This window comes from Schistocerca piceifrons, chromosome 2 (assembly GCF_021461385.2).
Source record: "Schistocerca piceifrons isolate TAMUIC-IGC-003096 chromosome 2, iqSchPice1.1, whole genome shotgun sequence".
NCBI lineage: Eukaryota > Metazoa > Arthropoda > Insecta > Orthoptera > Acrididae > Schistocerca > Schistocerca piceifrons.
The window spans coordinates 261,286,425-261,544,410 of NC_060139.1; the positions used below are offsets into that span (position 1 = coordinate 261,286,425).

The window sequence follows — 257,986 nt, forward strand, 5'->3', positions numbered from 1 at the left end:
CCTACCCCATACTTTACACGAACAGAGTTTGTGCTCCGTTTCTAATGACCTCGATGTCGACGAGACGTCGAACCTAACCTCCCTCCCTTCAGCTTTCACTTGCAGACATTAGTAATCTCTGACAATGTACCGACAAGGAGTTCGGAGGTTGCAAGAGAATAAAGTGAGCCGACGGAGATTTTATACAACGACGGGTGTACAGCCGTGTAGGGCGTTATTACTCTTAAAACGAGAAACGGAACACGCGAAAGGGAAACAGCGACACAGGCGGCAGAATTTTAAACAGATGGAAGTGGAACATCGTGCAGCTGCTGTTTGCAAGAAAGAACCAGTCGCCGGCCGGGCCGGGAGATTATCTGCAATGCCGGGGGACAGGTTTCGGGGCTCTTTTGATCACGCTGGGCCAGTACGGGAGGGAAAAAAAGTTGAATCTTAAGTCGTACTGTCGGTGATACACTCCAGAATACATCGCGCATGCGGGTGGGAATAAAGAAGTAATCTGCGGCCGACAGGGGCAGTTACGGAGTGGATCGCAGCAGCGACCGGACCGACGCAACGCAAGCAGTCAGTGGCGGGGCAGGAAGGCGTGTTTTTGCGGCCGGCGACTCAAAAGCGGATCCTGTCTCTCTCTCCCTCTCTCTGTCTAACTCTCTGTTTCTCGCGCACACACAGATACATACAAAACGAACAGCTTCCCTTAAACAGATCTGTCTCTGCTCTGTGACGATCATGCACATTTTGCAATTTTGAGTTTCAGCGCGCTGTTATCTGACCTGCAGGCTAACCATAGTTCTGCAGTATTGCGTAACGAATCAGACACCTGCCGTGTCTGACAGAGAGCAAAGGCTGGAACAGTTCAGCCTGTCACACGGCCTTGACGTTATCACACCTCACAGTGGCCGTCAGCGTGACAGTCGAACTTAGGTCGGGCACACCCCCGCGGTGTATCAGCGCTTTAGTCCCCATCTACACTACTGGTTATTAAAATTGCTACACCACGAAGGTGACGTGCAACAGACACAAAATTTAACCGACAGGAAGAAGATGCTGTGATATGCAAATGATTAGCTTTTCAGAGCATTCACACAAGGTTGACGCCGGTGGCGACACCTACAACGTGCTGACATGAGGAAAGTTTCCATCCGATTTCTCATACACGAACAGCAGTTGACCGACGTTGCCTGGTGAAACGTTGTTGTGATGCCTCGTGTAAGGAGGAGAAATGCGTACCATCACGTTTCCGACTTTGATAAAGGTCGGATTGTAGCCTATCGCGATTGCGGTTTAACGTATCGCGACATTGCTGCTCGCGTTGGTCGAGATCCAATGACTGTTAGCAGAATATGGAATCGGTGGGTTCAGGAGGGTAATACGGAAGAACGCCGTACTGGATCCCAACGGCCTCGTATCACTAGCAGTCGAGATGATAGGCATCTTATCCGCATGGCTGTAACGGATCGTGTAGCCACGTCTCGATCCCTTAGTCAACAGATGGGGACGTTTGCAAGACAACAACCACCTGCACGAACAGTCAGACGACGTTTGCAGCAGCATGGACTATCAGCTCGGAGACCATGGCTGTGGTTACCCTTGACGCTGCATCACAGACAGGAGCGGTTGCGATGGTGTACTCAACGACGAACCTGGGTGCACGAATGGCAAAACGTCATTTTTTCGGATGAATCCAGGTTCTGTTTACAGTATCATGACGGTCGCATCCGTGTCTGGAGACATAGCGGTGAACGCACACTCGAAGCGTGTATTCTGGCGTATCACCTGGCGTGATGTTATGGGGTGCCATTGGTTACACGTCTCGGTCACCTCTTGTTCGCATTGACGGCACTTTGAACAGTGGACGTTACATTTCAGATGTGTTACGAACCGTGGCTCTACTCTTCATTCGATCCCTGCGAAACCCTACACTTCAGCAGGATAACGCACGACCGCATGTTGCAGGTCCTGTACGGGCCTTTCTGGATACAGAAAATGTTCGACTGCTGCCCTGACCAGCACATTCTCCAGATCTCTCACCAACTGAAAACGTCTGGTCAATGGTGGCCGAGCAACTGGCTCGTCACAATATGCCAGTCACTACTCTTGATGAACTGTGGTATCGTGTTGAAGCTGCATGGGCAGCTGTACCTATACACGCCATCCAAGCTCTGTTTGACTCAGTGCCCAGGCGTATCGAGGCTGTTATTATGGCCAGAGGTGGTTGTTCTGGGTGCTGATTTCTCAGGATCTATGCACCCAAATTGCGTGAAAATGTAATCACATGTCAGTTCTAGTATAGTATACTTGTCCAATGAATACTCGTTTATCATCTGCACTTCTTCTTGGTGTAGCAATTTTAATGGCCAGTAGTGTATATAACGGCGGGTGGCCAGTGCGTAGGACACTTCATCTCCGAGGACACGCAACCACTGCGTTCATACGTTGCACCGAATAATGAGTGCAGAAGGCTTTCTTCGATTGCAGGAAACTGCCGCACACGGCTGCTAGGGGGAGTGACTTGTTGACGACAGCGGTTGCAGTCGGCTATCGCACACTGTAACAGAGAACAGAAAGGCCACAGTCTAGCACACCAGCCGCCAACTCAATGTTGGACGACAACAATAGAACAGCAGGCACTCAGAAGTCAGAACTATCACAGTAGCGCACCTCTGCGCACAGCACAAAACAAAACTAGCCCTTGAACGGCTGACGGTTGCGTAGCCTGTTGCCTCAAGTTGACTTGCGCTATACGCTGGTATGCGCCGATAACACTACGGCGCGCCGGCCGAAGTGGCCGTGCGGTTAAAGGCGCTGCAGTCTGGAACCGCAAGACCGCTACGGTCGCAGGTTCGAATCCTGCCTCGGGCATGGATGTTTGTGATGTCCTTAGGTTAGTTAGGTTTAACTAGTTCTAAGTTCTAGGGGACTAATGACCTCAGAAGTTGAGTCCCATAGTGCTCAGAGCCATTTTTGAACACTACGGCGCCGTTCCTACTGAGGCGATATAGTATGCGATACAACACGTTACAACAAATTTCATGTGACTATAATAAATCAAGATCTTACGTAACTTTTCCAGATTCCGGAACTTAACGATACCATCTTATTTTCAGAGATAGTACATATAGATCTGGATGCAGATGTAGATTCTGCCTATTTACCAATATATAGTGTCTGATTCGTGTTTTTGGGTATTTACATAACGTTGTAGCAATCTAGCAATGTTCCACCGTGCATAAAGTTAGTCAAATGGTTCAAATGGCTCTGAGCACTATGGGACTCAACATCTTAGGTCATAAGTCCCCTAGAACTTAGAACTATTTAAACCTAACTAACCTAAGGACATCACACACACCCATGCCCGAGGCAGGATTCGAACCTGCGACCGTAGCAGTCCCGCGGTTCCGGACTGCAGCGTAAAGTTAGTCGAGTATATGTCCATATTTTTTACACGTTACCAGGCTATACTACGAGAAGTAGACTTCCTAAAATTTCACAACAAAATATGAAAAACAACTTTATACTCAATTTTGTTTTATAGAATCAATATTACGTCACTTATGAAATATGCCATATTTGTCTAATTTACCAATCTAGAAGTATATTACATTGAAGTCATGATCAAGAGCGCCCATACGATAGTTTGTAAGGGGAGGTGGGGAGGGGGGGGGGGAGGGGGAACAAGGCAAGACCTGGGAGAACAGAGTACTCTTAATATTTTGGAAGACAAATGCCGACTTGTAAGTAGCCATAAAAACTTCCAGTTTCGGTCATGTTGAAAACCTGCGTAATGCCTACTTTTAAATCATTTTGCACAGAGCATAATTTAATCATCGCTGACACTTTATTTGAGAATTATCAAAGAAGGTTGTATACTTGGAAGAGACCTGGAGACACCGAAAGGTTTCAGATTGATTATATAATGGTAATACAGAGATTTCGGAACCAGACTTTAAATTGTAAGACATTTCCAGCAGTAGATGTGGACTCTGACAACAATTTCTTCGATATCGACTGTAGATTAAAACTGACGAAATTGTAAAAAGGTCAGAAACTAAAGAGACGGGACCTGGCTAAGTAGAAAGAACCAGAGGTTACTGAGAGTTTCAGAGGGAGCATTACACAACGGTTGACAAGATCAGGGGAAAGGAATACAGTAGAAGACGAATGGATAGCTTTGAGAGATGAAATAGTGAAGGCAGCAGAGGATCAACCAGATAAAAAGACAACGCCTAGTATAAAGCCTTGGATGTCACAGAGATACTGAATTTAACTGACGAAAGCAGAAAATTTAAAAATGAAGCAGACGAAAGGGAACACAAGCTTCTACAAAATTAGGATTTAGTAATGTAAGGATTTAGAAGCGTGTTTCATTTGGGGAAAGGTAGATACCCCCTAGGGGAAGATTAAACAAGAAAAGAGAAACAGTTGTATGAATATCGAGAGAACAGACGGAAAACCACTCTTAAGCAGAGAAGTGGAAAGAGTATTTAGAGGATCTAATCAAGGGAGATGAACTTGAAGGCAATATCATACAAAGGGAAGTGGACGTAGATGAAGATGAGATGGGAGATATTATACTTGACTTGTGCAGAGGAACACATATTCCAAGCAGCCAGGACATATAATGACTTATAAAATTATGCTCTGTACGCCTATAAATCTAAGTATTTAATGTGGGAATATGGATTCCAGTAGTTGCCCTGCACGTACAAAGTGGACTTCTACGTTGCTCAACTGGATGTTTATCTGTTCATCATAAACAAATTATAGGTCTAAATCAGAATGAGATGTGTATACATTACAGCAGTTTTAACAGAGCAATTGCTAAAGGTTGAATGGAGTGGATCACCGGCTATTCGTTCAATCCATTCGTCATCCACGTTACTGGAATCAGATACTTCCTATAGAACCACGACTGAGAGGCATGTTTTTGTTATTTGCAGTTGCTATGTCTGGCAAAAGCGCTGCCTTCATAGAGGTTCATGCTAGCGTTAAGATTATGAAAAAAAGTCTATTTAGAGCCATTGTCTCTATGATCCTACAAACAAAGCAATAACGTTAATAGAGTTGAATATACGTATAATGGTTCAAATTGTTCAAATGGCTCTGAGCACTATGGGACTTAACTTCTGAGGTCATCAGTCCCCTAGAACTTAGAACTACTTAAACCTAACTAACCTAAGGACATCACACAGCCGTACCCGAGGCAGGATTCGAACCTGCGACCGTAGCGGTGGCGCGGTTCCAGACTGTAGCGCCTAGAACCGCTCTGCCACTCCGGCCGGCTCCGTATAATCTAGGATACGATTGTTAACATATATGAGATGTGTATAATACATAAGTGTCATTTTTCAGCTGGTTGTGTATACTCTGTGGAAGACTGTAGTTTTAAAGGAATATTCGGCAATGTCAGTATGCAGTACCATATATCGAACCTCTGCCTTAAAAATTGACAGTCATGGCAGATAATGGGTTATAAAGATACGCACTGTATATCTTTAGTTGTAATTAAAGTTAATACACTCGGTATTCTGATGCACTGCTGTTCATCTAGGCTGGGTCCTTATTCTTCACGATGGTCTGTGTCTTTTGCCGAGCAGCTACTTCCCGCTGACCGCATTATCTACTTTATGTGGACGAGCAGGTTCAGCACAGATATGCGACGTCTAACTCGCACTCTCGTCGGAGCTCCTGGCAGCTGGTTCTCAGCAGCTAAGCTAGTCATAGGAGAGGTGTGCAGAGACAGTGGTACAAGTAACACGTATAGCATTACTGGTATGAAGACAGTTAAACACTGGACGGCGCATCACTTCCAGTGTTATAACGCAGTAGGTTATTAGGGGCAGATGACGATCTTACCTCAAGATCATTTAAAAGGACTTCAGGTGTTAGACTACAGACTGGGGAAACTTATATCCATGGTCATAGCAACGCTCAGCGTCTGGTAGCTATCACGCTATGCATTGCTTTCGCACTATCAATAATATTAATAATATTAATAGAATGTGGTGGAGAATGATTTCTTTACTCTGCCAGCGAGGGCTCACAAGAGCCTGGCACAATGTCCAGAGGCATCAGGCAGCCGCTATCCCACAAGGCCCACCTACAACGCTGTGGCCGGTATTTGGAGATAGAGGCACGTGGCTGTATCAAGACGCTACTAGCATCCGACGTATGTTTTAAAAATATGATAAAAAAACAAATGTTTTTATCAATAGCACTCTGTGCGGGGTGTTTATAAATTGTACTGTAGTATTTTACAGGACCACGAGATTGCATAATCGATTTCCACGTTAAATAATTACAATTGTAGAATGATGGATAATATTTTATAATAACACCACTGGTCAAACACAGGTTAGTCGATATTTCTTATCAGTAGCGACAAAAATCTTGGTAAAGACTCAAGAAGACAGCACTTTTGGCCATACCCTCTAAGTCTGGATGTAATTACGCAGTATTTTATGTGTGTGCTGTGATGTGGATACCCCATTACATTTTTTTTTTTTTTTTGCTGGGTGCATGGTGCTACGTAAAGCACATGCTAATGATGGAAATTCCTTTTAAAGTCACCAAGGCCACTTTATAGTAAGAGTGTAAATGTTTGTTTAAATAACAATAATTTTTGACAGTACAATGTTAAACAGAGCGCGGCGACAGATGTTGCAGGCCAGCAGGCAGAGCTGCCGAGTCACCCCGGCGATTCAGCTGTGAGAGAGACATAGCCCACCGCCCCATGACTACGTGATTGGACAGTATCTGTGATGGCCACATCTTCGACTGTCTCTATCTCTCTCCAACATATATTCATTCTGCTCCAACTCTAAAACACATCCACACACACGGATTTATGTGGGGGTGGAGTGCTAATGTCAGTCTGTTGTAGCCGGCGGGTGTGGCCGAGCGGTTCTAGGCGCTTCAGTCTGGAACCGCGCGACCGCTACGGTCGAAGATTCGAATCCTGCCTCGGGCATGGATGAGTGTGATGTCCTTAGGTTAGTTAGGTTTAAGTAGTTCTAAGTTCTAGGGGACTGATGACCTGAGATGTTAAGTCACATAGTGCTCAGAGCCATTTGAACAATTTTTTCAGTCTATTGTAAACACACACAAAGCTCAGTCACACTATGTTCCGCTGGATAGGTCGGGCGTGCTCTACACGCAGCAGACGTCTACACGGGTAGCGGGGCTGTGTGGTGTGGACTGGGCGGTATTTTAAGTTAGAGGGTCTCGGGAAAACACAAGAAGGGGGCTTCAGTCACAAGGAGTGCAGTCCGAACACAGGAAGAACGTAGATACAGGAACCATCGGTATAACAGTTGTGTAAGTTGTCGTAGCTGTATTGGGAAGGTACCAGACCTCCAGGCGCTAATGGAAAGCAGAGCTGCTCAAATCATTATAGGAGATAAGTTCAGCCGAAACGTTTGCGAAGGACCTAACGGTGTTCAGAAAGGATAGGCTACACACAGTGGCCGTAGCGTGTTCGTTGCTGTTAGAAGTAGTTTATCTTGTAGCGAAACTGAAGCAGATAGTTCCTGTGAGTTAGTATGGGTAGAGGTCATTCTTGGCAACAGGAATAAAATACTAATTGGAACCTTTTACCGACCTCCCAATTCAGATGGTACAATTGCTGAAAGGTCCAAAGAAAACTTGAGTCTAATTTCAAAAAAGTTTCCGACTATTACAGTTATCGCTGGTGGTGACTTCAATTTACCGATGATATGTTGGCGAAAATACATGTTTCAATACCGAGGTACGCATAAAACATCATCCGAAATTGTGCTAGACGCATTCTCTGAAAATTATTTCGAGCAATTAGTTCATGAGCCCACTCGAGTAGTAACCGGTTGTGAAAACGCCCTTGACCTCGTAGCAACAAATAATCCTGAGCCAATAACGAGCACCAAAACGGATACAGTGTTGCCATAGCGAGATCGAATACCGTAAGTCCCATATCCTCCAAAAATATAGGAAAAATCTACATATTCGAAAACGCAGATAAAATTTCACTTGACGCGATTCCTGAGAGACAATCTCCTAATTAACAATGAAACTGTAGATCAGATGTGGCTCGAATTCAGAGAAATAATATCGGCAGCAATGAGAGAGTTATACCAAATAAGTTAACAAACGACGGAACTGATCCCCCATAATACGCAAAACGGGTCAGAACAATGTTACAGCAACAACGAGAAAAGCGTGCCAAATTTAAACGAACTCAAAATGTCCAAGACTGACGATCTTTGGCGGAACCACGACATTTAGCGCGGACTTCAATGAGAGATGCTTAAAGTAGTTTCCACAATGAAACCTTGCAGAAAATCCTAAGAGATTCTGGTCGTACGTGAATTATGCTAGCGGAAAGACACGCTCAATCCCTTATCCATGCTATAGCAAAAGCAGAGTTACTAAACACAGCCTTCTGAAATTCCTTTACCAAAGAAGACGGAGTAAATATCCCTGAATTCGAATCAAGAACAGCTGTCAACATGCGCAGCTTAGAAGTAGATAACCTCGAAGTGGTGCACCAACTTAAATCACTTAATAAAAGCAAGTCTTCAGGTCCAGACTGTACACCATTTACGTTCCTTTCAGAGTGTCCTGATCCAGCAGCCCCATACTTAACAGTCCTATACAACCGCTCGTTCCGTACCCAAAGACTGCGAAGTTGCACAGATCACACCAACATTCAAGAAAGGCTATAGCAGCGAACCATTAAACTACAGGCCCATATCACTAACGTCGATATACAGCAGGATTATGGAACATATATTGTATTCGAATGGTCTGTTGATACAAAGTCAATAAGGATTTAGAAAACATTGTTCTTGTGAAACACAACTAGTTCTTTACTCACACGAAGTGTTGAGTGCTATTGACAAGGTATTTCAAATTGATTCCGAATTTTAGATTTTCAGAAGGCTGCTGACACTGTGCTTCACAGGCGGCTTGTAATGGCGTGTTTTTGGAATATCCTCTCAGTTAAGCGACTAGATTCGTGATATCCCGTCAGAGAGGTCACAGTTCGCAGTAACTGACGGAAAGTCATCGAGTAAAACAGAAGTGATTTCTGGCGTTCCCTAACGTAGTGTTTAGGCCCTTTGCTGATACTTATGTATATAAACGATTTGGGAGACAATCTGAGCAGCTGTCTTAGGTTGTTTGCACATGATGCTGTCGTTTATCGTTTACTGAAGTCATGGAAGATCAAAACAAATTGTAAAGCGATTTAGAAAAGATATCTGTATGGTGCGAAAACTGGCAATTGACCCTAAATAATGAAAATGTGAGGTCATCTACCAGAGAGCTAAAAGGGGTCCGTTATAGTTTGGTTACACGATAAATCAATCATATCTAAAGGCCGTACATTCAGCTAAACACCTAGGAATTTCAATTACGAACACTTAAACTGGAAAGAACATATTTAAAATGTTGCGGAGTAGGCGAAACAATGACTGCAATTTATTGGCAGAACGCTTAGAAGATGCAACACATCTACTAAAGAAACTGCCTACACAACGTTTGTCTGTCCTCTTTTGGAGTACTGTTGCGCGGTGCGGATTCCTTAGCAGATAGGATTAACGGAGTACATCGAGAGAGTTCAAAGGAGTGTAGCACGTTTTGTATAATCGAGAAATAGGGAGAGAATGTGTCACGGGCATGATATAGAATTGGTATCTTCACGAAACCAACACAGCATGCATAGAAACTAAATGAAGTGTAAAACAGATATGAATTCAAAACGATGATGTAGCGTACATTTGGCATGCAGAAGTGAACCTGAGATTCACCACGTTCAACGGCTAGAATAACAGGTCAAATCCATGTCTCTATCGATGATTGTGTGTATTCCACGACATAGTTCACATTTTACTTCATAGAATTCAGCGCAGCATTCCCTCGTGTAGTTAGTACACTTTCGCATATAACCATAGACTCACATAATTGCATTTCACAACAGACTATTTTCAACCAAGTTTGTGTAGTTTTAAGTGTAAAAAGAACTTTCACTACTTGATTGACCTGGCTGAGAATGGCACGTATTCCTCACTGGAACTAAACTCAAAGTTAACATCGCTGTCATTTGACTCATGTGAACCTTCATCTACGAGATGGTCCATCATGTTGTCATTGGGCTTAGTTCACCTTCGCAACATAGAAAGACGTAAATCGGAGATATGTCAGAAGTGACAATATGAAAAATATCCCTCACTGTCAACTCATAGACTTGATTCGTTATGGCACGTGAATATTTGCCACAGCAAACTCAAAATGTCCAAATGTGTAGTTGGTTCACTCTGGCATAGAAACTTCCAACTATGAAGCAGTTTTTCAATCCTTGGCAGGTCGGACCTGGTGGGCTGTTGGTAAAGCGCGTGTCTTGAACTCGAAAAGTTGCGAGATAGAATTCCCGTCTTGCTGTCCGTCTTTAACCTAGTCTTCACCTCTCAATGATATGATGATTCGTCAGAAACGACATGCGGTTCGCATTCCTCATTAAACTGTAGATATCCAGTGCCGGTCGGAGTCCCTGGTATAAGTCACCTATGTGGCATCTAATAGAAAGACTTGCACTAGGGCCTAGGCCTTTGAGCCACAAGGGATTGATCCATTTCCTTAGCATAGCGCACGGAACACGCAATGAACTTTTTATTAGCTTTTGCATTATGAGAGAGGTCTGAAAGTAGCTTAGGGAGTAAGGATGGGGAAACCAGCGAATATGGCTGTTGTAGAAATGGTATATATGTGTACATGTATTTGGGACTGTGATTTCCGAGGAAAAGATGGAGCATGGATGGTGTGAGGTAATTACGCATTCGGACACTGTGTAAGGGCTAGACTTCTCTGTTGGTTGGGAGACTGTGATTACAGAAAGACGTATCGTTAATTGCCACAGCAAGAAAATTAGGACGAGCTCAACACGCCAGAACTTGTCGCTGTTCGGACCTTACTGTACAACGTCACAGTAGTCGAAGATGCCTTAGTTCAGGTCTTAAACCATTTTCCTTTTCATGAATCTAGAGGAACCTCCTACGTTTATGCAAGATGCGAAGTGAATTTTACCTTCCGACATGAGAAAACTGTGTGTTCGGTCATACTAACGGTTTTTCCAGCTAAACCAACATTTATAACAAACAAATTGAAAGATATTTCTGTATTAGTTAGAATAGTATGTATAAAAGCAAAGCTAGCTTTGGTAAGCCGTGAGAATTATTTGAAAGTTGACATTACTTAGAAAGTTAACACTATAATTTGCATAGTACATGAGCTGCATATAATAATAGTACTCTTAAGTATGGCTATTACAGTAAGGTCAGTCTTATTTCATTGCGTTCAGTATTTCTTTTTTTCATAATGTTCCAGTGGAGATGGAATGCCATACTAACAGACATGCTTGGCACCTGCAGAGAAGAGATCAGATATTGAGAAGAAGTTGCATCAATGCTGAACTCATTTTTTTCAGAATTTCCAAGACTGCCTGGCACCAAAACAACAAAAAATACAATAATAAAACATATTCATCCTTGTTCATCCTCCTGTATAAGTTACATTCTCCTAGTCATGTAACTACTCAGGCATCATATAACTCATCCACTCTTTAATTACACAGTAAATATTTCACTCCCTTAGTCATGTAACAACTATGCAAAGCTGTGACTCATTCACTCTTTAATTACGTAGTAAATTTTGGTTTTTTTTTTTGGGGGGGGGGGGGGGGGAAGCAGACCAGACAGTGCCGTCAATGCGAACAAGAGGTGACTGAGACGTGTAACCAATGACACCCCATACCACCACGCCGTGTGATAAGCCAGTATGGCGATGACGAATACACGCTTCCAATGTGCGTTCACCGCGATGTCGCCAAACACGGATGCGACCGTCATGAAGCTGTAAGCAGAACGTGGATTCATCCGAAAAAATGACGTTTTGCCATTCGTGCACCCATGTTCGTCGTTGAGTACACCATCGCAGGCGCTCCTGTCTGTGATGCAGCGTCGAGGGTAACCTTAGCCATGGTCTCCGAGATGATAGTCCATGCTGCTGCAGACGTCGTCGAACTGTTCGTGCAGATGGTTGTTGTCTTGCAGACGTCCCCATCTGCTGACTCAGGGATCGAGACGTGTCTGCACGATCCGTTACAGCCGTGCGGATATGATGCCTGTCATCTCGACTGCTAGTGATACGAGGCCGTTTGGATCCAGCACGGCGTTCCGTATTACCCTCCTGAACCCACCGATTCCAGATTCTGCTATCAGTCATTGGATCTCGACCAATGCGAGCAGCAATGTCGCGATACGATAAAGCGCAATCGCGATAGGCTACAATCCGACTTTTACCAAAGTCGGAAACGTGATGGTACGCATTTCTCCTCCTTACACGAGGCATCGCAACAACGTTTCACCAGGCAACGCCGGTCAGCTGCTGTTTGTGTATGAGAAATCGGTTGGAAAGTTTCCTCATGTCAGCACGTTGTAGGTGTCGCCACCGTCGCCAACCTTGTGTGAATGCTCTGAAAAGCTAATGATTTGCATATCACAGCATCTTCTTCCTGGCGCTTAAATTTCGCGTCTCTTAAATTTCGCGTCTGTAGCACGTCATCTTCGTGGTGTAGCAATTTTAATGGCCAGTAGTGTATTCTTCGTAGTCCAGGTAATGCGTAGAATCCCACACTTAAAACACAGAACTAAAAGATCGCACCTTACTCTCTTACTTTACTCCTACTACTGCCTAGGAGTAAATTTAGGCCTTATTTTGTCCTGAAGTTTGTAACGTAGTATTGTACTCTTCAATGATGCCCTCCACCAGTAATGGAGTAAATAAATTTATTTCGGAAGTATATGAAAAATTTATTCCTTCTCTCTTAGTAACTTACTACTTTAGTTTGTTTTCCTTCGCTCTTAGTAACTTACTACTTTAGTTTCACTTAGGCCGGCATTACACTATCAAATTTCTTTGTCAAAGATTTGATCAAAGATGTGATCAAATATTCCGTCAAATATATTTGACAAAGATCTTTGACGTAGCGCTAGAAGGGGTATTACACTGTCATCAAATTTCTCGTCAAACTTCAAGATGGCTGACAACAACTTGTTATTAACCGCAGCAGTTGCACGTACCGCAATTGCATTGTGCGCACATGCGGAAAAGAAATGGGGGGAAAAAAGGAACCATACATACCAGGTTGACAGTCTTAAATTCCTGGGATTACAACTTGATAATAAATTGAGTTGGGAGGAGCACACCACAGAACTGCAGAAACGCCTTAACAAATCTGTATTTGTAATTCGAGTGTTAGCTGACATAGGCAACATAAAAATGAAAAAGCTTTGCATACTTTGCCTACTGTCATTCCATAATGTCATATGGTATAATATTTTGGGGTAATTCTTCAAGTCAAACAAAAGTTTTCAGAGTCCAAAAGCATGTAATACGTATTATTTGTGGAGTAAATACACGGACGTCCTGCAGAAACCTCTTCAAAGAACTGGGTATACTAACTACTTCCTCTCAGTATAATTACTCCTTAATGAAATTTGTCCTAAATAATATTCTGTTTTTCCAACAAACAACTCAGTTCATACATACAATACCAGAAACAAAAATGATCTGCACAAGGACTTAAAAGCATTTACTTCAGTTCAAAAAGGGATCCACTACTCAGGAACACTCATCTTCAATAGTTTGCCAGCAAACATAAAAAATTTAGTCACAAATAAAGATCAGTTTAAAAGGAGCCTGAAAGACTTACTAGTGGCCAACTCCTACTCCATTGACGAAACTTTTAATAGAAACAAATTATGTATTGTATTTATTCATACTATTAGTATTGTTGTTACAGCTTTAAAAAAATTGACATGTTCCACATCCACGAGGATCTCCTCAGGACGGATCTATGGAACGAAAAACTAATCTAATCTGGGGGGAAGCCGTGGGTTTTACGACGACACGATAAAAGCATTCAACAAAACTTGTTACGTGAGCTTACAGTGGAAGACGTCAAGTCGTACATCAATTACTTAAGAATGGATGAGCATACATTTCTGTATGTGGTCAGTGAAGTGTATCCTCATATCACAAAGCACAATATTCACTTAAGAACTGCTACATCTTCAGAAGACAGGCTCCCTGTAACACCCCGATTCCTTGCTACAGGAGGGAGGTTAGGTTAGGTTAGGTTAGGTCAGGTCAGGTCAGGTCAGGTCAGGTCAGGTCTCCAATCTTCTTAATCTATTTTTGTATTCAGGGTGCCTAACTTTGTAAAGCGCCTCATCAGCTTCATACATCTCTATTAATTTTGTAGTTGTCGGCACACACCAATTGTATTTACCGGCAATGTTTATAAAAACACTACAGACGACAGAACGCTGCAGCGATGCTAGCGCTCCATGTGGTAGCATGTCACATTGCAGTGAATAGAAGACAAGCGATTTCTTTGATCAAATCTACAACGAGGCCCTAGATTTGATCAAATATTGGACGACATTTGTCAAAGTTCCTATTACACCATCAAATACCTTTGACAAAGATATTTGACAAAGAAATTTGATAGTGTAATACCGGCCTTATTCCTGATTGGTGCTCGCACCCTAAATCTCACTCATCTTTGATAATGTTAGAAATAAAGGTGTTCCAAGGAAAGTCAATTCTGCAGTTTAGTTAGGTGCAAAAGTTGATGATAATGTGGGAGAGAGAGGAGAGCAACAACCGGCAAGGGGGTGAGGGGGAGCGGGTGGGTGGACACTAGCTAACGCCTGATTCCACTCAAGTGTAATGGTCTAAGAAAGTTTGGGAACCTGTACGAGCAGGAGTCTAGTCGGGATGTGGGCGACGGAGTCTCGGCACGGCTGGGCTGAAAGGCTGGCCCCGCAGGTGGCTCTGGCGGCGGCGTCCTGTGAGGAGCCGCGGCGCGCTTTGTCCTCCCCCTTCCTCACCCCACAGTCCCCCCCCCCCCCCCGCCCCCTCCTGCTGCCCCACCGCTGCCGGCGGCGCGCACTCGACGCTGGGGCCGGAGCCAGAGCCGGCCGGGCATTCCGTCATGCGAGACGGTGTGGTGCGGGCGCCAAGCGGCGGCGGAGCGCGCGGCGGAGGGTGCTTGTGTCTGGCGCTGCTGCTGCTGACGGCGGGCGGCGCGCGCGCGCTGCGCTGCGAGCGCATCAACATCCCCGCGTGCCAGGGGCTCGGCTACAACCTCACCACCATGCCCAACGTGCTGGGCCACGAGGACCAGATACAGGCCGAGAGAGCGGTGAGTACCAACACTGGTAGCGGCGGCGGAGCGTCGTGTGTCGCCCGTGAGCGGCAAGCACACGGGCAACGCAGTTCAGTGACTAAGATTGCGCTCATCACGTGCTAAGTGTAGTGTCAACATCACGATTCGGATTATAACATTAATGCGCGCAAGAACTAAAAAAGTACCGTCACTATCGTCCCCGAGTGGAGACGGATAGAAGTACATCGTTTCTTCTGTCAAATTCCATTCGGTACATATTTGTTATGAAAAAAATGGCGCAGACTACTGGCTGTGCTCTTAATTCTCTTCCAGCCTTGTGACTAGGTAACTGGTTGAAGTATTCCGCTTAGGATCTTGAATGACTTAATTTACTATTAAAAGCGTCGGCTGGTAAATTTAAGGATCAACGGAAACTTATCCACGTCACATACGTCTGATGCTAATTTATACAGAAATATATGTAGCTGTATAATAGTTTTATTTCAAAACCGCAGGTAGTTCACGTCTGTGTTGAAAAACACGAACAGTCCCCAGTGTCCTTACGCACCCTTAGTGGACTATGTTAGAGGCGCAAGGGCCTGTGTTGAGAAGTGGTAGAACCTTGATCCTCGCGTCTTTATTGATTGTACATTAGCACTGCCAGTTAGTTGGAACAGGCGCAATCGAAAAGCTGCCTGGGGTCTGATGACTACAGTGAGTCTGTCGAGCGACGTGAGTACAGTAGGAAAAGATGAAGCGTAGTTTTTTTACTGATATTTCGGCAAGAAAAAAACACTTCTCCGGCTATGACAACAGCTACGAACGTGTCAGCCATTTCATTCGTAGAAAAGGCGTACCTCAACTGTGAGACCTTACCATTTAGTGCCAATGGATGATGGTCAATCGCAATGCATACAGCCCTATTGCCATAGAGCAGTTCAGTTAGTAACTCGCAGATACCGCACGTTGGCAATAACATCTGTCAGGGTATAATTTTCTGTTGAACAACAGTCTTGTTTCTGCCACCAGTATGGGAACCACAATGATCAGAGCATTTAGTATAAAATTAAAAGGTACAACATGCTCCTGTAGTAAGACACAGTAATGTGTAAGGTGAGCGACTGACGTTCGTCGGGATTGACTCCGGGAGCCCGTCTGCCTCACAAGAGCTCACTAAACGCTTCCCGCTCTGTGATCGTGAAGCCGAAACTTGGTTGAGCGCGGAGACCTGCAGACCACTTCTGCACCTGTGCCTTGTCCGTTAACAGAATGACAGGAGACCAATACTGCAATGGTACCGGACGTCCTGGACCGTTCCCGTTACACAGGCAGCAGCTCACGGGACATTACAACGCCTGTAAAAAGGACTGGTTGTATGCAGTGCGGTCAGTAGCCAAGTGTGTGAAACCAGAATGGCGAACGCTACAGCGATCTGCAGTATCAAGTGTTTTTTATTCCAGTCTTTGATCACAATATCAATCCTTTTGACGATGACGGGTTTCAGGCCGTGATGACCATCCTCAGATCTATAATACACAAATAAATACACCTAGTGAGCAGTGTGTCTTTCAACGCAATACAGCAACGCGTATCACAATATACTATCATACAACCAGGGAAATGTACAGATAAAATACAGTAAAACGTACCTTTTCTACACCATGTCCTAAAGTGGTAAGGCCATAATGGCATCGTCCAACGATATAAATATAGTCAGTACAGAATAAGGTGTAGAACAGGCCACATCGCCCACACAGTCATTATTGCTACTGGCAACTGAAGTATAGTAGCTACCAGAAATCTTTTTGCCTACATCCTACCTAGATGTCGCTACTGTGGGCTTAGACGTAGCCATCATTTACGCAAAAAGCATAATCTGATAAAAACACATTAGGTAAAATACACGTAGCAGACTTTTAAATATTGGTAACTATGATAGGTGTATATATTTGTATATTGTAGATCTGAGGATGGTCATCACGGACTGAAACCGGTCATCGTCAAAAGAATTGATATTGTGATCAAAGACTGGAATAAAAAGCATTTGACAGCATTGTATCACTGTTCGTATACGCGACTATGTCGCAGCTCGTGAGATCTGCAGTGTGTTGGGCGACTCCCATTGACAGGACACCTGTTGCGTGAGAACCATGTCGTGTGTTCAGTACAGGCGATATGTCTCCCAAAGAGAATCACGGCAGCAAATTCATTCCGTCCTGACATCCGTCTTCCCCGAGGTGTCACGACTGCCTCCGTAAAGCTGAGGTTGTGGGTTCGAATTCCGCATCTGCAGTGACTACACCGAGCGAAGTGACGCGAAGGTTAATGCACTGTACTCGCTTTGGGGAAGAACGGGATCCAAACGCTCGCCTGGCAGTTCGGAGCTAGAGTTTGCTCCACTTTCCTAAATCAATTAATCCCATTGACGGGTTGGTTCCTTTAGGGAGGGCATAGCCGGTTTCATCATCGTCATTGTAATATCCTACCTTATATTTCGCCTCTAATCTCGTCGTATAACAGAAAAATTATCACTTTTATCTGCAAGTTAGATCATTGTCTCCGTTCTCTTCAGCTATGTAAATATCAGTATGTTAAATGGAAATAAAATTGTGGTATAGCGCCCTGTAAACAAGTAGCGTAGGGGACGGACTGAGAAAGAATGAAGGAGATTATTTATAAAGGAATCATCCAGGTATTCACCTGAAGTGATTTAGAGAAACTACAGAAAATCATATTTTGGAAGGCTGGACAAAAATTCCGAATGTGAGCTCATCGACTAATACACCAAGTTGGTTCGAGGGCGCTAGTTGTGCCCCTCCCCCGCGCCAAATCTTGGTTGTTGTGTCAAGACTGATCTGTTAGCGTTGTCTGAGGTCTTGGTTAGGTTGGAACGTGACAATCTGCTTGTGATTTGGCGAAGTCTGTGACGTTGCATACGAACAGATTGCTGTATAGCGTAACGCACTTTTCATACAAAGAACTTATGCTTCATGGTAAATGACAAAAGATGTATAACGTAACAAAAAAATCTCCGACGAATATTTTGATTTTGGTGCAGATATCACATTGAATAGGAAAACTGAAAGGCGCAATAGGGAAAATGGGTATGTGCGTCGAAGCGCATAACTTTCCTTTCTTGGTAGGAATGTTGTACACTATCTGATCTACAATAGCGAACAGCGAAGCGAGATCGCAATGTGAACGGGTATTCTGTAGTGTTTTCCTAAATGTTTTTGCTGCGACAGCGGAACGAAATGATTCTGAAAACCGAAACGATAATCTCATAATTATTAAATGTGAGAGCAGTCGGTTGAATAGGTTACAGAATAACAATTTAAGCTAATAAACAGAAAAGAATTAAAGGGTTATATCACGTGGAAATTCGTGGACAGTGCCAATGAATTTCGTTGTTTGCGTGGAACCAGATGCCTAAAAAATATAACGAATATTGCAATTGCAGAACAAATCCCAGTGGCCCATAAATTAAAAAGTGGTGATTAGTCTATAATTTTTATACGTCTAAAAGTGCGTCTTGAAACAATTTCATTGTACGGCAACTTTAATAAAATACAATTAAACATCGTGGTCACTAAGATTCGCCCACGTGTATTTTGCACTTTCAGTAACAATCACAGAAACGTTAAGTTTTCAGACACAAAATTAGGGCTCCAATTTGGATGTGAATAATTGGCTTGCGGATGGTGCGGCAATATTGCCAACCATAATCTGTACAGAAATTGCGTTAAGCATGACCATATCCTGCCTACAGATACGTATAAACTGTTTTCGAAGCTTTTCGTATTCCACGACTGATTTGTTATAAATACTTACGTCTAGCAAATTATCAGTGTTCATTTCATCTTCTACAAATTGGTTTGAAATTAACACCACTTCCGAAAGCTTGTGTTACCCATTATTTGTATACTGTGATGACAGACGGAATGTCAGAGAAAGAGAAATGCACGCGAAAGGTATACAATCAGTGTTCGAATGACAGTCTGGTACAGTTTTAATGTACCAGGGAGCCTCGGTATATCAAAATCATCCAGCGACATTTGATATGGACAAAGATTTGTGAAATCGGGGAAAAGGGTCTTCTAGATAAATGTCTAGAGAATATTCCGGTAAAATTTGAACAATTTTCTGCGGTTATTTATTATTTAGATTTCTCAATGTCCCGGGAGAAGTGTAGAAGTTGGGTAATTTTGAACCACTGTGTCTTGGAAACGGACGAAGATATCAAGAAAATTTTCAGGGTTGTTCGAGATCGTGATCTTAGGAATACATCGTAAGAATTTCAGCCATTTGCTGTGGATAGCCATCTTGGAATCCTCGGTTGGGTTTTGGGCTGCTGGTGACGGTGAAAATATGAACAAAAACTCTTTTGTGGTATTTTCCGAGGAACCGCCCAAGAACTAATGATGCTTCCGTAAGTCCCATGATGCACACCACAGACCATACGAAATTCAGAAAGAATCAATCGATTTGCTCCATTTGCCCAAGCAGGAGGAAGTGTATGATACCCCTACTTTGTATTGTAGGATGGTGGCACTAAGACGATCCTTTTGTTCGCATACAAATGATACCTAACTATCGAAAACGCTTGTCCCAATAGAACCTGAGGTGTGATCGCCAGAAAATCCTGTTTTTATGCGTGGCGATTTCGAACATATTAGATACGCATGCTGTCGCATGCATACCGATAGCTGGCCGAAGGAAACAAAACATAAGAATTAACACATACGTGAGCAGTTATTGTTTGTTTCCGGAATATCATGGTTCAAGCGAGCAATCAAGCAATTTTGAAACTAGTTGATGTCGAGTATGCCTAGAATATTTTCATTAAATATTGTACGGTATTCTTTCCGCGGAGTGGAAGTGTGACGTGGCGTAGATTCGAAACCTTTATCACCATTCCATTTGTCCTTAGTATATAAAGAATTCCAAACCTGCATCTGCACTGCAACATGAGGCAGTGCACATACGAAATATATTTTGACAGAAGCAAAACTTGGTGACTGCTAACGTTATATTTTCGTTAAAAAATACGACATACGTACTTGTGTGCGAGAAATAGTTTTCTAATACTTCTTTCACATTTACGGGACGTCTTCAGATGCGCAAAGGAGCCTGCAACTATACATACATGAATCAAAATGAGGACGCGGTAACGAAAATGGGATCATTGCGTAAAAATTGCGTAAAAATACGTTCATCGCGTACGTTGATACGTTTATGAATCATGCGCTCACGCCTACGTTAGCGCACGAGAGAGCTCCCTAGGAACGCAGCTACCGCCCGCCGCTACTGTGTGGTGGGTGGCGTACACACACACACACACACACACACACACAGCGCGGCCTCCAACAGAAGCTCCGCGCCCCGAGTGCGCTACACGTCCACGTCCACCTACACTAACAGGCTCGCGACATCCGCTTTGGCCAGAGGCGACGCCAGATGTGAGGCTGATGTCACGGCGATGCCCCCCGCAGGCGGTGTCCGACCGTGAGCAGCGCCCAACCTGCTGAGTGCTGGTCTGACAGTAGTCAGCGACCGACAGCCTGCCGCGCCTTGTCTTGTCGCCGCTCTGCGGCCACCCAAGCTACAACCTCACTCAGGCTGCGTAGCCGGTGTCTCTGTTGGAAGTCTGCATCTGGTTGGTGTCTATGCTCGCTGCCTCTTCTTCGTCAACAACTGTGACGAATGTGTTGCTGTATGTTTCATCTACATTTACATTTATACTCCGCAAGCCACCCAGCCGTGTGTGGCGGAGGGCACTTTACGTGTCACTGTCATTACCTCCCTTTCCTGTTCCACTCGCGTATGGTTCGCGGGAAGAACGACTGCCGGAAAGCCTCCGTGCGCCCTCGAATCTCTCTAATTTTACATTCGTGATCTCCTCTGGAGGTATAAGTAGGGGGAAGCAATATATTCGATACCTCATCCAGAAACGCATCCTCTCGAAACCCGGACAGCAAGCTACACCGCGATGCAGAGCGCCTCTCTTGAAGAGTCTGCCACTTGAGTTTGCTGAACATCTCCGTAACGCTATCACGCTTACCAAATAACCCTGTGACGAAACGCGCCGCTCTTCTTTGGATCTTCTCTATCTCCTCTGTCAACCTGACCTGGTACGGATCCCACACTGATGAGCAATACTCAAGTATAGGCCGAACGAGTGTTTTGTGAGCCACCTCCTTTGTTGATGGACTACATTTTCTAAGGACTCTCCCTATGAATCCCCACCTGGCACCCGCCTTACCAACAATTAATTTTATATGACCATTCCATTTCAAATCGTTCCGTACGCATACTCCCAGATATTTTACAGAAGTAACTGCTACCAGTGTTTGTTCCGCTATCATATAATCATACAATGAGGATCCTTCTTTCTATGTATTCACAATACATTACATTTTATGACCGCAAACTGTCACAAAAGAAAGTGAAGCACCCGGAAGAGGATGAGGAAACGAAATGGAACTTCTCGAATTGAGCGGGTATAGGAGGTCTGTTCAAAAACTTCCGGAACTTTGTCGATAAGTCATTTTTTTGCGTTTACCTTTTAATTACCGTGCATGGTCTTCGAAATACTCACCTCCACAATTGACACACCGCTACCAACGCCTTTTCCACTCCCGGTAGCAATCTTGACACGCCTCTTGCTGGATCGTGCGCAGCGCCGTCTGCGGATTTTCTTTTATCTCGTCTACGTTGCAGAACTTCGTCGTTTCATCGGAGTGCAAGAGCCATGAATTGTTGCCGGCCGGTGTGGCCGAGCGGTTCTCGGCGCTACAGTTTCGAACAGCGCGACCGCTACGGTCGCAGGTTCGAATCCTGCCTCGGGCATGGATGTTTGTGCTGTCCTTAGGTTAGTTAGGTTTAAGTAGTTCTAAGTTCTAGGGGACTAATGACCTCAGCAGTTGAGTCCCATAGTGCTCAGAGCCATTTGAACCATGAATAGTGTCGCTACATTTCAGGCTCATTCCGTCTCCCATTTTCTCGCAGGCGTCGCAGCAAGTCCCGGTAGTACAGTCGATTAAAAAAGTTTCTCCCTGTGGCACGAATTAATGGTGAGCTAATCCTTCAAAGTGAGAGAAAACTATGAGCATGGCTTTTGATCTCAGCATCATAGCCGTAGACCGACGTCTCATCACCAGTTATGAGTCTCTTTAGGAACATCTCGTTCTCATTTGCGCGATCCAAAAACTTTTCACAAACTGCGAGACGAAAGACTTCCTGATCTTGACTTATGAGCCGTGGGACGAATTTGGCGGCAACACGACGCTTTGGAAGATGCTGTGTCAGGATTTCATGACATGATCCAACTGAAATGTTACGATCTTCTGCAACCTCTCGGACAGTCACTCTTCGATTGGCACGCACAATTTCGTTGACGTTCCTGACATGAGCGTCGTCGGTAGATGTCGAAGGGCGTCCTGAACGAGGGTCATTTTTAGCTCCCGTCCGGCCACTTTTAAACCGTGTGAACCATTCGTAACACCGAGAACAACTTGAGCATTCATCACCGTAGGCTCTCTGCCTCAATTGGTGTGTCTTTGCAAAGGTTTTCTTGAGTTTCACGCAAAATTTAATACAGGCACGCTGCCCCTCTAACTCTGCCATCCCGAAATTCGCAAACTGTGCGACACAACGTTCTTCTCAATGCAGCGCTGAACAATAACTAATAGACACGTAACAATGAAACTTCCGGCAGTTACACATTAAACACAGGCCTGTGCAGGGATGCCAACCGCATTCCACTCCAACACACCATTGGCGCGAAATTACGAATGTTCCGGAATTTTTTGAACAGACCTCGTATGATGTTTTATCAGTGCTTACAAAATCGATCGAATTTACGAATAACTTCTCAATATGAGCCCACTACTCGGTATGAAGTTGCACCCATTTGGCTCAGACGCGTGTACTGTTTCGGTTGGGAAGGGCGTCACACAGCCGTTGTACGCTGTCCTGAGGCAATCTGGCCCGCAGCTGTTGTAACCGGTCCTTGATATTCTGGATACTGGCATGGGACAGGGTTGACGTCCGCGCTGCTCCCACACGTGTTCCAATGGCGTCAGATCTGGGCATCTTGCTGACAACGGGAGATCTCAACATCATGCAGGCAGTTCATAGAAACACGTGCCACGGGTGGACGAACATTGTCCTCTCCAAAAATGAAGGACGCACGACGCCCGCGACTTACTGTTGTGTCGTCAGACTTCCGTCAGTCACAATCAGCCGTGACCTGAAGTCATACCTGACGGCTCCCCACACCATGACGCCTAAAATAACACCGCTGTGCCTCTCAAAAACATTGGAAGAATGGGACATATCGCCAGGCAGCAGCCATACTCGCTGACGATGTTCAGTTCATCAGTGAACACGATGTTGACGCTATTCATCAGCAGTCCATGCTAATTAGTCACGGCACCACTCCAAACACAGTCCCTACGCATGGGACTCTATTCCCAAGTTCGGTTGCTGCTAGTCTGACCAATGCTGCGGAATGACACAGAATGTGGTATGGGGTCCATCACTTTTTATCGAGTGACAGGTACAGATGTGAAAGAATTACGACGTGCTTGGTGCACCACAAGGTGGTCCTCCCTCGTGGTGGTCAGACGTGATCTAACGGAACCTTCAAGAGTATGCCTGTGTTCACGTTGCCATATAGTCCAACATTAGGTCACTGCCACATCCGAGTGGCCCACAAATCTAGATATTGTACGATTTAACTATCTGGCCAAATGGAGACCCACAATGAGTCCCCTAAAGAAGTCTGTGGGTGCTGATATCGATGTTTCACACGATTAGGCAGCATCTCCCTGTCCTTCACAGTGTTCATTCAACTTCTGACGCTGTTCACACCCCTTATATACTCTATCCCCGGGTTCCCGGGTTCGATTCCCGGCGGGGTCAGGGATTTTCTCTGCCTCGTGATGACTGGGTGTTGTGTGATGTACTTAGGTTAGTTAGGTTTAAGTAGTTCTAAGTTCTAGGGGACTGATGACCATAGATGTTAAGTCCCATAGTGCTCAGAGCCATATTTTATACTCTATCAGGCCTGGTAACAACAGTAAACCCGAACAAAACTAATGCACACTGGTGCCTATCCTGTCACAGGGAATTGCTACGCTAATCATTTACGTGTCTGCCGATGGTGTGTGCTTGTATGATGTTACATTGACATCCAAATATGTCTTCTAGGTGCTTCTCTTTGTTTATCTGGCAGCGTACTTGAAAAGGTAAAACTGTCGTTAACCGAAGGTAGGTTTGAGCAACAGCCTGCTCTACTAGACTTTGTCGTATTGGAAGTGGTATGGTTTTTTTTTTTTTTTTTAGTTGGAAATTTGTGGTACGTTCGTATGGGACCAAACTGCTGAGGTCATCGGTCCCTAGGCTTACATACCACTTAATCTAACCTAAACTAACTTACGCTAAAGACAACACACACACATGCACGAGGGAGGACCCGATGGGGGGGGGGGGGGGGAGAAGTGGTATGACGTTGCCTTCCTTCGACCTTTGAATTGACTTATCCAGCCAGTTATCGGGAGAACCTACAGTTTAACATGGATCCGAGTCAGGATGCAACTCGTCATTTTTCGCGTTAACGAAGATTGCTAGAGATGGAAGCATTGAAGTGCTTAATTCGTATGTTTTTTCCCTGTATGAACATAGCGCTACACGTTTAGGACTTTCGCTCAACATCAGTGCTTCAATTTTGGGGGGACTTCATGCATATCGTGCTCCATACCTGCTGCGTAATACCTAAATAATCTCATATAAGTCCACGACAGCTGTTAATTAAAGTGTTTTTCAACTGCTGGTTACTATTACTTTATCAAAATGTGATGGGAAGCATAGATCGTTATAATATGCAACGCCACTTGTACCATTATTCTTAGGAGGGGCATGTTCTTCTAAAATCTACAGTCATAGTACATCCCTGTTGAAATGTTCAATGTGGTCTATTAGAAACAAAGAAATTATAAGATTAGAAGCTTTGAAGTGCGGTGTTAGAGGAAGCTGTTGAAGATGAAATGAATCAACCGAGTAAGGACTCAGGATGTCGCGCAACGACTAAACGACGAAAAAAATCCCTAATAAAGAACTAACGAATCGTCCAGATGGAATGGTGCGCCACGCATTACGTCATTAACCGCTGCAGAAAATTACGATTGAAGGGGTGGCCGAAGAAAAGAATCAGATCAGACCTGGAAACAAGTATATAAGGCACTTCGTCAATGATGCGAGACGCAGCAGTTATGGATAGCTGCCAAATGTCGCAACTGGAGAACTGCATTACGGTTGATGAATGAAACACACAGATTGTTCGCCTTTCGAAAAGTGCGGACTCGGCCGTCTTTCAAGTAAAGCTCTCCAGACTTTTTTTTTCTTTTTTTTTCAACGGACTAAACAAAAGCTCTCGTAGACGCCTGTGCCACGTACGTGCGTCTCGTTGCTAATCGAGCCTGTTTGGAAGCGAAGTTGCGCCTTTCCCGGTAGGAGGGAGGTAATACGTCCCGCCGCGTGTCAGGTCTAGGAGAGAGAGGTCGGCGGTTCGAGCCCCGCCGGGGCAGTGGTCGGCGCCGGCCGGCTGTGATCTCGCCGCCGACTTGCCTCACGGCTGCTTCTGCGCAGCTAACGAGGCCGCGACGCCGAGCTCTGCCTACAAATAGCGGCCGGCCGATACACCAGATGGAGGCTCTATCGAGCTCTGTACCAAATTTGCATACTGAGTTACCTGCAGCCTCAGTCGTAACTTACAGCAGACCCCTCGAGCAGAAAAGAGTAAGCAAAGAAGCAGAACTCATCAACGTATATACTCCATAAGCCACACTACGCTGAAGGGCGAAGGGTATTTTATACAATTCCTAGTCATTCTCTTTCCATTTCAAATGGAGCGAAGGAAATATGATTGCTTGTATACTGTTCAGGTTGTTGTTGCCTTGAGTCCGATGATTGGTTAGAGGCAGCTATCCAAGCTAGCCACATCTTATGCATCTCTGCATCTATTTGAAAATGATTACTGTATACAGTCTTTCCACATTTTCCTCCACTGTTCGTATGTTAATAATAGCCATAATGTGTACTGACACAATGAGCGGCCTACAGAAGTAGAAAATAGTGAGTGAGGAGCGCTGGATATTGGCGCAGACGGAAATCGTTTCTTATTAGAGGCTTGTGCCGCCATGCTTTGCCGCCAGCTGTCTCTGCGAATGCGTGAACATCTGCACGGCAGGTGTTGTGACAAAAAAGCTGTAGCAACACGTTGGGAACTGTCGCGTTTACCGTGGCTGTTCAGTTACTTTAGTACAAGGACTTCGTTCTTCTTTACAGACACGAGGGTAAGAGTTTTAAGCACTTGAACACGCATTTTAGTAGGTATTTTCATTGTTGAAACTTTTTCCTGTCAGTGTATGGCCACGTGCTTACGGAGATGATGGGTTAGATATTTTCAGTGAACACCAAGGTAAAGCGTGCAGTTTCTGTGTTCTTATTGTTGGAGCTTGGAGTAGTTATTCGATTATGAAATTAGCAACACATACTTGGAATTGGTCAAGTCGATTACATATTAAGTGTAGCATTAGAAAGGTGAGTAGTGAACATGTAAGGAGAGCTGTGGGCCATTGGGAGGCTTATTGTTAGATGTGAGAATTCGCGCGAAGTCTAGCACATATACAAAGGTCACATACACGTCATTCGTAAGATCTATTACTCACAAGTAAATCTACCGAGGGGTACACTTCGAGGTTGATCGAATTTGAGTATGTTGTGTAGAGCACCAGTAGATACACATTTATACGTGCCCAAAAGACAGTTAAGGGGGTGAAACACCCACTCGAAAAAACTGAGATTAATATATTTGAGTTAATACCCTTGAAAGAGTAATAGATTAAAAAAAACTTCAAATAAAACTTCTATGGTTTTAATGTACGTTACAGGGTACACGTAGATTTGTGAAAAAGCCATTTTTTTTCAATATCCCCTCCCCCGTGCTATTTTGTTATTCATTTAGACATTTGACTAATAGCAAGACGTATAGCATCGTTAATGCCAAATTCAATCATATATGATGAAATGGCATTCCAGAAACACATTTGTCAGAAATGAGCTAGAAATATTTCTGCAACATTGTACACGCACCCAATATGTGTCTACTTCAATGCCAGTTGTCGTGTTCGGTTGTTTAGTAAGGCTTTCCCAGATAAATATATTCTGAATGTATGTTCTACATATATTGTTCTACGTTTAAAAGTCCAAATAATGAATAAAGCAAGAACACCCAGTCATTTTTCAAACATAAAATGAAAATATAAAGCGGACATCACTCACATAAATAGATATATTTAGCGCATAAAACTTACCGACTGCGGCTATTCTGACTGTTATTGTGTAAACAAGCAAATACTCCAGTTGCAATATTTATAAAAATTTGCCAGTCGAGATGATCATTAGCCAAGTTTACCGCAATGTTTTAAAAATTGTAATAGAAGAATACAAAAATTGTAATACAAGTGGTGGAGAGGTTTACAAAAGCATTCCGAGAAGCAACGGAATATTAGAATAATAATTTAAGTAACATGAGGAGGAACGTGTTTTATATAGAATAGATTGTGTTTCGAATATGACATGTAGCAGCGACGTCCAGTTATGATACAAGAATTGCGAAGGTGTGTTCAGCTTTTTTAATATGAATGTATACAGAACATAAACATTTAATTTCAATCGCTTTGTGAATTAGGCAGAAGTTTGTGCTTAAAGACACTACAAAAGCATTATGGGTACCAAATTCTACTACTTTATATCCCGGTGTGTGGTTGTTTTATTTTCTGTGTTAGAAACTAATGCTTCGTTGTCTAGAAATTTGAAGGACAGCGAACTATTCTACGCATATGCAAGTGAGTATCGAAACACGCAGCACACAAATTTCTTCCTCCCGTATGACCATTTCTTTTGGCAGCTTAGTAAAAGTCTGCCTTACGTCATTCCAAATTACTTCGTGTGCAACGACCTCATAAACTGAAGCGTCTGCAAATTAAAATAACGCTATTACGTTGGGGAAACGACAACAGCCCTGCGTGGTAGTTCATTCCCGAATGTGACGATACGTCGTGTTTGTTTTGTGGGAAAATTTGAAGGTACCATCGACACCGTAAAAATATCTTTATGTAGCGTTTTTCTACAGCTGCCCCTCTCTATGCACACGCTTCAGGTCTTCTTTCAGTCAGCTTTGTTGGTAGTTCAGCAGCCACTGTGAAAACGTAGCGTGTACACTTCCACACACACATGCAGAGAGTGAGAGAGAGAGAAGGAAAGAGAGGAAAGGGGGCAGAGTGGAACTAAAGGTGCAAATGAAGCTGGCAGCAATGGCACGTGTGATGCGGCTGGCCTCTGATTGGCGGCAGCCCGGGCTCACCTTCCGCCATTAAGGATGCAAATGTCTTCATAACAGCAAAGAAAGCAACGCACTTGAAACTCGCGTGCTCAGCGGGTGTCCCCTCTCCACGTTGTTTTTAATTGTCTCTTGGCTGTCAACACAACTTGTTTATTCCAAGGCTACAGTGCCGTGTTAACAGCACGTCCTAAATTTCACACAGCAATAACACTCGTAAGTGCGTCGCTAGGGACAAAGTGAACCGTAACTCTTGTCCCCGTCCACGATCACATACACATTTCATGTGGCTGCATTTCATGTGCCTGCAGAGGCTTGATGAATAACAGTTAAGAGGCCGTAAATCGAATATAAAGTTATATGTGAGGATTTAATTTTTTCGTCTTTTAGATTTAAAATGTTAGACATTTGTCTGTTGCGGCACCCCTCTTTTCCCTTTGGAGCCGCGCGGGATTAGCCGAGCGGTCTAAGGCGCTGCAGTCAGGAACTGTGCGGCTGATCCCGGCGGGGGTTCGAGTCCTCCCCCGGGCATGGGTGTGTGTGTGTTTGTCCTTAGGATAATTTAGGTTAAGTAGTGTGTAAGCTTAGGGACGGATGACCTTAGCAGTTAAGTCCCGTAAGATTTGGTTCAAATGGCTCTGAGCACTATGGGACTTAACATCTGAGGTCAACAAAAAAAAAAAAAAAAAAAAAAAAAAGGTTCAAATGGCTCTGAGCACTGTGGGTCTTAACTGCTGTGGTCATCAGTCCCCTAGAACTTAGAACTACTTACCTAACTAACCTAAGGACATCACACACGCATCCATGCCCGAGGCAGCATTCGAACCTGCGACCATAAGATTTCAAACACATTTTTTTCCCTTTGGACTTACAGCTGAGGATTTTGAGAACCAAACTGTGAGTATTCATTCATTCAGTTTCATTCTGTTTGGTGGATTTTTATTTCCAAGTGCAAAGATGTTCAGTTCGTTCCTAATCCAGTGCATCCTTTCAGCGGTCTAAGAAATCTCAACTCTGATGCCCTAATTCTACGTTCGTGTTCATCACCTAAGCTGTATAACGGACATCTGTGAGCTGTGGTCTTGTTGCTGCTGTCGTGGTCCGCAACCTCAGTTACGCGAGTGCTGGGACGCAGAAGCGCGCGATGTGTGGGTGCCGGCGGACTGGCAGCTCATCTGGGACGTGTGCGCCGTACCCTGCGGTTAGCGTTGGGAGGGTCAGTCAGCTGAAGGCGAAAGCAGCGCCGGGCCCTGGACCAGCCGCCGTGTGACGCAACGCAGTCTGCTGGCCGCCGCCGTGCCGTGTGGCGGGCAAGACCCGCCAAGCCGGCTGTAACTGAAGACGAACGCCGTTTCGAAACTCTGCGGAACAACAGTATCTGTGAGATATTAGGGGAAACCTTAGGAATACCTCTCAGAAATTACTATATATTGTCAAGCAAACATTGCTTTCGTTCCATAACATTCGTCTGGGTTGTGGACTACTGGCAGTAGCGGCCGAAACATTGGACTGTCATTTGACAATACAACGCAGTCTGTAACCGATAACAATTTTGTGGAAGGGGACTCCGACAGCGAAAACCTACGAACATATACACTACTGCCCATTAAAATTGCTACACCAAGAAGAAATGCAGATGATAAACGGATATTCATTGGACGAATATATTATACTAAAACTGACATGTGATTACATTTTCACGCAATTTGGGTGCATAGATCCTGAGAAATCAGTACCCAGAACAACCACCTATGCCCGTAATAATGGCCTTGATACGCCTGGGCGTTGAGTCAAACAGAGCTTGGATGGCGTGTACAGGCACAGCTGCCCATGCAGCTTCAACACGATACCACAGTCCATCAAGAGTAGTGACTGGCGTATTGTGACGAGCCGGTTGCTCGGCCACCATTGACCAGACGTTTTCAATTGGTGAGAGATCTGGAGAATGTGCTGGCCAGGGCAGCAGTCGAACATTTTCTGTATCCAGAAAGGCCCGTACAGGACCTGCAACATGCGGTCGTGCATTATCCTGCTGAAATGTAGGGTTTCGCAGGAATCAAATGAAGGGTAGAACCAAGGGTCCTAACACATCTGAAATGTAACGTCCACTGTTCAAACTGCCGTCAGTGCGAACAAGAGGTGACCGAAACGTGTAACCAATGGCGCACCATACCATCACGCCGGGTGATATGCCAGTATGGCGATGACGAATACACGCTTCCAATGTGCGTCCACCGCGATGTCGCCAAACACGGTTGCGGCCATCATGATGCTGTAAACAGAAGCTGGATTTATCCGAAAAAATGACGTTTTGCCATTCGTGCACCCAGGTTCGTCGTTGAGTACACCATCGCAGGCGCTCCTGTCTGTGATGCAGCATGCAGCGTCAAGTGTAACCGCAGCCGTGGTCTCCGAGCTGATAGTCCATGCTGCTACAAACGTCGTCGAACTGTTCGTGCAGATGGTTGTTGTCTTGCTAACGTCTCCATCTGTTGACTCAGGGATCGAGACGTGTCCGCACGATCCGTTACAGCCATGCGGATAAGATGCCTGTCATCACGACTGCTAGTGATACGACGCCGCTGGGATCCAGCACGGCGTTCCGTATTACCCTCCTGAACCCACCGATTCCATATTCTGCTAACAGTCATTGGATCTCGACCAACGCGAGCAGCAATGTCGCGATACGATAAACCGCAACCGCAACAGGTTACAATGCGACCTTTATCAAAGTCGGAAACGTGATGGTACGCATTTCTCCTCCTTACACGAAGCATCACAACAATGTTTCACCAGGCTACGCCGGTCAACTGCTGTTTGTGCGCAAGAAATCGGTTGGAAAGTTTCCTCATGTCAGCACGTTGTAGGTGTCGCCACCGGCGCCAGCCTTGTGTGAATGCTCTGAAAAGCTAATCATTTGCATATCACATAATCTTCTTCCTTTCGGTTAAATTTCGCGTCTGTAGCACGTCATCTTCGTAGCGTAGCAGTTTTAATGGCCAGTATTGTACATAAAGTATGCTAAAGAACTTGTCCTTCTTCTATCAGCCGTGTACGTATTCCTGATAGTCGGAAAAAGGAGCAAATTATTCCTGTTTTCAAGAAGGGTAGTCGAGCAGACGCACAAAACTATAGGCCTTTGTCCCTGACGTCTCTCAGCTGTAGAGTTTTGGGATGTGTTTTATGCACGCGTACTATGACATTTTTTGGAGGCCGAAAATCGGCTCTGTACGAAACAACACGGCCTCCGAAAAACAACTTTAGTGTGAAACCCAGGTCGTCCTGTCCGTCCACGACAACAGGAAATCAATAGATGCGTCCAGGTAGCTGCCGTGTTCGTTGATTTCCGGAAGGCACTCGAAGCGGTCCCGCACAGCCGCCTAATGAAAATAATACGAGCGTATAAAACAGCAGCCCAACTTTCTGATTGGAATGAAGGGTTTCTAGCAAATAGAACGCAGCATGTCCATCAACAAAGGGAGTAGTTTACAAAACATTCGTTCGACAAACACTTGAATATTGCGCGTCAGTACGGGATCCCGCTAGATAGGAGGAAACAGAGAAGATCCAAAGAAGAGCTGCACGTTTCATTAGACGTTCATTTAGTGAGCACGAAAGCTTCACATATGATCGACCAACTGCTGGCTGACGCTACGAGAGAGCTTTTCGGCATCGCGGTGCGTATTATTGTTAATCTTCCGACAGCATACGTTCCTTGATGAGGCAACAAATAATTGCCTCCTCCCACGTGTATCTCGTGAAAAGACCATGAAGGTAAAACTAGAGAGATTCGAGTCCACACGAAGGCTTACCAGAAATCGTTTTTCCCGCACACTATTTGCGACTGCTACAGCGAAGGGGGGAAGTGACAGTCGTTCACAAGGTACCCAGCGCCACATACCGTATGGTGGCTTGCGGAGTATAGTTGTGAAGCGGAATCACGGATTCATTGATCTGTGGTAGTTGAGCCGGCCGTGGTGGTCTAGCGGTTCAGGCGCTCAGTCCGGAACCGCGGTACCGCTACGGTCGCAGGTTCGAATCCTGCCTCGGGCATGGATGTGTGTGTTGTCCTTAGGTTAGTTAGGTTTAAGTAGTTCTAAGTTCTAGGGGACTGATGACCTCAGAAATTAAGTCCCATAGTGCTCAGAGCCATTTGAACTATTTGTGGTAGTTGAGAATAAGTTCACACACATCTCAAGCCTCGTAAAACAGTCAGTACCTCACTTACATTACGTATGCAACTACTGAGCGAGGTGCCTCAGTGTTGTAGTTCTGTACTCCTAATGGGACGATACAGAGTTCAGATCCTCCGACCAGGCAAACGGATTTCTGTTTTTGCCGCACATCGCCCTAAGTATCACCTCAACTGAATGTCAGGACTGACTCTAAGTAGGCTATATGGCTGTTTCATTTCTTCATCTTTGTGTAACTGAGCAAGTACTGCATCACTAATTCACGTCATCGGCTGGGGCCTAAAACTCTAACCACCCTCCAACTGCCTACGACAGTACAAATAACAAATCTTCTACATGACTCACCCACAGTAACTTACGTTTGCGTTTATCTGCTTGCAGTGCCTACAGTTAATATGAAAATAATTATTCACGTCACAGAGCAGAGACAATTCAAAAACATCCTGTTTCACAGAATCATTGAGTCAGCTCCTCTTATCAGCGTCTCATATAACTGCCCGTCGTGCTCGGTATTAATATGGAAGTATTCTGTAGTTCTACATACTGAATGACTTCAGCGACTTTTCAGTTAGTGGACGACCCGTTAGTGCCTGCGCACCCTTACGTCTTGATGCGGCAGACAGTCAGATAGGGTGTGTAAGCCGTCTTAAGTGGCGGCGTTTCCAAAAGACCAGCCGCCCATTAGCGGACACTTGTCAAAAGGGCCGCACTGTAGGACAAGTCTGAGGGCGACAAGGTACGTCAGCGGGACGCGTGCTCCAAGTGAAGCGTAAATTGTGCTACAATGGCCGTACTGTTTACTTCCACATCTCCGTATGTGTGTACGTACGTGGGTATCTGTAAATAAGGGACGTTAAGTAAGTGAGAAATTCTGTGCTTGTGTTTGTGTTGACTCAGTTTCAAAGCAGCGTTTGTGTTTGCAGTATAATTACATACTTTCAAATGTAAGAATGCTACTCGGTAGACTTATCATATGTCCGGAATTATCTCGGGCACTCCTGATTTTTTAGTGCTGTCCGGGGTTTGTGAATTTTGTAACTGGCGAGGACCTATATTTTATTAAACATTTTCTAAGACCGTTATTACACTAGTATATTTCTTTTACAAAGAAATATGATCAAATATTCTTCAAATTTATTTGACAAAGCTGTTTGACGTGCACTAAAAAGGGATATTGTACTGTCACTATATTTTTCATCAAAGTTCAAGTTGAAGTACAACAACTTATTATACGCTGCAGTTGCTTTTATTTAATGTTAAACTGCAACAGGAATGCAAATTTTTGAAAATGAAAATATGTAATGACAGTAACAATGAACGTGTTATTGCACACTGTGCCACTGGAGAATTTTTTGTTGCGCGTAAATGTAAGAGTGATAATTAAAGACTGTGTGAAAACAACGTAGGAGTTCTAATAATGCTACTGCTTCGCCAAAAGTAAGAATTTTTTTAAAACCAACGATGGATATAACAGTGATCTGGAGAGTGCTGCTAAAGAGGCTAAATTTTCATACGGCACTGCAAGACACGAACACCATTTCTGAAAAGAAAGATTACGTCTGATGAACAATACAATTGAATAAATAAAGTTAATGTGTCAGCAAAATGTTTTAATGAATTTCGAAAAAAAAGTGCTAAGCCTGTTAGTCGCATGTTTTAACCAGAGGATGTCGCTAAAACAGTGCGATCCTACAATTTTATTATTTTTTCAGTTACATTTTTGTCTTATGTAGTTTTTGTGGTATTCCTGTAACGTGCTTTATAGGATTGTAAAAAGTGAGCGGAAGACCGAAATCATACGGAATGCAGCCGAAGTCGTTGAAGATGGTTGGTCATTATGGAATGCTTAATCATTTTCACATAAACAGTATACCCCGTTCTTAATTCTTCGTTTGCAAACAACATGCTCTTATTCTCAGGTTCGATCATGAACTCATTTCGTTATTGTATAATATGTTGTCATGGCTAACATGTTGCTTCAGGCGCGAAATGTTTGGTTCCTTGTTGCGGTAACCTATCACCAGCGAAAAATGCTCTTATCGGAGCACAGAAAATGCGAATATGTTCCTGTTTATTTAAAAGACTCTGACTTGTCAAAGTGGGGTACCTGCCTCATTCTACCCTCCTCAACACCTTTACAAGTTTTCCTACTACTTCAGTCTCCTCTTCGTGTCACTGTCTCCCTCTTCCCTCTCTTCCTGCTAGTATCCATACCTCCCTTCCGTCTGCTGCTGTCTCTTCTCACTGTCGCTCTCTCTCTTCCTCGTTGTCATTGTCATAGGCACTGTCTCTCATAATCACTGGCTCTCACCCACTTCCACTTTCTCTTTATCCTTTCTCCTCCCCTGCTTCTTTCACTCTTTCCCTTGCAATATTCTTTTACTGTCCAATGTTCCACTGCCACTGTCTCCTTCGCCCTTCCTATTATACAACCTCTATCTAAAATCTTCCAGTATTTATTTCTTTTTCGTCTCCTCGCCACTGCCACTGTCTTCTTCCCTCTCAGCATAAAAAAGCGCGAATATGTTTGCATTTTTGGGAAATTTTTAGGGGTATTGAGGAAGGTAGAATAAGACAGGTAGCCCACTTCTCAGTCCGAGTCTTAAATAAACGCGAACGTATTCCCATTTTTTTGTGCTCCGATAGGAGTATTTTTCCGCTGATTCCCCTCTTTTCCCTCCTTCAGCAGGGCATGTAACTCATATCGGAAGAAATATATTGGTTAGTATAATTTTGATACTTGCGTGAAATTAAAAAAACGCAAAATTAATCTTACACCTCAGACCAGAATTTACGTGCAAAAGCATTTTGCATGTGCTTCAAGACTACAGCATAAAGCTCACAGATGATAACGAAGACACTTTCAGCATATTTCTGCGTGCTGCGTCACTTTATCAACAACTTTTCCGCCTACGTGCTTATTTTACATGTACGAGTTGAGTAATTTTGAACCTTTGTATTTCGGAAACGAATAAAGATAGGAGTAATTTTTTAAATGTTGTTCGAGATCGGGATCTTAGGAACACATCGCAAAAATTACAGCAATTTGCTGTACATAGTCGTCTCGGAATCCGCGACTGGGTTTTGATACCCAAAAAAACGAGTTTTTGGGATGTTCGTCGATAATGGACAAAGGTCGGTGAAAACGGGGAAATGGGTCCTCTAGATAAATGCCTAGAGAATATTCCGTTAAAATTTGAATAATTAGCTGCGGTTATTTATTTTTTAGATTTCTCAATGTCCCGGGAGAAGTGTAGAAGTAGGGTAATTTTGAACCACTGTGTCTTGGAAACGGATAGATATCAAGAAAGTTTTCAAAGTGGTTCGAGATCGTGATCTTATGAATACATCGTAAATATTTCAGTTATTTGCTGTGGATAGCCACCTTGGAATCCTCGGCTGGGTTTTCGGCCGCTGGTGAAAATATGGTAAAAAAACCGTTTTTGTGGTATTTTTCCGAGGAGCCGCCCAAGAACTAACGATGCTTCCGTAAGTTCCATCATACATACTACAGACCACACGAAATTCAGAAAGAATCAGCCGATTTGCTCCATTTGCCCAAGCAGAAGGAAGTGTATGATATTCCCTCTTTGTATTGTAGGATGGTGACAGTAAGACGATCCTTTTGTTCGTATACAAATGGTCCCTAGCTATCGAAAACGCTTGACCCAATAGAACCCGAGGTGTGATCGCCAGAAAATCCTGTTTTTATGCGCGGTGATTTCGAACATATTAGGGACGCATGCTGTCGCATGCATACCAATAACTGGCCGAAGGAAACAAAACATAAGAATTAACAAATACGAGAGCAGTTATTGTTTGTTCCCGGAATATCATGGCTCGAGCAAGCAAGCAAGCGAGCAGTCAAGCAATTTTGAAGCTGGATTCGAAACCTTTATCACCATTCCATTTGCCCTGAGTACATGAATTCCACGCCTGCATATGCAGTGCAACACGAAGCAGTGCACATACGAAACATATTTTGACAGAAACCAAACTTGGCGACTGCTACTTGTGTACGAGAAATAGTTTTCTAATATTTCTTTCACATTTACGGGACTTCTTCAGATGCACAGAGGAACCTGCAACCAAAGAGTTCCACTACATACATTTGTCTATGAAAAGTCAGGAAGCAATAAACGAGATGCGTATGAAAGGAAGGACTGATTTCTGCAAGCTTTACCCTAGTCATGTTAAGTAATGCTCAATATAACAACAGCAGAATAAGTCAGCGCTAGTAATGTATGTGACTTGCTACGTACGTTTTTACTATTTTTAAAATTTGCATAGTTTTCATTTTTTTTGCTGAAGTCAGGGCGGACTGTTTTGAGATCCGACCCGTTCAGCGAAATATCGGGCGAGGTGGTCAGCCCCAGTTGGGAATGTTTGGGAGGGGACTATTGGTTGCCGCATATGGCTTGCAACCAAAGGAAATGTTAGTTGGGTATTGGAGTTATTTGTGGTTTGTTTGTGTGCCCCCCTCACCCCCCAAAAAAAGACAGTCTAATGTGTGTATTTATGCATGCTATAGGTTGACAATTATTGAACTATTTGAAATAAAATCGTCGTAACTTCTGAACGGTTTGCGTTAGAACGTTCAAACTGCGTGGTTGACCGCGGGTCATGTTGAGAATTAGTACGCGCTGTATGGTTCGGTGTAGCGACGAAGGTCACTTTCATTTGGATGAATTCGTCAATAAGAAAAATTGGCGTGTTTGGGGGACTGAGAAACCACATTTCGCGATCGAGAAGTCTCTTCACCCTCAACGGGTACCTGTGTTTTGTGCAGTGCCCAATCACGGAATAATCGGTGCGATATTCCTTGATGGCACGGTGACTACCGAACGGTACGTGAAGGTTTTGGAAGATGATTTCATTCCCTATTATCCAAAGTGACCCCGATTTCGACAACATGTGGTTCATGCAAGACGGAGATCGACCCCATCGAAGTAGGAGAGTGTCTGACGTCCTGGAGGAGCACTTTGGGGACCGCATTCTGGCTCTGTGGTACCCAGAGGCCACTGGCATGGGCCTCGATTGGCCGCCATACTCTTCGGATCTGAACACATGCGACTCCCTTTAGTTGGGTTATATTAAAGACAAGGTGTACAGCAGTAACCCCAAAACCACTGCTGAGCTGAAAACAGGTATTCAGGAGGTCGTCGACAGCATCGATGTCGCGACACTTCAGCGGGTCATGCAGAATTTCGTTATTCATCTGCGCCACATCATCGCCAATGATGGAAGGGATATCGAACATCTCATAACCTAAATCCGAACATCTGTAGTCTACATCTACATACATACTCCGCAATCCACCATACGGTGCGTGGCGGAGGGTACCTCGTATCACAGCTAGCATCTTCTCCCCCTGTTCCACTCCCAAACAGAACGAGGGAAAAATGACTGCCTATATGCCTCTGTACGAGCCCTAATCTCTCTTATCTTATCTTTGTGGTCTTTCCGCGAAATGTAAGTTGGCGGCAGTAAAATTGTACTGCAGTCAGCCTCAAATGCTGGTTCTCTAAGTTTCCTCAGTAGCGATTCACGAAAAGAACGCATCCTTTCCTCTAGAGACTCCCACCCGAGTTCCTGAAGCATTTCCGTAACACTGGCGTGATGATCAAACCTACCAGTAACAAATCTAGCAGCCCGCCTCTGAATTGCTTCTATGTCCTCCCTCAATCCGACCTGATAGGGATCCCAAACGCTCGAGCAGTACTCAAGAATAGGTCGTATTAGTGTTTTATAAGCGGTCTCCTTCACAGATGAACCACATCTTTCCACAATTCTACCAACGAACCGAAGACGACTCTCCGCCTTCCCCACAACTGCCATTACGGGCTTGTCCCACTTCATATCGCTTTGCAATGTTACGCCCAAATATTTAATCGACGTGACTGTGTCAAGCGCTACACTACTAATGGAGTATTCAAATGTTACAGGATTCTTTTTCCTATTCATCTGCATTAATTTACATTTATCTATATTTAGAGTTAGCTGCCATTCTTTTCACCAATCACAAATCCTGTCCAAGTCATCTTGTATCTTCCTACAGTCACTCAACGACGACGCCTTAACGTACACCACAACGTCATCAGCAAACAGCCGCACATTGCTATCCACCCTATCCAAAAGATCATTTATGTAGATAGAAAACAACAGCGGACCTACCACACTTCCCTGGGGCATTCCAGATGATACCCTCGCCTCCGATGAACTCACCATCGAGGACAACGTACTGGGTTCTATTACTTCAGAAGTCTTTGATCCACTCACATACTTGGGAACCAATCCCCCAATCCCATATGCTCCTACCTTAGTTACGAGTCTGCAGCGGAAGTCAAGGAATATGGCATCCGCCTGATACCTTTCATCCATGGTTCGCAAGGTATCATGTGATAAGAGGGCGAGTTGCGTTTCGCAGGAGCGATGCTTTCTAAAGCCGTGCTGATGCATGGACAGCAACTTCTCTGTCTCAAGGAAATTCATTATATTCGAACTGAGAATATGTTCGAGAATCCTGCAACAAACCGATGTTAAGGATATTGGTCTGTAATTTTGAGGATCCGTCCTTCTACCCTTCTTATATACAGGCGTCACCTGCGCTTTTTTCCAGTCGCTCGGGACTTTACGTTGGGCAACAGATTCGCGATAAATGCAAGATAAGTAAGGAGCCAATGCAGAAGAGTACTCTCTGTAAAACCGAATTGGAATCCCATCAGAACCTCGCGATTTATTTATTTTCAACCCATTCAGCTGTAGTGACGTTTACATGTCGGAAAAAGTGTGTGCACGCCATAGTTTGTAACTAATTTACTTTTTTTTCATATAGTTCGATAATTGCCACCTTGCAAGTCGGTGAGTTGCTCGACATGTGCAGAGTGGCTGCGTGTGGTTTTCTTGTGCCCTTGTCGCAGACTGCCGCGCTGCAGACGCGAGCTGGGGCCGGCCGCCCGAGCAGGCTCGGCTCGGCTGCGCTGTGGCGGATCCGTCACGCTCTCACAGCGGCCGCCGCCCGATAAATGCGAGACGAATCGCCGCGCCGCGCCGCGCTTCCACTGTGCTCGCAGCCGTACGGCCCGTCTCACAAACGTCGCCCGCCGGCGGCCGCTTTGCTGTACGCGCCGTTCAGGGAACATGGGCCTCTCGTGTCGGCGGGCGCAGCGGCTGCGAAGTCGTACGAGTAAAGGCTGCGGTTACTGTGGCTCCGATATCGGTGAATTCCGCTGACGACCGACACCAGCCGGAGACGGCCGATCTTTTCAAATCAGTACGTCACTACGTGCGCGGTCATCTCCCGAAGGTACAGACTTCGAATGACAATCGGTGAAATTCAGATCAGTTTGTCTTCTACGGTCAAATCGATTGACGTTCTCTCACATGAGACGTGGAGCGTGTGAAACCGATACATTTAGTCCGAGAAAGAGTGAGTTTGTGGCATCCTGCGGATGAAAATATCGTAACCGGGATACAGTTCGGAATCTATTGACTGAAATCGCAGCTTTATTCGAAATCTCAAATATCCAAAATCTTTATTGAAAAATTTAGGCACAGATTATAGCCTCCAAAATTACTTTGTTCAAGTGAAGACGGTGGCGTATCTTATATGCTTAGAGCTCTACTGGATCTTTTTGTGGTGGGTTCTCATTAGTTGTCAACAAGTTATTAATACTGCTTACTGGCGTTTTATGCCAGAAGGATAGTGATACTGTTAATATTAAGTTCTTTTCAAATGTGGTGTACGGTATATGGTTCAAATGGCTCTGAGCACTATGGGACTCAACATCTATGGTCATCAGTCCCCTAGAACTTAGAACTACTTAAATCTAACTAACCTAAGGACATCACACAACACCCAGTCATCACAAGGCAGAGAAAATCCCTGACCCCGCCAGGAATCGAACCCGGGAACCCGGGCGCGGGAAGCGAGAGCGCTACCGCACGACCACGAGCTGCGGACAGGTGTACGGTATGTATTTCCACCTTCAAGTGCTTTAGGTTTTCGGAGTACCTTATGCTACATTTTATGCTTCTCTTTCGCCTGTGTGCTAAATTACAGTCACTGAAGGTCAATTGATGAACGACAGAATTTTATATAAATACAGCGAAACAGTGTTTATTACTTCCTTTTCAAGGTCACCACGAATTGTCTTGAGTATGTAACAGAACGTGTCTCCCGTCATCGCATGTATTCGTAAAACTTGTCTGGTTATTCCGATAACTGAAGACAGAGTGTACAGTACTCGCCACGAACTATAGGAGACAGGAAAGCTCATTCTCATGCATTCGGCGTCTCTTTAATAGCAGAAGCCGCTATGCAGCACTCGTATCCAAACACACAGGCGTCGAAATATCCACCCCACCCTAAGAGGTTAAAATCTAACCTTGATCCTGCCAAAAACTGACGCAGGAGACCAGACACGTTATGACTACGCTATCGGCCGATGTTATCGGGCTATGTCGACGGTGTCTGAGGACCATTGTCGGTGAGCCGGCCGCGGTGGCCGAGCGGTTCAAGGCGCTTTAGTCCCGCACCGTGCGACTACTACGGTCGCAGGTTCGAATCCTGCCTCGGGTATGGATGTGTGTGATGTCCTTAGGTTAGTTAGGTTTAAGTAGTTCTAAGTTCTTGGGGACTGATGACCTATGATGTTAAGTCCCATAGTGCTCAGAGCTATTTGAACCATTGTCGGTGCCACTGTGAACGCTGCCTAAAACGTTGCACATGTGCACCAACTTAAGTTCAGACATATTCGCGTATTGGTCACGTTTTCGCATGCTTAGCAAAGAAATTGCATGTTTACGAAACACTTCCTTTTCTTAGGCGAAGGAGAAAGGAATGGGAGTATGTGTGGAACGATCGAAATAGTAACTGCCGTAGGGATTACATTTACTGTAGACGGACTCCGAGGACAGTTGACTGCATACATGCAGACAGATGGAATACTGCTGTACTGGTGGTGCTGATAAGTCCTTGGCTTTATAAAGAAAAAATGCGTATTGCTCCTAGAACTCAACACAGTTCTGACATCTTTGTTCCAGCTTCTGTAGCTCGTCTAAAAAAATTTTAAAAATCGATTTTGCTCGAGACTATTCCTTCGCAGCCTTTCTGATTCCAGCAGCGCTCAGAAATATTCTCCCTTTGAAATGTTTCTTGAGGTTTGGGAATAAATAACAGTTTGAGGTGGCCAAGTTAAGTGAATAAGGTCGATGTTTGATAATTTGAAAGTGGAGACTGCCAATTTTTGCTGCGTGATGGCCGCCTTGTGCGGAGGCATACTACCTTGCAGTCACAAGATTCTTTTTCTGAGCTTCCCTCGACGTTTGGAAACCAGGTGTTCCTTTTCTTTGTCGAGAAGTTCAGCAAAGTACATTGCGTGATTGTTTTACCATGTTGTAAGTACTTAATAATTAGGATTCCACCTTTACCCCAAAAAGACGGATGCGAGCAACTTGTCTGCTGATCTTTGTGTTTTGAACTTCTGTGGACGTGGAGAACCACCGTGTCTCCATTCTGTGGACGGTTGTTTTGTTTCTGGACCATAAATGTATGTCCACTCATCCATGGGGACGAGACGATCCAAAAATCCCACAGGATCCCAACGAAATTAGACCACAATGGTCTGTGAAGCGGCCACTCATTCACGCTTTTGGTCTGCGTGGAAACATTTGGGAACCCATTTGGCTAAGAGCTTCCTCACGTCTAAAATCTAATAAATTGTATGATGGACACGTTCTCGGGATATGCCCACGGTCTCAGCAATCTTTTTAGTGTGGTTGTTTGATCTGCGTGAACATATATGACATCTATATTAGGTACAAAATTTTAAAAAAATGTTTGAAATTAGAGAGCGACTTGGCACCGTGATGAATGGAAAAATATATTTTTTTTTTTGTAATATAATATAGAGAACTTTGGCAAATATATCAGTGTCATTTGCTCTTTCCTGTCCATGTTGGATGAGAAAACGCGTGCTCTTGTCGAACTTTGTTCTCGGCAGGTTGGACATTAAGAAGTAAGTGATTCTTTGTCTTCCCACTTACGTAAGAAGTACTGCAATCTCTTTCATTAAAACGTGCCTCTTGTGTCAGGACTCTGCTCTATAGGTTGCTTAATGCGGCTTCGTCCGGGCACTGTATCCCCCAGTGCCGTATTTAGCGATTTACGTGGCGCAACAGTGAGACTGCAGACCGTTCACCTCGGCCCAGTAGACACGGTCCGTGAGTCAGCCGCAGGCCACATCCGAGCCGGGCGGCGGACTTTCCCCACCAGGCTGGAAAGGCCACGGTTGTCCACGCCCCTCACCATCTCGTTGCTTTCCTGTGCACCAAACATCTGGAGTGTAGCCGAACCAGAACTGGTCAAGACATCGGTGAACCCAAGCGTTTCCTGTTGGAATTAGAGACAGATATCTAGAATTCATATCAGATTCTGTACTGAATTTCCTACTGAGTTTAGTCCCTCTTCTGCCGTAGAGCTCCCGAAGAAAAAACCGTGCCCAGTAGCTGGAAGAAAGCACAGGCCATACCCGTTTACGGAAGGGAACTACCGTCCAATGTGCGCAAATCGATTAGTTGTAGAAACTTAGAAAATAGTTCGAGCTCAAACATAATGAAATATCTCGAACAGAAGGACGCTCTCCATGCCAGCCATCATTAATTCCGAAAGCATCGAGGCCATCGCGGACTCTGAAAACATCGAGCACGCAAAACCCAACTCACACTTCTCTCACGTGACATACTGAAAGCTTGGGATCAAAGCAGTCAGGTAGATGCAGTATTTCTCGATTTCCGACAAGTATTTGAGTCAGCACAATACCTACGCTTATTGTCAAAAGTACGGTGGGGTATCAAGTGCAGTTTGTGAGTGGATTGAGGACTTTTTGGTAGAGAGGACGCAGGATGTTATCATGGATGGAGAGTCATCTTCAGATGTAGAAGTAATCTTGGATGTCCCTCAGGGCAGTGTGTTGGAACCGTTGCTGTTCATGTTGTATATTAATCATCTTACGATCACTATTACTAGTAATCTCAGACGTTATACTACTGTCTGTAAAAAATCTGCAAAAATACTCAGTGATGTACAGGTTGCGAATCTGCTTTAAAATTCATAAATGTAAAATTGTGCACTTCACAAAACGAAAAAAAAGTAAAATCCTATGACCGTAATATGAATGAGTCATAGATGGAATCGGTTAACTCATACAAATACCTGGGTGTGACACGTCGTACGGATATGAATTGGAATGATTCCATAGGCTTAGTCCTGGGTAACGCAGTTGGTAGACTTCGGTTTATTGCTAGAATACTCTAGATATGCAATCAGTTTGCAAAGGGGATTGCTTACAAATCACTCGGGGGACCCATCCTAAAATATTGCTCAAGTGTGTGAGACCCTTACTAGATTAGACTAACGTGGACATTGAACGTGAATACAAAGAAGTGCAGTTTGTTTGACCCGTGGAAGAGTGTCACAGAGATCGTGAAGAAACTGAAATGGAAGACTCTTGAATAAGACGTAAACGCCGGCCGGCGTTGCCGTGCGGTTAAAGGCGCTTTTGTCTGGAACCGCGTGGCCGCTGCGGTTGCAGGTTCGAATCCTGCCTCGGGCATGGATGTGTGTGATGTCCTTAGGTTAGTTAGGTTTAATTAGTTCTAAGTTCTAGGCGACTGATGACCTCAGAAGTTAAGTCGCATAGTGCTCAGAGCCATTTGAACCATTTTTTAAGACGTAAACTATCCCTAGAAAGCTTACTTACAAAGCTTCAAGAACCGGCTTTAAATGATGACTAGGAATATACCAGAACCCCTTTCCCATAGGGATCATGAGGACAAGATTAGATTAATTACAGCATGCACAGATGCACTGAGTCATTGTTGACGCGTTCCATTTGTGAATGAAACGGGAAGAAACCTTAATAACCAGTACAATGAGACATGCCCTCTGCTATGCGCTTCACAGTGGTTTATTGAGTGCAGATGCAGATGTAGTATCGTGTAGTCCCACTTCGGCCCTGATGACGGCAAAGACGCGTCCTGATATGTACTCTACGAGGCACAATGAGCGTTGGACAACTCTTCTGACCCACAAACAATCGGCCACCATCCGCAATTCCAAAGATTCGTCATATTTAGGCTCCACGCTCGATAATAACATTGCTTTCGGTGACATAAGAGCCCACACAAGCATTTTCATCTCTGTGCAGTGTGTTCTTCAGACAACGCCGACACAGTTCGAGAACGATGAGTTGATTTCACAGCCTCTTGTTTAAATTTGACAATGAGATTGCAGCATTCGTATCACTTCAATTAAGTTTTCCAGAACTCGTTTAAAAGCATTGAGTGGGTAGACCTCCGCAGTACGTCTTGTTGTCTGGACGTCCGCACCGCAGTGGCACGCACCACTTTCTGGCAAGGGAAACTACCCATCACAGCGCCCTCGGATTTACGGGTAAGATGGCCCGAAAACTGAACACAGATCAAGCATGATAACAGGAAGAAGATGTACTGAACTGTGAAAAAAGAAGCAAAATAGAAACAGTGAACGGTCCAAGCACAAGAAGAGCAGGCCGAAATAGCAATGGCGTCGTGGTTAAGTGATCGTCGTACTGGACTGCCTAACGGGCGATCCGTGTTAAAACTTCCCTCTTGCCATTTTTTTTCCCACAACATTATGAGCTGACCGTCCGGTCCTTGACATGTTTGTTCTGTTTCTGTAGTCTTGGCAGTTGTTATACTGTACATTGGTTATATAATATGGGTCATGTGGTAAGAATACGTTACCGTCGCAAGTAAATGTGATGAATAGTGAGAGTAGGCGAGATATCACACAGACGTCTCGCAGAAATGAAAACAACGAATAAACGGTGTGAACTATGTTGCAACGAAGAAATTCGATAGTGAAGACTACCAAAACGAAACGCAACTTCAAAAACGTTGAAAACATACGTTTTGACAGAGCACAGAGGAACTGTGTGCTTGTAAAACTGTTGCGTTCATTTGTTGCAGCTTATGTGACAAACTATTATTATGTTTTCATCATTTCCTTGGGACTGGTCACATTCACATTCATACAAACATCTATAGCGGGCAAGGAGGGATATCTCACTGACTTACACTATGTCATCAAAAGTATAGGACATCTGGCTGAAAACGACGTACAAGTTCGTGGCGCCCTCCATCGGTAGTGCTGGGAATATGGCGCTGACCGACCCTTAGCCTTGATGACAGCTTCCACTCTCGCAGGCATACCTTCAATCAGGTGCTGGAAGGTTTCTTGGAGAATGGCAGCCCATTCTTCACTGAGTCCTGCACTGAGGAGAGGTATCGATGTCTGTCGATGAGGCCTGGCACGAAGTCGGCGTTCCAAAACATCCCAAAGGGGTTCTGTAGGATTCAGGACAGGACTCTGTGGGGGCCAGTCCATTACAGAGATGTTATTGTCGTGCAACCACTTCGCCACAGGCCGTGCATTATGAACAGGTGCTCGATCGTGTTGAAAGATGCAATCAACCATCCCCAAATTGCTCTTCAACAGTGGGAAGCAAGAAGGTGCTTACAATATCAATGTAGGCCTGTGCTGTGATAGTGCCACGCAAAACAACAAAGGCTGCAAGCCCCCTCCACGAAAAGCACGACCCCACCATAACATCACCGCCTCCGAATTTTACTATTGGCGCTACACACTCTGGCAGACGAAGTTCACTGCGCCTTCGCCATACCCACACCCTGCCATCGGGTCGCCACATTGCGTACCGTGATTCGTCACTCCACACAACGTTTTTCCATTGTTCAGTAGTCCAATGTTTAAGCTCCTTACACCAAGCGAGGCGTTGTTTGGCATTTACCGGCTGAAGTGTGGCTTATGAGCAGCTGCTCGACCATGAAATCCAAGTTTTCTCACCTTACGCCTAATTGTCTTAGTACTTGCAGTGGATCCTGATGCAATTTGGAATTCCTGTGTGGTGGTCCGGATAGATTTCTTCCTGTCACACATTACGACCCACTTCAACTGTCGGCGGCCTCTGTCAGTCAACAGACGAGGTCGGCTAGCACGCTTTTGTGTTGTACGTGTCCCTTCGCGTTTCCGCTTCACAAGCACATCGGTAACAGTGCACCTAGGAATTTTCAGGTGTGTGGAAATCTCGCGTACAGACGTATGACACAAGTGACACGCAATCACCCGACCACGTTCGAAGTCCGTGAGTTCCGCGGAGCGCCCCATCCTGCTCGCTCACGATGTCTAATGACTATGGAGGTCGCTGATATGGAGTACCTGGCAGTAGGTGGCAGCACAATGCACCTAATATGAAAAACGTATGTTATTGGGGGTGTCCGGATACTTTTGATAACATAGTGTAGGTACGTCGATAGGAGGTACTTATCATGACACACGTACTGTCACTAATGCCGTGTACGACACACCAGACGTGTTTTCCGGTGGAGGATTCGGCTGACTTGTCGCCTTGTCATCAAACGTCTGCGATCCCCATTCAAAAGCCACTTCCTGCCCGTTGCTAATAGAGTAGTTGTGCAGAATCAGCTGTTATTATAGCTCCCTCAAATTTGAATAAAGCGAACAGCGGAAGAAAAAAAATGACATGAGGGATGTATGAACACGGTTCGCCCGCTTGACAGTCCAGAACCACTTTATCATGAGGCCATTGCTGTTCCCGATTGCTCTGTATTGCATTTCTTGGTCTTTGACCGTTCACTGCTTCGCTTTTTTTCCACAGTCCAGTGCACCTTCTTCCTGTTTTTATACTTGATCTGTGTTCAGTTTTTGACGGGCTGTGCACTGGGCTCTCTTAGCACTAAATCTGAGGGGGTCAGTAACCTCAATGGGGCCGATGACTCAGCAGTTTGGTCTCTTAGGAATTCACACACACACATTTTGTAGTAACCTCACGATTTCAAGATGGACACATTTTCCAACTCGTTCGAATCCGGTTGAATCTTGACCGTTCACGACGGGGTCAATCAAAACTTTCAAGATTTGTCATTGTGTTTTAAAGTAGGTGGTCACTGTGGGGTGGAAGTTTTTTCCAGCGTTTTTGCAATTCTAACACCGCAGACTTCCGTGATCAGAAGATCGTATCATGGGTGCTTGCTATGCTTCAGGCGGGTAGCTTGCAGATTCTAAAAAGCGCTATTTGAAGAACGGAGTTCTCATGGAACTCCGTCTTCTTAACTCTACCTTACTAAACCCTCGTGGATTTAGGATTGCAATAGGGTATAAAACAGGACATTTGTATGACCTACCACTGTAGATCTAATAATGGTATTTAACCGATGGATAGCCTATACATTATGACTTCCTTTGAATAATAGGTGGTGTTGTAAACTTAACGATAGTTTAGTAGCAACGTAATATTTTCCTGCGTTTAGTGTTCTAGGGTTGAGAATTTGCAACGTTAGAGAGCTTCTCTATTGAGCTAAAAGCTCACGTCTCACGGGAGGGTTCGTAAGCCAACAAACGGATGCATATGATCAGACAGTAGTTTTTTAACATCGTTCGCGGAGAGAAGACGGCCGGCGTATCGGGGGCATTTCCTCCCAAATCAACACCCTTCACCTTAGAATACCCCTACCATCTGCCAGAATAACGCCCTGTTGACAAGCAGAACGCACCGCTTTACTTTGAACGGAGAAGAATAAAACGTGTCTCTTAAGAACATTCTATCGATAATCGCGACAAATAGTGAATTATATTTAATATGTCGGAGACTCCAGAGTGGCTTGAAAAGATGAACATCCTTAAAATGTAGTCGAATCAAGTAAGGTGATGCTGGGAGAACTACATCAGGAAATCAGGCGCTGAAAGTAGTAGACGAGTTTAAGCTACAAAACGACTAAGGACGGCAAGCATCTCTTTTGCGTGTAGCCATAAATGAAATTGAGACGTGGACGAAAAATTGTGCGGACAAGAAGAAAATAGAAGCTTGTGGAATGGGGTGCTACAGAAGAATGCTGGAGGTAGGCTTGATAGAAATATGTGACTAAAAGAAGGGTACAGGCATCAAGGAATATTCTGTTTTGTAAATGGGAGGGGGGGGGATAAAAATTTTAGAGACACCAAAGGTTCGTATGAGCAGAGCTGAATTCGTGTATCAGCAGTGCCTTCCTCCCGCTTCTGGCTACTTGGAGCGTGGCTGTTTGGTGTATGAGCATTAGCAGCAAGCAGCCAGAAGCTACCCGGAGAAATTTTCCTGGCGCGCCCAAGCTGCCAGATCCGCGCATGCGCAGAGCAAGCTGAGTTACAGTGAGGGGGGGGGGGGGGGGTCCTTCCCCACGTGACCCGTGGCCGTGTCTTCGTATACAGCTCCCACGTCAAATGAAAACAAAACAGATTTCTGTGGCTGGGAGCCATCAAATGAATTAATATACATTCTCATAACCATGAAAGACCAAAATAAGTTGGTAGTTTCAATTTTCTGATTTTATATTATTTCCATGTTATTAGCAATCAACCATTAATGTCTTAATGAAGCTATTTCTGTCCGATTTATAGAGAAATTTGGTTCAGTTAATTTTTTTTCCGCTGAGGCAGTTAGTTTAGTTGAAACGAAGTGTTTCATTCCGCGCTGTTGGCTACTTTCAGCCTCGTTCAGTTTAAAGTGCAAATTTTCATCTTCTGGGACGAATGACGTTATACCATAATAAAGAACCAAACATGAGAATACAGTACTGGACCTCCAAGAAAATTAGTATCACGAGAACCACATGAAACGCTGAATATCAGGTACTTCAGAGTCCATCTGGACATAGAAATGTGCAATTAGAGCGGAATGAAGCATTTTAGTATGGTTTATGAAATTCCGATGCTGCTGGAGTAGTCTCTGATGCCCTGTTCCTTTTATGACACTGTAAGATCTCTTAATTCTATATACGCACGAACATACGTAAACATTGACTTGAAGCTAAGTAGGCAAATTTGCTCAATAGTTTTGAACTAAATATTTTGTTTCAAATATAATGACAGCTGTAGCAGAATTTTATAGATCTGCCTTCTGTGAAAGTGTTTTTCGATCACAAGGCACTTGTCTAGTACTACTTCTGGGCCTGAAGTTATTTCTTAATTTGTGTTTACGTCTTAAATTTATAGAATGCCATTCCATGCTAAATTTTAGACTGGCAGCATACCATGTTTTATCGTTTTAACTCCCCACATGGCTTCATATTTATTGCTAGAATAGAATATAAACTGTCAGTTGTACAGTTTCTTTGCCTCACCATGTTAATATTTTCACATTTTGAAATAGTCATGAAATTTATTGTCCTTTATTCCGGTGTAAGCTACACAAGAAACTGTCTCTTTTTTTGTTGCAAGTAATTTGTATTCCATCCTAGTAACTTTTTGCGGTGCTGTGTAGATGTAAACCAGTTGGAAACGCTACATAACAATATTGCAGAGTACGAATTTTAAAAAAAATCTGTCAAAGTCACCCCTTAGCAAAATTTTATGGTACTTCGAGCTGTGGAGTCTAATTTTGAAATGATATTTTGCCAAGAACTGCTTCCTTATTTGCATCCTTTATCTGTGTGGGATATGATAAAACAATTGCTCTAAGTACAATTCAGTATGTCCTCTCAACAACATGCCGCACGGCTACACATGGTCACGTGATGCCCCACCAGAAATACGACGAAAAGCGTATGAGCAGAGCAAGCACCAAGCACGGGCTGCCTACGACATCGTAGCTGCGCATGCGCACTACAGCCTGTTGTCTGGCGCTTCCTGGTAACTGCTCAAACGAGCCTCAAGCCTTGTCTGTGTATGGTAAGCAGGTTCATATTCATGTAGCCTACAGCTCTACGCAGAGATGAATCGATTTGTACGGAATACATGTGGTATGAGCTGCGTCGAAACTGACTGAAGACTAGACGAGGGTGAAACGTACTATAGAAGTGAGTATTGCGTATATGCGTATGGACAAAAAAGATTTCATTACGGTATTTCTTTCGTCATAGTGGGGTTAGATTATGACGGCTGTAATTGCGATATCTTGCAGCCGTGAGTCATTACTTAACGGTGAATGGCCCCGGCTGTCGCTGTCGCCTTGGCCTGGATTCGGTCCACGGTCTCCTGGGGCCGCGTCTGGCGCTACTGCCCAGCTGATGTAACGATTACACCCACTTGCCCCGTCGGTTTCTATTTCCAGCTTTTAACTCCCCAGCAGTGTTCAGCAGAATCAGAGCAGGATTTCTGTATGGTAGGAGAGAGGACATGGATTTGTAACGTGACAGCTGCCTTTCGAAAACCCAATTACTCCTCACCATGGCAGAAATCGATTAGCTTGTCATTTACCGAGTCGATAATGTTTCGAATATTGCTGTAAAAGTGCAAGGTCGTTCAACGTGATGCATCTTGCTGTTGTTGAACGAACAGGCTTTTTCTGTACCATTGATAGTGCAGCGTCTGTTGAAAGGCAGGTATATTAATATCTGATATTCAGCCAGTACACTTGGATTATATCTACACTCCTGGAAATGGAAAAAAGAACACATTGACACCGGTGTGTCAGACCCACCATACTTGCTCCGGACACTGCGAGAGGGCTGTACAAGCAATGATCACACGCACGGCACAGCGGACACACCAGGAACCGCGGTGTTGGCCGTCGAATGGCTCTAGCTGCGCAGCATTTGTGCACCGCCGCCGTCAGTGTCAGCCAGTTTGCCGTGGCATACGGAGCTCCATCGCAGTCTTTAACACTGGTAGCATGCCGCGACAGCGTGGACGTGAACCGCATGTGCAGTTGACGGACTTTGAGCGAGGGCGTATAGTGGGCATGCGGGAGGCCGGGTGGACGCACCGCCGAATTGCTCAACACGTGGGGTGTGAGGTCTCCACAGTACATCGATGTTGTCGCCAGTGGTCGGCGGAATGTACACGTGCCCGTCGACCTGGGACCGGACCGCAGCGACGCACGGATGCACGCCAAGACCGTAGGATCCTACGCAGTGCCGTAGGGGACCGCACCGCCACTTCCCAGCAAATTAGGGACACTGTTGCTCCTGGGGTATCGGCGAGGACCATTCGCAACCGTCTCCATGAAGCTGGGCTACGGTCCCGCAAACCGTTAGGCCGTCTTCCGCTCACGCCCCAACATCGTGCAGCCCGCCTCCAGTGGTGTCGCGACAGGCGTGAATGGAGGGACGAATGGAGACGTGTCGTCTTCAGCGATGAGAGTCGCTTCTGCCTTGGTGCCAATGATGGTCGTATGCGTGTTTGGCGCCGTGCAGGTGAGCGCCACAATCAGGACTGCATACGACCGAGGCACACAGGGCCAAACCCGGCATCATGGTGTGGGGAGCGATCTCCTACACTAGCCATACACCACTGGTGATCGTCGAGGGGACACTGAATAGTGCACGGTACATCCAAACCGTCATCGAACCCATCGTTCTACCATTCCTAGACCGGCAAGGGAACTTGCTGTTCCAACAGGACAATGCACGTCCGCATGTATTCCGTGCCACCCAACGTGCTCTAGAAGGTGTAAGTCAACTACCCTGGCCAGCAAGATCTCCGGATCTGTCCCCCATTGAGCATGTTTGGGACTGGATGAAGCGTCGTTTCACGCGGTCTGCACGTCCAGCACGAACGCTGGTCCAACTCAGGCGCCAGGTGGAAATGGCATGGCAAGCCGTTCCACAGGACTACATCCAGCATCTCTACGATCGTCTCCATGGGAGAATAGCAGCCTGCATTGCTGCGAAAGGTGGATATACACTGTACTAGTGCCGACATTGTGCATGCTCTGTTGCCTGTGTCTATGTACCTGTGGTTCTGTCAGTGTGATCATGTGATGTATCTGACCCCAGGAATGTGTCAATAAAGTTTCCCCTTCCTGGGACAATGAATTCACGGTGTTCTTATTTCAATTTCCAGGAGTGTATGTTAGTTTTCACTGTGAAATCGACTATTTACTTAAACGGTCTAATTGACAGATGTTACCAGTTTTCGAAGGGTTGAGGTCATTATTATTATTATTATAAATCCACACTTACCTTTCGGGAAGACTCCAATCGAATTTGTTAGATTTTCCTGCTGCGATCATTTCCCGAAATATGTGCGGGAAAGTGAGATAATGTATTCTATGTGTCTCTTCTTGGAACGTCTGGTCTGAGGCTTTTTTAAATATCATTCACCATAAATGACGTTCTTTGAAAGCCTATAAGAATAAATGTCAGTAATAATTTTTATTATAATGTTATTGTACCAGTTACTTTTTATCCACATACAGCTCGACGCGTTTATGGAATTTATTCACATTTTCGACTGTTGTGGGAGTTCATGTCAGCTCTGAATGTGATGTCTGCGTGTGTCTTGTTCAGCCTCTCTGCACCTACAGTCGTCCTAATTTTCTCTTGAGAATAAATACCAGAAATACGTCATTAAACAAGAAAAAACGTAGCTGATGCAGTGCTTTTTAAATCACTGAGATTTTTCGCATAAACTTCTCCATGATTCACAGAGCCTCTTATGTTGCGCCTGTCACTGGGGGTAGATAAGCATACTTCAGATGCCCTCGCGAATCTTTGGCGAAGTGTTGCCGCTCGACTTTGGATGTTGTCTGTCGCCTCTTTCCCACACGAAAGATCCAATGTGCTGATACGATCCAGCCTTAACTCAACTGTCTGCCTCACTAGATAGCACGCTGCGAGTTAAGTGGCAGAGGTTGTCAAGCAACAAGGCTTCCGTGGTCCGCAAATATTGTGGGTTTTAAACCAGTCGAATGGGTAAGTCATGGTTCTTCAGCCTATGAGCTCTGGATCAGCTCCTGGAAGCTGTGCAGACAGCATTCTTTCATACAAAGTGTTCCAAACTCCGCCAACAAAATTGAGGATCTCCTTCAGCGACATTTCCTGTTTTGGTATAAGGGATCTGGGGTCTCCGGTGGCTTGTCGTGGAGTAATTGCATTTCCTTTCCTCTCTTACGCTGCAAACATCTACATAGCTGTTGAAGTGTGGATCATATGCGCTGTGTATCTTGTCGTAAACAAACGTCTTCCACTCACATGCAGCACTTGCTATTTAAAACAGCAATACTGCATTTCATCTTGCTCGTCAAACTTGCATAAAGTACTGATCAGTTCTGTCTCGGGTTTGTCTTTCCGGCAGTGTTAAATGTACGTGAACTGCGATACAGGGCAGTACGGATAGTTGGTGTTCCGAGGAAGTAGCTCGTGTATGGGTTTGGTAAATGCAATGGAAGAGCGGCACAGCTCCGTTTTTCTCCGGCCTTCCCGCACCGGCAGCAACCACGTCACAATATTTTCCATTTGTCTGAGAGTTATTGTATTAGTGCCGATTTATATGTTCCTTAAAGCGCACAATACAGCGTGCGCTCAAGAGAACGGGAGAGTGGCGGTTGGGTTGTGTGGGGGAAGAGACCAAACAGGAGGTCATCGGTTTAGGGAAGGAAGTCGGCCGTGCCCTTTCAAAGGAACCATCCCGGCAGTTGCCTGGAGCGATTTAGGGAAACCAGGGAAAACTTAAAACAGGATGGCCGGAAGCGGGATTGAACCGTCGTCCTCCCGAATGCAAATCCATTGTGCTAACCACTGCGCCACCTCGCTCAGTGAATGGGACAGTGGTCACGTGTGGTTAGACGCGACACAATGCGCACGTAGCAGACCCTGCTGCTTGTACAGAGAGCAACGCTGCCATGGCATTCAGTGCTACAAGAAAATCAGCAAGTCTTAACTTTCTTTGCAGCCATTGCATTAAATACAGTGAAAAGAAAGAAACGGCTTTTATGGGTGAAAAACTGACTGAGCAGATGGGGGAGTGGGGAAGCTTGACATTTCTCCTAAGATAACTGATTTTAGAGGTCGAATATTCGTTTCGAAGTTAACTGAGGATAATTACCGATTCTTAATGTAAATTGTGCAATAGAAATGAACGGAACAGTACGCTGTGATGAGAAAAGCAATCACTTCTTCGAGGAAGCTATCGGCTACTCTAAGATTCTGTACCACTGATGAAACGAAGTCTGTCAAACAACTAAACTTCTGATACGTAAACTTCCTCACTGCCAGGACCCCTACTTTTTTTGGCAGTACTGTGAACAGAGTACTTATTTTCTCCACTGACGTCTCCGCCCTTCAGTCAATGAACAGCGTAGTTCTTCAGTACTGTATCATGTTTATTGCTGTTGTCGTGATCTTTACTTCACATCTCAAAAAGATACGGATACAGTTCATGTTGTCAATTAAAAACACTCAGGTGTTCTTTGCACCAAGTTCCCATATTTTTTCGTCTCGAAATCTGTTAGCGAGCCGCGGTAGCTGCAAAGTGGACACTGGCAGGCGTCTTTCCCATTTGGCAGCTCACCTTTGAGTATGCGCTTCGGCTTCTATCGGCAGTATTCGTGTATCATCTGTTGTCTTTTTACACGCGGAAATAGACTTGCCTTCGTTTACGTACGACGTGCAGCAGCAACAACGGCAGTACCGTGGGGGAGTACTGAGTATAAACATTAAATCTTCTGTTGAGAAATGCGCAGGAGCGACCTGCTTTACTTGGTAAAAAAACTTTCTAGGCAAGATCGCATGAATATTTCTTTATTTTTCGCAACCAGTTTGACAGACTTTGCTGTCATCTTCAGGTCTTCAAAATCTTTGTTAGAAGACGTGTTCCTTGTGAGATGGAACCTCACGTCAAGTTCTCGTGTTAGTGGATAAAATGTAGCATCTTACACAAAGGTTTGTCAATAATAAAACATTTACAACCGAAAAGCATCTTATGTACATGGCCGTGAGCGTATACCCAGCGCTCATAGACGATTGTTACTTCATAAATATCAGAATATACAATAAAACACACAGTAACACAACTCTTTACGTTAGCTTGTCGTGATCATTAATTGCCGATGCACCTTAGACGGCGTGAATGGCAGGAAACGTAAACAAAATGATTCAAATGGCTCTGAGCACAATGGGACTTAACTGCTGAGGTCATCAGTCCCCTAGAACTTAGAACTTCTTAAACCTAACTAACCTAAGGACGTCACACACATCCATGCCCAAGGCAGGATTGGAACCTGCGACCGTAGTGGTCGCGCGGCTCCAGACTGAAGCGCCTAGAACCGCTCGGCCACTCCGGCCAGCAAACGTAAACATTTGTGCTGCTGTGCATTTTATAGTATATTGTGATATTTATGACGAAACAATCTGTGAGCGCTACATTTACGCACATGGCAATGTACGCAAGGAGCTTTTTGATTGTAAATGTTTTATTACTGACAAAACTTCGTGTAAGATGCTACACTTTATCCTCTAACGTGAAAACTTGGTGCGAGGTTCTAACTCACAATAAAAACGTTTTTAACAAAAATTTTGAAGACCTGAAGATGACAGCAAAGTCCGTCCGAACCGGTTCTGGAAAATAAGGAGGTATTTCTACGATCTTGGCTTTAGAAAGTACTTTTTACTGAGTGTAGTAAACAGATGTGCAACTTCGCTAACTCGTCTTGTGCGCGAGAAGAAGCGTGTAAATGTGCCTTTTGTTGTACGTTTTGCCGGCCGGAGTGGCCGAGCGGTTCTAGGCGCTTCAGTCTGGCACTGCGCGACTGCTTCGGTCGCAGGTTCCGCTTCGGTCGCAGGTTCGAATCCTGCCTCGGGCATGGATGTGTGTGATGTCCTTAGGCTAGTTACGTTTAAGTAGTTCTAAGTTCTAGGGGACTGATGACCTCAGAAGTTAAGTCCCATAGTGCTCAGAGCCATTTGAACCATTTGTTGTACGTTTTGGTGATTGCATGTTACAGGCTCCTTCACTTTGGTACAGGTGCTTTCACAGAAAACAAACCTTAACTGGGGTAACGAACCGGATGAAATCATGAATATTCTGTAACGAGCCACCAAGAAGCCCTGGTTTATGTAGCAAAGTACTCAGAAAATTTCCCTTAAGAGCCTCCGTTGGAGTTTGCGTTCACCCTGTATATCGGTGGATGCCATCAGCGGTTGCGACAATGGCAGTCACCTAGTCTAGTGGTCATCTGTGCGTCAAACGGCAGCTAGCAGTGAGGACAGGTTTAACTCGCGAGAGCCAGGGAAACAGTGACGTGCGTAGAGTGTCCAACTGTCAGAGTGCGCGGCAGTGTCTCAGTCTTTGTGTGGGACTCCCCAGCGCCGCGTGCAGAGCGCGGCCGGCTCGGCTGCGCGGGCAGGCAGGCGAGCAGCGGCCAGGGCAGGTAGAGAAGCGAGGTGCGCTAATAACGGCTATTAATATGAGCGCCGGCTCCGTTCCGCCGTGAGCGGCCTTTAAAGTGTAAATTATCGGGACCAGAGCGGCCGGCCGCGCCGGGCCTCAAAAAACCGGACCCTGCCTGCCGCTGCCGCTCCTACACAGCATCACCTCCCCCCCCCCACCCCTCCCCCACCCCACACGCTCCTTTCTTGTACGGCGCGGCGGCGGCCGCGGCAGGCACTAAAAAACGACCAACAACATTGTTTCCCATTCGCTCCGGAGCGCGGGCCCCGCATACCTGGCTGGACCTCGCTCAGCTCTGCCCTGCCGGAGCGCCATGCCGCGCGTTGCGGACACATTAAAGCCTTTTCGCCGGCCGCTCCCAATTTTGTCCCCTTCTTTTTCTTTTTTTTTACTTCTCGCGTTAACGTTCCACCGTCCGGCCGCTGCGTCGCTCCAGGAATTCTTTCCGTTTCTTTTCGGATACTTTCGTCTCTCATTTGGAATGTCCTTCACGTCTCGTTCCTCCAGCCATCCGCGCAAGTTTCTCGAAATTGCCAGTATTTCTTCTCGACCGTCCACCTTTTAGCCGGTACACAAAGAATTACGTTCCATTTGGTGCCTGCAGAGTCCGCGTACTACCCCTATAAGAAGGTAAACACCACAGTGTTCTACTACCGGGACTGGACAAAAATACTGAAACACCGCAAGCAGTGGGTGCTTCATCGTAAATGCAGGTGTCAGCCAACCTTGCAGCTGTCCTCTTTTTCACTGGTGTCCAAAATCAAAGTAACAAACCACTATTTCCCCGTCCTGAATATAATTCGGAATACTGTCATACAACGGTTCTAGGATCTGGAATTTAACGAAAGAGGACGCACCATGTTATCCTGGATGGGAAGTCATGCCCCAAGAATTGTGTTGGGAATCTTGCTGTTCATGTTGTACAAGGGTGGTTTCGTAAGTCTGCTGTATTTCCAATAAAGAATGGAACATTTTTGTTACGCCTTCTTGGTTGCTAAGCTTGATTATTCCAAGAATCTTACAAATAATTTCAAAAATATACAGTGAACAGTTTTGTTTAACAGTCGTCTGAATTGGTCAGTGTGTCGACTGTCTGAATTGGTCAGTGTGTCGACTGTCTGAATTGGTCAGTGTGTCGACTGCGATTGAAAATGGAGAAGATGGAGTTTCGTGCAGTTGTTAAACATTTCCATATGAAAGATCGGACTGCCGCGCAAATCAAAACAGAACTGACAAGCACCGAAGACGATGCGCGCTCCGGCTGTCCAACGGAGGTCACCACAAAGGAAACCACTGACGAAATCCACGATATGGTAATGCAAGACCGCCGAATAAAAATTCGTGAGATTGCTGAGTTTGTAGGCATCTCAAACTGAGCGAGTGCGTAATATCCTGCACGGGGAATTGGGCATGAAGAAGCTGTGTGCTCACAGTCGACCAAAGCGCATCCGGCACAACATTTCAGCACAATGTCTGGCGATATTTAATCGCAACCCTCAAACGTTTTTGGGCGATTTGTGACTGTTGATGAAACCTGGCTCCATAATTACACACCAGAGTCAAAATGGCAGTAAAAACAATAGACGAAGGCTGATGAAAATGCACTGAAAAAGGTAAAGACCATTTTGTCAGCTGGTAAGGCAATGATCGCTGTTTTTTTCTAATTCCCAAGAAATACTGCTCATAGATTTCTTCGAAAAAGGTACAATCATAACTGGACCCAGTTATGTTTCACTGTTGGATCGTTTGAAACTACCGTTGGCTCAAAAAGGACCGAAATTGGCACTTAAAAAGGGGCTCTTTCAGCAAGATAATGCACCACTCCACATATCAGCGATAACAATGGCAAAATTGCATGAACTAGGCTTTGAATTGGTTCCTGATCCACCCTATTCACCGAACCTAGCCCCAATTGACTTCTTCGCGTTCCTTAATTCCCAACGTTGGCTGGGAAGAAATTTTCATCAAACGAGGAAGTGATACGTAGTTGCAGTCAACGAGTATTTCACAGAGTTTGATAAAACCTACTTTTCCAATGGGATGCAAAAACTGAAGGATCGCTGGACCTAGTGCATATCCTTCATAGGAAACTATGTCGAGAGCCAGCCGGAGTGGCCGTGCGGTTCTAGGCGCTACAGTCTGGAGCCGAGCGACCGCTACGGTCGCAGGTTCGAATCCTGCCTCGGGTATGGATGTGTGTGATGTCCTTAGGTTAGTTAGGTTTAATTAGTTCTAAGTTCTAGGCGACTGATGACCTCAGAAGTTAAGTCGCATAGTGCTCAGAGCCATTTTTGAACCAAACTATGTCGAGAGGTAAGGTGAGTTGTTTACGAAACAAACCTTTTCTTCTTTTTTTGCAGACTTTTCAAACCACCCACGTATATTAACGACCTGGCAGATAAAATTAACATTACACCTCAGAGCTGTTGTAGACGATGGAGTTGCCTGTGCTGAAGTAACTGGTACCCGGAGAAAGCTACAACATGGTATTTCAAAGTGGTATGAAGTTTGTAAACTTGCTTTAAATGTTGAGAAATGTAAAATTCGGTACTTCACAAAGGTTAAGAACATAGTATCTTACAGGCACAACATCAGTGAGTCAAAAGTCGATTCCCCGGCCGTTGTGACCGAGCGGTTCTGGGCGCTTCATTCTGGAACCGCGCGACCGCTACGCTCGCAGGTTCGAATCCTGCCTCGGGCAGTAGTTGGGTTTAAGCAGTTCTAAGTTCTAGGGGACTGATGACCTCAGAAGTTAAGTCCCATAGTGCTCAGAGCCATTTGAACTGTCATACAAACTGTCAACAGATGGTCGTACGATCGCGTCCTCCAGGGAGATGGCAATCTGGTCAACGGACAACCACGCGAAAGATGACGTCAGGGCACCTATCAAACGACAGTGTTTGCCGGGTAGTCCCACGTCCGGAGGCGATGTGTACGAAGTCACAGACGGTGCAGTATGCCACAGAGAAGGTGCCTACCAGGCTCTCTGCGATGGAGGGCTTTGGGAACAATGGAAGCAGGACAGTCGCACACTGATGCCTTAAAGTGAATCGCTTTGTTGTTTTTCGGATGTGGCAACAGTTTATAGAGACCGAAACTGTATAACAAAGACCAGGACAGAACCGACCACGTGTGAAATCAGAAAGAGTGGACCGTTATTTGGCTGTAAGGGCACAACGGTACTGCATTAGTACTGCATTGCAATTGGAATCTGATCCCACAGCATCCACTGGACGTGTTCTATCGAGGCAAACGGCGTACAGAAGGCTTCGGCAGAGTGGCCTTTATTGTGAGACACGTGCTGTATGTGTACCTCCGACGCGTCTTCACAGACGAGAACGTCTAGAGTGGAGTCGTCAACATGCCACCTGGCCGAAAAGTGGGCCAGTGTTCATTCCGCAGATGAGTCCTGATTTGCTCCGGGCCGTCACTCTCGACGGATTCGCATCTGGAGGGAACGTGGAACACGATTTCCGCACCCAACCATTTTCGAACGGGTAAGGCGAACTCTAGATTGCCGTTTATTGGTAGAATCCTGAATCGATGCAGTCCTTCAACAAAGGAAATAGCTTACAATACGTTAGTTCGTCCAGTCCTAGAGTATTGTTCGTCTGTATGGGACCCTTACCAGTTGGGTCTGATTCAAGAGATTGAGAAGGTCCAAAGAAGAGCGGCAAGATTCGTGAGTGGTACATTTAGCCATCGCGGGAGCGTTACAAATCTCATAGAAAGTTTGAAGTGGGACACACTTGCAGACAGACGACGCGCTAAACAGAAGGAGCTGCTCACTAAATTCCGAAATCCAATCTTAGCCGAGGATGTAGAGCATATATTATTACCACCAACTTTCAAATCGCGTAATGATCATCATTCAAAGATAAGCGAAATAAGAGCTCGTACTGAGTCGTTCAGACAGTCGTTTTTCCCTCGCGCGATCCGCGAGTGGAACAGAGGGGGGGGGGGGGGGGGGGGGGAATAAGACTTTGGCGCGAATTGTGCCCTCCGCCACACACCGCTTGGTGGCTAGGGGAGTATATATGTAGATGTAGATGAAAGATACTGATGTCGAGGATGATCCCTAATGGCGTGGGCAGGTATTATGTTGACCACTCGAATACCACTTCATGAAACTGTTAAGGTTAAATCGTCAAGGGTTACCTGCTGTCAGGTATCGTGAGGAGATCTTGGGGCCTCATGTGCGGTTGCGCGAGGTGCTGTGGGCCCACACTTCGTATTGCTGGACGATAATGCTCGACTTCATACAACGCGGACTGATGACCTTCGCTGTTTAGTCCCCCTTCAGCATCCCCATACAACGCGGTTGGTTGATGTTTTCTTGGAAACGGAAGGTGTAGCATGCATGGCGTGGCCTGCTCGCTCTCCCGATTTGAATCTCATAGAGCATGTCTCGGTGCACTAGGAGATGTATTGCATCACGTCAGCAACCAGCAAACACTCTCCAAGACTTGCGAGCAGCGCTGCAGGAGAGTGGGCGTTATTGCCTGAACACGAGATTGATGACATCATTCACATCCCGCCCCGTCGCTTATCAGGCCTGCATTGTTGCCAAATGTGCACGTTGCACTTGTTTACGTTGTGTATTCTTTATATCGTTTCTACTTTGCTATCACCTGATTATACTGTTTTGTGACAAAACAAACGCAACCTGGCAAATTTTCGGTTTGTTGCTTTAATTTTGGACACGAGAGTATTTGAGGGGAAAGTGGAATAACATCATTCGCTTAGTCACAACGCGGACGAAGGTGTGTGGCGAATGATGATGGCGGAGGATTGTGACGAAAAACAGGGGACGACAACTGGGAAAGTCACTGCAGAATTGAATATCGCACTCGCGAACCCTGTCAACACCAAAACAACGCGAAGGGAGCACAATATGCTGCGAATTGCAGGGCGAGTTGGAATTCCAAAACCACTCACCAGTGAGGCAAATGCCCATAGTAGTCATACGTGCAGCTGAAACCATAAGACGTGGCCTATGGGGCAGTGGAAGAAAGTTTCACACTGTTCCAACTTTTGGCGGAGTTTATGCCCCAAGAGTGAAACATGGCGGAGGTTGAGTGATGATTTGCGCAGCCGTATCTTGGTGTTCCTTGGGCTTCGTGGTACTCTGGAAGGTGGCGTTACTGCCAACAATTATGTGACTATTTTCGTTGATCAGGTCGGTCCCCAGTGGTGATGCTGTATTCGAAGACGAAAGGGCCCCTGTTCACAGAGCTCAGACTCGTTTTCTGAGCACAAGGATGGATTGCTGCATCTCCCCTGGCCAGCGTAGTCTTCAGGACTCAGCAATGTTGAGCCTTTGGAGAGAAGGGCGCCTGATTGCTATGCACCTTCATAGTAATTACCTGCAGGTGCCACTATTATGCGGGAACAACGGTGTATGATTTCCATGAAAACCATACAGGACCTGTAGTTACTCATTCCGAGCCGACTAGAAGCCGTTTTGAATGCCAACGGGTTTGCTACGCCATATTAGGCATATTAATGTGGTGTGTTTTTACTGTTCGCATGTTTTTGTCCAGCCCCTGTATGCATGGCCTACTGGAAGTGGTGTGTATGCCCTTTCCCTGTCCTGTGGACTGACATAACCAACCAATTGTTGGGGGACGTACACTTTGAGGCGGTCACACAATCAGAACTTCAGTCGAACTCAACACATTTCACTTTAACGAAAGCGATAGGTTGCAAATATATAATAGGGATTGTCGGAGACTTACTCCCTTTTGATTTGCACTTTAACGAAAGCGATAAGTTATATATATTTTTGATTTGCAGTGTCACACATACTCAGCCACCGAGCCATACTAGTCTGCTCTCATGTCACACTAAATCGTCCTGGTAATAAATCAGTTGGACGAGAAACGTATAAAATAAAGGCGCTGGTTAAGTAATGGGTCTGTGGTTTGGGAGAACTATGGTTCACGGCCCAGATGGGACATCCTAAGATTCGCAATACGAGGACAGTCTGCATGTATAGTGGAGAACGTGGACCCTAGACTAATACCCAACCCAGAAGGTAGGGAACTTGTACGTCCCATCAACGTCGCGATCACTAGAAACTGACCACTACGTCGCAGCGCACACGTGGTGGAAAAAATAGAGTTAGAAAGACTATCCATTATTTCTGTTTTATCCCTTACGAACGTACAACGTGCGACCATGGTTAAAATGATGCATGCTTACTCTTAGTACTGCAACCAGTCGCTACATGCCGCTTGTTTTTTTTTAATCATTCTTGCATTAACTAGCATTTGAGTCACTAAAGGCCTATGTTAATATGGCTGGTAGTGACTGGACTTTGTGGTTGTTGCGCTGCACTAGCGAAAATAATTAGAATTATATGTATCCTGCAGTTTTGTGGACATGAATAAATACTGCTGTGTTGCATCTTTGCTTATACGATGTGTATTTCCTCAAGAAATAAGCCTAGCGCTGTAAACCGATCCATTATATACCACTGTGGAAAACGCTGTACTTTGGTGCACTTGGTTAAACCATTTTTCGTCACTCACGTTAAACGTCGAAAGAGTTACAGGTTATGAGATTCGAAGTGTTTCTAAATACGAACCTCTCGATAATGAGTCTTCGGTGCATTGAAAGATAGTTAATGGAAAATGTTTTTAAAAATAGTAATCTAAAGCAACTGGGTGCAGTATTAAATCAAACCATTATTTGTGTAATGTGGACCCACAGTGCACGCCTGCAATCAGCTACTGTGTAGCTTCTGTATTTGGCCCATTGGAGACGTGTAGCTTCATGTGCCACTGTGAGCAATAGCCTTTTCCAGGTTAACCGATTCCAAGTGTCCACTGCTTACAGTTTTCTTCCTGATATTCGCTGGGAAACTGAGGTGGTCCTGCGTTCACTGACATTAACAATTCCTAATTGCTGCGAGTGACACAGCTACTTTGGACAGCCTGCGCAAATACATCAACGTATCGGGCAGCTTCTTTCACGGTACAGTCATGGGCACTTCCAAATCCAGTAGCTCTGTCCCGCCGTTCTGCCCGGCTCCACGTCGACCAGTCGTAACTGCGCTGCCTGCACACCACCGGTTGGCGTGTACACACCACTTCACTTTCATCGTGAACGTCATGAGCGAAGGATGAGATGACTACCTGCAACCAATTTAGAGCGCTAGAAAGCCACCACTCTACTGTTTTAAGATGATGGCTGATTTTTTTGTCAGGTGATCTTATTTGGAGAATATGTTGGAAAGTGTTTCAGAATTAAATGCGTATTGCTGCAATCAGTATGACGTAAAGTGTGCCACTTTTCCAGATCGTGGTAATGCGGGCGATTGTTATAAACGGCGACGAGGCCTAGAGCTCGGCGGCTTAGGGAAGTGTTGTGGAGCGCCGGCTCTGGTCGCGGTGCGTTTGTTTTGATGGCGCCCACTTCCGTCGCCGGTCGTATTCGCCGCTGCTTGTTTGGGAAGGCAGAGCCGCGCCGGACGGCGTTCCCGGAACGGGTCCGCCAGCGTACATCGCCGAAACTGTCGGCTAGCCGAGGGTCTCCTGCTCTCCGTGGTGTTTCTTCTTTCCATCCTTTCCGGTGCGCTGTACCCAGCCAATCCTGGTACGGTACTTCTCCAAAGCATTGTGAAGCTACTCCCAGCTCGTGCAGTGTGGGATCCGCATCAGTTGAGACTGACGGATGACATTGAAAAAGTACAAAGAAGGGCAGCTCGTTTTGTATTATCGCGAAATAGAGGAGATAGTGTCACAGACATCATACGTGAATTGGAGTGGCAATCATTAAAACAAAAACGTTTTTCGTTGCGACGGGATCTTCTCATGAAATTTGAATCACCAGTTTTCTCCTCCGATTGCGAAAACATTCTGTTGGCACCCACCTACATAGGGAGAAATTATGATCACGATAAAATAAGAGAAATCAGGGCTCGCACAGAAAAATTTAAGTGCTCGTTTTTCCCGCACGCCGTTCGAAAGTAGAATGGTAGAGAGACAGCATGAAGGTGGTTCATTGAAGCCTCTGCCAGGCACTTTATTGTGAATAGCAGAGTAATCACGTAGATGTAGATGTCAAGTGGCAAATGATGACGTTTGCTATAATGGTCGTATTCCTTTGCTACATGTGCGATTTTTGAATGTCAATTTAAAATCGAGTTTTACACTGCAACTCGTCCATTCCCGTGGACCCGGCTGCTGTACGAGAGTTATAAGCTGAGGAGTTGACGCGCCGCCGGCTAGTAAGCCGCTGTGCGCATGCGCGGACGCAGACGCGGCGTCCTGGGAACGGCGCGCGGCCAGAGCGGCGGGCCGTGACGCGCCTGTTTCTGTATTCGTCGGGCCCTCGCCGCGCCGCGCCTCGCCACATGAATGACACACGCCGCGCCGCCTGTCGGCGCCTTTGTCGGCGGCCGCCGCCTGCGCCAAGGGCACGCCCACGCGCTCACGCACCTCCGCGAGCCGCGCGCTGCGCCAAAAGGCCGCCCGCCGGCCGGCGAGCCCAAGCTCCGGGTCAGCTTCCATCGGGGCGTACACCAGCCGGATGCGCTCACTCTCTGTAGGCTCGGGAAAAGGTTTTCAATCAATACCACAGCAACGCACTATAAATAGAAATGAAAGGAAAACGTTCCTATAGGGTAGCTAATAAAGACACTGGAGCGCAGTCAAGAATGGTTCCCTTCAGATCACCAAAGTTAAGCTCTATTGGGCTTGGCTTGCACGTGGATGTTGGCAAGTGGGGTCCACTGAGCCCTTGTGAGGCCAACCCAGGAGCTATTTCACTGACAAGCAGCGGCTCCGGTTACGTAAACTGATAACAACCGGGAGAGCGGTGTGGTGACAACATGCCCCTCCATATCAATACCCAGCGGCAAGCGACACCTATTGGCAGAGGATGACACAGCGATGATACGCAGACGTGAAGAATAAAGATGCAAAATGTAAATAATGTTTGTTTTATTTAAAAGGTTTTAAGAGGTTTCATACAAAAAATTCAGAGGCACTACTTTTCAGCACGCCCCCCCTGCTCCGCCTTTGCACGTAACGGGAATAAAGCTTCATGTGTATGGCACAATTAAAATCCGTCCCATCCACTGTCATGCCAGTCCCGCCTGGATATCTGCTGCCCCTCCCCCCCCCCCCCCCAAATTCTATAAGTCCCTCCAGATCCTTGAGCATCATGCACTCTGCCTCGCCTTCCGTATGCGCCTCCCGTCCCCCACGCAGATCCTCTATGACCTGATTCCTTTCCCACATCTGCTCCTATTCCTCGAACATATACACATCCTCTACACCTCCCGCCGCCTTGATCCCCCTCACCCCCTGGTTGCTCCTTTCCTCTCCCATCCCTGCCCCCTGCCATGTCTTCACTGCTGTGTCCCCCCTACCTCCATCTCTACACCCTTCATCTCCTTTCCCAAGGTGGCTTCCATCAACTCCCCCTCCCGGATGATGCCCTCTCTCCCTCCATTTATCCCTCCTATCAACTCCGATCCTCACCCCCCTCCTTTCCTCCATCCTTTTCTTGGGCTTCCTCTCCCTCCCTTCCATCCTCTTTTTTCCCCACCTACCCTCTCTCTGCCCCCCTTCTCTCCCCCGAGTCCTTTTGCATTTCCCTCCTCTGCCTTTTCCCATTCCCTCTCGCGTCTGCCCTGCCCCTCTCCCCCTTATGGGTCCTCTCCCTCCTTTGGTCTCCCCCTTTCGGTTTTCCTCTCCTCTCTCCTTGCTTTCCCCCCCCATCTGTCCAGGTCCCCCCCCCCCCCCCACCCATCTGCCTTAGGCTATGGTGTGTTCTCTTTGTGCCGACATTTTAGCGCAGTGTTTACAGTGAGTGTTCAGTGTTGTGTGTCTTTTCCGATGTGTTGCGAACGGACATCATACTGTCGCAGGGTGTGATTTTAGATCCCTTGCAAACAGAAACCAGACTGTCGCCATGTTTTTTAATGGTCTGTCTACTATGTTACCTGTCTGCATCCTGTGTATTTTTATTCGCTTTGCCAACCCTTTGTTTTATGTTTTAACTTTCCCCAATTTTCCGCCGTTTTACAATTTAAGTCCCCGTTTTATCGCTTGCTTTTATTGTTTCTTAACTTCTCCTTACATTTTAAAAAGTCTGTAGGCTGCAGAGCAGCGTAATAAGCTGCTGCCAGCCCGCCTCCTTCGGGGGGAATCGAAATACAATAAAGAAAAAAAAGGGCACAATTAAAAGTGGCGTCTGCCACATAATTTATGGCGATCTGCGCCCTGGAGGTGAAGGATAGGTTGGTTTCTTGAGCAAAGAACGGCTCATTCCTTCATCGTCACGCCAGGGCTGACGTCATTTCTTCTGTGAATCCCATTCTCGTCACTGACCGTGTGGGACAACCCAGGAATACGGTATCGCTGTCCTGGGGAAAATCCGAAAGGAGTTACTTTGAAGCTGCCCTCTTCCGACCCGAGATTTATGTGTGCCAGGCGTGACACTATTCGTCTTTCTCTGTGCTGCACATCGTTGATGAGTTTTGTCCTCCTAGAAGGACAGTAGGACTTCCTTGCTTGTATAATATTTTTCATTTCTCTGTATTTACATTCCCCCAGTAAGAGCCCGGCTGGCAAGCGCAATGTTGCTGCTTTTTAGCCTTTGAATAAGCCAATAAAAATACGCAGTTTTGGGAGGAATTAAGATGCGGGATGTTGTGCTAGGAGCCGAGTACGATTTTCCAGTATATTTTCATTTAATACATGTATGTAGCCGATCGTTCATTTTGCTGTTGATGTATGTGTAAAAATAGTGTGTGCGTTTGCCCTAGCAACGCATTCAGATGTAAAAAAGGACGTTTCACGGTAAACAGCAGGCAAAGAGAAGAAGGAAGCAGCCATTAGCCACATGACCTGTCTCAATATTATCTTCTTAATTCTGTTCTGTCTTCGCACTCATAGTGTCGCTTGCCACATAACTGTTCGCTTTAATTTTTCTAATGATAGCATATTTGTTACGTTTCAGTAATTCACCTTTCTTCATCATTTTAACCCAAAAGTAAGCATTATGCGCTTTGAAACCGAACTTGAAATATTTAGAGTTTCTTATTGCGAATTACTGCTGAGGACCACCTGTATTGGACACTGTAGCTTTATACCAAGACCTTACGACGTGACAGCCTGCTCACCCACGAGTTATCGTGGGAGATACAGTATAGCCTGGAATACCAAGTACAGGGTAACTCAGCAGGTTTCGTATGCAGAAAAAACTGTTAGAGGCGGTGGACGCCTTTGGTGTCGAGTAAAAGTAAATTCTAGTACTTACTAAGCTGCGGTTACTAGTGTGGTCACATTGCCATGATTCGTCAGCAATGGTAGGGAGATGTTGATAGGAAGCAAGCAGGAGCAGCTCTGAGAGTGTTGGACCACCTGCGCCCGGGACAGCTCGGCTTGGTTAAGCAGAGGCGCGAAGCGTTAGCGTATTCTTAACGGATTCAACCGGCCGCTGCGAATGGACGGCTTCTGCACCGGAAACTGAGCCTCTGCCGCTAATGCAGCCTTCAGACGTTTCGCAATGTCTCCGAACGGCCTCGTCCACGAGGACATGTCGCGATTAACAGCGAGGAATAAACAACGCAACACCAGGCCATTAGCTAACGTGATGTACGTCTTATTCACAGATGGCTGCGGTTCGAATAATTTTTTTTTTTTTACATATGTAAAGTGGATTTGTGAGTAACGCTGGCACATTCATGTTAGTATTGATTGGAAAGTGACGACGTTTGAGCAAATGTTAGGTCAGTGGCAGCATTCGAAAGTTTTTAGTAAACTGCATATAGTATTTTTTGAAGCAAAGGGCGGTTATATTTGTTAGGAACTCAGCTTCCATCAGTCGCGTTATTGCGGTGGCGTCTGAATAGGGGAGGAAGAAAACTTCTTATTGTAAGAAAAGGGGTAGCTTACTCCTGCTGCAGTAGTGACGCATCTGGCAGCAAATGAAGACAAAAAATATAAGAAGTAACAAGCAAATGGACAACACCAATATGAGAGCTCACCATCTCCATCACGAGTTCCGAAGCAGGAACAGCAGGCTCTGCTTAACCTGCAAGCACCATGTATTAATGCACGTGAACCACGTCTGTCTGTCTGTCGGGATAACTTTAGCGATAACGCCAAAGTGACCACGCGATGTTAGCGCTCATAACGTCGTCTTAAGGGGCTAACCAAAACTTCCCTGCATTTAATGTAATTTTCAGTCCTAACGACTCTCTTCATTATTAAGTTTTTATTTAACCTTAACACATTACGCGTTTTGACTTAAGCCGTCATGTGAACCTGTCACGCCGGCCGCTGTGGCCGAGCGGTTCTAGGCGCTTCAGTTCGGAACCGCGCTGCTGCTACGGCCGCAGGTTCGAATCCTGCCTCGGGTATGGACGCGTTTGATGTCCTTAGGTTAGTTAGGTTTAAGTAGTTCTAAGTCTGGGGGACTGATGACCTCAGATGGTAAGTCCCATAGCGCTTAGAGCCATTTGAACCGCTTAATCTGCCACTGCGGAGGTGAGTCAGGATGAAAGGTACTTCCTTTGATGGGTGATAGCATTGTTGATAAAGAACAGACAAATTCAAATGAACATATGCCCTTTCCTTAACCGTATCCGACATACAGCAATTTCAAAATCATGGGAGTCAGGCGCATGTCCTTCTTCACCAACACTCTAATGCGAATACAGTCAAAGTGACATCAGACTACGAAGTGTTGTCTTTAATGATTATTTATAGATGACCATCTCGTCGGTCCAGTTGTTTCAGATAACCGTCTTAATGGAATATTGTATTTTGATTTCCTTCAAAATGTGTTACCAGAATGCTGGACAATACCTTTGGCAACACGACGTCGCATGTACCTTCAGCACGACGCAGCTCCTGCACACTCCTCACGGCCAGTGACGCAGTCCCTCACTGAAACGCTTCCTGGGCGCTGGATCGATCGCCGTAGAGTCATTTTTTGCACACCGAGGTCACCCGATCTTACTCCATTAGATTACTGTTTGTGGGGTTGGCTTAAGAACTAAGTTGCAAGCGCGGAGTGGACACAGCGTAGGAAATACTCGCTGGTATTTTACATGTGTGTGCTCCAGTAAGGAACCGTACGAAGGCTAAGATCAGCAGCACAGCAGTTGTCTACAAGAGCAGCAAAACGCATTACAGTTGACGGTCGACTACTTGAACGCCGCCGGCCGCGTTGGTCTAGCGGTTCTAGGCGCTCAGTCCGGAACCGCGCGACTGCTACGGTCGCAGGTTCGAATCCTGCCTCGGGCATGGATGTGTGTGATGTCCTTAGGTTAGTTAGGTTTAAGTAGTTCTAAGTTCTAGGGGACTGATGACCACAGATGTTAAGTCCCATAGTGCTCAGAGCCATTTGAACGTCTTATGTGAGGAACTGCATACAATTAAAAAAAAGTATTGGATCATAATGTTTCATTTACTATCACCTGCATTTGTCCTGTTCCCCATTGTTTCCATTAGTTTCCTCTGAAACTGTTAAGGACAAGATGTATGTTCATATGACGGTTTTTGTTCAGAATCAGTAATACTACACTGAATCGCCAAAGAAGCTGGTATAGGCATGCGTATTCAAATATAGAGATATGCAAACATGCAGAATACGGCGCTGCAGTCGATAATGCCTATATAAGTGTCTGGCACAGTTGTTAGATCGATTACTGCTTGCAGGTTATCAAGATTTAAGTGAGTTTGAACGTGGTGTTATAGTCGGCGCACGAGCGATGGGATACAGCATCTCCGAGATAGCGATGAAGTGGGGATTTTCCCGTACGACCATTTCAAGAGTGTACCGTGAATAACAGGAATCCGGTAAAACATCAAATCTCCGACATCGCTTCGGCCGGAAAAAGATCCTGCAAGAAATGGACCAACGACGACTGAAGAAATTCGTTCAACGTGACAGAAGTGCAACCCTTCCGCAAATTGCTACAGATTTCAGTGCTGGGCCATCGACAAGTGTGCGAACCATTCAAGGAAACATCATCGATATGGGCCTTCGGAGCCGAAGACCCCCTCGTGTACCCTTGATGAATGCACGACACAAAGCTTTACGCCTCGCTTGGGCCCGTCAACACCGACATTGGACTGTTGATGACTGGAAATTTTTTGCCTAGTCGGACGACTCTCGTTTCCAACTGCATCGAGGGGATGTTGACAGCCTCATGAATCCGTGTACCCTGCATCTCAGCAGGGGGCTGTTCAAGCTGGAGGAGGCACTATAATGGTGTGGGCCGTGTGCAGTTGGAGTGATATGGGACTCTGATACATCTAGATACTACTCTGACAGGTGACACGTACGTAAGCCAACTGTATGATCATCCCCATCGTGCATTCCAAAGGGCTTGAACAATTCCAGCAGGACAATGTGACACCCCACACGTTCAGAATTGCTATAGGGTGGCTCCAGGAACACTCTTATGAGTTTAAACACTTCCGCTGGCCACCAAACTCCACAGACATGAACGTTATTGAGCATATCTGGGATGTGTTGCAACGTGCTGTTCAGAAGAGATCTGCACCCTCTCGTACTCTTACGAATTTATGGATAGCCCAGCAGGATTCATGGTGTCAATACCCTCCAGCACTACTTCAGACATTAGTCGAGTTCATGCCATGTCGTGGTGCGGCACTTCTGCGTGTTCGCGAGGGCCCTACACGGTATTAGGAAGGTCAACTAGTTTCTTTGGCTCTTCAGTGTATAACCTCTCAAAGCCTGTACCCTTCCTCGTGACTCACCCTGTACACTCAACTCAGGGTGGGAATGACGTAATTTCAATTTCGTAAGATGAAAATGAAGCTGAAAATGTATCGCGTAAGTTAAAAAAAAATGTTGAAAATCCACCTTACATGCAAAAGAACGACATACTGCGCAACTGAAACTGCGGAGTTCCATGAGGCTGTTGTTAGAGGATGCTGTTGTCTGTAGGGAGGTCGTAATGTCAAGAGAACCTGAAGGAAATGCCGGAAGACCTACAGAAGATCGACGGTTGACTTAATGGCTGGCAGATGCCAATCATTCTCTAAAACAGATCTCCATTATAGTACGGTGCTTTCAAGTGAGCAACTGTTTCTTTCTCGCTGAAAAGATCGTCTTGTGAAACACCTTTCCGGAACTGATTTCCATCGGAAAGACACGTAACAAACAACAGCTACGGTCGCGCGCGCTTTTGCACACAGTCAGTTGCGCAGCGTTGTTTCTTCAGCGACGATGTAAGATGGAACGGAACAGAGCACGGTAAAGTAACTTCGCTGCGCCGTATCTCGTCAGATTCCTGTGTTGCCCGTCTGGAAGAGACGCGCCACGTTCGGCTGCGTTCCCGCGCCGCGGCAGGCCGTGCCTTGGTGCGGGGCCCATCTGGTGGCCGCGATTTGGCAGCGGCCGCGGGGTCACTGAACCCCGGACTCCTACCTGGAGGGACGGACAATTAGCCGCCACGACCAGACCGGTTCCGCCGGCCAGATGAGTAAGTGCGCCGTTGTGCGCGCGCCTCCGCTAATTGCACGACTTTTCATTACGGCACGTAAATCCCACGTTTAGCCGCTTCCGCTGGGACAGCACTAGTTTTCCGAATCAAGTCCGTGAGGAATTAACCTGTACGGTAGAAACCACCAGAAAGTCAACCTTTACGAGTTATTATTCCGTAGGAAACTTGTCTGAACCACAGCACCACTTAGCGCAGGCGGGCGTCTGGAGCAATTTCCGGTAGGTGGTACAACCTGCGTCACACAGGTAAACGTCTCTAGACTAGTATAGAGGGTCGAGTAACATACCGGAGGATGGGAAAGAAAGCTGAAGATCTACGCCAGAGGCAATTCTGACGTTAAACTTGATAATGGAAGCAATTAAGGGTACTTTCCTATTGTTTTTCAGTCTACAAAAAGCTTTCGTCAACGCAAACTGATGCAAGGTGTTTGAAATTCTCAGAAAAATAGATACGAGCTGTAAGGAAAGGCCGCGCGGGATAGCCGAGCGGTCTAGGCGTTGCAGTCATGGACTGTGTGGCTGGTCCCGGCGGAGGTTCGAGTCCTCCCTCGGGCTTGGGTGTGTGCGTTTGTCCTTAGGATAATTTAGCTTACGTAGTGTGTAAGCTTAGGGACTGATGACCTTAGCAGTTAAGTCTCATAAGATTTCACACACATTTGATTTTTTTGTAACGAAAGATGGGCTACATAAGGTGTCTCAGGAGCAATTGTCAATATTCACGGGAGTGACAGGAACGGCCATTCGAAGCGAAGAAGTCTAGCGAGCATGGGCTCTAAAGTGCATACAAATGGTTCAGATGGCTCTAACCACTATGGGACTTAACATCTGAGGTCATCAATTTCCTAGAACTTAGAACTACTTAAACCCAACTAACCTAAGGACATCACATACACCCATGCCCGAGGCAGGATTCGAACCTGCGACCGTAGCGGTCGCGCGGTTCCAGACTGTAGCGCCTAGAACCGCTCGGCCACTCCAGCCGGCACAGAGATATCGTGTCTGTCATTTTGCAATTGTTTTTGATCTTCTGATGACTTCACTCGACAGTAAGTGACAACATCACCTGAAAACAGTCTAAGAGTACCGCTCAGATTTTCTCCTAAAACGTTTATTTAGATCAGGAACGCCGGAACCCACTTCTGTTTTACTCGATGATTTTCCGTCGATTACTGTGTAACATGACCTTCCTGACAGGAAATCACGAATCCAGTCGCACAATTGAAGGGATACGCCGTAGACATGCAATTTGTTTAGGAGTTTCTTGCGAGGCTAATGAAGCATGGTGGTCGAAGCAAACGAGGTATAAGTGGCAGAGTAGCGCAGGCAAAGACGGCATTACTCGCTAACAGAAGTCTACTAGTTTCAAATGTACGCTTTTATCTGACAAAGATATTTGTTAGTGTAGCACTGTACGGCAGTGAATCATGGATTGTGGGAAAACCGAAAAAGAAGAGAATCGAAACGTTTGGGACGGCGGTGTCTTCGGGGGCTGAAAATTAACTGGACTGACAAGGAGGTTCTCCGAAAAATCAACGAGGAAACGAATACGTAGGAGAAACTAACCAGAAAAGGCACAGGCTGACAGGACACGTGTTAAGACATAAGACTTACACAAGTCTAGAGGGAGTTGTAGAGAGTAAAAACTGTAGAGGAAGACAGAGACTGAAATACATCCAGCAAATAATTGAGGACGAAGGTTTGCAAGTGCTATTCCGAGGTGAATATGTTGGTACAGGAGAAGAGCCGCATGAAACTACACAGAATACGTATGATGCCGAAAGAAACCGGTTTTCAGCAAACCGCAATATTCCAAGCCATTGTTTCAGAGTTACGCGCACCTATTTGAAGCGTATTGTGGTTCACGAGCTTAGCGATAAAACTCGTCCAAAATAGTTGGATCACGCGAAGTGTGTGACTGGAACGGATGTTTATTTAGGAACCGCTGAAGGAGCTGTATGCATAGGCGATGTTTGTTATCTGTTGTCATATACCTTTTTGAGTTTTCTGTAGACCGCCAAAGCTGAAAAGTACTACCCGTATTTCATGGTTACAATATCTTACTGACGCAATTTCCGACTTTTATGAGAGAAGTGTCTGCAGTGATTGTTGTTAAAATTTAATTTCCTTGAACCATTTGTTATATTAACAGATAAGTCACTAGTTACTCTTTTAATAAGGGCACCACAATTCTGATTCCATTCTCAGTTGTGGAACCATGTGGACTGATGCGTGAACTATCTGTTATTTCGAAGGAAAGCAAGGGCAAAATTTCTCCAATAAGACCGTGACTGTTATGGCAGATCTTCTTCTTTCCTTTCACATGTCCCCGATGGAAGCAAGATTAATTGCTTACTTGCTTTCCTCTACAACCGTCTATCGATCGGGAAGTGCAAATGAAAGTGTAATAAAAGTGTTCAGAGAACTTGAATTTGAACGTTTGGAAAAGAGGCGACTTTGTTGTCGCGTAGCCCTGCTGTGTTATTTTAGAGAACAGGTATTCAATAAAGAGAATGCGACCACTCTGCTGCCACCACTGGATATCTCGCTTAGGAACCATGCACCGCACCGTGGCACGCTGGGTGTGTATGCAGATGTGGATTCTTGGGTCTGAGGTCTGTCACGCGCACAAAGAATTTGCCTCTGCTCTTGGATGGTACCAGACTGGGTCACTTGCGCAGCCGACTCAAAGGTATCGATGTCAGAAGTGTAACCGCATGACTACTAAATCAGCACGATGTTCAAATCAACCGTTGGACCGAGCGAGGTGGCGCAGTGGTTAGCACACTGCACTCGCATTCGGGAGGACGACGGTTCAAACCCAAGTCCGGCCATCTTGATTTAGGTTCTCTGTGATTTCCCTAAATCTCTTCAAGAAAATGCCGTGATGGTTCCTTTGAAAGGGCGTGGCCGACTTCCCTAATCCGATGGGACCGATGACATCGCTGTTTGGTCCCCTACCCCAAATCAACCAACCAACCAACAGTTGGGTTGTAAACTGCTAAACTTAAAATACTGTGTCACCGAGGCCATGTTTTTTACAACTCCGAAGTGGTTGCAGGCCGAATATAAAACGAGAAGAAAGTAAGATGCCCGAAGATGAATTAAGCAATGCGCTGGCCGATCGGACATTGGAGTTGCAGCGGACAGCCACGCATGCCAGTCGCTGGGTTGCCTCAGCGTGTGATCGGAACGAACGTGGCGTCCGCGACTCTGATGGAGCATTTATAATTTATCCGGCCGGCCAAATAAGAAGAGAGGAGCGCGCGCGCGGCGAGGGGCTCCCTTTCATGAGACCTAAATTGCCCCGCGCATTTAACGCCGACGTTAATGGCCGGCCTTCCAGCGAAAGCGGCTAGCCTCGCCTTCATTAGCCCCCACTACTCGTCTTCTCCCTCTGTGGCCATCTGCCCGCGCGGCTCGTACTTTACACGGGAGTCGCAGGCCGTAGTAAAAGTACTGTCCTCCGCGGTCTGGCAACGGCACGCTGAAGAACCCCGATACTCGGACAGTCTTCGTCGGTTTTCGTAAAAGCACAGAAAATGTACCTACAGATATCAGGACGGAACACCTCTCCATTTCGCCGGCCGCTGTGGCCGTGCGGTTCTAGGCGCTGCAGTCCGGAACCGCGGGACTGCTACGGTCGCAGGTTCGAATCCTGCCTCGAGCATGGATGTGTGTGACGTCCTTAGGTTAGTTAGGTTTAAGTAGTTCTAAGTTCTAGGGAACTGATGACCTAAGATGTTAAGTCCCATAGTGCTCAGAGCCATTTTTGAACCTCTCCATTTCAGTGGGGACCACAGACAAGCGTGGTTGTATCGCGTACCTACACAAATTACGTCGGGGGAGGAGGGGGGGATTCACATTCGAGTCTGGTGTCAGAAAACATCTTCGGCTAGAGGGAGGTCTGTGACGGAAATTATTGTCAGTCTGAGACTCGTATTGTAAAATGAATAGAGGAAGCAGAGGAGAAGAGCAGCGGTGTGTTGAGCCACTGGTTCGTGTAGCACGGTGCGAGAGTGTCACGGTGATGCCCAGTAGTGGCAGGCGCCATGAGGGAGGCATCGTGCATCACGGAGAGGTTTACCAGTGAAGTTATGAAAGCATGCGTCGCAGCAACAGTTAGGTAACACACTAATACTTCCTCTCGGAAAACGACCACGACGGGAAAATCAGACCTGATACGAAGGCTTGTCAAATCGTAGCCGTATGTGAAATCCCCTCCGCTACACATCGTAGGTGGCCTGTAAAGTATAGATGTCTGTGTATTAACCATATGGCCTGCCACGTCTTAGCACAAAAGAATGCACTGGAAACGAAAGTTTTATCATCGTAACAGTGTAGCTTCTCTCGCTATTTCCGTGTTCGTTTCGCAAATTGTAGTTTCCTTGAATGCTGCCTTCTGCAAATCACAGTACTTTCCTATACAGGATGGTCCATTGATAGTGACCGGGCCAAATATCTCACGAAATAAGCATCAAACGAAAAAACTACAAAGAACGAAACTCGTCTAACTTGAAGGGGGAAATCAGATGGCGATATGGTTGGTCCGTTAGATGGCGCTGCCATAGGTCAAACGGATATCAACTGCGTTTTTTTTTTTTTAAAAAAAATAGGAACCCCCATTTTTATTGCATCTTCGTGTAGTACGTAAAGAAATATGAATATTTTAGTTGGACCACTTTTTTCGCTTTGTGATAGGTTCCTACCTTACATCTCGCTGTTGCAAACGGACATTACACCACGACACAGACATAAATTTGAATACAGCGAACAGACACTTCAACGGCCAGACGGACAGTTCACAATTTCGTGGAAAAAAAATGGGATAGGAGACATTCTTGAACCCAGACCGCATCCTTCGCAACCGAACGCTGTCTCCACATAACGGCGTTGTTATTCAAATGCACTCGTTATTGCAAAAAAGTGGTTCAAATGGTTCTGAGCACTATGGGACTCAACATTTGAGGTCATAAGTCCCCTAGACCTTATAACTACTTAAACCTAACTAACCTAAGGACATCACACACATCCATGCCCGAGGCAGCATTCGAACCTGCGACCGTAGCGGTCTCGCGGTTCCAGGCTGAAGCGCCTAGAACCGCTCGGCCACACCGGCCGGCTCTCGTTATTGCACATCTTGAGCTTGGACCATTCACTATTTGTATTGCACATCTTTTTTCCACAGTTCAATACAGCTTCTCCCTGTTTTCATGCTTGATCTGTGTTCAGTTTTCGACGGTCTATCCACTGGGGCATCTTACCACTGAATCTGAGAGGGCTGCGATGGTTAGTTTCCCGTGTAAGCAACGACTGCAGAAATGTGTAACTTACGAGGCGCTGCTCCCTGCACACCGTCATTATGCTACTAGGTCTGCTGGTAGCAATTTGGAACTCACGAGCGATTCCTTCCGCTGATTTCATGCGATTTTTTGCAGTCATCCTACGCAATCGTCGGCGGTCGCGATCTGTCAGTACGTAAGGGCTTGGTTTAGCTATGGTTGTTCTCTCCATTTCAGTCATGTCAACGACAGTGTATTTGGGCAGCTTTACAAGGGTTGAAATGTCCCTGAGGGATTTGTTGCCCAGGTTACATCCCGACATTCGAACTGGCAGGGCTGTCCCCACCGACCCATTGTGCTGTTGCTGCTTCTGACAACACACTACTCCCCACCCCTTTTTAAACTGCGGGTGCACTTCTCGTGGCACCTTGCTCTCAGTTCCACAATGTTTGGGGGTCACTTAGTTTCCAAGTGACTCCAGTCGCGATTACGAGTGAGCCACAGTTTCCAAGTGACTCCAGTCGCGACTACGAATGAGTCACACCTGCTGTGCGGCCCATCACACTGCTGCTTTTACTCACCTTGTGCCCAAGGAAGCGAAGAAAGTGGTTGTATAATGTTAACAGAAAACTATCGTAAATTTCATCGTCTGTACGAGGAACTGTCGTCTTGGTTTCGTATATCTTGTGAATAATTCAAAGCGTTACGTACACTCATTGAACCGAAAATGTTGAGCGACGCGCACTTGCACATTATTACTCGCCTAAACAAGACATGGAAACTGTAAACAGACGTTCGACACGTTTATTTAATGACCCTCCAGAACGATATTGTATTACTACTGTATAGGCGTAATACTGCATACTAATAATTACAATGTAGAACTGTAAGTTCGTGCAAGCATATCATAACATCAGTAGAACTATATTTCACATAGCTGTTTTCGTGAGGTAGTATATACTATACAGTTCTGCATTTATTTATACTGTATGGAGTAACTTAATACTTGTTGGATTCAGTGTTGCGCCTGTTTCCTTCCATGTTGCCGCCTATTCGGTGTGGCGTGTATGGTGTAAAAACACGTTTGCGAGCACCATATCAATTAATCGTTCAAATTATTCATCGTTTCCCACTCTTGCCCGTCTGGTGCTCGCCGCACTCTGGAGGTGTTCACAGCGGGCGCCTACCTTCTGGTTGACCGAGGGTTTGCTTGCCACAAGCTGCTTGCAACACAGGGACTGTGGCAGGCTGCCCGTTCTGGACAACGTTTGGCTGACCGTTAACCCTTGAGTGGTCGCGTCACTTTTTGTAACATCACTGGTTGCGTGGTTGACTGTCAACCAGCCGTCGCGTTCTTTAAAGGCACGAAAAATACTTCCGTAACATACTTGGTACTTGAGAAAAAAACTTTATTTTGCTTTTTACATACATAAAAGTAGTAAATGAGTTTTGCTATTTGGGGAGCAAAATACCTGATGATGGTCGAAGTAGAGAGGATATAAAATGTAGACTGGCAATGGCAAGGAAAGCGTTTCTGAAGAAGAGAAATTTCTTAACATCGAGTATAGATTTAAGTGTCAGGAAGTCGTTTCTGAAACTATTTGTATGGAGTGTAGCCATGTATGGAAGTGAAACGTGGACGATAAATAGTTTAGACAAAAAGATAATAGAAGCTTTCGAAATGTGGTGCTACAGACGAATGCTGAAAATTAGATGGGTAGATCACATAACTAATGAGGAGGTATTGAATAGAATTGGAGAGAAGAGGAATTTGTGGCACAACCTGACTAGAAGAAGGGATCGGTTGGTGGACCATATTCTGAGGCATCAAGGGATCACCAATTTAGTACTGGAGGGTAAAAATCGTAGAGGGAGACCAAGAGATGAATACACTAAACGGATTCAGAAGGATGTAGGTTGCAGTAGGTAATGGGAGATGAAGAAGCTTGCACAGAATAGAGTAGCATGATTCAGAAGGATGTAGGTTGCAGTAGGTAATGGGAGATGAAGAAGCTTGCACGGGATAGAGTAGCATGGAGAGCTGCATTAAACCAGTCTCAGGACTGAAGACGACAACAAAAACATACATAAACGTATATTTTAATGCTTGAACGAAAATTTCTTCTCAGTAGGTAGTTACAAAACCTAATAAAAGTATCCTGCTCCTTTATTTAAACAAATTTCTAACACATATACTAATCTCCACATCACACTTGGCCTACATTTATTTCGCAATGTGTATTACTTCTACAACACTTATTGTGTCATATTCGGGTTATGTATTAGATGTATTGTATTTGTCATTCTGTATACGCGAATTTTACTCATCCTATTCCTCCAGCTCATTCACAGTGTTACACGCACATTTTTCACAGGCAGTGGGAGAACGCTTTTTACACACAATTCTTACACTGACAACAACGAATCATGGTAACAGCATTATTTTTACTGCCACGCATAATGCAGCGACTCTTCTTTTTGTTTTGTGGCATTTGTAAGGTGCCAAAAATATTTGGAGGTCATTTGGAAGAGTAGGAATGTGGAATCTTGTACTATTGTATGTTATCTACCCATCTAATCTTCAGCATTCACATTTCAAAAGCTTGTGTTCTCTTCTTGTCCAAACTATTTATCGTCCATGTTTCACCTCCATACATGGCTACACTCCATACAAATAGTTTCAGAAACGACTCCCTGACACTTAAATCTATACTCGATGTTAACAAATTTCTCTTCTTCAGAAACGCTTTCCTTGCCATTGCCAGTCTACATTTTATATCCTCTCTACTTCGACCGTCATCAGTTATTTTGCTCCCCAAAAAGCAAAACTGCTTTACTACTTTAAGTGTCTCATTTCCTAATCTAATTCCCTCAGCATTACCCGACTTAATTTGACAACATTCCATTATCCTCGTTTTGCTTTTGTTGATGTTCATCTTATATCCTCCTTTCAAGACACTATCCATTCCGTTCAGCTGCTCTTCCAAGTCCTTTGCTGTCTCCTCAAAGTTTTTATTTCTTCTCCATGGATTTTAATACCTACTCCAAATTTTTCTTTTGTTTCCTTTACTGCTTGCTCAATATACAGATTGAATAAAATTTAATAGCAATTCAGTTTCTTCCTCTGGTAACCCTTTGGGTGAAAGGAGCCCTATAATTACAAACAAAAATGAAATTTATTTGATAATTAAAGATTTGAACCCATAAAACGATAGTATAAATACAGTAATTAGTATAAAGAAATTTACTGACATTACCAGTCTCGTGTTTGATTCTGTACACCAGAAGAGCGTGCACAAAAATATGCTATAATTATTGCCAACGTCTTCGTGCTACAACTCCACCAACAATGCAGACGACTGAGAGATGTCCAGTTTGAAGATGGGTGGAAACGCCAGCAATCCAACAATAAGGAATTAGAATTCAGAGCAAAACAATGAACTCTGGTTGACCGGGGTCAACCAACGCGACTGCTCTAGGGTTAATCTTTACTCTTCTCCTATCGCCATGCTGTGGCTCTACACTTAGTTGTATTATTAAGCTGTTTATGAAAGTGAGAGACTTATAACAGCGAGAACATCGAATCCATTCGGAGTGGTCTCTGGTCTCAGCATCGCGAAGGCAGCGCAGCTTGCAGTGGCAGGAGCTGCGGACGTGGGAACGCCAGCTGTCGCATTCCAGCAGCCATTGTGCCGGCAGCCCTTTGTAGGGCCGGTGCCCTGTGGCCTCCCCAACGGCCCTGCTAATTCAGCCGCCCCTAAAAAGAAGAGCCCTGTTGTGTTTGCGGTTAGGCAGGCCAGCCAGCCGGCCAGATGTTCCGTGCGCCCTGCCCTCTGCGTGTTGCGGCGCACCGGACCGTTCTCGACGACGCCAATAATCCCGCCACTGCGCGGGGTTTTGTCGCAGGGGCCTGCATTAGCACAACACAAAGAGTCCCGCCTCCGATACAGATCGCTGACTGCTTATCTCTGATACACTTTTGTGTGCGGGGCACTCTCATATTGTTGTCACACTACCGATCCGTGAAAGGGCCTAGCGAATGGACGCGACACAGAAGCTAGCCAGGAAATAACTAAGGTCTGCACGAGGTTGTAGCAAGTGGTATATGTAGTACATGGTATCCTCCTTTATTTACCTAGACTTTTGGAAGTTGGGGGGTGGTAGCAACGAGCACACATAGCGTGGTAATTATTTCTCATCGTGTCGTCTTACACGATGCTTCAACAGAAATGGTTTAAGCACACCAATTTAATGTCTTTAAATGGTTCTTCTATGCACTGTCGCTCAAATTTAATACTACTGCTCTTTTTATGCCTTTATAATGGCGGAATCGTCGCCAAGTTTGGATTAATCTGCTTCCTGTTTAACCCTTCGGTGGGCGCGCCTCTCATACTCCCATGAGTGGGCTCGTTGCGGCTTTTGCACCACAATTAAAAATGGTTCAAATGGCTCTGAGCACTATGGGACTTAACTTCTGAGGTCATCAGTCCCTTAGAACTTAAAACTAGTTAAACCTAACTAACCTAAGGACATCACACACATCCACGCCCGAGGCACGATTCGAACCTGCGACTGTAGCGATCGCGCGGTTCCAGGCTGTAGCGCCTAGAACCGCTTGGCCACCCCGGCCGGCGCACCACATTTATTTTTACATTCTTAACCTAAGGAAAAATATTCATCCCATCAGTAATAAATAGGTAAAATGCATCAATTTCTTTTTCCGTAATTTCAGCACTTGCTTTTGAACTTGGCAAAACTTTTAGGATGTTCTTGGCCTTGGTTTTAGGAGAAGAAGGAAGCGGTTCACTTATCCAAATAGTTTCTTTATCTTTTCCTACGTAAAATCGGTAATCCTCTGTTTGTTGTCTCCCCTCTTCAACCAGGTAGTCATATGTTTCCTCTGTTGATTGTTCGGAGTCACTGCTGTGGTTTTCTTCTTCAATAACTTCCTCTTCCGACTCAGATTCACACGAATCTGACAATTCTTGTAATTCTTCTTCTGACTGTTCTCGCAGTACTTTCTCTTAGTCTTCAGGACGTACAGTTAGACGGTGCCTATCAAATGCCTTCTTTTTCTCCATTTCCACGCTTTTATGAGACCTAATGAAACACGTGTTTTTGTAAAAGTAATATATTGTAGCAAATCAATATCCAAGAGTGTAAAAAGTAATGAAAATTGCATATGAGAACTTTGATTCGATTCGAATATTCATTATATAGATAGCCTTGAGACGAAAGAAAAACACAAGCCATTGGTTGGGGAGATCTGCGACCAGAAAAGACGTTGCCGCGACTGCTGTGGGCGCGGTAGCCAGCAGAGCGGAGTCGGCGGCGGCTTTGAAGCTGCAGAGGAGCGCTAAACACCCGTGTGGACTGGCAGCCATTGTTACTTTGGCGCAGGTAGTCGGCGACTCGCCGATACCTGCGTGCGGGGGATCTGGTGCAGGTTCTGTCTTGCTGTGGCACGAACCACAGCCAGCCCCGGATCTACGATATTTCCGAACTGGGACAAAAACTTGATAGTGCTCCCCCCCCCCCCCCCCCCCCCCCTACCACGAGCGTGTAAGACAGCACGTGAAAAATTTTAAAAATCGATTTTTTAAAAATATGTTCATTCTGTAGCACAATACGAGGGGGGACCCAAAAGTAACCGGAATCGTAATGCTGCACATCGTGTACTTGTAGTATCAGGTTGCGCCGCCAGAGGGTTGTAGTGAGAAGTGAGAAGTGTGGTTGATGTGTCGACAGAAGTGCCGACACAGTGCGGTTTGAGGAGACCGAAATACACGCTATAAGCTCACGCAGGATGGCGTGAGGTCTGAAACAGGATACGTAATGAATGCTATAAAGAAAAGTACGTAGCTTCTGGAATACTTCACTTTAATTCATCCTTGGTACATCGCTATTGACGATACAAGTGAGACACTATAGTTTCAGACAATATACTGCTAATGGCGCCTTGCTAGGTCGTAGCCACTGACTTATCTGAAGGCTATTCTAACTATCTGCTCTGCAAATGAGCGAGGCTTCGTCAGTGTGCATCGCTAGCTACGTCGTCCGTACAACTGGGGCGAGTGCTAGTACGTCTCTCTAGACCTGCCGTGTGGTGGCGCTCGGTCTGCTATCACTGAAAGTGGCGACACGCGGGTCCGACATGTACTAATGGACCGCGGCCGATTTAAAGCTACCACCTAGCAAGTGTGGTGTCTGGCGGTGACACCACAGTGGTTTCTTTGGCAGTTCTTTGAGTGTGCGTACAGTGCAGACGTGACACGAGGAAATGGCTAGTTCTTACGAACAACGTGCGGCAGTGAAGTTTTGTTTCTTGCTCGGCAAGAACGCAGCAGAAACTGTTGCGATGATTCAGACAGCCTACAAAGACCATGCTCTTAGTAAAACGCAAGTGTACGAATGGTTTTCTCGGTTTAAAAAGGGAGAAATGGTGGTTGAAGATCAACCCCTTTCCGGTCGACCATCAACTACTCGAAGCGAAGACAACATCGACAAAATCCGTGATCTCATCAGTGAAGATCGACGCAGGACAATCGACCAACTCGAGAACTTGTCCGGGTTGTCCTGGAGCTCAATTCAGCGCATCTTGACCATCGATTTGGGGATGCGAAGAGTGGCAGCAAAATTCGTGCCGAAGCTTCTTACCGGAGATCAAAGGGATCGTCGCGTTCAAGCCTGTCTCGAAATGAAGGACGCATTCAAAGATGATCCACATTTTTTCAACAAAATCATTACAGGTGATGAGTCATGGTGCTATGGGTACGATCCAGAAAGTAAACAACAGTCATCACAATGGAAGTCACCTGGCTCACCTCGACCAAAAAAAGCTCGATGACGGAAATCGAATGTGAAAACGATGTTGATCTGTTTTTTTTTTCACATCAAAGGGATCATACACTCTGAATTTGTAACTGAAAACCAAACAATAAACCAACAATTCTATTTGGAGGTTATGAAACGGCTTCGCGGAAGTTTGTCGCGAGGTTATCATGACAACGCTCCCGCGCACACGGTTCTCAACGTTCGCCAGTTTTTGGCTTCAACGAAGGCGACTGCCTTGACCCACGCGCCCTATTCGCCGGGTTTAACACCTTCGGACTTCTTCCTGTTCCCGAGGATGACAAGAGACTTGAGAGGGAAGCGTTTTGCGGATGTGGAAGACGTAAAACGCAATGTCATGAAAGTGCTAGCAGGTATCAAAGAGGACGAATTTAAAAGGTGCTTCGAACACTGGAATGAACGTTTGGACAAGTGTATTAATGCTAAGGGAGAGTACTTCGGAGATTGAGGTTGTATTTGAAAACAATAAAGAATATGCTTTCTAGCAAGAAATTCCGGTTATTTTTGGGTCCCCCCTCGTATATGTTCTAGGAAATGTGAGACATGTTATTTGGTTTGAAGTGTGCCAAAATGCAGTGCCACGCCTCATCACACAGAATTATTCTCTGCACGTCACTATACAAGGCGTGTTTTTTAAGTAAGTACCGTTTTGAAATTAAAAAGAGACCTGCTAAGATATCTCAATAAAAACTGGTACAACGTTATGACAAGTGCCTCAATATTGACGGAAATTATGTAGAAAAGTAGATTAAGGTATAGGCTTTCATGTAAAAATTCAGAACGGTTCTTACTTAAAAAACACGCCCCGTATTTCGCTCCGTGGAATTCAAACATATACTATATTTTGTAATGGAAGTCATCAGGCCTGTATTCAGGGCAGTGGAAATTAAAATGTCCTGTGGTGCCTCTCCTGCTCCTAATCGGCCAGTTTGACATCCTACCCCCCTTAAAAAAACTCACAGTTAATACTGGGTGCGATTATTTGTGGCCCGGAGAATAATAGCCCTTCAAAAAAATTTCACTATTTATTGCCTATCAGCTAATAACTTTCTCTTCTGTGTGACAAAAAATCACGTATAGCAAACATGAAACCAGTAAAGAGAAGAGACAAGTAAGACATTACATATTTCCTCAATCGTTAGTCCCAGAATTTTTTTTCCCCTCTAACCTTGCTACGGCTTTACACGGTCGTGCTTTCCTTTCTGCGAAAGAACCTTTTACTTCATCAAAGCTTGTCAAACGTTTTGTTACGTGAAAAATCAAAATGTCGTTGTCTAATACTGTAAAGCTGTTGATACGAAATAGTGCCCAAGACTGGTGCAGTGCGGTTTCTCGATTTGATTACGTCTATTTTGTCACTAATAGATAAAACGAAATAGACCTGTCTAATATTGCAGCAATTGTAACACACGCCAAATAAGCGAGACTATTTGGTGCAAATGGTCATTTTTATGTACCTCATTTACATAAGTAACACGACAGAACAACAGAACATAATTAACCAAGTATCAATACCAAATGCCTGTTAGACCTTACTACAACCGAAAAGGTTTCATGCGCTCCAGTTTCTCAAACATGAGATCGGAAAGTAGTAGTATGAAATATTTATATAAATTTGGAATCGTTAATTTCTTCCATATAACTTGTGCGATGTCCCCGATTATGTCCAAACAATTGTTTACACTCAAATTTTTCATTTTTCGACTCACGACTCGTACACCACATCTCGACATAATTGTCCAATACGTTCTCCTGCCGACACATTTTGAACTGCCTGACATTAGAGCTCCGCTGTTCATTCGGCGAGTGCTCGCGAGATAGCTGTTTGAGCCTGGACTTTAGCACGATACGTTGGCCTAGTTCTGCCTCTGCCTTCCACAGCAGGTCGGTGTAGTCGAAAGTGTCACCGGAAACAATGCCTGGGAGAATGTGCCAGCGCTGAGAACTGCTGGGTTTCGCCTGTAGCGGGAGCGAAAGTATGGGAACAGTTTACGGGTCACTGTGTTGTGGCCAAGTGGATGATGGTCTTTCAGCGGGTTTAACTGTGGCGTTCACACCGACTGCAAACATAGTGGCCGGGTGATGGGATGGGGGAAAGCAGCTACGTCCGTCGCTATACCTCCTTATATGCTCCAATGTGTAGGTAATAGTACACAGAGCAGGATTATGAGTGTCTTAAAACCGAGCGTGGTGGCGCAGTAGTTACCACACTGGACTTGCATTGGGGAGGTCGACGGTTCAAACTCGCGTCCGGCTATCCTGATTTAGGTTATCCGTGATGTCCCTAAATCACTTCTAGCAAATGCTAGGTCCCTTTGAGAAGGACGTGGCTGATTTTCTACCCCATCCTTCCCTAACGCGAGCTTGTGCTCCGTCTCTAATGACCTCGTTGTCGACGGGACCTTAAACACTAATCTCCTCCTCCTCTTCCAGTATCCTTAAACCCTCTTCCTCCACCACATCCGAATGGTGTGCTCTGAGAACTTAGTTTATACACATCCGTATGATACTCAATTACTCTCATATTTAGCTGTCAGAGGTAACGGCTGGTTGAGGCATACAGATTTAGGATATGTAGCATATCCTGTGAATTACCATCGACAGAGCGTTCAGTAGCACTAATCTTTTGTTCACAACAAAATCATTGTTCTCTTGCTCGGCGCGCGTGTGGAATATCAAATAGGATCCAAGTCTCCTGCAGTGACGTGTTTGTTTCGCGGCGAATGACGAAATAGTTTTTATATTTCACGACAAGTGGCTGCGGGTACACCTGCTACCAGACAGCAACACTTCCTCCACCACATCCGAATGGTGTGCTCTGAGAACTTAGTTTATACACATCCGTATGATACTCAATTACTCTCATATTTAGCTGTCAGAGGTAACGGCTGGTTGAGGCATACAGATTTAGGATATGTAGCATATCCTGTGAATTACCATCGACAGAGCGTTCAGTAGCACTAATCTTTTGTTCACAACAAAATCATTGTTCTCTTGCTCGGCGCGCGTGTGGAATATCAAATAGGATCCAAGTCTCCTGCAGTGACGTGTTTGTTTCGCGGCGAATGACGAAATAGTTTTTATATTTCACGACAAGTGGCTGCGGGTACACCTGCTACCAGACAGCAACAGTATTACATGCTCTGACTGTCTTCGAATTGATATCGAGCTGATAAGTCTGTCTATCTGCTGGGGAGGGGTACGAGTTCGATTGGCGAAGATTCTTCTTTTTTGTGAGGGAAGGGGGTACAGCTGTCCACCCTGGCTTTTTTTGGATTTGCCCGCATCCACCAGCCTTTCTTCCATGTAGTACAGGGACCTAAGCTGCTCAGTAAAGACGAAAAACAAGTATCTATTCTTTTACTTCATCTGTGGCCGTTGGTGTTGGTCTTACATATCAATTTAGAAGCCAGATAACTCCATTCCAGGCAGCGTTGTAGGGTGCACGAATCTTTCGAGATCAGTGAGCCTGTACTGCCTCATAACGTAGCCCGGGCTCTGTGCTTCCCATGTGTATGGAACATTCTACCTGAAAAACGATATAGCTACAAAAATGATGTACAGCCGTCACTAGACGAACGGTTGGATGATGTCGCCTGTGTTTTATTAAGGTAAATCTATATATATATTCAAAGCTGATAGCGTGTAAAACTAACACCAAAAAACTCTGCTGTAGGAAAAGAAAATATTTATTATTCATCGATTTGATCTTTCAGTTCTACAAGGTGATCTTGTTTTGCTTTAATTCCTTGGAAGCTAACACATGTGACTATTTCCGAATTTATTTTTGTTGTTATAAGGCGTCGAGCAAGTTTGAATTTGGATCACTGCAGCCGGCCGCTGTGGCCGAGCGGTTCTAGGCGCTTCGGTCCGGAACTGCGCTGCTGCTGCTACGGTCGCAGGTTCGAATCCTTCCTCGGACTTGGATGTGTGTGATGTCCTTAGGTTAGTTAGGTTTAAGTAGTTCTAAGTTATAGGGGACTGATAACCTAAGATGTTAAGTCCCATAGTGCTCAGAGTCATTTGAACCATTTGATAATTTCAAAGTCTCCGCCTCGGAACCATTCATCGAGATCCGTTTCCCTTTACTGTGGATGCAAGTGCTGAACGATATAGACTTCTAAGAAATGTATTGCTTCGGTGACGGTGCTCTTTGATAACTAGTAAACTGTTCAAAAATGGTTCAAATGGCTCTGAGCACTATGGGACTTAAATCTGAGGTCATCAGTCTCCTAGAACTTAGAACTACTTAAACCTAATTAACCTAAGGACATCACACACATCCATGCCCGAGGCAGGATTCGAACCTGCGACCGTAGCGGTCGCACGGTACCAGACTGAAGCGCCTAGAACCGCTCGGCCACACGGGCCTGCCTAGTAACCTGTAATATCATGTATATGATTGCGGAATGCCCTTTCAATCAGAGATGTTGTACTTTAATTTGTTTCTTGATGTGCTGGTAAACTGGGTGCTGTACGTAAAAGACAAAATAGTTTTCTAGTCAATTCATTCTTCCGTCGCTCCGTGATAGAGCCACACATTTACAAATGAAAAGCACAAAAATTTGGATGTCCTGTAATATCGATGTATTCAGTTAACCGGTTTTTGGCTTACAAGGCCATCATCGGTCCATGATGTACAGTACTGATAAACAACTGTGAAATAGACATCACACGTGGCGAGTGAGATGCAGAAACAGAACAAACGTCACCTTAAACAGTAACTAAATGAGACAGGAAATCCAGAAAATATTAAGACTGACGGTTTTGTGGCAGAATACATTTTTGTGTTTTTCATTTATAGATTTTTTTTCACGTTGCAGGACTGATGCCTCAGTTTTCCGAGAGCGCTCCCCTAGTTTGTTACAGAGTATCGTCGATGTACTGCAGCGCATAGCGGAGTGCCTCTCTTATTGCTCGTAGCTCTCGACAGCAAATCTGCTCCTTCTTGCTTGTAAATAGTTCCGGTATCTTTATCGAGGCGCAACTACGACATTTGTATCCGCCCGTATGCATCGTGCCCGCTGTTGGTCGAGCTGACGTTTAGTGCGCCAGATGACGTTAACTTTTTCTGTGGCAGAGGATGGCAAGAGCGTCGTGTTTCTGGAGTATGGGCGAAGACTGGGACAGTTCCCCGCGGTATTCACCGCGCCTGAGGTCGCTGGGTAGGCGATGCGCGGCTGTTTACGGAAACGGCCCATGTCCAGCGAGGCGAGCGCTCTGGCCCAGTCGTTTATGTAAATCCCACCGTCATGTTTATTCATGTCCTAACATACGGCGGCCAGCACCAGCTACGTCCTCTTTTTTTAATGATTTAATAGTTTCGCCGTGGATGAGCTAAAGTGTCGGCATATTACATTCCACGACGCGATTATCGACTCCACGGCACACGTGGCAGCGACTGCCACGCAGCGTGCTGCGTGTTCACTTTTTTACAATACTGCCTTCGAGTCTTAGCCGACGCCTGACAGTACTTGTCGACCATCATACCCTAACTGGAAGTACAAAAAGAGTCACATGACGCTGGTAACCGGGAGACCTCGAGATATAGGCTCAGCCGACTAATTGAAGAGCCAGCCGGTGTGGCCGTGCGGTTATAGGCGCTTCAGTGTGGAACCGCGTGACCGCTACGGTCGCAGGTTCGAATCCTGCCTCGGGCATGGATGTGTGTGATGTCCTTAGGTTAGTTAGGTTTAAGTAGTTCTAAGTTCTAGGGGACTGATGACCATAGATGTTAAGTCCCATAGTGCTCAGAGCCATTTGAACCATTTTTGACTAATTGAAGAGATTTTTATTCCTTGGTGCACGATGACACCTGTCTTTCCTAATTGTGGTAGTTGTGACTTAAACATGTACAAGCTGAATATGAACACTGAGTTCGTGTATCGCGTAGTATTGCGTTGGACGATAAGAGAAGGGAGAGTTTTGCCGGCTCCCACCTTACACCTCACGAATAGCAACACGGCGACGGCGTGTCCATCCGACGGCGAATCACTGTCAAGTGTCGCATGCCATCACACTACTGAGAAGTTTGGAATTCAGTCCAAGATATTGGCACAAAGTGTGACCATAACCTGTAATCCCCTTACTGATGGCGAAAGTCTACCATCAAGATACGAACCGGTTGCCTCAGAAACGAGCGCCACCGCATAAGCGTGTGTCAGCGACTTCTCCAAGCGAGATAAGAGCCAAATGTAAGTTACCGTCTGAAACTGAGGTGATGTTGGGGCGGAGGAACATATCTATACCACTAAATCGTAATCATCATTTATTGCATTAACGGGCCTTTAAGGCCTACCGCAGAAAGAATAACCACACATATTTGTGCGGAAGATAAACTGGGACAGACCCGTTGACTGAAGCAAGATTGCAGCGACGAGTTCGGCCACGGCCCTACTAAAGGAGAAAAAACAGCACTCAATAAAAATATAAATGAACACATTACAAAATGCACAATAAAACGGCTCAGTCAGTCACAGCAGAGGAGATGTGCTGCGGATGGTAGCCCATCGCTACCGGTTTCCAGCTTAATCCTCCACTGCTGTCTGTTTCACTTCTTTAAGGATTGTTAACACTGGAGCCTTCCATCGCGCCCTTGGACGTCCCCTTGGGAGTTTTCCCAGCAGATTAAATCATCATCATCATCATCATCATTTAAGACTGATTATGCCTTTCAGCGTTCAGTCTGGAGCATAGCCCCCCTTATACAGTTCCTCCATGATCCCCTATTCAGTGCTAACATTGGTGCCTCTTCTGATGTTAAACCTATTACTTCAAAATCATTCTTAACCGAATCCAGGTACCTTCTCCTCGGTCTGCCCCGACTCCTCTTACCCTCTACTGCTGAATCCATGAGTCTCTTGGGTAACCTTGCTTCTCCCATGCGTGTAACATGACCCCACCATCTAAGCCTGTTCGCCCTGACTGCTACATCTATAGAGTTCATTCCCAGTTGTTCTTTGATTTCCTTATTGTGGACACCCTCCTGCCATTGTTCCCATCTACTAGTACCTGCAATCATCCTAGCTACTTTCATATCCGTAACCTCAACCTTGTTGATAAGGTAACCTGAATCCACCCAGCTTTCGCTCCCGTACAACAAAGTTGGTCGAAAGATTGAACGGTGCACAGATAACTTAGTCTTGGTACTGACTTCCTTCTTGCAGAAGAGAGTAGATCGTAGCTGAGCGCTCACTGCATTAGCTTTGCTACACCTCGCTTCCAGTTCTTTCACTATGATGCCATCCTGTGAGAATATGCATCCTAAGTACTTGAAACTGTCCACTTGTTCTAACTTTGTTCCTCCTATTTGGCACTCAATCCGTTTATATCTCTTTCCCACTGACATTACTTTCGTTTTGGAGATGCTAATCTTCATACCACAGTCCTTACATTTCTGATCTAGCTCTGAAATATTACTTTGCAAACTTTCAATCGAATCTGCCATCACAACTAAGTTATCCGCATATGCAAGACTGCTTATTTTGTGTTCACATATCTTAATCTCACCCAGCCAGTCTATTGTTTTCAACATATGATCCATAAATAATATGAACAACAGTGGAGACAGGTTGCAGCCTTGTCTTACCCCTGAAACTACTCTGAACCATGAACTCAATTTACCGTCAACTCTAACTGCTGCCCGACTATCCATGTAAAGACCTTTAATTGCTTGCAAACGTTTGCCTCCTATTCCATAATCTTGTAGAACAGACAATAACTTCCTCCTAGGAACCCGGTCATATGCCTTTTCTAGATCTATAAAGCATAGGTACAATTCCCTGTTCCACTCATAACACTTCTCCATTATTTGCCGTAAGCTAAAGATCTGGTCCTGACAGCCTCTAAGAGGCTTAAAGAATCCCCTGAATAATTCATTAATTTTCTTCTTTATTGCCACTACTGGTTTAGTACAGTGATTTCCTCGTCAGATGATTACAGTACATTTACAAGTCTTATTATTGATCCTCACGTACTTGCTTTTCAGTTTCATGCTATAGTGTTAAAAAATAGAGCACAAGTCATGGACCGCTGTCGTCTTCCACAGGGAAGATGTCAATTTAGCAGTACCTTATGTGTTGTAGACTGGATTAGTTTAGATTAGACGTAATTGTCGTTCCAACTGATCCATAGTGAGGAGATCCTCTAGGATGTGGAACATATCATAAAACAAGAATACACAATAAACATTTACAAAATAAGAACATATACGCTAATGTACCTTCCAAGGATCCCAAATGAAATTGCCCTTGTGGACGCAGACTCGGTCATAGGCTGTTGTAGGTGCGCATCATCAGATAAAAAATAAAGAAGTAAATAAAAAACATTTTACAGCAAAAAAAATTATAATAAAGTCAGATTGTACGCAATATTCATATTATGTGATATTATTAATAACATACACGCATCAATCGGTTCTGCTAAGAAATTCACCAACGGAGTAGAAGGAGTTGGCCACCTTTAAATTCTTTACGCTCTTCTCAAACTGAACTTCAATAATAAACTTTTTATTGCTGGCATGTTACTGAAAATGTGTATTGTTGAATAATGGACGCCTTTCGGAACCAAAGTAGGTGACTCTAAATTTTTGTGGAAGTAATCTTATTTCTGAGCTTTTAGGTTGAAACGCGTATTGAACAAAATTAAACGTATTGGGAACACCTGCCAAATGAAACATGAACGGATGACATTTACGATGGACACACACCCGAAACGAAGAAATGGCTCCACATCACTTCGCTTTTATTTATTAACTGACTAGCTGAGTTTGTATTTATTACAACCTTCTATTAGTCCATCTCCTGTCCTCCCCCCCTCCCCTGTCTGTCCATCTCGTGCTCCCCCTCTCTCTGTCCTCTTCCTCCACCCCCTCTCCGTGTCCATCTTCTCTTCATTCTTACCACCGTTCATCTCCTCCTCTGCCTATCTCTTCCTCTTTCCTTTACCAGTCCATCTCCGCTTCCTTTTCTCTGTCCTTCTCGTCTCCTCTCTTTTCTTCTCCTCCTCTCTCACCTGTCTCTGTCCATGTCCCCCTTCTCTGCCTATCATTCTCCTCCCCCCTTTCCCTTTCCGCGTTATCACCCCCACCCCAGTAGGAACCTGCTGGTGCTTACACCCCACAGTATTTCTTTCGAGACAGTAGGTAATATCTGTACCAAGTTTGAACTACGCCGATACAAGGTTTTAGGAACAGCATTTTACCCGTTTATTTATTTACCCGTGTAAGCACATGTCATATATTTCCCAAATATTTAACATATTTCTCACACATTAAAACACGTATTTCACCCGTATCTGCATCGAATTTCGTCCTGCAGTTTCGTTTTCAAAAAGCTCAATGTTTATGGCGTCATATATCCTGAACTATGTCTCGCACAATGACATAATTTTGCAGGTAAATTCAGTGGTATATGTGAAAGCTGTGTGCAAAATGTGTCGCGTGCACAGTTACTAGTAAAGAAGTAATAAATTAAAACGGCATGCCTCACGCGCCAGTGTTACTGCATGAAAAGCGAAAATGTAGTAGCTGATAAACTTTTTCCCTTTCATTATTTTGTGGGTTTTCTCAGCAAGAAAAAGTCTCGAAAAGGTTTGAAATTACGTGTAAAGTTTTTCACAAGTCAGGAAGTGCTCTCATTCTCAAATACTCCATGAATGTAGTATGGTTATTTGCGCATTGTGAGCTACGCTACTTTTTCCTCCCCACCCCTTTGATAGATAGTTGGTTCTTACACGACAGCGGCTGTTTCCAGACAGCAAATAATATTTGTAACAAGTCTGGTTGACATCAGTTTAGTGGTTTAGGAGGAGACTTGGAACATACATACATACATATAGACGTACACCCATTCTTATAATACAGGTTATTCAAAAACAATACCATAACTTTGAAAATTGAGTACTCTGCTAAGAAGAAAAGGAGAGCTACGCTCTTTCTGTCGTCGCTGAAGGAAGCTCCGAAGTTTCATTTGGCTGCTCACTTGGTCGCAAGGAGCGCTTTTGGCCACGTCACCTTCATTTGTTTTATCAGAGCAAAGATGACGACAGCTCAACGAAAAGCGAGTACGGCATAAGTCAATCGACGAGAGCTGTTCAGCGTGCATTTCGAACCCAGTATTGTTTTCAACCTCCCTATACGTGATGTATCGTAAGTTGGTATAAACAGTAATATTCACAAAGAAGGGGTCTTTGTGCAAAGCGAAAAGTTCCCGACGGCCACGCACTAGTGAAGAAAAAGTTGGCCACATTCTGGAAGCGTTTTCTCGCAGTCTAGGAAAACCGACCCGCCGAGCTGAAAATTCCGCAACCGACCGTCTGGAGAGTCCTAAGAAAAAGGTTAGTAAAGAAATATTATCGTCTACAATTGTTTGAAGCCCTTTCCGAAGCTGATAAGGCGCAAAGAATGCAAAGAATCGAGTTCTGCGAGATTGTCCTTGAGCAAGTGGAAAGAGATGACCGGTTCATATCGAAGCTAGTGTTTAGTGATGAAGCAACATTTCACACAACAGGGAAAGTCAATCGCCACAATGTCCGTATACGAGGTAGTGAGAATCCGCGGGAAACAATTCAGCATGAACGTGGTTCACCGAAGGTGAACGTTTTGTGTGCCATTTCAGCCAATTAAGGTTTTGGCTCCTTTTTCTTCGAAGGTGAAACTGTAACTGGGCAAACTTGCCTGGAAATGTCGCAGAATTGGCTGTTCCCTCAACTCGAAGAAGAAGCACGTCAGTTCATATTCCAGCAGGATGGGGCACCACCCCATTGACAACTTTTCGTGCCTATTTGAACAAAAAGTACCCACAGCAAAGGATAGCCCGCCAAGCAGCTCGTGACAGAGCACTTCATCACTGGCCTCCAAGAAGCCCTGACCCCAGCTCCTGTCATTTTTTTCTATGGGGGCATGTTAAAGATACGGTGTACCTCTACCAGCTAACACCGAGGAATTAAAAGAAGGAATAACTGCAGTTATCCAAAGTGCTACAGAGAGTGTGGGACGATAGACAGAGTGTGGAACGAGTTCAAGTATCTACTGGATGTCGCTCGAGTGTCTGGAAGAGGTCTTAAGGAACATTTATGAATTTGTTTTCTACTCAGTCAAAATTTTCTTAAGTACTCTTCACATTGAATAGTTACCCAATGTTCCATCATGTTTCTTTGATTAAATATAGGTTTTCAAAGTTGAGGTATTCTTTTTGAATCACCCTGTTTGTATGGATTTCAATATATTGTATATGAAAATTGAATTATTGGCAGGGTGTGAGTTAATATTATGCCGTGTGTTTGGAGCCTAGCTGCCAGTCGTATTATGGGACGCCAGTGTATACTCATTTTATTGTAATTCGTATTTTACGAATCTGGTGGTATATGATGACTTACGAATCCATTACAGGTGTTCGAGAGAGTTTTTAAAGCACATTTAAGGAAGTGGCTTCTGAAACATGCCACTTTCAAAAAAGGTGAAACCACCAGCGACAAATCTAGTTAGAAATGTATGTCAATTTGCGAAATTTTAAAAGTGGACATGCTCACATTGAATAGTTGTTATATTTGGTACTTAGCTGGTTTTATCATATGTTGGCTTCGTCTTCAGAGTATAATTGTTGTTTCCGGATTTTCCTGTACGAAGAACTGGGGAACTATACACGACTGTAAATGTTCGAGGAATCTGTAACTGTGAAATAATAAATGCTCGCACTTTTAACTTCTCTATTCTTAAACGCTTCAAACAACTGGAGCAAAAAATAGCTTCCCCCTCCTCCCAAGACACACACTCTCCAACTAATATATGCAATAAATAAATGCAAAAAACTACATTACATATAAACCCGTTACAAAAGACTGCACAGAACTATCTCTTAAAATTAATCTTCCCGCCACGTGAAAAGAACAACGATTACATTTATTGGCAAAGAATCAAATTATTTATATCATTGGCAAAGATAGATTTTTAATTAACTTATACGAGTATATTCTTTACGCAAAGATTAACAATTTATTGGAAAAGTTGTGCACAACTTTATAAAATTTACAGTTATGTTTTCATTGACAGCGAATGTAATCTGTAATGTATAAAATGTGTCATTTAGGCAAGAATAGTTTTGTGTTATTGTTTCGCAAATGGAATCGCTAATACCCGCCAGTATCCGAGAGTTCATAATGTGCATTAGGCTTGACTGCGTCACACTGCGGAAGCCTGAACTAGGAGAGGACTCGTCCTCCACGATTGCTTTCCAGGAGGGCGCTGCTATGGCCCCCCCTACCCTCTGCGGCAGGTATTCAGCCCAGCCGCACCATCTCATTCCCAAATTACACGTGACGCGCCGCGGGCGGCCACGTAATTGCCATCGCAGCGCCGACACTTTGGCCGGCGCGCCGGAACCTGCCCTCGCTACAGCTTCGTCTCCCTCATACACCGTACTGCGCGGCTCAGCTAAGCTGCAACATCGCTGCGTGTACAGCTCCGTTCAGAAAGCCGTAATCTCCGAGCAGTGGTCCGAAGAGGGCGACAATTCCAAGTCTTACTCCTTACTAACGCGAATTCCTTACAGACGAATGGAAAAACTAGTAGAAGCCGACCTCGGGGAAGATAAGTTTGGATTCCGTAGAAATATTGGAACACGCGAGGCAATACTGACCCTACGACTTATCTTAGAAGCTAGATTAAGGAAAGGCAAACCTACGTTTCTAGCATTTGTAGACTTAGAGAAAGCTTTTGACTATGTTGACTGGAATACTCTCTTTCAAATTCTGAAGGTGGCAGGGGTGCAATACTGGGAGCGAAAGGCTATTTACAATTTGTATAGAAACCAAATGGCAGTTATAAGAGGTGAGGGGCATGAAAGGGAAGCAGTGGTTGGGAAGGGAGTCAGACAGGGTTGTAGCCTCTCCCCGATGAAACAAAAGAAAAATTCGGAGAAGGTATCAAAATCCATAGAGAAGAAATAAAAACTTCGAGGTTCGCCGATGACATTGTAATTCTGTCAGAGACAGCAAAGGACTTGGAAGAGCAGTTGAACGGAAGATAGTGTCTTGAAAGGAGGATATAAGATGAACGTCAACAAAAGCAAAACGAGGATAATGGAATGTAGTCGAATTAAGTCGGGTGATGCTGAGGGTATTAGATTAGGAAATGAGACATTTAAAGTAGTAAAGGAATTTTGCTATTTGGGGAGCAAAACAACTGTTGACGGTCGAAGTAGAGAGGATATAAAATGTAGACTGGCAATGGCAAGGAAAGCGTTTCTGAAGAAGAGAAATTTGTTAACATCGAGTATAGATTTAAGTGTCAGGAAGTCGTTTGTGAAAGTATTTGTATGGAGTGTAGCCATGTATGGAAGTGAAACATGAACGATAAATAGTTTGGACAAGAAGAGAATAGAAGCTTTCGAAATGTGGTGCTACAGAAGAGTGCTGAAGATTAGATGGGTAGATCACATAACTAATGTGGAGGTATTGAATAGCATTGGGGAGAAGAGAAGTTTGTGGCACAACTTGACTAGAAGAAGGGATCGGTTGGTAGGACATGTTCTGAGGCATCAAGGGATCACCAATTTAGTATTGGAGGGCAGCGTGGAGGGTAAAAACCGTAGAGGGAGACCAAGAGATGAATGCACTAAGCAGATTCAGAAGGATGTAGGTTGCAGTAGGTACTGGGAGATGAAGAAGCTTGCACAGGATAGAGTAGCATGGAGAGCTGCATCAAACCAGTCTCAGGACTGAAGACCACAACAACAACTTCTTCCAGACTATCGACTACTTGTGCCTTCCTGCTTTCACTGTTCGGCACACCGCTAGGCGCTCGGCACAAGACTCTACACATAAGATCACAGCAAAGCACCACTGTTCTCTTCAGTTTCGCGATACAGGAATCCTTAGAAGCCTAGCGGGGCTGTACAGTACTAAGAATCTGAACTCGCACTCGGGATGACGGCTGTTCAAACCCTATCTGAGTCATCCAGAGTTTAGATTTTTCGTGGTTTCCCGAAATCACTTAAGGCATAGGGAATGCTGCCAACTGTGCCATCACTGGCAAAAGGTATTTGTCTCCAATAACCATGAAGATATGGACAAAAATAGCGTCATGTCATTGACCGGTTTACGCGTTTTGACTCATTTGAATTAATTTCGCTGACATAAAATGGAACGAATGCAGATTAATTCGAAGATTTGCGAATATCACTTACGATGGAGTTCAGTGGTTATGGGAGTTACCTCAGTGCATCATTTTAGGTCATGTGTGTTCAATGTTTTCTTCTCATTATCTTGAGTCATTTGAAATCAGTCATATTGACTCAATTAATACATATCTCTTGTGGTGCGGTAAGGCACAGCCCATAATCACCCGTTGGTCCCTAGTTACCAGAGGTAGTACGTGTTGTCACGTGACGACGCCGAAATTGGGTCCCTGGGGAGAGAGAGAGAGAAACAGACCGACAGACAGACAGAAATTAAGACCTCCCTGCTGTGCAGTTTGGCAGCCATATTTCTCATGAAGTACGTTTCACAGTGGACTACAGCAACGGCGCCTACAACGTCAGATGGTGTTGTGGTGTGTTTCAAGTAGGCGGAACGTCACAGAACATTGCCGAGCATTGGACGGTGAAAGGGGGGCTATGAGGGACCGCCAGTCAGTATACAGTAACAGCATTAAGGAACTAGCATTGGTAGTCGGGTTTGATCGTAACCAAAGCAAGAGTAATAACGGATATTTTTGACAAAAGTTGTAGGAATAACAAAAGTGTCGCATAGTCGTTTCCTCGAGAACACGTGTGTTTACGTATACGTTAACACGTCAAACAATATTTACAAGACAGTGCACTGCACATTTTTACATTATACTTTATATCATGTTTACTTTCTAAGTGCCAAGTAACATCCAGAAACATTTTTATGCTTCAACAGAAGCGATATTTTCACTGTGTATGAACGTTTTGCTTATTTATACATGCTCTCATTTGTGGTCGCGCGGAGTGGCCGCGTGGTTAGAGGCGCCATGTCATAGGCTGCGCTGTCCCTCCCGCCGGAGGTTCGAGTCCTCCATCGGGCATTGGTGTACGTATTTTTCTTAGCATAAGTTAGTTTAAGTAGTATGTGAGTATAGGGACCAATGGCTTCTGCAGTTTCGCCCCTTAGCAATTCGCACATATTTCGAACATTCTTACGAGTATTTGTGGGCAGTGTGGGCTTGTTGTGTGCCCGCGTACTGTAACGTAAATCAGCTTCTCCTTTCAAGCATTTGGTCTGCTTTCAAGATTTGGTCTGTGTTGCGGGAAAATACTCCTAGGAAACCACATACTCCTTGTGGAACCTTGGCAGTATGTTCACCAAATCAAAGCAAACAATGAGATAAAGGTTAATAGGGACAAAAGCATAAAATCCATTACTATGAGCGGTCTAAGGCGCTGCAGTCATGGATTGTGCGGCTCGTCCCGGCGGTGGTTCGAGCCCTGCCTCGGGCATGGGTGTGTGTGTTTGTCCTTAGGATAATTTAGGCGAAGTAGTGTGTAGGCTTAGGGACTGATGACCTTAACAGTTAAGTCCCATAAGATTTCACACACATTTTTTTTAACGTTACTGTGAGGTGAGTGTCCGTGGCGACTTCCGATGCCGGCATACTGCGCCATCGCCTTCCGCCAGTGAGAACGTCAGTACTGGACCGTCCCTGCTCAGGAGCAATCTTCTTCTCATTCGGAATTTTCGAATTTAATGAGAGTGGAATCCATGTGATCCCACTGCGCGCAGTGTGGAATGTAGACAGTGAAGAAAAGAACGGCAGTCGATCGCGGAATCCGTCGTTTTATTACAGCAGATCTAGATTGCAACTATTACATAGTCGTCTTTAGTACTGCAAGAACAGATGACGTTAGTCCAAAGCGTCACGGTAAACAATATTGCTTGATCTGGAACTTCCAGGAGTATACCATGAACTCTGTTCTTATATCTGTTGTTTATACTCGACACTATAAATTTATCCGCGACCCACTGACGATCTAGCTGGCAGGTGATTCACACGCTGGCTTGCGTAGCGGTTCAGACAAGGAAGTCGCTCGTCTGGAACTTTTTTTTATTCCACAAAAAAAGTAACAAAAATGGCTACAATGAAATGACATAAATAAGGTGACAGATAATTGCACTCATAAATTGCAACATTCAAAGACTGAGGAATCATGTTCAGTCTTTAGCAGTAGCACAATTTAGCACCTTCAGTGTCACCTTCAACTGGTGGCAGTTCAGCACGCACATTTTCTTCTTCTGCAGGCTGAGGTTCCGCATCATCATTTCCCGGACCCAAATGAATCATTCAGTAAATCCTTGATGTGTGTTCCTTCCAGGGTAAATGACGTGGACAGGAGAGCTGTCCCGAGCAGCGACATCGCAAAGTCCTTCACTGCCTTGTTATTTTTGTCAGTTCCAGCCTTCTAAACGCATCCTTAGGGAGTTCAAGATCTTCCTTTATATCAGACACCAGATGTTTGCCGTCATATTCTTGTATCTGCTGTACTACTGATTTATTTTTCATGCGTCACTTGCAGGTGAGGTTAGGGTCGGGAACGTGTACCAACCCACCCCCTCTCTACTATGAATCCAGTTCTTAACCTATACCCATTCTGTTGAAGACAATTCCTAGCATGTTACCATATTTCTTATTGTGATTCTGATATTTATTTTCTCAAATTCATTTTCCATATACATCTTGTATTCAATATGTTCATCGCTCCCAATATTGTTAAAAACGTAACTTGTATATTTGCCCATTAACCAAGTTACTGCGTTATTTTTTGCCTGAGGGTAGTAACTTTCTTCTGGTCTGAAGAAAATGCTAGTCGGTACATTGTTAGCTGAAGTTCTTGTTATTTGAGCAATTTTCTCCGTGGTCCACCTCCAGTTGATAATCCGATCGCCACATGTGAAACGATGAGGCACACTATCAACGAGGTGACATTTGCTGCAGAGGTTAGTGTCACTTAAATCGATGGCAAAGAGACGCTCATTAGTTCTGATGATGTTATTGCTATTGACCACGCTGTTCTCATGTCAGACGAAAGAACATCACTACTGATGTTTTTCCAGACCACATTCCATGCTATTCCAGCATATTTAGTTTCTATGTTATTTTACCTTTCATGTTTCCGGGAATGAGGCGCGGCCGGGACCGGCGGTTGCGCTCTGCCGCGGCAGCGACTGTACTGTGCAGGCAGGCGCGAGGTGATTGCCGCCGTCTACCTGGCCGGCCGGTATCAACACCTTCTCGCTTACAACGCTGCCCGGCTCGGCTCCCGAGGCAGGAATCCCTGCACGCCCCCCTCCCGTCCTGCGCGGGGTTTAGCCGCGGTGTTCGTTTCCAGGAATGCGGAAAATGCGCGCTTTGGTCCCGGCGGTGAACTTAAAGGGCGGCGCTGGCGCGCTCGCAGGGCGGCGCGTCCTTTCAGAGCTCCCCGCCGGAGCGGTGTCGGGGCTCATCTCCGTGAGGGCGGCGCTGGCGCCCACAAAAAGTGTCCCGCGGCCGTCAGCGCCGCGGCGTCTGCACCCACATCCACGTCACCTTACTCCTTTACGCCATTAGCGTTTACTGTCACGGCTGCGAGCAAGCCGTCATCGACCCGATGTCACAGTGCTGCCGTACGCTCCGTCGTACAGTAGCTAGTATCAGTATACTGCCAGCTTACTAGGACTGGGCGATACTGCTACTCACTCGCTTCAATAATACGTTCCACGTTGTCCCCTATTACATTTTTAACAGGGTGCGATTCACCAACAGGAAAACCCGTTCTCGCCATGTAATTTTTGGATACCGATGAGAAAACTGTTTAGTTTTTATAACAATACTTGCTGCACTACTGGCCATTAAAATTGCTACACCAAGAAGAAATGCAGATGGTAAACGGGTATTCATTGGACAAATATATTATACTACAATTGACATGTGATTACATTTTCACGCAGTTTGGGTGCATAGATCCTGAGAAATCAGTACCCAGAACAACCAACTCTGGCCCTAATAACGGCCTTGATACGCATGGGCATTGAGTCAAACAGAGCTTGGATGGCGTGTACATGTACAACTGCCCATGCAGCTTCAACACGATGCCACAGTTCATCAAGAGTAGTGACTGGCGTATTGTGAAGAGCCAGTTGCTCGGCCAACACTGACCAGACGTTTTCAATTGGTGAGAGATCTGGAGAATGTGCTGGCCAGGGCAGCAGTCGAACATTTTCTGTATCCAGAAAGGCCCGTACACGACCTGCAACATGCGGTCGTGCATTATCCTGCTGAACTGTAGGATTACGCAGGGATCGAATGAAGGGTAGAGCCACGGGTCGTAACACATCTGAAATGTAACGCCCACTGTTCGAAGTGCCGTCAATGCGAACAAGAGGTGACCGAGACGTGTAACCGATGGCACCCCGTACCATCACGCCGGGTGATACGCCAGTATGGTGATGACGAATGCACGCTTGCAATGTGCGTTCACCGCGATGTCGCCGAACACGGATGCGACCATCATGATGCTGTAAACAGAACCTGGATTCATCCGAAAAAATGACGTTTCCCCATTCGTACACCCAGGTTCGTCGTTCAGTACACCATCGCAGGCGCTCCTGTCTGTGATGCAGCGTCGAGGGTAACCGCAGCTGTGGTCTCCGAACTGATAGCCCATGCTGCTGCAAACGTCGTCGAACTGTTCGTGCAGATGGTCGTTGCCTTGCAAACGTCCCCATCTGTTGACTCAGGGATCGAGACGTGGTTGCACGATCCGTTACAGCCATTGCGGATAAGATGCCTCTCATTTCGACTGCTAGTGATACGAGGCCGTTGGGATCCAGCACGGCGTTCCGAATTACCCTCCTGAACCCACCGATTCCATATTCTGCTAACTGTCATCGGATCTCGACCAACGCGAGCAGCAATGTCCCGATACGATAAACCACAATCGCGATAGGCTACTTACTATCCGACCTTTATCAAAGTCGGAAACGTGATGGTACGCATTTCTCCTCCTTACACGAGGCATCACAACGTTTCACCAGGCAACACCGGCCAACTGCTGTTTGTGTATGAGAAATCGGCTGGAAACTTTCCTCATGTCAGCATGTTTTAGGTGTCGCCACCGGCGCCAGTCTTGTGTGAATGCTCTGAAAAGCTAATCATTTGCATATCACAGCGTCTTCTTCCTGTCGGTTAAATTTCGCGTCTGTAGCCCGCTCGTCTTCGTGGTGTAGCAATTTTAATGACCAGTATTGTATTAACCATTTAATACTTTGAAACGAATCATGACCGCTTCTGCCTTGTCGCTGGTCGCCTCTCAGTTCCATTTACCAACCAGTTACGTACAGATTTTGCGTTGAGCGCGTTACTAGCCCGCAGGCGACGCTCGCTAATGCAACGTATTCGTACGTTCCAACAGGATCGGACTATCGAGTGCAGAGCTTCCGTTGCATCCCAGATCACGTAAGATGCGGGGTTCCACAGCGCCGGCAGAACAAGTGCAACCGTGCTGACGCGGAAGCCGTTGACGCGTTCACAGCACACAGTGTGATGGGCGTTCGTAACTGCAGCTCTGTACTCGAGTATGATGTAAACATGCGATACTGTCCGGTGGAATAAAAAGCACTCATTTGGCACTCGTTCTTCTCGGGGCACTAAGCCAGAGTTTATTTCCTTTTGACAGCAAATATTTCCATCTTCTTAAGTACACCCATTAATTCATCGTTGCCATACGTAGATTTTTTCAGCCTTAGGACTCTATGTTATGCTCTTTCTTTTGTATTCTAAAGCTTCCCCTTTCGGCCACCAAATATCTTTTTCACAATTCGACTATGCACCCCTGCCTGCTGAAGAGGATCGTCATTCCTTCCATTCTCAACATTCTGTAACTTGGTGCATAACTCGTCTGTTATGGAAAATGCACCCTCCAGTATAACGTATCTATACTCTCCGGTGTATACAAGGGTTTCTATGGCACGTGTTTCTGATGTTATATAATCAATGGAAACAAGGCATCGAAACCGAAGACCAATGTTTACCGATACATTGTAGACAGTGACAACCTGAATGCTGTTGCACGAGTGTTTACTGTGTACTGCTACGATCGAAATGTAAAGAATGGTAGTTAATTAAAGATTCACTGTAGCCAGCCGTAATTTTGTTTGCTAAAAATTGTTTCAGTAAATTTAAATTGCAGAATACAAATGTCGCCAGCTCCAAAACGAGCAAAAGTTAAATTTGGTAAATGACTGTAATGGCTTTGATATCACCCACATTTTGGGCGAGAATGATGATGCAGCAACTGAGCAAAGTGCACTCGCGCGTGTTTAGATGTAGAAAACACGTGTAAGACGATCACTAAAGACGTTATTTGGAGTGCAATAATGTCAATTCTAATTACCGTCACCAATCACGTGCAATGACTAGGAACACTTCGTGGAAACTGTACTGTGTTACATAACTCACGATAATGCTCTGTGTTTGAGAATATGTCAGTCGTTACAAAAACTGATTATTATTACTTACTAATTACTTTGCAAATGGTTGCTTTTCAAATCAAAGCCGTAAAAACTTTCATTGATGGCAACTATACGTCAGTACTAATGTTAGTAGATAAAGGCACAAAATATTACTTACGAAACACAGCATAAAATCAAATAACTATTTTGACTGTAAGAGGGCCAGCGTATCTTTATCATCGAAATATGAATTGCATTTAAACCACTTTTAATTTGAACTGATTGTCTGCAGTAGTAGTGCAACACAACATGAACAGCTATAGCTACTATTGGTTTTTATTGTAATTAACTACTTAGTTGAAAATCAACTGTAAATTTAACTGATCTGTTTTCTTCCAACTATTCCTTTCACTCATGACTTTCTCGGAAGTTATGGTGAGCAGAATACGACACTGCTGATGCTTAACGAATAGGATCAATCAAGTTTCACTCCCGAAGTTTTAGCTTTGACTAAACACACTGTTATGTTCCAGAAATGTTACTCTTACGCTGGCATGCTTATTACAGAGCTATAAAAATACTAGATGGATCTTACTTTGCGGTGGGTTCCTTGTGGTGCGATGTAATGCTTATTATCGAGTTCATCATTGGTTTATTGGTACTAGGCTCTTCTTCATTAGCGAGCAGCTTGAGTAACTTAGACCACACAGTATTATTCACTAATTCCAAAATCTTGTTGTGACGATCTACTGTGCCCATACATGTACTCGTTCACTTGTGTTTTGCATTGTCATATATTGTATACCATTTCCAGCAGAATCTCCATTTGCATTTGCGCGCCTGTACCACACAGTACGGATGCTTCGATACTTCTCTCTGCCCTTACCTAGAGAGCCTAAGCTTCACCTATAGGACTGCGCGCTCTCGCGCCAACGTTGTTATTGTTAAATGAAAGATATATTTTGTGTTTCGAACAGTATAAATTACCCAGACATTATCAGCATGGTAAACACAATGATTTGGCATAATTATTTCGTACTCATTCTTTCAACATATATTACATTTTTATGAACACCAACCGCACGGGATTAGCCTAGCGGTCTGTGGCGCTGCAGTCATGGACTGTGCGGCTGGTCCTGGCGGAGGTTCGAGTCCTCCCTCGGGCATGGGTGGGTGTGTTAGGATAATTTAGGTTAAGTAGTGTGTAAGCTTAGGGACTGATGACCTTAGCAGTTAAGTCCCCTAAGATTTCACACACATTGGAACATTTTTGAATTACTCACAAAATTCATACGTATACTTAAAAAATGGTTTTAAACTTATGAAATCAAGTAGTGGAAAAAAACAGGTACTGGGATGTAGTATTACACCACCTCTGTGTTGCTAAAGAGTTTGGCTATCTCGTCTGATACAAAGATGCAGCACACGAACGGTGCATTGAGGGATGCATACAAGTCCAAACCGAGGTGATGGCTCTTGACGTGGGAGTCATTAACGTAACAAAAATAAAATAAAATGGAGGAAAATGTTATTAAAGATAATTCAGTCAATTGTATTGCGTTCGTGAATGAAATCTGAAAGGAAAAGACTTCTATAATACAGTGATGGAGAAGCTACAGACGCCCAACGGACAGGATTGGCCGAGTACTAACGCCCTGCGAAGAAAAAGGCAACAGCTGCACTGAGCGAGGGCGGCCCGGCCCAGTTAACGGCAGGTGGGCAGCGATAGCAGAGAGCTTTGTGTGGCTCCTGATGATGGATGCGGCCGAAACGCAAGCGGCGCCCCGCGGTTCGCCAGAGCCCGATGAGGCGGCACTCTCTGCCCGCGGCCGTCCAAATAAACCCGCGCCGCACCTCAAAGCATTCCTCTCTCTGTCTGCGCCCGCTATCTGTCTGGAGGACGACTCGCGGACCGGGACCGGCTGCCGCGCCGTACAAAAAACACCTCCGGCCGCTTCCGTGTTCTCTCCTAACGAACTCACTTCCTGCTACCTCCCTTCGTTTCATTTGTAACATCGTGGAATTTAACGAGCCGACACGGGACACTGCCAGGAACTAAAAATTAATTATATTTATCAGTGGCGGTTTTCCCGTCGGATGGAATATTCCGTCATTTTTCAGGCACGTATATCGGATAACAATACCGCGTCTTCTGATTGGCTGTTATCGAGGCGAGTCAGTAAATGCTGAGGTGAAAACCTGCCTATTTGTTGAGACGCCCAAGGAAGAAAGAAAGAAAATACATGATCGACCCGATTTCACGTAGTATATGAATTGCTTAGTCTCATTTCGTAATCTCAAGAACCAAGAAATGCTGTGAGCAAAGGACAATTAACTTCTTTTCAAATGCAGCCAAAATTAATTTAAGAGTCTTTAATAAAAGACTGGAAAAAGGTAATGCAGAAAAATCTAGCTGAGGAGCGTTTGGTATTATACGGAATAAAGGCACAAGAGATGTATAGGACTCTTGCGAATTTTGTGAGCGAGGTTCTTTGAGAAAGGATGAATTCATATCTGTGTACCTGCAGACCTGGAAATTGCATTTGATAGTGGGGCTTCCCCACGAACCATGGACCTTGCCGTTGGTGGGGAGGCTCCTCCCCCACGAACCATGGACGTTGCCGTTGGTGGGGAGGCTTGCGTGCCTCAGCGATACAGACGGCCGTACCGTAGGTGCAACCACAACGGAGGGGTATCTGTTGAGAGGCCAGACAAACGTGTGGTATCTGAAGAGGGGCAGCAGCCTTTTCAGTAGTTGCAGGGGCAACAGTCTGGATGATTGACTGATCTGGCCTTGTAACACTAACCAAAACGGCCTTGCTGTACTGGTACTGCGGACGGCTAAAAGCAAGGGGAAACTACGGCCGTAATTTTTCCCGAGGGCATGCAGCTTTACTGTATGGATAAATGATGATGGCGTCCTCTTGGGTAAAATATTCCGGAGGTAAAATAGTCCCCCATTCGGATCTCCGGGCGGGGACTACTCAAGAGGACGTCGTTACCAGGAAAAAGAAAACTGGCGTTCTACGGATCGGAGCGTGGACTGTCAGATCCCTTAACCGGGCAGGTAGATTAGAAAATTTGAAAAGGGAAATGGATAGGTTAAAGAAAGATATAGTGGGAATTAGTGAAGTTCGGTGCCAGGAGGAACAAGACTTTTGGTCAGGTGAATACAGGGTCATAAACACAAATCAAATAGGGTAATGCAGGAGTAGGTTTAATAATGAATTAAAAAATAGGAGTGCGGGTAAGCTACTACAAACAGCATAGTGAACGCATTATTGTGGCCAAGACAGACACGAAGCCCACACCTACTACAGTAGAACAAGTTTATATGCCAACTACCTCTGCAGGTGATGAAGAAATTGAAGAAATGTATGATGAGATAAAATAAATTATTCAGGTAGTGAAGGGAGACGAAAATTTAATAGTCATGGGTGACTGGAATTCGAGTGTAGGAAAAGGGAGAGAAGGAAACATAGTAGGTGAATATGGATTGGGGCTAAGAAATGAAACAGGAAGCCGCCTGGTAGAATTTTGCACAGAGCACAACTTAATCATAGCTAACACTTGGTTTAAGAATCATGAAAGAAGGTTGTATACATGGAAGAATCCTGGAGATACAAAAAGGTTTCAGATAGATTATATAATGGTAAGACAGAGATTTAGGAACCAGGTTTTAAACTGTAAGACATTCCCAGGGGCATGGACTCTGACCACAATCTATTGGTTATGAACTGTAGATTAAAACTGAAGAAATTGCAAAAAGGTGGGAATTTAAGGACATGGGACCTGGATAAACTGAAAGAACCAGAGGTTGTACAGAGTTTCAGGGAGAGCATAAGGGAACAATTGACAGGAATGGGGGAAAGAAGTACGGTACAAGAAGAATGGGTAGCTCTGAGGGATGAAGTAGTGAAGGCAGCAGAGGATCAAGTAGGTAAAAAGACGAGGGCTAATAGAACTGCTTGGGTAACAGAAGAAATATTGAACTTAATTGATGAAAGGAGAAAATATAAAAATGCAGTAAATGAAGCAGGCAAAAAGGAATACAGACGTCTCAAAAATGAGATCGACAGGAAGTGCAAAATGGCTAAGCAGGGATGGCTAGAGGACAAATGTAAGGATGTAGAGGCTTATCTCACTAGGGGTAAGATAGATACTGCCTATAGGAAAATTAAAGAGACATTTGGAGAAAAGAAAACCACTTGCATGAATATCAAGAGCTCAGATGGAAACCCAGTTCTAAGCAAAGAGGGGAAAGCAGAGAGGTGGAAGGAGTATATAGAGGGTCTATACAAGGGCGATGTACATGAGGACAATATTATGGAAGTGGAAGAGGATGTAGATGAAGATGAAATGGGAGATACGATATTGCGTGAATAGTTTGACAGAGCACTGAAAGACCTGGGTCGCAACAAAGCTCCGGGAGTAGACAACATTCCATTAGAACTACTGACAGCCTTGGGAGAGCCAGTCCTGACAAAACTCTACCATCTGGTGAGCAAGATGTATGAGACAAGCGAAATACCCTCAGACTTCAAGAAGAATATAATAATTCCAATCCCAAAGAAAGCAGGTGTTGACAGATGTGAAAATTACCGAACTATCAGTTTAATAAGTCACAGCTGCAAAATACTAACACGAATTCTTTACAGACGAATGGAAAAACTGGTAGAAGCCGACCTCGGGGAAGATCAGTTTGGATTCCGTAGAAATATTGGAACACGTGAGGCAATACTGACCTTACGACTTATCTTAGAAGAAAGATTAAGGAAAGGCAAACCTACGTTTCTAGCATTTGTATACTTAGAGAAAGCTTTTGACAATGTTGACTGGAATACTCTCTTTCAAATTCTAAAGGTGGCAGGGGTAAAATACAGGGAGCGAAAGGCTATTTACAATTTGTACAGAAACCAGATCGCAGTTATAAGAGTCGAGGGGCATGAAAGGGAAGCAGTGGTTGGGGAGAGAGTGAGACAGGGTTGTAGCCTCTCCCCGATGTTATTCAATCTGTATATTGAGCAAGCAGTAAAGGAAACAAAAGAAAAACTCGGAGTAGGTATTAAAATCCATGGAGAAGAAGTAAAAACTTTGAGGTTCGCTGATGACATTGTAATTCTATCAGAGACAGCAAAGGACTTGGAAGAGCAGTTGAACGGAATGGACAGTGTCTTGAAAGGAGGATATAAGATGAACATCAACAAAAGCAAAACGAGGATAATGGAATGTAGTCGAATTAGTTCGGGTGATGCTGAGGGAATTAGATTAGGAAATGAGACACTTAAAGTAGTAAAGGAGTTTTGCTATTTGGGGAGCAAAATAACTGATGATGGTCGAAGTTGAGAGGATATAAAATGTAGGCTGGCAATGGCAAGGAAAGCGTTTCTGAAGAAGAGAAATTTGTTAACATCGAGTATAGATTTAAGTGTCAGGAAGTCGTTTCTGTAGCCATGTATGGAAGTGAAACATGGACGATAAATAGTTTGGACAAGAAGAGAATAGAAGCTTTCGAAATGTGGTGCTACAGAAGAATGCTGAAGATTAGATGGGTAGATCACATAACTAATGAGGAGGTATTGAATAGAATTGGGGAGAAGAGGAGTTTGTGGCCCAACTTGAGAAAAAGAAGGGACCGGTTGTTAGGACATGTTTTGAGACATCAATGGATCACAAATTTAGCATTGGAGGGCTGCGTGGAGGGTAAAAATCGTAGAGGGAGACCAAGAGATAAATACACTAAGCAGATTCAGAAGGATGTGCGCTGCAGTAAGTACTGGGAGATGAAGAAGCTTGCACAGAATGGGGTAGCATGGAGGGCTGCATCAAACCAGTCTCAGGACTGAAGACCACAACAACAACAGTGGGGCTTGGAATAAGTTTGCAACTATTGAAGGCGATGAGATCAGCTTGGAAAGCCATACGATTTATAAACTGCTGATATTTAAATCAAAAAGCGTCGGCGAAAGTGAGAGGAGAAAGGAGAAACTGGGCAGAACCAGGAAAAGGAGTAAGACAAGAGTGCTGTCTGTCTCCTGTTCTTTTCTATCTGCACTTACAAAATATGATTAACCATTGCCCACTAGATGAGAAGGGGTAACATTTTTTGAGGAGAAGAATTTGGCGTTCCAGGTTTGCAGAGTACACGATCCTAGCAACAGATGGAAAAGAATTACAGGATGTAGTGGATGCCACTGAATCTACAGGGCACAGTTACGGAATGAAAGTCAGTGCAGAGAAAGGAAAAGTAATGGCGCTAGGAGGAAATAAAAGGGTAAACAAAATTGTAGATGGAAAAAGTCTGCCCGCGGTAGCTGAGTGCTCAGCGCGACAGAATGTCAATCTTAAGGGCCTGGGTTCGATTCCCGGCTGGGTCGGAGATTTTCTTCGCTCAGGGACTGCTGTTGTGTTGTCCTAATCATCATCATTTTGCCTCCCCGTCGAAGTGGCGCCAAATCGAAAGACTTGCACCCGGCGAACGATCTACCCGACGGGAGGCCCTAGTCACAAGACATTTGTTTTTAGATGGAAAAACATTAGAACATATGTATAGCTTTAAATATCTAGGAAGCAGGATAGAAAATGTTTCGAAGAGCAGCAGAAAAATTAATAAGCGGTGGCGAAAGAGGCGTTTTGTAAGAAAATGAGAGTTTTCGTCAGCAGTACGGACAAAGATATGAAGAAAAGAATAGTAAAATGTTCTGTATGGAGTGTCCTCTGGTATGGTGCTAACACAATGAGGAAGACGGACACAGCAAGGATGGAGGATTTCCAGATGTGGAACGACATAGGATGGAAAGAATAAGTTGGATAGATGGAGTGAAAAGAAGTACTGAGAAGCGAGGGAGAGCAGAGCCAGTTGCTGAATGTAATAAAAACAAGGGAGAGAGACTGAATTGGACATAGATTAGAAAAGAAGAAGAGACTTAACACAGATAGACTTAGAGTAGTTTATGAAAGGGAAGAGGAGGCGAGGGAGGCACAGGTTTCAGATCCAGGATGACGTGCTGTATGGCAGTACGTATAGCAACGTTAAGAAGAAAGCGAATGGCGACTCACCAAAGTACCTCCTAGCATGGCAGGAAACTGATGATGACACATCTCAAATGGTATCCTATTTTGGGGTAACTCATCTGGCCGAGCATTGTTTTTTGTTTCTGTAGGTGAGTTACAAGAATTATTTGTGGTGTCAGTTCAAGAATAATGAAATACAAGCAGCTGCATATACCAGTTAATGTTCCTGAGCACACATTTCTTTTACGAAACTCGTTGCGTAGATACACCACCATTTTTTGCAACCAACAGCTCCGTTGCGAATTTAGTACTTGGAACAAGAAAATCTGTATATAGAAGTAAAGGCACCTACTTTGGCCAGGAAAGTTTTCATTGTTCGGGAATACATACTTTACTGGTAGCAACCATAAAATGTTTAGCAGCTGACAACGTACAGTTTTATTGGTGGCCAGATGCTTCCACTCTACTGACGTGTTTCTTCTCATATTGGTCTAGCTCGAATGAAACAGCTTTAGGGCGGACAGATTTTAATGGCGGGCTTAGCAAGACTCTGCAATACAACAGCCAGCACAGCACAGCGGGAACGCTGCGCTCGACACTGAACAACGATTGCCTGCTGGCGGCTGGTCCCAACCACTCGACTCGCTGAAACGTCAGTCGTAAAATTCGGAAGTGCAGTAATGTTTCCAGGATAAGTAAATATTGTAATTTTTTTCTGTTGTCATTGTTTTGCTGTGAAAGCACGGGCATTATTTTGTATAATATATATCTGCATCTACATCTATACTTTGTAAACTACCGTGAGGTACATGGCAGAGGGTACGTCCCACTGTACCATTTATTTGGGTTTCTTCCTGTTCCATTCACGTATTTCACAGGAAGAATGATTGTTTGAATGCCTGTGAGCGTGCAGTAATCATTCTAATCCTTATCCTCACGATCCATGTGTGAGCGATATGTTGGGTGGTTGTAGTATATCCCTAGAGATAATTTAAAACCGGTTCTTGAAACTTTGTTAACAGATTTTATCGGGGTAGTTTACATCTGTGTTGAAGAGTCTGCCAGTTCAGTTCGTACAGTATCTTCGTGACACTCTCCCACGGATTAAACAAACCTGTGGCCATTCGTGCTGCCCTCTTCTGTATACCTTCAGTATCCCCTGTTAGTCCTGTCTGATACGGGTTCTGCACTCTTGAGCAGTATTCTAGGATGGGTAGCACGAGTGATCTGTAAGCAATCTCTCTTGTAGACTGACTGCGGCCGGCCGGAGTGGTCGTGCGGTTCTAGACGCTACTGTATGGAACCGAGCGACCGTAGCGGTCGCAGGTTCAAATCCTGCCTCGGGCATGGATGTGTGTGATGTCCGTAGGTTAGTTAGGTTTAATTAGTTCTAAGTTCTAGGCGACTGATGACCTCAGAGCCATTTGTAGACTGATTGCACTTCCCCAGTATTCTCCCAATAAACTGAAGTCTACCATCGGCTTTACACACGACTGATTCTATGTGATCATTCCATTTCATATCCCCACAAAGTGTTACACTCTGGTATTTGTACGAGTTAGCCAATTCGAACAGTGACTCACTGATATTACTGTCGTAGGATACTATATTTTTCGTTATGTGAAGTGCACAGTTGTACATTTTTGAATATTTAAAGCAAGTTGCAAATATTTGCGCCATTTTAAAATATTATCAAGATCTGACTGAATATCTATGCACCTCCTTTCAGACAGCACTTCATTATAGATAACTGCATCATCTGCAAAAAGCCTGAGGTCACCATTAATGTTGTCTGCAAGGTCATTAATATACAATATGAACAGCAAGGGTCCCAACACACTTCCCCGGAGCACACCGAAGCTACTTCTACATCCGACGATGACTCTCCATCCAAGTTAACATGCTGCATCCTCCCTATCAAAAAATTCTCAGTCCAGTCACAAATTTCGCCTCATACCCCATATGATCGAATTTTTCACAATAAGCGTAGGTGCGGTACTGTGTCAAATGTTTTTCTGAGGCCAGGAAATACTCCATCTACCTGGATGCTTTGATCCAAAGCTTTCAATATGTCATGTGAGAAAAGTGCGAGTCGGGTTTCACATGTCTTCGAAATTCATGTTGGCTGGCATTGAGGAGGTCGTTCTATTCGAGATGCCTCATTATGTTTGAACTCAGAATGTGTTCTAAGATTCTACAACAACTCTATGTCAAGGGTATTGGACGGTGATTTTGTGGATCGCTTCTACTACCCTTCTTGTAGATGGGTATGACCTGTTCCTTTTTCCAAGAGCTTGGCATGTTCGAGGGATCTACGATAGATTATAGTTGGAAGAGGGGTTGACTCAGCCGCAAATTTAGTACAGAATCTGACAGGAATTCGATCGGAGCCCGGAGCTTTGTTTTAACGATTTCAGCTGTTTCTCAACACCACTGACACTATTTGCCCATGATAAATGTACGAAAGTAAATATGGGTTTTAATTCTGATTGACGTCTTCCACATCGTTCGAGACTAATTTTTACAGAAGCACATTCATTCTCCGTTTGAAAGTCCTGAGGAGTCCCTAATTCGGAGAAATCGACATACTTCATTTTCGGCGAACACTAACTAGTCAAGCAAGTCGTACTTATTTTCTGTACTTGGCAAACAACCTCCATATCGAGACAGCTCCTTTCTCCTCATTGACTTTTCAATGTACAAATGAAACATCAGCGTGACAATGAGCATACCTGCATTATAACCTTTCCTAATTTCGGCCTTTTGCACTATTTCCTCAGTGCTGTCCACTCTCCTCTACTTCGTATAAAAAGAAAGGATTATCCTTCTATCCTTGTGCTTGATACTACACTGCATAAGAATGGAAATCCCATTCCGTACCACATTATCAAAAAAGTCTTCTAGAAACACGCGATTGCAATATCTACCTCCTTGTTTTTCCTAATTCTGTCCTGTGTATCAACCGCAGTGCTAAAATTGCTTCTCGAGTGCACAAGCTGAACCCCTCTTCCTTTCAGTTTCACCCTTTCTTTCTTCTAAAGTATTTAACGCGTGAAAACACGGTCCATGGCGGCAGTGAGGCAGTTCCTCGCGCCAGCACTCGGTCTCCGACGTTTGCCGAGCTGGGCCGATACGACTGTGGGGAGCCGAGGAGGAAAAAAAAGACTCTCGTGTTATAATTACGGTAATCTGCCGCCGCCGGCGCCCGCGCCTGTAATAACAACCATTACTGCCGCGAAATTATGGAAAGCGGCCTGTAGCCAGCAGAATTCCTGCTCCGTGAGCTAATGTTATGCTGCGGAACACACGCGCACGCCGCCGTGTTCCGTGCATCCTAACCAGCGTTAAGGTCAAGCGCCAGGGATATGGACCGAGACAAAGGACTACACTAAAAGAATCAAGCCAGTAGCATAAACTGTTTCTGCCGGCCGGAGTGGCTGAGGGGTTCTAGGCGCTACCGTCTGGAACCGCGCGACCGCTACGGTCGCAGGTTCGAATCCTGCCTCGGGCATGGATGTGTGTGATGTCCTTAGCTTAGTTAGGTTTCAGTAGTTCTAAGTTCTAGGGGACTGATGACCTCGGCAGTTGAGTCGCATAGTGCCTAGAGCCATTTGAACCATAAACTGTTTCTTGTAAATTACGCACCGAACAAGTCCACTGTGATGAGACTGATTACCAAATTTGAGAAAGTCGGTTCGGTTATGGACGTAAAACCCTGAAACGTCATCGTATTAGTCGTTTCGCGTAAAAAGTTCTTAAGGGACAATGGTGTAAATGATGCGACTATATGCCGTTCACAACAACCGGACATTCTCAGAATCAGCGTGCCACCAATTATGAAAGATGATCTTCGCCTTTGAGCTTATAAAATTCAACTGACACAAATCTGAAGCCAAACGACCACGACAAGAGCCTAGCGTTTGCCCATTGGGTGCTTGCCAAACAAAGACCTGACGACAGTTTCATAAATAATGTTCATTGATCTGTCGAACAATTTCGTGAACGAGCAAAATTACGGGATTTGGGGCATAGAAAACCTTCGGGTAGATACTGAAAAGCCATTACATCCAAGACGAATGACATTTGGGCTGTGAGCGTAATTGCGCCGTACTTTTTCGACGATGGCTCCGGGAACGCATTAACAAGGGACGGCGAACGTTATCACAATGTGTTTAGATTTTTCGTCGTCTGAAATGGATAGTGTGAATGCTGTAGAGGTTTTTATCATCAAGATGGTACAACCTGTCACACAACGATTGCAACAATGGACTTGTTACGTGAGAGGTTCCCTGGTTGAGTCACTCTCGCAACAGTGGCATGAATTGGCCACCCAGGTCTTCTGATTGTGATATCTTCCTCTGGGGGTATTTGAAAACTTGTGTGTACGCCAACAAACCACGATCACATCAAAAGCTCAAGAGCGAGATTCAGCGTGTAATTTCAGAACTGGAGGCGCAAGAATGTCGAATAGTTATGCAAACATTCATCGAAAGAACGGGAGTGTGCCTACAAAGCTGTGAAGGGCATTTGAGTAATATCGTATTTCATACGTCATCACAGGTGGCATACTCTACAGTAATGTGTGAATTGCTTACTTTCATCAGTAAATTTGTATGTTATTGTGCATTAAAAAGCTGCATTCTTTGTGGGACACGCTTTATTACTTCAAATTATTTTCGTTGTATTACTAACTAAAACGTATCGCTGCGCAGTCAGGAGCATCGGGGTTAGAATACCCAGCCATGCACTCGAGTTTAGTCTTCTGTGGTTTCCTTAAATCAGTTAAGCAAATGTCGGGATGTACCCATTGAAAACGGCGCAACAGTCCAGGGTCTCGATGCTGCTCCCAACGGTGAGTTTGTGCTCAGTCTCAAATATCATTGTCCTTTTTCTCTTGCTAGATAATTCGACCAGGCAGCGTTTTCTTGGCAAGACAACCGCTCCTATTAGATGAATACTTTTGGCATTATGCACTCCTTTCGGATGAAAAACTAAAATATCTCCATATCCGCGTAATAATTTACAAGTATTCCACAACGTTTAGAGCAAAATTGTCTATATTTCAACGTCGTGTACCTTGGCTACTGTCTGTGCCAGTGAAGGAAGATTAGGGCTTAACTGCCGTTGCCGACGAGGTAGTTAGAGGCTAAGCGCAAGTTCAGATTGGGGGAGGGGTGGGGAAGGAAATCGGTCACTCTTTTTGAAAGGAACCAGCCCAGCATTCACCCTAATAGATGTAGAGAAATCCCGAAACGTGGATGGCCGAACAGGACTGCGACCCACCGTCCTTCGGAATATGACAGATGTTTCATGACCACTGCCTAAGTCACCTAACTCGGTAGCAGGAAAGGAAATAAAGGTATCAGAAGATCCGAATACATTACTGAGAATTCTCAATAATCGGGATTAAGTAAGTGCGAACTCAGTGCCTGACCCTGGGGAAGCGGGTGAGGGGTACTAATATTAGTTTTGTGGAAGGAAGTGCAATTTCGTACAAAATAAAACCGAAAATTGTTGGAAATCTGTATTTATTAAACACCCAACATATAATGTTACCACCTTGCAGCTGGTACTTGCTACCTATACTGTACTCATCTGAGATAATATTATTTGTGAGAAAGGGTATCATTTTACTATCTGGCATGTAACGTTCAAATACATGTGAATGCTTTCTGTGTTCACATATTTAGTAGTTTTAGACAGTGGCTTGTAACACGAGGAAAAATATCACAGATTGAAAGTAGAATGGTACTGGAAACTTGTAGAATCCAAACTGTTTGGCATTTCAGTTAAGAGAAAAATAGTGACGAATGGCGAAATAGTTACCAGGGTTCACAACAGATAGCTCTTCTGCTAGTCAGTGTCCATTACGTGTTCTCGATACTGGATTGTTACTTCCGGTAACGACCTTTTTTTTTTTTGTATTGGAAGGGATGGAGCAACGCTGCACTGAAGAGCCCCACAGTAGGGTTCAGTTTACCCGCGTTGCATCATTTCGACACTGATGACGAAAGGTAGATGCACAGCTTGCTGTCTGTACCATCTGTCAAATCAGATTTGTAAAATCAATTAAAAATAATTAATTATTTATGAATCGTGATGTCCTTTCTTTCATCTGTACCACCAGCCATATCAGATTTAGAAAATGAATTAAAGTAATTAATTATATATGAATGCGTGGTGTCTGTTCTGTGGAGAGACACCCTGCATTCATATGTAATTGATCCGCCTCGATGGGCAATGAATTCAGAACCTTGAGTGCAGATGTACACCTACATTCGACCTCCAGCGCGAATCTACAATTAGCAAACACAGAGGACGTGGACGGGAACTGCGGATACGTGGTGCTGGGTAGAAGTTAGAGTCGGTAGCATGCCGACTAGTCCGCGCATTTTCGATTAACACTCTGTGAGGGTTGGGCGGTGGTTAACGCAACTGCCTTCTAAGCAGAAGATCCCGGGTTCGAGCCCCAGTCTGGCGTACATTTTCACCCATTGCCGCTGTTTCCGCATTAAGTCTCGATGCAGCTGATATCGCTAGTTACTTTATTTTCCTTTCCTTTACTTTCTCCCACTTCCATCTCCAGTTTACATAAAAATAATTACATAACTCGCAAACAGCTATGTCGGCAAGACTTCATACGTACTTGCCACCAAACTAAAATCCAGTAAAAAGTACAAAAGCTTTTAAAGGATAACCTGTACTGTTGCCTACATTCTTTTGAGTGCTGAAGAAAATATCCCACGCGTGGAACAGAGTGGACGTTATATTGACTTAATGCCAAATGTGAGGCAAATTATATGTAGCTCAGTCAGGTACGGCTATATCTACTAGACTGAACATGAAAGGAGTTTCGACGGAACAAGAGAGATTTCACCTTTGCTGAACGTGCTCTCAGTGAAAGTTATTCTTATGATATTACACACATCAAATAAAGTTTTGCATCACCTCGGTTCCGAGAGTTCCGGGAACCTGTACAGAAAATTGGAATACAGATCAACATAAACATCATTTCCGCCCTTTTTATTGTTCATGAAAACCACACATTGCATGTTGTACTACCATACAGCGAGATCTTCAGAGCTGGTGGTCCAGATTGGTGTACACACTGGTACCTCTAATACACAGTAACACATCCTCTTGCAGTGATGCATGCCTGTATTCGTCGTGTCATACTATCCACAAGATCATCAAGGCACTGTTGGTCCAGATTGTCCCACTCCTCAACGGCGATTCGTCGTAGATCCCTTAGAGCGGTTGGTGGGTCACGTCGTCCATAAACAGCCCTTTTCAATTTATCCCTGACATGTTCGATAGGGTTAAAGTGTGGAGGACATGCTGGCCACTCTAGTCGAGCGATGTCGTTATCCTGAAGGAAATGATTCACAAGATGTGCACGATGGGGGCGCGAACTGTCGTTCATGAAGACGAATGCCTCGCCAATATGCTGCCGATATGGTTGCACTATCGGTCGGAGGATGGCATTCACGTATCGTACAGCCGTTACGGCACCTTCCATGACCACCAGCGGTGTACGTCGGCCCCACATAATGCCACCCCAAAACAACTGGGAACCTCCACCTTGCTGCACTCGCTGGACAGTGTATCTAAGGCGTTCAGCAGGACCATGTTGCCTCCAAACACGTCTCCGATGATTGTTTGGTTGAAGGCATTTGCTACACTCATCGGTGAAGAGAATGTGATGCCAATCCTGAGCGGTCCATTCGGCATGTTGTTGGGCCCATCTGTACCGCGCTGCATGGTGTCGTGGTTGCAAAGATGGACCTCGCCATGGGAGTCGGGAATGAAGTTGCGCAGCATGCAGCCTACTGCGCACAGTTTGAGTCGTAACACGACGTCCTGTGGCTGCACGAAAAGCATTATTCAACATGGTGGCGTTGCTGTCAGGGTTCCTCCGAGACATAATCCGTAGGTAGCGGTCATCCACCGCAGTAGTAGCCCTTGGGCGGCCTGAGCGAGGCATGTCATCTACTGTTCCTGTCTCTCTGTACCTCCTCCATGTCCGAATAACATCGCTTGGGTTCACTCCGAGACGCCTGGAGACCGCCCTTATTGAGAGCCCTTCCTGGCAGAAAGTAACAATGCGGACGCGATCAAACCGCGGTACTTACCGTCTAGGCATGGTTGAACTACAGACGAACACGAGCCGTGTACCTCCTTCGTGGTGGAATGAATGGAACTGATCGGTTGTCGGACCCCTCCGTCTAATAGGCGCTGCTCATGCATTGTTGTTTACATCTGTGGGCGGGTTTAGTGACATCTCTGCACAGTCAAAGGGACTGTGTCTGTGATACAACATCCACAGCCAACTTCTATCTTCAGGAGTTCTGGGAATTGGGGTGATGCAAAACTTTTTTTGAGGTGTGTAAATGTGACTCTCCATAGAAGAACTAAAGGCAGAAAACTAAATTTACTAGACATTCTAACTATCCGTAGACACAAATCAAAGAATCCTGTCTTAATCCTTAGTGATAGACACAGTTCCATTATGGCACAACTGGGACACGACAGCCGCACCACCGAAGAGCAACATCTCGTCTGTGGAGAAGGCAGCCTTCCGTAACTTACAAGCAGACGTGGATACGATAGTACTCAAGTCGTATGAAGCTACTGTCCACATGCCACTGGACGACTATATTAATAAGATCAATGTTTATTTGGTGACTTAGCGTATCGCAAAATCGATAAGGATCCACTAACCGAGTGATGCGAGAAACAACAGAAATTCTATCTAACAGTTCTCTTCCAAAGGACGTCATTAAGAGACCCAGACGGAATACATCAGTTCCACTTAGGCTGAATGGACTGTCCAAGATCCATAAAGAAGGTGTGCCTTCACGTCCTGTCGTGAACAATACTGGAGCGGCCTCCTAAGATGTGGCCAGGTACTTGGCGTCTTTACTCAAACCCATTGTAGGCAAATGTCCACATCATATAAGAAATTCGAGTGATTTTATCCAGTCAGGTATGCTGAAAAGTAGCGATTTGCTAGTCAGTTTTGACGTCGTTTCGTTTTTTACAAAACTGCCTTTGGTGGACTCATTACATCTCATTGAACATCTGTTTAGTGTAACCATCTGTTTAGTGTCAAGTTGTCCGAGGATGGCCCAGAAAGGCGGTTATTATCTAAATATAAAATAATTATTATTTTGGAACACTAATACTGCGTATTTAAATTTTTAATTTGTCTATGTCGCTGCAAGTACTGACGGAATATTTCTTTATGGTGTATTTGACGACAAGCTGGGGAATAGGGGAAGGATAAGGAAAGAAGGATATCACCGCGTCATTTTCACAAGAACCATCCCGGCAGAGCATTTTAAGGGAAGCCACTGAAATCATAAATCAGGAAGGCAGGAGTTGAAGCACCGCCTTCTCGTATGCGAGTCCAGTGCACCGAGGGAGATGCCACAGTGGTTAGCATACTGGGCTCGCATTCGCGAGGATGACGTTTAAAGCCCGCGTCCGGCCATCCTGATTTAGGTATACCGTGATTTCCCTATGTCGCTTCAGGTAGATGCAGGGATTTGAAAGGACACGGCCTTCTTCCTTCCCCAACCTTCCCGATGACCCCGCTGTCTGGACCCATACCCCAAATCAACCATCGAACCAACTGACTATTTCGATATCTCGCTTGGTATATCTGCTGGCTGGTCACTGCAACATCTGCCAGAGGAACTGTAGAGCTGTTAGACTTTGAAGGAAGTGTATCAGATACCATCAGGCTGCAGACAGACGTAGCCACCCATCGGGGAAAGCATGTAGCGTAAAGCACAGCGCGGGCCGAGCCACCGCCTGCCGAGTGGGCCCCCCACCTCGGCGTCTGGCTACAAATTGCCTCCCCTCCCCTGCCCCCACCCCCTCCCCTTTGGGCTGCGGCCGCTGTGGTCGTTTTGCGCCGGCGCTGAGTGTGGCGTGCAGTGCACGTGTCATGCCGCCTCTTCGCCTTCGTCTTTTTGTGGTAGTGTTTTAATGCGCCGCGGTCTCGCTTTGATGTAACCTTCTGCTGCTGACGCTGCACTCCGAGACCTTTTTGTGCTCGCTGCACTCCGAGGGTTCCTCTAACTAACCGTTCTCTAATGTCGAGGACCCGTGCTACACTCTTCTTTGCTTCGTGGGAAGATAGCCAACCGGTGGTTCCGTGTTCGCTTCCCGATTGCTTGCCGGTAGTATGTTCGTGTGCAATTCATGCGCAGCTCGGGGCGCTAGTGTACGCTGCTCGTGATTAGCCGCTACTGGCAGTAGCGTAGGTTGTGAGGTCGTTTCATATAGGCATGAAGGGGCAGAGTTCGAAGGCGAATCCAGCCAGGGTACAGGAGGGCCCCCTTCTCTCCACCATTGCCTCGCACAGACAGACGTATCATTTCAGTACCAGCTCCAAGAAAGCCAGAACATGTGACGGATGTCGCACCGCGAAACTAACATGCGTTCCAATCCGCTACCCGTGTTTTTGCTTGCTAGGCCAGATCGTGGGCACGCTTTCGGCAGTTAAGAAGATCTGCAGGGTAACAATTATTCAACCATACGAAAAACAAAAACGTAAAGTAGTTACAAACTACGGCGTGCACACACTTTATTCAGTATGTAAACGTCACTACAGATCATAATGAGATTTTCACTCTGCGGAGTGTGCGCTGATATTACTGGCAGATTAAAACTGTGTGCCGGACCGAGACTCTAACTCGGGATTTTCGAATTTAGGTCATGATAGATATGATTGCCATAATTGGCGATGATGTGGCGCAGACGAATAGCGAAATTCTATATGTCCCGCTTTAAGTGTCGGAACATCGATGCCGTCGATGACCTCCAAAATGGCTGTTTTCAGCTGAGTAATGTTTTTCTGGTTACTGCTGTAACCTTGTATTTAATATACTCTCACAAAAAGGAGTCGGATGTGTTCAGATCCGAAGAATATGGCGGCCAATCGAGGCCCATAGCAGTGGCCTCTGGGTACCCCAGAGCCAGAATGCGGTCCCCAAAGTGCTCCTACAGGACGTCAAAGACTCTCCTTCTTCGATGGGGTCGAACTCCGTCTTGCATGAACCACATCTTGTCAAAATCAGGGTCACTTTGGACAATGGGGATGAAATAATCTTCCAAAACGTTCACGTACTATTCAGTAGTGACTGTGCCACCAAGGAATATCGAACCGATTACTCTGTGAGTGGACACTGCACACCACAGTCAGCCGTTGAGGGTGAATAGACCTCTCAGTCGCGAAATGCGCCATTTCCATTCTCTCGTGGTGTCTGCTAACCACACATTCGTGGCTATCTTCGAAACAGCTCGTTTGTGAAGCCGTGTTTACTACAGCATTTTTGCTTCAGTTAACGTGTATTTTCGCTATTAGTTACGATACACACTGTGTTGCAGAGCGATATAATTATCTTTACATATCAATGAGTGTGAGTTGTTTGGTTTTGTATGAGTGCTAAAATCTAAAATTTCTTTTTCTCTTTTGCAGGTAAGTCATCACTGTGATCGCTGCAGCAACCAGCTCCCTTTTCCCGTAAGTAAGGCTGCAGCATGAAAATACTCGTAAAAGCGACGGCATAGTTGGAATAAGCGCATAACTCAGGTTAGGCTATTATTTGGCTAACTGTGCCAATGCGTTCTTTGGGACCCACTGTACGTACTGTCAAAACGGCATTGCCGCAGCAGTCGCAGATGGCGACCTATGTCGGATCAAAGTTTCGTCATACAGAATATGATGGCTTTCGTTTGCTTTTAAGGCGCGACCTTCTTAGCGCGAGAATCAACGCCAGATGCTTTTAACAGCTTCCATAACGGAACTCTGTCTCGAAATCTGGCAGAATACCGAAAGATATTTTGGTCGTATGTAACGTACAACGGTGGCAAGATACAATCAACACTTTCACTGTGCGATAGCAATGGTAACGTTACATATGAGAGTGCCACTAAAGCAGAGTTTCTAAACACGGTGTTCCGAAACTCCTACACAAAAGAAGAAGCAGTAAATATTCGAGTATTCGAATCAAGAACAACTGCCAACTTGCGTAACTTCGAAGTACATGTAGATATCTTCTGTGCAGCGAAGCACCTTAAAAACTTAAGTAAAGCAAGGCCTGCGGTCTATATTGTATACCAGTCAACTTCCCTTCAAAGTACGCTGTACCTTAGTTTCATAATTAGCAATCATACGCAAGTGCCCGCTCATAGAAAGATCCGTACCTAAAGACTGGAAAGTTGCACAAGTCACACCACTACTCAAGAAAGGGAATAGGCGTAATCCACTGAATTACAGACCCATATCGCTAACGACGATTTGCAATAGAATTTTGGAGCATTTGTTGTTTTCGAACGTTATGGAATACCTCAAAGAGAAAGATTTATTGACAAATAACCAACACAGATTCAGAAAGTACCGTTCTTGTGAAACACAACTAGCTCTTTATTCTTACGAAGTAATGAGTGCTATCGACAGGGGACGTTGAATTGATTCCCTATTTTTAGATTTCCAGAAGGCTTTTGACACCGTTTCCCACAAGCGACATCTAATTAAATTGCGTGCCTATGGAGTACCGCCTCAGCTGAGTCACTAGATTCGTGATTTCCAGACAGGAAGGTCACAGTTCGTAACTGACGGAAACACATTGAATAAAACATAAGTAATATCTGGCGTTCTCCAATCGCTGTTGTTCCTGATCTACATAAACGATTTAGGAGAGCTCTCTTAGGTTGTTTGCACATGATGCTGGTATTTAACGTCTTGTAAAGTAATCTGATGATCAAAATGCACTGCAAAATTTAGACAAAAATGATGTAAACAAAATATCTGTATGGCGCGAAAACTGGCAGTTGATGTAGACAAAATATCTGTATGGTGCGGAAACTGGCAGTTGACACTAAATAATGAAAAGTGTAAAGTCATTCACTTAAGTACTAAAAGGCATCCGCTAAATTTCAGTTACGCGATAAATGACACAAGTATGAAGGCTGTAAACTCAATTGAATACTTAGTGATTACAATTACAATAACTTAAACTGGAACGCTCACATAGATAACGTTGTGGGGAAAGCAAACCAAAGACTGCGATTTCTTGGCAGAACACTTAGAAAATACAGCAGGTGTTTTAAGAGAGGCCTAAACTAGCTTGCTCGGCCTCTTCTGGAGTATTCGTACACGGTCTGGGACTGACGGAGGGCATCGAATAAGTTGAAAGGACAGCTGGTTGTTTATTACTGCGAATTAGAGGAGAGGTGCCACGAATATGATACACGTATTGGGGTGGCAGTCATTAAAGCACCGGCGTTTTACTATGCAGCAGGACCGTCACATGAAATTTCAATCACCAACTTTCCCCTCAGAGTCTGAAAATATTTTGTTGGCACCCACCTACATAGGGAGAAATAATGACCATAATAAAATAATGGAAATCAGAGCTCGTACGAAAAGATTTTAGTGTTCATTTTTCCCGCGTGCAGTTCGAGAGAGGAACGGTAGAGAAATAGCTTAAAGGAGGTTCGAGAAACCCTCTGCCAGGCACTTAATTATGAATTGCATTGTAATCATGTACATGCGGATGTAGATGTAAGGCGCGATTGTTGACCCGTAGTGGGGAAGCGTTTGCAGGATGTAATTAATCGGATTTCAGTAATCTATTGTAATATGATATAGTTTTAAAAATGATTGCTGGTAATGTATGCTCTAATGTACAAATAACTATCGGGATAGACTAGGCAAAGTTTCATTTTTACTAAAATCATTTATGAACACACATTAGACGATCGTGTGAAACCCAACTCGCGCTATTCGTCCAGGAGACTCAGAGGGCCATAGACACGGGTTCCCAGGTGGATGCCGTGTTTCTTGACTTCCACAAGGCGTTCGATACAGTTCCCCACAGTCGTTTAATGAACAAAGTAAGAGCATATGGACTATCAGACCAATTGTGTGATTGCATTGAAGAGTTCCTAGCTAACAGAACGCAGCATGTCATTCTCAATGGAGAGAAGTCTTCCGAAGTAAGAGTGATTTCAGGTGTGCCGCAAGAGAGTGTCGTAGGACCGTTGCTATTCACAATATACATAAATGACCTTGTGGATGACATCGGCAGTTCACTGAGGCTTTTTGCGTATGATGCTGTGGTATATCGAAAGGTTGTAACAATGGAAAATTGTACTGAAATGCAGGAGGATCTGCAGCGAATTGATGCATGGTGCAGGGAATGGCAATTGAATCTCAATGTAGACAAGTGTAATGTGCTGCGAATACGTAGAAAGAAAGATCCCTTATCATTTAGCTACAATAAAGCAGGTCAGCAACTGGAAGCAGTTAATTCCATAAATTATCTGGGAGTAGGCATTAGGAGTGATTTAAAATGGAATGATCATATAAAGTTGATCGTCGGTAAAGCAGATGCCAGACTGAGATTCATTGGAAGAATCCTAAGGAAATGCAATCCGAAAACAAAGGAAGTAGGTTACAGTACGCTTGTTCGCCCACTGCTTGAATACTGCTCAGCAGTGTGGGATCCGTACCAGATAGGGTTGATGGAAGAGATAGAGAAGATCCAACGGAGAGCAGCGCGCATCGTTACAGGATCATTTAGTAATCGCGACAGCGTTACGGAGATGATAGATAAACTCCAGTGGAAGACTCTGCAGGAGAGACGCTCAGTAGCTCGGTACGGGCTTTTGTCGAAGTTTCGAGAACATACCTTCACCGAGGGGTCGAGCAGTATATTGCTGCCTCCTACGTATATCTCGCGAAGAGACCATGAGGATAAAATCAGAGAGATTAGAGCCCACACAGAGGCATACCGACAATCCTTCTTTCCACGAACAATACGAGACTGGAATAGAAGGGAGAACCCATAGAGGTACTCAAGGTACCCTCCGCCACACACCGTCAGGTGGCTTGCGGAGTATGGATGTAGATGTAGATGAAGATTAGTCACTATACTGTACAGTACACGTTGCTCTCATGGCCACCAAACACAGAATAGCGCTGCCCCTTGTACTGAACCTTTCCCGCACTCATTGCGTGACGTCGTATTTGCCTACCCGGAGCTCACAAGAAATACAGGCCTACGAATTTGGTACCTACGACATGCATCGTGAACGCACCGCTACTTCCGGGGCCAGTATGTGAATGAAAAGTTACTCTCTAAAGTCCTTAGGTTTGTCATGTGTTATCGAAAACAGTACTGTATTTAAATGCGCAGCGACGAAGTGTTGAATTAGTGTGAAATAAAAACCCGCTGCCCGTCGCAGACGGTCGCTGCAACTTATAAGACCTTTAGAGTCACGGGCCTGCATGTGTCGCTAGCCCCGTGCGTACTAAAAAAGGTTTGTTCACAGGGCTTCTACTACTTAAAATATATCTGTAAACAAGCTGGTGGCAAGTTACTAGTGATTATATTTAAATGGAGGCTGTGAAAAAAAGGAAGAAAGATTGGGTTTAATGTTCCGTCGACATCGAGGTCATTAGAGGCGGAGCACAAGCTCGGATTATGTCAAGTATGGGGAAGGAAATCGGCCGTGCCGTTTCAAAGGAACCATCCGGGGGTTTACCTGCAGCGATTCAAGGAAATCTGGGAAAACGTAACTTTGGATGGCCGGATTGGGATTCGAACCGTCGTCCTCCGGCATGAGAGTCAAGTGTGCTGACCACTTGGCCACCTCGCTCGTTTGGAGGCTGTGACCCATATTGTCAGTTGCTGATGTCGCGACTCATGAATAACATACGGATTACGCCAAATTAAGCCGTCTGGAGTGGCCGAGCGGTTCTAGGCGCTACAGTCTGGAACCGCACGACCGATACGGTCGCAGGTTCGAATCCTGCCTCGGGTATGGATGTGTGTGATGCCCTTAGGTTTAAGTAGTTCTAAGTTCTAGGGGACTGATGACCTCAGAAGTTAAGTCCCATAGTGCTCAGAGCCATTTGAACCATTACGTCAAATTAACACACTCACATTAGAACACACTCAGGAAGTTTACACTTAAAATACATTTCTAATAACTAGGACAATATTTGACATTACAGTCAGTGACGGCTCGCAACTGACGCGTTCGCAGTCGTCTCGCAAACGGCTGGTCGGGGGACCCATGTGTTCTCGAACGTCTTTAACTGCAGCATCGTGTACTTCCACCAGTGTCAGTAAAGCTTTTATTATGATAAATTCTGCACAGGTTGATTTAATTAATTTGCATCCGGCGTTTAAGTTCCTTACTTGCGACTTTGTCGGGACAAGTTCTGTCTCCTGCTCTCGGCAGGGACAGGAGATGGTTTTTTAAGTGTGTAAACTATCTTATATTAATTGTAGTGTAGATTCCTATTATGTCTGTCAGCATCCCAAAAATCAGTCCTTGATTTTGATTAGGGCCGCAAGCATATTAATTTACTGAAACGTTTTTATGACACTCAACACTTCTTTCACTTCTGGAAATAACTGTTAATGGGAAAAGTGCTGAGCTGCAGCGTAGGTCAGAGTCCACGGCAAACTGTGAGTCCCTCTACGAGTGACATAGTAATAAGTTTAAAGATAAAAGGAACGCAAGGGCATACCACCTCCCATAGTACCTTGCCTCCAGTACCGGGGGCGGGGGGGAGGGCGGTTGCTGACAGATTCAATTTTTTATGGCACGGAGTTTCGTAGCAGCACATTACATTTGCTATGAACAAACTTTGGAAAGGAATGCGTTGTGTTCTTTTTCAGTATTTGTCTAGTAACAAATATGAACGTCTAAGTCTTAATCTTCTAGTTATAACTAAGTAAAGATTCTGAAATTTACGTTTGATATAGACCTATATATCGACTCTAAGAATGTCTAAATTGTGCTCTTAATTCTAAGTATGGATGGAGTTTACACTTTTTGTGTAATATCTGTACTCCGCAAGCCGCCGTGTGGTGTGGCGGAGGGTGAATAGTGGGGGGGGGGGGGGGGGAGGATGTACCGGAATACTAGTAATGCGGATGGGATCCACGGGCAACACTTTCTATGTCATCAGTCTTCTGACGAGTTTGATGCGGCGCGGCACGACTTTATCTCTTGTGCCAGACTTTTGATCTCAGAGTAGCGTTCTCGAGTATTTGCTGGATGCACTCCAATCTGTGTCTGCCCCTACAGTATTTACCTTCACAGCTTCGTCTAGTACCATGGAACCCGTGCCCTGTTGCCTTAACAGATGACCCGTCATCTAGTCCCTTCCAGTCAGTGTTTTCCGCATATTCCCTTCCTCGTTCATTCTGTGGAGGACCTCTTCTGTCTTATCTAATCAGCCCAATTAATTTCCGACATCCTTCTGCAACACCGCGCTGCTACTACGGTCGCAGGCTCGAATCCTGCCTTGGGCATGGATATGTGTGATGTCCTTAGGTTGGTTAGATTTAAGTAGTTCTAAGTCTAGGGGACTGATGACCTCAGATGTTAAGTCCCATAGTGCGTAGTGCCGTTTGAACCATTTGAATCCGTAACATCTCAAAGATTCAATTCACTTCCTTTTCGGTTTTCCCACAGTTCATGATTCACTTACATACTGTGCTGTGCTCTTGATATACGGTCTCAGAAGTTTCTTACTCACATTGAGGCCGATGTTTGACACTAGTTCTTTCTTTAGCGAGAAATGTCCCCTTGGGCTGTGCTAGTTACATCCTCCTTGCTTCGTTCGTCATGCGATATTTTGCTTTAAAGATGACAGAATGGCTTCACTTCTACTACTAATTGGCTGTAATTTTGACGCAAAGTTCATTGGTAATTTCATTTCTTGTCAGTACTTTCTACTTTCTTTGTTAGTTTCCCGAAATTTCGACCCAATAGAAATAACAAAGCTAAAAACAAGAGACAGAGGTTGTAAGTAGGCTGTTTAGGTTCCTATATTGGTAACGCCACCGCCATGTAGCGCTCTGTATGAAAATCACTGGCTGTGCTGTGTGCAGTCTGTGGCTGGTTTGCATTGTTGTCTGCCATTGTAGTGTTGGGCAGTTGGCTGTCAACAGCGCGTAGAGTTGCGCAGTTGGAGGTGAGCCGCCAGCAGTTGTGGATGTGGGGAGAGAGATGGCGGAATTTTGAGAGCGGTCGATCTGGACGTGTGCCCATCAGAAAGAGTAAATTTGTAATATTGGATATCATGGAGTGATATATATATATATATATATATATATATATATATATATATATATATATATATATATATATAATGACTTTTGAACACTATTAAGGTAAATGCATTGTTTGTTCTCTATCAAAAACTTACTTTTGCTAACTATGCCTATCAGTAGTTAGTGCCTTCGGTAGTTTGAATCTTTTATTTAGCTGGCAGTAGTGGCGCTCGCTGTATTGAGTAGTTCGAGTAACGAAGATTTTTGTGAGGTAAGTGATTTGTGAAACGTATAGGTTAATTTAGTCAGGGCCATTCTCTTGTAGGGATTACTGAAAGTCAGATTGCATTGCGCTAAAAAATATTGTGTGTCAGTTTAAGCACAGTCATGTATAATTTTTCTAAGGGGACGTTTCAAGATCTATGATGAGGCACTTTTCCCACACTCGACCTTCGAACAGCGCACACGAGGTACTGTTAATGGTTGGTAGGATACAAAGTAGTCGTTCCTTCTGCCGCGCTGTCTACAGTGTCTGGCTGTGCAGAAGAGGCGTTCTGCAGGTGAGGTGTTCCGCTAGCTGCTGGCAGGTGGAGAGCGTGGAGCGCGTCCGGCCGTTAATTGCCGGCGTGTCTGCCTTTCTGTCCCCGACGGCCTGCCCAGGTAATTCCGGTTAATTAAGAGACGCGCAGCGGGAGGAAGGAAACGCACGCGCGCGCCGCCGCCGATAACATCGCAGCCGCCCGTAAAACCGGCGTTTTGCCTCCCAGCGAGAGAGCGAGCGACCCCGGAGAGCCGATATGCGTTCTCTGCACCGGCCGCCGCTCGTCGGTTAACGGCTGCGGAACCTCCCCCTCCCCGCGCAGTGTTCCGCTCGCTGATTCCCCGAGCGAAGTTTGCTTCAGATCACAGTCAACTCTCTAACAACGTTTGTAACTAAACCTCGGTTTTAAAACCTCTCCGTGTTGTAACATCATTCGTTGATTCTATGTTGTTGCGCATCATAAAGAAAAGAAAACGTTTTGCGAAGCAGACAGCACCGAAAATTAATCAGCCACAGAAGGGCCGACGCTGGTACTGGGTGAAACCGCCTCTCGACTTGTTTATGGCGTCAGTTTTGGAGGAAGAGACTGCACAAGCGTCTTCAAGTGTGCCGTATTCAACTCAAGTAACACGATGATGGTTAGACCCCGTAGAGCTGCCGAACTTCACATCTGCCGGTAAAAGTAGCCTCACTCGTAAACAAATTGATACTACACTGTCAGAAAAAATCAGTACACCCATTTAGACGTTTGCTATTCACTCAAGATTTGCTGTTGCAACAGTACATATGGAGTACATGAAATGATTACACTACTGGCCATTAAAATTGCTACACCAAGAAGAAATGCAGATGATAAACGGGTATTCATTGGACAAATATATTATACCAGAACTACCATGTGATAACATTTTCACGCAATTTGGGTGCATAGATCCAGAGGAATCAGTACCCAGAACAACCACTCTGGCCGTAATAACGGCCTTGATACGCCTGGGCATTGAGTCCAACAGAGCTTGGATGGCGTGTACAGGTACAGCTGCCCATGCAGCTTCAGCACGATACCACAGTTCATCAAGAGTAGTGACTGGCGTATTGTGACGAGCCAGTTGCTCGGCCACCATTGACCAGACGTTTTCAATTGGTGAGAGATCTGGAGAATGTGCTGACCAGGGCAGCAGTCGAACATTTTCTGTATTTAGAAAGGCCCGTACAGGACCTGCAACATGCGGTCGTGCATTATTCTGCTGAAATGTAGGGTTTCGCAGGGATCGAATGAAGGATAGAACCACGGGTCGTAACACATCTGAAATGTTGAATCCACTGTTCAAAGTGCCGTCAAAGCGAACAGGAGGTGACCGAGACGTGTAATCAATGTCACCCCATACCATCACGCCAGGTGATACGCCAGTATGGCGATCACGAATACACGCTTCCAGTGTGCGTTCAGCACGATGTCGCCAAACACGGATGTGACCTTCATGATGCTGTAAACAGAACCTGGATTCATCCGAAAAAATGACGTTTTGCCATTTGTGAACCAAGGTTCGTCGTTGAGTACAACAATCGCAGGCGCTCCTGTCTGTGATGCAGCGTCAAGGGTACCGTCTCCGAGTAGATAGTCCATGCTGCTGCAAACGTCGTCGAACTGTTGGTGCAGGTGGGTGTTGTCCTGCAAACGTCCCCATGTGTTGACTCAGGGATCGAGACGTGGCTGCACGATCCGTTACTACCATGCGGATAAGATGCCTGTCATCTCCACTGCTGGTCCGCCCCCGGTAGCTGAGTGGTCAGCGCGACAGACTGTCAATCCAAAGGGCCCGGCTTCGATTCCCGGCTCGGTCGGAGATATTCTCCGCTCAGGGACTGGGTGTTGTGTTGTCCTAATCATTATCATTTCATCCCCATCGACACGCAAGTCGCCGAAGTGGCGTCAGATCGAAAGACTTGCACCAGGCGAGCGGTCTACCCGACGGGAGGCCCTCGTCACACGACATTTCATTTCATTTCGACTGCTAGTGATACGAGGCCGTTGGAATCCAGCACGGCGTTCCGTATTACCCTCCTGAACCCACCGATTCCATATTCTGCTAACAGTCATTGGATCTGGACCAACGCGAGCAGCAATGTCGCGATACGATAAACCGCAATCGCGATAGGCTACAATCCGACCTTTATCAAAGTCGGAAACGTGATGATACGCATTTCTCCTCCTTACACGAGGCATCACAACAACGTTTCACCAGGCAACGCCGGTCAGATGCTGTTTGTGTATGAAAAATCGGTTGGAAACTTTCGTCATGTCAGCACGTTGTAGGTGTCGCCACCGGCGGCAGCCTTGTGTGAATGCTCCGAAAAGCTAATCATTTGCATATCACAGCGTCTTCTTCCTATCGGTTAAATTTCGCGTCTGTAGTACGTCATCGTGGTGTAGCAATTTTAATGGCCAGTAGTGTAATCAACCACAGAAGGGACGACGCTGGTACTGGATGAAACCGCCTCTCGACTTGTTAATGGCGTCTTTTTGGGAGGAAGAGACAGCACAAGCGCTTTCAAGTAAGTGATATTCGGCTCAAATAACACGATGATGGTTAGACCCCGTAGAGCTGCCGGACTGCGGGGACGGAACTTCACATCTGCCGGTAAAAGTAGTCTCACTCGTGAACAAATTAATACTACACTGTCAGAAAAAATTAGTACACCCATTTAGACGTTTGCAATTCACTTAAGATTTGTTGTTGCAAGAGTACATATGGAGTACAAGAAATGATTACACTTACAGATCAATAGCAGAAGCGGCTCTGTGGTACAAGGTATCAACCCATGCAGAAACACCCGTACTAGTATGTGGTGTAGCCTCCACGGGAGGCAATGGAGGTCCTCACTGGCATTCAGTCGCACGTACAGATGGCGAATACTGTCCTGGGATACGTTATGCCACTTCTGCTCGACCTGTTCACGTAATTCTGTAAGAGTTACTGGTTGACGAGCCTCACGATTCCCTTCTCCAACACGTGCTCGATTGGAGACAAGTCCGGAGATCGTGCTGGCCAGGGAAGTTGCTGCACGTCTTGCAGAGCACGTTGAGTTTCACGGGCTGTGTGTGTGGACGAGCATTATGCAGTTGGAACAACACGTTACTTTCCTCTTACAAGAACGATAAAAGTACGGGTCTGACAACATTCTGCCCGTACCGAGCGTTAAAAAACGCCCCCTCCAGAAACGCCAAAGTTAAACGAGAGTTGTAGCTTATCACAGCCCAGGTCATAAGGCCTGGGATGGCGAGGGTGTATCATGGAAGAATGCATTCTACGATTTTCGCTCCCATGTAAACGCAACCATGTTTTGAAACGTGCTTGGATTGTCAAGTTACGTTTCGTTTTTTAGAATATTTTGTTATTATGGACTTATTGTGCAGTTAAGGAGAAGCAGAAACATTAGACTGAGCATGAAGCTGTCCGCCTGTAATATTTAAGTGCAGAGAAATAACGATTATATTGACTGAATCAGAAGTGGATCTCGTGATGACTGGGTGTTGTGTGATGTCCTTAGGTTAGTTTGGTTTAAGTAGTTCTAAGTTCTAGGGGACTGATGACCATAGATGTTAAGTCCCATAGTGCTCAGAGCCATTTGAACCATTTTTTAGAAAGTGGATCAGCTGTTTTCCAGATGCCATATTTAACAGGAGTAGCAAATCCGCTTCAGACCTTAACTTGCAAACACGTCAGCGAAAAACGATTTCCGAAATTCGGTGTTTGTCTTCGGAAGATGTGTCGCATGTTAACGTAGTGTTTGGTGTTTGAAGCTTGGCTAAGGCCGAGGTTGACGTCGCTGGGCGCCACGCTTCTGCGACATTAATGAGGGAGGTTGTAGGCACCTTTGAGCCAAATTTCAAACTTATGCGTCGCAATGGGAGGCAATTACGGGGTTTCAAGAAGTAATCCTTTAATTCTGTTGCGCTGTGTCTTTAGTTGTCAGATCTGTCAAAGATCTGTCCCGCTGCACAGAGCGAGCAAGTCTCGAACATCACGTTCTGGTTACAAGAGGTGGACGTCCAACACCTTGTTTCCTATTAAAAAAATCCTTCCACCACTCTCCGTAGATGCTCACGAAAGTAACACCCTAACTGCCGAGCAGCTTCGCTGTTTCTGTGACGGTCATTTCTAGACAATGTGCCCTTTGTCAAAGTCGCGTACGTCGGCGAATTTTTCCATTTGCGACTCGTATTGTAGTGAGAATGGTTCTCAATTCGTCTCTGCTCGGGTTATACTGTATACTTTTTCTTACTGTGTTCCGCGGCCGCAGCACCACCCAGCAACATTCTACCTCCCGGCAGCCAATGACCATAATCTAAAGTTTTCTGTCAAACAGAGAAATACTGAGCCCGTCAGACTGGTTGTACTGCTTATTTCTAATCTGCTTCTCTACTTTCATTGTTTCATGCTCGCGAAGTGCACGAACTTGTTTGCGACGTGACAGTCTTCGGTCTTACAGTCCAGGCGTTTAATTGTCGGCTTGGTAATAGAATTAATTACTGCCGGCTGTTACGACTGGATAGGAAACAAAAAGATAAAGAGAAGAATGACAGCGGTGAGGAGTGTCCCTTCCCGCAGAGAGGTATTTGTGTCCTGTGTGGTTCCCCGTCGCGCCGTACTATAAACGCGTGGAGGGCCGCTATAAAAGTGTGAGAGCAGGCGGAAGCCAGCAGCCAGCCCTCGCTGCTTCCTGCCCACACGGCTATCCCGTGGACACAGCTGCAGCCGCACCGTCTCGCCATCACCTGCTCATTGCCTTTTGAATAAATCGTAGGAGTGATATCGATTTGTATCGCTTGAGCCTTGTCCCGCAGTTATGCAGGGTCAGCCATCGTTAATGAGATTTGGTATGTTAATGTTTAAGGGGTGGCCAGATGCCCTTCCTGCCGCCACCCCGTACCGCCCGGGACGGAATTAGTGCACCCCAACTGTCTGCGTCGAGTGTAATCCATGGAATAGTGCGAATGTGTTCAGATGTCTGCGAGCCGTGTAACTGAAGCGGAACATCGGGACCAGTCCGGTATTCACCTAGCGGGATGTGGAAAACCGCCTAAAAACCACATCCAGGCTAGCCGGCACATCGGCCCTCGTCGTTAATAGCCGGGCGGATTCGATCCGGGGCCGGCACGCTTACCCGAGTCCAGGAAGCATCGCGCGTTAGTGCTCTCGGCTACCCTGGCGGGTCAGTAATATCGATGTGTATATTGTGTATTAAACATATATTTTTTCAACGTGTTGGAAATTCAACATATCGGTTATAAATGCTATTTGCAACTATTTTTTTCAGATTTGAAAAGCTGACAACTTCACCTCGATTCGTGAAAAAAAAAAAAAAAAAACAACTCTGGCAGCAGTTAGAAAAACAGAATATAGCAGGAATTTTAAGATTTTAAGATTTTAATGGTCTAAAATTACAAAAATTGCTGTTTAATTGCACTTAAGCTACCTATATTAACGCAGATACCAGAGAGAAAATAGTTCTCCTAAATTGAAAATATCCTTTGGAAAACGGCAACATTAGTATTTTTAAACATGAAATCATTAGGCCTACTTTAGTTAACTATATCACATTCATGACCTATGGATGCTGAGTATGGTTCATATGGCTCTGAGCACTATGCGACTTAACTTCTGAGGTCATCAGACGCCTAGAACTTAGAACTAATTAAACCTAACTAACCTAAGGACATCACACACACCCATGCCCGAGGCAGGATTCGAACCTGCGACCGTAGCAGTCACACGGTTTCAGACTGTAGCGCCTAGAACCGCACGGCCACTCCGGCCGGCGGACACTGAGCATATTACATGTCACTCACGCGTTGTTCTGCAAGTACAATAGATCTGAAAATGTTCAAAAATGGAACGAAACTGGGAATCATTGCAAACACAAGAGCGACTATAGTGAAATAATAGTTGTTGCTCATATACGTAGTATATCCACTTGGCATTGTATCAAGCTTTCACGGATATAGTTGTAGGAAAATTCTTGTAGAACATAAATACCTTAGGTTTAGAGACCACTGACCCATAAGCAGAAGCGTTTAGCTGTCGATAGGTAAACATAGAAAAGAAAGAAAGCTTGCTAGCTTTCCGCATTATCCTTTGACGAGCCTGGGTAAAATACACAAACGCGCCACACACACACACACACACACACACACACACACACACACACACACACGCACGCCCCTATGAGTCTAGTCGACACCATGTACGGTCTGCGTATGCGTGTATGTACGGTCTGCGTGTGTGTGTGTGTGTGTGTGCGTGTGTGTGTGTGTGTGTGTGTGTGTGTGTGTGTGTGTGCGTGTGTGTGTATTTTGCCCTAGCTTGTCAAAGGCTACTGCGGAAAGCTGGCAAATTTTCTTTCTTTTGTGTGCCTACCTATCGACAACTCAACACTTCTGCTTTCCGATGAGTGGTCTCTTTTAAACCTAAATAACTTCTTAAATATCGATATTGTTAGTACAATTTATGGATATCTCCTATGTGTCGTTGCCATCACTAGTCGCGTGTGCCCATGTGGGTCGCGATAAACTAGTTGTCTAGCGCTCACCTGGCGAAAAGTGTGCAGTGCTGTGGGCTTTCTATCTGCAGTTCCATCCAAAAGCAGGCAGCCTCGAGTCGCAGACTGCCCCTGCTCTACTCTGGTGGCGACGTTCGGATATACGTTCAACTAACCACGGTGTGTCACGCATACAGTGACCCGTGAAAAGCTTACTTGTGACACGACTTCAGAGATGGCTTGCGCCGTGTGCACAGCCAGATCCGGCCACGATGACGTAAACTGAGGTCCCTTGTATTCCCCACTCACTCATTCCTAATTTTCTACTCATGTCATCAAGGAACATCACCTGAAGGGACGTGAAACTAACCAAAGCAAACAACTCAGCTGTCACAAACTAATGTGTCAAGTTCTGTTACCAATCAGCTATTATTGAAGTGCTGTATTTCACGGAATTGTTGTTATACCCGCTAGTAAAGAACATTTAAAAATACGACGAAAGCCGATATTTACTACTGTATTTCCGTATCTACATTAAGTGAAATAAATAACAATCGTTATTGGCAACAGAAAGTGATTTTGTATTCGAAACGAACCATTTGATTTACATTTGCATATCATGAAAGACAATGCTATTTTTGACATGATGGAGACCGGGGCTGTTATTTGAAGACAAATGTTGATGGTGTTGGGACAGTGTTCAGTGAGAAAAATTTACGTGTGCAACAATAAGAATGCAGTGGGAATGTATTCACATCTGTTGGACGAATGTTATGAAAACAAACACTCCAAACCGACATTTCACGTAAGTTACATGCAACGAAAATCTGTAACGTAACCATCTGTGTGTGGCGTGCTTATAATTTTGTATTAATTATATTTTAGGACAATTAATCTGTAAAAAACACCACATGTCACAAGGAAAGCGTGTAAACCGTCTGAAGATGGAATTACAACGATTCGAAACCGGTAACGGTACCCTTTGAATAAAGGAACTGAAACTAAATTTGTGGCTGGTTGCTGTCCCAACACCATCAACATTTGTCATGAAGGACTATTTTATAAACTGGTAAAGGGGTTTTCAACTTGAAATTTGGACTGTCTAGAAATGGGAGTGAACGCTGAGTATTCCGCAGGCTTAGCTCCTGTCTATGTCACTGAGGCTATTATTCGACGTGGGATCCAAAACTCGTGTACAGAGGACTGCTATAGATGAAACTGGATGTAAGCAACAGAATAACTCGTACGATTTTGTGGTGTCACCGCCAGACACCACACTTGCTAGGCGGTAGCCTTTAAATCGGCCGCGGTCCGGTAGTATACGTCGGACCCGCGTGTCGCCACTGTCAGTGATTGCAGACCGAGCGCCGCCACACGGCAGGTCTAGAGAGACGTCCTAGCACTCGCCCCAGTTGTACAGCCGACTTTGCTAGCGATGGTTCACTGACAAATTACGCTCTCATTTGCCGAGACGATAGTTAGCATAGCCTTCAGCTACGTCATTTGCTACGACCAAGCAAGGCGCCATTATCATTTGCTATTTATCTTGTGATGCATATACCGTCCGACCGATGTTCACCAATTATGGATTAAAGTTAAGTATTCCAGCAGCTATGTACCTTTTTTACTAGACACAACTCCTTTAACTGTTCCAGACCTCACGCCAGCCTGCGTGAGCTTAAACGCGTGCCTTTCGGCTACCCGTCATTGTGGATTGGCTGTTTTGCCAGTCCACAACAGATTTGACAGAGACTGGAATGCGGATCTTTCCATCCGGAGTCTTGGGACCTGTAGAGCCGCTATATATAACACCTCTTCCGACGCAAAAAATAAACTTTTTGCCCTTCTTGATAACTCGTACTAAATTCCAGTAACTTAATACGAGACTTATTGTTTATTAACATTTTACGACAGTTTAGTATAACTTTGATGACTCGTGTGAACATTAAACGTGTAACTAGAGATCAATAAATTGTATCTTAAAAATAGGCACACTGTTAGTTTCTGAACCTTCATTTCGTGCTTGAACGTATGTTCTCTCTCTCATTCACGCACACACACACACACACACACACACACACACACACACACACACACACATGCGCGCCCGCATACCCACAGACATAAGGAAGATGTAATTGCGGGTCTCTGTGGTATAGAGGTCTCGTACAGAGTGGAGCATACAATTCATTAGGGACGCCGGTAAATAAGAAGACGGAAACAGCTTCGAGTATTAAAGCTGTACCACTAGCTTCCGTTTCATTTCAGAGTCCTCCGAGGACATCATCATGTGCCCGGCTTCACAAGCTCCCCCATTCAGTGACAACTATTTCCGCCCTGTTTTCTTTTTTACAAAGAGAGGAAGCTGTGGGTGAATGTACCGAGCCGTTGTCTGAAAGAGACACCTCCTTCTGTATAGCCACCATTAAGAAACCTAATCCGAGTGAACACGGAGATGCAGTCTCCCCTCACTACTCAGTGTCTGACACAGACGCACGACAGGAAGCTGAATGTCTGACGAACGCCACAGCAGGATGCGTTTAGTGTGCGCAAGCAGAAGCCGAATGAGCCAGCCGCCTCCTTTTGCTTATTGTTTACTTTTTGGTTTCGCGTTGCGCGCGCTGAACAGAGGCGTCTTGTAAAGGCCGGTTCCCACTAGGGCTGCCGCGCGTCAAAACGGCGCGTCAGCGGCGTGGTTGCCATGGAAACGGCGTCAGCGGCAAGGCGCGGCGGGCTCTGCGTCGCGGTCTGCCCATGTCGAACCGCTTCCGCTGCCGCGTGCCGCGCTCCAGGTGCGCGCCGCCAATCACAGAACGCGCTGAGCGTGACGTCAGGTACGGAGTCCCGGGCCACACGAAGTTTCGCCGAACCGCTGGCGCGGACGCGGCGGCAGCTATGAAATACTTATCATCCGATTCCAAGGAAACTATTCGGTAGAAAAATTTGATTCTTGGGCATGTTACAGCCTGATATCTTGTCTCGATAAAGGGCCGAATTTCTTTTCGTTATTCGTCGTGGTTACTTGCTGTATCGCATTTACATAAACCTTTACACGAAATTTTAATGAGTGTGCAGAGGTAAAAACGCATTGCGTGGACTTTGCGTACAGTTCATTTTAGGTAATACATTATTGCGTATGAAATTTAGTCAACATATCGAAATTGTTTTTAAAGCTGAGAGCAGATCGATAGCTATCACCGTTCTCGAGATATTGTCTGATATGTCGGCGGGCGGGCTATGCCGTGACCGCGCGCGGGTTGCTCGGCGACGCGACCGGTACTTCGTCCTGCTCGTCGTAAACCATGTGGTTGTATCAACCGCAAATTTCGTAAACGGTTCAAGAAATCGAAATGTGTTTTTTTTTGCAAACGATAACTTGTGAAAAGTCATGTATTTCGTCGCATGATAAATATCCTAAATCTGTTTATCTACCAAGATATGAAAGTAACTACAGTTTTTCAGAAGGGATAGATGAATTTTTTTAAATGGCATTAATAGCATGTCGAATGAGAAGTTAAACCGAAACTAATTTGCTGGTATGTCATAAGATGTAATTTACTAAATATGTAGAGCTATTGATTATTTCCTTTCTTTTTTCTTTATCCAGTGTACTTTACTGATTCAAGACGCGTTTCGCCTTTTACTTTAAGGCATCTTCGGTGGAATCTAGAATGACTCAGTTTTGTTTTGATCTGTGATACTTGGAGATTATAAAACAGTTCACATCTTTTTTTACGTGAATGACTGATTACTTACAGTGAATTGAGTTTTTGGCGGACATATACGTTTCCCCTCACCTGCTCACATGCTGGAGGTTGAACTAAAACTTAGATTATGGAACATAAGCACATTTTCATGTTCGCTCTTTTTTCTTCTGTCACTAGCAGTAGACGTTTTACCGAAAACTCTGATTTAAAGTCGTAACTACAGTGTGTTCAGCTCATGTCCCTTCCTGTCTGGTTTGTTTATGTACATGTTGCCAACCTGCAGAATTATTTGCTGAAAACTAATGTTTGTTTATTTTTGTTCTCCTTATATCTGTATGTGTGTGTGGCTAGCCAGTGATAGTTATAGAAAGTTGAAAGTGAATCCAGTAGTTGTCAGACAGTGGTTGAAAGATTTGGTGTTCAGCTGATTTCAGTTTTGGTTTAAATGTTTTAAGGAGTGCATGGAAGAGTAAATTCACTGCTTACATTAATAGATAAAGTAGTAGAATAGTATTTCAACAGATGATTATTATCAGAATACTATCACCCAACCCCTTTGTCCTCACTCTTTGACGCCCCACAATACGCCCTGTCAACTAACTCCTATTGTCGTCAAAGTTGTACCGTAATTTCCTCTTCCTCCTCTATTTAATTCCGTACCTCTTCTTTAGTCACACGATCCTCGTATCTAAAGTTCAGCATTCTTATAAATCACCACGTTTTGAAAGCGCCCATTGTCTTCTTGACAGAAGTGTTCATCGTCCACGTTTCACTTGCATACGAGGCTGCACTCCACACAAATACCTTTGTAAAATAGTATCCAACCATTAGCATTTATATTCGGTGTGAACAAATTTTCTTTTTCAGAACGCTTTTCTTGCTATTGACAGTCTTCAGTCAGGTTTGCGTCTGCACCAGGAAATGCCTTACAATTTAAAATCTGGTTTCGAAAACTGTTCCAAATGTATATTATTCTTTCGTGATTCTTAAGCAAGGTGCTGGCGATGATTACATTATGCTCTGTGGGAAATTCTATCAGGTGGCTTCCACTTTCATCCCTTCCACCTAGTCTTTGTGTTCTTACTGTTTTCGTGTACCTGCTACCGTATCACATTTTTAATTTTTGTCTCGCTTAACTATCTGAATAATCTCTTTTGTCGTACATTGTTTCAATGTGTTAGGAGATAGTGAACAATCGTGAACGGTAGTCATGAAATCTGTTTATGGTGAAATGAGAAAACATGAATAATGAAATATGTGAAAGAGTACATTGTACAGAAAATGAAAAATTGGTATGTCTTCACCCAACTTCGTCTTTCCTTCATGTAGGTGTAAGATATAGCTAATCAAACGCACCGCGCGTTTCAGTGGGTCCTGCCCCGTACCTCAGTGGCTGTCCGTCATTGGCTACCGCTAGCGTCTGCCGCTTCCAGATGGGAACGCCAATTCCGCGAGCCGCCGCGTCAAAGCGGAAAACGCTTGCCGCTGCCGCTGCCGCACGACGCGCTGCCGCGCTCTAGTGGGAACCGGCCTTAAGGCGTATATCAAGTCGCGGCTCCCCTCCCCCCATTCATAGCGCGCGGCCGCTATGCCGTGTGGCAGAGGGTTTTCTGCGACACATGTCGCCGCTTCTAATTGGGCGACCCCCGCTGCGCCGCCTTTGAGCCTCTGCGCCGCGGTTTCCGGTTTGTGTGTGGCTGGGTAGGGGTGGGAGGGAGGGGCTGAGCGCTCCTCCCCCACCCTCCCCTCCCACCCCGCTAGGTCAGGTATAGAGGGGCAGGCGCTGATAAGCCGAGCAGTGCGGACCAGAATTACCACCATAAAGATAGCCGGCGGTGGGTGGGGGTCTAGTTTACAAGTCGGCGCGTCCCAAAGCGATGACGGCCACCCACAAAAAACTACCGGCCCAACGAAACACGGCTCAGCTCACCTGACTGCGAGAGGGAGTCTCCAGGGAACTCCGAGTGACACACGTCACCAAGAGCTTCATTCACCCGTAATGAGACATCTCATTACACCCCGTGAATATTCACGACTCACTGTCCGTACGTAACCGGAGACGAGCTTTGTACTTCCTACACACACACAGTGATTGACGTGACTTCGACACAGTCTAGAGACCGTTTTACACGAGCGACTTTCTAGCCTCAATGGACTACTCAAAGTGCGTGCGCTTTTCGTTCCTGCGTGTAAATCAGCGACCGACAACCACGCGAATGTGACTATGACGTCGATGATCTATAGACTGTGCTGAATGTGTGTTTCTAAATTTGCGAGAATGGTGCACACTGTACATGAACAGAGAAGGGACTATGACAGCGTCTGCTAACGTCGCAAGTTATAACCTATTCTGGTCGTTCTCACTCCTATTATAGAAATACATTTTGTGCTTTCTTGTCCTCTTTGTTAGCCGGCTTCGGTAGTCTAGCGGTTCTAGGGGCTCAGTCCGGAATCGCGTGACTGCTACGGTCGCAGGTTCGAATCCTGCTTCGGGCATGGATGTGTGTGATGTCCTTAGGTTAGTTAGGTTTAAGTAGTTCTAAGTTCTAGGGGACTGGTGACCACAGATGTTAAGTCCCATAGTGCTCAGAGCCATTTGAACCATTTTTTTTTGTCCTCTTTGTTACGTTGTTTTGTTGTTGTTTTTGGGGAAGGAGACCAGACAGTGAGGTCATCGGTCTCATCGGATTAGGGAAGAATGGGGAAGCAAGCCGTGCCCTTTGAGAGGAACCATCCCGGATTTTGCCTGGAGCGATTTAGGGAAATCACGGAAAACCTAAATCAGGATGGCCGGACACGGGATTGAACCGTCGTCCTCCCGAATGCGAGTCCAGTGTACGTTGTTTTCGTGGCACACTGAAAAGTTACACAAGGTCCTCGTATTTTTCCCTGCTAGCGTTCTCCTGCAAGAGAGGCGAAATATCTGAAAATAAAAAGTATTTTCGTTTTACAGAGAAAAATATTTACACCATGCACAAATGAGAATGTGTTTTATTGAAAATTATTTCAGTAGTGAAAAAGTCAGAATTATTGGACGAGAAAAATAATTTTCGTTGCTGCTATGACACTGAGCAAGAAAAGATACAAAGCATAAATCCGCTATCTACAGCGTGCTACTTATTGTCTGACTTATTTGCAAGGATATATGTTATGAACAAATATATGTTATGAAATGTTTTAATGACATTTTTCCTATTCTTTTAGTTATTGTGAACAATTTACCACGACCTTTGACAAGATCTTCCACTATGAATTCTGCTGTGGTCATTAATAAACTGTATTAATATTGCTTGTTCTATCATTTTGTCACTATATTCCGATTTTTCCGTAGAAAAGACAGTCCCTCATAACATCACTTTCACCTTTCAGAAGCCAAACTGTACAGCAGACAGTTCTTACAACACCAGCAGTTTTGGCGCTGACATGTAAACGAAAATGACCGCTCAAAACAGACGAAAACTAGTTACGTGAATAAACCACCAGAGGCGCTGCAGTAGACGCACTTGTTTCGAGTAAGTTGAGACAAGAAAATCGATCGTTTAAAAGCGGCTTAAGGCTATTTCTAATGAACTACCCTGATATACGCGACTGGGCTTCTGTGTTGTATTTCTTATATTCACTTAAACTATTCAGTGTTGGAGCACGTTCTATGCTCGCGTATTATGACCTTTCTGGAGACCGAGAATCACATGGATCCTGCCAAACAACCGAAAGGTGTTCGATACAAAAATGTGCATACGGTGCATCAGACCAACTTTGTAGTTGGATTGAAGAGTTCCAAATAGAACACAGCGTGTCATCCATAAAGAAGAAAAATCTTCAGACGTAAAAATAACTTTCGACGTCCCCCGGAGAACTCTTAACCTCATTTTCTCCAGCTAATATTTGTTACCTTAAAGAACGCAGTTACTGTCTAAATTTTCTGTGGTGTATGGCGGGTTTGTCTATTATATCTACTGCAGTAAAAGTACCGCAATTCTGTTGAGATAGTAGGCTGCGCTGTAGAATCAGCATTGCAGTGAGATAGTTGACGTAATAGTACTGGAAAGTGCAGTGTTACGAATAATTTAGTCTAAAGGTCACATGTTTTAGTATTTGCTAATGTACAATGAAAATAGAGTAGATCAGTAAGTGCGAAGTAACAGAATCGTAAAAAAGAAAACAAATTTTAAACGTTTTTTCCCTCAATTCAGTGTGTAGCTCGGTACAGCACACAGGAAGAAGTGATGTCGATCGCAGTAACCGCAGCACAACACAGCAGCAGCTTAGTCGGACAACCATACACGTTCGATTAGCGGACGAATTTCCCCCACTGTCGATGTTTACCCGTCATTTTATCCCGTATTTCCACCAGAGTGCTTTTCGGATCTGTTGTCATCCGGAAAATTTTACTCGATTGGACATGCGTGCCCTCGACTGGCCCTACTATTAGGTTGTTATTCTCCTCCCTGCATACTAATAGTAGACTACTAGCCATTAAAATTGCTACACCGCGAAGATGACGTGCTACAGAAACGAAATTTAACCGACAGGAAGAAGATGCTGTGATATGCAAATGATTAGCTTTCCAGAGCATTTACACAAGGTCGGCGCCGGTGGCGACCCCTACAACGTGCTGATATGACGAAAGTTATCAACCGATTTCTCATACACAAACAGCAGTTGACCGGCGTTGCCTCGTGAAACGTTGTTGTGATGCCTCGGGGGGTAAGGAGGAGAAATGCGTACCATCACATTCCCGACTTTGATAAAGGTCGGATTGTAGCATATCGCGATTGCGGTTTATCGTATCGCGATATTGCTGCTCGCGTTGGTCGAGTTCCAATGACTATTAGCCCTGGAATTGGTGGGTTCAGGAGGGTAATACGGAACGCCGTGCTGGATCCCAACGGCCTCGTATCACTAGCAGTCGAGTTGACAGGCATCTTATCCGCATATCTGTAACGGATCGTTTAGCCACGTCTCGATCCCTGAGTCAACAGATGGGGACGTTTGCAAGACAAATACCATCTGCGCGAACAGTTGGACGACGTTTGCAGAAGCATGGACTATCAGCTCGGAGACCATGTCTGCGGTTATCCTTGACGCTGCATCACAGACAGGAGCGCCTGCGATGATGTACTGAACGACGAACCTGGGTGCACGAATGGCAAAACTTCATTTTTTCGAATGAATCCAGGTTCTGTTTACAGCATCATAATGCTCGCATCCGTGTTTGGCGACATCGCGGTGAACGCACATTGGAAGCGTGTATTCGTCATCGCCATACTGGCGTATCACCCGGCATGATGATATGGGATGCCATTGGTTACACGTCTCGGTCACCTCTTGTTCGCATTGACGGCACTTTGAACAGTGGACGTTACATTTCAGATGGCTGACGACGCGTGGCTCTACCCTTCATTCGATCCCTGCGAAACCCTAGATTTCAGCATGATAATGCACGACCGCATGTTGCAGGTCCTGTACGGGCGTTTCTGGATACAGAAAACGTTCGACTGCTGCCCTGGCCAGTATATTCTCCAGATCTATTAGCAACTGAAAACGTCTGGTCAATGGTGGCCGTGCAACTGGCTCTTCATAATACGCCAGTCACTACTCTTGATGAACTGTGATATCGTGTTGAAGCTGCATGGGCAGCTGTACCTGTACGCGCCATCCAAGCTGTGTTTGACTCAATGCCCAGGCGTATCAAGGCCGTTATTACGGCCAGAGGTGGTTGTTCTGGGTGCTGATTTCTCAGTGTCTATGCGCCCAAATTGCGTGGAAATGTAATTACATGTCAGTTCTAGTATAATATATTTATCCAATGGTTACCCGTTTACCATCTGCGTTTCTTCTTGGTGTAGCAATTTTAATGGCCAGTAGTGTAATAAAAAAGGTACCATATAATGGATCGCTTGAAAGGCGAAAATTTTAGCTTCTGAGTGGAACAAGCACTGGAGGTCTCTTTGAGGCAGTGCAGTGTTGAAATCCTGCAGTGGTAATGAAGAGCAAGCAAATGCAACGTTTCTCAAAGTGGATTAAGGAAAATGTTTGGATGATTTCTGTGATAAAGAATGGGCCAATTTCTTCCCGGTTCGAATGCAACCGGAGCTTGTGCGTGGTCGTCAACAGGGCGCTGAACGTAAGTCCTCCTTCGTTGCTAACAGTCACCGACCAGATATAACGAAACTATAAGAACACGGTGCTTTAGTAGCAGATGTAACGAAACTCTAAGAGCACGGTGCTTTAGTAGACGCTGTCCTATGGGAAAAGGCATGTCATGATCTTCTGATCTGAGAGACTGTTCACCCTGACAATAATTTGGGGGAGGGGTGTTATTGGAGTTTGCAGTGGAATGTTGCTGGTAGCGTAGCGATATTTTGCACGTACGCGAAAGGAGCGTCATGTTAGAAGTAATACTCAGTCTCTGTTTGAAGAGCAATGACGACAGAAAGAATCTGAAGATGTACCCATCGGAGCACAATGTAAGTGTTGCCAGAATAGAGATAAAAAAATTTTTTTTTTTTTAAGGCGATGGAGTTGAATATATTGAGAACACTAATAAATTGGATTGCTCGTTCGGGAAAAAAAGGTGTTGCCAAAATGTATGTGGCAGTGGGCGCAGCGTGGGTATGGTTGAACACAGCGTGTATGTTGGCAGGGTGCCTGCACTCGGCAGAGCGGCGACAAAGGAAGAGGGAGGCTCGGGCAGGGGCGGCCCGCGGTACATTGTATACTGTGCGGCCTTTCTTTTCCTCCGCGGCGTCGTCTCCGCTGGAGCGAAACTCGAGACCGGTTTGACGCTGCTGCCTGCTGGCTGCCGCGGAGGAGAGAGAGAGAGAGAGAGAGACGGGTTGGCGCTCCCAGGAGATCAAAGGCTGGGCGCACGTGACGTGCGTCTGCTCTGCTCCCCCGAGATGGGCCGCGTCGCGTCGCGTTTGTCTCCGGGCAACGGCGCGCCGTCCGCCGCAAAAAGGGCGCGCGCTGCCGGCATACCGGCGCAATCTCCACTGTCTCACGGCGGCCGCTCTCAGAGCAGAGGCCGGCGCGGTTTCATCTCGCCTCCTAGTCTTCTTCTCACTTCGCCACTCGGCAGCATACTGGTGTTTGTAAAATGGTATTCTACATCTAGACCGTCACATGTACCGTGCTACACGAGCCAGAGTGCAGTTCGTATTCGAAGGTACCTCGTACAAGTATCAGACATATCAGACATTTTCTGTCCTATTCGCATACAGTTTGAGCGAGACAAAAACAGCGATGTAGTTAAAATGCAAATATACTTGGAAGTGGCCACAAAGGGAAGACTGTACGGGAGTCCACTAGACCCGGAAGGCGGTAGATGCCGGCGACCCAGGTAGATGCCGTGTCCTTCGATTTATAGATGGCGTCCAATACAGTTCCACACTCCAGAATGAGATTTTCACCCTGCAGCGGGGTGTGCGCTGATATGAAACTTCCTGGCAGATTAAAACTGTGTGCCGGACCGAGACTCGAACTCAGGACCTTTGCCTTTCTTGGGCAAGTGTTCTACCAACTCAGCTACCCAAGCACGACTCACGCCCCGTCCTCACAGCTTTACGTCTGCCAGTACCTCGTCTCCTACCTTCCAAACTTTACAGAAGCTCTCCTGTGAACCTTGCAGAGCTAGCACTCCTGAAAGTATATTATGGAGACATGGCTTAGCCACAGCCTGAGGAATGTTTCCAGCATGAGATTTTCAATCTGCAGCGGAGTGTGCGCTGATATGAAAGTTCCTGGCAGATTAAAACTGTGTGCCGGACAGAGACTCGAACTCGGGACCTCTGCCTTTCGCCGGCAAGTGCTCACCAACTGAGCTACCCAAGCGAAAGGGAAAGGTCCCGAGTTCGAGTCTCGGTCCGGCACACAGTTTTCATCTGCCAGGAAGTTTCACAGTTCGACACTGTTGACTAATGAACAGAACTCGAGCGTACAGAATATCAGATCACCTGTGACTGGATTGACGAGATTCTTAGCAAACAGAACAGAAGGTGTCACCCTAAACAGGGAGAAATCTCCAGATGTAAAACTATCTTCGGGCGCACCGCAAGGAGGTAAGAAAGACCCATTACTTTTCACAATGTATATGCGCTGAAGCACCAACCCAACGTGGTGTTATAGTCGGCGCACAAGCGATGGGACACAGCTTCTCGGAGGTAGCGATGAGTGTGGACAAGCTGTTCTAGGCGCTAGAGTCTGAAACCGCGCGACCGCTATGGTCGCGGGTTCTAATCCTGCCTCGGGCATGGATGTGTGTGATGTCCTTAGGTTAGTTAGGTTTAAGTAGTTCTAAGTTCTAGGGGACTGGTGACCTTAGCAGTTAAGTCCCATAGTGCTCAGAGCCATTTGAACCATTTGGTAGCAATGAAATGGGGATTTTCCCGTACGAACATTTAACGAGTGTACCGTGAATGTCAGCAAACCTATAAAACATCAAATCTCCTATATCGCTGCGGCCGGAAAAAGATCCTGCAAGAGCGGGATCAACAACGACTGAAGAATCGTTCAACGTGACAGAAGTGCAACCCTTCCGCAAATTGCTGCAGATTTCAGTGCTGGGCCAGAAGCAAGTGTCAGCGTGCGAACCATTCAACGAAACATCATCAATGCGGGCATTCGTAGCCGAAGGCCCACTCGTGTACCCTTGATGACTGCACGATACAAAGCTTTACGCCTCGCCTGGGCCCGTCAACACCGACATCAGACTGTTGACGACCAGAAACATGTTGCCTCGTCGGACGAGTCTCGTTCCAAATTGCATCGACCGGATGGACGTCTACGGGTATGGAGACAACCTCATGAATCCATGGACCCTGCTATCAGCAGGGGACTGTTCAAGCTGGTGGAGGCTCTAATGGTGTGGGGCGTGTGCAGTTGGAGTGATGTGGGACCCCTGATACGTCTAGATACGACTCTGACACGTGACACGTACGTAAGCATCCTGTCTGATCGCCTGCATCCATTCATGTCCATTGTGCATTCCGACGAACTTGGGCAATTCCAGCAGGACAATGCGACACCCCAGACGAACAAGGCGGTTACAGAGTGGGTGCAGCAGCACTCTGGTGAGTTTGAACACTTCGCTCTCTACCAAATTCGCCAGACATGGACATTATTGAGCATATCTGGAATGCCTTGCAACGTGCTGTCCAGAAGACATCTCCACCGCCTCGTACTCTTAAGGATTTATAGACAGCCCTGCAGAATTCTTTGTGTCAGTTCCCTCCAACGTCGTGTTGCGGCACTTATGCGTGCTCGCGGTGGCCCTACACGATACTAGGCAGGTGTACCAGTTTTTTTGGCTATTCAGTGTAAATGACGTAGCGGATAACTTCGGAAGTTCCATGATGCTTTTCGCGGATAATGTTGTTGTATTCAGAGAAATTGCAATGCTAGAAAATTGTAGCGAAATGCAGAATGACCTGCAGCGGATCGACGCTTGGTGCAGGGAGAGCCAGTCACCCTTAACGTAAACAGATGTTACGCATTGCGAATACATGGAAAGAGAATTTATTGTATGACTAAACTATTGCAGAACAATTACTGAAAGCCGTCACATCCATAAAACATCTAAAAATATGCATACGGAGCGATTTAAAGTGGAACGACCGCTAAACTGATAGCAGGAAACGCACATGCCAAACTGACGTTCGTTGCAAGAATCCTCAGGAAATGTGGTAGCTTGCAGAATCCTCGTGTACTGAATATCGATAAATGAAATACAGAAGCTCCAAAGAAGAGTAGCGCGTTTCCTTATAATTTGATTCAGTAAGCGCGAAAGCCAACTCCATTGGCAGACGCTGCAAGAGAGGCATTCTGCGTCACGGTGCAATTAACTGTTAAAAGTTCCGACAGCGTACGTCCCCAGAAGAGTCAACCAATATAATGTTTCCTCCTACGTATACCTGCCGAAAAGACCGCGAAGGTCATATTAGAGAGATTGCAGCTTACACGAGGGTTTACCGGCAATCGCTCTTCCCGCGAGATACTCGCGACTGGACCGTTGCTTGTGGAGTACACGTGTACATGTAGATGAAGACGTAGTTGAGGAAACAGAATAAAATGATGTTTTAATCCCGCTGACTTAAGCCACTGCAGCAGATTTATTGTAATTCGGAAAATCATGTAATTGTGCTGATCCTACCCAGTAAATCGTATATGTGTATCGAACCCATTGGTCCTACTAGTCTTCCTTAGGCTAAACTCGACGTAATAACTTGTATCAACTTTGAGAAAACTATTAGAGCTATCTGTAGTTGATGGTTGTAGTATATTTTCACCATCGTTTTAAAGCTGTTCAATAATTTGCTGTTGAACGTATGTTATAAAACGTTTTTGCTGTCTACAGTTGTACAAATTGAAGGCTGACAGTCTTTGAGTAGTCACTTGTACTTTCAGTTGACTTTCGTTTCTGATGATATTCTTGTCGGGTCTGCAGCCGGACCGTACAGTCACGCAAAAATATTATTTCAGCGCTTCCTTCTGGACGCCACCATCATCTGACAATCACACAGGCGAGTTTCGCAAACAGCTTCACTCACCTGAACATGGGGGCCCGACAGATAGCTGAAATATTGTGTATGGATGGTTGACAGTTGCTAAAGAACAACTGACTCTTTGCTAAGCAACATCTGCCAATTGCTACGGAACAACGGACAATTGCTACGGTACACCAGGCCAATGATAGTAAAAGTAAATGTAGACAACGGGATGCGTTAACTGCAGCGGTGCATGTGCACAAACGCTCTGTATGCATTTGATAGTTCATGCAGTACGGTGTTTGACGAAGGTGGTTGTGGAACCGATTAGTGCCACATTCCACGTGGTACGGCTACATGTTTGCAAGACATCATTTGAGTGCTTACGATCGTGGCCGAGCAGTTGGACGGCTCGAAGTCGGTCAAAGCGTCAGTACTGTGGCCACGTATGAGCGAGTCCAAAATGTCATCTTGCTATTAAAAAAAAATGGCCGCTGAAGGTGGAAATGTTACGCGAAAGCATGCTGGTTGTCGTAGACGCACTTTTTCCACTGTTTACAAGCAAAAGTACCGAATTAGATGTTACATTCCGAGAAGATTGTCGCCCAAGTGAAGACGCCAGTTCCTCAGTAAGACGACTACCACTTCGAGCGCTAGCAGCGAAAGCAAGTTTTAACGTCAGTATTTCGTCAGGAAAGGAGAGGTGGTTATATTGTTCCTTTTATTGTATTTTATGGACAAGATTAGCATGTACTCTTGGTTTTCAAATGGTGTATTGAAATATTCATTGAAACTAAACACGGTTTGTGTGTGTTTTGTCGTGTGTTAATATGTTGGTAAAGAGCTATGGCAGATTTCTTGTTGCGTGCTTTTGCGTCCGTTGAAAGTCGCCGTGTTTATTTGCAGGTTCTTTCGCCCAGCGTCCCTCCAACTCCACGTCGGCGTAGTGTAGCTAAAACTTTCCATAGTAGCTACAATCACTAGAAAGAGTAATATTTGCGTTCAGGTCCCTCCTAATTATTTATCAGAGATACGCACTCGTTTATTTCTTCCTGTAACACAACTTTTACTCTTACTATCGAAATGTAATACGCAATATTCACTGTTGTAAGTTCCCTTCGTCTTTATCAGAGCAAGAACAAAATCGGAGTCATTAACGTTTCATGCAACAACAGAGATAATAAAAATCAGAGATAATGAAATAATAATGTTCGCTAGAATGAGATTTTCACTCTGCAGCGGAGTGTGCGCTGATATGAAACTTTCCTGGCAGATTAAAATTGTGTGCCGGACCGAGACTCGGGACCTTTGCCTTACGCGGGCAGGGGCTGTACCATCTGAGCTACCCAAGCACAACTCACGCCCCGTCCCCACAGCTTTATTTCCGCCAGTACCTTGTCTTCTACTTTCCAAACTCCACAGAAGCTCTCCTGCAAACCATGCACAAGTAGCACTCCTGGAAGAAAGGATATAGCGGAGACATGGCTTAGCCACAGCCTGGGGGATGTTATCAGAATGAGATTTTCACTCTGCAGCGGAGTGTGCATTGATATGAAACTTTCCTGGCAGATTAAAACTGTGTGCCGGACCGAGACTCGAACTCGAGACCTTTGCCTTTCGCGGGTAGAGCACTTGCCCGCGAAAGGCAAATGTCCCGAGTTCGAGTCTCGGTCCGGCACACAGCTTTAATCTGCCAGGAAAGTTTCAATAATGTTCGCTTTTCTTGTACAAGGAGTAAATGTGTTTGGTTCCTACATACAGCACGGTATATGACACATTTATTTCCGTAATAAAATGTGATATTACGTGGTGACGTAGAGTGACAGGTCGTGAAACTGCTCACTAATTACATCCGAAATCTACTACACATTGTCTGATGAATGTGAGGCATGTGAGATCGTTGACGATGATGAGTCCGATGGATGTGTAGGTTCAGCTTGGCACGTCTCTCGGTAGGTGGTATTCTGAGGATGTAACCTTTACTTTCTCTTCGTCTGCCGTCTCTAAATGCGGTCTGATGATAAGCGTGATTATCTCCGCGAGGCTTTTCGCGTGTGATACTGTTGTATATTGGGAAGTTGTTAAGCAAGAAAACTGGCGAAATGCAGGAAGACCTGCAGAAGATCGATGCACGATGGAGGGAATGATATGTGACTATAATTGTAAATGAATGCAACATAATGCGCGTAAGTATATGGGAAGATCCGATACTTGTCGATTAGGCGATAGGCGATAAAACAGTGGAAGCAGTGACAAGCATACGGTACCTGTCGGTTCCTTGAGTGGAGCGACAATGTAAGACTAATTACAGGTAAATAAGATGTGAATCTGAGACTCATCGTAAGAATCCAAGGGAATATAACTCGTAACATGAAAGAAATAGTTTATGAAATCTTCGTCCGACTGATTCTCGCCGGCCGGTGTGGCCGTGCGGTTCTAGATGCTTCAGTCTGGAACCGCGTGACCGCTACGGTCGCAGGTTCGAATTCTGCCTCGGGCATGGATGTGTGTGATGTCCTTTGGTTAGTTAGGTTTAAGTAGTTCTAAGTTCTAGGGGACTGATGACCTCAGATGTTAAGTCCCATAGTGCTCAGAGCCATTTGAACCATTTGATTGATTCTCGAGTATTCCCCCTTTGATTTGCTTATCAGGGTGGATTAATAGACGAGATGGAGGAGATGCAAAGACCAGCGACGAGCTTCGTCACCGTATGTTTAGTAAGCGCGAGAACGTTGCGTAGATGCTTATCCAACTACAGTGGTAGGCGTTGTTACCATTTCAAAAGCGTTGTCGCAAGAAAAGTCGGGCTACATACGATTATTACCTTCTCTCACCTCTCACATACGTCTCGTGAAATTATCATGACCGGAAAAATCAGAGAAATTAGAACTGAAACGGAGGTTTACTGAGAGTTTTTGTTTCCGCGCAACATTCTCGAGTGGAACAGGAAAGAAATAGGTGTGTGAAGAGAGTGCTGTCTCCTTGGTACGAGTACACAGTGTTGAATAAAATCGGTGTTTTGTGGATATGGCCTATACTCCGGCAGGTTGTAGTTGCGCCATGACGTTCGCCATTTCCCGTGCAGCGACCTCGTTCCGTGAGCCGAGCGCCGGCCGGAGGTGGTGCTGCAGATGGCAACATGTGTAGCGGCGGCGCTTTGAGCCGGCCGCGCTGCCCGATGCAAATGTCGCGGGATTCCCGCTCCTCGCCTTATACGGTGACCGCTGGTCTAGACGCCGCTCTTAGATCTGGGCAGCTGAGGCCTGCCTGCCCGCTAGACTCCGCACGGAGGGAAGAAGTCTAACAGAATGCATCGCCAGCCGCGAGCGCAACGGCCGTGTGCGACCAAAGTACACTACTGGCCATTAAACTTGCTACACCAAGAAGAAATGCAGATGATAAACGGGTATTCATTGAACAAATATATTATACTAGAACTGACATGTGATTACATTTTCACGCAATTTGGGCGCATAGATCCTAAGAAATCAGTACCCAGAACAACCACCTCTGGCGGTAATAACGGCCTTGATACACCAGGGGATTGGGTCAAACAGAGCTTGGATGGCGTGCACGGGTACAGCTGCCCATGCAGCTTCAACACGATACCACAGTTCATCAAGAGTAGTGACTGGCGTATTGTGACGAGCCAGTTGCTCGGCCACCATTGACCAGACGTTTTCAATTGATGAGAGATCTGCAGAATGTGCTGGCCAGGGCAGCAGTCGAACATTTTCTGTATCCAGAAAGGTCCGTATAGGATCTGCAACATGTGATCGTGCATTATCCTGCTGAAGTGTAGGGTTACGCAGGGATCGAATGAAGGGTAGAGCCACGGGTCGTAACACATCTGAAATGTAACGTCCACTGTTCAAACTGCCGTCAATGCGAACAAGAGGTGACCGAGACGTGTAACTAATGGCACCCCATACCATCACGCCGTGTGGTGACGATGATGGCGATGACTAATAGACGCTTCCAATGTGCGTTCACTGCGATGTCGCCAAATACGGATGCGACCATCATGATGCTGTAAACAGAATCTGGATTCATCAGAAAAAATGACGTTTTGCCATTCGTGCACTCAGGTTCGTCGTTGGGTACACCATCGCAGGCGCTCCTGTTTGTGATGCAGCGTCAAGGGTAACCGCAGCCATGGTCTCCGAGCTGATAGTCCATGCTGCTGCAAACGTCGTCGAATTGTTCCTGCAGATGGTTGTTGTCTTGCAAACGTCCCCATCTGTTGACTCAAGGATCGAGACGTGGCTGCGCGATCCGTTACAGCCATGCGGATAAGATGCCTGTCATCTCGACTGCTAGTGATACGAGGCCGTTGTTATCCAGCACGGCGTTCCGTATTACCCTCCTGAACCCACCGATTCCATATTCTGCTAACAGTCATTGGAACTCGACCAACAAGAGCAACAATGTCGCGATACGATAAGCCGCAATCGCGATAGGCTACAATCCGACATTTATCAAAGTCGGAAACGTGATGGTACGCATTTCTCCTCCTTACACGAGGCATCACAACAACGTTTCACGAGGCAACGCCGGTCAACTGCTGTTTGTGTATGAGAAATCGGTTGGGAACTTTCCTCATGTCAGCACGTTGTAGGTGTCGCCACCGGCGCCAACCTTGTGTGAATGCTCTGAAAAGCTAATCATTTGCATATCACAGCATGTTCTTCCTGTTGGTTAAATTTCACGTCTGTAGCACGTCATCTTCTTGATGTAGCAATTTTAATGGCCAGTAGTGTACGTTTTAGTAGCTCTAAGTTCTAGGGGACTGATGACCTCAGAAGTTAAGTCCGATAGTGCTCAGAGCCATTTGAACCATTTTTTCAAAACCGCCGCTGTATAAAAATCATTTCAAAATCGTATGAAGACCGTATGCGTCTCCCTGGCTCTGTGATACAATGCCAGACTATGATCCAAACATTACGGAATCGATGCACCGGTCCCTGGTATGCGCTGGCACTATATTATTTACATGTTTTAGTGTGACTCGCTATGGCAAAAAAGGCATTTCTGGCCAAGAGAAGTCTACTAGTATCAAATACCGGCCTTAATTTGAGGAAGAAATTTCTGAGGATGAATGTCTGGAGTACAGCATTGTATGCTAATGAAACATGGACTGTGGGAAAACCGGAACAGAAGAGAATCGAAGCATTTGAGATATGGTGCTATAGACGAATGTTGAAAATTAGGTGGACTGATAAGGTAAGGAATGAGGAGGTTCTACGCAGAATCGGAGAGGAAAGGAATATGTGGAAAACACTGATAAGGAGAAGGGACAGGATGAAAAGACATCTGCTAAGACATGAGGGAATGACTTCCATGGTACTAGAGGGAGCTGTAGAGGGCAAAAACTGTAGAGGAAGACAGAGATTGGAATACGTCAAGCAAATAATTGAGGACGTAGGTTGCAAGTGCTACTCTGAGATGAAGAGGTTAGCACAGGAAAGGAATTCGTGGCGGGCCGCATCAAACCAGTCAGTAGACTGATGACCAAAAAAAAAGTGTGTACAACTTTCACACGACACAACATGGAATAGTAGTCCATAGTGCATTTGGCGGGGCACAGTGGACAGGTTAACATATGATGCGGGCCGCTTTGTAGTACTCCGCATTCACAAAGGTTGGAGTCTGCAGGGTAGCCCCATTCAGTGAGAGTATCTCCCCATGTCTGTTTAGAGCCTCCCAGATCCCCCCAGTTTTCTTCGCATCCTGTGGCTAGTACCTCTTTCGGCTTCATCCTGTGTTGATGTGAGGTCTTCGTCCAAAGGTCCGCATGGTTTTACGTTCTTCGTAATCTTCCGTCGATCTGTGAAACTTCGCCTTGATTTCAATCGCTGGCGAGCCGTTTGGAGACCGTAGAGGAAGTGGCGTTCCGATTCTCTTGATTTAAATAGTTCTTTAAATGTTGCTGCATCTCTACACTTCGCTGGAGCGACGATGCCAGTTAGGTGCTGGATCTTGTCCAGAGGCTTCAGACATCCATTGATCATTCTGCTTGTCTCCTAGGACTTTTTAATAACGTAGTTTCGCGTCTCCAGCGGATCTGTTATGTTAGTATTCTCAGTCTTATGCCATACTAGTGACTACATCGAAGCCGAAAGATGTTTTTATTATTAAGATTGAAGACAATTTTAAATGCCAGGCGGCAGCAGCAGCAGCAGTAGTCAGGCAGCAGCAGCCGGCCGAGACGCAAGCAACAAAAGGGAGGTAATCGATTTTGTGACATTTTATGAGTTCCTAACCAGAAGCGAATTATATAGTTTCATCTCAGTGCTTTGGTAGTTCTGCGTGTTAATTTAATATTTAATAGACACAGTCATCAAAATGAAGGTTGCTGAGAAGAGAGGGGATGGAAGAAAAATCATTGCAATGCTGAAGCGACTTGCAAATGGGGGAAATCACCTGTTGCTTAAGGACTGTGTTTGGGGCCGGAGATCTAAGATAGATGTTCGAAAGAAGAAGTAATAATCTGCGGAACATAGTTTTAGAAAGTATTGCCTTGCGTTACTTTTAGTTCACTTAGTTTATATTTGTTGAGGGAATGAATATCTCTTTTACTGAAGTTGTACTGTTCGTTAAATTTTTATGTGAAATTAAAGCACAAAGCACTAAAAATGGCCTCGGTACCAAAAAACGTTGCATCATAGAAACTAGGGAGTTGTTCCTCTGATCACTTGTTGTGTTGCAGGTGAGTGATTGACGCTGCAAAATGTAAGCAGCAGAATGCTCCGGTATTCACGCCCAGTACAAGCCGAGATGGTGTTTGTGTGCTGCCAAACAGACAGAATCGGCCGAGAAGCAGCACCGCTATACCAAAACAAGTACCTTCACAGGCACACCACACCGAATTAAAAAAAAAGGCTCTAAGCACTATGGGACTTAACATCTGAGGTCATCAGTCCCCTAGACTCAGAACTGCTTAAACCTAACTAACCTAAGGACATCACACACATCCATGCCCGAGGCAGGATTCGAACCTGGGACTGTAACCGCAGCGCGGCTCCATACTGAAGCGCCTAGGACTGCTCGGCCATAGCGGCCGGCGCACACAACGTTTCAATCCCGTTTTGGGTGTTTGTGTCATGATGGTTCCTTTCAGACAGACGAACGTGCAAAGAGTGTGTACACCAGATTTGGAGGACCGGATTCTAAGGGAAATTCAGACAAGCTCCAGGCAGGTGGTCCGCCAACACAGTTTAAGCCAGAGTACTATTATGCGTATCCTGCTTGACAAACACTACTATCCGCATCACCTGCAATCCCACGGAGGCCACTTTGAACGCCTGTTGTGACTTGGACGCGATGCAGCTATGTACTGTGTTCTGGAAAACCGTCCCTGTGCGATGAGTCGGTTTTATTAATGTTCACTACATATGCAGATTGATTGGCAGCAGTGGACGTGGAGACCGCCGTATAAAGGCTGTTGATAAGCCGGTATACAGCGGAAGGTCACACGACCCCCGGTGCTCTTTCCGTGGGTCGGCATTGAAAATCTGGAAACCGGATCCCCTGGCGTATCGCCTGTGCATAGCTTCCTGTGTGCCAGCGTGCTCCCCTTACACACACAGGCACACGGCTGAATGCTGACGTCGGCAGACGGAGGTCCGTTCTGGAAGGGAACCCGCGGACCCGACGTGGAACAATGGAGCTGCCCGCAGAACACGGCACGGCTGGGGAGAAGGGAGCGGAACACGTGGCCGGACCATAATGATTAATCAGCCGCGGGGGTAATTAGAGACGCCGGGGGGCTGCGGCGTGCCCCATTACTCATTACGGGCGGCGTAATTAGCGTCCAGCGCCCTGCTCTCGACCGTAATGCAATTACGGAGCGACCGCGGGTATTAATTCATCTCGGCTCGGTTACACGGCTTTTTATTCTTGCGACTGCCTGATATTTCTTCCGCTTCACAATGGAACGGGCCGTGCCGCGGTTATTACGGAGTGGAGGATTGTATACCGCCGTGGCTGCGGTTCCGCCACAACATATGGACGTGGTCCGCACTGAGGTTTTATACACCCGGCCAGCTACGTCTCTGACCTGTCTAGCGCAGCGCTGCCAACTTCCAGGATGCAATATCCAAAGGTGAGCTGACGAGGGCTTACTGGTCAACTGAACATAGTAGCGCCGTCGTTAATACGGAGACAGGCTACATTCACGACGGTATAAGGCGACACCGAAAGGCTTATCTTCAGCCCTACTGTCTAGGTACTTACTCGCTCTGTGCGTGCGAAGAACATGAAATTGAAGTCATCCACTTTTTTCTTCATTGCTTAGATCATTTCGTTTTTATCATTACTTTTTTTACAATAGAGGGCCACCCTGCTCAGTATCTTGCCAGCTTTCAACCAAATAATGTTAATGGATACGTGACGAAACAAATTTCTAACTTTCGCTGCACTGGTGCATTGAAATAATTCAGTAACGACAGATGAAAATTTGTGCGGGACCCATATTCGAACCCGGATTTCCCACTTTACGCGGGCGATCGTTCTAATTGCTTTTTTATATGTATATGTTTTTTAATTTTGTTCGGTATTGTTCGTTTCGTTTGGTCTGGGCGGACGTCATATGGCATCCGTTCAAGTTGATCGTTGATTCCTTTACACAGTTCTTTTTTATTACAAATGACAATCGGCTCTGATCGAACACGCTGAGCTACCGTGCCGGCATCGCTTCGGCTATCGGAGCGTCTGTCACGCCCGACCCATACTTCCACATGCCGCGCACTACACTGTAATGTCGTATTCGTCTTCGCTCGCAGCCGTATTGTGTTTCGCAAGAGGTCGGACATTATCGTGCATCTCCACTGAAAGAGCGATATGCCTTCAGGCACATATATTATACAGGTATGACGCATGTCCGAAAGAACAGACACCATACCTATATAATTGTTATTGGCGCTAAACTATGGTGCGCGGTTCAACTGTTCATAATCGGCAGACCGCAGAGTTTTTATGTCGTGCCTCTGTACTTTGATACTCTGTCCAAATTTCCCCTTGGTGTCTTTTACTGCTTGCTGAATTTACAGACTGAAAAAAAACCGGAAGAGGCTACAGCCCTGCGTCACTCCCTTCTCTTGTAATGCTTTCCTTTCCTGTCCTTCGACTTTTGTAAATGCCACCTGGTTTCTGTACAAGCTGTACTTTATCGCTGCTAGACTGAGAATGTCTTGCAGTCAACATGTCGAAAGCCTTCCCCAAATCTACGAATGCTACAATCGTAGGTCCGCCTTTTTTCACTCTTATCTTCTAAGATACATCGTACGGTCAGTATTGCCTCGCGTGTTGCTTTATTGCTCCGGAACGGAAACCGATCTTCCCCTACGTCCGCTTCTACCACTTTTCGCATTCTTCTGTAATGATCCGTCTGTGAATAATATCACCTACAAAACTTGGCTAGTGTAAGTCAGATCTGCAGGGCAGGAAAGAGGCCCTCCATGAAATACAAAAAAATACTTGTGATCTAGATGTAGTGTCTTTCATCACTAAATTAAACGTGCTTGGTCCTAGATGCGATAACAGCCATTGTGCAGATTTTGAATAACAAATAAATGAAGGTGGTTAAGTGCCAAACCAAAGTCTAGACTTCGATCCCCAGTCGGTCCTAGCATTTTAATCTGTCCCTTATCTCTTCTTTCACCTCTGACGATGTTTGTTAATGTGAAAAATGACGAGTACACTGTCGTCCGAGTCCACGTCAAACTCCTCCTGTAGCTGGAAGGCAAGTGCGTAGCACCTCCAGTAGGACCATGCCTAGTAAGGCACTGGTGATATCCTTTGGGTTGATGACAGCTTTACTTTATTCGTTGAGGATATGCATAGTAGTTAATTGTATCTTTTATGCTATGAATGTTTCATAGCAGATATCTGCTAAATCGAGGCTTTCAGTGGCATGTTTGACGAAACACATGATTATTAATGTTAAAAAATGTAAGGAATAGAATTGTAAGAAGTATCTTTGATGATGGGGAATTATAGCTGAAACTTGTTCGAAAACAAAGAAAACATCAAGGCGGATACACGAAGCACAAATTATGCCAGACATTTGTCCGCCACTCCATTTGTGAATCATACGGGAGAAACAGCGGTTATTAATGCTAAACAGTACCTTTCCACTGTAAGGTGTATTGTGGAGGATATATGCAAATGTATTAGATTATTATGACGGAGCTCTAGCACAACGTCTGAGGCCTTAGTATAGGAATCCTTTTCAGTAGTCACCTGAAGTGGTTTAGGGAAACTTCTCCATTGGTCTTCAAGCATCAGGCTGGTTAGCAGCAGCTCACCATGCATTTCGTCTTCGTCCGGCCTTCCTCGTGAACGCAATATAGGAGATGCAGCTGGTATTCTTCATGATCTGGTTGATATATTCTAGTCTCGATCTGCCCCTTGCATTGTTTCCTTCTACTGTTCCTTCAGTTATACACTGAAGAGCCAAAGAAATTGGTACACCTGTCTAACATCGTAGGGCTCCCGCGAGCACGCAGAAGTCCCGCAACACGACGTTACATGCGTTCGACTAATGTCTGAAGTAATGGTAGAGGAAACTGACACCATGAATCCTGCAGGGCTGTCCATAAATCCGTAAGAGTACGAGGGGTTGGAGATCTCTTCTGAACAGTACATTGCAAGGCATCCCAGATATGCTCAATAATGTTCATGCGGAAGTGTTTAAACTCAGAAGAGTGTTCCTGGAGCCACTCTGTAGCAATTCTGGACGTGTGGTGTGTGGCATTGTCCTGCTGGAATTGCCCAAGTTGGTCAGAATGCACATTGGACATGAATGGATGCAGTTGATCAGACAGGATGCTTATGTACGTGTCACCTGTCCGAGTCGTACCTAGACGTATCAGGGGTCCCATATCACTTCAACTGCACACGCCGCACACTTGCGACGTGCACCAGGGAAGAACAGCGTTCTGTTATTCGGTTTTTGCATAGTGAAGGTGTGAAACCTATTGAAATTCATCGACGAATGAAGGTTCAGTACGGTGATGCTTGTTTGTCACAGCAGCAAGTCTACAAATGGAGTAGGAACTTCTCAAATGGTGTGACTTCATTGGAAGATGCTCCTCGTACACGTCAGGCACAACGAGTTGTGACTCCACAGAACATTGCAGCAGTTGTAGCAATAGTGAAGGAAAACCGCCGAGTGACACTGAATGACGTTGCAGCTTGTTTACAGATTAGTCATGGGTCAGCACAGCACATTGTGATGATGTGCTCCAGTTTCACAAAGTGTCTCAAGATGGTGCCAGGGCAGCTGACTCCTACGACGTGTTGATGCTTGTGAAGAACTTCTTCGGTGCTTTGAATGAGAAGGTGATGGCTTCCTTGCAAGATTCGTTACTGGGGACGAAGCCTGTGTTCACTTCTACCAACCACTTCCTCATCCACCATACTCACCAGACCTTGCCCCAAGTGATTTCCTTATGTTTGCGGCACTCAAAGACGCAATGGGAGGAAAGAAGTTCCGTTCTGATGAAGAGGTACGCCACGCGGTGCATGAGTGGTTGCGCGGACTACCAAAAGAATTTTTTCTAAAGGAATTTATGCACATTTTAAGCGCTGGAGGACTTGCATTGAGCGTGGGCGAGATTATGTTGAAAAGTGATACAGCTTTGTACGTCTTCTGCACAATAAATATTATTAAAAAAATATTTAAGGTTTTCATTTGACTGACCCTCCTAATCCAGAATGAGATTTTCACTCTGCAGCGGAGTGTGCGCTGATATGAAACTTCCTGGCAGATTAAAACTGTTTGCCGGACCGAGACTCGAACTCGGGACCTTTGCCTTCCGCGGGCAAGTGCTCTACCAACTGAGCTACCCAAGCACGATTCACGCCCCGTCCTCACAGCTTTACTTCTGCCAGTACCTCGTCTCCTACCTTCCAAACTTAACAGAAGCTCTCCTGCGAACCTTGCAGAACTAGCACTCCCGAAAGAAAGGAAATTGCGGAGACATGGCTTAGCCACAGCCTGGGGGATGTTTCCAGAATGAGATTTTCACTCTGCAGCGGAGTGTGCGCTGATATGAAACTTCCTGTCAGATTAAAACTGTGTGCCGGACCGAGACTCGAACTCGGGACCTTTGCCTTTCGCGGGCAAGTGCTCTACCAACTGAGCTACCCAAGCACGACTCACGCCTCGTCCTCACAGCTTTACTTCTGCCAGTACCTCGTCTCCTACTTTCCAAAATCTCATTCTGGAAACATCCCCCAGGCTGTGGCTGACCCTCCTAATGTGTGCTAGGTTAGTAGGACACGAGCAGTAACTGGCAGTTGGAATTTCGTTACACTGCACTGCACCCCGTAGCGCCGTCCCTGACGAAATCCGACCGGCGAGACCTCGATGCGAGTAGAGTTTGTGCAAAGAGCAGGCGGGCTCGCGGAATTACGAGCATTTTTCCGTCTCGCCGGCAGTAATTTATTGGCCATTAATGGCGGCCGCCCCGCGGAGGGCATTAATTCGCCGGCGTGGAGCGCGTGACGGTACGGCGCCTAATAGAGCGCATCCATCAGCCGTAACGGCGCCGGCACCGCCCCTGATGCGGTTCTCCCGATACCCACCGCTCGCCTCCCACACCGGTCACGACTGCCCGCTGACGACGCCGCGATGCGGCCGGCTCGAAACGCAGCTGACCTGCTGCTCGTCTCGCAGCTGGGTACCGCTACGTCCCAGGCTAATGGCCGTTTACAGTCCTACCAATGTACTCCGCGCGTGTCGGCCGAATTACACGGTAGCTCGTAACGTACCACTCCCGGCCGCATCTGCAGGCCGTTGTGGACGCCGGGGTGTGGTTTGCTGAAGTGAAGATATACATTTATAATCCATACTTTCACACTTCCATACTTTCACGACTAAACCGCTAAACCAATTTTGATAAAATTTGGTACAGAGATAACTTGAACAATGAGGAAGTAAGCCGGCCATGGTGGCCGAACGGTTCTAGGCGCTTCAGTCCGGAACCACGAGGCTGCTACGGTCGAAGGTTCGAATCCTGCCTCGGGCATGGATGTGTGTGATGTCCTTAGGTTAGTTAGGTTTAAGTAGTTCTAAGTTCTGGGGGACTGATGACCTCAGCTGTTAAGTCCCATAGTGCTTAGAGCCATTTGAATCATTTTGAGGAAGAAAATAGGTTAGTTTATAAAGTGTGTATTACGCGATAGTTATTGATTTGAAGAATATAAGGCGAAGTATGGAACAATAATTACTCTTTGAAAAAGCCATTTATTCTTTGCTTTTGAACTTTGTCACATTTGTGGAAATACTTTTACTGTTTGATATGTTCTACATAACAAGATTGAACGTAATGGACACAATGTTTATACGATCCTCTGCGTGCTTAATCCATATTTCCGTGCTGACAGCAGTCACAGACTCATCATATTTTAAACGCTGGGTATCATGCGTCTCCTATAATTTATTTGATGTTTGGAAACTTGCACGAAGAACAGCTCGTGGTCATGCGGTTAGCACTGCTGTTCCACGATTTTTTTTTTTTCGTGTTGGCGTCTGGAAGTGTGCGTTGCCATCATCGTCATTTTGCCGTCATTGACGTGCAAATCATAGAAGTGGCGTCAGATAAAAAGACTCGCACCATGCTCCCAATATCCCAGTCGGGGTTCCTGGCCAGGAAAGCCATACGCACATTTCATTATAGTTTACTAATACGCGAGCGCAGCCGTGGGTAACAGCTAGAAACAATGCTCATACAATCCTCAACGTGTTTAATCCATACGAATCCGTACTTTCTTACTAATATTATTAAATGCGAAAGTAACAATGTCTGTTACGTTTTCAGGACTAAACCGCTGAACCGATAGCCACGAAATTTAACGCGAGACAGCCTGAACCCTGCTGAAGAAAAATGGTTCAAATGGCTCTGAGCACTATGGGACTTAACATCTGAGGTCATCAGTCCCCTAGAACTTAGAACTACTTAAACCTAACGAACCTAAGGACATCAATCACACACATCCATGCCGGAGGCAGGATTCCAACCTGCGACCGTAGCGGTCGCGCGGTTCCAGACTGAAGCGCCTAGAACCGCTCGGTCACTGCGGCTGGCTGCTGAAGAAGAGAGGGTACTTTACAAAGTGTGTAGGACAAGATATTTATTTATTTCACGAACGTTACGCAAATTAAGGGAAAATATTTACTCTTTGAAAAAACTATTTACACTTTCGCTTTTGAACTTCATCGTATCTTTGAAAACGCTTTTAGGTTGGTATGTTCCACGTAATATGGTTCAACGTAATCAATACAACGCATATTCATTTCTCAACGTAGTTAATCCATACTTCCATACTAATACCAGTATTATTAACTGCGAAAGTAACTCACTCTGTTACGTTTACTGACTCTACCGCTTCCGATTCCGATTGTATTTGATACGGAGATAGCTTGAACCATGACGAAGATCATAGGGTAATTTAGAAAGTTGTATTTTTTGAGTATTATTAACATTTTTAAATATGGTTCACGTGAGTGGCATGCAGACGATGCGGCGACTGTTAGTGTCTATAGATTATGCGGTGAGGCTGCAATTCAATGTCATCGTGCACGTGCTTTATGAAACTTAGATCGTACATCACCTGGCATAGCTGGAGAGCTTTGGCGGAGTTACAACAATAAAATCGGACGGTAAACCCAAGAACCATATTTAAAACTATTACTATAAGCCTCACAAACGTAAGTCTGATTTAGCGCGTAGTTCTAAGAGAGTTCAAGCTCCGAAAGTTACTAGAATGTAACAAACTTCAGAGCAATCTCGTGTCCGCCAGAACTTGTGTTCAGAACGCTAGGCGGCCTTAAGAGCTACAGAGACATTACAGCAGTCACAAGCCCGTCGCATTTTAGACGCTGAGCACCACACGTCTCTTACAGCTTCCAAGACGCATCAAGACTCATAGCGACGGCGTCACTTAAATAAAGGCTGTACGACAGACAAGAGAGTCGCACCTTTAGGTGCGTTACGTAGGAAGCGTTGGGTGAGGCTGCGTTTTATTATGATCTACACTCCTGGAAATGGAAAAAAGAACACATTGACACCGGTGTGTCAGACCCACCATACTTGCTCCGGACACTGCGAGAGGGCTGTACAAGCAATGATCACACGCACGGCACAGCGGACACACCAGGAACCGCGGTGTTGGCCGTCGAATGGCGCTAGCTGCGCAGCATTTGTGCACCGCCGCCGTCAGTGTCAGCCAGTTTGCCGTGGCATACGGAGCTCCATCGCAGTCTTTAACACTGGTAGCATGCCGCGACAGCGTGGACGTGAACCGTATGTGCAGTTGACGGACTTTGAGCGAGGGCGTATAGTGGGCATGCGGGAGGCCGGGTGGACGTACCGCCGAATTGCTCAACACGTGGGGCGTGAGGTCTCCACAGTACATCGATGTTGTCGCCAGTGGTCGGCGGAAGGTGCACGTGCCCGTCGACCTGGGACCGGACCGCAGCGACGCACGGATGCACGCCAAGACCGTAGGATCCTACGCAGTGCCGTAGGGGACCGCACCGCCACTTCCCAGCAAATTAGGGACACTGTTGCTCCTGGGGTATCGGCGAGGACCATTCGCAACCGTCTCCATGAAGCGGTCCCGCACACCGTTAGGCCGTCTTCCGCTCACGCCCCAACATCGTGCAGCCCGCCTCCAGTGGTGTCGCGACACGCGTGAATGGAGGGACGAATGGAGACGTGTCGTCTTCAGCGATGAGAGTCGCTTCTGCCTTGGTGCCAATGATGGTCGTATGCGTGTTTGGCGCCGTGCAGGTGAGCGCCACAATCAGGACTGCATACGACCGAGGCACACAGGGCCAACACCCGGCATCATGGTGTGGGGAGCGATCTCCTACACTGGCCGTACACCACTGGTGATCGTCGAGGGGACACTGAATAGTGCACGGTACATCCAAACCGTCATCGAACCCATCTTTCTACCATTCCTAGACCGGCAAGGGAACTTGCTGTTCCAACAGGACAATGCACGTCCGCATGTATCCCGTGCCACCCAACGTGCTCTAGAAGGTGTAAGTCAACTACCCTGGCCAGCAAGATCTCCGGATCTGTCCCCCATTGAGCATGTTTGGGACTGGATGAAGCGTCGTCTCACGCGGTCTGCACGTCCAGCACGAACGCTGGTCCAACTGAGGCGCCAGGTGGAAATGGCATGGCAAGCCGTTCCACAGGACTACATCCAGCATCTCTACGATCGTCTCCATGGGAGAATAGCAGCCTGCATTGCTGCGAAAGGTGGATATACACTGTACTAGTGCCGACATTGTGCATGCTCTGTTGCCTGTGTCTATGTGCCTGTGGTTCTGTCAGTGTGATCATGTGATGTATCTGACCCCAGGAATGTGTCAATAAAGTTTCCCCTTCCTGGGACAATGAATTCACGGTGTTCTTATTTTAATTTCCAGGAGTGTATTAACTGACTACGTTAATCATAAATTAGTCTTCATAGGGGGAGGGATCAAAAGTATAGGCACATAAATCATTAAAATGGAAGGGAGAAACGGTTGGTATGTGATGCTCTGGTTGCAAAATATCACATCCAGTATTAGGTGAGCCAGAGACCCCTAAAACAATACTCCTGCACGAATTTAATGAATCAAGGCGTTTTTCTAAATATAATTAAAAAATTTCAAATTCGTTACACAAGAAAATAATAGAAATACATTCATTATGTACCTACATAGCGGCACTGCATACATTTTTATACATACTTCTCTGCGCTACTGTATACACAGACATTTCGTAAAATTATTAGCTTACTTACTCAGTATCACTCATCATAGCAACACTACTCGCATGCTAGCGAAACAGCGAGTAACAGCTAGTCGTAAAATAAGAGAGAGTGTCTTGCACAGTGAACAGTCTCGCTTGACTGGAAAATAGAGCAAGTCACTCCTGTTGATGAAAAGCGTAGCACTCTGTTGAAGGACCCTAGAGTATGTTCTAAGCCGGAACATTACCTCGTTCCTGGAAGAAAGGAAATGTCTCTCAGAGAGTGAGTGTAGGTTCAGGAAAAACCACTAGTGTGAAACACAGTTTGCTGCATTCATACATGACATCTCGCGAACACCAAATGCAAGTGATTAGTCAGATTCAATCTTCTTGCTTTCTAAACGTAGAGTAATTACCAGCATTACATCAGGCACAGTAGCTTCGTAGATATCCAGTCGGCGTTATGCCAACGCACAGCAGAAACGAAAGTACCGCGAGGGCTACCCCAAGGAAGCGAAGTAGGAGCTGTGGTGTTCTCAGTGTACACATAAATGATTAATCAGGCGTCATCAGCGAAGTATCGTCGTTAGACGGTCGTACGAAACAGAAGGACTAAATATCCACGTGCCGTAATTAATGGAAGATAACGTCCATGACTGAGAAAAAGAGCCGATTAACAGCGGCTCCATTTGCTAAAAAGCTCTTTATTCCACTTGTCGTCCGGTTTATGCTTTTTGCGTTGGAGCCATTTTGTAGTGGAGTGTGAAACTTCATTGCGAATACAGTGCAACCAAACATTGCAGATAATGTTGTTACGAGTATTTAAATAAATTCTCTAAGGAAAAACGACGCACCACGAAGGGATTGTCCGAGTGGGACGCAAATCGGTAGCTGTGATGTACATATACAGAAAAACATATGATCACAATTTCAGAAAAATTGGATGATTTATTCAGGAGCAAGCGCTTCACGAATTGAGCAAGTCAGTAAATCGGTGGTCCACCACAGGCCCGTATGTAAGCAGTTATTCGGATTGGCATTGCTTGATACAGTTGGAAGTCCTCCTGAAGGATATCGTACCACATTCTGTCCAACTGGCGCGTTAGATCGCCAAAATCCCGAGCTGGACCTCCTTTGGTCGTCATCCGTGGCACCCCTGCAATGCAGCGGTATCCTGGGCTTATATTTCAGCAAGGCATAATGTCCGCCAGCACACACCGACAGTTTCTACTGTTTATTTTCGTGCTCATCAGGGCAGCAACGTCCCCTGATCTCCCTCCAGTTTAAAACGTTTGGACCATTATGGGCAGGGCCCTCCAGTCAGCCCGGGATTTTGACGACCTAACCTGGAAGAGCAGCTGAACGGAATGGGCAGTGTCTTGAAAGGAGGATATAAGATGAACATCAACAAAGCAAAACGAGGATAATGGAATGTAGTCGAATTAAATCGGGTGATGCTGAGGGTATTAGATTAGGAAATGAGACGCTTAAAGTAGTAAATGAGTTTTGCTATTTGGGGAGCAGAATAACTGATGATGGTCGAAATAGAGAGGATATAAAATGTAGACTGGCAATGGCAAGGAAAGCGTTTCTGAAGAAGAGAAATTTGTTAACATCGAGCATAGATTTAAGTGTCAGGAAGTCGTTTCTGAAAGTATTTGTGTGGAGTGTAGCCATGTATGGAAGTGAAACGTGTACGATAAACAGTTTGGACAAAAAGAGAATCGAAGCTTTCGAAATGTGGTGCTACAGAAGAATGTTGAAGATTAGACGGGTAGATCACATAATTACTGAGGAGGTATTGAATAGAATTGGGGAGAAGAGAAATTTGTGGCACAACTTGACTAGAAGAAGGGGTCGGTTGGTAGGACATGTTCTGAGGCATCAAGGGATCACCAATTTAGTATTGGAGGGCAGCGCTGAGGGTAAAAAGTCGTAGAGGGAGACCAAGAGATGAATACACTAAAATGATTCAGAAGGATGTAGGTTGCATTAGGTACTGGGAGATGAAGAGGCTTGCACAGGATATAGTAGCATGGAGAGCTGCATCAAACCAGTCTCAGGACTGAAGACCACAACAACAACAAAAACGCACCAGTTGGACAGAATTTGCCACAGTATCCTTCTGGAGGATACCCGCCAACTCTTATCAGTTAATGCAAAGCCGATTAACTGCCTGCATAAGGGTCAGAGGTGGACCAACGTGTTATTAACTTGTTCTTTCTGTGAAATTGTCATGATTTGTTTGCCTCTACACGTGCGTCACATCCACCGATTTGCGTCCCATTCGGACAATTCCTTCGTGGTTCGTCGCCTTTTTTATGTTGGGCAACAAGAGCGTTACATGATTTTAAAAACTGTACATTTTCATTTACTGAAACTACATATAAACTCTCAAATATTTTCGTGGCTAAACTCCTTCATCCATATTTTGTAAAATATTTAAATGGCCATTACATCATTAGTACAAATTTTGGTTGCATTTGCCATACTTGTTTCAGACTTCACTACAAAATGTCTCCAATATAAAAGCAGAAACGGATCGTAGATTAACATAAAGAACATGTGAGCAACTAGAGAGGGTGTTCATCAATTTTGTGCATAGCTGCGGACCACCGGCGCTCTGCAAACACGGAGTAACTAATAAAGAGAAAGAAGACGATAGTAACCGAATACAGCATCAGTGACAAACATATGGAGCATGTCATATATTGTCAGTAGCTAGGGGTCATGCTAAGAAGATGTCAACTTAGAACCAACGAAGATGCATAGCGTTGTCGCAAGGTTTCTGGCAGAGAGTGTTGGAATTGTGAAGGAAACCCGCTACGAGTCCTTACTGCCTACAGTGCTAGAGTATTGTCCAGTATATGGAGTTCTTACCATGTCACAGTTTGTCAACGTGTAAAAATGCTGAGTTTCACCGTGGTTGGGATCTACGTGAAACTGTGGCACCACCCAAACGGCTTCCTAAGTCACTTCAGTGGCCGGAGGAAAGCAAGAAGGTGAAGCTACCGAGTGTAGCACTGTGTTGTTCATGCCGATACTCGGGTTGATGACAACTTTACTGTTACTTTCGACAAGATAGAAGACAATGGACGAATTCAGAGACGCTCTGCCGTGGACATAACAGGTCGCTACAGTCCACACGAAGGTGTAAGAAATGTTCCGGAAACTTAAATGGAAGTATTTGGGAAAAGATAACCACTGTTCTTGCTGAACCCCGCTGGGTCAATTTAGGGAACTTACACTACTGGCCATTAAAATTGCTACAACACGAAGATGACGCGCTACAGACGCGAAATTTAACCGACAGGGAGAAGATCCTGTGACATGCAAATGATTAGCTTTTCAGAGCATTCACACAAGGTTGGCGCCGGTGGCGACACCTACACAAACAGCAGTTGACCGGCGTTGCCTGGTGAAACGATGTTGTGATGCCTCGTGTAAGGAGGAGAAAAACGTACCATCACGTTTCCGACTTTGATATAGGTCGGATTGTAGCCTATCGCGATTGCGGTTTATCGTATCGCGACATTGCTGCTCGCATTGGTCGAGATCCAATGACTGTTAGCAGAATATGGAATCGGTGGGTTCAGGAGGGTAATACGGAAAGCCGTGCTGGATCCCAACGGCCTCGTATCACTAGCAGTCGAGATGACAGGCATCTTATCCTCATGGCTGTAACGGATCGTGCAGCCACGTCTCGATCCCTGAGTCAACAGATGGGGACGTTTGCAAGACAACAACCACCTGCACGAACGGTTCGACGATGTTTGCAACAGCGTGGACTATCAACTCGGAGACCATGGCTGCGGTTACCCTTGAAGCTGCATCACTGACAGGAGCGCCTGCGATGGTGTACTCGACGACGAACCTGGGTGCACGAATGGCAAAACGTAATTTTTTCGGATGAATCCAGGTTCTGTTTACAGCATCATGATGGTCGCATCCATGTTTGGCGACATCACGGTGAACGCACATTGGAAGCGTGTATTCGCCATCGCCATACTGGCGTATCACCCGGCGTGATGGTATGGGGTGCCATTCGTTACACGTCTCGGTCACCTCTTGTTCGCATTGACGACACTTTGAGCAGTGGACATTACATTTCAGATGTGTTACGACCCGTGGCTCTACTCTTCATTCGATCCCTGCGAAACCCTGCGTTTTAACAGGATAATGCACGACCGCATGTTGGAGGTCCTGTTCAAATGGCTCTGAGCACTATGGGACGTAACTTCTGAAGTCATCAGTCCCCTAGAACTTAGAACTACTTAAACCTAAATAACCTAAGGACATGACACACGTCCATGCCTGAGGCAGGATTCGAACCTGTGACTGCAGTGGTCGCGCGGTTCCAGACTGTAGCGCCTAGAAACGCTCGGCCACCCCGGCCGGTGTGGGGGTCCTGTACGGGCCTTTCTGGATACAGAAAATGTTCGACTGCTGCCCTGGTCAGCACATTCTCCTGATCTCTCACCAATTGAAAACGTATGGTCAATGGTGGCCGAGGAACTGGCTCGTCACAATACGCCAGTCACTACTCTTGATGAACTGTGGTATCGTGTTGAAGCTGCATGGGCAGCTGCATCTGTACACGCCATTCAAGCTCTGTTTGACTCAATGCCCAGGCGTATCAAGGCCGTTACTACGGCCAGAGGTGGTTGTTTTGGGTACTGATTTCTCAGGATCTATGCACCCAAATTGCGTGGAAATGTAATCAGATGTCAGTTCTAGTATAATATATTTGTCCAATGAATACCCGTTTATCATCTGCATTTCTTCTTGGTGTAGCAATTTTAATGGCCAGTAGTGTATGTTCGAGGAAGATTGTCAGACAAGTTTGCGACCAGTGCCGTAAGTCACGCCCAGAGATCATGAGAATAATAAGGTAAGAAAGATTAGGGCAACCCAGGCATCGTTCAGTACTGTACAGGAACGGAACCGCACAGAAAATCGCTGCTATTGGTAGGAAGCAACCCGTCAACAGCGGCTTGCGCAGTATATTCGTATGTGAATGTAGAATATGTCTGTTCTGGCATAAAACTTTTTCTCGGTATCCTCTGTGTTTCTGTCGGCCGCCAACTTGACGGGGAAAAAATGTTAAACGGCACGCAGTAAATTTGTTGCAGTCGTCGGGGATTTTAGTTTAAAAAGTTGCGCTGCCCGGTCGTCCCGTGTGATCGGCTTGTGCGCGGAATTCTCGAGTCGTCAGCGGCTCATGTTTATTCGCAGCGGGGGCCATTATTCTGGAGGGCAGGAAAAAGCGTCCCGGAGCAATTCCAGACAAAGCGGCCCAACGCCGGCTCATCGGTATGCGCGGCGCGCGGCCGCTGGCGGGCCGCTTTTGATTTCTGCCGAGCGCGCCCTGTCCGTCAGCGGGCCGTCAGCCCCCGCAACCTGTTCTGCCTTCTGCCCCCTCCTCTGCACGTCTCGTCCTCTGCCTCTGCCACCGCTCTGTCCGCCGTCTCCGTTTTTGCAGACGTCCGTCCAGACAAAGGAAACCTGCGTACCGGACCTCCGCACATATCTGGCGGGCTCTGGACGCGACGGGGCTGAGAGGAGGTTATAGCGGTTCCGCCCTCAAAATGACAACTTCCAGCCGAGATGATTTACCACGACGTGCACACTATCCGCGCAAGCTTGCGGAGTGTTGCGCGTGCGGGGTATTTTGAAAGAACCGTAAAGGTAAATTCTAGCAAACTGGACTCAGTTCTCCCCTAGATAGTCAGGTCGAGGCTTGCTTACCTCATGTCTTCTGCAACTGTCTTCATGTCCTCGTTAGGGGCCCTCACACGTACGGTTAGAACCGCAGGATTGAGCACGGTGCATCTGTGCACACCTGAATGGCCGCAGAACCGTGGCGCGCAGCTGCGTGGAGTGAAGTTTAAGCACACTTACTAATCCGCGCGTAAAGCCGCCCTCTCAGGAGGCGTGGAGACGCAGGTGGACGACGAGGTGGTGACGTCACAGCGTGGAAATCCACGTCCCACTACACTGCGGAGCGTCAAATAAGGAGTCTGCCGCCGGCCGCTGTGGACGAGCGGTTCTAGATGCTTCAGTCTGGAACCGCTAGACTGCTACGGTCGCAGGTTCGAATCCTGCCTCGGGCATGGATGTGTGTGATGTCCTTAGTTTAGTTAGGTTTAAGTAGTTCTAAGTTCTAGGGGACTGATGACCACAGATGTTAAGTCCCATAGTGCTCAGAGCCATTTTTTGAAGGAATCTGGCGTGTCAGATTTTTGCCTCGTGCAGAGGAACGTGGCCAATGAGAAGCGATTTCGTTTTAAATCGCAAGCATAATATAGGAGCCACCAAATGGTATGGCGTTAAATATCGTCTTTTTTGTGGTTCACAGAGTATGTGGTATAAAGGTAAGCCGTTTCAAAGCATCAGTTAATTGAGCGTCTTTCGAAGACGCGACGTTTTCGCTGCGATTTGTTATAATTAAATGACAGAAAACTACAGTCTATCGCTATCTGTCTATCGCTTGCGCCTTTGTCCCGCATTGTGCGCGAGGTTGGCGTGGTTAAATTGAATTTGGCATGTTAATGTGAAGCGGTGGCCGGATGCCCTTCCTGCCGCCAAAATGACAGAAAACTACATATCGGTAGGTAAAGACTTGCTTTATTTGATGTTTCTAGTGTTATAACGTGTGTGTTACGAAAGTACTCCGTTTCAATGCTACGGCACAGTGACGATCTATCAAAAGCGTGCCTTTGCGGTACAACTTGCATATTAAATATCTAATAACAACATTTGTTGATACTCTTCAGACAGTGTGTGCCATATACGGCGGCCCTGATGCTATGTCAAATTTGTAGAGCAATTGGTAGCGTCGTGAGCTATTGGAGAGTGAAAAGACAAGTAACGGGTTCGCGTCCAACTCCTAAATTTTTTGTCACCTTTGTTTCCTTCAAGATTCTGGGTCATTCTTATTAATTTAATAGCTCTATTATCTCAAAAGCCTTTATTATTTACTATAAATATTGTATTTACTGCAATACTTGTTGCGAAGGGCAACGACTGGAATTATTCCCCAGTGGTCAAAAATCTTAACGTGACAGCCATCCAAAGGTGTCTTAAGGCATCAGCAAATTGAGGATCTCTCAGAAACGCGGCGTTTTCGCTACAATTTGTTATAATTAAATGGCAGGAATCTACATATCGGTAGGTAAAGACTTCCTGTAATTGATGTTTTTAGTATTATAACTTGTGTGCTAAGAAAGTATTCCTGGGGCGTCCAGATGGGCAAGAAACCGCGACCTACATGAACAGCTTAATCAGTCAAGCACCCGGGAAACCATCACCCAACATACAGGCAAGCTCATGGACAAAAGCACTCGATCCACGTCGCGTCACACCTCGAATATGTTTGATCAGCAGCTCCTGAGCGTTGGCACCGGGTCCTGGTGCTTTGAGCTATTATCGATGTCTCACAGTAACTATCCACCACAACTTTCACCTACGTGCTATAAGGGCCAAAGGGCACATTATCAAGGTTGCAATAAAGATAAAGTTAGACCTTCACCAGTCACAAAAGAATTCCAGCCACTAAGCTAGTAGCACTTCGTCACAATCACTAAAAAAAGAATGTTGCGCGCGGAACTGTGTGGCTCCTCACTTCGATTTATCCCCAACGCGTCGCTTCGGTGCGCCACTCGTCCTAAATAGCGCGGACCACGACCGTTTTTCGTCTTTATCGTCCACAGGGATCGGGCATTTGCATGGTACCTTCTCACAAACCTTATGAGCACCTTAATAGTGAGCTTCCGGGTGTCCAGCCGAGTAGCTGTTTCTATTTAGCTCCCAGACTGATTGGAGTCCAGGCAACGAGTACACTTAACAGCAAAAGTCGCAGCACCTGAAGAAGATAGCTGGGTCGGTCGTCGAAATAATGTGCAGAAAATGGGAACAAAAGTGTCTTTTTTATTCTGGATTATAGCTAAGGGTATCCCCGGATAATATTTCATCTCTCATTCTGTTCTCATCTCTCAACATATAGTTCAGCTCATTAGTTACGTTATTATACAGCAATTAAATCCTTCAAGATTCTCGCCTGTGCTGCCTATATTCTGCTGCCTTCTTTCCTCTTCTTCCCCCACCTCTCGCTCCTATAAAACGCCACAGTGCTATAAAAAGCGTCGAGTTTTATAATTATTAGCTTTATTTAATGTGCCACACGTTGCTTTAAATCAATGCCGTTTTTCTTTGAAGATCGCTGTCGTAATCATAGATCGTCCCGCAACACAAATATTTGAAATGAGGCAACTGTCACATTATTTTCTTATTAACCTTCAGGCCATAACTGTTGTATGGTTGTTGTAGCGGTGTTTAGCTCGAAGACACTCAGTTAATGTATTAGATACGTGATAAAATAAGTCAAAAAGTTTTTTACACGTGTGTTTGTAATGTTAGCTCCCCATTGCCAGGTTACACTACACGTTTTTCCCCTCCTTTCTTCTTATCTGTTCCACGGAGAAACTGTTTTACGTTGTCGTATATATTGAACTATGTCGTAACATCAAGTTTTACATCCACAGTTAAAAATTTTCGTGCAAAAGGCCGAATTTCGATACTAAATGCTCCATATTTTCTTTTGGCAACCACTGAAATAGCAAACCTGCGTTATACATGGACTTCTAGGACTTTATAGTCAATATTTATATAAGTGGCAGTGAATCCCGAACTGAAAACTTTTTCCATAAACGACTACCAAGTCCAGCCCATATCAAATGTACAACCTGCAGTCTCAATGCGTACATTACAAAACAGAAAACCGACAAGAATCAATTGTGGGTTCAGAATAATTTGATCGCATTGGCTACACATGGTGTGTGCGATTGGGGTGTAATTGGTTTACTACCTGTTGGGTTCTGTCTCTGTTCCTGCGCCCGACATCTGTTTTGGGCGTTGTGTGCTGTCCTTAGGTTAGTTAGGTTTAAGTAGTTCTAAGTTCTAGGGGACTGATGACCATAGATGTTAAGTCCCATAGTGCTCAGAGCCATTTGAACCATTTTTTTTACATCTTTTTACCGATTTTCCTGACGGCTGTAACTATGCGCCACATTGTACTTTCCGAAGTAGGCATTCCGCGGGCAAATTCGAGATGTTTCCCTCACCCTGCGTAGAATTCTTGGACAGCTGTCTGTGGCTTTTGTAGTAAGTTTCTGTCCACGCTTAATTAGGGTTGCGAAACTTTCCTCCGCACATTCGTTCAGTCTCCTCCAGCCCTACGTTCTGCTACACCATACATCAAAACAATGTCTGCGAGTTCCTCTGACAAGTAAAGCTTGCAAGATCCCCTCGCTTCTAAACTGATACTGTTATTACTCAGCTTAGCCGCGAGTCCGTAGAGGGTAGTATATGTGACGTACAGTATGACTGGTCAGCATTTCCACCCGGAATTTGCGAGTGTAAGTCGGACTTTCATTGATCCGCCTTGGTGGGTCGTGTCGTCGGATTTCCTCCTACCTATGCGCGGTGCAGCTCTCGTAAATGTCGTGCCGTGCAGTTTCTTCATTGGCGCATTGGATGTCTCTGTCGGTGGAAGCTAATTATCTGAAATTGCTGTCGATCAACTTTGTGGTATCTACTTACTCGAAATTAACATTCAGAATGCAGTAATATCACTTTTATTGCTATTAGATCAATAATGAAACACTCATGTCACGAACTACTCGTAACCGAGAGCACGGCTACCATCGAACAAGACAGGAAGAGCTCTTAACGCCGACTGCCGACTTTGGCGCGCAGTCCGTATCTCTTACTAGTTGCGTCACAGTTCGTAGATTTCCGATCAAGTTCGTACTTACTAAGATGTGCATTTGTTAATGAGCGATGTGAATTTTAACTAACCAAAATTATGACAAATAGTTTTAAACATCCAGAGGCTCCTCCTAGTATTCATGTTGTCATAAATGACTTCAATTATTAAATATAAATAAACAAAATCGGTGACTTTGGCGCCAAGATGGCGGTACTTGCCGTCATGTATATTTCCCAGGCTAACGCTTGTTGCTGCGGTCCAGCGCCGAGCCCCACCGCGACTGCTACGGTCGCAGGTTCTAATCCTGCCTCGGGCATGGATGTGTGTGATGTCCTTAGGTTAGTTAGGTTTAAGTAGTTCTAAGTTCTAGGGGACTGATGACCACAGATGTTAAGTCCCATAGTGCTCAGGGCCATTTGAACCATTTTTTGAACCGAGCCCCACCCCACAACGCGTGACATATGGTCGCATCGTCACCTAGCCAGCCAGCGTGGGAAATGCTCTCCGACTCATGGCCGGCTACGGACTACAGCACTTCCCAACTATCGTGAATACATCAATAAGAGACAATAATTTATTAAAAATGGTAAAAATGTCTTCCTCACGCAAGAGGCACCTTACAAGCTCCATCCCGGAAAGCCAGCTACGGAATGTAAACTCTTCCGTAGACATAATTATCACAAACGATTGTGTGTTGCTTTTGAAGACGGTGCCAGAAACCTACGAGCGAGAGACATATGTTTGTTTACAAAATCGTACCTTACGTACATTGTTGATTTAAGACCTCATATCGTGTGAAATACTCATTTTCGACCATTGGTTTCTTGTCTCAGAGTACTCATACTGGCGTCCTGTACCGCGCGTGTAAGTTTGCCCGCTACGTGTTTCTAATACTTTCTCAAAGTTATCTCACGTAATGACCATGTGGATACAGTTATAGAAATTCAGGCGGAATGTAGGAGATGCCGATAGCCCCTTCATCACGCGGTTGGTTCAGGGTGGGGGTGAAACGACAATGGTTGCAGAGTACAGTTGTACAGCGGTATGTTTTCTCCGCCGCAAGCAGAGGCTGTCTGCCCCTGGCAGGCAGGCAAGCCAGCGCAGCAGGCGTCAGAGGCTGACAGGCTACTGGGCGGAGGTCAAGGGCACCGCCGCGCCGGTAGCGCCACCGCGGTCCGGATCGCGCAACTTTTCACGCGTTACGAGTTGTTTCTTCCGTCTGTAACAGCATTACGGGCTTCTTCAACTAGGACTTTGCTGTAAGCTGACATAGGCAGTCACCGCCGTCTTGGGCAGAGCCCACCATACATTGAAACATTCGTGGCCCCAGTAGTAATATGGGGCAACCGACTGGGTTTAACAATTAAAAGGTATGAATGTCTTTCGCTAACTCTCCGGTTTTGAGTGGTTTCACATAATGTGAAACATTGTTGGATGCTAGGTCCGCCAGTTACGCAGAACACCGTTTTTTCAAGTACCAGCACCACTGTGCCATCATCAGTGGGTTTCCGTTTTATTTAATCTGTTATGTGTAACATTTTTACTAAATGATTACAAAATTATGTGGATATTTAGTTCAAACAATAGTTCGTTCCTTATTGTTACACTTGGTGTGCATGATTTTTCAGGACCACTTGTGTATTATTTATCACAGGTAGCTTGTAAAGTGTAAAGGTAGTAACAAAAATAAATTGTTTGAACTAAATATCCACATAATTTTGTAATCATTTCTTAAAAATGTTTCACATAACAGTTTAAATAAAACGGTAACCCACTGATGATGGCGCAGTGGTGCTGAAACATGTTTGGGTACTTGAAAAAACGGTGTTTTGCATAACTGGCGGACCCCACATCGTACAATTTTAACTGCAAAAAAAAAAATGGTTCAAATGGCTCTGAGCACTATGGGACTTAACTTCTGAGGTCATCAGTCCCGTAAAACTTAGAACTACTAAAACCTAACTAACCTAAGGACATCACAGACATCCATGCCCGAGGCAGGATCCGAACCTGAGACCGTAGCGGTCGCGCGGTTCCAGAGTATAGCGCCACTCCGGCCGGCCTTTTAACTGCAAACGCGGTAAACACAAGGAGCTGCAAATTCAAATGATAAATAACGTGAAACGATCGACTGACGCAAGACTCTGACGGTGACATCAGTTAAGTGAATATTTTGACTCACTCTCTGGGCAGGAGCATTTTCAAGTACGCACACAACCAAAAAAAAAAAATAAATAAATAAATAAAGGAAATTCCGGTTACACGAGAACCATGACTAGGGTTGCCAAATTTTTTAGAGACAAGTAATGGGTCTTATTTCAAGGAGAGATAAATAAAACTTGCGTTTCTAAAAATATATCTTTTGGCGAATTAGCCACAGATTCAGTGTTTAAGAACTGATGGTGCTTCCTTTTGAAATGCTCCATTAAAGTACTACACGAACCGTAGAAACATATCTCCTTTTTACCGATGATGCTGACTGCAACATCTCTATAGTTTTTTGTGCAAAATTTCCACGCAGCAGAGCGTTTCAGCATTTTGATCCAGAAATAAATTTCAGTATTAAGTTAACGCACTATTCACAAAACATGATGGAAGTCCGAATTAAAGCTATTTATTGGCATTCACAAGGGAAACTCCACATCGCATCCCCTCTGGTCCAGTGGATATTTCGTCAAAAACTGAACACCGATGAAGCATGAAAACAGAAAGAAGGTGTACTGAACTGAAAAAAGAAGCAAAATGGGAATGGTAAACGGTCCAAGCTCAAGATGTGCAACAACGTGCGAATTTGTGTAGGAATGGCGTGCTGGTTATGTGGCCAAGGTGTTGGACTGCGAAGCGGTAGATCCATGTCAAAAACTCCCTAGTGCCCAACTTTTATTTTCGTAAAATTATGAACTGTCCGTGCGGTCACTGACGTGTCTGTTCGCTGCAGTCAATATTTGTGCCTGTGTCGCGGTGTAACGGCCGTTTGCAGCAGCGAGTTGTAAGGAAGGGACTTCCAGACGTACGTACCTCCTAGGTGTTCTACACAAGTACCATGTGTTATGACTCTTGCGTTGCGTTTTGGAAGTTTTGAATCTTGAATTCGTTTGTTGTAACATAGTTCACACCCGTTTATTTGTTGTTTTCATTTCTGTGAGTGGTCTTTGCGATATCTCGCCTGCTCTCACAATTCGTCACATTTACTTGCGACAGTAATATATTCTTACCACATGACTCATATTCTGCTACCAATGCATAGTATGACAATTGCCATGACTAAGAAGGACAACAGACACGTCAATGAGCGGACAGAAAGTTCATAACTTTGTGAAAAAAATGGGTGTGAAGGTGGTTTGAATTCAGATGTCCCGTATTGGAGTCCAACACTGTGACCGCACAACCATGACGCCGCTGTTATTCAAACGCGCTCGAGGTTGCACATCTTGAGCTTGGACCGTTTATTGTTTCTGTTTTGCTTCTTTTCTCAGAGTTCAGTACTCTCTCTTGCTGTTTTCAAGGTTGATTTGTTTTCAGCTTTTGAGGCGATATCGAGTGGTCCTTTGATCATTCCGGACGATAGTAACAATGAGAACGGGCGATAGCAGAGGGCAATCAATGCCAATGACTTGTCAACACCGGAACGATCTATTTGCTTCGAGTCACAACTGGATGTATCGGGGATCAGGCTGTGGTCGATGCAGAGAAACCTCGAGGAGGGGGCGCTAAAGATGTCTTGAGCTACCTTTACTTTTACTGTAATAAAAAGTAATCAAGTCACACGCAAAGTTTAAGAAAGTTTTATTCAAACTGATTATATACATATACAAGACAATGCCATCTTGTGATATGAAAAAGTTACAATTGTGGTTCTTTTCCTTAAATGATGAATTCTGTGCACCTATTCTTCCTGGCAAATTCGTTAATTACATCGTCAATAGGACAATCAATGTCAGGGTGAGTGTTCAACAGCGTTAAGCCGTTAAGTCGACCCGCCTTCATTGTCGAACTCAGCCATGTCTTTGTACGACGCAATGTTGAAAAACTTCTTTCTACTGTAGCAATGGATGCAGGTAGACAAGCAAATATTTTGTACAGCGTGTGCAAAGGAGGATAGATCTAGAACAAACAGACAACGCCTGCGTAACAGAATCACGATCATTAAGGGCGTTTATTCTCGTTTGCTTGTATTGAAGAATCGCGCGCCCCCATATGTATCCGTCACTGCGGTCAGGCGAGTCCTGTTGTCACTCTTAGCGTTCCAGAAGGGTGAGAACTCGGTTGCAGACTGTCTATAGCGTTGCCTAGAGACCGATTTGCCCCTCAGAGTAAAATATCAATGTGTGACTGAATAATACCTCTCGATAACCGTGAAATACATCCTATACCTGTTGCTCTCCATAATGAAATGTTAACAGGTTTGTGTGCATTGGTGTGATTTGTACGTACGTAGCTGATGACTTAGTCTTCTGTACGAAATAGTTACTTTCCACACAAACAAAAGGCTGAAATGTTTAAATACTAGATATAAATGATTTTTAATTTGTGGAGATCACAGATTTTCAGTAAAACTGGATGAAAACTATCGCTAAACTTTGGGGACGTTCTTCTCTACTTCCAGTTTCACTAAGGGAAATTTTAGCTCAACTTTGCACTCACCAACGATACATCAGCTTAATTAGTTACGCATTAATTTCATCTGGAAGAGTCCACGGTAATATATTAATTCATAATAAATATCAGCATATATTCATCAGTTTTAAATGATGAATAGATAAACTAGTCTGTTCAGTACATAATTAAATCAGCGCATATTTTAACACTGGGGTGCCCCTGAGACATCTTTACGCACCGTCGGGGCTAGTACAGTCAGTGAACGTACCACAGACCGGTTCCACTCAGAACAACCAATGGATTGTCCGGCCAAGTGCAAAGCTAAAGAGTGATTTCAGTTGAAAAAACGAATACATGGTTCAACAGACGGAAGACTAGAAAGAAGTAATAATTCAATCAATATTAAAATCTTCAACTGATTGTATCGATTGGTTTCTTTCGGTAGCTCCCATAGACTATTTTCATTCGAAAGAAGACGCGCGACCAACTGCAGCGTTCATTAGCGAAGGAGCGCTTATCTGAGGATCTAGATTAATTCTCAGCTGTTGCAAAGCAGCTCGATAGAGTCGCGAACATCTCTTTAATCCGTGACCTAGGATTAAAGTAGTCACTACTCCAATAACAGTGTTAATTGCCAGTAGCAGTCCAACCCAAGTAAAAAATACTCCGAGACCACATCACTCTACTGGAAAACGTAGACCGCCAATTGTCAGTACAGCACCTCCGCCTAGTTTCTTGCAACTCCCGAGACAGAAGCAGGATAACGGCTCAGAGCTACACACGGCTAGAGTCACTCCAAAACACTTGAAAACTAGAAAGCAAATGTAGTTTCAATAGAAATCCTTAGAATTATACGATCGTGAACAGAATTCTTGCAAGCTTCCGATATGGAAAACCAGTAAAGTACCAAACACCACTCCCGACCACCCAGAGGGCCCGAGACTTGCCTCCTACATCTAGGGGGGTTAACGGCCGACGTCCAGATTCCACGAGCTTCGCGCAATTCCAGAAACTGTTTGAATATTAGAAGTCTTTCATCTAATGAATGCTGATGTGGAGAATGAGCGTCCTATGACACGAACACCAGCATTGCCATATTTCCCGCTAACAGCAATTCTCTGGTAGGTGCCTTCTGTGCGGAGAGGCACTATTTAAATGCAAGGCAGGCAGTGAGAAATAGAAAATGAAAGTGCAGCTAGTGGATGTACGAATCGATTTTGAGAAATGAAACACGAAGTTTACTGTTAATTTAATCTAGGTTGCAAATATTCGTTTATATAAATATTTTACCTATTACTAGTCCAAATTGTTGATGGAAAACGTCGAAAGTAGGAAGGGCGTTTAATAAGTCATGCAACACTTTTTTTCTCGGCAAATTTCGGTTGAAAAAACGAAGAATTGTTGTAGGACATCGTGGAATATTCCCGCTTCAGCCCCTATAGCTTCATGAAGTTCCGATAGGTCGCCACGCTGAACATAGCCTTCAATTTGGCGTATGTAAGTGAGGTACGTTCCAAGCAGAGAGCTGTCATTGAGTTTCTTTTCGCGGAAAACCAGGGCATCACAAGATAGGCGTTTGCAGTATGTTACGGGGGACAGATAGTGAACAAAAGCACGATGAGTCGTTGGGCGAGACATCTGTCATCATCGCAACAAGTTCGCGCAAACCTGTCCTTCCTCCCGCGCACAAAGGTGTGACTCCTGCGATACTGAAAAGTGCGGACACTTATTCGAGATGATCGCCAGATCACGAACAAACACCTCGCTGCTCAACTGGGCGTCTCTGTTGGTATTGCCGACACTTTCTCGCCCACCAGTTACGATACTCAAAGATGTGTGATCACTTCCTACTTCCACTCATTTGGTCCGATGAAGGACTCATTCTTCGGGAAGCAGTACATGGATGATAGGGAAGTTACTGATGCAGCATTGATGCTCCGACATCTACTAGTAGAGTGGTACCATGCAGGCATAGAGGCCCTCTCAGTGAGTCGGCGTAAGGCCGTCGCATTGGGAGATAGCCGGCCGGAGTGGCCGAGCGGTTCTAGGCGCTTCAGTCCGGAACCGCGAGACCGTTACGGTCGCAGGGTCGAATCCTGCCTCGGGCATTGATGTGTGTGATGTCCTTAGGTTAGTTAGGTTTAAGTAGTTCTAAGTCTAGAGGACTGATGACCTCAGATGTTCTCATAGTGCTCAGAGCCATTTGAACCATTGGGAGATTATGTTGAAAAATTGAGTTTTGTAGCCAAAAGAATGGGGAATAATACGGTGTATTTGGAGTCATTAATGAAACTAACCTGCTTTCAAAAACGTATAGCACTACTTATTGAACGTCCCCCGCATTGTGCTGAGTGTACTTTAAAAACTGAATTATTTTCAATATAGACTGAACTTATACTAAAAGCGCCAAAATGCTTCTTACATAGACTTCGTGTGTTACTAAAGGAGAGGCAAGCGGAAAACTATTACGAGGAAACGGAACAGGTGTCGAGTGCATGTGTACATACGTTTGTCCATGGAAGTGCAGGTCATTCAGGATCCAGTGTGTGGCAGCGGCATTGGATGTGTGTGTTTTTCTGTGAAACCTGTGTGGGTGTCCTTGAGGCGGACCGGGGCTTTGTCGATTGTCCTGTCCATCAGGCGGCGCATTCGCCAGGCCTGTTGTGCACTCAGCAGTATACCCAGATCTGTCGGGGCGTGTATTTTTAAAATTATTCTGTCATGCGGACGTTGGAACAAATATGATGAAAATAATGTGCCAGACACCGTGATTTAGCTGACGCACAAACACGCGAGGAAACCCTATACAGTCCGCAGGTCGTGGTCGTGCGGTTGCGTTCTCGCTTCCCACGCCCGGGTTCCCGGGTTCGATTCCCGGCGGGGTCAGGGATTTTCTCTGCCTCGTGATGACTGGGTGTTGTGTGATGTCCTTAGGTTAGTTAGGTTTAAGTAGTTCTAAGTTCTAGGGGACTGATCACCATAGATGTTAAGTCCCATAGTGCTCAGAGCCATTTGAACCATTTTTGAAACCCTATGCACCGTCGCCGATCGGTCACGACGCGACACAAAAACTTCCGTTCGGATACGTTCCGAGCGATTTGAAGTACCGAGCGAGGTGGCGCAGTGTTCAGCATGCCGGACTCGTATTTCGGAGGAGGACGGTTCAAATCGACGTCTGGCCATCCAGATTTGGGTTACCGTGATTTTCCTAAATCGCTTGAGGCAAATGTCGGGATGGTTCCTTCTGAAGGGCACGATCTGTTTCCTTCCCCATCTTTGAAACTTGTACTCCGTACCTGATGACCTCGATGTCAACGGGACGTCAAGTCCTAATCTACCTACCTTCCTTTGGTTTAATCTGGAACGACTGCATAGCTCTAGCTGAGCGGAGGACCAGTGCTGTAACGGTACTCATTACAATTCCGAGGAAGCCGTCCCTAACAAAACTGTTGCCTCAAGGGTTCGAGAATATTGTTCGCCAATCTGGGGCCCACACCAAGGTAAATGAACAGTACATTAAAAAAATCATGGAAGACATGAAAAAAGTCATTAACTGCTGTATATAGTACTATTCGCAATGTTCGCTGACTCTTTCCAGGAATTTACCGCGTAGACTAACCCTAGCAATTCCAGGAAGGTGGGGGGGGGGGGGGGGGTTAGTCTTTCTCTACGTTTGAAAATATTGAAATCTAGTGGATACTTTAAGCATAAAAATGTTTATTGTTTTTAATAAAGTTTTCTACCAGCTTCCACATTTAATTTAAATTTCTCTGTTAAAGTTTAAAAAGATGTGTGTGAAATATTATGGGACTGAACTGCTAAGGTTATCAGTCCCTAAGCTCACACGCTACTTAACCTAAATTATCCTAAGGACAAACACACACACACTCATGCCCGAGGGAGGACTCGAACCTCCGCCGGGCCCAGCCGCACAGTCCACGACTGCAGCGCCCCAGACTGCTCGGCTAATCCCGCGCGGCTGAATTTTTAAGATTCAAGTCTTAATATCGGTGTGACTTTCCACAATGAATGTCATATTCAATATTTTCAGGATCAGGGCCCTGCTTACACAGCAATATCTCTTTAAAAAGTATGTTGTGAGAGAAAGTTAACAGTAATTTACAAAATTTGTATTTTTTACACAGCAACATCTCTTTAGAAAGTATGTTGTGAGAGAAAGTTAACAGTAATGTACAAAATTTGTATTTTTTTTTGGTGTGTTGATCATAAAGTATCCATTCGTTGGTAGTACTGGTGACTGACCTACATGACTCTTAATTATTAAAATACTTGGAGAAATACAACAACCAGCCACTTTTTGTACAACTTTACGTATGACAATATCAGTTGTCTGCAGTTAGCGTAATAGAAATTCATTGTTGTGTGAATGAAGATGTAAATATACTGCGCCAATTGAAGATGGGCGAAACCCCCAGACGCATCTTGACATAAATAATGCTGCCATACAGTATATAACGGACTGCTGTATTTCTTGAAGTAACAATGAACATTTGTGTTATTTCTGCCGTGCTTGCGAAAATAAGGAATGTAGCCGCTCATGGCAGATAAAACACAACTGAACGAGGACTTATTATTCTTATCTAATAAAGTTTCTCCCGCAAGCATCCCGTGAAATATCCATGCCTCGAATTGGTGGATATTCGGGTTACCTATACTCTTTCGTGCGCGTCACCCGCGAGTAGGAGGGGAACACAGGGAAATGATGCTTGTGCATTAGGTTCCCTCCGCCACTCACTGTATGGAGGATTGCAAAGTACACGTGAAAACACCTCCACCAATAAAACAATCTTCCTGCAATTTGTTCTTCAGGAGTTTAGCAAATTTTATAATTTTTATGTAGGTTTGATGAAAATTAAGCGTTACTTAAAGATATTGGTTCAATAAACGCTAACGGTGTTCCACGAAGAATATTGCAAAGAACAAATTTAATGTATCGTCGTAGTAATTAAAGTACAAATTGTGCAAACTTTTAAAAAGGATTTAAAAGTAAAACAAAATTTGTATTTTATTGGTTGTGTATGAGTTGCAACAAAGAACAAATTTTATTTTTACGTTTTTCTCCTCCTTGCGTACAGTTGCATATGATTACAGAGGTTTATGCTGCGGCCTCTCTGCTGGTATATCGCCCACGCGGTCTGACGACGACGAACAGATCCACTACACTTACTTGCTTAGCCTCTATCGGCTTTGCCAACCTCGGTGCTATTATTTCGAATACGTGCATACGAACTATGTGTACATACAGGCCCGTCTGGCAGACACAGTGAAACCATTGATATCTGACACGATGACTGCATGAGTTAAACGTTTAGTAATTATCAAAAATGCATGTCTTTGGAGCTGCGTACGTAGCAGAGTAGTTAGTGTCGCTGTCTTCGGTGCGGAAGGACTCGGGTTCGATTCCTGGAACAGATTTTTCAGAGGTCTGTTGCGGTTTCACTCAGCCCAAGTGATGCCACATGAGAAACTGCTTGAATAAAGATGCAGCGGCATCATGAGGATTCATCTCCTGACAATTAAGGCGGGAGGGACTGGCCACGTGCTGATTACCTGCCACACGATCACAGATTGCTTCTCGTACTGCCTTGTGGGCAGCAGTCGCCTTTTAGAACAGGCCTCAAGGCCTCAGCCCTGAGTGGTGTTCAATTGTCTTTCGATGCTTCAACTTGTGTCAGAGTTTCATTCGCGCTAGAAAAACAACAAAATACCTAATACATAAGTTGTTCCATGCCTGTTGCAGTTTGTCGGTCAGTGCAGGGATGGTTAATGCTGGTTGTTGATGTCGTTAGAGTTGTCGTCCGATGTTGTTCCACGCTTCGTGATCGAACAGGCCAAGGCAATGCTTGGACACTTTGTAGAGCATGTTGAGTTACACCCCCTGGAATGCTGTTCGTGAATGGCAGCACAACAGGTCTGATCACCAGAGTGACGTTCAGTTTTGCAGACAGCGTGCCTGGGATAACCACGAAAGTGCCCCTGCTGTCATGCGAAATCACATCCCAGACCATGGCTCCATGTGTAGGTCCAGGGTGTGTAGCAGGCAGAGAGGTTGGTTGCAGGCCCTCAACTGCCCTCCTCCTAACCAACACACGGCCATCACCGGCACCGAGGCAGAACCAGCTTTCATCAGAAAACGCAACAGACCTCCACCTCGCCATTCAATGAGCTGTCTCTTGACACCTCTAAAGTTGCAAAAGTGTAAGGCTGCCCCAACGCCTCTAAGGCACATTTTTGGAAGTGCACGCTTGATTATGTCGGTGAGTGTGAAATCTGATATTTTTGTAAAGTTGCTATTAACTCATATAGAAACGCTTGAGAAGTCTTGGTTCGTATTTATTGAGCAGTTATTGTTACCTTGCGCAGCTGAAGTGAAATTACGTTGTGACTACACAGAATTATGGACTGAATTTTTCGTGTTATGTCACGCTGGTAGAATGAAGTGATTATCTTGACTACGTTTCACAGACTTTTGGACGTGGAGAACGCAATTATCTATGCAGCCCTTGCCGTTACAGTGGCCGCCGTAGTCGTTATGAGGACAGACAGAACGACGACATAATGTCAGGAATTGGAAATGTTCAAATGTGTGTGAAATCTTATGGGACTTAACTGCTAAGGTCATCAGTCCCTAAGCTTACACACTACTTAACCTAAATTATCCTAAGGACAAACTAGCCCGAGGGAGGACTCGAACCTCCCCCGGGACCAGCCGCACACTCCGTGACTGCAGCGCCCTAGATCGCTCGGCTAATCCCACGCGGCGCCAGGAATAGGAATTGGGTTCGATCCTGGTTGTGAAGAAGGGGTAAAGACAGGACCACCAGTCCCCTGTTAATGAAGGAGTTGAAGCCCGAAGATCCACATCAATTTAGGAACTTCATCAGAGTGGATGTGGTCTTGTTTTACCAAGTTGTTGCTGATTTACATGACTAGATTTGCTCAAATAACAGAGTAATGAGGGAACCACCACACAATCGGTTTATGCGGTTTTATCGTTCCTGTGCCTTTCCTCTATCTCTTATCTTTTTCAGCTCGGCACGACATGCGACCATACAGATGCAAAACGGCTTTTACACTCCGCACTGGTCGCGTTCAGCGCAACGCCCTGACTCTTGTGGCTGTTCAACCTACACAAGCCTTCCTGACATCCAGTCAGAATTAAACATTTGTAGACGTATTTCACTATGGTGCAGCGTATCTAGGGAATGATACAGACACCTTTCCTTGCTCTATGTCTATATTTTCTTTGTTCCTTTCCTTTCCTGCAATAAAAAGCTATCATTATATATACAGCGGATATCAACTACAATACAATAAAGAGAATTTTCGTTTGTTTTATTACTGTATTTATAAAAATTACTCACTGAAAAATATGTAGAATATCGCACGCGATAGCCAAAAGAGTCCTCAATAGCTTACGTTTATCTCGTCTGTTTACCACAGGTGAAAACAAAGCAGAAAGCCCACTTGAAAGGCTGCGTTCTGCACATACGCATATACAACTCTAATGCACATGCGCGAATCCAACAGAAGAGAATGTCTTCCATTTCTCCTCGGCGGATAAACCCTCTGCTAAAATCATAGTTTTGCCGCCAGATGCAGGCCCTCTACTCCAGACTTATACTCATGAAGAGTGTCGCGTAATACCGGCTTTTTAGCAGCCGGCTGTGAAAGGTACGCCAGTGGGCAGGTGTGTTTCGCGGTGTATCCACCTGCTGTGCCGAGCGCCACCTGCAAGCTGTACTTCTTCCGGTCGTTCGCTGCGCAGTCCTTCCGGCGGGTAGCCGCGCTGGGCGACTGCCGCCGCACGCCAGTGGGAGTTCGATTGTCGCTTGTTTTCTTTAAATGGTTCTAAGCACTATGAGACTTAACATCTGAGGTCATCAGTCCCCTAGATTTACAACTACTTAAACCTAACTAACCTGAGGACATCACACACATCCATCCCCGAGGCAGGATTCGAACCTGCGACCGTAGCAGCAGCGCGGTTCTGGCCTGGAAGCGCCTAGAACCGCTCGGCCTCAGCGGCCGGTTTGTTTTCTTCCCGTATGCCGCATGGATCTGATGCGGTAAACACTGTTGGTCCAGATGTTAACCAACTCATCCATTACGTTTCGTTTCGCATAAATGATCGACATGTCGGTGCACTAAATGACCGACATGTGGGTGTGCTGTGACCACAGACACTGATGAGCCAAAACATTCTGCTTAATAGTTTGTTTGTCAGTCTTTGCCGGCCGCGGTGGTCTTGCGGTTCTAGGCGCTGCAGTCCGGAACCGCGGGACTGCTACGGTCGCAGGTTCGAATCCTGCCTCGGGCATGGATGTGTGTGATGTCCTTAGGTTAGTTAGGTTTAAGTAGTTCTAAGTTCTAGGAGACTGATGACCTAAGATGTTAAGTCCCATAGTGCTCAGAGCCATTTTATCCGTCTTTGGAACTAAATACATCACTGACTCTGTGTGTCAGGGATCCGACAGTTTCTTGGTACGTGTGTGGAGGTACGGGGCGTCAGATGTCTACGCACAGGTCATGTAATTTGCGTAAATAACTGGCCACTGATTCGTGTACGTGGCGATGGCACCCGATAGCGACCCAGATGGGTTCCATAGAATTTACATCAGGCGAATTTGGTCGCCGATACATCAAAGTGAGTTCGCCATAACGCTCCTCAAACCAATGTAGTATGGTTCTGGCTCCGAAACACGGGCAATTGTAGGGCCTACTCCTGAAAGATGACAACGCCGTCGGGGAAGACAGCGAGCATGAAGGGATGCAGCTGGTTCGCAACTTTCAGCGTGTCTTCAATTACTACCACAGGTCCCATGCAAGGGCAGTAGAATATCTCCCATAGCATAATACGGTTCCCACCAGCCTGCGTCCGTGGCGCGCTGCTCGTTTCGAGCCGCCGTTCACCTAGATGACGGCTTTTGTGAAGACTACCATCGACATAGTGTAGCAAAAATGTGATTCACCCGGAGAGCTGACGCGTTTCCGTTGGTCGACGGTCAAATCCCGATGGTCCCGTGCCCACTGCAGTCGTAACTGACGATTTCGTTGGGTCAAAATGTGAACGCATAGGGGAGGTCTGCTGCAGAGTTCCATATCCAACAATGTACGATGAACGGTGTGCTCTGAAACACTTGTGCGTGCACCAGCGTTGTGCTGTTTCGGCAGAGATGCCACAGGTCACCACCAATCCTACTTCACAGAGCAAACAAGTCTCCTAACGCCATATTCGGCAAAGAGTTGTGGACGTCCAACCATTTAGCATCTAGTGGTCGTTTCACTGTCCTTCTACCTCTTTCTGTAGATGCTCACGATAGTAGCACATGAACATCCGACCATCTTCGTCATTTTCGATATACTTCTTCACAGCTTCTGCGTAATAATAATCTGCCCTTTGTCAAAGTCACTTATCTCAATGGATTTCTCCGTTTCCATCCCACATCTTCGCTAGGTTGATCCCCCGTCCGTATCTGCTCCGCTTACATATTTACATACTTTCGTTACTACGTCATGTGCCCACAACGCTACCAGGCAGCATCCATCGTCGCGGTGGGCAGTGCTCGTAATGTTTTGGGTCATCACCTCCTGCACGGAAGATCCTTGCAATTGATTTGTTGCATCGGCAAAATGCAATGAGAGAGTCAATTGGAGGAGATCCTCTACAACAGTAAACAAACACACACAAAACAACATCGTGGATGAACTGACTACTGAGAAAGAAACAGTTGAATGGAAGTAGGACTACAAATTTCAATTAGATTGATTCACAAGCGGGCCACACGGTAAACGGATTTTTGAACTTTTTTATACTTACGATACGTGAAGTGTGGAACTCGAATATCAGTCGATGAAAGCAGATGCATCTCACAAAATTTTCGAGAAAATCGACTTCGAAGTTTCCCGATAGTCTCTAATATTCTAAAATAAGTCCGTTTCTTTGTTGAGCTGCATGGCATTGCGGTAGTGTGCTCGCCCGCTATGGGGGGCGGCCTGGGTTCACTACCGAATCGTGGCAAATTCTTAAACAAAGATGCATGTTCCATGAGCATTTCTGTAAAGGGTGAAACACATAGTGACGAAAAAAGTTCATTTGTAATGGAATTTTAATGTAAAGAATCTTGGTTGGCGATAACCACTTTCCTAACAATGGTAACTGCATGTAAGTGGCACAACCAAGGGTGACCGGCGTTCGGTTTCGTAACATATCGGATTTGTCCTGAACACTTCATGTCGACTTCCCTTTTTTTCATTCCTGTCAACCTAGCACTTGCAGTTTCAAAATTACGTGGTGAAGTTAAACGTTGCAATTCCTGTTGGTATCGTCTAGCGCCGATTACGTCAGCATTAGCCCCTGACACGTCTCCGCCCACCGCAAATACCAATCTTCTAGTTTAGATTTTTGTTAATAATTTTCAGCAACTGTTTTTGAAGAATGCTGATGTGAAGAAACATCCCTCTAGTTGCGTTAAAAATTGTTTTTTTTTCCCTCTCTTAACGCAACTGGTGTGCTGTTTCTTCACATTGGGGTCATTCCATTCACACCGCCAGTTCCCCGTTCATTCGGCTTTCTTCTTTGTCACACCTGCACTTGCTTCAGACAGACAAAGAGAAAGACTGGACGTGATTAAAGCTCAAATAGTAGTTAGACTTCTTCACACAGTGAAAGTAAAATTATATTCACTACAATTTCAAGAGAACAGTTTCATACAATTACCGAAAATTGCAAAACAATATAATGTAAAATAAAACTATCGGCCCTCGATATTACCATTTCAATATCGATATATCAATATATCGTATAAAAATATCGGCGATATGTAACGATATTTTTTGGAAAAAGTATTGATATTGTTTGAACAGCCATAGTAGGTGTGTAACGACCGCCCCGCGTGCTCTCCGTGTTGCAGCTGCAGGCGCTGCTGCCGATGGTGCACTACAACTGCTCGCGGCACACGCGGCTGTTCGTGTGCTCGGTGTTCGCGCCGCTGTGCACGCCGCAGGTGGCGGGCGCCGGCGTGGCGGCGTGCCGGTCGCTGTGCGCCGCCGTGCAGCGCGACTGCGGGCCCGTGCTCGCCTCCTTCAGCCTGCCTTGGCCCGCCGCGCTCGCCTGCGACGGCTTCCCCGAGGCGGGCCTCTGCATGCACGAGCCGCCGCCCGCCAACAACACGGCGCTGCCCGCGCCGCTGGAGCCCGCCGAGGCGGAGCGCGCGCTGCTGGCCGCCGACGCCGCCGACGCAGCCGCCGACGCCGCCCCCTCCTCGCAGCCGCCGCCCCCGCCGCCGCCGCAGGTGTGGCTGCCCGCGGCGCACGCCTGCCCGCCCAACTTCGTGCGCGCTCGCGACTCGCTGGGGGCGGTGACGTGCGCGCCGCGCTGCGGCCGCGACGCCTACTACCGCGCAGAGGACAAGCGCTTCGCCGAGACGTGGATGACCGGCTGGGCGTGGCTCTGCTTCCTGTCCACGCTCTTCACGCTGCTCACCTTCTGGGTGGAGCCCGCGCGCTTCCGCTACCCCGAGAGGCCGGTCATCTTCCTCGGTGAGTCGCCACCACCACTCATTAGCTGCACCAACTCTCACCTATTAACAGCACCCGCCACCACATATCGTAAGGTGTAAACTCCAGACCTACGCACTTCCCATTAACTATGTCCGTCATATTGCAACCTATTGGTCCGTGCATCCATTCTTTGCAACACCATCGTCATCAGATCCTGTTTCCTCCAACTCTGCCATGTCCCCACCGAGTGTAACAAAACGGCACCAACAAACTTCAAAGGGTTGCAGAGGGTGTATTGAGGAATAAGTTGACGACGGGAGCCCTACCCGGAATATTCATCCAACCATACTACAGAGTGTCCAAGTTATAGGAGCCAATGCCTACCATCAGGTCACCCCTTTCACAGCACATGCGAATTTATGCGCTCTACTGTCTTGCTGTGAAAGACTTGAATGTACTCTACACCATATGGCGTGTATGGCGTGCTGGTTATCTAAAACTAAATCGCATGCCCGGGAACTGAAATATTGCATGATCGAGCCCCGGTCCGTCTATGGAATATTTCAGTATGTCTGCCTTCACCTCTTAATCGAAACGCAACGGCCTTGCCGCAGTGGATACACCGGTTCCCGTGCGATCACCGAAGTTAAGCGCTATCGGGCGTGGTCGGCACTTCGATGGGTGACCATCCGGGCTGCCATGCGCTTTTGCCATTTTTCGGGGTGCACTCAGCTTCGTGATGTCAATTGAGGAGCTACTCGACCGAATAGTAGCGGCTTCGGTCAAGAATACCATCATAACGACCGGAAGAGCGGTGTGCTGACCCCAAGCCCCTCCTATCCGCATCCTTCTCTGAGGATGACACGGCGGTCGGATGGTCCCGGTAGGCCACTCGTGGCCTGAAGACGGAGTGAGTGCTTCACCTCTTAATCGCGTGAAAATTCACCACGAACAACACATGGTTCCGATTCCACGCTAAACTGTAGGTCTGCTCTTCCCAGCAGGATCATTGGGGTGGGTTAGCGACCCGCAAGTCACCGAGGCGGCGTCCAATTGAAACTCTCGCACCAGCCACGCGGAATCATTATTACCTCCTGCTGTTTGGGCCATTGCGAGAAATTCTTTTTGCGGTCAGTCAGGAGCCAGCATTTTCACATATAATCTCCTACGCCACTACAACTTCTACTCTCTGCAACGTCGTTGGATCACATTTCGGGACGTCATTTCCTATCCTCAGCTCATTCCTCAAACACCCTCTGCAAGCCATCGAAATTCGTTGCAGTCATTTTGTTACTCCCCGTATATCCTCTTCATTCCTCATGTGTCCTAAACTACCTTGTCTCTTACGCCTGTGTCTCCTCCTTTACCACTCATTCTAATGTGAAGTTTGGTTTATGAACACCACAGAACTGTACTAGGCATACTCCATTTGGAAGTAGTACGCCCTTCGCTCCCTCTGATCTTTGAACTGATTTGACTACCCTCTTGGAGGAGGAAAATGCAGTTTAATTTTCTCTCCAAACTACGTGTAACTCTCGAGTTTCGACAGCTCATTGTGAGGTCAAAGAAACGACAAGAGACAGATAAGAATCCTAATACTGAACTCGCAACTTCTGCTCTTGTGACTTCTGCCTAACCACTTGCGGCTATTCTCTCTAATCGACTAACACAGTATTGATATGATCATGGGAAACTCAGGTACTAACTTTTCCATACTAACTTGCTGAACATAGGTGCTGTATCCCTCCTCCATCCGCCACGCGTGCAAAGCCTTCATCTTACACCAGTACTTTTAGGATATCCTCTTCTAAATTCCGTCACTCTCTCTAAATCTCCTGGAGCAATATACACTCTGCCTTGTTAGTTTTTAACGTCAACTCATTCTCCTTTACACACATTCTTCACAAGATCGTCGCATTTTCCCCTCTCCCTCGATCACATTGAAGCATCCTCGACATATCATGTGCACCCCTCAAACTTACTGCAACAACCGTATCGTTTCCCTCTCACTTCTAATACTACCCCAATCTCGCATCTATATCAACACTTCCCACAGATCCTACATCTGCACGCTCCGTATCCACTCCCGGCTTAATTTTGACAGATCGACATTCCCCCGTTGATGTTTATCCCTCCTATCAAATCTTATCCAATCTTCCCTTTATGTCCTCATGCTGCATCCTTCCCTTTTCTTACCTTCTACTTGTGGCCACATGTATTTATTCCTACCACCCATTCTTTCACATTATATGTATCCTTAGGTTTCATCCCACCTTGCCTATCCGTTTCACATATCCTACAATCTATAACATGCTTCAACCCTCTTCTAGTATCATCCTTTTCCAGTGAAGGCGCCTTCTGGTTTTCTTCACAGCCTCAGCAGCTTCAGTTTTTAAAATAGGCAGATGTGACTATTTTTAATATCTTTTTAATAATTTGACAAATATTCGTAAGTACAAATACTATATGTCTTTTGTGTATTCTAAGACGTTTTGGCTAAAGAGCGGCATGTTATACTCCTCTGGGAATAAAATAATGATAAAAAGGAGAGAGGCAGAATTTACAAATACTACGATAATAAAGAACAAGTTTACACTGTGACAGAAACGTAGGTGAGAGAAGTACAGACAAACAGTGATCCTTAGTATGTTGTGACCATTGTGGTTATTTTCTGGTCGAACATGAGGTTTGCACTTCGACGGCTTTCACGCCGAACAAACCGTAACCAACCTCTTCATTACATACGTAATGTAGCTGCAGGCCTACAACCTACAGGGGTCTGTTTCCTATCCAAAGTGACACCCGTTTAGCAGCGCGCTCAGTTCTCCTGTTTAGAACACCTACATGTTTATAAAGCCTCCAGTACGACGTATTTTCTTCCTGTGGAGTGATCGAAGACACGTAAAAGAATAACTTTCATTAACAAAACTGGACTCAGTTATAACGTCCTTGGATGAATATCCGCATAACTAAGTACAACAGAAGTATCTCTCCTGTGACATTTTCTGTGATGCGCCTACACGACGAACCTCAGCTTAGAGGTAGGCGGCGGCGTGAAGACGTGGAACGCCACTGGACCGACGCTGCCCGTGTGTGGCGGCTGACGAGCTGCTGGTGAAGACGAGGACGAACCGGGGTCGTGGTTGACGGCGTGGACCGCTGAGAAGAAACTGCTAGTACTGCAGACTGGTAGCACTGGAACTGATCTACTGGTGCGGCCGGACGGATCTGCTGATGCTGCCGACTTGAGGTGTAGGCCGCAACTCACTTCGCGCGGTCTGACGGTGGCGTAAATAGTCTGGTGAGGATGGATATCCACGTGGCGCCGCGAGGGCACGTGACCTGGCGTAGCGAATCAGTGCCCCGCCGACAGCGCTCTCTGCTGCGACAGACACACTGCCACACGCCGTGGAGGCAACTCTGTGGTAAACAGCCCAGGCCATACAAGGAAGATATCTCGCTACTGATGAGAGCCGTTTACCCACGTTCCCCTGGCGGCGCGGCTGCCCGCATGGCCTGCCTGTTGTGCAGAGGAATTGACTACAAGGCGGGTGCAACACTAATCCTGACACTCAATCCCTTCGTTACAGAGTAATAATATAATTATGATTTGTTACCCCAATTGGGGTACCCGTGGTCTAGGGGTAGCGTCTTTGATTCATAATCAAAAACGTCTTCGGTCCCGGGTTCGATCCCCGCCACTGCCTAAATTTTGATAAATAATCAGCATTGGCGGCCGAAGACTTTCGGCATAAGAAGTCAGCCTCATTCTGCCAACGGCCTTGTCAAAGAGGGCGGAGGAGCCGATAGAGGTTCAGGGCACTCTCTTGTCCTAGGGGTGGGAAATTGCCCCTAAAGGCGGAAGAATCAGCAATGATCAACGACATGAAGATGCAGAAGGCAATGGAAACCACTGCATTAAAGACACGCAACGTGTATCCACAGGACATGTGGCCTGTAATTGAAGAAGTGTCATGATGATCTCTCCATTGGCAAAAGATTCCGGAATAATCCCCCATTCGGGTCTCCGGGAGGGGACTGCCAAGGGGGAGGTTACCATGAGAAAAAGATTGAATAATCAACGAAAGGATAACGTTCTACGAGTCGGGGCGTGGAATGTCAGAAGCTTGAACGTGGTAGGGAAACTAGAAAATCTGAAAAGGGAAATGCAAAGGCTCAATCTAGATATAGTAGGGGTCATTGAAGTGAAGTGGAAAGAAGACAAGGATTTCTGGTCAGATGAGTATAGGGTAATATCAACAGCAGCAGAAAATGGTATAGCAGGTGTAGGATTCGTTATGAATAGGAAGGTAGGGCAGAGGGTGTGTAACTGTGAACAGTTCAGTGACCGGGTTGTTCTAATCAGAATCGACAGCAGACCAACACCGACAACGATAGTTCAGGTATACGTGCCGACGTCGCAAGCTGAAGATGAACAGATAGAAAAAGTGTATGAGGATATTGAAAGGGTAATGCAGTATGTAAAGGGGGACGAAAATCTAATAGTCATGGCCGACTGGAATGCAGTTGTAGGGGAAGGAGTAGAAGAAAAGGTTACAGGAGAATATGGGCTTGGGACAAGGAATGAAAGAGGAGAAAAACTAATTGAGTTCTGTAACAAGTTTCAGCTAGCAATAGCGAATACCCTGCTCAAGAATCACAAGAGGAGGAGGTATACTTGGAAAAGGCCGGGAGATACGGGAAGATTTCAATTAGATTACATCATGGTCAGACAGAGATTCCGAAATCAGATACTGGATTGTACGGCCCAGGAGCAGATATAGACTCAGATCACAATATAGTACTGATGAAGAGTATGCTGAAGTTCAAGACATTAGTCAGGAAGAATCAATACGCAAAGAAGTGGGATACGGAAGTACTAAGGAATGACGAGATACGTTTGAAATTCTCTAACGCTATAGATACAGCAATAAGGAATAGCGCAGTAGGCAGTACAGTTGAAGTGGAATGGACATCTCTAAAAAGGGCCATCACAGAAGTTGGGAAGGAAAACGTAGGTACAAAGAAGGTAGCTGCGAAGAAACCATGGGTAACAGAAGAAATACTTCAGTTGATTGATGAAAGGAGGAAGTACAAACATGTTCCGGGAAAATCAGGAATACAGAAATACAAGTCGTGGAGGAATGAAATAAATATGAAGTGCAGGGAAGCTAAGACGAAATGGCTGCAGGAAAAATGTGAAGACATCGAAAAAGATATGATTGTCGGAAGGACAGACTCAGCATACAGGAAAGTCAAAACAACCTTTGGTGACATTAAAAGCAACGGTGGTAACATTAAGAGTGCAAAGGGAATTCCACTGTTAAATGCAGAGGAGAGAGCAGATAGGTGGAAAGAATACATTGGAAGCCTCTATGAGGGTGAAGATTTGTCTGATGTGATAGAAGAAGAAACAGGAGTCGATTTAGAAGAGATAGGGGATCCAGTATTAGAATCGGAATTTAAAAGAGCTTTGGAGGACTTACGGTCAAATAAGGCAGAAGGGATGGATAACGTTCCATCAGAATTTCTAAGATCATTGGGGGAAGTGGCAACAAAACGACTATTCACGTTGGTGTGTACAATATATGAGTCTGGCGATATACCATCTGACTTTCGGAAAAGCATCATCCACACAATTCCGAAGACGGCAAGAGCTGACAATCAGCTTAACAGCTCATGCATCGAAGCTGCTTACAAGAATAATATACAGAAGAATGGAAAAGAAAATTGAGAATGCACTTGGTGACGATCAGTTTGGCTTTAGGAAAAGTAAAGGGACGAGAGAGGCAATTCTGATGTTACGGCTAATAATGGAAGCAAGGCTAAAGAAAAATCAAGACACTTTCATAGGATTTGTCGACCTGGAAAAAGCGTTCGACAATATAAAATGGTGCAAGCTGTTCGAGATTCTGAAAAAAGTAGGGGTAAGCTATAGGTTGGTTGGTTGGTTTGGGGAAGGAGACCAGACAGCGTGGTCATCGGTCTCATCGGATTAGGGAAGGATGGGGAAGGAAGTCGGCCGTGCCCTTTCAGAGGAACCATCCCGGCATTTGCCTGGAGTGATTTAGGGAAATCACGGAAAACCTAAATCAGGATGGCCGGACGCGGGATTGAACCGTCGTCCTCCCGAATGCGAGTCCAGTGTCTAACCACTGCGCCACCTCGCTCGGTAAGCTATAGGGAGAGACGGGTCATATACAACATGTACAACAACCAAGAGGGAATAATAAGAGTGGACGATCAAGAACGAAGTGCTCGTATTAAGAAGGGTGTAAGAAGAGGGTGTAGCCTTTCGCCCCTACTCTTCAATCTGTACATCGAGGAAGCAATGATTGGAATAAAAGAAAGGTTCAGGAGTGGAATTAAAATACAAGGCGAAAGGATATCAACGATACGATTCGCTGATGACATTGCTATCCTGAGTGAAAGTGAAGAAGAATTAAATGATCTGCTGAACGGAATGAACAGTCTAATGAGTACACAGTATGGTTTGAGAGTAAATCGGAGAAAGACGAAGGTAATGGGAAGTAATAGATATGAGAACAGCGAGAAACTTAACATCAGGATTGATGGTCACGAAGTCAATGAAGTTAAGGAATTCTGCTGCCTAGGCAGTAAAATAACCAATGACGGACGGAGCAAGGAGGACACCAAAAACAGACTCGCTATGGCAAAAAAGGCATTTCTGGCCAAGAGAAGTCTACTAATATCAAATACCGGCCTTAATTTGAGGAAGAAATTTCTGAGGATGTACGTCTGGAGTACAGCATTGTATGGTAGTGAAACATGGACTGTGGGAAAACCGGAACAGAAGAGAATCGAAGCATTTGAGATGTGGTGCTATAGACGAATGTTGAAAATTAGGTGGACTGATAAGATAAGGAATGAGGAGGTTCTACGCAGAATCGGAGAGGAAAGGAATGCGTGGAAAACACTGATAAGGAGAAGGGACAGGATAATAGGACATCTGCTAAGACATGAGGGAATGACTTCCATGGTACTAGAGGGAGCTGTAGAGGGCAAAAACTGTAGAAGAAGACAGAGATTGGAATACGTCAAGCAAATAATTGAGGACGTAGGTTGCAAGTGCTACTCTGAGATGAAGAGGTTAGCACAGGAAAGGAATTCGTGGCGGGCCGCATCAAACCAGTCAGTAGACTGATGACAAAAAAAAAAAAAAAAAAAAAAAAAAAAAAAAAAAAAAAAAAAAAAAACAAGCAATAAAGGAAACAAAAGAAAAATTCGGAGTAGGTATTAAAATCCATGGAGAAGAAATAGAAAGTTTAAGGTTCGCTGATGACATTGTAATTCTATCAGAGACAGCAAAGGACCTGGAAGAGCAGCTGAACGGAATGGACAGTGTCTTGAAAGGAAGATATAAGACGAACATCAACAAAAGCAAAACGAGGATAATGGAATGTAGTCGAATTTATTAGGGTGATGATGAGGGAATTAGATTAGGAAATGAGACACTTAAAGTAGTAAAGGAGTTTTGCTATTTGAGGAGCAAAATAACTGATGATGGTCGAAGTAGAGAGAATATAAAATGTAGACTAGCAATGGCAAGGAAAGCGTTTCTGAAGAAGAGAAATTTGTTAACATCGAGTATAGATATAAGTGTCAGGAAGTCGTTTCTGAAAGTATTTGTGTGGAGTGTAGCCATGTATGAAAGTGAAACATGGACGATAAATAGTTTGGACAAGAAGAGAATAGAAGCTTTCGAAATGTGGTGCTACAGAAGAATGTTGAAGATTAGGAGGGTAGATCACATAACTAATGAGGAGGTATTGAATAGAATTGGGGAGAAGAAGAGTTTGTGGCACAACTTGACTAGAAGAAGGGATCGGTTGGTAGGACATGTTCTGAGGCATCAAGGGATCACCAATTTAGTATTGGAGGGCAGCGTGGAGGGTAAAAGTCGTAGAGGGAGACCAAGAGATGAATATACTAAGCAGATTCAGAAGGATGTAGGCTGCAGTAGGTACTGGGAGATGAGGCAGCTTGCACAGGATAGAGTAGCACGGAGAGCTGCATCAAACTAGTGTCAGGACTGAAGACAACAACAACAACAACAACAACCCCAATTACTTGTGTTTCTATGTCAGTCTCTCCAAACCGTACAACACAAAACTAAGAAGTCTCGCTGTCCTAAGTCGAAACTGGTAATAAAACTCTAATAGAATTTTTTTTTTCAAACGAAGTGAAATGTTGGGAAAAGTGTGTAGTTTACCTAACGCACTCCAGACCATTTCATTCTATTCTGTTTATTGAAATGAAATGTGTGGCCAGGGCCGCCCGTCGGGTACACCGGTCGCCTGGTGCAAGTCTTTTGAGTTGACGCCACTTCGGCGACTTGTGTGTCGATGGGGATGAGATGATGATGATTAGGACAACGCAACACCCAGTCCCTGCGCGGAGAAAATCTTCGGCCCAACCAGGAATCGAATGCGGGCCCTTGGCATGGCAGTTCGTCGCGCTGACGACTCAGCTATCGGGGCGGACATTCTGTTTGTTTATTTTGCTGTTTATCCAGATGTTGATTCAACGACCCTCAACACGAAAAATCTTTAACTGAATCGATAACTCTATTGCTATTTTGTTTTCGATTTGTTGGTTATACATAATTTTTATTCTAGATTTATCAGGCCTACTTTCAAACTTATATACACTCCTGGAAATGGAAAAAAGAACACATTGACACCGGTGTGTCAGACCCACCATACTTGCTCCGGACACTGCGAGAGGGCTGTACAAGCAATGATCACACGCACGGCACAGCGGACACACCAGGAACCGCGGTGTTGGCCGTCGAATGGCGCTAGCTGCGCAGCATTTGTGCACCGCCGCCGTCAGTGTCAGCCAGTTTGCCGTGGCATACGGAGCTCCATCGCAGTCTTTAACACTGGTAGCATGCCGCGACAGCGTGGACGTGAACCGTATGTGCAGTTGACGGACTTTGAGCGAGGGCGTATAGTGGGCATGCGGGAGGCCGGGTGGACGTACCGCCGAATTGCTCAACACGTGGGGCGTGAGGTCTCCACAGTACATCGATGTTGTCGCCAGTGGTCGGCGGAAGGTGCACGTGCCCGTCGACCTGGGACCGGACCGCAGCGACGCACGGATGCACGCCAAGACCGTAGGATCGTACGCAGTGCCGTAGGGGACCGCATCGCCACTTCCCAGCAAATTAGGGACACTGTTGCTCCTGGGGTATCGGCGAGGACCATTCGCAACCGTCTCCATGAAGCTGGGCTACGGTCCCGCACACCGTTAGGCCGTCTTCCGCTCACGCCCCAACATCGTGCAGCCCGCCTCCAGTGGTGTCGCGACACGCGTGAATGGAGGGACGAATGGAGACGTGTCGTCTTCAGTGATGAGAGTCGCTTCTGCCTTGGTGCCAATGATGGTCGTATGCGTGTTTGGCGCCGTGCAGGTGAGCGCCACAATTAGGACTGCATACGACCGAGGCACACAGGGCCAACAACCGGCATCATGGTGTGGGGAGCGATCTCCTACACTGGCCGTACACCACTGGTGATCGTCGAGGGGACACTGAATAGTGCACGGTACATCCAAACCGTCATCGAACCCATCGTTCTACCATTCCTAGACCGGCAAGGGAACTTGCTGTTCCAACAGGAGAATGCACGTCCGCATGTATCCCGTGCCACCCAACGTGCTCTAGAAGGTGTAAGTCAACTACCCTGGCCAGCAAGATCTCCGGATCTGTCCCCCATTGAGCATGTTTGGGACTGGATGAAGCGTCGTCTCACGCGGTCTGCACGTCCAGCACGAACGCTGGTCCAACTGAGGCGCCAGATGGAAATGGCATGGCAAGCCGTTCCACAGGACTACATCCAGCATCTCTACGATCGTCTCCATGGGAGAATAGCAGCCTGCATTGCTGCGAAAGGTGGATATACACTGTACTAGTGCCGACATTGTGCATGCTCTGTTGCCTGTGTCTATGTGCCTGTGGTTCTGTCAGTGTGATCATGTGATGTATCTGACCCCAGGAATGTGTCAATAAAGTTTCCCCTTCCTGGGACAATGAATTCACGGTGTTCTTATTTCAATTTCCAGGAGTGTATATTATTCGGCCTTCTTAATGGTTTGATGCAGCCAGCCATGAATTCCCCTGAGGTACCAATTTTATCATCTCAGAGTTTGCATCCTACGTCCTCAGTTACTCGTTCCAATATTTGTCTTTCCCTATGATTTTTACTTTCTAAAACTCCCTCTAATATCTTGCAAGTTATTCCCTGATGTCTTAACACGTGTGTTATCATCCTATCCCTTCTTCTTATCAGTGTTCTCCATATTTTCATTTATTTGCCGTTTCTGCAGAAGGCTTCATCAATCCTTATTTCATTAGGCCACCTAATTTTGAACATACTTCTACGACACCACATCTCAAACGCATAGATTCTCTTTTTTTCAAAGTCTTAAATTCTTCCATTAATTGTTGAAGATTGCAAACAGTACAGTGTCGCCAGCGAAACGAAAGTGGTTTCTCATACATTCCATTAATATGGAGTTCTTCTTCGTTCTCCCTGCCTAAGGATTTAATTAATTCGTTTGTGAAAAGTTTTGGTGCTATGAAATGTCCTAGCCTGAGTCCTCTCCCAGTTTTGAATTTCCTGCTGTTCTGAGGAAATGGTAATGCTAAAAATAGCATTGAGTCAGTGTCTTGTTCCTGTCACTACAAAATTATTTGAAAAGAAGTCAAAAGAATCTGAAAAATCGTCAGTCCCAGACGCGGTGCTCCATTCTCAATTTCACTGACGTAGTGCAAACGGTCCGTTTTGGCATATTCATTTCTAATGCCAACCCGTTCCTGATTAACGACTTGTGTTTATCTACCCTGATGACTTCAGTGAAAATCTTGCAGATTGCGGAAGGGAGAGTGGTGTGCCTACAGTTTATTTATATTTTATTAGTCGCCTTTTTTCTCATACTTATTGATCAGTTCTACAACGTTATTTACGACAAGCAAAATATGAACTGAATTTGGTTGGGTTGGCAAATTCCAGTATGTTTCATGCCGTACGGCCACGGCCGACTGGTTCCTTATCAAACTGGCGCTGTAAGTTTACAACTGCATGTATATATGAATTACGTTTTTCGATGTAATGCGACAACATGTCTAATATGCAACTAGTACCACTACTACAGCTATTCTATGAGGTGTCTTCAAGTTCTGATGTCTGCGATTTTCTTTTTCACAAAATTGCCCCACAAAAATTGTTTAACTTAAGTCATTTCTCAAAGTAATGTTCCCACTGCTGTACACACTTCCCACAACCTTCTGTGGCCGCATTGAACCCTTATTTAGGAGTCTATTTTTACCACTGGAAAGTCGCTACTGAAATAGGGGTAGGACTGGAGTATGTGCGACCACAGAGTGTGTCTGTCATCACGGAAAGCAGCCGAAAATCACTAGGAATCAACTCAGGTGGGCAAGGTCCATTGAGAAACCATTTCAAAGCACTCGATGCGCTGGTGCACTGCCTGAATAAAAGAGCATACGTACGGTCTCTTCCGGCAGTTTTCCTCGCAATGCTGCAACAAGCTTACATCTTTGGTAGTCAAACTTGTCACCGTAATACCCCTTGAACTCACTGAGTAATAATTTCGCCGCCGCTATCCTAATACATGACCACAATCCGTTTTCAGCTCTGAACCTTGCCAGAAAAAGTTTCAGTGCGGATGAGTACGTGTGGTTTAACTGAGCTGACTGGTGTTTCGCTTCACGACTGAAAAACGACATCCATGTCCCATTCATTGTCAAAATAGTGTAGAAACGGAAGCGCTATTCGCGCCACTGTCGCGTGTCAAAATGACCTGGCAAAAGTGCCAGGCGCTCAGCCCTGAGGCAGTCCGTGTCCGTCAGCATTGCAGGCAGCACTTGCGGGACACATCCCGCATTTTCAAGTCATCTTGCAGGAACCGCGGAAATGCCAACTATGGAGGCGGTATTTTCACACTCAATCGGCGATCCTTCCTCGCGCGGCCATGTTGCCAGACCGGCTGGTGCGGGATCTAGATTCATTTGGTTCGTTCTCACACGATGTTCAGCCATCTGTGAACTGTCGCATCCACGTTCGCGCATTCTCCACATTCATTGCGCCGGCATCACACGTCTCACTCAGCTGGTTATTAATGTCACTGGCTGTTACACCGTGCGAGATTAGTCTCTATCCTTGTAACGAAAACGTCACGAAAACGTCACCATTTCTAGTATCAAAATCACACCTCACTCTTGCAGCAGCTGCTAGAGTTGTGTGTGCCGCTAGAAGTAAGATACAAATATGAAACTGTTGTCTAATTGTTTACAAACTATCAAAGTTTTTTTCACACATCAGTAAACTTCCACATGAGCACCCTTGGTAGCACGTAGCACATCTAGGCGATATTCAATTTCCGTCCATAGCCAACATCACTGGAGGGATCGATTCAACGACTGTGGTTATCCGTGACAGCAGGGTTTCAAGATCTGGCACACGTGTTCGGCAGACCTCGTCCTTGACATACCCCCATAAAAAGAAGTCTAATGGGGTTGTGTCAGGAGAGCGTGGAGGCCAAACCGTTGGCCCATCACGACCAATCCATCGCCCAGGATAGGTCATATCGAGATAGGCATGGACGTCCAAACCCCAATGAGGCGGTGCACCGTCTTGCTGAAACAAGACATCGGGGTGATACTGAAGCAGCTGAGGAACAGCATACAGTTGCAACATCTCCAGATACACTGCAGATGTGATGGTAGCCTCAGCGAAGAAGAATGGCCCGATAATTCGTTCGTGCAATAGCGCGCACCAAACATTCACCTTTGGACTGCCTCTGGTGCACTCCATGACCCCGCCAGGGGGTTGTGAACCCCAAATGCACACATTATGGATATTCACTATTCCACTGACAAAAAAGGTCGCTTCGTCGGAAAAGGCAATTCGTCTGAGATAACCATCATCGTCCTCAATACGTGATAGCATTTCGACCGCAAAGTCATATCGACGTGTACTGCCATTGGGCAACAAGGCCTGAACGATTTGCACTTTGTATGCACGAAACAATAAACGTTTGTGTAAAATGTGATGGAGAGAGCTTTTTGGCATTTGTAATTCACGTGAGCCCTGCGAACCGATTTCTTCGGACTTCGCAGAAAAGACTGCCTTACAGCTTCCACCCTGCCTGCTGAGGTTCTCGGTCGACCAGACCTCGGAAGGTCAGCAACCGATCCTGTGTTCTTGAACTTCTCATACCAGGCTTTATTGCTCTTGACATCAGGTGGATTCCTTCCAAATGTTGTCTGGAAGTGTCTCTGCACTGTGGTTGGTGATCGTGTCTCATGGTACCACAGGACACACTGTGCCTCCTCCTGATTGGTTAACATGGCTTCTTGGGCACTGCACCTCATCCACTACTTACGTACTGCGAACCTAAAACAGAAAAAAAAACTTTGATAGTTGTAAACAATTCGACACAAGTTTCATATTTGTATCTTACTTCTAGCCTGAGTTATCAATTTATGTAATCAGGGAAAGTCTTTTCGGACACCCTGTAAGCCTAACCGCACGTTTCCGTTTGCTCCGAGTCTCGAAAAGAAAACCGGTAGCACTCAGAACTTGAACCTTAAGTCGTTCATCGTGTTCTATTCAGTTGCAAACCCAATCGCGTACCTGTTCTGAAATTCCGCGGTCGCGTGTTTTGTTATTGGGTTACAGTAGCTGAGAGGCCAGCCTGCCAGATTATAACGGCGCGAGGCCAGCGTCCGCGGAGTGAGTCGTGAGGAGCGACAGATGGCGGCCGGGGCAGGAAGCGGCAGCTCCGCCGCGCTCTCGACTTTTTTCGGGCCTGTTTGAAGTAGCCGTGGCCGTATCAACAGCCGCCCCTCCGCTTTGATCTAGCGCCGCCGGCCGCAGGGCACCAGTATCATAACAGCCGCTCCCAAATAAACGGCCGTATCAACAGGCAGGGCGGCACGTGCGAAAATACACAGCCCGGCGATCGTGGTGCGGATCGTGTGTCGCACAACACGAGTGAGTGCCGTCTACCACCCCCTCCCAGGCTTCCCCCCCTCTTTCTTTCTAGAGGACGCACTAGCAATATACATACAGCTACTGCCTTTTTTTGACCTTCACTCTCACAAAGCCTCAGTAAAGTTCGAACGTCTTGTCTTGTTACCTCAACTGTACAAACAGGTGACTCGGAATATACAGGATGTTTTGCGTACGGAGCAAACCGTTGCGCGGGGACCAACATGGAGGCAATACCCGAGTACGCTCCGGGCCGTTGATCTGGCGGGTGGCGTACCAGTTTTTGACGAAAAAGACGAGCCTTCCGACTAGTATGTTATTAGCCTCTGCGACTGCCCACAGAGCTGTGTACAAACTGTTAATGGAAGCTTAGAAAGAAGGTTTGGTTAATGCACCGACTAACTCATCCAGGTACGGTAGGTATCAATACTGCAGTACTGCGTATCGCTATTGCAGTCTGTGCGTGATACAGAGACTGATCCTGAAATCATCTTTTTTTCTGATAAAGCACGGCTCTATCTATCAGGATCGTGAACTCGACGAACCATCGACACTGGTGCCTCGAAAATTCTCATCTGTTTAGTGAAGAGCCTCCGCATTTACGTGGAAACTCCGGCCGCGGTGGCCGAGGCGCTTCAGTCCGGAACGACGCGACTGCTACGGTCGCAGGTTCGAATCCTGCCTCGGGCATGGATGTGTGTGATGTCCTTAGGTTAGTTAGGTGTAAGTAGCTCTAAGTCTAGGGGACTGATGACCTCAGATGTTAAATCCCATAGTGATCAGAGCCATTTGAACCAATTTTTTGAAGTGGAAACTTCCAATAGCTGTCTTAACAACATACAGCAAGGTTTTTCAGTAACTTAATAGCTGAAGACTATGTTATCTCTTGGGATTCCTCGGTGTGGTTGTTGAATGGTGGTCTTCCGGGTATTCAACCGAGCTGCTGTTTCCATTTTGTGCGCAATATTTGGACGACCCAGTCGTCTTCTTCAGCTGCTGCGAATTTTGCAGATACAGGGCGACAATAATTGAACTATATGCAATAAAATCGTCATAACTTCTGAACGGTTTGCGTTATGACGTTTCAGATTGCACTGTTGGTCGCGAGGCATGATGGGAATTAGTATGGTTTGGTTTAGCGAAGAAGCCTACTTTCATTTGGATGCGTTCGTCAGTATGCAAAATTGGAGCATTTGGTGGACTGAGAATACGCATTTCGCGATCGAGAAGTCTCTTCGCCCTCATGTGCGAGGTCCAGTCACGGAACAATCGGTGCGATTTTCCTTGATGGCACGGTGACTGTCGAACGGTACGTGAAAATTTTGGAAGATGATTTCATCCCCATTTTCCAAATTGATCCTGATTTCGACAAGATGCGGTTCAAGCAACACGGAGCTCGACTCCATCGAAACAGGAGAGTGTTTGATGTCTTGCAGGTGCACTTTGTGGACCGAATTTGGCTCTAGAGCACCCAGAGGCCACTGGCACGGGCCTCTATTGGCCGCCATATTCTCCGGACCTGAACACACGCGACTCCATTTTGTGGGACTATGTTAAAGACAAGGTGTACATCAATAACCCCAAAACCTCTGCTGAGCTGAAAACAGCCATTCTGGAGGTCATCGACAGCATCGATGTTCCGACACTTCAGCGGGTCACGCAGAATTTTGCTATTCGTCTGCTGCACATCATCGACAATGATAGCAAGCGTATCGAACATGTCATAACATATATCCGAATATTTGTAATGACGTTTACATGATGAATTTGTGAACGCCGTAGTTTGTAACTAATTTACGTTTCTTTTCATATAGTTCGATAATTGTTACCCTGTATGTGTACTCGCTGTCTGGACTCCAAGACTACGAACTGTTGTTGATCTCGCGCCGCTGTTCGTAGCAGAGTTCGAATCTCGACGTCCACTACAGCTCTTTGATCTCCATGGATATTTTATCCAACAGAATTGGAAAACGCCTAGGGTATTTGCGTTTCACTGAATATCAGTGCCGGCTCTGAAAATCAGGAACATCAAAGGGCTTTGTGCGCGTCGGAATTTGAACTCAGCTGTAAATAGCGGCGCGAGATCAAAAATAGCTCACAGTCTCCTTGGAATCGATGCAGCGACTACGCATAACAGTAAAACTCACAGCACTTGAAAAAGAAAACTGGTTCAGTCGTCGGAAATGGAAACAACAACTAGGCAGAACACCCGAAATACACTATTATGCATGCAGTATGTTATGTGTCGTGGTTTGGATGAATTGAGCTTTGGAAGAAACCGACTTCCCTCGAAATAGAACTTACTCCGAATTGCCAATAAACACCGTTAACCGTTCCTCCGAAAAGACTTTCCAATTATGCCACGTGAGGAGGCACGCGTTTCACCGTGTGCCACGGGGAATTTGACGCCTAGGACCACCGCATTTGAGAGGTGAATACTGTCTTAATTCTTAAGAAGCTGTCCACAGACAAATACAGCCGAAGGAAGTCCATATAAAGTAATTGCGCCTCTGCCCTGTACAAGAGAGCCTGCCGCCACAGTTCTAACATGAAGATCAAAAATGGTTCAAATGGCTCTGAGCACTATGGGACTCAACATCCATGGTCATCAGTCCCCTAGAACTTAGAACTACTTAAACCTGACTAACCTAAGGACAGCACACAACACCCAGTCATCACGAGGCAGAGAAAATCCCTGACCCCGCCGGGAATCGAACCCGGGAACCCGGGCGTGGGAAGCGAGAACGCTACCGCACGACCACGAGCTGCGGACTCTAACATGAAGACTTTATTTTATTCTAAAATTTTGTGTTGGCGACCCCTAGCCTTGCGGCCGTGCCCATCTATTTGTATGAGTTCTACACAGATTCTATTATTTGAAATTGTTCGTTGTTTGCTCGTACTGGAGTAGTGGATGCAGATTGTATTTACTCATATTACAGTTGTTACAAGCTGCTACATGGCTGTTAAATATTTAAAGAAAGCGAGGTTGGAAGAGAGGAAAGTGGGAGACGAATTACCTTGTTTTTCAGTCAATTTGTTCAATGATGATCACCTGACACAGAAACCATAATACTCTCAACCAGAATTCGATTACAAATGTTATTGTACAGGGTTATTACAAATGACTGAAGCGATTTCACAGCTCTACAATAACTTTATTATTTGAGATATTTTCACAATGCTTTGCACACACATACAAAAACTCAAAAAGTTTTTTTAGGCATTCACAAATGTTCGATATGTGCCCCTTTAGTGATTCGGCAGACATCAAGCCGATAATCAAGTTCCTCCCACACTTGGCGCAGCATGTCCTCATCAATGAGTTCGAAAGCATCGTTGATGCGTGCTCGCAGTTCTGGTACGTTTCTTGGTAGAGGAGGTTTAAACACTGAATCTTTCACATAACCCCACAGAAAGAAATTGCATGGGGTTAAGTCGGGAGAGCGTGGAGGCCATGACATGAATTGCTGATCATGATCTCCACCACGACCGATGAATCGGTTTTCCAATCTCCTGTTTAAGAAATGCCGAACATCATGATGGAAGTGCTGTGGAGCACCATCCTGTGGCACGTTTAGCTCCCTGCTTGCTTTATTCGTCGACTTCCGCGGGCTACGCGTGAAACTTGCCCGCACACGTTCAACCGTTTCTTCGCTCACTGCAGGCCGACCCGTTGATTTCCCCTTACAGAGGCATCCAGAAGCTTTAAACTGCGCATACCATCGCTGAATGGAGTTAGCAGTTGGTGGATCTTTGTTGAACTTCGTCCTGAAGTGTCGTTGCACTGTTATGACTGACTGATGTGAGTGCATTTCAAGCACGTCATACGCTTTCTCGGCTCCTGTCGCCATTTTGTCTCACTGCGCTCTCGAGCGCTCTGGCGGCAGAAACCTGAAGTGCGGCTTCAGCCGAACAAAACTTTATGAGTTTTTCTACGTATCTGTAGTGTGTCGTGACCATATGTCAACGAATGGAGCTACAGTGAATTTATGAAATCGCTTCAATCATTTGTAATAGCCCTGTAGAAGTTGAAAACTTTTTAAGCAGATTTCATCTCAACAATAAAAGCCGAAGGTTGGTTTGAACAATGCAATGGTCTATTAGACCTGGCCTTATTCGAAGGCGGTTCATGTGCTCTAACATTCCTCCGACTGTGATACCCAGATATTTACAGGCAGACATACTGTTTAATGTGGACTTTACACTGTGCTACAAAGTCAGTATACCGGCGATAGAGAACATACAGGGCGGCAATTATTGAACTACATGAAAAAAAAAAAACAAATTAGTTACAAACTATGGCGTGCACACACTTTATTCAACGTGTGCACGTCACTACAGATATTCGTATTTAGGTTATGACACGTTCGATATGACCGTCACGATTGGCGATGATTTGTTGCAGACGAATAGACAAATTCTGCATGACCCGCTGAAGTGTCGGAACACCGATGCTGTCGACGACCTCCTGAATGGCTGTTTTAACTCAGTAATGGTTTTGAGGATATTGCTGTACATTGCCGATCGAGGCCCAAGCCAGTGGCCTCTGGATACCCCAGAGCCAGAATGTGATCCGCAATGTCCTTCTCCAGAATATCAAAGACTCTCCTTCTTCGATGGCATCGAACTCCGTCTTGCATGAACCACATCTTGTGGACATCAAGGTCACTTTGGATACTGGGGATGAAATTATCTTCCAAAACATTCACGCACCGTTCGGTAGTCAACGTGGGATGAAGGAGTATCGCATCGATTATTACGTGACTGGACATTGCACACCACGCAGTCACCCGTTGATGGTGAGGAGGCTTCTCGATCGCGAAATTTATTTATTTATTTATTGTTCCGTGGGACCACATTAAGGAGAAGTCTCCATGGTCATGGAACGAGTCAATACATGAAATTATAACACGATTGTAGAAACAGATAAAATGAAATATAAGAAACATATTAAGCTGACACGTCGTTAGTTTAAATAAAGAAAATCAAGAATGTAACACTGGAATTTGCTTAATTTTTTAGCTCTTCCAGGAGCTCCTCGACAGAATAGAAGGAGTGAGCCATGAGGAAACTCTTCAGTTTAGACTTAAAAGCGTTTGGGCAACTGCTAAGATTTTTGAGTTCTTGTGGTAGCTTATTGAAAATGGGTGCAGCAGAATACTGCACTCCTTTCTGCACAAGAGTCAAGGAAGTGCATTCCACATGCAGATTTAATTTCTGCCTAGTATTAACTGAGTGAAAGCTGCTAACTCTTGGGAATAAGCTAATATTGCTAACAACAAACGACATTAAAGAAAATATATACTGTGAGGGCAATGTCAAAATTCCCAGGCTATTGAATAGGGGTCGACAAGAGGTTTTCGAACTTACACCACACATAGCTCGAACAGCCCGTTTTTGAGCCAAAAATACCCTTTTTGAATCAGAAGAATTACCCCAAAAAATAATACCATATGACATAAGCGTATGAAAATATGCGAAGTAGACTACTTTTCGTGTTGAAATGTCACTTATTTCAGATACTGTTCTAATGGTAAATAAAGCGGCATTTAGTTTCTGAACAAGATCCTGAACATGGGCTTTCCACAACAGCTTACTATCTATCTGTACGCCTAGGAACTTGAACTGTTCCGTCTCGCTTATAACATGCCCATTCTGTCTTATTAAAATATCAGTTCTTGTTGAATTGTGAGTTAGAAACTGTAAAAACTGAGTCTTACTGTGATTTAGCATCAAATTATTTTCCACAAGCCACGAACTTATTTCATGAACTACATTATTTGATAATGTTTCAATATTACACACAAGATCCTTCACTACCAAGCTGGTGTCATCAGCAAACAGAAATATTTTTGAATCACCTGTAATACTAGAAGGCATATCATTTATATAAGTAAGAAACAGCAGTGGCCCCAGCACCGATCCTTGGGGAACGCCCCATTTAACAGTGCCCCATTGGGACTGAACATCATTACCACTGTCAATATTGCGGAGAATTACCTTCTGCTTTCTGTTCTTAAAGTAAGAGGCGAACCAGTTGTAAGCTACTCCCCTTACTCCGTAATGTTCCAACTTCTGCAGTAATATTTTGTGGTCAACACAGTCAAAAGCCTTCGTTAAATCAAAGAAAACACCTAACGTTCGCAACCTTTTATTTAATCCGTCAAAACCTCACAGAGAAAAGAGATGCAGATTCTTAGTCCCCCAGATGCGCGAATTTTTCTTATTGACGAACCCATCCAAATGAAAGTGCCCTTCGTCGCTAAACCAAACCATACGACGCATACTAATTACCATGATGCCTCGCGGTCAACACTGCGGTTTGGACGTCCTAACGCATACCGTTCAGAAGTTATGACAATTTTATTTCATATAGTTCACTAATTCTCACCCGGTATTAATTTTTGCTTGAAATATATTTATCGATAAGTATACCATACCAAGCGAAGGAAACCATCTGGGTGAAAAACCGAAAGTTAATGAAAGTTACAGAATTCAGTTTTAATTATGAATTCTACGATTTCTGTGGCTATCACATTCATCAGTCTCCTCCAAAGGTCAAAGTGACGTCATTTCGTGATTCTTAATCCACTGCATATAATATTGTTAAGTCAATGAAGATAGCTGAAGGAAAAGAACATTGGTTTTATCTGCGGTGTAACTTGGGTTTTTCAAGTTCACAGATCATTACTGACAGAAAGAGCGGACTGACTGAGGATTGAGGACTGAATACCACATCTCCGGACGTGTATCCTGACACGTAGGGACATGACTTGACTCTCTAATTGCTCGCGGAATGGTCGTTTGCGATATCATGTTAGTTAACACATTGGGTTTCTGAGCCTGAGGATGATTATTTGTGATCTAAACTGAAAAGAAGTCTCATTCACACCCCCTTGATTATATCTTCAAATAAGCTTAAAAAGAAAGAAAGACGCGTCACGAAGGAGTTATTGGAACGGAAATCGGTAGATGCGACATACATGTAGAGAGAAGCAAAGTATTACAACTTCAGAAACATTGGATAATATATTCAAGTGAAAGAGCTACTCAAATTGAGCAAGTCAGTAATGCAATGGTACGTTTCAGGCCCTTGTGCAAGCAGTTATTGGGTTGGCATTGATTGACAGAGTTGTTAGATGCCCTCCTGAGGGATATCGTGCCAAATTTTGTCGAACTGGCGCGTTAGATCATCAAAATCCCTAGCATCTGGTTGTAGGGCCCTTCCCTTACTGTTCCCGAACGTTCTCAGTTGGTGATCTGGCGGCGTCGCTGGCCAAGATAGGGTTAAGCAAGCACGAAGACAAGCACTAGAGACTCCCGCCGCGTATGAGCGTGCGTTATCTCGGTGAAACGCAAGCCCATGATGGCTTGCCATGAAGGGCGACGCTGCAGAATATCGTCGACGTATCGGTGTGCTTTAAGGATGTCTCAGATGACAACAAAAAGCCTCGTGCTGTGAAAAGAAATGCCACCCCAGATCATCGCTCCTGGTTGTCGGGCCGTATGGAGGGCAACAGTCATGTTGGTATCCCACTGCTGTGGGGGCGCCTCGAGACACGTCTTGCCTGGTCATCGGGGACGAAATCGGAGCGCGACTCATGACTGAAGACAGTTACTGCTCGAGATTCCAGGCCGAAGACGTGTCTGGAGGCGCCCTGGACAGAGGTGGGATAGAAAAAAGAGTGAGTATCGCCTGCCATACGACCCAAAAACCGAGAGTGATGATCATAGCAGGAGCCCTTTGGTTCCCTCCCGTGGCACCTTTACAGCACAGCGGTACGTCGATGACATTCTGCGCCCCGTTTTTTTGCCTTTCATGTCAAGCCATCCTAGGCTTTCGTTTCAGCAACGCAATGCCCGCCCGCACACGGCAAGATTTTCTACCGCTCGTCTTCGTGCTTGCCAAACTCTACCTTGGTTAGCATGGTCGCCCATCTCACGCCATCTGAGAACGTTTGTAGCATTATGAGGTGGGCCCTCCAGCCATCTTGGGATTTTAACGATGTAATGCGCGAATTGGACAGAATTTGTCACGATATCACTCAGGAGGACATCCAACAACTCTGTGAATCAATAGCTCTAGGCGCGGCGGCAGCCGGGCGCAGATCTATCTTTGGCCACTGAGGATAGGCTACACTGAGAGCATCCCAGGGTGCCCCAGAGAGCTAAAACAATAAGAAGAATCGCTTCTCGGTTTTTGCAAGATCAATGTGTAGTATTTTTTGTTTTAAAGGATACAGGCTCTATGCCTAGCGTTCACAGGATGTACTATACTTTATTACATACTATTATATAGAGTCATATCGCCAACAAATTTACACTTCATATCTACACCACGGCGCCGGCCGCTGTGGCCGAGCGGCTCTAGACGCTTCAGTCCGGAACCGCGCGACTGCTACGGTCGCAGGTTCGAATCCTGCCTCGAGCATGGATGTGTGTGATGTCCTTAGGTTAGTTAGGTTTAAGTAATTCTAAGTTCTAGGGGACTGATGACCTGAGATGTTCTCAGGTGTCAGTGCTCAGAACCATTTGAACCATTTTTTTACACCACGGCCACGAAAAAACAAACAAATGTTGTCATCATGATAGTTTACAAGATTTCCTAGTCCTTAGACACAATGGCTTATCAATACAACAATTTGTCGATGTTTCTCCAACACCACGAACTTGAGACATGGTAATCATGAACGTCCGATAACCCAAAACAGCTCGAGGAGGTACCTGCTCCAAAGATGTTGCAGTAGACGTCGTAGTTGTATCAATATGTATTATTGCAACAGTCATCCAACACTAACCAACAGGATGCCTCGTCGCAGGATATCGTGTTTTCCGATGGAGGCCTACTATTTACAAGTCTATTTTGGACGTCGAGGCTGAAGAGAGTATGAACGTCAGTTCGTCCGTTCTGGTTGATGTGTTGAAAGGACAGACTGTTTTTCGAGGAGGTCGTTTTGACTTTTCATTTTCTGTTACTGATAATCCTGTTGGTCAGTGTTGGATGACTGCTGCAATAGTACGTATTGATACAACTACGAAGTCTACTGCAACGTCTTTGGAGCAGGTCCCAAGCTCAGTAACTACTTGCTTAAGGGGCAGAGGTGGGTCAAAGTGTTATTGACTTGCTCAATTTGTGAACCTCTTTGGCTCACATGGCTCTGAGCACTATGGGACTTAACATCTATGTCATCAGTCCCCTAGAACTTAGAACTACTTAAACCTGACTAACCTAAGGACAGCACACAACACCCAGCCATCACGAGGCAGAGAAAATCCCTGACCCCGCCGGGAATCGAACCCGGGAACCCGGGCGTGGGAAGCGAGAACGCTACCGCACGACCACGAGATGCGGGCTGTGAACCTCTTTCTCTCGAATAAATCGTCCAGTTTATCTGAAACTGTAATCATTTGATTGTCTGAACATGTACATCACATGTGCCGATTTCCGTCCCACGTATCATTCGGACAGTTGCTTCATTGTATTCTTTTTTTTTTGCGTACTTATTTGTCCCTTTATCAGAGTTTTGCTACAGCGCGTGTGTGTTTGTGTTTGGAACAGCGCTGTGCTACAACCTGCTGGCGCTGGGGTACATCGTGCGCGGCGCGCTGGGCGCGGCCGCCTTCAGCTGCGTGCAGCCCCCGGAGGCGGCGCTGGGGGCGGCGGCGGCGGCGGGCGCGGGCGCGGGCCACGTGGCGACGGACGGGCTGGAGTCGGGCGCGTGCACGCTGTCCTTCCTGGCGCTCTACTACTTCTCGCTGGCGTCTTCGGCGTGGTGGCTGGTGCTGGCCGCCTGCTGGTTCCTGTCGGCCGCCAAGAAGTGGTCGTGCGAGAGCCTGCACGCGCTCGCCACCTACTTCCACCTGGCCGCCTGGGCGCTGCCCGCCGTGCTCGCCGTCGCCGCCCTCCTGCTGCGACACGTCGCCGCCGACGAGCTCACCGGCCTCTGCCAGGTCCGTCGCCGCTACCTACCTGTAGTCCGTAGGCTGGTCTCCCACGTCAGCGGTCACCTGGCTGCCGACGTTGCTAAAGCGCCCCGCAAACGGCACGTGCAACAGCTACATACGATCGGTGATTCAGTTGGGAGGAGCACACAACAGAACTGCAGAAACGCCTTAACAAATCTGTATTTGCAATTCGAGTGTTAGCTGACATAGGCGACATAAAAATGAAATAGCTTGCACACTCTGTGCCTACTTTCATTCCATAATGTCATATGGTATAATATTTTGGGGTAACTCTTCAAGTCAAACAAAAGTTTTCAGAGTCCAAAAGCGTGTAGTACGTATTATTTGGGGAGTAAATTCACGGACGTCCTGTAGAAACCTATTCAAAGAACTGGGTATACTAATTACTGCCTCTCTGTATATTTACTCCTTAATGAAATTTGTCCTAAATAATGTATCTCTTTTTCCAACAAACAGCTCGGTTCATACATACAATACCAGCAACATAAATGATCTGCACAAGGACTTAAAAGCACTTACTTTAGCTCAAAAAAGGGTCCATTACTCAGGAACACCCATCTTCAATAATTTGCCAGCAAACACAAAAAATTTAGTTACAAATAAAGATCAGTTTAAAAGGAGCATGAAAGACTTACTAGTGGCCAACTCCTTCTACTCCATTGAAGAATTTTTTTAAATAGAAACGACTGATGTATTATATATGTTCATACTATTAGTATTGTTATTTCACCTTAAAAAAAAATACACTCCTGGAAATTGAAATAAGAACACCGTGAATTCATTGTCCCAGGAAGGGGAAACTTTATTGACACATTCCTGGGGTCAGATACATCACATGATCACACTGACAGAACCACAGGCACATAGACACAGGCAACAGAGCATGCACAATGTCGGCACTAGTACAGTGTATATCCACCTTTCGCAGCAATGCAGGCTGCTATTCTCCCATCGAGACGATCGTAGAGATGCTGGATGTAGTCCTGTGGAACGGCTTGCCATGCCATTTCCACCTGGAGCCTCAGTTGGACCAGCGTTCGTGCTGGACGTGCAGACCGCGTGAGACAACGCTTCATCCAGTCCCAAACATGCTCAATGGGGGACAGATCCGGAGATCTTGCTGGCCAGGGTAGTTGACTTACACCTTCTAGAGCACGTTGGGTGGCACGGGATACATGCGGACGTGCACTGTCCTCTTGGAACAGCAAGTTCCCTTGCCGGTCTAGGAATGGTAGAACGATGGGTTCGATGACGGTTTGGATGTACCGTGCAATATTCAGTGTCCCCTCGACGATCACCAGTGGTGTACGGCCAGTGTAGGAGATCGCTCCCCACACCATGATGCCGGGTGTTGGCCCTGTGTGCCTCGGTCGTATGCAGTCCTGATTGTGGCGCTCACCTGCACGGCGCCAAACACGCATACGACCATCATTGGCACCAAGGCAGAAGCGACTCTCATCGCTGAAGACGACACGTCTCCATTCGTCCCTCCATTCACGCCTGCCGCGACGCCACTGGAGGCGGGCTGCACGATGTTGGGGCGTGAGCGGAAGACGGCCTAACGGTGTGCGGGACCGTAGCCCAGCTTCATGGAGACGGTTGCGAATGGTCCTCGCCGATACCCCAGGAGCAACAGTGTCCCTAATTTGCTGGGAAGTGGCGGTGCGGTCCCCTACGGCACTGCGTAGGATCCTACGGTCTTGGCGTGCATCCGTGCGTCGCTGCGGTCCGGTCCCAGGTCGACGGGCACGTGCACCTTCCGCCGACCACTGGAGACAACATCGATGTACTGTGGAGACCTCACGCCCCACGTGTTGAGCAATTCGGCGGTACGTCCACCCGGCCTCCCGCATGCCCACTATACGCCCTCGCTCAAAGTCCGTCAACTGCACATACGGTTCACGTCCACGCTGTCGCGGCATGCTACCAGTGTTAAAGACTGCGATGGAGCTCCGTATGCCACGGCAAACTGGCTGACACTGACGGCGGCGGTGCACAAATGCTGCGCAGCTAGCGCCATTCGACGGCCAACACCGCGGTTCCTGGTGTGTCCGCTGTGCCGTGCGTGTGATCATTGCTTGTACAGCCCTCTCGCAGTGTCCGGAGCAAGTATGGTGGGTCTGACACACCGGTGTCAATGTGTTCTTTTTTCCATTTCCAGGAGTGTATATTGACTTGCTCCACATCCACGAGGATCTCCTCAGCATGGATCTGTGGAATGAAAAACTAATCCAATCTAATCCAATCTACAGCCACTGGCACTCGATGCTGAACGTTGATAAATGTGACGTATTGCGAACGGGGCCTCACCGAGAGCGTGACGAAATGGGCCCCGGTCAAGGGCGCAATCGCGGACAAAAAAAAAAAAAAAAAAAAAAAAACAGGTTGTACGAGCTAACAGCGAGAGGTTCGTGGGGCGGAGGGGGGGGGGGTGGACAAAAAAATGCGAACACCGTGAGAAATGCATGCTTGTACATCAATGCAGATCAAGCCTGCAGATGCGCTCTTGCATCTGTTGGTGGTTGGCACCCCTGCAAAGGTCAGACTCGTTGCAAGTGTCAATCGTGTTTAGAACAGTGTTCTGTGTAGTGCTGATTCCATTACGACGGAGATCAAAATTTTTGGAAATTTGTTGTAAGTTCTATGGGACCAAACTGCTGAGGTCATCGGTCTGTAGGCTTACACACTACTTAATCTAACTGAAACTAACTTACACTAAGGACGACACACACACCCATGCCCAAGGGAGGACTCGAACCGTGACGGGGTGGGGGCTGGGGGGGGCGGGGGGGGGGGGGAGCCGCGCGCGAACCGGGTCAAGGCGCCTTAGACCGCACGGCTACCCCTCGCGGCGACGGAGATCATAGCATTCGAACGTGGGCAAATTGTTTGTGGTTGTCTGCATGCTGCTTAGGGAGCTGAAGTGTCTGGCGTTTCCTCAGAGGAACCATATCGAAAATTTATACATCGTATGGGGAAAGCGGGAGAACATCATCCACTCAATCACAAAGCGGACGAAAGCATGTGTTGAGAGATCGTGAGAGACGGTCATTAAAGAGGATTGGGACGAAAATAAGGCGACAACAGCTGGAAAAGTCACAGCAGAATGCAATGACGCACTTACGAACCCAGTCAACGCCAAAACAACAATCAAGGGATCTCCGTAAGCAGGGAACTGCAGGGCGAGCGGAATTCCAAAACAACTCCATCAGTCATGCGAACGCCCGAAACGGGAAAACGTGTTGCTGAAGGCAGAAAACCTGGGCTGTGGAGCAGTGGAAGAAAGTCATTTGGTCTGATGGGTCTTGTTGCCCACTGTTTCCAACTTCTGCCCGAGTTTACGTCTCACCAGCGAAACGTGGCAGGGTTTCGGTGATGATTTGGACAGCCATACCGTGGTATTCCATGGGTCCCCATCGTTAATCTGCAAGGTTGCATTTAGCGATAGGCCAACTCTGGTTTACGCCAGACCGAGTTAACCGAGTTGAAAGTTTGCCTACACCGAGTTAGGACGAAAAAAACTGAGGTAACATTCAACGTTGTTCTCTCTTCCGCGTCTGCGCAGATTACGACTCAGCTCTGTTTACCAGCCCGAGCTTCGCGGTTTCCCGATGGGTGTTTGCATATTAAGTCACGAGATTGGTTCAAATGGCTCTGAGCACTCTGGGACTTAACATCTATGGTCATCAGTCCCCTAGAACTCAGAACTACGTAAACCTAACTAACCTAAGGACAGCACACAACACCCAGTCATCACGAGGCAGAGAAAATCCCTGACCCCGCCGGGAATCGAACCCGGGAACCCGGGCGTGGGAAGCGAGAACGCTACCGCACGACCACGAGCTGTAAGTCACGAGAGTGATGGATACTATATATGGCGCAATTTTGGTCTTTCGGCTTGTAATTTTGAAGATAAACTTATGAAAAACCTTGAAGATGCTCTATAGATTTTGAGGGCTATCGGGCGATCGTGAGGTTGTCAAATGGCTGTTCACGATTATGACTGCATACCGCTCTACATGTCGCTATTTTGACAGCCATTGTTCGATCGTAAGGTTGCCAGAAGCCGGTTCACGAACATGACTGCATACCGCATTACAGGCCGCGATTTTGGGTCTTCTGACACGAGATTTTGAATATAGTGGTACATCGGGAACCTGCAATGGGTTTTCCGGCGATTTGGAGAGCTTTAAGGTAGCCAAATGCCTCGCGACGAGCGTTAATGGATGCCACACTACAAGCTGAAATCCGAAAGAGCACTCATGAAACACTCTGAATTTGCTGTAACATTTTGACGGAGATGCGACGATCTTAAGATAGCTAAATGCCTCGTCAAGTGTATGAATTCTTACCGTGCTATAGGCCGCAAAAACACCCGGGATTTGCTGTGAGGATTCTGACGACGACAGGACAGTGTTAAGGCAGCCAAATATCACAGCTCGAGCATAAATGATGTAAAGTTAGCCCGCATCTCGTGGTCGTGCGGTAGCGTTCTCGCTTCCCACGCCCGGGTTCCCGGGTTCGATTCCCGGCGGGGTCAGGGATTTTCTCTGCCTCGTGATGGCTGGGTGTTGTGTGCTGTCCTTAGGTTAGTTAGGTTTAATTAGTTCTAAGTTCTAGGGGACTGATGACCATAGATGTTAAGTCCCATAGTGCTCAGAGCCATTTGAACCATTTTTGATGTAAAGTTATCGCTTCATCTTCGTCACTCTCCGTCACTTTGTACTCATAATTTAATAGATCTGTATTTCCGAGTTGGCATGACGCTAGTGTTTTGTATAGATTCACTTTTAGATAACATTTATGAAACGCTTCACGAATTGATCTAAATAAATAAATAATAATAATCTAGTGCACTTTTAAAGATCACAATGAGTGACGTCCCGTTCTGTAGGCATAGACTCAACTCGGTAAACTCGGGCCTCACGCAGAACCGGATAGCAACGTGAAAGCAACTCGGGTTAGCAGCATTCTAACACGGGTTGGCTTGAAATCCCATCAACTCAAGTTAACTTGGTTTGGTAACTCGAGCTGACGCATCTCTAGTCGCATTACTTCCTAGGTGTGACCATTTCGGCTGAGGGGGCCCATCCCATGGCAAAATGTTTATTCCCCAGTGGTGGTGCCGTATTCCAAGCAGACATGCCCAATGTTTACATGGCTCGCACCATCCAGGACTGGTTTTGTGAGTACGAGGATGAATTGTCGCATCTCCCATTCCAACCAGTCACCAGATTTCAGTGTCATTGAGTCTTTGTGGTCTGCCTTCGAGAAAAGGATGCCTGATTGCTGTTCACCTCCATCAGAAATTGCGGCTACTTCGCACGAAGACTGGTATAAAGTTCCCCTGAAAATCATACGTGACCTGTATTTATACATTCTGAGCAGAGTGGAAGCTGTTTTACTGCCAACAGTTTTCTTACACCGTATTAGGCATGGGATTGTGTTTTTGCTGTTCTCGTGTTTCTGTTCGCCCTGTTTACATGAGTTCTTCCACTGAGCGTTTCCTCGGCCCGCGAATGTAACCGCACGCCGTTTTCGCGGCGTCATTTGGTCGAAGTAGCGTAATATACAATCAACTGCTATCGGACAGGGATATACCGCGAACATGATATACGTGTCAAGAGTGCGCTTCCTCCACATAGCCACCGTTAATGCTCAGCAATGGAGTTCTTGCGGTTACTTCGTTCGGTACTGTAGAATGTCAGAGGTCGGCGATGTGGCACCGAAGCCTTCTCATTGCTGGCTACTGAGAACTGAAACGAGACTGATCGAACGTACTGTTGCAGACTGATGATGACGAGGTCCCATACTCCTTGACAGAGCGTAGGGGACGATGCGGGAGACCCGCACCGCTCTACTAGGCAAGGTCCTAGCGGAGGTGGTTTGCCATTGCCTTCCTCCGACTGTTTCAGACTATTTGGTAGAATAATTAGTGAAATAAAAAAACATCTCTCATCCGTATCTCAACATTGCATCCGAATTTAATTTCCTGTCAGGAATCTCTTTATATTAAAGCGCTGTATCTTATTTTGTAAAATGTGCATCTGATTTTGATACCAAATATAGCAGAGCCACTAATAAAGCGCAGCTAGTTAGCGAAACAGCTGTTTGAAGTGCCACGCGAAAGAGCTTATGATAAGGCTTGACACCGCTTTCCATTTTCATGTTTTGAAAGTACACTATTTTCAAAGCAGGGGTTAAGACATGCTTATCCAATCATTTAGGCGATTTATGACAATGATGAGGACTGCAGTATCTTGAGAACGCAGTTTCAGCGAATTAAAGATTACAACACTACTCAAAAGTCGAGTATAGCTGAAAGCAGATTGTCAGATCCAGCTGCTATGGCAAACCTGACTTCAATACACAGTCTACATCTACATCTAGAGTGTACCCTGTACCAGTGAAGGAGTTTGCTTCGCCAGAGCGTGAAAACGAGAAATAAAAAAATGGTTCAAATGGCTCTGAGCACTATGGGATTTAACATCTGTGGTCATCAGTCCCCTAGAACTTAGAACTACTTAAACCTAACTAACCTAAGGACATCACACACATCCATGCCCGAGGCAGGATTCGAACCTGCGACCGTAGCAGTCGCGCGGTTCCGGACTGCGCGCCTAGAACCGCTAGACCATCGCGGCCGGCCGAGAAATAAAATAATGATAGGAAACATACGTCGTCGAAGGGATATTTTCTCAACTGTTAATTATAGCGCGTTTGCTTTTATTTCTAATTAATTATTTATGCTCTATTAATTTCTTATGACAAACAAAATCTGTTAGTTATTACACGTAATACTGAAGTCAGTGTATAGTAGCTGTTATAAACAATAAGACAGATTTTTTACTCTCAGTTCTTTGGCAAATTTCATAAAATTTGTATTTATTTACAACAGTGATACATTTAATTTGTTATGTGCCGTGTTTTACAACGATGTATGGTAGCTGCTACAGAAAAATACGATAGATTTTTTTTAGTCTCAGTTCTTTTGCAAGTTTTATACAATTTGTATTTATTTCCTAGAGTGATACACTTAATTTGCTGTGTGCCATGTTTGTCATCAACATAGTTCCTGAAAGTAATATTTTTTTCAGTAATGCTTCATAAAACTTGATAAAGCTGCCTATAAAAAAATTACAGAAACGTGTTTACGGAGGAAGGGATGAGGGCGCAGCGTACACATTCTCCGATTGTGAATAAACAGACGAAGAGTACTCGCAGCCTGTGGGCTAGACAGGACGGCATGCGCTGTTTCAAAAATATTTTCGTGAATGACACTAGGTGAAAGTTGTAAGTGTGACTCAACTGGGGATAGCCGGCCGAGGTGGGCGAGCGGCTCTAGGCGCTACACTCTGGTACCGCGAGACCGCTACGGTCGCAGGTTCGAATCCTGCCTCGGGCATGGATGTGTGTGATGTCCTTAGGTTAGTTAGGTTTAAGTAGTTCTAAGTTCTAGGGGACTGATGGCCTCAGCAGTTAAGTCCCATAGTGCTCAGAGCCATTTGAACCATTTTTTTCACCTGGGGATACGTGACCGACGTAACTACATCAAATCATCTCACGTCTTCATTGTACTGACACATCCGAATTAATGTCGGTCAGATACTCCAGTTTGTACTTGGCATCAGTCACTGCTGTATCAGTGTATGGAGTTACATATGGTGTTTTTTTCGTTACTATACACTTATCGTTTTAATTATTAGTAGGATTCTCTCGTCACTTTCGTGATTTTAATGTGGATGTGACTCCTGCTTTCACGTTTCGCTAGAATTTTCCCTCTTGGCGCTGGAGTTGTATATGAAAAAATGAAAGGGACTTTGAGACGAAAATCTGCGAGCAATGGTACGCAACAAAGCCAACAATCAAGTCTGCCTGCGAGGCAACATTTTTCAGGCAGGCAACACAGTCCGTTTCGCGGGGCGGAAGAGAGTTGTTTCCGTGCCCCCTGCCTCTCCCCTCGCAGGCATCCTTCGCTGCTGCCTGCTGTACTTTACAATAATTACGCTATTGGCGACAAAACACCAGAAACAGTAACTACCGTAAAATGTCTCGCAGTAATTATCCGGAGCGACCTCAAGTATAATGTCCACATAAAACAAATTGTAGGAAAAGAAGATGCCTGGCTGAGATTCGTTGAAAGAATCTTAAAGAAATGCAATTCATCATCGAAAGAACTGGCTTGCAAAACACCTGTTCGACCATTTCTTCAATAATGTTCATCAGTCTGGCACCCTTATCGGATTGGATTAATAAATGAGATACAGAAGATGCAACGAAGAGCGGCGCGTTTTGTCACGGGATCGTTTCAACATTGATACTCAATGAACTCCACACACAGACGCTACAATAGAGGCATTGTACTTCACAGGGAGGTCTGTTTTTCAAAGTCTGATGGTCGTACGTTCCGGAAAGTTTTCCTCCCTCATACTTTTCCCAAAATGACTACGTCGACAAAATTAGATGAATTACGGCGCACACGGAGGTTAACCGAAAGTCGTTCCTCTCACGCAGGATTCCGGAATAGAACAGACAAGGGCGATCAGGTAGTGCCCGCCACCATATACCGTGTGGTGGATAGTCGACATGTAAAATGGCTCTGAGCACCATGGGACTCAACTGCTGTGGTCATAAGTCCCCTAGAACTTAGAACTACTTAAACCTAACTAACCTAAGGACATCACACACATCCATGCCCGAGGCAGGATTCGAACCTGCGACGTAGCGGTCGTGTGGTTCCAGACTGTAGCGCCTTTAACCGCTCGGCCACTCCGGCCGGCCAGTCGACATGTAGATGCGGATGTAAATGCAGATGCAGCAATCCGTCGCCATGTCGCGCGATTTCTACGAATGTGGGCAAATCGCAGAATGCAGCGATCCATCGCTGGCTCTGCAGTTTTTCTTTAATTTCTGTACGTCCACTTGGAATAAGGGCTGTTGGTCGGAATTTATACTTACTCAGGGACCACGAGTCACACTGAAAAATGAAGTTAAAGTCGGACTTCCTATTTATATTAAGAAAGAATACGAATCTAAAAACGTAGATATTTCCATATTTTATAGTGTGTATATTTTCGAAATTTGTGCTCGAAAAGCAGAAATTCATGGGAAGTTCATCTACTGGGCTCCAGCTGGTGATCTTCAGTTGTTTGTGAAACAACTCCGCCGTCCGAAGTGGCCGTGCGGTTAAAGGCGCTGCAGTCTGGAACCGCAAGACCGCTACGGTCGCAGGTTCGAATCCTGCCTCGGGCATGGATGTTTGTGATGTCCTTAGGTTAGTTAGGTTTAACTAGTTCTAAGTTCTAGGGGACTAATGACCTCAGCAGTTGAGTCCCATAGTGCTCAGAGCCATTTGAACCATTTTTGAAACAACTAGACGCATTATCAAAGCTTTTAATTCGTCAACAGAAGAAGGCATTTGCGTAATGCAGTATGGAAACATGTACGCAACACCCTTGTCGTAAATGAGAAGTGTAATATATTCTGTAGCGAAACCAACAGTTCCCAAGGAAAGCCTTCCAAAACAAGTTTAATAAATTACAATCCTCTCTCTTTTTCTCCAGGTATAAGACGACGTACAGAGATCGAGAACAGTTCATTTTCTATAGTAGAGCTTAACGGCTCAGTAGTGTTCAAAATACTGACTGAAATTACTTGGCATGTCGCTCGTGTGTCGAACAGAGCAACCGATTGCAGGCGTTATCGCCAGCGAATTGTCTCTGGTGTATGCTCAAAAAAGCGTATGCGCCGAAACGGGGTTGCAATTATTAATGCAGTTTTACAGGTTTGTCATTGCAACTGAAAATGACGGCTGAGTGCGTCGAAACTAGTTACGTAACCTTTTAAAAATTTCATTGTTTTAGTGACAATGGCTTGACTACCGTTGGTTGTGTCAAACATTTTAGATATTGTCCTATTTAGTAGAATTGTGTTCGATACGTAACCGAGACGGTGCAGCAGTGTGGGGCCAATCCAGACGGCTAAAGAAGTCATGTAAACTGGCCTGATATGACTGCAGAAAACCAATTACAGCAGTACACTCCGTTTTCTGCTGTATTTTGTTTTGGCGGCGCGCTATATTACTGTGGCGATGGGATATCAGTGTGCATCTGAACTGCAGACACATACGTACAAAATATATATATATATATATATATAAAACCACTAAATTGACTATGTAACTATGTTTTCGAGGTAATAGTTGAAACTTCAACACTCCCAGCCGTAAGCAGCTGCCATATTTCTGAAAGCTATACCTGCAAAGTTGTGTGTTAGTAACGCAGTACCGTATAGCGATAGTTGTGTTAATACATGGCACGCATTCAGTTTCTGAAATATATTTCTTTGTCGTTCGTGTATATTTTATACCTCGCCTCATTCAGCATAGCGGAAGGTTGGCCTTCTCGATGAATACGGCGAGTGAATGAGTGAGAGGACTGACACCAGCGTATGGCCGCAGGTGTCGGAGTCGGCCGCCGTGGCGCTGGTGGTGGTGCCGCAGGGCGCGCTGCTGCTGGCCGGCGTCGTGTTGGCAGCCCTGGCGGGGGCCGCCCTGCTGCGCGTGCGCGCCGCCGTCAAGGTGGCGGGCCGCGGCGCGGGCGCCGGCAAGCTGGAGCGGCTGATGACGCGGCTGGGCGTGTTCTGCGCGCTGTACGCGCTGCCCGCGGCCGGCGCGCTCGCCTGCCTGCTGTACGAATCGTGGCACCGGCCGCGCTGGCGCGCGCTCGCGCTGCTGCACGCGCTCGACTGCCGCATGGCCGCCGCCACCGCCGCCGGGCCCGCCGCCCCCGCCGGCTGCCAGCCGCAGCCGCTGCCCGCCGCCGCCGCCGTCGAGGTGGCGCTGCTGCGCCTCTTCCTGTCGCTCGTCGTCGGCGTCACCTCGGGCATGTGGGTGTGGTCGGGCAAGACGTGCCGCGCCTGGTCCAAGCTGTTCACGGCGCCTCGCAAGGCCCACCAGCACCACGCGCTGCCGCTCGCCAGGACGCCCGCCTCCGGCTCGCTGCACGTCTCCAGGGTCTGACTGCCCGAGCACTGCGAGTTTCTCCGGGGCGCGGCATGTACCGCCGATCGGCCCTCTGTATGCACCTACCGACTACCGCGCTACACTGCGCGACGTTATACCGGCCAGTGGTGTGTTCGAAGTAAAGTACGGAGATAACCGCAGTACATTTCAGTTCTCGGAGTATAAAAGCCGGCTCTGGATGTAGTACACACTGGTGGGGTGAGAATTAGCACGACCCTTCGGATGCATCGAGGCTTCTCTTCCAGTCTACGGCATCGTCACCTGTACGAGACATTGACCTCTCTTGCACAGAGCAAAGCTGTCCACTCCAGACTGTTACCAGTTTACATTTTCACCATATACACTGTGCCTACAGCAGTTCCTCTCAGTGGGTAACCCCTGAATTCCTTTGGAAATACTGATCAGCTCTGATAATTTATATGACACGATTGGTCTCACTACAAAACCCTAATTTTCTTACAGTATGATGTGAACACTATACTGTGGCAGTTTTAGGTGGGGAGTGTTTCGAAATACGGTCGCGTAAGATACTGATACAGTTCACGCCTGAACGACCACTGCCGACTGCAGCAAACATTTGCACTATAGCCACTACTGAACACTTTGTATACTTCAATTGCTTTGTGTTGTGGCTTGATTTTTTTTCTAATTTTGAAATGAGTGAAGAAACTAATCCTGCTGCATAAAGGGATTCGAATGCAACTTTCATTACAACAGGAGGAATTAACAATCCCTATGATCATTATTACAATTCTGCTTTCGTGGAGGCACAGAAAGCAGACGTAAGATTGGCAATCCTTCGATAAGGAGGTAGGCTTGTTGCCCCGCAACGCTCCTCTCCTCTTTGGAAATCTAAGGTCTCGTTTGTTTATGTTCGCAGCCAACTGCCACGATATACTGTCCGCATAATACGTCCGTATATTTTAAAAAAAAAACTTGAATCTTCTGTTTACATTACCAGCAATACAACTGCTTACATATTCGTTTTCTTGCAAGCTGAATAACTGAGTTCATTTCATGTAAGGTTATTACACATTCCTCATGTTACTAAAGTGGAGTCACTTCCTGAGCATCTTCTTGACTCTTGGAAGATTTACTTTGTGTGATACCCCACATATTTACATACAGTGTAGTTGAAGTAATGTTGCAATGCTTTTTCTATTAATTTGGCTGACATGTGGGGTTGCTAGTAAGTAATGCAGATCAGCATAATGGGGAACCTCTAAATTAGTATCTTATGCAAAGGGCTGGTTAAAAAGTATCTACAGCTTGTGTGAATTTTACTGTGGGGTGCCTTTCAGTTGTTACAATTTGTTTGTAGAAAATAATGATGCATTGTTGCATTGCACATAATTAAATTATACTGCTCTGTCATTTTTGTTTCATTAACAAGTACTTCATCAACAGGTTTCTGTGGTCATAATTTTCTTGCTCTGCATTAAAATTTGTTAATAGAAAATTATGATGCTTTGTTACATTGCACCTAATTAATTATACACTGCTCTCTCTCATTTTTGTTTCATTAACAAGTACTTCATCAACAGTTTCCTAAGGTCAGAATTATTTGCTGTAAATAAGATCACAGTAAAGCCTTCCACCATTCTATGTTGGTGTAACTGTGTAGACTGTACAACTCAAAGATGTCTGGTTCAGCAGTTGTTGCACTGTGAAGACATGAATCAAGTACCTGCATATATTCCACAGGATTTTTTTTTTTTTTTTCATTTATCTTCATAATGTCTGTGATGAGTCATTGATATTTCTGCAGTATGAGTAAAAAATGGAGAAAAATATTTTGGAAATGTTTAGAATTGTTCATTACCAGGAATGTGAGATGTGTAGAAGATTGGAATTATGTGGTATACATTTTAGAGACATGGCCTACCTGTATATATAGTGTGTAAAAATATAGTGTGAAGAATGTACAAAAAAACAATTTCTTTGAAAACTTGTACATATTTTCCAAAAATACTCTAGTTATGTTTTTGTCACCAGCAATACTACTGCCTATGTATTTTTCATACATTTGTTGTTATTAATATTGTAATATTAATGATACAGTATTTTTAGACCAACATTTTAACACAAATTTCCAATGAATGTATTTTTAATATTTGTATACTTACAAAGAAACTGCTGAAGTTACTGCTTGCTTTCACCAACAAAAACTGAGTGAAGTGATGCAATGATTAAGACAGTTTAAATGCCTATGTGCCCATCCAGATTTAGGTTTACAATGGTTTCCCTAAATCACATAATTGCTTTGGAAAGAACACCGCTGATTTCCTTCCCCAATCCAAGCATGTGCTCCACCTCTAATCACCTAGTCATCAGTGGGATATTAAACCCTTATCTTCCTTCCCTTTTTAATAATAAGAATAACAGAAATTCTGTTTGTCATTTTGTTACCTTTCGAAAGGGTTGCAGACCTTCCATGCTGTGATGGAGGAACACTGAGCAGTCTTTATCTCTTTTGTGAAACACAAAATAGAAAAGAAATTTCACTGAGGGCACCCTCCAGTGCCTATTATATCTGATGGGCAAACATGGTTGGGGGCTGACAATTTATGACTGTAGTCACCATCTTGGCATAAATAAATTCTGTTAGTGTTGGGATGCAGGCTGCTATGAAGCTTACATCCCTGCTACTCTTCCAGACTCGCGTCACATTTGGAGTAATAACAGAATGTTGTCACAATGGTGTTTAGCAAAATGGTCTTTAGAACACTTATGATACATGTTTCGCCACCAAACTAGCCCAGGCACAAGAAATTAGAAATGAGCCTCTGCTGTAACTGCTGGCAGACACATGGCATGAGGTATATCATTCAGCTTGACATGTGTTAAAGCCCAATGCTGACAAGATTCCTCAATGTTGATTGAAGGGTGGGAGGTTCAATATTGCATAAGGAATGGTTGTGCATTTTAGTGGGCACATTTTTTTCAGGCTCCCTTACACTAGATCAGTTCTTGAAGTTGAATACAACTTGGATCCATTCTGGCATACCTTGCATAGTGATAAATAACTAGCAAATTTCTAAGTCATACTATGAAACCATTCTTTTGGCGAAAATGTGCCTTATTTCAAACAGGACTAGAACCCTGGTGGAAAATTGATGCTAGAGGCAGTGACTAACATGCACTTAGAAGTTTGAAATTCAGTAAGTACCTGTATAAGATATTTGGCTCAATTGAACTACATGAACAGGGTACCTGCTGTGTATGCAAAAACCAACCAGGTGATTATTATACAATCATGCTTCTATACTGCCTAGTTTGTGTCAAATACATAACAGAGGGCACTTGTGACTCAACATGACATCTAATACTATGATAACAACCTCATGCAGATCTTTAATTGTGAATAAATTGCATTAACCGAAAAAGATACCAATTTATACCTTCAGAGTCACATCTTCTCATTCAATTAAAAAAGTTCCTGTGTTAGCAAGTGCTACACTCTGCTATTAGGTAAGTACGGGGATAAGGAACAGCAGATCGGTGTGTTGTTCGCTAGTCCTTCAGAGCCTACAGAATCAACAGGTCACCATCATTTGTTTTACAACAGTATTCATCATATTAAAATATTAAAGTACCTATGGCAAACAGTGCCTTAAATTGTATCATAAACATATATAACAATTTTATTGTGATGGTTACATATTCCATCACTTAGCAAACTCTCTGTTAGAGCTCCAGTGCATTCTTCTGTATGACAATGTACAGCGTACCACATTTATAAAAAGCAATATTTTGTATTAATATTTTTATTTGCTGTGTGATGTATATTTGGTCCATACAGAAGACATTTTGATTCACTAGGTTTTTTTATGGGCAAGTGGAAGCTGCTTGTGACACAATGACTGGTAAAAGACTGTAATTTTCTATACAGTGTGTTGTTAAAATGTATTATCTTGTAAATATTTTGTACATACTTTTAATTTTGAATCTAAATAAAGCTTCTACAGAAGTGAAACTTTGGTCAACTTAATTACAACTCAACATAGTAACCTAGTTTAATGTGCTTTATCATTTCTATTTACCCCATCATTGACAGGAAGTGAAACCATCAATCTCCATTCCTTCCTTTCATGTGCTATGCTGATAGGAAACTAAGTGGGATCCCGGTATTTGATAACTTACTTCACTTTCTGTATCTGATACGCTTACAGTGATCAGCCAGAACATCGTGACCACTGACCTACTATTGATGCAAACCCACCCAGGCAATAGCAGCTGCTACTCAGACATATGCATGGTGCATGTAGGATCGGTGAGTGTGCCATCCATGTCTAGAATGGGGATGGCGCGTGACCTATCTGAGTTTGACAGAGGGCAGATTTTGATGGCCTACAGATTCGATACAAGTATTCCAGGAACTGCACAACTTAATGGGTGCTTGAGGACTGCTGTGGTGATGTCTTCAACAAGTACCAAGCTCAAGGTGAAACTATGTCCTGACATCGCGGGCTCGGGTGGCCGTCCCTCATAACAGATGGCGGACACCACAGGCTGCTAAAACAGGACAGGTGGCAAATGGTGGTGGAACTAATATCAGACTTTAATGCTGGGCAGAGTACACGTGTGTGAACACACAGTCCACCCAACACTCCTAATGATGGGCTTGCATTTGCCAATTTTAACACCACGACATCGGCAATTACGACTGAAATGGGTATGTGACCATCGGGGCTGGACATAGGTGCAGTGTCAGGGCACTGCACGGTCTAATGACTCCTGATACCTTCTTCATCATGCCAATGAGAGGATGTGAATCCGTTGTCTTCCAGGGGAACAGCTCCTTAACATCTGTACCGCAGGACGAAGACAAACTGGCAGTGGCTCTATTATGCTCTGGGGAACATTCACATGGGCACCCATGACTCCAGTGGGGCTTGTGCAAGGCACCACGATGGTTAAGAAATATTGTCCACCCATTGCAGACCACGAGCACACTTTCATGACGATTACGTTTCCTGACGGCAGTGGCATTTTTCAAGATAATGCGCCATGTCACAAGGTCGGGAGTGTCATGGAGTGGTTCAGGGAAAAGCGGTGAATTCCTGTTGATGTACTGGCCCCCAAACTCGCCAGATCTGAATCCGATTGAACACATCTGCGATGTGATTGAATGTGGCGTCAGAGCCCATCGGCCCCCTCCTTGGAATTTACGGGTATTAGGTGACTTGTATGTGCAGATGTGGTCCCAGTTCCCTCCAGCGACCTACCAAGGCATCATTTCTTCCATGCCATGACACGCCACTGCTGTTATCTATGCCAGAGGTGGACATTTTGGCCGTTAAGTAGGTGGTCATAATGATCTGATTGATAAGTGTAAGTGCTTAGCACAAGAACCTCTCTCCTTCGAGTTACAGCTGAACTTCTAAGAAATTAGCAGTGAACAACAAAATGCACCTTACATTTTATAAACGTTCTGAGACCTGTGTCTTTAGCTGCTTCTCTTCTTTCCTTCCATTTAATTTCCTTTTGGCTGTCTTTTGTTATGATACATTCCTGACACTGGAAATCACTCAACCATGGCACGTTTTGTTTGAGTTCAATACATTGAAAGATATAGCTCCACTTCATGGCTCAATTTACTGACTGCTCAATACAATATTCATAGTTAAAAATCAATAAGAAGAAACAACAAAAAACAATATATTAAGAGATCTTTTTCAAACAGAGAGAGAGAGAGAGAGAGAGAAGGTATGATGGAGAGAGAGCAACTGTCATGTCAGTGGTAAACCAAACATAAATTAAAGTTATAGAAGCATAACTTCCAAAGAATTTTGAGCACTTTTGGCATCACAGAAATGGATTCTGAAACGGAAAATTGTAAAGTACTTATAAGAGATGTTGGCCTTTCGGATCATTCTCAGATAATAAAGCTAAAGACAGGCTTGGCGAAACCTGCAAGACAGCAAGCCCACAAAATAATTTTCTCAGGTCATGAGACACATAATTCTTCCAGGGAATTGGCAAATCAAACATGGGATGAAGTGTACATGGGAAGCAATATAGATGTAAGTTCTTTAAATTCTGCACATTGTTTGAATTAAGTTTTGAAGCAGCATTTTTAATTTCTAAAACTAGCAGCTGTGGAAAATAGATGGATAACTGCCAATATTAGAACGTCTTCATGGACACTTAAATTTTTCAGGTCTATGCAAAAGCGCTGCACTAGCCCACAGTTCCATGAGTAATGTAACAGGTATAAAAAATATACAGGAACGTACTTATGGCAAGAAAATCATTCAATGAGAACTTAATGTAGAATACAGAAAATAAAAGCAAAGCAAAGTGATGTGGGATTTGTAAAACAAGAAACTGGAAAAAATAGATGCAAGTATAACAATATACAAATGAAAGATGAGGGTAGCATAATAGATAGTCCTCAGAAATTAGCAAATTTTGTAAATGATTGTTTTCTGCTGCTGAGGAGAAGCTGCAGCAAAATCTTCCTCAGACACATGTAGCACCCACAATGATGTACATATTACGTAGCAAGGAAAATAATGTTGTTTCCCACAACAGAGACTGCAGTTAGGAAGACAGTACATTAATTAAAAAATAAGAAGTAAGCAAGCATAGATGAGCTTCCTGTCTGTTCTGAAGGCATGTACAGACAGCATAGAAGCCCCATTAACAAACACAATAAATGAATCCTTTAGTTCAGGTGTTTTTCCAGAGTAACTAAGGCAATCACAAATAGTGCCCAGGTAGTGCTGAAAGCATTGAAAACTACAGTTCAGTTTCAGTGCTGTCTTCATTCTCACAAATAACTGAAGCAATTATGTCAGAGGCATAGATAAGTTACATGAATAAATGCAGCCTCTTTAATGAAGCACAGCTTGGTTTCATAAGTGGAAGAAGTACAACATCAGCCATTGCAGAGTTCATGAAAGTGGTATTTGAAGCTTTTGATAGGCTTGATTGTGTTACAGGCATTTTCTTAGACTTCTCCAAGGCTTTTGACACTGTTGACTCAAAAGTACTAGATATGAGGAAAGGTGAATGAGTGATTTTAGTCTTCCCTGGAAAACAGGGTGCAAAAGGTGGGGATTTTTCACACATGTGCTGACAACAAATTTTTGTTAAAACAACTGTCAGCCAAGAAATATTCAAACATAGGTGTTCCTCAGGATAGTGTATTGGATTCAGTCCTGTTCTTAATAATGTCAATGGCTTTCCACACAATGTAAGACATGGAGAAAAAGTTCTCTTTGCCATTGACAGCAACATCATAGTCACTGATAAAATATCAGTACTCCTGTCACGAAAATCAAATGAAACCCTCAATGATGTTTACAATTGGGCTGAAGATAATAAGTTAACTTTGAACATAAAGAAGACGTATGCAGCTCAGCATAAGAGACAAGGCAGTTCTGTCATTGTAAGCACAAATCATAGGTCTATAGACTGTGCAACAAACACAAAGTTTTTAGGGGTTAACACTGATTGTCAACTAACTTGGAATGAACATACAAAGATACTGGCAACAAGAATGTGATCAGCATGCTTTGCTCTTAGGGTGCTAGCATCAGTTTGCAACAGCCATTGTCTTGTAGTGACATACTATGCCAACTGACACTCAATTCTTAGTTGTAGAGTTTTTTTCTGGTGATCAAACGTACAATGAAATTCTTTTCTGAGGATCAAAGGCACAAAATGTGGACACAGTTTTTAAACTGCAGAAGAGGGCCATAATAATGTGGAAGCCATAATCCACAATTGAATAGCAACATCACAAATGTTATTACTCAATTACTTTAATGAACAGTGGAAATCAGGGAACAAACATCACATAGACACAAAGATTGTCCACACCTTCACCTTCTTGTTCAACTGCTTGCACTGCCACACGACTCCCCCCCCCCCTGTCCCTCCCCCCTGCCCTCCTGTAGAGTGGAAATCCTGGAATGAAAGGATACTTGTGCCAAAATAGCCGGCCTGCTCTCAAGAGAAATGGTGCCAGTATTAATGGTTGTGAGTGCTCGTTGAGAGGAGAAATGCTTGTCGACTTGTGAGCATCTACAACAGCTGAGTCCATTGATGATCAGGTATGCTGGTTTTACCCACTCAGTGGGCTTGGCATTGCCTAGGAGTGTCAGTGTGTGAGTGTGTCTTTCTAAAACTGGGAGAGGGCCAGTGTAAGGTGGTTGCAAGGGTGCTCTAACAACATCCGTATGGAGCGTGACATGGGTACAGTAAATGAGGTCTTTAGGCACAAAATGGGTGGGTTTGTATGGTGAGATGCTGTAGGAAGTCAGAAATTTGCAATGCATTTCCTCATTTGTAGCACCAATGGTTTTGAAAGCAATTCACAGCTGAAGTAATACTAGTGGTGATGCTGTCAACTAGGATGACTTGTGACACATTAACACTGACTTGAGTGTTCTGTGCCAGCGTTCCACCATGCCATTGCTTGCCAGATGGTAGCTGGTGGAACAATGAAGAGTGAACCAATATAAAGTAGCTAGTTCACTGAACAAAGAATACCCAAGTTGTCGGCCTCGATCTGCTGCCACATCTGTTGGGGATCCGGGCTATCAAGAAAACTCATGCAAATGTCTTTGCAGAAATGTCCATAATAGATGAGGCTTTGACCCAGTGAGTAGACCTATCAGTGCCCATGAGAATATGAGGTTCATTCAAATGAAACCTGGTCAGTGTGTCTATCTTTGCCTTACACGTAAGGTGGTACCACATAACTGCCTGTATGGTGGCACCATCTATTGGTAGAGAGACTGATGCGTGCACACTGTTTGATGTTGCATAGTGCCAGCGTGGTTTCACGCTGAAGAGAAGGTGGTCACATAAGTTATAATCCACTACCAAACATGCAGGCAAGTAAGCAGGAACAAGGATGAGTGATTCGATTTTTGGTGGTGGAGGGAGTTGGAGGCTGTGAAATGTATCAACGGATGAAGGCTGTGTACAGTGGGTACAGTCTGAGTCATTCAAGTCTTGTGGAATGGCACACGTGATTCCTTGAGGGGCGCTAGTCACTGGAAGACAACGCTCATCCTGGACAGGCTCATCGTGTCATCACATTGGAAATGGTTGTGGAAGGGAATGCTTTACACGACCTTAGATGAGCCATCAAGATGAAATGCCGAGGCATGTTGTCCAATGGCTTTATCCTCCTGCATGATAATGCCCGCCCACACATGGCCAATGTGGTGAAGACAACATTGCGGCAGTTTCAGTGGAAAACACTGGAACATCCACCATACAGTCCCGACCTTTCACTGTGTGACTTTCATGTGTTTGGACCTCTAGAACAAGCTATTTGCGGACTTTGATTTGCAATGGACGACGAAGTGCTGTACTGTATATAACTTCATTTTTGAGTTACTAAAATTCGTTACCATTACCTTACACTAGTGACTGGTTTTCAATTGAATGCCCCTTATATATTCAAATCCTTGCACTGGTATAATGGCCCTAAGAGGTCTATAGATATGAGAAAAATGGCCTGTTGGTTCCCAAAAGAAATTGAGAGGCTTGTGGATGTGATGTCTGACTTTGGCCAGCTGATGAGACAGGCATGCCTCAACCCACAAATGTAGTGACATAAACCAAGCCAAGCTTATCTGTCTGCTCCCCTCATACAGATAGTCATGTAGGCTTCAGAATGTGAGAGATCATGAACTGCATCACAAACCTGCTTCCTACAATGGAATGAAATGAAAGGTTGAGGTTGACTCTGCAAAACATCAACCCAGATGAGGAAGCTGCTCATAAGTACTTGTTTCAGCTCCATTCTGTTCTTTGCTTTGAAAGGAACTCATGTAAGTCCTTGTCCATTTCTTGTACCATAGCCAGCTTCGCTAGAAACACTTCTGAGGAGAGCACGTTGATTCTTGGAAAGTAATCTGCAACTAAGCTGTCAGCTCCTTGTGGGTGATGCAAATCTGTAGTGAATTGTGCGATAAATTGTAACAGGAAAAAATGCCAAGAAGAGCAGGAATTGCGAGGGTTGTTAAATGAAAATGAAACAGGTTTATGGTCTATAAAGACAGTAGTGGCATGCCTCAGCTTGTTTTTGGAAATATCTAATTGCTTCATGGACTGCTAAAAGTTTGCAGTCCTAGTCACTTCATTTAGTCTGAGTGTCAGACAACTTGTGGTAAAAAAAAAATTGAGGGTTTGCCATGACCCTTTTACTTTCTACTGCAGCCACCTGGCTAACATTTATGACCACAGCCACTGGTCTGAAGGAAGAGAGCGATCAAGAAGGATCTGACTTTGTGGAAAGCAGACATTTCAGGTGTCCGCATTATGGGATTAACCTCACAAAGTGTTGCCAGAAAGCACTTCTGTGAGCGGTTCCTGGACCACCACTGGTCATGGCAGGTGGTACCTATAGAAATTAGTCATGCCTATGAAATAACATAATTGCAGATAGGTTTCTGTTAGGGGAACCGCTTTAAGACGTCACATGCACAAGCCTATCAATTTCTCTTGGGAACAAAAGTTCTGTGAGAAACCTAAAGCCACGACTGCATCTCATTGACAGAACATAGGAATTATCAAACTGTGTGCTGCTGTGAGCCTTGATTTGACATCTGAACAATTTCTTGATGCGGCAGGAAAACCACTGATGACTGTCAGAGTGACTGTCAAACCATCTAAATGAGGAATAGGATAGCAATTCGGTATCTTGCATGCCTTCAGGATGCCGTGAATGGGCTTTCTTTTGAACTAAATGTAGGAACAACACCCAAGTGCTGTCAGGATGTCTGATGGCCTCCATAGCCAGCAATTCATCAAACTCTTTCCTCGCAGCATTATATTTAACAGGAGCCAACTGACGAGCCTTGTAAGCAACTGGTGGCCTCAATGTAGTCAGAATATGGTGTATGGTGTTATGTTTTACTTCAAACTATTGTACTGGCTGCCATTTTGCTGAATGTGCTGAATTCCTCTCATGTGGGGGTGTGGTTGCTGCCAAACCAGACATGTCTCATAGAATTATCATATGTTCATGTATGGCTTCACTACTCATGTGAAGTGCAGTATGGACACAGTTATGTCATAACAGTGAAGAAAATTCGCACTAAGTGTGGGCTTTAGTGATGTCCAAGACCAGGAAAATTCACCAAAAGTTCTGTGAGAAATGTAAAGCCATGACTGCATGAAATTGACAGAACATAGGAATAATCAAACTGTGTGCTGCCGTGAGCTGTGATTTGACATCTGAACAATTTCTTGATGCAGCTGGAAAACCACTGATGACTGAACATATGTCAATCAAATAAATAGCTCGTTCCACCTGTCCTTATACAGCTGATATGACATAGGAACACTATGAAGAATAGACTGCCTGTCATCTGTGTTTGAGACAGGTATGTTGCCAACATGAAGGAGTACATTGTTAACATGCAGCTGAGTATTGGTGGCACACTTTCTTATAGTGGAGGCAAAATTGTTTGCAGTAATGGGTAGGTACTGTACAGTGGAGCAATCGGTCATGCCTATTTCCAATTGCTGCCCCCAGTTTGGTAATTTCATGAGTGTATGTGTTTGCTCGACAGCTGTCCAAAGTGTGAATGATATCAGCACAATTTGCATGTTGGTTGGTGTTACCTCATGTGCTGCACCATCTGATAGGTTGAGTTCTGCTGGGAGTAGAAGGATCGCCTCAGAGTCAATGCTGAAGAGCGTCAATGCTGCAACATAGTGCACTCACTCGTTCTGTAAGTCAGATCTGCTGCTCCTTAGTGGTGGCATTCATAACCATACCCATGACTGTGTGTTGTGCAGTTTGTGGGGGACCACATACATAATTGAATGTTAGAGTGTGATAAAGCTGATCCGCAATCAATAGCTGCGAGTTGAAAGGTGAGGAGGTACTGGGAATGACTATGATTTTCACTGCAAAAGGTAACTAGCTCATCCAAATCTATTTGAGCATGATGTGAGAACCCTCAGCCATGGAAAGCAGTGATCACAGGTGACACCAAAATGTAGAAGGGGCATTGTTGCCAATAGTTTCACCTTGAAGTACTTGCTGAATGCAGTTGTCCATCAATTTTCGCACTCAGTGAAGTATTCTGTTCTTGATGTGTTTATATCTACCCTCAGCAGGCCCACATCTGATAATGACAACTAAAATTTGTGAGTCCAATGGTCCAACAGTGAGGACGACTTGCATGTTATCAGCTGAGATGCTATAGGCCTCAAAGAAAGTTCAAGAGCTGGAACTGAAGACAAGGCTGTTGCAGCATGCACGGTGGTGTGATGAATTTATTGTGCAGCATGGAAGGTATGATGCAGCTTGATGGCAAAATGTCTGCGAGCTGCATACAATGTGAAGTGTTTGGCACTTGCTCATAAGTTAATATCAATTGTGGAATAGTCTGAAGGTCTTCTGAAGCATCTGATAAGTATCTTGGAGGTGGAGTCTCCATGTCACTATGTAAAATGATCTCATTTAGAACCTGCCATTGCAGCATCACCACTTGTGGAAACTACTCCCCACAACTGAATACTGATGTCATAAATTTTATGATTGTTACTTTAATGGACAGCTAAAATCAAAGAGCAAAATACTCTGGAACAAAAACAGAATGATCTTACAAAAGCAAGAACATATAAACAAATATGCTGCTAATTCATCTATAAAGATAGTCCACACTTTCAGCTACTTGTTCAGCTACTTGCATTGCCACAAGACTAATAACTGGAAGTAGTAGTTAGGCTCACTGGGCTGTTTAAAAAATTGGGCATCCATACTGCACCAAGTCAGTACCTATACCAACCTGTGGTGAACATCAGGGGAAATATTAATAAATACTGCACTAATAGTTCCATACATAATCATGGAACAACACCCAGTTTGGGATTACATTTACTCAGAAAAAACGACTAAAAGACTCAAAACAGCATTATATATCAGGAGATTAAATCATATAATAAACTGCCAAAGGAAATTAAAAATATTACTAAAAAAATGTAGCTAAAACATTTATCACAAACATTGCATATTACACAAATAAAGGTTATGTAGAGGCCTCAGCGTAGTGGATAGTAATGAAAGGGGATAACTGCAACATCTTGTCACATTGCAGTAGCTGATTATGGTTTACTGCTTTCACAAGGATCATGTGTCAAATGCATGATAGTAATGCCCGTTGGCTTAGTTTTTCAGGTGGACAGTAAAAAATAGTTGAATATAAGTGGAGGGGCTCAGCAGCATCTTCTCAGTCCAGGGGTCAAGAGTGGGTGCCTTAATGTGACTGACAGTGAAGAGTGGAGCTATGTTTTACATAGCAAGTGACTGGAAACAGTCCAGGAATCATCAGCAGGTGTCAGTGTATGGGCAGTTAAGAAGAAAATGATGTTTCCTGTTGCATGTTACATGGAACAATTTATGCATAAATGAAGAAACATTATTCATTCCAGAATTACAGAATGAGGCAGTGAGCTTGTAAGACTCTGACCTCAAATTCAGGAGGATGGAGTTGTTCTGTCCAGCCAAACTGATTTTGGTTTTCCTAGTCAATAAACTTTATCATATAATTGTTCCAAATTGTTTGTTGTATAACCTTCATTTATATCATACTGCTTAAAAGCACCAGAAAATGGTAAATATGGTAGTTACACAGTTATAATTATAGGCCTAATCCAAGGAATATTGTAGCTAATAATAAAGTATATAAAGACATGAACTCAATTTTTGTTTATGTTTTTTGTGTTGTGTGTGTAATATTTTAGCTGGTTGATGTGCACCCAAAGCTTGATTTATAGCTACTCTTCCATACATACTTCTCATCCTGTCCGATAAGTCTTCCCTGACCTGGGGTTCTGGCAGATTTTTCTGGACTATACCCTTTTTCCTAAACATCTCCAGTCCTTTTCCCTCATCTGTCTCCCTTGCCCTTCCACCCCTCTGCTCGTTGGAGCCACTGGCTCCACACGCTTGCATACATAAAACCTTTCTGTATATGTGTGGTCTCCTGTTGCCACTTGGTGAGTAGATTTTTTATGTAGCTAATTACATTAGTAAATTAAAGGGCAGTTTCAGTAAACAGTCAACTTCGTTCATTTTAAAATCACTGTAAGAATACTCAAGTTTCAACCACACAGCTCCAGAATATGGAACACTACTGAGAGATGGGCCCATTTGCTGTTTGCAACATTTCTTGTTGTCGAATGACAGTAAGGGTGGGGGGAAGGATTTGGAATGCAGAACCGAACATGTGTCACTTTGGTCATATGTCATCAGGGTGCTTAATTCATATAGCTGCTGCCTACACAGCTTGCTCATTTCAAAACTGGAGCTTTTGCTGGTACGTCACTTCAGTATTGTAGGATATCAAAGGTCGGCAACCAGATGCTGAAGCAAATAATAATACGCCATTTAAAGATAGGCTTCCCATTTTTGTTAATTTGAGCAAACTAAGGACTGGAGTGAAACTGTTTAAGCTAGACTGTTGCAAAATATTTTACAGAATAATAAGTGAAATGGTAAATGGATCTAACATGCAACGCGTCATTTCATCTCTTTAATTTCCTGCCAGGAAAGCATTCAATGAGAGCTCTGTATCTTTTTTTAAGACATACACAGCAGATTTTGGTGTCAAATATAACAGAAGCATTGATACAGCAGAGCTGGTTAATGAAACAGCTGCTTTCAAATTCCAGTAGAAAGAGCTGATGAAGCGCACTAGCACAGATTGCCATTTGGATATTTTGAATTTTTTGTTTTTGATGTATGCTTATGCAAACATCAAAATAACAGTGGGGATATTTATGATGACTGCAATGCACTTTCAGCAAATTAAGGATGATAAAAAACTACTTATGGTCAATGTAGGTGAAGCAGACTGTCAAATTAGCTATCTTGTCAATGGAGTATGACACAGCTACTAAATTTGACTTTAGTCACATTACCAATGAGATTGCTGTGCTCAAAGCAAGGAAATTGAAGGTAAAATGATAATAAGAATGCAATTATTTGGAAAGGAATGTGTTCTCAATGCACAATTATAGCCCTTTTTTCTTTATTTCCTGTTAATAATTCACACTGTTAATAATTTAATAGGAGCAAATAAAATCTGTTCTTGATTATACATCACAATAAAATCAATGTACAGTAGCCATCACAATCACTAAGATGTAGATTTTGTTTTACTTCCAATTCTTTTATAAAGCTGGACAATTTACTATTTATTCACTACACAGGTACATTTAATTCATTGGGTGCAAAATTTTCATTTGTATAGTTTATTTAAATAATATTCTTCAATAACACTTTATTTTTATTAAATCTACTTTACTAATTACAAAATGTCTTATATCTGTGCAGAAAAAATTGTGAGCTTTCTTGGGATGACGAGGGGGGGACGGGACATATTATGGCATTATGGCTCCACGTTCACTGGGGTGCAGGGAAAGGGAGGTATAGTGCATGAGCTGGTTCATCCAGTGGGCCCATTTGAGGTGACCCAGCAAGGGGCAAAGCAGAGAAAGGGAAACTGCTTGGTCACACCACTTTGACTGCAGTTTTATGAGCAGGGTTTGTCGAAGGAGTATGGGCCACCTGTCGTTGGCCCCTGGTGCTGGTCAAATGACATGGCTACCGGCAGCTCAGAGTAGCATTGTGTGTCTGCAACGAAGCAGTGGAAACTGGAGCTCATTGCCTCTGGTCTGTGTCACTCGTACTACACCGAAGTCATGCCATGTTCAAACTGTTTGACATAATACTGAAAAAATATGCCAAATAAAATTATATCACAAAATTTCTGATGGGCCGCCCCTGTATGTTGCTTTCTCCATAGAAGAGCCCTTACAGAAGCCAAGCTGAGATATTAAAAGGTTGTTCACAAAAAGATAAAAAATGATTCAATAATCTTCTATCTAACAAATATTTTTGTGGACATGAGGAGATGGGAGCTGAGTCTATACTTAGAGGTAACTTTATTACATATGCTTTAATAAATGACTGTTACTACTGCGTATAGCACATGTCTTTCAGGAAATACCCATTTACTCATCGACTGGTTACAAAGGTAACTCAAGAGGTGACACTATCAAGTCGGTACAAAATTTTAGTATTTTGGCTGAGATGAGATCATACCCTGATGAATACTGCATCTTGGTGATTTGATGATTTTTTATGATCTCTTTAACAGATGATTTTGTAAAAATGATGTCTGCAGGTGAAATATGTAGTGCCTGTCCAAGTAAATCTGATGATTTATTTTTTATGGTCCATTTTGTCCTTGTGTTTCCAGCTACTGCTAGAAAGAATTGATGTGAATTCAATGTCATCAGTTATGCTAATACTGTCATTGGGTAGTCTGTTAAGTTCATGCCTAATTATGCTCCAAATTTCCTACAGTTTGTTCTTGGCATTTTGAATTTTTTTGTGCATGGCACATGGTTTTTGCCTCCAAATGTTCTACAGTTTGTTCTTGGAATTTTGAATGTTTCGTGCATGGCATGTGGCTTTTGTCTTTTTGATGACAAGGTGAAGAATTTTACAGTACTCCCTGTTGTCCAACTTTTAAAGTCGATTAAAGATACTCCTCTGAATTAGATAAAGCTCTGCCTTCCTGGCACAAGACACTCTGATGTCAGATGTGAGGCATCCTTGTATCACCTTCCACTGCAATTTCCTTGACTCGTTGAGGAAAACTGGATTCACAGTCTTGTTAAGAAAGAATTAAATTTCTTGTCTTTCACAAAAAAGTTACTGTTTGTTAAAAAATTGGTATTACGGCAAAACTGAACTCTATTTGTAGTATTTGTAATCTCCTCCCCTTATCTTCTCACTGGCTAAAATTCAGATATTATCAGTGGCCTCACCTGTGTACAGCTTGTATATTACACATACATCCTCCTTCTCCCTCTCTCTGTCCACCTCCTCCTTTGCACCCACCCTGTTTCTCCATCCACCTACTCCTCGCCCCTCTCTATGTGTCTCCTTCCCCTCTCGCTGTCCACCTCTATTTCCACTCTCTCTCCATCTCCTCCCCCCCCCCCCCCCTTTCCCTCTCTGACTCTCATTCTCCCATCTCTCTGCTCTGACATGCTCATATTCGTGGGAAAGTCACAATTCCTCATACCAGCCTATCAGGCCCTGATTACAAACCATTTTAGATGGATTACAGAAAGGCCAATCATTGGCTCCAGACTGGACAAAGCCCTGCTTCCACCAGATGATGGAAACTGCCTCTGGAGTTCCCCACAGTTGAGAAGATGATGCTAGTGAATGGCCAGAAGAGATATATTACAATTTGTAAACCATTCCTTACTCTGTAACATCACTGCCTTTCATTTCCTTCTCACTGGGCTGAAGGCCATAACTGCCACAGAGTTCAGTGAGTTTCAACCACATTATTGCAGTGAGAAATCAAATCACTACCATAGTTCACACAAAGGAAAAGTTTATTTTCAAAAAAGTTTTAACTTATTGTCTCATTATAGTTTGGAAACTGCCCATTCTACTGCACAAGTGCAAGCCGATTACTGTTGACCACCAATTGGCCCTTACATTTTTGGTATGCTTGACAATATAATGTCCTTCACTGTAGAGGCATTGATGAGGAAGTTTGTTTGCTTGTCACCTGTTCCCACCCCTGACACTCAAGGGCAGGTGCTTGTACCTACAGCACTGGTTATTGGCACCAGGCAATCTCTTCTGATGAAAGGAGCTTTATTCTGTTCAGTAGTACCTGATACTTTACTTTTTGATGGCTCACAGATGATATAACAGTAGAATTTGTCCATATGTATGTTTGCTTGTGCTTACTTAAAACACTCTGTAAACTGAAAATCCCACTGAATGTGAAATACATGGTGTGATTAATTTTCTATGTTCAAGAGATGTGAAAGCAATCAAAACTCATCAGCAGATAGGTGAAGCTTATGGAGAAGACAGTATGAGCAATGTAATGGTAAGAAAACTTGTTAGAATATTGAAATATGGTCAGACTAATATTCAAGACGGAGTGTGAAATGGGTCGTCATATGCCATCACTGAAGACTTGGTACAGTAGTTTAATGTAAAATTTCAAGTAAACACATGATGTGCCTAACTGTTACCACTTGTTCCTGCACTTGGAAAAACATTTAGGTGATCAGCATCATGGCAACGATGATGATATCAGTACAACTGTTCAGCAGCAGTTGGCGAACGAATCAGCTGATAGACTTTTATGAGAGTAGAATTCAAAAATTGGTTATTGATTATAAGTGCCTTAATACTGGTGAACATTATGCTGAAAAATATATTATGGTACAAGTTACTATATAGTAATAAAATTGATTTAAAAAGCAATTACTTATTTATTTTTAAAAACCTCTCATTTATTTACCTCTGTTTTGACCTGTAATAATGTTAACTGAATTTCACACGCACTTATTACAGGAGAATGTACGATCTTTGCAGTTTGGCAATTGATTATGTCTGTATTGTGAAAGTGATGTTACTGACTCTCTTTCTCCTCTTCTTTGGGCTTTTCATTAGTATATTTTGCTTTCTATCCTTTATTCTATTCAGAAATGCATCATTCCTTGATCAACTGTTAATTTTTGTGACTCATGTCACAACAGTGTGGAGGACACTTCACAACATCAGGAGAGCAAGCTGCAAGTCATAGACCAGAAAAAAACTTTTACACAGCATTGGAATGTGTGCTGCATGAATTTACTGTGAAATTGAAGAATATGCCAAATTCAGATTTGCACATCTCTTGGGCAATAACAGTACTTCATTGACTAAACCTGTTGTAGCCATACAGCATGAATGTGCATAATCAAACAGCACGTGATACATGTGCATACACAGCCGACCTAAAAAGGTTGCCTTGCAACCTGTACATACAGCACAGCAAGCACTGTGCTGTGTGCACAACAGTCAAATAAGCCCAGCGCACTGGGCCCTCAGCCTCACTTATGTTTACTTATCATATGCTCACCTATGAAACTGCATATTGATGTGTTCTATAGCTGTGAGACTTTATACCATTCTATACTTCATTCAGTGTTACTGTGAATCTTTTCATGTTTAAGCAGAAAAAAACTTTGTTGGTGTTACTTCTGAATTTGTATCTGTACAATGTTACAAGATACTTGGTGAAGAATGCAATATTTTACTCTACATGCTTCATTTCTTGGTTTGATTTACAGCCAGAATGTCAAAGGAAGAAATTCTTCAATCTCTTGTTGAACAACATTGAGCTCTCACCATCCAGCAGCAGGCTCTTTCTGCCTGGCACTAGACAATTTGGCAGCCAGATACCACCACTGTTGACACAAACTTCACTGTTTCCTCCATATGACGATTCTGCAGAAGATATGGATGCACATGAGAAATGTCTTTGGGAACATTTTCAGGTTTTTGGAATCGCCGACCCCAAATTGCAAAAGACTACTTTTGTCGTGGATTTCTTCTCATGTTTATCACCTTTTGTGTCAGTTAGCTTCTCTTCAGGAACCTGCCAGTCTCTTTTTTGATGAAATGTGTCAATTGCTCTCTAATTATCAATGCAAATGTGCTCACATTATTGGTGCTCACATTGAGTTCTATCGTTCTAAAAAAGTAGACACAACAGTTGTACAGAGCTTGGGCGGAACAACTTCATGGGCTTGGCCATCATTGACAGTTTGTTACTGAGGACTCATATGCTGATTCGGTGGTTTGTGATGCTATAATAGGCCTCACTCCTGATAGGGATGTTCGTGAACATGCTTAACATTGTGAAAATCCCTCTCTCACAGAAGCTTTGAACATTGCTCACTCTTTTGAAGTATCTAGGGTAGCAGGAAATGAGAGAGAAGCATGGTGTGAAGTAGCTGCCATTGCTTCTTCACTTGCTTGGCCACCATTGGTTAACTCATGGGGGGGGGAGACAGTGTCACAGCCCAGAAACTGTGGTCTCCATGCTGCATAGGGCAGTAGTGTGCTAAGCAACAGAAGCAGTCAGCATCACAACACTGGCTGCATGCTCCTCTTCCATTGTGCCCTTGTTGTTTTGTCAACAGTGTGCCCAAAGCATTGGGTGATATGCAACCATTGTGAAAAGAAAAGGACATAATATATCTCTGTGCATCACTCAGTGTTCTTCACCAGAAATGAAAATGGATGTGAGCAAAGTTTCGCTAGTGATGGTAGCCCCAAACAAACCCTACATCGAAATATGTGTGAAGGACAAGATGTTAAAAATGCAAGTTGACAAGAGTGCAGTAGTGATTTTGTTAAATTCCCAAACTTAGGTGGATATTGGATCCACAGTGTTGTCCGCTGTCTCTCGTCAGTTGGTGAGATACAAGAAATAACAAATACCTATATTAGTGCAGTTTTCTACTACAAAGCAGTTGTTTGCTCTTTGACCTTTCTAGTAGTGACGGTCTGAATCAGAGACTGAGATGGTTCTGCGACCGTGTGGGCTCCAGATTCCTCGACTTGCGCCATAGGGTTGTAGGGTTTCGGGTTCCGCTGGATAGGTCAGGAGTCCACTACACGCAGCAAGTGGCTACACGGGTAGCAGGGGTTGTGTGGTGTGGGCTGGGTGGTTTTTTAGGTTAGATGGCCTCGGGCAAGTACAGAAAGGGCAACAGCCTCAAAGGGTGCCGGGCAAAGTCAGGAAATGCAGGGACCAAGCAGCAATCAGTATTGTAATTGTAAACTGTCGAAGCTGCATTGGTAAAGTACCGGAACTTCAAGCGCTGATAGAAAGCACTGAAGCTGAAATCGTTATAGGTACAGAAAGCTGGCTGAACCCAGGGATACATTCTGCTGAAATTTTTACAAAGGCACAGGCGGTGTTTAGAAAGGATAGATTGCATGCGACCAGTGGTGGCGTGTTTGTCGTTGTTAGTAGTAGTTTATCCTGTAGTGAAGTAGAAGTGGATAGTTCCTGTGAATTATTATGGGTGGAGGTTACACTCAACAACCGAGCTAGGTTAATAATTGGCTCCTTTTACCGACCTCCCGACTCAGCAGCATTAGTGGCAGAACAACTGAGAGAAAATTTGGAATACATTTCACATAAATTTTCTCAGCATGTTATAGTCTTAGGTGGAGATTTCAATTTACCAGATATAGACTGGGAGACTCAGATGTTTAGGACGGGTGGTAGGGACAGAGCATCGAGTGACATTATACTGAGTGCACTATCCGAAAATTACCTCGAGCAATTAAACAGAGAACCGACTCGTGGAGATAACATCTTGGACCTACTGATAACAAACAGACCCAAACTTATCGACTCTGTAAGTGCAGAACAGGGAATCAGTGATCATAAGGCCGTTGCAGCATCTCTGAATATGGAAGTTAATAGGAATATAAAAAAAAGGGAGGAAGGTTTATCTGTTTAGTAAGAGCAATAGAAGGCAAATTTCAGACTACCTAACAGATCAAAACGAAAATTTCTGTTCCAACACTGACAAGGCAATCGTAAAATGCGTTTTAGACAGGTACGTGCCGAGTAAAACTGTGAGGGATGGGAAAAACCCACCGTGGTTCAACAACGAAGTTAGGAAACTACTGCGAAAGCAAAGAGAGCTTCACTGCAAGTTTAAACACAGCCAAAACCTCTCAGACAAACAGAAGCTAAACGATGTCAAAGTTAGCATAAGGAGGGCTATGCGTGAAGCGTTCAGTGAATTTGAAAGTAAAATTTTATGTACCGACTTGACAGAAAATCCTAGGAAGTTCTTGTCTTACGTTAAATCAGTAAGTGGCTCGAAACAGCATATCCAGACACTCCAGGATGATGATGGCATTGAAACAGAGGATGACACGCGTAAAGCTGAAATACTAAACACCTTTTTCCAAAGCTGTTTCATAGAGGAAGACCGCACTGCAGTTCCTTCTCTAAATCCTCGCACAAACGAAAAAATGGCTGACATCAAAATAAGTGTCCAAGGAATAGAAAAGCAACTGGAATCACTCAACAGAGGAAAGTCCACTGGACCTGACAGGATACCAGTTCGATTCTACACAGAGTATGCGAAAGAACTTGTCCCCCTTCTAACAGCCGTGTGCCGCAAGTCTCTAGAGGAGCGGAAGGTTCCAAATGATTGGAAAAGAGCACAGGTAGTCCCAGTCTTCAAGAACGGTCATCGAGCAGATGCGCAAAACTATAGACCTATATCTCTGACATCGATCTGTTGTAGAATTTTGGAACATGTTTTTTGCTCGAGTATCATGTTGTTTTTGGAAACCCAGAATCTACTCTGTAGGAATCAACATGGATTCCGAAAACAGCGATCGTGTGAGACCCAGCTCGCTTTATTTGTTCATGAGACCCAGAAAATATTAGATACAGGCTCCTAAGTAGATGCTATTTTCCTTGACTTCTGGAAGGCGTTCGATACAGTTCCGCACTGTCGCCTGATAAACAAAGTAAGAGCCTACAGAATATCAGACCAGCTGTGTGGCTGGATTGAAGAATTTTTAGCAAACAGAACACAGCATGTTGTTATCAATGGAGAGACGTCTACAGACGTTAAAGTAACCTCTGGCGTGCCACAGGGGAGTGTTATGGGACCACTACTTTTCAAAATATATATATAAATGACCTAGTAGATAGTGTGGGAAGTTCCATGGGGCTTTTCGCGGATGATGCTGTAGTATACATAGAAGTTGCAGCATTAGAAAATTGTAGCGAAATGCAGAAAGATCTGCAGCGGATAGGCACTTGGTGCAGGGAGTGGCAACTGACCCTTAACATAGACAAATGTAATGTATTGCGAATACATAGAAAGAAGGATCCTTTATTGTATGATTACATGATAGCAGAACAAACACTGGTAGCAGTTACTTCTGTAAAATATCTGGGAGTATGCGTGCGGAATGATTTGAAGTGGAATGATCATATAAAATTAATTGTTGGTAAGGCGGGTACCAGGTTGAGATTCATTGGGAGAGTCCGTAGAAAATGTAGTCCATCAACAAAGGAGGTGGCTTACAAAACACTCGTTCGACCTATACTTGAGTATTGCTCATCAGTGTGGGATCCATACCAGATCGGGTTGACAGAAGTGATAGAGAAGATCCAAAGAAGAGCGGCGCGTTTTGTCACAGGGTTATTTGGTAACCATGATAGCGGTACGGAGATGTTTAGCAAACTCAAGTGGCAGAATCTGCAAGAGAGGCGCTCTGCATCGCGGTGTAGCTTGCTCGCCAGGTTTTGAGAGGGCGCATTTCTGGATGAGGTATCGAATATATTGCTTCCCCCTACTTATACCTCCCGAGGAGATCACGAATGTAAAATTAGAGAGATTTGAGCACGCACGGAGGCTTTCAGACAGTCGTTCTTCCCGCGAACCATACGTGACTGGAACAGAAAAGGGAGATAATGACAGTGGCACGTAGTGTGCCCTGCGCCACACACTGCTGGGTGGCTTGCAGAGTATAAATGTATATGCAGATGTAGTAGGTGATGCCAAGACTGGAGATTTATTTGTGCTAGACACCTCCAAAATTTTTGGGTTCTCTAATTCTGATGAAGTGAATCTGGTAGGTACATGCTCTGCTGAGAATATTCCTCCCTGTTTTCAAAAGGTTTAGTGTGTGTTGATGGTGAATGGGAACTAGATCAACTTATGTCTTTGGATGTTATCATACTTGTCTCCACTGGTGAATGGTCTATGCGTGGTAACTGTCAGAAAAGCTGACAGCAACCTTTGGCTCTGTGGTGATTTTAAAGTGTCTGTAAAATCACAATCTGTTGTTAATATCTATTCTTTACCCTGTCAGCATGGATTCTTAGCATGGCTTTCTGGGGGACAATATCTTTCCAAAATAGACTTGTCAGAAGCCTACTTAAAACTGTCTCTAGATGATGATTCTAAATGTGTCCTTTTAGGGAATACCTCCTTGGGATTATATCAATACCAGCACCTGCCATTCAGTGTGGGTAATGCCCCTGCCATTTTTCAACAATTTTTGGAGCAACTCATGGCCTTTGTGGCGGTATGTGTTAAATACCTGGATGATATTGTGGTCTCATGTTCCTCAACACTCAACAGATGAACATTTGTGGAATCTTCATACCTTGTTCATGGTGCTGCAGGCCACTGGTTTGAAATGAAGCTTGGACAAATCACAGTTTTTTCTGCTGTCTATCATCTATCTCAGTTTTTTGAAGTTTCACATGCTGGCGTCAATCCTTTATGCCAGCACGTCGATTCCATTACAGCTTTGATGCCTCCTACCAATGTCAAAGGGCTGAAAGCCTTTCTCAGAAAGATTGTGCATTATCGTAAATTACTTCCTGGTTCAGCCACATTGGCCCAGCCACTTCACATTCTCTTACATAAAGGTGTTCCTTTTTGCTAGTCGCCCACCTGTGAGTTTCCTTTTACCTTATTAAGCTCAAAATTAAACTTGGCACCTTGCATTGTTACCTTTCAGCAAGGCCAACATCTTGTTTTGGCCACAAACACCTCCCAGTATGGCCTTAAGATTGTTCTCATGCACAAATATGTGGACAGTTCAGAATACTGAAAGAGGTGCTACAGCACTACTCACAAATAGAAAAAGAAGATGCATTCAAAAAAAAAATTCATGTTCTCCTATATGTTCTAAATTTAATTTAATTACTGATCATAAACCTCTGGTTTTTTTCAGTTCTTTGACATCTTTGCTGGACAAAGTGGCACATCACCTGCAATAATGGGATCTGTTTTTGTCATGCTGTAACTACAAGCTTCTTGTACAATGCACAGCACAACAAGCTTATGTGGATGCTCTTTCTCAATTGCCGACTGGCCCTGAGCCAGTATTTGATCAGGATGAACTGTTGTGTTTCCATTTAGACGTTGAAGCCCAAAACACCGTGGATGATTTTCTCGGTACCAGTTTTCAGGTTCAGCAGCTACCGTGGCTGATCCTGCCTTATGTCAGGTTGTTCAATTTGTCCACTGTGTCTGGCTGAATAAATCACCAGACTGAACATCAGATCCTTTGCATAATTATTATGTTCTCTGTCATCACCTCACATTGCTTGATGGTGTGTTACTGTTGGCTACTGAAGAACTGGCACTTGGGGTTTTGATCCTGTACACACTGCTGCAGGACATTATGTGCCATCTCCACCTGGACCATTAGGACGTATTGTGATGAAGCAAGCTGGGATCTTTTTACTTCCTCTCTTGTTTTGCCATCTGGCTCCTTAAATTGATTTTATTTTCTTTTTTTCCTAATTGCCGTTAACATACATGAGTGTAATCTGCATTTTCATAAAAGAGAAAGGTTGGCACTCAGTCTTAAGGAATATCCATCAGATCTAATTTTGTGCTTAGTTTTATGTATGTAATTAATTTCCTAATTCATTTTGACCATTCCTAGCTAATACTTTTGTTATTAGGTGAAATCAGTAATTGTATCGTGACTTAAATCCTATTGTTGACTTATAAACCAATATAAATCATGTACTAATTATAAACATTTGGAAGAAAAACTACTAGGACTCTTAAAGTATTTATTTGGTTCTATTCAAAAATATATTAGCAAAGCCAGCCCTTAATTAAATCCAAAATAATTACTAGGTTTGTCAAAAGTATTGTTTGTATATCTGTTAATTTAATTATTTAAAAAATAATTCAGCCAAACCTTTGCGGTAGAAGAAACTATTAAATAGGAGGAAATTTTTGATGTATTCAGTTAACTGCATGAGTTATGTTTTAATTGTAATTTCTGTAAATTAAACATTGAACAATGTATAGTTTCAGTGCCTATTATTGTGAGGATATATAAAGGCCCAATTTTTGGTCTCGAGACAGTCAGTCCATGGCCGATTTTCAAACAGGAAGTCTGTATCAGTTAGTGTAACAAAAATGCATTAACTTAACAGTGGAATTAACGTAACACTAATAGGCTGTGTGTTAAAATGATGACAGTGTATGTTCAATTTATTTGAGAAATTGTGTCACACACACCTTATTATTCTTCAAGAACTGTGTGGTTATGTATTTACTGCTCATAGACGTTCAGCAGCAAACTATTGTAGTGGTATGCTGATGTTTGCCTGCAACGTATTAATGAGGCTTATCAAAAGTTAACCAATACTGAACTGGCCACATAACTGTAATATTGGGGGATTGTGAACAGTGAAAGTAAAGAACTGTGAAATGCAACTGTGCAACTGTCAGCTACATCATTTACAGTAGTCAGTGTTGAACTTCCACCCCCCATTTTTCAGCCAGAATAACAATTAAGTATGTAGACACTGAGGACTATTAACGAAGAAGTAAAGCAGGCGGACGTCACAGTTTCTTGTACAAAACTAACCTGCCACCACATGTTGTGGCCAGGTATTGACATTGACATCACGTGCGTTGTGACAGCCTGCCCACAGTGCATTGCCCATCAACCGGCACTACTGCCCTATCTTTCCCCATGGCCTGCCCCCCCCTCCCCCTGCCCCTCACCCCCACCCCCCCAACCCTGCAGCGTTCCTGGGTGTGTATTCATGCTGATTTTGTGAGTGCATTCCTCAATTCGTTTTGGCTTGCGGTAATTGATGCTTTCCGAAAATTTCCTTACATAGTTCATTGCCCATCCATGTACACGAAAGTTATTCACAGTCCTCTAAAAGATTTTTTCCCTTAGAAGGATCACCTTAAAATGCTTATGACAGACAATGGCACATAGTGTGTGTCTCAAGATTTTGAGGATTTTTGTACAGAGTGGCAACCGGCATGTTACGGCCCGCCCATTTCATTCCCAGTCCAATGGAGAGGCTGAGCAGATGGTCTGTACATTCAAAAACCAGATGAAAAATATATTGCTCACTCTTCTCCCAAGGAAGCCCTCAATAGATTCTTGAGTTCATATGGGTTCACTCCAGTTGGCAACCACAACCTGGTGGATATGCTCCATGGCCGCCAGCCCTCTACACTGCTTAACTGCTGTGGATGATATCCAGCCATCCACCGGTGCACACCTCGCAGTGATTCCATCCGGGCACTTCTGTGTGGGTCTATGGGTTTGGCTGCACCCTAAGTGGATACTCGTGGTAGTCCACAGCTACCGAGGCCACTGCCTCTGTGTCATCCACACCTCCTAGGGCTTTGTGTCACAACACTATGACCAGTTCCATCCACACGTGACTGACCATGCACTGAAGAGCCCTATGCCCCCGTGGCTGACTCCACTAATTGCACTGGACCCTGTGGCATGGTCCACACTTCCTCTGGCTTCTGTGCCATCTTCAGCCTGGGTGCTGTTGCTATCAGTTGGAGGAGTCAGTGCCAGGCCACCTCCAGCTCTGCAGTCCCTGTTGCCACCGCTACAGCTGTCTTCTCTGCTGCCTCCATCGCAGAGTGCCTGCCCAGGTGGGGACATGGATACAACATCGTCATTAACAGTGCTCCTATATGGCCTCTTGCAGGGCTCTGGGCACCTCTCCTGTCCATGTCTGTGCCATTTAAGATCATATTCTTCTGTGCCTGCATGACATCTGCTCCAGCAGTTGTCACCTACCGATACAAGACAGAGACATCTCCACAGTGAACACTCTCCCCAAGGGGGGAAGGAATTTGTAACCCTATACTGTCACCATGTATAATGAAATAGCGTGCAATACAAGTGCCTCCATGGCTGGCCTAGAGAGCTCACCTCACATTCTGGACAGATGGCGAATTAAGCGCTGTGCTGTGGGCACAACAGCCCAATATAAGACTGTCACGCACGGCCATTGGCCTCACTTATGTTATGCTCACTACGAGATTGTGTATTGATGTGTTCTATTGTTATGAGACTTTGTACTGTTCTATACCTCATTCAGTGTTATTGTGAATCTCTTCATGTGGAAGCAGAATAAAACATGGTTGGTGTTACTTCTGTTATCGTGTCTGGTGTCTGTACAAAGTCACAAGAGAACCATTCAAACATTCCTCGTGGTGTGATTTAAAGATACAACTTGGCAATAGTTCCTCCCTATTTTATAACTGTTGGAATGAGACTAAGTGATTTTCCATCTCATCAATGTTCCACGAATGTTAGTCTGGCAACATATACAAGAGAGTCATCATGAAGTTTGGAAGTAGAGTGAAGGGACCAAATGGAATGTGGGTGTATTTAACTGTAACACATTGTAAATACTCAGTTTCAAGCATGAGTCTTGCTGCAGCACACAGTCCTGATCTGCCAGGAAATATAGTAGTCATGTAGCATGTAAGTGGGAAAAAAGGGAGCAATCTGAGGCTACAGACCTCCAAATCTATACTGATGAGATGCTATTACCCTTTTGTGGCTAAAACTCATTTTACACACATTTCATAAATTAAAGGTTATAAACAATCTTCCTTCATAATAAGTAGCCTATTTCACTTTCAGTAACAAAAAAAAAATTAGGTTGACCTATTTTAAAGATCAGAATGGTGTAACAAAATCAGTACCAATGCGTGGAAACCAAAACAGTCTATGATCACAAATATTTGTTTTATTCAATGATTGGATCAGTTGTATGATCATCACCAGATTGATCTGTCTCCTTGAAGTTAATAAAAGAGGCAAATAAAATTTATAGTCATGATAAACATCATCACATAGTATAAAAACATAATAAAATTACAACAAACAACCATGGTCCTTTATGTAAGGCTATTGTTAGAATACTGCAACAACACTACACAACAAATCATGAGTGTTTATTGCAACTTTATTATGTTTTATACTATGTGACGATGCCAGTTATGACTCTTAAATTTTATTTACCTGTTTTACTAACATATGTTTCTCTTGACAGGACATCCGCTACTGTTATTCATTGTCAACAACAAAAAAGTGATGCACTTGTAAAAAAATAGATAGGCAGTGTTTCGAACACAGTGCTGCACAGACACCCATCAGACCAGTACAA

The 257,986-nt window shown here is 45.0% G+C and overlaps 1 protein-coding gene and 1 non-coding gene across 2 annotated transcripts; one reads left to right on the forward strand and one right to left on the reverse strand.

Moving 5' to 3' along the window:
• Nucleotides 1-15,029: 15,029 nt before the first annotated feature.
• LOC124775311 (frizzled-9-like) lies at nt 15,030-233,130 on the forward strand. The gene is made up of 5 exons (XM_047250146.1): nt 15,030-15,241; nt 193,535-193,795; nt 193,925-194,162; nt 217,725-218,116; nt 228,591-233,130. The coding sequence occupies exons 1-5, from the start codon at nt 15,032-15,034 to the stop codon at nt 229,149-229,151; spliced, it is 1,662 nt and encodes a 553-aa protein (XP_047106102.1). The 5' UTR covers nt 15,030-15,031; the 3' UTR covers nt 229,152-233,130.
• On the reverse strand, nt 163,258-163,332 carry Trnap-cgg. Its single transcript has one exon. It is a non-coding gene; the product is annotated as a tRNA-Pro (tRNA).
• Nucleotides 233,131-257,986: the final 24,856 nt, after the last annotated feature.

Coding starts and splice junctions, on each gene's coding strand:
- LOC124775311 (XM_047250146.1), top strand. CDS start 15,032: ATGCGAGACGGTGTGGTGCGGGCGCCAAGCGGCGGCGGAGCGCGCGGC. Junction 194,163..217,724: donor GAGGCCGGTCATCTTCCTCG/GTGAGTCGCCAC, acceptor TGTTTGGAACAG/CGCTGTGCTACAACCTGCTG. Junction 218,117..228,590: donor AGCTCACCGGCCTCTGCCAG/GTCCGTCGCCGC, acceptor GTATGGCCGCAG/GTGTCGGAGTCGGCCGCCGT.